At 41.0% G+C, this 288,358-nt stretch overlaps 1 protein-coding gene across 4 annotated transcripts; it reads right to left on the minus strand.

The window, feature by feature from the left end:
• Window positions 1–21,786: 21,786 nt before the first annotated feature.
• PCDH1 (protocadherin 1) lies at window positions 21,787–197,894 on the minus strand. 4 transcript variants are annotated; one of them, XM_063447920.1, is made up of 7 exons: window positions 197,426–197,894; window positions 178,108–178,152; window positions 162,325–163,145; window positions 155,569–157,761; window positions 62,472–62,691; window positions 30,280–30,412; window positions 25,799–25,871 (listed from the first exon to the last, which is right to left on the minus strand). In XM_063447920.1, exons 1-6 carry the CDS (start codon window positions 197,487–197,489, stop codon window positions 30,291–30,293), a joined length of 3,465 nt encoding a protein of 1,154 aa, XP_063303990.1. In that variant the 5' UTR covers window positions 197,490–197,894; the 3' UTR covers window positions 25,799–25,871; window positions 30,280–30,290. The 4 variants fall into 4 exon arrangements, with proteins under 4 accessions (XP_063303987.1, XP_063303988.1, XP_063303989.1 ...); XM_063447917.1 differs by lacking the exon at window positions 30,280–30,412 and having other exon boundaries at window positions 21,787–25,871; window positions 197,426–197,893; XM_063447918.1 differs by lacking the exons at window positions 30,280–30,412; window positions 178,108–178,152 and having other exon boundaries at window positions 21,787–25,871; window positions 197,426–197,892.
• Window positions 197,895–288,358: the final 90,464 nt, after the last annotated feature.

Raw genomic sequence — 288,358 nt, forward strand, 5'->3', positions numbered from 1 at the left:
TCGTTTAACCGTGCCTCGGTCCGTTTCTTCAGTAGTGCCCCCTGTTGTATGTAGTGTCCCCTTATCACGCTCTTGTGCGCTTCCCAACGGATTGTCGGGGAGGTCTTTTCGGCCGTGTTGAGTGTGAGGTATTCTTTTATTTTCTCGCCTATGAAGCCCGAGATCTCTTGATTGGCTAGGAGGTACTCATTGAGTCTCCATTTCGGGTTTGTGGGACGGTAAAGTGGTGATGTCAGGGTCAGTAATACTGGGGCGTGGTCCGACCAGGTGGCCCCACCGATTGTGACTGTAGTCACCAGGGGGAGGTCGTGGTGCGTGGTATAGACATGGTCTATCCGAGAGTAGGAGTTGTGTGGTTGGGAGTAGAAAGTGAAGTTCCTTTCATCTGGGTGGTGGGCTCTCCAGCAGTCAACTAGGCGCTGGCTACGGAGAAGGGATTTGATGTGTTGTAGGTGTTGTGTGGGGACATGGGAGACGCCCGATGAAGTGTCCCATGCCGGGTCTAGCGCAATATTAAAGTCCCCCCCTAGAATGAGAGTCCCTGCCGTGAAGTGTTGGAGCTTGTGTAGTGTCTGTTTGAGAAAGCGCGCTTGTTGTTTGTTTGGTGCATAGATGCTTGCGAACGTGTATTGGTGTCCCGCAATTGTCCCTTTGAGGAATAGGTATCGACCTTCGTCGTCGGTCATGCATCCCCCCTCCTGGAACGGCAGCCTTTTGTGAAGGAGTATCGCTGTCCCCCTGGCCTTACCACCATGGTAGTCGCTGTAATACCCTTGGCTATAGTGATGGTTTGTTAGTTTGGGTCTTGCCCCTTTTTTGAAGTGGGTTTCCTGTATCATGACTATTGAGGCCCTGTGTCTGTGGAAGTCTCGTAGGGCCCCCGTCCTCTTTTCCGGTTTGTTCAGTCCTTTAGCATTTATTGTGAGGACACGTAATTGGTCGGGAGTCAACGTCATGTCGTGTGGTCGGTTCGTGTATGGACGGGTTTAAGGGGGTGTCTCCGTCTGGGGTCTCTGCCTGTCGAGTAGGCACGTCGGGTCTCAGGTGTGTCGGGGAGGGTACGGTCAGAGGAGTAGGCGTTAGGGTGGGGATGGAGGTGGTATGGGGGTCTGGGTGGAAGGGTGAGTGGTGGAGGTGTGGAAATGCCTCCGGGAGTCTCGTCACTACCTAATGACGATGAGGTATAGGCGTCGGTGAGCCTCACTCCACCGCACCTCCAGAGGTGTCGGTGGGTGGCTTGTTACCTGGTTGGCGCCTCCCTGTAGGGCGTCGGTTGGGCGTCCGGTGTGGCGAGTCGGCGTCCCTGTGGCGCGTCGGGTCACGTGGCTTCCCTATGTGGCTCGTCTTTGTTCGTTTGATATGTGCGTTTCTGTCGTCCCCGCCTCGGGGTGTATTGGCCCTAAGGCCTGTATGGGTGCGTGTCGATGAGTGCCTTAAGTCAGCGTGTGGCTGGTCTGTCATTTGTAATAAGGTCGCATTAATATAGCAGCGGTATAACTGGTTACATATCACAACAGGTCTAAACATTTTGACAACTTCACTAGATCGTGTACATTTCGCCCCCCCCCCCCCCAAAACCCACACAATTCCCACACATGGTGATTGAACATAACTGGGACGTCTGGGTCAGGTAGTGCTCGAGTTTCTGGGCCTCTCTATCCCGTGTGGAAGGTTGGGTCCGAATTGTTGGGCCTATGCGTGTGGAAGGTTGGGTCCGAATTGTGGGTGCCTTAGACCCAGGGCGGGTTTAGTAGGAAAGCAGTACGGGTGGTTTGGCTATGCTAAGAGGATAATCACCAGGTTGTATGCCCTTTGTTGACCCCGTCCCCCTCCCACATTCATAAAGCAGATATTCGTGCAATCCCCCCTTCTGGGTCTTCCGTATCACCCGTCTACTCATCAACTGTTCTACAGTGTTTGGTCGTTTGTTCCTCCCTTCCCAGGTGTGCCCCACCAGCGGAGCCCCCCGCCTGCTCCCCGAGGTTCGTCACAGGTCGGGCGGGCTCCGGCGGTAGGGCCCAGCCGGGATACGGGTCTGCCCTATGTTATTCCAGCTAAGGTTGGATAAGTTTGCGAGCGTGTTCTCTTCCCTATAGTGACCCTTCCCCAGTTGGACCCTGTTGCCCCTGACTATTCAGCTAGGTGGTGGAATCTGGAGTCCGGAGCAATGTCTTGGTATCGCATTGTCCTTTATACTCTGCGGGCAGAACATGTCCGCCTGTGTCTCTAGTTCCCTGTGGCCATGTAAGTTCTGAGTGTCTATCGCCCATTGGGCTGTATACTTGCGTTTCAGACGTGCGGGGTATCTTTAGTCTCTCGAAGTGGGGGTGGGCGACTGTGAGCTTGGTTGCGGTCGGTCTCCCGTGGGTTCCGGAGGTGGAGGGTTGCGGTTGCCTTCTTATGCGTTGGCTCCCGAGGGACGAGTAGCCTGTTGCCTCGTCCTCCGGGTTCTGGGAGGTTGCTGTGCCTGGCGGTGTGTCTCAGGAGCAAAGTTATAGAAGGCCAGTGGGTCCGGCCAAGTCATGTGTAGTGGGGGTAGTTGTAATTCCTTCATGAGGTCCCCTAGATCTTCTTCTCTCCTCGCCGTGAGAGGGCCAGTCGGCGTGGCGATTTGAAGTCCTGTTGGGAAGTTCCAGCGGTATCTGATCCGGTTGGCCTGTAGCACGTGTGTGAGTGGGCGCATGGCCCGCCTGTACGCCAAAGTTGCCGGCGATAGATCAGGGTATAGCTGTATGTCATGGCCATTATGTGAGACTTGTTTCTTGTCCCTAGCGCTTCTCAGGATGTCTTCCTTTTCTTGAAAGTGTTGTAGGCAGCAGATAACATCCCTAGGGGGGGAATCTGGAGGTCCCCTAGGTCGGAGGGCTCTGTGGGCCCTGACAAAGATGATGGGCGTCTCGGTTGGCCTCTGCAGGAGGGAGTTAAATATCTCAGTTAGGGTGTCGCGTATTGGGGCAGTTTGGTCTAGATCTTCTGGTAGGCCCCTAATTCTTATGTTTTGCCGCCTCCCTCTGTTATCCAGGTCTTCAACATGGAGGGCCATTTGGCGGATTTGGGCCGCTTGCTTCTGTATGATGTCCGCGGCTGTGTTTTGCGCCGCCACCACTTGGTCACATTCTGCCTCCAGTTTGTTTAGCTTGTGATGGATTCCCTGTATGTCCTCTCTTAGGGCCTGAAGTTCTCCCTTTAAGGAGTTATGTAGTGCCGTGTTGGCCTCTTTTAAGTCGGCTTTAGTGGGTAAGCTGCTAATTAGTGCTACCCAGTCCGGCTGGAACTGGGCCTGGGGTGGATTAATTCCGGGCTGTACCTGTTGTGGGTGTTCGCCATGCGGTGAGGACGGGCGTGGTAGGCCCGAGGCTTCTGCGCCGTTGGAGGCCTGTGCGGTGTGGTCGGCCGGGGCAGTAAGGTATTGGCGCATACCTGCCGGTTGAGAGTTCCTCGGTGTGCCGGTGGTTGAGGCAGCCTGCTGTTGCTTGGTGTTTTTCCCCATTTTTTCGTTGATTAGTGCGTGTTTAGCGGGTTTTAGCTGTGAGCCTGAAGGGAGCCCTCGTTTCACGCCGCCATCTCGTCCGGCGTCCAGGCCACGCCCCCCCCCTGGCTATGATTGACAGAGCCTTTAGGCTGCAGGAGGGTGGACTCTGCTGGCTGGTTGCCTGGGGCTGATGTGGGTGTGGGTCTGACTGCCCTCCTCTCCTCTTCACACTCTCCGGTGCTTCCTCCCGCGCGGGTGTTAGCTGGGAGGAAGTTGTGTTTGTTTTTGTACAAAAATGTATACAGGAATAAATAAATATATATATAGAATTGACAGCACTCCAAGGACTTCTTCATAAAAAATAACCTTTATTGTTCCAAATAAAAATATCGACGTTTCAGTCTAGCGATTCTAGACTTTCATCAGGACATAATACACATACACACAACCCCTTCTTAAGTACCCACACTTAGCAATCAGTACACTCACCCCTCCTGGGTCTGGACCTCCCCTCCGAGCGTCCCGGATCATTTTCGCGCCGAAAATGTCGGTCGCGTTCTGATGACATCATCGTGCGCCATTGCGCATGCGTCATGACGCTCGCGTCACTGCGCATGCGTCATTGTTATAGCCAGTAGTTTACACTGGGTTACCATGGGGACCAGACGCCGAAACGGCCGAAGGCATAAGCTACAACCAAAATGTTACATTCTTTCTAACAATGAGTATCTATACTACTCACTACATTCATATTTAAAAACAATTCTACACTGTTGGCCAGAGGTTAAACAATCCAAGGCTAATACATTACTCCCGGATTTGCTTAAAGGGACAGTGACATCCTATGTTATACCACTATGGCTGCTAAACAGCAACTATTGAGCAGAGCAGTCCCAGTTAGCTGCTCAAAACAGACCATATCCTTTGGAGAGTCCAAATGACCATCCTATCTACGGCCCATGTCCTGTTCTCATTTATAGCCACTATATATTACATATTTACATATTTACAGTTCTACAGATTTCCAAGTTTCACATCCTGTATCTCCAAATAAATCACGGCTAGTGATGCCTATTATACTAGTCTCCAGAGATCACCATTCTGTGTACTGAACACGAATCCTCATGGGTATATCAGACGGAAACTATAGTCAAGCCCCAATCTAGTCACTCACGTATTTAAGATCCAATCCCCAGGGTTATACTTAATTAATGAAATTACCATAGAAACAAACTATAGAAAAAAACCATAGAAAAAAACGCCTATCTGTCTAGACGGTGCAACCAGGAACCACTCGCTCTGACCCCTTATCAGGACTTATATTACAAAAAAAAATTCTTTAAATGGACCTATCTCTTCCAAGAATTTTATCCCCTTGAGAAAAAAAACTCATATTCGAGAGTGTATACATATGTAGGTACCATGCATGTAATTCTCAGTTACCCAACCAGGACCATCTACATTTTCCATGTATGGTCAATGGGTCCTTCATCGATAACTTATGGGACTCTCCACATTGGCCTCTCCAGCAAATGTTTTACTCGTCCATCATTAGGGTATTTAATCCGTCGGCCTGTCCCCAAGGGTGGGCCCACGGGTATAGTAACCCCCCATCTGGAGTCAATGCAAAACTGTCTGGATCGCAAACGGCAACACAGAAACCTATGGAAACCACTAAGGCAATTAGAGAGACTGCTAACGAGTATTTCTCATTAAGACCTTTGGGTGTAATTGTTTCCAAAGTCCTAATCCAATAGATTTCTCTCTGCAGGAGCATTTTCTTCCTATCGCCTCCTCGTCTTGGTGGTGGTATTTGGTCAATCGCCATCAATTTAAGAGTTGTGAGGGCATGTCCAGCTTCCAAGAAATGTTTAGCCACGGGTAGTTCGGAGCCATTGTCCCGATATGCTACCCTGATACTTGACCGATGGTTTCTAATACGTTCCCTCAAAGGCAGGTCCGTTTTGCCAACGTAGGCCAATCCGCAAGGGCATGTCAATTTGTAAATGACAAAGTCACTGGTACATGTGAGGCGGTGTCTGATGGTATACTGTCTCCCCGTTAGAGGGTGTGAAAACGAGCGACCGGGGACCATGTGTCCACAAGTAACACATCCCAAGCAGCGATAACATCCCAAATTACTGGTTACTGTTTTGGTCTCGTAGCAGTGGCGGGGATCCGTTCTGACCAGGAGATCTCTAAGGCTCTTGTTTCTCTTGTAGCTCATCATCGGTGGGGCTGAGAAGATGTTCGGAAGTGTGGTGTCATTCCTAACTGCCCGCCAGTTGGCATTCACTGATCTCCTAAGTGCTGGAGATGCTGTGTTATAGATGGTCGGAAAAACCAAGCGTTGGCTTTTAGTGTCCGGTATGTTCTCAGTCTGGTTGCATCTCTGCAGGGCACTGTTTAAAGTTGTTATCTTATACCCCCGTTCCAGAAATTTATTCCACATCATCTGGATTTGCTCTTGAGCTCTATTCGTATCTGAGTTGTTTCTATACACCCTCAAAAATTGCGAATAAGGCAATGATGCCTTTAACGGATTACGATGAAAGCTCTTGGCATGGAGGAGTGTATTCCGATCGGTAGATTTAGTGAACAAGGTGTACGTTATTTTATTATTATCTTCAATGCTCACCCTCACATCCAGGAAGTCAACAGTCGTGGGACTAGCTGTCATGGTTAACTCGATGTTAGGACTTGCCCTGTTGATCGTTGCCACCATCTCTGTAGCTGTGTCCAGGTCACCCTTGATGATGAAGAACAGATCATCGATGTATCTCCCGTACATCAGTATCTTGGAATTAAATGGTGTCACAATATGTTCCATCTCGAACCTGTACATGTAGCAATTTGCGTACATGGGGGCCATCGCCGCCCCCATCGATGTCCCTGCAAGCTGGCGGTACCAATTTTGCTCGAAGCGAAAGTAGTTGCAAGTTAACACTGCTTCAAGAAGTTCTATTGTAAATTCAATGGGAGGGCCTTGATAGTACGTTGATTCGGCCAATACCTGTCTTGTTGCAGCTATACCTTCCAGATGGGGAATAACGGTATATAAACTTTTAACGTCACAGGTAAGTAACATAATAGGTTCAAAAGGAAGTTCGATGTTCGAAATTCGTTTTAAAAATGTAGGAGTGTCCTTCAGACATGTTGGTAAGTTGACCACTGTATCTTTCATTTGGAAGTCCAGCCATTGAGCAATCGGTTCAAGTATTCCTTGTTTAGCCGACACTATGGGTCGTCCCGGTGGTTTCTCAATGCTTTTATGTACCTTGGGTAAGGTGTACAAGACGGGGGTTCTTGGATTGCGTTGTATCATAAATTCATAGAGTTCGTTAGACAGAAAATTGGCTTCCAAGCCTCTTTTCAATATTTTTTCAAGGTGGCTCTGCAGTTGTACCGTCGGGTCTTTCGGAATCTGTAAATAGGTATGCTGATCCGAGAGTTGGTGCAGTATCTCCTCTCTATATTGTGCATAGTCCATCACCACTATGCCTCCACCCTTGTCAGCAGGCCTTATCACTATTTCATCATCATTAGATAGTGATTTAATTATATTCCTGTCTCTAGTCGTACAGTTAGAGTGTACCTTCCGTTGAGTTTTAAAGATCATCTTGGTTTCCTTCTCTACTGATATATATGCCCCATCGTCGCTAATCTGATAATGTTAAAAGTGGTGTCAGAAACTATTAAAATGGCAAAACTGTGATTGTGCAAGTTTCGTTAAAAGCTCATCAATGGCCATTAATATAAATAATAATGTGGATGTGAGATTGCAATATCCTTATTATTCGACAACTCAAATACAATTGCAGTAATGCTTCTGTAGAAAGGTTTTTCAGGTTGGGGAATCTTTTGTACATGCAGACTACAAAGCTATAAGCCAGATCAACTGCATTTAAATATAACCCTCACTGTTACTTGAGACCTGGATAGGATAATATCTCTGAGCATATGGGAATCATTTGGCCCAACGCTCACCTTTTGGTTAGGGCAATGATAGACTGAAATTTCTTTTCTTCACAGTTTTCAAGTACTGACCAAAAGAGGTGACCTTGCTCCCATCTATTGTATTCATACTAACCATAAGCATCTATCACTGTCACTCTCACATACCAACTGTCTACATATATTTGGGAGATTGGTTGTGGACTTATGTCTATGGAATTGTGTGGATGAATGCATTCTCAATTGATGGCATATACTTTATGTGAGTCTAGCATATGAATGTGTTTTAAATGGCATACACAACTAGACAGACACATTCCAGAGGCCCTGCTGCAAACATCGAGAGGGCAGGGTAACTGAAAACACTGTTCAAGTCGTCCATTCACACATATTCATGAATGCTCCTCATGTACTAATTTTAAATACTGCGCCACGGTTTAACATAATTCATTAATAAAATATTTATTGTGGGTCTTACATTCTTCCGGACATCCTATCTTCATAATGATTAATCATCAGACACTATTCTGTGTAGTCAATGACAAGTTTCACAATTTTAAGGCAAATATCTCATCTGGGTTTTTGTTTTCTTGCATTCTTTATTTTTGGTAGTGCATAGCATAACATACAAGCGTTAATTGACGTTTCTCATCTGAGTTTTTAATGTGATAAACACTGGCTCGGAATATACAGTGTACAAAAAGATACATAGTGAATTACCGGTATATATGACTGCTTTGTAAACGTTGCCTCTATAAATTTTGAAAGTTAAAGGGAAACTGATGTCATTTTTTAAAAAACAAATCTCTGCAGTTAAAAGCCACTATGTTGAGTGGGTATAATGTACTCATACCTCCACAGGTATCCCTATCTTGGGCAAAAATGCCTTTGTCCCTCTTTTCAATCCTAAATGTCTCTCCACATAATATTTGTGTATCTAACAGGGTTTATTTCTAAATTCAGACTTCAAAATCTGGACATTGTTGATGGGATTGTAATTTTGGCCCTGAATGGGGACTGCTGCTGAACTCAGGAACAAATTTTGCAAATCCAATCCGGATTAAAAAAAATATATAAAAATCCAGAATAACTGACGCCACTATTTAAAATATAACTACAGCTGCAAAGCTATCTTTAGCCATGTAGTGATCGCTGCAGAATGAATGTGAGAGCAATACTTTTTGGCCATACTGCAACACGAGAGAAATGTTCAATTTTTTGCGTTTTTTTGTTTGTTTTGTTTTTCAAATTGCAGTGTCAGTTCTTCTGAATTTTAATTTGGCCTTTTTTTTAGGGCTGAAGAACAGAAGACTTCTGAAGGCAAGTATAATTTTATATTTTTACAGGTTTTAGATGTATTGACACCCCCCACTATTATTGGGATTATTTTATTATATTTTATCATTTTTATCATATTTTAACTATTTTTTATTTTTTTTAAAGGGACACTCCAGGCACCCAGACCACTTCTGCCCATTGGAGTGGTCTGGGTGCCAACTCCCACTACTCTTAACCCTGCAAGTGTAATTATTGCAGTTTTTTATAAACTGCAATAATAACCTTGCAACCTTGCAGGGTTAACTCCACCTCTAGTGGCTGTCTACTAGACAGCCACTAGAGGGAACTTCCTGACTCATAGCACAGATTATCTGTGCTAGAGCGCCTCTGGACGTCCTCACGCTGTTTGAGGACCTCCAGCGTCGCTCAATTCCCCATAGAAAAGCATTGAATATCTTTTTCAATGCTTTCCTATGGGGAGACCTAATGCGCATGCGCAGCATTGCCGCGCATGCGCATTAGGTCTCCTCGGCCGGTGGGCGGGATCAGTCTCGCTCACCGTCAGAAGGAGGAGTGGCGCGGAGGAGGCGCCCTTCAGCAACTGGGGATTGGGGGGTGGGAGGGAGAGGTAAATTGCAGTGCCAGGAAAATGGATTGTTTTCCTGGCACTGGAGTTTTCCTTTAACTATTTGCCCAATGGTTGCTAACACTGCCAGCAGGCAAATAGTACTTCATATTATTAAACCACCTGCAAAAAGGGATTTTTCCAAAATCATTTGAAAGAATTTTACAGAATTAGTTGGACTGACTGAATCCTAACTGCATATGTCTTTAGTAAAAGTGCGAATTGCTAATGCCACCGGAATTAAGTCATTTTTGACAGATTTTGTCCATTCAGACAAAATCTGGTATTTAGTGAATAAGTGTATAACCAGTTCATCCATAAGGGCAATTGGGGAACTCCCTGTCAGTTTTATGTGGAGAAAAAAATAATATTTGAAGTAGTTTAGAAACATTAATTATTTTTCTAGAGAGGAGGTTGGAAAGGCTTAACACCCCTTACCCCCCTCAATGGTGTTTGGAGAAGCTTTCTTGAGAGCATCTAGGCATATCAAAGATTTAGCTGGTTTCAAACCTGCCCTATTTCAGAAGGGTTTGCACATGCCTATTGTCTTTTAAAAAATAATTTCCATTAAGATGCCATTCGGGAAGCAAAGTCAGCTGCCCACGATGGAGGCATGCTATTGGCCTCTCTGCTCAGGGGCCATCATTGGCTGATAGCTCCAGGAGGTGGGGTTTCAGTGCCCACAGGGGAGAGAAGCAAGAAGCCATCTTGGAAGAAGCATATGGAGAGCATTATAGCAGCTCCTGGTCCCTGCCAAAGGGAAGTGTATAATGTTATCTTTTTCTCTCCTCCAATAGCCCAAGTGACTACATGAGGGCTGATTAAGCAAGGGAATTTACTCAAATATACTATATAATGCAAGGGAAGCCCAGAGATGACAAGGTGAGAGGGACATTTCTGACACAGAGCACTGTGCTGCCTGTCACTAATAGGTTTAATAAATACTAATGCACATACCAACCATCTTCTTTAAAGTGCTCATTCACTTTACAGTGGAGACATGAGACAATCATGCTGTGGCTAGTTGAAACGTTGTTACATTTTAAATGGCAGGACTGGGGCTGTGACTCTAAGGACTGATCTGATTCTGTGTTCAATATGTTTTAATCTGAAATGATTGTTACTTCTGCAATCTCAGCTACTTATTGGCTCTATATCGCTATACCATATTAATTATATTGTCAGCTGCAAAGATAAGGAGTTCATTAGTATTCATCTGCTTTAACCCTGTGTGGAGAACCAATAGTAAGTAGCTGAAATGGTTGGAATTAATCAGTGTCTTGATGATTTAACCATGCGCACACTGTGTGCTGAGAGCTGATGGAATAGCTGACATGTTTCATAACAGCAGCAATATATAAAGCTATAGTTATCATTAGTGATGTCCCAAACGGTTCGCTGGCGAATAGTTCCCGGCGAACATAGCGTGTTCGCGTTCGCCACGGACGGCGAACATATGTGATGTTCGGTCCGCTCCCTATTCGTCATCATTGAGTAAACTTTGACCCTGTACCTCACAGTCAGCAGACACATTCCAGCCAATCAGCAGCAGACCCTCCCTCCCAGACTCTCCCACCTCCTAGACAGCATACAATTTAGATTAATTCTGAAGCTGCATTCATTTTATTTTATTTATTTTTTTGTTTTGTTTTGTTTATTATACATTATCCTCCATAGCCAGTAACCTGTGTTTATTATACATTATCCCCCCATAGCCAGTAACCTGTGTTTATTATACATTATCCCCCCATAGCCAGTAACCTGTGTTTATTATACATTATCCTCCCATAGCCAGTAACCTGTGTTTATTATACATTATCCCCCCCATAGCCAGTAACCTGTGCTTATTATACATTATCTCCCCCATAGCCAGTAACCTGTGTTTATTATACATTATCCCCCACAACCAGTAACCTGTGTTTATTATACATTATCCCCCACAACCAGTAACCTGTGTTTATTATACATTATCCCCCCCCCCCATAGCCAGTAACCTGTGTTTATTATACATTATCCCCCCCATAGCCAGTAACCTGTGTTTATTATACATTATCCCCCATAGTCATTTACCGTTGGATCTAGGCAGCATGATGTCTTAGGCGGCCCAGAGATTGAGTGAGTGAGTGAGTGAGTGAATAATATAATATACATGTTCAGAAACATATTAGTAATATATGTTAATCGGGTTCATGCAAAGAGGGTGAAAAGGTATTAAAGAAAAACACACTTATTGCATCAAATTTACAAAGCCAAACTTTTAAAAGCTTTCCTCATTTCTTTCTCGGGATGAGGAATATATTGGTTGTAGACTGAGGATTTCCATCTGCCCAATCTTTTAATAATATGCACTGGAGTGTCAGTGTTGAAGGAGACCGAAGCTGCCCCTATTCTAAATGAAAGACCCGAGACATGGATACAACCCAATCTTGATGAATTTAGCCGTAGTCAGAGGGATTCAGTGAGAGTAGTGGTGAAATGTGTGTGGCATGACTGAGTGTGGGTAAGTTCTAGGTGGGATAAAGTGGTATAGCGGATGGATGAGTAGTTTGGTTCGTTTTAGAGGTTTGTAGAGAAAGTATATAGTGATCATGATTTTTAGCGATATCCAATATTTTTAAGGTGGTCCCAGTGCCACCACTCATATCTGGTGTCACAATAGCTTGCATTTAAAAAAACAAAAAAAAAAAACGTTTTTGACTGTAATATAATAGCAGTCAGTTTCCTTCACACGTGTGCGTTTCAGGGCCTGCCAGGGCACAGTGTCACACCAGTGCAACTCATATCTAGTGTAACAGTAGTGTACATTTAAAAAAAAAAAAAATACAGGGGGCTTGTTGTCACCTTTCGGGGACCCTTGGTGTTGTACGTGGCTGGGTGGAGGAAGAGACCTTCAATGACATCAGTCAGGACAAGAAACGGGACATGGCTAGCTTGGTATCCAACCTTGTGCAAATGGGGAGTTTGCGGTTGTGCAAATGGACTGTTTGCGGTGCGTTAAACGGGGAGTTTGGTCTGTCACTGTGAAGCGGGCGTAACCCTTACACTACCTGATCGATACAACATCATACCTGATGTTTTAAAGCACGTTATTCCAAACAATTTAGGAATGTTAGGTGATTTATGCCCTTTATGGATTAAAACCAGACTCTGCATCAACTATGTAATTTTCCATGGGAGTTTTGCCATGGATCGCATGCCACAGTCCAGGTGTTAATCCCCTTGAAACAACTTTTCCATCACTATTGTGGCCTGAATTTCATGTTCGCGACATCACTAGTTATCATAGCAGGAGCACTACTGAAGCTGAGGTTGTGAGAGGGAGATATAGAGCTAGGGAGATATAGAGAGCTGGTGCATTTTACAGGCATGTACTTTGTGGGGATATCTCTATTGCAGCTGTGTAACCCATCATAATGATCCATAACTGTTCCCAGCTCTCTGTGTTATGTATTTGACTCAGGTCTACCTGTTGTACCCAGCTCTGTGTATGGTATAGGTATCTGTATGTTGTGGCCAGCGCTTTGTATTATAATCTCTATATTTTCCTCAGATCTGTTTGTGTTTTTTGTTATCTCTCTTATCTAAAATTCTGGAGAAAGAGTCTGCCACCCCACCCTCTTAAAACTTTTATAACATACCTCAACACCAATAATATCCACAGCAATATGCCTATTATATACAATAAATCTGTTTATAAATCAGTCTGTGTCAATAAGACACATTGTTCTTTTTCTAAATTAAATTTTAGTTGCATAAATTGTTATTAGTAAGTAACCTAAAATTTCTCATGGACACACCACCACTTCACACCCCTAAACCTAAAAAGTATTGCTCTTTTGCGTTTGAAATGTTGGGAGGTATTTTAGCAGCACCATAACCTTTGCAGTCATGTATATTATCGTCATGTTACGCCAACTCTTTAAAAATTCATTCTAGACAGGGTGGCAACCTTGCACAGGTTAGAATACATACAGTCTCTTAGTTTTACAGCACACAATCGATTGTAAATACAGTGATTTGTAAAATAAATAAATAAATATAACTGCTGCTATAAGACTGCTCTCTGAATCAGTAACATCAAAAGTAGGATTTTACTTCCATTCAGTTACACATATACAGGGCTATATATACACATGTTCAAACAGCAGCTCCTTTATCGTCTTCATATTCCTGTTCTTTGACAGTGCAAAACATCAAACGAGTCGGTCCAACTTGATTAATATACAGCAGTCCATGTGTGTTGGTGTGTGTATGTGTGGCAGTAGGAGTATAGGTGCATACGCCAACACTACACATACACTGAACAAAATTATAAACGCAACACTTTTGTTTTTGCCCCCATTTTTCTTGAGTTAAGCTCAAAGATTTAAGACTTTTTCTATGTACACAAAAGGCCTATTTCTCTCAAATATTGTTACAAAATCTGTCTAACTCTGTGTTAGTGAGCACTTCTCCTTTTGCAGAGATAATCCATCCACCTCACAGGTGTGGCATATCAAGATGTCGCAAGTTTTGAGGGAGCGTGCAATTAGCATGCTGACTGCAGGAATGTCCACCAGAGCTGATGCCTGTGAATTGAATGTTTATTTCTCTACCATAAGTCGTCTCCAAGGCGTAGCAGAGAATTTTGCAGTACATCCAGCCGGCCTCAAAACCGCAGACCACGTGTAACCACACCAGCCCAGGACCTCCACATCCAGCATCTTCATCTCCAAGATCGACTGAGACCAGCCACCCAGATAGCTGCTGCAACAATTGGTTTGCATAACCAAAGAATTTCTGCACAAACTGTCAGAAACCGTCTTAAGGAAGCTCATCTGCATGCTCGTCGTCCTCATCGGGGTCTCAACCTGACTGCAGTTCGTCATTGTAACAGACTTGAGTCGCAAATGCTCATATTCAATGGCGTCAGATGGCAGACAGCGTGTATGGTGGCGTGTGGGTGAGCGCTTTGCTGATGTCAACGTTGTGGATTGAGTGGCCCATGGTGGCGGTGGGGTTATGGTATAGGCAGGCGTATGTTATAGACATGAACACAAGTGCAATTTATTGATGGTATTTTGAATGCACAGAGATACTGCAACAAGATCCTGAGGCCCATTGTTGTGCCATTCATCCACAACCATCAGCTCATGTTGCAGCATAATAATGCATGGCCCCATGTTGTAAGGATCTGTACACAATTCCCGGAAGCTGAAAATATAGTTTTTGCATACTTACCGGACATGACACCCATTGAGCATTTTTGGGATGCTCTGGATCGGCGTATACGACAGCGTGTTCCAGGTCCTTCCAATATCCAGCAACTTCGCACAGCCATTGAAGAGGAGTGGACCAACATTCCACAGGCAACAATCAACAACCTGATCAACTCTATGCGAAGGAGATGTTTTGCACTGCATGAGGCAAATGGTGGTTACACCAGCTACGGACTGTTTTTTTGACCCCCCTCCCCCGGACTTCCCCAATACAGTAAAACTGCACATTTTAGAATGGCCTTTTATTGTGGCCAGCCTAAGGCACACCTGTGTAATAATCATGCTGTCTAATCAGCATCCTAAAATGCCACACATTTGACATGGATGGATCTCAGCAAGGGAGAAGTGCTCACTAACACAGATTAGACAGATTTGAGAATAATATTTAAATAGGTATTTTGTGTACATAGAAAAAGTCTTAGATCTTTGAGTTTATCTTGTGAAAAATTGGGGCAAAAACAAAAGTGGTGCATTTATAATTTTGTTTATGCTTGTGTAAATACACCCCTGATTGATAACGTCAACACTACATACATACACTCCTATATTCAAATGTCAACACTGCATACAACACACCTCTGTATTAAAATACCAACATTATATATAAACACACCCCTGCATTAAAAACCCAACAATCCGCACAATTTCATGACAGCATTCAAACGCCGACAATACATACAAACACAACCCTACATTCAAAGCAAAGACTACACACAAGCATACAACTACATTCACACACATACCCCATACAAAAACATGCTTACATTTCAATACTGTTCAATACAACTCTGCAAGGATTGGCAAATTGTAGTTCCCTAGCAAGCAAAAAATTCTGGATCTTGAACAAGAGATGGGGATCTACCTTATCGCCAACCTCGTGATGGATAGCCCCTAAAGCAATTTTTGCACCAGTGCCCTCTTTATGTTAGTTCCACCATTGCACGGGCATAGTGTTTTGAGTTTAATGAGCACGAGCATGGCTAATGTTACATTTACACGGTTTTTATTTTGGACAGACACCAGGGAGCAATCCCAGGAAAATTATACAAACCCACAAAGTTTGGAGATATGATGTACCACAAGGTACAATCCCAGGTTGTCAGCCAAAGAAGGCCATCTTACAGTTATTCATTTGAAGAGGTTGATACAAAATTTCTATCTCCCATGTAGACCAAAAATCTTATAGATGATTGTTGGTCTTTGGAAGCAGTCTGTTATTCAACAGGCAGTAATAATGCAGCACCAGCAGGTCACCAGTGCTGGAAAGACCCTTGCAGAATTACAGGGACCCAGTTAAGGGAGCAAACCATTGCTAAATGTATTTTCCCTATTACCAGTGAACCGGGCCAGGGTACTCTGCATCTGGCTGCAGTGGTTATGATCTGCGGAGGAACCATTTAACACAGGCAGTTACACCTGTTATTTTGTGGTTCTGTATACATACATACATATACATACATGAGATTAAAAACCTAAACAAATATATGGCAAAACTAGATATAAATGATAAACTACATGTTGACTCAGACAGGTAACTATTGTTTATAGTAAAAGTTATCCTATTCTATACTTATTTCTGAGTTTACATATATATATATATATAAAAAAAAAAAGTATGAAACATTTTGAAAAATATCCCAATGAAGAAATACTGCATGTGTGTTTACAAACTATCTAGAGCAGTTTCTTCCAAACCTGGTCAAAGGAACTAAAATGATGTCTCAACTTGAGTTCAGGCAAGTTAATCAGTGGCTCAGTCACGTTCATTATCATTTACATCATTGGTTGGAACTGCTTTTTCAGAGTAAACTGCTCATCACATAACACTCTGCTGAAGATAGAATAATAGACTAAAGAGCTGGATTCTTATTTATAAAGTATACTGTAAATTAAATGTTGCTGCAAAGCACCGTAACAATAGTGAAGCAGTGCATCTTTGAATTCATTGTACACAGGGTCAAACCTCGATGGTGTGCAAGCACAGCAGGTTGTCAGGGTAACACAACACAAAATTGCTTGCTAATATTTATTTTCACTTGTTTGAACATGTGTCAGAAGAAAGACCCATAACAGTCACGAGACCTTGTCCCCTTAAAACAGAGTTTGACAATCCAGTGTTAACGTAAAGAGCTGAATATTTCATTAATGATGTGTGAGGTTAAGCTTACAGAAATTTTCATCTTAGGTTATCCAGTTTTTGCTTATACCAATACTGTATACATCAAGCTCATTTTTGTTTGTACTTAACTAGAAAACCTATGCATTTCATGTACACATAGACAAAGTAAAAAACAAACAAACAAAAAACATACATTGAATAAACTTGCTTGCCAGTTTCATGGCCATTTTACATTGTCCTTACCATGGTTGAAATAGCATGACTCTCATAATTCACTTTAAAGGGACACTCCAGGCACCCAGACCACTTCTGCCCATTGGAGTGGTCTGGGTGCCAACTCCCACCACCCTTAACCCTGCAAGTGTAATTATTGCAGTTTTTATAAATTGCAAATATTACCTTGCAGGGTTAAGTCCTCCTCTAGTGGCTGTCTAGAGGAGGACCTCTAGCGGCTGTCTAGAGGAGGACCTCTAGTGGCTGTCTAGAGGAGGACCTCTAGTAGACAGCCACTAGAGGGACTTCCGTGTTCTTAGAAAGCTATGCATGAGGACCTCTAGCATCGCCGGAATCCCCATAGAAAAGCATTAAATAATGCTTTTGTATGGAGAGGCCTAATGCACGCAGCCCATTGAGACGCATGCGCATTAGGTCTCCCCCGCCAGCTGACGTCGCCAGGGGTGGAGCGTGGGTGGAGCCTGACCAAGCGCCGAGGGATATCGGCGCTGGATTTAGGCAAGTCACTGAAGGGGTCTTCACTCTCTCAGCTCCGCCCCTGCTATCCTCCCGTCTACTAGACCCCGAGCACAGGGCAAGGGGCGGGAGCGATTGAACGATGCACCCTTGCTCTGCCGTCGTATGAAAAGTGTAATTGCTCCTCAGTAGCTGATGCCACCACCACGCAATTCATAATTAGTCCCACATAGAGGGGTGGCCTAAACCAGGTGTAAAGCTGCTGCCGGCGCGCCCCCTCAAGAAGCGCCCTAGGCAGTCGACTAATCGGTCTTTAGGAAGAGACGGCCCTGAATGAACCAGTTACATTGCCTATATTGTGCCTTTAAGCAAGCTAAATGTGTCTACCCCTTTTGCCTCCAATATTTAAAAAGTGGTGAAGTGGAAACTATAAGAAACAAAGAGAACGTTTAGTGGGAGTATGTACAGCAATCTGCTCCCAAAAACTGATTGAAATTAAAATATCACACACACACACACAAAGATCCAGAACACAGGGAATTGAATTATGAGACTTTTTGAATTATAATTACAATGGAATTCTTTATTTGACAGCTCCGCAAACAGAACAGAAAGATTTTCATGTATCTGAAAAGTAAAAACTGTAATAGACAGACCACATTTGTTTTATTCTTGCCATGCTCAAACAATTAAAAACAAGAAACAAAAAAAATATAGAAAAGAAAAGAAAAATAAACTGATTGTGCTCACAGGGCTCGTAAAACAAAAGGGATTAAGGAGGAGTGAGTGACAAAAATAAAATTAAAGTAGGAAGAGAAGGTAGAAAAGCCTCCCAGAGAGAAAGATCAAGGTGAAGGTCACTCGGGAAAATACATGAAATATTTATAAATCGTGAAAACTTTGACGATAGCTTCTGATTATACATATTAATTAACCCATCTTAAAAATAGTTACATACTTTGCCATAATATTTTCAATCAAGATTTTTTTTGAGTGTGGGATTTTTTTTTTTTTTTTAATATATATATATATATTTATTTCTTTAAGGTTTATATTAAAAAGCAACACTTTCATGTACATAAAACTGTACAAAACAAGGCAGCATCACAAGCAGGTAAATAAAGTTTTTGTGTCAGCCCCTTTCCATTGTTGGATAAGTCTTCAATGCATTTCAAGCACCTCTGGAGACAAAAGGGCAAAAGAGAATCAACACTAAAAATCTAAACTCAGGCTTTCATTAAATCATTTTTGAAATGTTTTGAATTTTTTTTTTTTTTTTAAATCCTATATTGTACTGTTTATTTTTCGCAGAAACCAACATAATATTCCCCATTAGACTCTTCTGCCAAATGTAGCCATTTGTGGCACACTTTGTTATCAATGAAATAATTCTTACCGTTGCTATTAAACCTCACAAAAAACAAACAAACAAACAAACAAAACCCCTTAGTATGTCAACATCAGTGCAGGCCTCAATTGATAGTCCATCTCAATAAAGGCAATACGTCGCCTCCATGCATTCTATTGCACATATGATTCATGGGGACATGGTATGTGTACGCCTGTAGGTATTATATTCTCTAAATATTTAACATAATAGTTTGAAAATGCACCTTTTTAACTTCTCGTTCATCAGATATTACCAGGGAGCAAAGCAGATTACACAATTCTAAAACGTGTTATTTAGTATGCTTTCACATTTGCTTTTAAAAGGATTGCACATAAGAGCCCTGTGACCTGTTCCTCAGAATTTTCAAGGCTAATTCCCAAGCATTAATCCTGCAGTTCTTTGCACCTTAAATAACTCACCATCAATTGAACACCAGATGTTTGCAAGACTGTGTACAATCTCCATTTACTTATGGCCTACACTAGCCTTCGCTTTGCTTGCATTTCATGGTTTGATGAAGTTGAAATGTTTGTATGGCACAGCCCATAAGGCAACAAGTCTGATCCTGCAGCCCTACTAGCTAGACTAGTTTTTACTGGCTTCATCAAAAAGGGCACAGGTTGATATTTGCAAGAAGATGTGATATCTAATGCCCACATAGGTCCCAATTAGCAAATCCGTGACTATTTACAACATATTTTAAAGGGCCCAATATGCACAAGGTGGACATCTAGTCATATCACAGCTTACATTGTAGCAGAAACATACAAATAGATACTACTGCACTAAACATACACTATGGTCACCAGAGCCCCTACAGCTTAATGTATTGGTTTGGGTGTCTAGATGTCCCTTTTCAGAGAAAGGGCAGTGTTTGCATTGCTGCCTAGACCTCTAGTGGCAGTCACTCCGATGGCCATTAGAGGTACTTCCTATCTCAATGCTGCATAGTGTGAACACTCCCCAGTGTGAATGCTCCCCACAGAGATGCATTGATTCAATACATCTCAATGAGGAGATGCTGATTGGCGCAACACTGGGTTTTGCCGCACATGCACAATAGTCTCCCAATGCTTTCCTATAGAAAAGCATTGGATTGGTTGAGATCATCAAGATTGATGGTCTCAGCAATGGCCGTGGGGCCAGCCGTGATGTAGGAGAAAAAGTATGTCTATACACCTTTTTACTGCAATCCGAGGGGGGACCTAAATAGGTACTTTAACACTATAGTGTCAGGAATACATGTTTGTATGTTTGTATTCTTGACACTATAGTGTTCAAGATCCTGATTTAGACCTAGCCATCCAATTTTCTTTCTGATATTAACATTTATACTTGCCATGGCATCTTTTGTGTGTTCACCCTACTGGGTACAATGTACCTAAAACCTTTATCATATCCAAACATAACCTATTCCCACACCCTGTGCCTGAAGATAACTTTTTTGTTCGATTTCAGAAACAAGTGCAATGAATTAAAAAAAAAAATAATGTAAAAATAGCATTTTTATCCTATAAACAATATCCCACCCTGAAAAATGCAGAAATGTTCATGCTTGTTGAGAATGGTCAAGGACCTGCTGTCTATCCTTTGTGTAATAAGAATAGGGAATCATGGACCAAGAAATTTAGAGCAATCTCTGATATGCGTAAGAGGAGGAATTGAGTTGAAGGAGAGTGAAATAGAAGACGGAGGTGAGAGGGCACTGAGCATCTAAAATAGAAAATGTAATCTGTGATGAACAGTTAGAGAGGAAATATACACATGGCAAACACCCTTCTAAGTTAATACTTTAACATGTGGATAGCCAAATGCGGACTTGAACATGTCGGTGGATTACAAATACCAAAGATTGAACAAAAAAATGCAAGGGTAATGGTAAAAAATGCAAAAAAGCAGGGGAATGGTCAATAATTGTTACAGTTCTAGTTCATAACATCTGGACATCCATAATTGACCAGCCTTTGCAAATTGACACCAGTAATGAAACGGATACTCTAACCACCATAACCACTATAGCCAACTTGGTATGAATAGATGTGGAAATGCAGAACAGTTAAATGATGCCAGGAACTATTAGCACCATAACCACTGTAGTATGATGTAGTGGTTAGAACACTCAGTGTCCCTTTAATAAATATTTCTGTTCTTTTAAGCAAATTTAGAGCATTAAATTGCATGAAGAGGTGCGCTAATTACTTAAAAGTGTATATTATAGGATTTTTTTCTAAGATCCATGACAGTGGAGGGTTAAGAACATTTAATATTAGTATGCTAAAGGGGATTTGTGACAGTGTCTACTCCGTAATTACAAGCCTTAGACAAACAATTCTAAGAGAAAACATAAGAATTAATGGGCAAAGTGCTAAACATGGAGGAATAGAAGGTTTGAATTTATCTAGCACTTTTCCCCAGAATTCCTTTTGCTTTGCCTTCATAAATATGATCTCATGTACATTTCTACTGGCTTGCTCATCCATGTAGTAGCACCTACCCTTCTATATCAGAGCATTTGTTTCCAAGACTTTATTTATTCATTATTTTTTTTTTACCAGCTATTTACAGGGCTGCTAAAATTCATTGATTACATTGGGGAATGGCTAAGATGTAAAGACAAAATATCACAGTATACTTATTTTTTAGGATTATGAAGCACTGCATAAATAAACGAACTTAAACAACCAACCTAAAAATATTGTGTCAAATAACTGGAGTGTCGTAACTTTAATTTACAGAGTGGATCTTAAAGGGACACTCTAGGCACACAGACCACTTCTCCCCATTGTTGTGGTCTGGGTGCCAACTCACCACCAGCCTTAACCCTACAAGTGGAATTATTGCAGTTTTTATAAACTGCAATAATTACCTTGCAGGGTTAAGTCCTCTTCTAGTGGCTGTCTATCAGACAGCCACTAGAGGGACTTCCATGTTCTTAGAACATGAAAAGCGTTTTAAACGATTTTGGATGTCCTGACGCTATGCATGAGGACCTCCAGCGTCGCCGGAATCCTCATAGGAAAGCATTGAATAATGCTTTCCTATGTGGAGGTCTTACGCGCGTGCGGCAGGTTTCCGACGTCGGCAGGGGAGGAGCGTGGGCGGAGCCTGACCCAGCACCAAGAGCCTGACCCCTTCAGCAACATGGGATGGGGGGTGGGAGGGAGAGGGGCACTGCAGGGTCCAGCAGTGCCAGGAAAACGGATATTTTCTACAAGGTGATAGTTTATTTTAACGCCATATAAATATATGAATTACATCATAAATATTTAAATTCAACCATGTTGTCCTTGGTAAAAGCACTTCAAGGCTAAGTAGAAACCAATTGGCATTGCTGTGACAGCATTGTGCCCAATGAATTAATAGGTGGAATTATACTTCGATAAAAAGTCTCAAACTCAAAGCTGCAATAAAGAGCTATGTTGATTTAAGTCCATTCTTTGTATGGTGTTTGATAAACATGACATATTATTACCAGCTAAAACCCTGCTACAACAGTCTTCTGTGTTGCTGGTGTAGAACGCTGCTTGTATGTGAACAGAGCCACAACAGAGATTGATTTGGGAGAGTGTTCATATGTACTTTCAACCTATCAGCAAACACACTGCGGACTGGGGAAAGTTCTTTATGCTGCTACACTTCCTGACCCACTAGATTAAAGTAGCAGTTCTCTGCATCAACATAAATACATATGACAACTTTCTAGTAATGTCCAATAGTGAAACATTTTTATTTTATTTTTTTAATGGGTTACCGAACGCAGTTTTCTACTTATTTTTTAAATCAAGGTATGATATTGAATTAGTTTTATTTATCCCAAAATACAGATGACAATACCAGTAGTATTTTGTAATAGGTTAGAAATTGAATGTACAACTTTGAATTTAAACAAATGGTAAACCATCCCCTTACGGGCACAACTTCTGAAATAAAAGGGAATCATGACGGAATATTTCTGTCATGTATCCTTAAGGGGCTATTTCTTAGAATAACATTCTAATTTTTAAATTGGGAAAGCCTGTACAAACCGCAAGTGAAGAAAATACTGTGTAGAACAGGATAAGAAATGCATATTGGATAGTTGCAGCCAGTTTACATTAATAATTGTGAGGGCCTTTTTAAAAGGTGTGACGTTTTCTTCCAATATTTATGACGCAAACAACTATAGTGATGGAAGGTTTAACAGTGGGAGTGTACATGAAGTTTCCTCCACTAGTATTTGTGTATATGAAGTACCACCTCCAGGGCAGTTCTTTGAAATATCCCTGCAGTATTACATTAGTGACATCTACACAGACTGTTTTATCTGCTTGTTCATCTGACCAAACAAAATCATGTTAAAGAACACGGTTGATAGATTATGGAACCACATGACAAGTTTGGGTTAGTGAGTGACGTGTTTCAATAGATGAAAACCCATAGTGTGATCTGTGCTCTTAAACGTTTCAGCAGGCTGAACTGCAAAGTGTTTCTACCTCCTCTACTCATTCCACATAAAGTGTAAAAGGTATATTAGTACTCTGGCAAAGGTACATTTAGAAACAACGAGGTATATTACCAATCTATAAATTGTGATGGATTACAAAAAACAAATTTGCAGAATTTAAGGCCAAAGCTTACTTGGAAAAGATCTGTAACAGGTTTTTTTCACAAATGTGGGCAATTGTACTTACATTTTGCATAATCTGCATTTCTATTCAACACAATTTATTGTCAAGAGAATAAATATTGAATATGTTTCTACAATCAATTCTTTGTTGGACCTCCACTTTATCAGTGCATTGCTGGTCCTTGGAATGAACTGTGAACAGTACTACTCCAGACTCCTATCAGAAGACTCCCAGGTTATGTGCAAATATAAGTGTAATGTACTTGAAAGAACCATGTTGTACCATGTTGTACTTTCTCACTTCAACAAGGGCAGAAATCAAGGCTGCCATATAAAACATGTCTCCATGCTTTCATAACCAAAAGCTGTTCAAAGTGACCGACTGCTCTGGAACACTTTGCAGAGCTTCAACATTTTTTTTTTTTAAAAGGAGATTACAATAAATAAACAAAATATTTCACGCAACACTAAAAGCTGAAATCAGGCAGACTTGATCATCATTCAAAAGGGATTGTATTTACAGAAGTCTACATGAAAAGGCCAGTCAAACTTGAAGCTTACCCTGTTATGGATGAGTTGGATATGCAGATAGAATACATTTTGGTCCCCATCTGGCTGTCCCTTTCCATCATCCATACTTAGATGGCACCTTTGGTATATTTTCCCCACTTCTCCTCCTGACCCCTTCTTCAATCTAGCTCTAAAACTGGCGACACAAGCTGCCACCACTTTTCCTTACAGGTCTCACAGAATTAATAGGCCCTTTAAGAAGTAGTAAATGGTCCGTATCATGATCTCCAACCTGAGGGAGTGTCCTCTACAGTTTGTGCATCCTCTGTTGGGTTTGGCTCATGACTGAGCAGTCCTTCAGTTGGTTTACTGCATGCTAGTAATCAAAGTACTTTGAAATAAGAATCATTTCAACCAAAAAGGCATTCTAAAAATTAGCTGGCTCCAAGTGCAGAGATGGACAACCCTTCAAGACAAGGCTAGCTTTGAACTCCTTTGTCAATATAAAACATTGCTGATGATGCTGGCCATCTGACCCCAAAATATCTTAAAAAACATGTAAATTCTAAGGAAACCACACAAATTTACAGTCCCATTTTGACTATGCATGCCATTTCTTGTGGTTTATAAAAACCTAATGTTCGAATGTATAAGATCACAGTCAGTGCTGAGATCAATCGATATATTGTTTCTAGACACAATTTGTTAAACAAGACATAAACTAGGAGGGATTCAGTACCATTTTTCTTAAGGGAATCTGGGGTCAGATGTATTTTTATTTTCTCACAAGGCAGCTATTGTGCCAGACTATAAATTTTTAGATTTGATTTTGCTGAAAGATTGTTGATAACTGTATAAATTATGGCCTGTCATCCTTATCGTAGCAGAACCATTTTCCTCCAAATGGAGGAAGCTTTAACACGCTATGTGCAGATTGTAGACAATTGCACTAACAAATGGTTTAGGAGGAAACAAAAAAAAACATTCTAAACAATGGAGACAATGTATAAACTAGCAAATCAAAAGCTTTCAATTGCGCCTAAACCATTATGAATAGACAGGAATTCCCATCCATGAACACATTTACTTTCTGTACCAGAAAAGATGACACAAACAAAAAAGCAACACCTCCCTCTATCAGGATATCAAATACCAAACCATGATGGCTTATTAAGTCCTCCTTCACGCCACGTTTCTCTTCCGTAAGTAGAGAAACACAATGCACATATTCCCTTTTATAAAAACTACTCTTTTAAAAAATGTGCTTCCCCATTCAAAAATCCAGATCTGACCTTTATGACAATGGATAGTCTATGGTGAGGGTGAATTTGGAAATTTACATTAGGAATAATTAAAAATAAAACAATAACGTACTGTTGGCTTGAGCCCAAAAGGGTTGCATGGAGGATCATAAAGCATAATTTTGTCTTTTCTCTCTTTCCTATTTAAAGGTTGGCCTGGATTAGGTTCCTGATTAAAATCAGTGAATCCCAAAATCACTCTATATGCTTCTTTAAGTTCAATCCATGCCAAAAACAAAAATTTATTTTTTTAAATAAATCTCACAGGTATATCTCCCTCTTGGCAGATTGAGAGGAAGGAGTTGTGGCATGCTGGAAGTCAGCGGTTTGGGTTAGTGGAATTTCCTCCATGGGGGAGTCCGTACATGACTCATGGCTGTTACTTGAAAAGGCACTGTAAGTCGGTAACAGCTGGATGTTAGCCATTTTGGTGGTGCTATTGTTGTTTCCTCCGACGCGGTCCTCTGGAATTCTTGGGTTCCCATTACCAATTTGCTCTTGACTCCCCTTGTCTTGGTAAGGCACAAAAGTGGAGAGCTTGAGGGCATTCTTGGGCCTGCGGTTGGGGGATGGCTGGCCGGGCATCCAGCAAGTATCAGAGTGTCCATATTCTGTGCACTCCCGCGTGCAATTTCCTGTCATGGCTACATCAGGCAGTGGTCTGAGATCTGCACACAAAAAAAAAGCAAGTAAGAAAACATTAAAGCTTGTTAGTTGGTAAATCATTTTCCATTTTGTATGATGTATAGTATTTAAGAACAGACTTTACATCAAATTTGATTATTTAGATGAAATACACTAATTAAAAAAAAAACAACAACAATTGCCTGAGTGAAATATAATAAGTAGAGCAAATGCAAAAACTAAACAAAAGAAAACTAAACTAAAAGAAAAAAAGTGTCAACAGAAGAATTGCCCTTTTGCCTGATCTATTGCTTTAGGAAAATGATGTGAGTGTATATTTGAAAGATAGCAGGATATGAGCAAGGCCTTTCCATGTAGTTTAACTTAGACAAAACAGAAGATGAGATTAATCTGAAAATTGTCGTTCCCCTTTAAATAACAGTAGTTTGATTTTATCATTTATGGAGCTCCAATCTTTGTTACTGCATCTAACACATGCAATTTTGTGGAATGTTGGTTTAATAAATGCTATGTTTTCCCTTTTCATTTATTGGGACTTGATTTTGTTCCTTGTTTAAAGCAGTTCTGTCACTTCTGGGGTCTACGCATAGTTTGCCAACACTCTCAATGGAGACTTCGCTGCTTGGTGTCAGGTGGCCGCGGGCTGAAGGTTACTTATCTAAATCTGGACTGTCCCTCACAGCAGCAATCCGTATCATTGGATCCTCTTCAACTCCTTGAGCTTTACATGCCAGGAGCGTGTGAGAATACAATATTGAGATTTACAAAGGATACTGCAAGAGCCTCCAAAGATATTGCCTTGCGATGCGCTAGCGATAGCTGGTGGAAGTGGCAAAACTTGATAAAAAGGTAGCATCGCCAATTGTGTCGAGTGGAGTAAAAATACATAATGCTAAGTAGTCCATTTACTGGTGTATTTTAAGAGAAAAAGAAGAATAGAGTAGGAATGAGGAAGAGAAGTGGAGCAGAGCAAAGCAAAAAGGGGTGACAGAGCTGCTTTAAAATACTATCTCCTTTTGTGACAACGTACACATATGTAACTCTTACATATATTTTTGTGTTGATACTTCCGTGGAACCGAAAAAACTTTAAGAAAACAATTTTTTGTAACTGAAGTTTTATTGAAGTTTTACACTTCCTTATCCATATTCCTATCAATCCCAGAATATGCTGAAAGTCAATACCATAAAGTCGCACATGCTGCTATTTATAAGTAAATAAAGGATTGCTATATTATACATGGTGGACCCAGATGTTTAGAGTTCACAATATTCCATAATCACAGTTGTCTTATTTAAATATGTCTTCGGAGGTCTCTCTTTGAATAAGCTGGTCAGCTACAATTCTACAGAGGAAATCGAAATCTGTCAAGCGATCTTCGTGGCCAGGTCAAATGCAAACTAACCCAACTGAGAAGTATTAAGGACAAAATGATATATGTAAGAGTGCAGTTTTGCCTAGCCTTTAAAACACAACCCATTAATCGTAGCATGTAGATGGTTAATGAAAGGAAACACCATTGCAAGATCGCATATCAGCACATTGATAGTTACTAGCATTCAGTGCAAAAGAAGCTCAAGTCATTTCTTGCCTGTGTGTTTATAGTAAAGCAAGGTATATAGTCACCATGGATGATACTAGCACATTGTCATTGTCTTGTCCACATAACATCATGGTGCTATCAATCAGTATTACTGTCACCTGGCATGCTTTTACTTATGTTAATGTCTATAGTTAATAAATACATATTTTTGTAAGAAATAAATACGGAACGCCACACATCTATATTCGCCATCTGGGCTGACAGCACAGAGAAACCTTTCAGAGAAGAGAATAAATGAAAATGCTCCTATTTCTCTTCTTTATTTAAATGTGCCCTGGCTGTGCCTGGATTAAACTGTATTGTAGCGTTATTTGCAGAATATTTTCTTTTAAAATGTATATTAAACAGAGCATCACATGAAAAAAAAAAGTTAACACAAGTTGCAGATGGATTTTAGTGCTTTGTTCAATGGTGTGAATTTCAGAGAAGAGACAAATAAGGAGAAAAATACTATTGTTGTGATGCAACAGGATGAAATAACTGCAGTTTGATGTAACTGTATGCAAAAAGCTCGCAAGATTCAGACAGAGGACCCTGATGTACCATCAAAGTGTCAAAACAAAACATTTAATTACTATTCTTGCTGAACAATAATGCTGCCGATCTGGGGATCCTTTAGGTTCACTATGTATTTGCCTTTGTCTGTTTGACAGCTGGTGCTTGCCTTCCCCTGAGCTATTAAGATTCCCATCTCTCCACCCTACAGGCCCTCCTCTTTCCACAGCCTGCTCCACAGGCTCATCTGCATTTATGTAGCTTATAATGAAATACTATCTGTTGAGATGGTATGATATTAAAAAACAAAAACATTTGTTTGAATGCTAGATTGGGTATCAATTGTGTTTATTCTAGAGGGATATAAATCTCTCTCTCTTTCTATGTGTGTATGTATATATATATATATATATATATACATACATACATACATACATATACAAACATTTACATATACACATACACACACACACACACACACACACAAACATAATATGCACCCATACACACAAACCTAATCTGCACCCATACACACAAACATGCAGTGATAAACAAAATTGATTCTTTTGAGGCAATATTGCAAACAGAAAAATGAATCTTACTATAGTATTACATAAACACAGTTTTACTTGATTCACTTCCTGATGTGGGCAAATCTCAAGACAAGTTTTAGGTGTTTGCACCAAACGCAGAAATTTAAAGAGTACATTTGTTATTTTAGATATTGCAATTTCTTAGTTTGTATAAATTTTTACTGAATGTATGTCATGCATAAACATTTTTTCGGTAAGCTGTGGCCTGGTGTACTCTCCTAAAACCCGTGGTAGGGGGGCATTAAAAACAGTCCACTGGCTCTATGTTTTAATTTAAAACGTTGTAAACCCTGAACATGAGGGTATATAGTGTATATGTAGCAAATCTGGTTAGATCAGTTGGATAAGCAGTGTTCGTGCCCACTCAATGTTTTGGGTCATTCCTAAATTACCTTCACCAACACAAGCTGCCTTAGTCATGGTATAGAAATAGAGAGAGAAAATCCATTCTCTCATTTTTGATGGGAGGAGTTAAGAACTCTCTGCTGCACCCATCTGGGGACAAGAGAGAAATATTCGTAATCTATGACTCTTGCTTCTATATCTCCCATTGTTGGGAAGTGTGCTATTACACAGACAGGATGTAAAAAATCTCATCACCAGCTTCATGTCACACTGTTTGCTGTGATTAGTTAATGTTTGTACTGGTATTTAGGAAGGTTAGAGGGCAAAATAATAAGACATTATGGTCTACACTGCATGTTGGGAAGAAAGATTAAACTTATTCACGACAGGAATACTAAAAGGTACTATTTATAAGTAACTACAAAAAAAAAATAGTTCACAGATAATATTCACTCAGGATGAGCTGGTGACTGAGGTAATCCTAGTTGGAATACATGAAAACGTAGACGTCAGCCCTACAGAGCAGGAATAGGATACATTCAACTGTTGTTCTTCTGATGATTTTGGACTACATTTTTTTTCCAAATTCTTAGACTTTTGTGCCTATTTGTACAGCAGCAGGAAGGACAGAATTGGACAACCCAGCTTTAGCAAGCAATCTAATCATAAACTTTATGGTGTCTCTTTCAAACAATATGATTCTTCAAGCATGATTCACATCCCAAAAATAGTCCATGACGTTGAAAGGCGTGCCTAATTAAGTCCATGGAGAACCCAGTGTAAGTGGGAAAACACAGACAATAAAATAAATGAAATTGTAAAGGAATCAGTTTTAGTTTTTTTCACCTCAAATCAGCTATAGATGTAAGTTCAAATATGGTGAGTCTCACTCACAGGACTCCATACAGTCAACCAATACTTTATTACATCCAATCCAGTCAGCCTTCTAAGCACTGTATTTAAGTGTGTTGTAAAATAGTAAAAAAAATAAAATAAAAAAGAAGCAAAAAATAAATAAAAACAACAATGTAAGCTGCAGTCAAAAACATTATATATTTTGTATTTATACTTGGATAAATTGTTAGTCTAGAGCTGAGGTTCTAAACAATGCTCCTCCATGATCACCAGGCTCTAATAACATTTCCACCTGAATAGAAATAATGAGTAAGCAATAGGTGGTCTGAGGTTTTGGGTTTAGAACCTCTGCTCCAGATGAGTTGAGGAAAGACTAGGGCTATGACCATATTCAATCTCTAACTCACTATGTACTAGGAACCCAATGTACACGTGGTTTACAGACCTCCCTGAATTTAACACACTTTTTAACACAATAGATGCACCCCTGTCCTCACTAGAAATGGAAGGTGAGCAAAAGAGGAACAGGAGGTCATTTACCGGAATGCTTTCTACATCGCGGGTTGCAGAGTCGCCTGCCCTGCGGACTTTAGAACCTTATAATGAGGCAGACCGCAGCCTAATCTTGGCACATCCCGGGCTAGCGGACTATCGAAATGTTCACCGCTCTTCCCTGTGGCAGTGCACATGTATGAGAAAAAGAGAAAGATAAAGAGAGAGAGGACGGCCAGTGAGACAGGGAGAGAGGTAACATAGTATGCATGAGTACACAGAGCTTGCACTCGAACATTGCTTACAAGAGTAGCCCCATGGAGGAGAAAAGAGAACTAATGGCTGTAAAAATACTCTGCAGATTGGTAGCTTTCCAGAAGCGTCTCTACTTTTCTCACAACTTTTTTTTTTTTTTAGCTTGGCTCTATCAGATAAACACTGAAGAGATATTTACGGACCCATTATCCGAAATGGTGCCGTATTTATTTGCAAAAGTTCTGCTTGCAACAGAGCAAGTCGTTAAAAAATTGTAAACTTTTGTGATATTTTTTACGCAAGAACCTTTGTGCCATGAATCTGAAGTATACCTATTTATCTACCCTGTTCTAAATGTATCAAAAGATATATTGTCATTTTTATGCAATATAGAACACGTTCTGGAATCTTTGGAAATCTGGATATAAATATATAAGTTGATTTTATTTTATTTGTTTTTGCCATCAGACTGCTTGTCATCCACTGTAGTGGCAGTCTTGGTGGAGTCTGAAAAAGCTTAATGTAAGTATATGTTTTACTAGCACAATGTAGAGATTAAATAAGTATCCCTACCTAAAACCGACCTGGATAAAACATGGATAAAACGTGGATAAAACGTGTTCTGACGATATAAATGAGCCACTGAAATTTCTAGAAATAACCATTTAACAATGGTTTTGTTGGACATGAACAGCTTCACATCTGTTTTAAAAAAAGAACTCCAGATTCATGGCACAGTATTTGTGAGCCCCCCTATCCCCATAAAAAAATAATAATAAATAAATAGCCTATGCATGTCTGTTCATGCATTAAAACATAGCATTTTTGTTGCAAAAAGTGTTATAAAGGGTTACATTTTGAAAGCCATAATTGTATATTTCTATAACAAAATACTTACCAGAGAAAAGGTTATATATATATATATATATATATATATATATATATATATATATATATATATATAAATTTGAAACATAACAAAGTCAACAAATATTGCTGTACTCAAAATTCAGATCGTTATTTAAAAAAAAAAAATGTTTTTTAAATAAATCATGATAAATCTGAAAATATTTTTAAAAACTTTTAGGTTTAATATTTAAGTTCCCCCCCACTCAAAAATAAATAAATATTTGTTCAGTATAATAACCTGAACCTCTCTTTTATCACGGCCATTAGTTCCCTTTGATCCTATCTGCATAGTAAAATATGCACTACAATATTTATTGTGATTTCCATATTATTGATCAGTGAATTATTTATCTCTTTATGAAAGATATAGGTGGTGTTAGTTTGTAAAATTCATAGGTACTGAAGATATAATTATAATTTTAAGGAATTAAAGATTTTATAAAATGTTACATTTAAATCATAGTTTGCAGGCACATTTGCTCATGTCATAATTGTCATGAACGAGTTTACGTAAGGTCAAGGCATAGTACACACATAATCTCTTCCATGAAGACCAAATATGAATGTATTGAAATATTACAAACATTTTACGTAAGAATGAAGACATGCTAAGCAACCATGTTTTTGTAAAATTAGTGGTTTATTTTGGAATACAAGGCAAGATATTCTAATATCCAGTTTCCCTAGATTTCCATAGCATAGGTCCAGACATACTAAATTTAGCATGAAATAGATCTCATAAAGAGCCATTCATTAATGTGAGAATTCAGGGTGAATTCAGAGTGAATTTCAAGTTTAAGGCCAGAGTAGATGAAAAAAAAGCATAGCTGATTTATAGACTTTTTCAAGTTCAACTAACTTGACCTTTAATGTGAAATTCAATTTGAATTCTCACTTTTGTGAATAACCCTGTTAGTGTTGCCATACTACCATTCTAATCAAAGCTGCCTATAAATGTGCACAAGACTTAATCAATGCTTAGGCCACACAGTCACAACACTACCTTGGAAATTAAAAGTAGACCATATAGTGTTTGTAAAATCACCAGCAGTTCTACAGATTAACATTTGCTTTAAGGTTGCACTATCAGAATGCTGAATGAGAGATCCCATAATGCCTGAGCTCAGTAGCATGGAAGGTATTGAGGGAGAACTAGATTTGCCTCCCCCCCTCCCCCCTCCCATATCCCAATGCAATACCATATATTAACTATATACAAGTACAAGTTGGTATGTTTACACATTTAGCAGATTGATCACAATGCCAATATGAATCACTACGACCTTATAAGAAAGTATCTGGTTGGATGAACAGATGTTATTGATGTATTCCAATTCTTGTAATGGCAAAACTGTCCTAGACTACAAATTATTGACTTTCCCAGATGGATCCAGGCTCATAAAATATAATCATTAACGGAAGACTATAGGATCAGGAACACAAACATGTATTCCTGACCCTATAGTGTTAAACACCATTTTGACCTCCAGCCTCCTCTTGCCTCCCTAAATATAGTAAAATCTTACCTTTATTCCAGTCTGCTAGTTCTGGCTTTGCCCCTAATCTCCCTATGTGTCTGCCATTATCAGAAGTAGCCAATCACAATGCTTTCCCATAGAAAATGGTCAAGTCTGATAATCCCAGCCAAGAAGATGGGACAGGTCAGAGCCAAATGCCACCCTGGCCAATCAGCATCTTCTCATAGAGATGCATTGAATCAATGCAACTCTATGGGGAAAGTTCAGCGCCTCCATGCAGACGGTAAAGACACTGAATGTCAGTGCTGCACAGAGTGCAGTATTGACCCAGGAAAACACCTCTAGTAACCATCTGAGGAGTGGTCACAGGAGGTGTCCCAAAACTGTAATGTAAACACTGTACTTTCTCTAAAAAGGCAGTGTTTACATTGCAAAGCCTGCAGGGACTGACCATACTCACCAGAACAACTACATTAATCTGCAGTAATCATAGTGTCCCTTTAACTATTTTACAAAGATGGAAAGTTATGCACCATTAAAATAAATTATATTTAACACATTTTTGCACAACAATTTTGCCACGGTTTTCAGCACTAAAGTCTTTGCAATATGTTCTTGGCTACCCTAAAGCATGTGGAAATCCACTAGGAAGACCAGGTGTATTTTAAAGGGACACTATAATCAGCAGAACAACTACAGCTTATTGTAGTTGTTAAGGTGAGTATAGTCAGTCCCTGCATGCTTTTTACAGTAGACACAGTCTTTTCTGAGAAGAGGCAGTGTTTACATTACAGCCTAGGGACACCTCCATGGCCACTCCTTAGATGGCTGCTATATGTGCTTCCTGTGGCAGACATTCAGTGTCTCCACCCTCTGCATGGAGACACTGAACTTTCCTCACAGAGATGCATTGATTCAATAGTGTTCATTTAACCCCTTAAGGACACATGACATGTGTGACATGTCGTGATTCCCTTTTATTCCAGAAGTTTGGTCCTTAAGGGGTTAAATCTCCAGGCTACCTATATAAAAGATGTATGTACAAGGAAGTGGAATTAACAATATGTAGAACATTTAAAACAAGATTCATTTGCTATGGAAATGCAGGAATGAATATGACACCAAGTGCCCCTCCCTTTGAAATCAGTCTCAGCAAAATGATCATTCCTCATATGAGTGCATGTATGAAATAATTTATTTGTAACTATTCAAAGCACTTAAATAATGATTACAGATGCTTTTTTTGTGCACTGTAAAAATGCAGTTACTATATTCTAATTAAGGTCACATGGATGGAATCATGCATGCTATATGCATACTACACATATACATGCATATATAAATAATATTTAACATTTCTCAGGTTTGGGGAATGGATGAGGTACCTTCTGAAAGAAAGATCACAATTCATTCCCAACGGCTTCCTGCTTCAGTATAATTATATGCTTACTGATTCCAGCACAGGGATTTCGGAGACCCCACACAATTATACTGGCTGAAATAACAGGGTTGCAGAGGAAAAAGTAACAGGCATTATATTTTCCATGAAGTTGCACGTGCATTGCATAGTCACTGGGGAGCTGGTGCAGAAGATTCAAGTGTTCAGCTTTAGAGGCATTTGCAGAGCAGTGTGATGAGCTGCAGGTCCACATCAATGCACTCTCTTAAAAAGTAAGGCAACTGAGGCTGACCAATATATTTTGGAATCATCCTGATGGAATGCACAATAACTTTTGTTTTTTTATTAATTAACAAGAGCCATTTCATCATTTGAATGATGTCATTCTATGTTCTACAGTCTATATATATATATATATATATATATATTTATTCTTGGGATTATTGGACTCGCCAAATAATATTTTTATTGATACACTGTGATAGATAGATAGATAGCATTAGAGTGGTAGCATTTTGAAATAAACTACCACTATTATACTTATTTATTATGATTTATTAAAAGAAAATAAAAAAAACACAACAAACCTGGCCTGGCTTGTTGTGCAGTAGTTTGTTTTTCTTTACTGTGAGCTAATGGAGTGAGAAAAACTAGAATCCATTCTTCAAACATGGTCACTACAGCACCCCGTCACAGGTTTATAAAAATAAAGACTTTGATACCTATATCCAAGCAATAATCTTGAACGCAAATCTAGCTAGACTATAAAATGTGCTCAGTAAGCCAAATTGCATAACCCTGTAAAATAATAATCTCATTAAGTCTGACGACAGACGTAATGTTTGCACAGAACTAACCTTAAGCAGCTTTGGGCAGAGTTCAGGGCTGCCTAGCTTTTGTTTACTGGGGGTTTAACTAACCCTTGGCACAAAAGTGCAAACATATTAGACTAATTCAACTAACCCTTTAAACAGCTGGGGGGGGGGGGGGGGGAGGGGACACGACTGCTTGTGCTTGTTCTCCTCAAAGCCTGGAGCTTTGCAGCAGCACCTCTCCAGTGGTCTGTGATTAGCTGCATGGTGGAAAGCATTGCACAGGAAATCACAAGCCACTGTGGAAGTTGCTGCTTAGAAAACAGAGAGTAACTAAGATAAAAAAAATAATAAAAATGACTCTTTATAAATGAATATCTTAATGATGTTAGGATGTTCCATGCCTTCCTAAAAATAATAGGCTTTAACAGTGTTAGGGCAGCATGGAATGCACTGAAGACTTAGGGTTGCCACCTGGCCGGTATTTGATACACTGTGGCCGGTGCCAGTATTGCAAAAATTGCCGGTATTTTTCTTTGAAGAAAATGTGCTGCAATATCGGTACCGGCCACCAGGGTATGCAGTGCTCTCAGGCCTTGCTAGGAAAACTCGTTGGTGCTATGCTGTGTGGAGAGGGCTGAGATCGGGATGTCGCAGCTTGTCCGTGCACTCTCCACTGAGTCTGCATGGGAGAAGCAGGAGCTGCAGGTCAAGGAGATGGAAGCATTGCAGCAGGAGCTGTGTCTTCAGAGCAGTTACTTGTGTGTGTGTACTCAGCAATCTCTGTGTGTGTGTGTGTGTGTATAGCAGTCTGTGTGTGTGTGTGTGTGCAGCATTCTGTGTGTGTGTGTGTGTGTTCAGCAGTCTGTGTGTGTGTGTGTGTTCAGCAGTCTGTGTGTGTTCAGCAGTTCATAGATCGGGATGTCGCAGCTTGTCTGTGCACTCTCCACTGAGTCCGCATAGGAGAAGCAGGAGTTGCAGGTCAAGGAGATGTGAGCAGCAGGAGCTGTGTCTTCAGAGCAGTTACTTGTGTGTGTGTACTCAGCAATCTGTGTGTGTGTGTGTGTGTGTGTAGCAGTCTGTGTGCGTGTGTGTTGCAGCGGTGTGTGTGTGTGCAGCATTCTGTGTGTGTGTGTTCAGCAGTCTTTGTGTGTGTGTGTGTTGCAGCAGTCTGTGTGTGTGTGTGTTGCAGCAGTCTGTGTGTGTGTGTGTTGCAGCAGTCTGTGTGTGTGTTCAGCAGTCTGTGTGTGTGTGTGTTGCAGCGGTGTGTGTGTTCAGCAGTCTGTGTGTGTTGCAGCGGTGTGTGTGTTCTGCAGTCTGTGTGTATGTGTTCAGCAGTCTGTGTGTGTGTTCAGCAGTCTGTGTGTACTAAGTAGTCTTTGTGTATGTATTCAGCAGTCTATGTGTATGTGTATTCACCAGTCTGTGTGTGTGTGTGTGTATGTATTCAGCAGTCTGTGTGGGTGCACACAGCAGTCTCTGTGTGTATGTAGCAGTCTGTGTGTGTGTGTGTGTGTATGTAGCAGTCTCTGTGTGTATGTAGCAGTCTCTGTGTGTGTGTGTGTAGCAGTCTCTGTGTGTGTGTGTACTCAGCAATCTCTGTGTGTGTGTACTCAGCAGTCTGTGTGTGTATATATGTATATTCGGAAGCATGTATGTATACAGCAGTCTCTGTAGAATATCCATCTCTGTTATAAATGGTATGTACACACATTGCTATATACTATATACACACACAATAACATACACAGACATTGTAGACACACATTCAAAGTATCCAGACAATGACACACGCTCGGGCAACAGTATGATCACATTGTTATACACATTTAGACAACGACACACACACTCATATAGACAGTACATACACATACTGCCTCACATTTACAATGCTATACACACAGTCAGACAAAGTACAAACATTGTAAGTAGTTTATTTGTAAATTTAGGAATTTTCTACTTCCAAATTTCTCGATCTTTTATCTATGTCATCCCTATGATGTCACACATATATAATTATGCAAATTAGAATGTCCGGTATTTTTTTTCCAATAAAGGTGGCAAAGGTACCTGCAGTTCTGGTGTGAGCAGGGTTAAATAAATTATCCACTCTGTCAGCTGGGGCTATACATAGGCAAGTACATTCTTTTATTTAAGCTGGTTGAGTCAGAATTTTTTTTTATTATCTATATATATTTTGCCCTGAAGAAAGTTCCTATGAGGAACTGAAACGTTAACATTTTAGATTATATTCAAGCAATCTGTGTACCACCTGAGCAGAGTTGCCTCTGGAGTTCTGTGACAGACTGCCTATACTGTGCATAATTTGGGCAGCGTGTCACAATGGATGACATGCCCCTTTTACAAGAATGCACTTAATCTGTGAATCAAATTGCATTACAGACACACCCACCTGCTGGTCACTCTCTGAACACCTCCAACTGTCAGGCTTGCGATTGTTGGCAGGTGTGCAAATTGTGAAGAACTAATAGGGGAACTGCAAATGTTAGGTCAAGATATGCAGATCAGAAATAAATCTCCAAATCAGTTTGTTGTTTGTTTGTTTGTTTTTAATGCCAATTTGTCGAATTCCAGGTTTTGCTAACTAATCCTTGTGTCTTTTATGGAGCGCTGTATTCTTGATTCACTTACTTATACAGTATCTCAATATGCTGTATACAAAAATGGTTTCAAATGTGGCATTCTATATTAGTAGCTATTTACACAAGTTCATTGTCAAAACAACAAAAACAGGTTCACAAACATTACAATGTAACCTTCTAAACTCAAGTTTTGCCAGGTAGCATAGTGATTTGGAATTCTGCAGATTGGGGAAGATTTTAAAATAAAAAGCTTTGGCATACATATTGTCCACTGTAGCTATCCCAGCTGTCAATTTAACAATGTAGTGGCCATTTGTGTTCATAAACAGCCAAGAGAGGTGTAACAGATTGGACTTCTACAGAGTTATACACGTAACAGGAGTGTCAAAGAGATTGCTATCTTCTGTATTACAAATGAAGGCAACACAGGTTGAGGAGAAAGCTTATTGAGACTGGAGGGCAAAATGATAAAAGGGACAGGAACATTGAGACATGGGAGAGATAGCTAACATTACACTGCGGCATGATCCATGAATTGTATTATCGAACAAAACAAGCTTCTTAAGATTTAAAGAAAACAAGTTCCACACTAGCTCTGCTGACAAGGTATACAGTAATAAATTGCGGATTTATACACACACACACAATGTGTATATATAGACACATACATTAATTTACGTTATGTTTGGATTCCATGTTATATTATACTTACAACGATGACACACACACACTATATAGTGTGTATGTATACATTTATTATTTTATTATTGTTAAATGTATTATCCCATAAAACACAAAAACATGTTATATTAGAAGCATTAATATTTCCATGAGGCAGTGCTGTAAACATCATCAGATGCCACTCTCTGGGGGGTATTAGATAGCAGACAGGCCTGTAGGGTTCACATGTTTCTCTGGCAGCTACGGTGCCCTGGCATCAAAAAATGGAGAGCAAGTTATTGGCAGAGTTCAGCTGCTGGGCCGCTTGCTATCAATGCACATTAACAGTTCCTGAGCATGGGGTAACTTACAAGGCCATCAGAATCTGCCATAACAGCCGTCAACCTGGCTGCCAGGAGAAGCTATTGATTTTCTTGTCATTAATCTAAAGGCTAAGCATCTATTCTAGTGTAGCTCTCCGAACAAGCCAATCGGCTTGATCCTGAGCCAGATACTGGGGAGCGCTGACTCACATACTGGAGAAAATCCAACACTCAGACCCTTTACTTTCACTGTATGGAAAAATGGAGGCACAGAGAAAGGCAATAAAACAGTCTGACCAAGTAACAAATAATTGAGAAAAAGAGGAAAAAAGAGAAACTTGAAAAAAAAAATAAAGAATCCCAAATCCTTCACTAACATAAAAGCCAGTTGCAAGAAAAGGTTAATTATTTGTGGTTATAATGAGCCCTCAATAACGTTTTTTTTATTATTATTTTCGCTTTTAATTATATACTTATGTTTCTTCTGGATATATTACTTATTTGGGTTTTAATACACGTAGCTGCCAAATAAACCTACCAAGTCTTGCTTATTTAATGAAGAAAAAGTTCCTTTGGAATTTTGGGTCCAAAACCATGTTTTATGATCCCATATCATAGGATAATAATGAGAGCACTCCATACGCTCTTTAACATGTAATATTTTTTATATTTTCAAATATGCAGGATATCTTTTTTTGGGAGAGTTTGGAAATGCAAAGAGTATTAGAACTTTTTGAGTTGTGTTTGCTGAGAGAGAGAAAAGAGTTTCAAATGTATTCTTTCATTTGTAGGATGTCATCTGTATAAGACTGATTCAACTTTAATAACAATGGAGCAGAAGAGACCAAATACAACAATTTCATACAAAAAAAGCAAAAAATAAAAATAAAAAAAGACTTTCAGGAGAAAATTAAATAATAAAAAGAAAGAACAAAGTTATTGTTAAACTGAACGGGAGGTATAAAAACAAAAACTAAAAAGATGGATTAGATATGTCTTTAATCTAGTGTCAACATGTCTTTCATCGAGACGGGCATAAACAGGATGAAAGAAAAAAAAAACATAAACCAGCAATGGGAAGAATATTAAAAATTAAATTATGATACAAGACGAAGCTGGAGAACAGTACGGCTTACAGAGAAACGGACGCAGAGAATAAGAAGTGAAAAAAAAAAGCTTTCGGTACTACTCTGGAGACTTTGTGGAGAGATTGAAGGAAGCTCTGAATGTGTAATTACTAGGCCTCAATAAGATGAGATGCAGAGCATATGCGTGCTGTTAGCACAGTGGCCTGGGAAATTCACCATCATTAACCCATCCACCAAACAGCTCCAGCCGTGAGATGCCCAACACTGATGGGATCCCTAGAAGCTCAAAGCAATTACAGGCAAGACAGAAAGTCCAATGAAGACTCCTTTCTAATGCGTAAAGATTTTTTTTTTTTTAAATTTGTAGGGAAAAGATAAACACTAAAGTAGGGAAAAGATAAACATTAAAGTAAAACTAAAATGTGCTCTCAAAATAATAATTATATATATATATATATATATATATATATATACATACACATACACACACAACTAAACTAGATGGTCTTTGTAAATTACAAAGATGGCAGATCAGAAAGTTCTGTCCTTTAATTACTACACACAATTTTTTTTTTATTTTTTTTTGTGTGACGCGACCACTACCCCCTTGTATCAGTTTACAGAAACTGCAACCCAGCAGCAGGCAGATTTCTACTGAGATGGGTGCATGTGAGTATGACTGTATGTGTGACTGTAATGATGGATCTGTGAACAGATCTGTATGAGAGTGTGTGTGTAGGAAAATATTTACAGGCATGTAAATTATGGTTTTGTAGAGATCTAATTTGGGAAAGATTCTAAGGAAGGTGATTATGGCAGGGAACTAAGGGGTTATGAGTAAGCAATGAGATGGTAAGCATCAGGGCAATATGGATATCTAGTGTAAGAATGTAAGGAGTTAATAGCAATGTCATATAGATTTCTAGGGTAAGAAAAAAAGGGGTTAATAGCAATATAATGTATATATTTAGTGTAAGAAAGCAAGGGGTTAATTGCAGGGCAATACGTATGTCCAGTGTGGAAAGAGGTTAATTGCAGGGCAATGTGAAGATCTGTTTTGAAAAAGGGTTTAATTGGTAGTAGAGGGGGACTGTTATTGGGAAGGAGGTTCTGTGGGGATGTAAATTGGAGAAGGAAGGGTAATGGGCACATTAATGTTGGGATATAAATGTAGGGGGAAAGGGTATATTCCACAAAGAATGAGGGATTTTAAATCAAATGGAATATAGGGGTATAACTGATATAGGGGTATAACTGAAGATGATGACAAAGGAGATAATTGGTTTGGGTATGTTAGAGTTGTGTAATATGAAGTATAACATAGAGCTCCATAGTAATGTGCAGTACATAAAGAGGTCCACAGAAATCTGCAATGTGTTTTCAAACTCCACAATAAATTGTATGGTTTAAAATATTTAATTTTCTCCCATAAAATAATCTAGCTGTGTCCTTCCTGAAATTGAGCTCTGGATCCGCCCCTGGCAAGAGTTTAGTGACAAACCTAGTTTATACAGCCACATGTCAACCGCATGAATGCTGCAACAATGGATTCATATTTTACTTAAAGGAGACCAAGCCAGTCATGCCATTCGGAAAGAGAAGGTAATTTTACATATATATTGTGCTGGCAGTGTTGCTAGCAAATGTACAGATTATGAGATAATCATATTTAAAAAAAGGTTTTCTCCCACTTGTCAATCAGTTATTTGACTATGTCAAAGAATTGATTGACCGGGAGAGCATAAGAGACCTTTCCACATGCTCTCCCACCCACAGCAACCACAGCGCATGTGCTTGAGGTTGCTATGGTAACATCCTAGCCGTCACAGCTTGCGCTGGCTAGGCAGTATAGGAACAGAGTTCAGACGGCACCATGCTGGCAATAAAGCCAGCGTTTCGGCGTCATGGAGAAAGTTTGTCCTGCTTGGAGAAATAAAATATGCAGAGACTGCAGAAGGTGACAATGCTGGTTTAAAGTTAAAAGATTGAGCAAGGCATCAAACCCCTAAATAACATGAAGGGTTAAAGGCACCAGTTTATTATGTTGGTGTTGCTAAAATAAACTTGGCTTTCCTCCAACATGGTTTCAGGTGTAAAGTACTAACTAAGACAGGATATATTACATGGGATGTTTCATTATATTGCTCAAACCTAAATGTGAGATGCTATTAAATGCCTCTTAGGTTATGTATTAGCAGCATTAGATGGCTGAATGCCTCCATTCCTATTCAATATGCTGCTAATTGGGGTTGAACTTTACAACCTGAAGACTATATTACACATGGAATGTGCACCTTAAAAATGAACATGTTGTACCAGAGTGTGAATGATTATTAATGCAAACCACATGCCCCGGAAATGTTTATAACAGAGACATCCATTAGCCTACTTATTAGACTACTAGAATACATATATAATAACTATATGTATATAAATTATATATAATCCCTAGCCTGCACAGCATAGTGTGATACTGCAATATAACTGCATTATCTCAGAGTGAATGAATTGCTGATCTTCAATGTTATTGAGAGCACTGGCGAATGGTGTAAAAGTTACCTCAAAGACTGTGTCTCTCACACAACAGCAATGAGACTTTCAGGCTAACTCGCTACAGTGTAAAATAACATGTAGTCAAATACATTTTCACATTTTAGGTCAAAATAGTGTAATTAAAAGCATTATTCAAGTCAGTTGTGTTTACAGTGTAACGATTTTGGCCAAACATTTGCAATTCACTTGTTAGAGAACCAGGACATTAAATCAGGCCTCAAAATGCCTACTGTCCACCAGTGAGCCCCACCCTGGTGAATAAAAATCTACTCATGCTGAGTGTACCATGGACCCTCCAGGTGTGGCTAGGAGCATAGGTCAGAAAATGTTTCGTAGTAAACAATGGGTTAAATACATTTCAAAAGGGAGAAGGGGCAGTTATGTAGTATGACTCAGCTTAGCACTGGAGAGAGCCATATTAAGCTACAAATCAGGTTTAAAATGTTTATTGGGGAAGTGGTCATAAGTATGTGAATTAACGTAATTGACAGGTTTAATGCACACAAAACGGGTGTTGTTAAATTCACAAACAAGTTGTTTATACCTTGTTAATTTGAGAATGCAAATTACATTTTAATAATCACTTATTATAATGGGAACAAAAATATAATTTACCTGACACAGACAGGTTTTATAGGATAAGGTGCTGTTATTAGAGCCCTCTGTGCAATCTAATAGCTGTCATGCACACTTAGTATTTTCCCTCTATTGTCCTGTTAAAAATATTGTGGGAGATTAAAATGTAAATTACTATAGTATTCCAGCTAAATGGTAGCAATAATGGTGCCAAGTGACAAGCACTGTAATCCAGAATGGAGGCCCTGCTGCGGTCTAAAACATAATGTTTTACCTTCATTAGTTCATTAATACTGGGATGCTCTTCCCTGGCCAATCCATTTCCCTCCACTGTTACCTGGAGGTCTAGTATAGAGTTTGGAGTTTATTTAATATTACTCCAAAAGGTCTAAATAAACCTGAAAAAAAAATGTTATTGCCCACATTTTGATAGCTGCTATATCTGTATTGCCAAGATATTGGAACACAGATAACATTCCACCTATGAAAGAGATTATAGCTATATTAGACAACAAAAAATATAAATTATCTTTTAGAGTAGAGAAACCTCTCCCACATATGCTCAGCTAGGCCATACCTGGCATACATGGACCCAGGGAATAAAAAAAAGCATACTGGATAATGAATAATATGAACACCTTTAATCTACTATGTGAATTTAAATAAGATTATCTCCTTATTTTCTTTCTTTTTCGGTCACATATGAATGAATGTTTAAAAACACTATATGTAAATGTATTTGGTCATAATTGTACACTATTTCAGTTTGTATTATTTCCCTTCAGTTGTACCTTTCTACCCCTCCCGCGGTTTTATTTTACCCTTAATTATTTATTATACATGTTCTTAAAAATATGTTATGTATTATTTAAAATTGATAAACTTTAAATAAAAAAATCTGAAAAGAAAGAGCTATTTTGCTTGCTACCTTTCATGAATTGCTGCTCCAAAGGAGACAATCCACAGCTGTACTCCTCTTGCCCCGTATAATGTTACCAGTGTTTATAGTCATACTGACTATATTTCAATTCTGCTGTCAATGTTCTGCCACTGATCTGACAACTGCTTTTTTCATACTACAGTTTTGCTAAACATATTTTACCGTATATATACCGTTATATATGTATATGCACAATTTGCAATAAATGTAAGTTGTGTGTCGGTACAGCAGGAGTTCATGCAAAAATAATAAAAAAAAATTAAAAATATGGATATTGATATGTTGATCTGCCTGACCAGAGAATCTCCACTCCCTGTATAGCCAGCCCTTGTCCTCAATATCCTCATTCCCTGTCCGGATGTATCTGGGCCGCTGTATCTATCTGCTGTGAGTTTATTCAATTAGAAGCTTCTAGCCCTTGGGGGTATAATTCCATTTTCGGCTGCTCGAGCTCCAATATGTGAGGTTATCCCTTGTTAGTCCCCCAACGCGCACACCCTCCCTGGCTGTAAATGCATTACTCTGCCATTCCATCTAATCATTTCCCGTTAAATGTTGCTAATTGAATCACACCGGTATTAACAGAAATCTTCCCCCTTGTGTTTTCCTTTCCTTTATTCACTTACGTAAAGATGTACAGTGCTTATAAGTGGCTGAGTGGAACTGAGAGGCTTGCAAAGTTCTGCTTCTCCTTTCATTAAACTAGCTTCTCAATATATTAACGCCAACACAATATCCTGTATTAATCCAATACGCAATGAACCCTTCATGTTCGTGGCTGGAGAAGAGCATTACATAATTGGGTGTGAAACTGGCAGACTGCGAGAGATCACCAGGCTTAACTCTGGCACAGAATCAGCTCAAAGCTGGTTAACACCTTAATATCACCTCTTTATACACATCCCACCCCCCTACCCACCTCCTCTTCCGACTTGTCACTCACTAATCCATCTGTTCCTGGCTGTACATAGCAAGCTCGTTAGCCAGAACATCAAACCAATTAGAGAAGGATTTAATCTCTGTCCAGAGAGAGCGCAAGTGTGGGCGAGAGGGAAAAAAAATAAAAAATATGTGCCAAGGCTTCAAAAGAAAAAAAAAGTCTTCTTGTTTTAAGAACAGAAGAGTAGAGTTTTCAACAACAACAAAAATGAGACATCTTAAGTGATAAACATTTGTGGTAGGTGTGTTAATATTTGAGCCTTATTTGCCCCCTTTACAAAGAGCAATTTGTTTGTGAAACTTGTTACTGAAGTCACTATTGTACATGAAAGTTTTATGTGGAGCCTGGGTAATAATCCAGTTTAATTATTAGTAAAGGCAAAAGAGGAGTAAAAACATGTAATTAAAAAAATTAGAAATCAACAATCATCCTGCATCTGGATTCCCTTTCGGCTTAGATCCATGACAATCATGGTTATAAGTTCGATTCTGTACTACTGGCAGTGTATCGAAAGTACTCCTTGTTTGCTCTGACTTTGCCTTGCATGAACCGGACTGTGATTTAATTTGCTAAATCTAATAAATGTAAATGAAAACCAGAACATCCCATGAAAAAAAAAGGTTAACAGAACTTCTATGATTTTCAGTGTTTAACTCAAATATTCCAGAGACGTTGCCCTTTATTTAGTCTCAATTGAGAATATGCTGCAGACAATATGACAAGGTGATCATAAAGTATTTATTTAACAGGAAACATAAAACCAGCTTAAACATTCAGATATGAATATGTATCCTGTAAATATGACAGCCTGCACTGGACAATTTCATTTCTGACTTTTGCTTGCTAGGTGACAAAATCTCATATCTCAAAGGAAGAATAGTAAATAAAACACTATGAACAGTTGCTTAACTCCATATCCTTTCATGTTACACATTTTATTATCCATAAAGGGTTACTCCAAGCACCATCACTGGAGTCTGTAATAGGGGTTTGCCCCATTACTGGGAAACAGAGACAGGTACTCCTACTATCACTACAGTGTTTAAAATAATAATTGGTGAGCAAATCTGTCTCGGTGGCTGAAATTAAGGGGCCACAGAAAGATCCAACAGTAAAACTAGGGGCTTTGACACATACAGGATCCATTTGCTCAGCACTGGGCCAAAGAGCTGTGTATACCCAGCATCTGTGTTTGAGAAGTTTGGTCTAGGCTCTGCAGTCTTCAGGAGATACCGACACTCATGCTGCTTTGTTTGCAGGAGCTTCCTCACTGATTTGGGCCTATGCCCATCCCGGTCAACTTTTTCCCCCCTTTATTCTGAATGTAAATTATTCACTTGTGGGCTGTGAGCCAGGTTTGCTCTCAACTTCATGCCTCTCCTCATCTTAAGTTTTTCTACAGCTTTAGCATTAACTTCATGCAAGATGTATATACATCAGTGCCAATTCATTAAATACATGTCGGTGTTTCCCATTTTGCATTGAAAAAAGCAAAAAACATTAGAGAGAGAGAGAGAGATAATATATATATATATTTATATTATACATACACTCTCTCTCTCTCTCTCTCTCTCTCTCTCTCTCTCACTGCAGCACTAATGTTCAGCATCTCCTGAACATTACCTATAGAGGTGCATTGATTCCATGTATCTCTATGAGGAGATGCCGATTGGCTCAGCATTGCATTTTGCTTCGCATGCACAACAGCCTCCCAATGTGTTCCTATATGAAAGCATTGGATTGGATGAGATCATTAAGATTGATGATCACAGCTGGGGAGGACGGTTACTTAAACAGCCACTTCAGGGCTAAAGTGTTCCTTTAAAAATAGTTTCCAGCACTGGAATTGTTAAAGGACCACTATGGTGCCAGGAAAACATACTTGTTTTCCTGGCACTATAGGGTCTCTAGGTCCCCCCGACCGTTAGGGTCCCCCTCCCGCCAGGCTCTAGTGTGAGGAAGGGGTTAAACACATACCTTTTCTCCACCGCCGGGCTCCCTTGGCAGTGGGGACTCTCCGCCTCCTTTCCCCGTCATCAGCTGAATGCGCATGCGCGGCAAGAGCCGAGCGCGCATTTAGCCAGTCTCATAGGAAAGCATTCTTAATGCTTTCCTATGGATGCAGGCGTCTTCTCACTGTGAAAATCACAGTGAGAAGCGCGGAAGCGCTTCTAGCGGGCATCAATTAGACAGCCACTAGAGGCTGGATTAACCCATAGGTAAACATAGCAGTTTCTCTGAAACTGCTATGTTTAGAGCAGAAAGGGTTAATCCTAGATGGACCTGGCACCAAGACCACTTCATTAAGCTGAAGTGGTCTGGGTGCCTATAGTGGTCCTTTAAGAGAGTAATATTTAGAATAACTACACTCCCTAGTTTACATAAGAACACGACATGTAAACTCTTTCAGTGCTTTAGTTACACAGAAAGTTTTTTTTCCTCTCACTCTATGAGGTTTTTGTTTGTTTGTTTTGTAATTTCTTTATGCCATGCATCTCATTTTAATGCAGTATGTGTTTTGTTTTTGTAGAATTAGAGTCTTGTTTTCATAGAATTAGTACCATGGGATTTAAAGCCCTTGCAGAAGTGAATTGGTAGATTAGTCAGTCTCTCAAGATTGGGTGACTGCAGCAGGAGGGGCACGGGAAAGAGTGGAGGCCTTAAGATGGAATGAAGATCAGTGCAGCAAGTTCAGAAGAGGATCAAGTCATTCTGAACAGATGAGGATTAGGGGATTAGTCACATCCCAGCGGTATTGGGCACCAGTTGGCCACTCACAAATCCACTGTCTTTGCTGTACTTGATCGGTCAGTGTCAGGTCTACAGCAGGTTAGCAGGGAACTTCAGACAAACTCATAACCTATTTCACAGAAACTGCAAGACAATTACTGTCAAACACTATTGTAATACATATGGCATATCTGGATGTATAACAGATCATTTACAGATCAATGCCACACAGTCACATGTCTATCAGAAAATTGTATTTAGAGGACATCAGGTTTCATTATTTCTCTTTATTTTAGTGACAGATGTAAGATTCTATACATATTTAGAAAAAGAAAAAACAAATCACAGTTCTGCTTAGACCTTTAACTACTAGCAAAGCACATTTTGTATGTCTATGCTCTGAGGGCTTGAAATACGTAAGAGGTATTCATTATGTAAATACCCATATTTAAATTGCATAAGAACACAAATTCCCAATTAATGTATAAAACATTGTTAGATGTTTTACTTAAAGGGACACTATAGGCACCAAAACAATGTTGGCTTAAAGGGACACTGTAGGCACCCATTGGAGTAGTCTGCGTGCCTTGCCCCTCTGCCCTTAGCCCTGTTAGTCAAAACGTGCCGCAGTGTTTTGTTTACAGGGCTAACTCAACCTCTAGTTGCTGTTTCTCAGACAGCCGCTAGATGGTGCTTCCGTGTTCTTAGAGCACGAAAAGTGTGTTAAATGACGTTCAACATCCCCACGCTCTTCATGAGGACGTCAAGCGTCTCCGAAATACCCATAGGAAAGCATTGAATAATGTTTTCCTATGGGGAGGTCTAATGCGCACGCGCAGCCATTGCCATGCATGCGCATTAGGTCTTAGCCGCCAGCGGCGGGGGAGGAGTGTGGGCGGAGGTGAGCAAGCGCCGAGGGAGCGGGGGTGGAGCGTGGGCGGCACTGAAGGGGTTATTAACTTCTTCAGTGCCGTGGGAGGGGGCCTTGACAGAAGGGGAAGCGATAGTGCCAGGAAAACAAGTTTGTGAAGCTGTTTTGGTGTACAGATCCGTGGTTCCCAAACTTTTTATGTTCAAGGCGCCCTTAATATTTCAATATTTTTCCAAGGCACCCAAAGTCAAAACAATTTTCTAGGTTGTATATATGTCCAGCGCTGCGTCATATACTGGACCCCTAATCTTGGGAGTAGCACTGGTAGATTATTTAAAGAAACAATCCAGGCACAATAACCACTACATTAAATTGTAGTGGTTATGGTGCCAGTAGTGCCCTCCCAGGGTAAGTAGTCAAACTGTTTAAAGAACAGTTTGACAACTTACCTGGGGTCTGCCAGGATAGGGGCTGTAGTGTGTGTGTATGGGTGTGGGGTGCAATATGTGTGTGTGAGGGTGCAGTGTGTGTGTACAGGGGTGCAGTGTGTGTGCGTGAGGGATGCAGTGTGTGTACAGGGGTGCATTGTGTTTGTGAAGGATGTAGTTTGTGTGTGTGTGGGGGGGTGCAGTGTGGGTGTATTGGAGGGGCAGTGTGTGTATGGGGGGGAATGTGTGTGTATGGGGGAGCTATTGTGTGTGGGGTCTGTGGGGGTACGAGGGCAAATTTATAAATATATACTTTATTTTTTCCTGCTTACCTTTGCCTGGGAGGGGGGACATTTCCTGAAATTCCTGGTGGTGACAGTGAACTCTAGCAGCCTCCGGAGCTGCTAGAGTTCTCTCTCATGAGATTCGGAACGTTGCCACGGTAAGCACGGGAGAACCCGGAGGAGCTGCAAGTTAGAGCTCCCCTGGGTCCTCTCTCCCTCCCTCCCCTGCCGGCTGCCAGCAAAGTGCTAGCGGCCCGGAGCGGGAGATCTCTTATCTCCCCTCTGGTCCTGCAGAGCCGGCAGGGGAGGGGGAGGCACAGTTTGCACCGAGAAAATAATTCTCACATGTGTGTTATTAAAGTTCAATTTACAGAGCAGGAAATAAAAAAACTTAAAAAGCAAGTTAACATCTGGTTGAAAATTAAACTTTTTTTAAATTTTATGCTGACTGTGTGAGTCACAACCAGAGGAGGTGTGGTCAGGGCATAAACAAAAACAAAAGTTATGTAAGTCCTAAATGGCATTGAAATATGAGACTGCAGGGGCATGATCTATACACAAAAACTGCTTTGTTTTACGCAATGTGGTATTTTTTAATTACTTGAAAAAGTTGCTATTTAAATAATCACAGACTTAAATATACCCCTCTTAATAAAAAGGTTACATGATGTATAAAACTGTCTTAGGGCAAATGTGATGTGGCCACAGAATTCAAGAAATTAGATTCAGCCTGTGTAACAAAGATTTAATTCTGTTACCTAAAGGAATATTCACACAGATAAAAAAAAGCGAAACAAAAAAAAAACAGGAAAGATAAGTAAATTGTATTCATAAGTAATCGTATCCATTGACTATATAAATTTTTGATTATTACACTTGTGGGGTTTTTTATTGTTCCTTTATGATATGAAAATTGGCTTTGGTGTTGCCTGTGTAAACCTTGTGTATGTCTCTTGCACTCAGAATCATAGGCGTGCGCACGGGGTGTGCCTGGGCACACCCTAATCCCTGCGGCATGCGCTACGTACCTTCCTCCGTGGGCAGGTGAGGGAGATCAAAGATCTCCCTCACCGGCTCACAGCAGCATGGAGGGAGGCAGGAGAGGACCCGGGGAGCTCTAGCCAGCAGCTCCGCCGGGTTCCTCTCGCCACGGAAACGCTCATATCTCGCGATAGGGAACTCTAGCCCCGCAGGCTAGAGTTCACTCTCCACTGGGCCACCAGGGATGGCAGCAGCACGGTCCCCCCTCCCTACATAAGGTAAGAAGGGAGGGGGGATATTAACTAAACGCCCCCCCCACCTCCACCCACACAAACAGCACACACATACATCACCCTTACACATACACACACACACACACTAACAGCACCCTCACACACAGCACCCTTACACATACACACACAGCACACACACACTAACAGCACCCTTGCACCCTCACACATACACACGCAGCACACACACACACTAACAGCACCCTCACACACAGCACCCTTACACACACAGTGCCCTCACACACACAGCACCCTTACAAACACACACAGCACCCTTACACACACAGCGCCTACACACATACACAGCGCCTACACACACACACAGCGCCCACACACAGAGGTCTGTGTGTGTGTGTATGTGTGTGTATATATATATATATATATGCGGCGTGTGCGTTTGTGCTTTAGGGTGCAATGGGCTGCGCACGCCTATGCCCAGAATGAAGGTGCTCACAAGAAGTTATGTGGTGCAATAGCACATTTTAGTAAATTCCTCCTGTATCTTGATGAAGCAAGACAAGGTAGATAAAACCAGAAAAAGGAGTTATGAACTTAGGTAGTCCCACCACACCTGGGACAGCTGAAAGGTAGGAGATGAATGTGAAAAGAAAAAGAAAATTGAAGGGACTCTGTAGGAACCCAGACCACTTCAGTTAATTGAAGTGGTCTGGGTGCTGTGACCCTTTTGCACTTAGTGCTGCAATCTAAAACATTGCAGTTTCAGACCTCCACGGACCTTCAGCGTCAGATTTTACCAATAGGAAAGCATTGAATAATGCATTCCTATGAGGAGGTCTAATGCGCGCGCAGCCATTGCCATGCATGCGCATTAGGCCTCCCCCCCAGCGAAGGAAGGAGCCTCACCCAGCGCTGAGGAACACTGGCGCTGGATTTAAGTAAGTGGCTAAAGGGGTTTTAACTCCAACAGTCTATAATTCCAGGAGAATGGGTTTGTTTTCCTGGCACTATAGGATCCCTTTAATACTGCAAGAGATGGTATGGAGAGAGTTAGGACAGAGTTAGGTGCTGAAAGGGTCACAGCACCTAACTCTGTCCTAACTCTCATAGTTATATCAAAAGGGGATAATCAGTAAAAAGCCAGTGAGCAATCAAAAAAAAAAATCCAACACCGCATACTTGCCTATTGTCCCAAAATTGGCTAGAGCAGTCACAATTTAGGACCATTGTTTACATTCCTTGAGCAGGCTCACATAAGCAAGATATTACTGTCCTTACATTCTGAATGTGTGCTAGCTGGGTTCAGCTAAGGGATCAATGTTAACATCCTTCTTTTTATACCATGTCTGCTCATTTCCTGTATTCATACCGATGTTGGTGAGCATATTTCATCCTCATTTTTCCCCAGAAGTAAATTCACAGCTGTTTCATGCATACACCTTACATGATTGTAATTTTAGGATGAGCATGTGCAAAGCTTTTTTTTTCTATTATCCATTACCAAGTACCAAGTGTGTAACTGTGGTCACTTATGGCAAGAATGTGATATTGGGTTCTGGTCATTCTTGTATTGGTTTTCTCCGTACTAAGTTACCCCCCTCCCCTCCCTGTTTGACAGTAGTAGAATATTGCAATATTCTTTTTTTTCCCAATGCTTTTCCTCCCACTCTCTAATTGGCACAGAGATGAATGGATAAACATCAGTGTCCCTTTCTCTGCTTCTCCCTCCCTCCCCTCCCTGTCTTGCGGACGCTCTAATTGGCACAGAAATCAACCGAAACCTCTGGACTTTTTAATCTTTACCTTGTTATTTTCCTATGCCTTCATTTGTACCAGAATAAGCTTTTGATTTCATCTCTTCCCATCTTCTGACTCTCTGCTTCCGCCCCTGCATGAATTGTTAGATGTGGTATAGGATTAATCCTTTTAGGAGCTATGTCCACCTTGCTCTGCGTCTTCCTGCCATTTTCGGCTACTCTATTATAACTTGTTCAGCCACTGTATTTTATTTTTTTCTTTCTATAGCATGGATTCCTTAACCGTTTTTGCATTGGCGTTCTTTAGTTCTTCCTTTGTAATACATTCCTATTTTCTAATCCCTATTCCACCAACCTCTCAACCAACGCATTTCTCTTGCCTTAGAATGTAGATTTCTTTTCTCTATGTAATCACTTCATTCATTAGCTCTCTCCTTTCCACCTTACGCATCTGTATGTTCTGTCTTTTTCATTCAATTGTTTTGTCCTTTCCTTGTTAATTCCCTCCAATAGAGAATTGTCCCCCCCCCCAGCCTTCCCTATATTCTCTCTCCACCAACCCCCCACCCATATTTGTGTCCCCTTTGATTAGGTGGAGAAAGCCGTGGATAGTCAGAGGTTTTAATTAAATGATAACAGCCGGAGGCGCCCTCCCTTCTGGATGATAACGCAAGCCTTTATCACAAACACGCTTCCAATCCCTTTTCTGCTTCTCTCTCGCTCTCTCCTTTCATGTGTAATTTTTAATTATGTTTTATAATCTCAATAGCAAAATAGCCTTAAAACACAAATGCAGACTTTGTGCAGTATGTCACTTTTCTTAGTGCTTCTCTAGTTCATTGGACTGTAGTTTTAGTACTGTGTGTGTGGTCCAATTAACTCCTGTAGCTTTTAACACCCAAGATAATACATGAATTTAAAAACAACCAGTTATATTGACCATTTAGTGCTAGAGCTTTAATGCAGCAATGCAATGATTAAATTAGGGATCCTCAAATTTTTGCAGTTACTATGCAAACTGAGTGGAGTGTGTATATATATATATATATATTAAAAAAAATAATCTAAATAAAAACACTGATATAGAAAAGAAACACATGATTAATTTCAAAATAATGATTCATTTTTATTTAAAAAAAATAAAAAATCTTTTGAGTTCTTTTGAAATACCAACGTTCTTAATAATATTCTTACAAAAAAGATAATACAATGTCAACACCACATTTGGCAAGCAAGACTGCCATAAGCTGTGCAGAAAATATGGACATGCAGATGGAGACGGTTTCTTTATGGTTTTGGTTTTTTCATGCTATTTTAGAAAAGAGTTAAATATATTTAAAAAATGTTCCCAATGATATATACATTTAAATTCCAATGGATATTTTTAAGAGTAAAATTATTTTTAGATTTTTCTTTCAATTTTTCATTTTGTTTTTGCATTCAGTAAATTGTATTTAAATCTATAATAGGGTTTATACCATAAGGAAAATGGTCAAGCTAAATTATAACCAATATATTTACATTTACATTAAAATCTATAGAGAATAATCGTTTGTGTGAAAGGTTTTTCTGTGATAAAATTAGCATCTGTGGATTATGTACAAAATTAATACTGTCAGAAAGAAGCACTATTGTCCTAATGGGATAGCAAAAAAAATACAAAAATAAAAATAAACCTATGAAAACTGTGCTTTGAGAAACTTCTTTGCAGCTGAAACTCTGCCCCTAGTGGATACTCAGTTTAACTAGGCATATCTATTAATTTTATTATTTAACTCTGTATTTTAACAAGGAGATGTTTTTATCATGAACATGTTTATTCGGGCAATGCTAATCCAAAATTTTTATATTTTATTATTAGGCAAAGAGGGGAGAAACCTCTCCCCATTTGTGAAAATATATTTTCTGGTGAGGAGTCTGCTTTAAGATATAGTGCAAAAGGCCCCATCATTGTTGAGGAGCAAGTTAGTTATACACATATAATAATATATGTTGTTCCATCAGCAGCTGCAACCCAGCTCTGTTAAAATAAAAGTAAAATGTATCCAAATTTTTTTGGTTTGTTTAAATTCGTCATCCATTAAATGAAGGAGTCACAGTAACTTTGCATATGCTAATATGACAACAGCAGATGGCACCTTAGGGCAGCATAGCAGAAGTGGGAGATTTGACACAAGGGGAGAAAAAGTGTGAAAGTCCATTCACGACTGCAACATGTCTTCAAAATTAAAGATGATCCAATGTAACCTGAACAGTGTGTCCTCCTTCAAGTATAATTCATCTGCTTTAATATTAGGCTTCTGGGGGAAATTGCCGAGACGCAAAGAGGCGAAGAAAATGCAACTGCTGGCCAGTCTCTCATTGTGGTGTTTTTCACGCTTCCCAATAGAGATAATAGAATTGAGAGAGGCCTTTTATTGAGCTGTGACATGATGCTCTTTTTGATGATGCCTGTCACTCTTTACACATCTCACACAGATCGAGATTTCAGGACAGCTGTGGCATTTAACCCGTTTGTTACAGTAAAATCACACTGCTTTTCAAGTTTGTCCAATATAGATTAGATTAGTGCTTTTAAGATTAAGGAGATATACACAATTAATTTATTTGCATCTACGGATTAAGACCACAGGCAGGGTACCAAATTAGGACATTGACCCTTGCATACCTACACTCAAGTTCATGGCTCTTTTTAATAGGTCTGTTAAAGGACCACTCTAGGCACCCAGACCACTTCAGCTTAATGAAGTGGTCTGGGTGCCAGGTTCAGCTAGCTTTTACCCTTTTTTTTATAAACATAGCAGTTTCAGAGAAACTGCTATGTTTATACTGAGGGTTAAGCCAGCCTCCAGAGCCTCTAGTGGCTGTCTCATTGACAGCCCCTAGAGGCGCTTGTGTGATTCTCACTGTGAAAATCACAGTGAGAGCACGCAAGCGTCCATAGGAAAGCATTATGAATGCTTTCCTATGCGACCGGCTGAATGCAAGCGCGGCTCCGGCCGCGCATGCGCATTCAGCCGATGACGTCGCGAGGAAGAAGAGGAGGAGGAGGAAAGCTCCCCGCCCGGCGCTGGAGAAAGAGGTAAGTTTAACCCCTTCCTCCCCCCAGAGCCCGGCGGGAGTGGGTCCATGAGGGTGGGGGCACCCTCAGGGCACTCTAGTGCCAGGAAAACGAGTATAGTGGTCCTTTAAGGGGAACAGCTGGTACCTGGTTCTTAGAGGAGTGTTAATGTATTTCGGTTACACCTGAACTCATGTGGTGGGCTTACATGCCATTCTCGCTCAGGCTTGGAGCTATATGAATAACATTCCACAGAATGTTCTGTATGTACATCTACAACATTCAGATGAATAACCACAGGGTAGAGAGCACTGCTGAAAACCATAAACTTATGACACAATATCACAAGTGTCTTTGTAGCAGATATGTTCAAATTTATTCAGAAAATTTAAAGGAACTCTACAATCATCAAAACAACTACAGTGTTCTGTAGTTGTTAGGAGTGCCCTGGAATTCTGCACCAGTGTAAGTAGAAAAACTATTTTGCACAGTTTGAATTCTTAACATGGGCCTACCAGGCACTGTTTCTCACCACCCCACTACTTTCAGCTGATAGCTGGACGCTCTCTGTGTGAGCTAAACCGGCATTGCAGGGCACAGGTCATTGGCTGGGAGCAATCAGCTGACACTCTCAGCAAATGAGCGAGCTTATATCACAAGAGCCAATGGAATCTGCTAAGCAGGAACTTTTGTCTTTCTGTCGGAGGCAGTAGCGCTGTAATAGATATGATGCTTGGGGATTGTAATGATTCGGAATTTTAAACCCATCATTTTGATTTGGGTGTTTCCATAATTGATCATTAGGGAGATATACTACAGGAACCACAAAGATCCACTCATTGCTGCCAAATGAAGGAGAGAAGTCATGGGTAATGCACAATCCATCTCAACTCTCATGGAATTGAGATACACCTACTATCTGAGTGTGAGAACACATTTCAAATTCTGTTTATCACAGCCCTAAGTCTCTAGTCACAAAAGTGATGAAGCCATTAGTGTATGCCAATGCATAGTTTTATTTCCAGTTCCCATTTTTCATATTGTTCATACAAATAATTAAAACCGCAATGATGCAACACTAGAATGTGTGGATTTTACCATTTCCATCACCATAGGCCAGGGGTTCTCAACCCAGTCCTCAGGAACCCCTACCAGTCCAGGATTTGGGGATTACCTGGGTGTGTCTAAGGTGTTTAGAAAAAGGGGGAAAAAAACACCTTAGACTCTGAGGTGTTTTTATTTTCTTTTTCTAAACACCTTAGGCACACCCAGGTAATCCCTAAACCCTGGACTGGTAGGGGGTCCTTGAGGACAAGGTTGAGAACCCCTGCCATAGGCTATAACAGGAGCCAAGAGAACCTCTCCTCCCATCTCCCAAGAAATTCTCAATCACAAATTTTAGGGTTACTAAACAAACAAACATGTATAAGAGAGCCGCTAGCTCATTGTCATTGCTGGTGATCACAGTCATTGTCAAATTAGTGCAGGAAAGCAATTAGCACTGTTAATGGATTATCAAATACGCTTTTTGACAGCCATCTGCAGACATCAAATCTCAGAACCAACCAAGAAGGAGCCATGCCCTACTCAGGTGTGCAACATTGATAGAGTCAAAACAAAAATAACCCAACATTAAATACCTGATGATTTAAGGAGGTTTTCTCTTGTGAAGTTCCTAAAATGCTCAGTTCATGTCACAGTACATTGTGTTTGCGACACTTAAACTTAATCATCATAAAAAGGCCAAAGATTCCATTTGTTTTTAACCAAGAAAGATGTGTGCAAAGTAGGTTGTTTTGTTTGCTCCCCACTGCTGAAAATATATCTGCACTAAGACACGTCAATCCAATCTATTTTCACTTGCTCAAATTGTCACTGTATATAGAAATCAATATCATGACACTGACAGACAAGCAGGCCGATTTAGCCATCGTCCCAAAGATCACTCAACTAAAATGAATAATGCCCTGTTTATTACAGTTTAAAATCAAATCTCTTTATCTATACTGGAGAGACAAAAAGGCAGATCCAGAGAAGATGTCAGCTGCAAGTCCCGTGATACATCAATAGAATTGAAATACAATAGCTGGGGGAACTACCTTTTGGCTGACCTGATCAATTTCTTGCTCTGAATAGTGTACCAAAGCTGTGAATGGTTTTACAAGCACCCACACAATGGTTGGCAGCACAGTTTGTACCCAGTGACACGTTTGCCTTTACTAACACTGCTGAAAGTTCAAACTCGTTCAACTATAGACAAGAGATGAATCCAAGGAGTAGTAACTAAAAAAAAAACCAAAAAAAAAAACCCCTTCTATAATCACTCGTCTTTGGCTGCCACAACCACATGGTGCATCACGAACATTTGTGTCCCTAGCTTAAACCAGCCTAGGTTTAAAAAGCTACAGCATACATGTTACGCACTCTCATCCACTCTGACCCAGGCAGCATTGTTTTCATACCATGTTCTGGACACCAGACTGCCTTCTTCCACTACCAGAGAAACAAGTAAGAATTTCATGTCAACGCATATTAAAGGGTGGGGATGATTTATCAATCTTACACTTTAAGGGGTTACATGTGAAAATGCTCTAGTTCATAGCTCTGCTTTTTGACTTCTCACACTAAAAAAAATATTCATACACATTATATGGACATTTGCATTGTGAAATTTGCATTTAAGCTATAGCAAGGTCACATAATGTTACAGATATTAAAGCCTTTTATCCATGCCTGTAAGAGGGCAATGGAAAAAGCTGTTTCTGGAATTAAGACTCACGATGACAGGAGGAAGGGATATGATGTCACATACTCCCAGCACACTGACTGACAGAACACCACATGGTATAATAGGTGGCACCCTGAACCTGTCTCTGCCACCATAGTGCAGAGAAGGTGGTCCCTGCTAGACCAGGTGTAGTGCTGCACACCTCCCAATAAACCTTTCATGCTCACCCCCCAACAGAGGGCTTCATGAGAATCGTTTATCTGTGTTTATGTATCAGACACACACACACACACACGTGAGAAAGGTATGTGTGAGAAAGTACATTTAATTAGTGTGTGAGAGCATGGATAAAGAGTTTGCAGCTGCTAAATGTGACCGTGTATCCTAAAGTATAAGTAAATGTGTCAAGCCCTGCTTTGAGCTCAATCCAAATTATTTTTAAATACTGTAGAGAAAAAAACGTTCTAGGGTTTAATTTAAAAATCTAGGTTTAAACGTTCTATTTTACAATAGATACCTAAATATTTTATATAACACTAACTTCGTTAACAGTTTAATCAGGAGTTGCACAGGCTGACTAAAAGGCATGTACGGTTAACGGCTTCAGGACATGTCGGCTAAATCCAATGATGATATAATTGTTATGGCACACCATTTGGTATGAGGGTCATATTACAATGTTCATAGAAAGGTAGTCAATTAAGTTTTCAATTAAACTGGGGAATTTTCCACTTTCTATGCAAGGAAACAACATTAACATGTAATAACAGTATTATCCAAATGCATTGTTTATCAAATCACATTTTAAACAATGTATAGTGGTACTTAAAACAAGTAATATTTCATGTCAATGGTAGCATCCTCTTCAATAATTAATTGATTATATATTCAAACTATTTTTAATAGCTTAAAATGTACAAGATTTGCCTCTTTTTGGGTATGAGAAGGCTGGGTCTGTTGGGGATGACTGGAAGTATATGGAGACCTTGGAAAAAATAGTCTTAAAGAAAGCAATTGCACTGTCATTTTGTATGTCTTCCATTTTGTCTGTAGTTTGATATAACATTCTGAATAGCTCAGAAGTTGATATTGTGCAACTAACTTCTTCAGCATAGACCCAAAATTACACAAAACTCCACACCAATAAAGCACTTTAAATGTGTGAAGATGTGTGCTCTTTTTTTCATTTTACAAAAAGTGCATATTTCAATAGAAATTGCCACTTTTATAAATTAACCTAGTTACAACCCCATGACTGTCAGTTGATTGTTTTTTTTACTTGCTGGTTTATCTCAGTGGAGCTAAACTGAAGAGGGAGGCAACTGCCCAATGCACCTGCCTTGCAAAGCTTTATCACTGAGCTGCACTAGGAAGTCTGTGATTGAGCCAAAGAAAGTTTGGACTAGGTCAGAAGGGGATAACTTGCAAAGACAGCAGACAAGAGATCTGCAGCTTTGGCAAGCTGTTTTTAGATAAACCCCTGATGAAAAAGGTATAATTAATTGCCCCAATTTTATTTTTCTTTTGTTTTATTTTTGGCAATGGAAAGTCCCTTTAATATGTTAGCATTTTTTATGATTAATTTGACAAAAAATATCAATGAATTGTATGCTTAATGTTTGAATAATGTACTAATAAAAAGTTGGGATTGGGCAAACCAACTTGTATTATATATTTAGGTTAGAATAAGTTCAACTTTCCCTTTAACTTGTCAGTTCTTGTCAACATACAAAAAAATTAAAAATTAAATTTAAAAAAAAGGCATAAAATAAACCTCAATTAGTTGTGTATATTATATAATTATTTATGCAATCTGCAATCTATAATTATAAACATAAATTTTAAATTGCGATCAGAAAATGAATACATATTGGACAAGGACTTCCCTATTACAGAAATCTTGCATGTCTCTCTCCAACAAGGTACATTCTAGGGATTATTTGTATAAAGTCACTGCTTCATAACCAATGCTGTGGCTGAGGATTTAGTAACCAAACTGTCGCCCATCCCAGTTTGATCACTGTAATTCATAATTCATTGGCTTGCAAATGCATTGATCTTTAGACATTATTTACATTGCATTTTTATCATAACTGCTAATCAGCCTGCATTATAAACTCTCAAATGCAAGACGTTCATGATCACAGACTTATTTTATGTATGTCATTTTGTACTTGTAGCGGTTATGACTTGCTACAGATTGATTGAGTTGATAACTAGTTAGTAAAGGTCATGCTGCCTGTGAATCGGATTGTAAATATGTATGTTTTGCACCCTGCCCTTACTTATTCTAGGCAACGGTTATTTGGGACATGCTTGAGTCTCATTTTGTAAAAGATAACTTTAGTCTGGATAAATAAAAGTTGTTTGTATAGTCAAAGAGGGAGTTACGTCAAGTTTTTTTTAATTTTAATAAAAGCTCACTGGAGTATTAAATAAGACATTGCCAACCAGTGACTTTTACTGTTGAAACTGTCCGTCTTTCTGTGCATAGGTTACCGTGCAAGAAGCTGCCTTTGTCCCTGTCTCAACCTTGAGAAAGGTTTCAGTTGAGACATTGCCACCTTGGTGTTAAAGGGGAGCACTAAGCATAATAACCAATACCGCTGCTATAGTGGTTATGGTGCCAGAGGCATTGTCCCACAGTAATGTGTCAAACCATTTCTTAAATATTTTGATACTTACTTGGGTTACCTGGGCACAAGCAGACCTTCTGTTATATAACTCAACTGTTATATAACTGCAGTGGTTATGGTGCTAAGAGTGCAATTTAAGATACAAGAAGGATAACTCTTAATATATGAAGATTATGCACTTGGAAATACAAAATTACAAATGAATTGCACTCTCCTACCTTTTTTTCTCTACATTAATTTGTGAAAGTACCTCCCGCAATATTTATTATTATTTGTTTTTGTACTTGGAAAGCAAGCGATGGCTGATGAAAAACGGGGCAGATAAGTAGATTCCACTTTGCCTTAGCTATTTCTGTGAAACACAAATTATTTGAATCTGACATTTAATAAGTAACTTTATTAACTTGAAAATCATATTAAAAGTAGTGGTACTTGTAGTTGTAATGTTTTTGTGATAAAAAGTGCTTTATTCAAGGTACGTTCTACAGACATGAAGCAATCAGTTGTGAGAATACATACTGTATTCTAGGTGAGCAATATCACACAACCAACTATGAAAGCTTAATGTTCGGTGATGACGCGCAATGGGAAAATGATATACAAAATCCACATCAATGCTATGTAACTGCATCTGATAGTGTAGTTACACAGCTGAAAAGTGCTGGTTTGTTTTCCATCATTCACTCTGTTTCAGTGTTCCTGCAGGCAGCTCCTCAAGGCTTCTGCCCTTTCTTGCAGCAATAAAGTTTTACCCTTGGAAGATACCACCCTATCTGTGGAATTTATATTCATATTCAGCCGGAGCAACCACAAGGTCACCTGGAAACAGGAAAGGGACATCCTGAGTAAAAGTCCCACAGCGCCATCCATGAGAGCCATATGCTGCGATTTGGCTCTAGGCTTGTGAGTACCTGATCTCCATTTCAAATTATACAATTGTACAGAATATATTACACTATATTGTTTTATATATTTTACAGACATTCAGAAGTGTGATCCACCTATTACCTTGTATGTATTTTATGTTTGAATTATTTGAGTGGTGTAAGGGGTTTCCACTCAGGTGGTTTGTAGCTTTTAGTGCTACCACACTCAGTCCCACTTTCTTTCTGTATATACTTGTGTTTTGTATACATAGCTGAAAAGAGACTTGCGTCCATCAAGTTCCTCACATTTGTTTTTTGCTATTGATCCAAAAGAAGGCAAAAAAACCCAGTTTGAAGCACTTCCAATTTTGCAACAAGGTAGGAAAAAAATCCTTCTTGACCCCAGAATGGCAGTCAGATTTATCCTTGGATCAAGCAGCTATTACCCTACATTGAAAGATTATATCCTTGAATATTCTGTTTTTGCAAGTATGCATCTAGTAGCGGTTTGAACAGCTGTATGGACTCTGATAAAACCACTTCTTCAGGCAGAGAATTCCACTTTTACTGTTTAAAGAAATACTGAACAAGAACGCAAAGGGTGTGGTGGTAATAGAATAGGTAAATGAGAACTATTATGTCTGAAAAAGTTTCTCCACTTTCTGCTTGTGATATTATAGAAAATCCCTGGGTTACGCACTAGCAGAGTTGAAATCTTGCACCGGGTGCCGAAACTTTAAATAAGTAATAATAATAGATTTATTGTACATTTACAAACAGCTCCATTAAAAATCTAAACATCTTACAAGTTGACACATGGTTTGTTACTCTTGATGGAGCATTGTTTAAAAATAATTACTTATGTAGATAAAAGAGTCTTTAGGTTGTGTATGTGTATAAAGAGTCTGTATCAGTTATTCATGTTCTCAGTAAAACCTAGAGACCTAGAGAAGCTGATGTGAGAAAGGTTTTCACGATGTATCTATATATATACATATATTTATTTATTTTTTACTATTCCACTTGCTCGTATTGTTTATAGTGTACTCATCACCAAACACCAAACATAAGATATAGGTGTACACGAACTCTACCAACCTAACCAGTCTCTTACCAGTTTCAGGATGCTCCATCTCACCGATGCTACCATCAGGGGTAGTGCGCTCATAGTGGTCCTCTGGTAGAGCCAAAGGCCCTATTCTTGGTCCAGATGAAGACTTGCTACTAGGGGTCTCGGACTCCTCCAGGCCACTATCGTAATAGCTGTGCTGCGAGGGGTCTTGGTTGTCAGGTGCCTGATTGGACGTGGAGAACGTTACTCGACGATGAGGTAACTGTGAAGGAAACAAAAAAGAATGTGTTATGTAGTTAAATATTCAATGTTCCATGTATCAGCTCTATTAAAATATAGTTAAAGGAACACTCTAGTTTTAGGAATACAAAACTGTATTCCTAACACTAAAGTGTTTCTCTGCCTCTGCATCACCCACCCGTTCTCCCCCAGCCATGAAATAGTTAAATAACTCTTTTCACTTACCTGATTGCAGCGCCGAGGTCCCTCGGTGCTAGGTTGAGCGCCGCCTCCTCTGATATCAGCCGATGGGGGAACTTAATGTGCAAGTGCAGCGAGCGCTGCAAGCGCATTAGGCCTTCCTCGTGGAGGATTTATAAGACGCTGGACATCCTCATGCAAAGTGTGTTAAACTCCGTAAAACAGCAGGAAGTGCCTTCAGGTGGCTGTCTAGTAGACATTCATTGGAGGCAGTCTTAGCCCTGTAATATAAACATTGCAGGACGATGGGGACAGGGACACTGCACCAAGACTACTTCAATGAGATTATGTGGTCTGGGTGCCTATAGTGTCCCTTTAACTCCTTTAGGACCAAACTTCTGGGAAAAAAGGGAATCATGACACACATGTCATGTGTCCTTAAGGGGTTAAAGCAGCACTGTCACTCCTCTCTGCAAAGTTAGTATTTCACAGAGATAAAATATTTAAGAAATACTCATATTGACTGTGTTGAAATTTCACTGAAATTCCAATCCAGTCAAAAGATACACTGATACTAAGTAGGGACTAGTGACGGCTGCAGAGAATTGCCCCCTATGTGGAGAATCCACCCTAGACCTCAATGCTGTACTCTCGCACGTGTGTGAAAGTACAGTAGTGATATCTGTATTTGTCTGTGTATATTGTACATTCTCCACTAAATTGTACAGCGCTGCGGAATCTGTTGGCGGTTTATAAATACCAGTAATAAATAAAGTAATAAAAAACATAAGCTCCTGGTGCTTAACCTCCACAAGAAGATCAAAAGACAATGGCAGCTCCTGCGAGGGACAGGATTAGGCAAATTAAAGCATAGTTCTTTGTATTTTTCCGTCACAGCTTTATGCCAGTGAAGTAAATACTGGCTCAGTTATTTTCATACTGGCAGAGTCCATAATTTGTATAAAATATGAGGCTTGATGGTGGACCTCATGCATTGCTGGTACTAAAAATGAGTAATCTCCACTAAAGAAGGATGGCAACATAAACTAACTCACAAGTTTAATTTTCCAACTCTTGGGTCAAACACTGTAATGAGTACTGACTGGTGAAAATGGTTTTCATCTTATTGGTTAAAGTTGATAACTGCTATATTAAAATATGTTATTCCGATTCTAATACAGCATACAACCATCCCATTTATAGTGGATCAGTGGCACCAAGATTTTTTCTTTGTGTTAGGAAGTAGACAATCCAAGCTATAATGTGGATAGGACCACTCTAAGTCTAAACAGACTACCATAAAATCAGAAAAAACTAATGGCTACTCCCCATTGCTACTATAAAGAGAAATGTACAGACCAGAAAATGCAAGAATAAGATGTCTCTCCTAAAATTTGCTCAATACTACTGTTATTATTAAATTCCATTGGTTTCCATTCTACTACCTAAGACCAAGTGCACTTGGAGACAATTGGGACACTCCATAGAATAAAAGGTTTGTGCATGGGGAAAATGCTTGTACAGGTGCGCAAAATAACCACTTTTGTATGTTGCAGTATTAAGTTAAAATTGTTCATATTGGATTTTTTTCTACAAAAATCTATCTCAAAGCCCTATAATGACAAAAACAGAGATACATGAAATATCACAAAGACCTAATTATTCTGACCCTTTGCTATGATACTTGAACGTTAGCTCAGATACATCCCATTTCTCTGGATCATTATCATCTAGAGAGGTTTCTACACATCTAAGGTCTCACAGCTGTAAATGCAAATCAGAGCAAAAACAAAAAGTGAAGGCTACAAAAATTGCAGCTTCCTTGAAGTTTCCAAGAACCACAGTGTTGTCCACAATTCTTAAATGGAAGTGCTTTGGAACAACCAGAAGTCTAAATGGAGCTGGGCAAAGCCTGCCCAAGCTGAGCATGCAGGAGAGCCTTGTTAAGAATGGTGAGCAAAAACCCAAAAGGTCAATCTGGGTGAGTTGAGTGGCCAGGCCAGAGATTGGACTTGAACCCAGTCAAACATCTCTGGAGAAACCTGAAAATAACTGTCCACCAACAGTCCCCATAAAAAGTGACAGAGCTTCAGTAGGATATGCAGAGATGAATGGCAGAAACTACTCCAATCCAGGAGAGCAAAGCTTGTAGCATCATGCTCAAAAAGACGTGAGGCTGCAATTGCTGCCAAATGTGCTTTAACTTAAAGGACCACTATAGTGCCAGGAAAACAAACTCATTTTCCTAGCACTATATGGTCTTTAGGTCCCCCCCACCTTTAGGATCCCTCTCCCCCTGGGCTGAAGGGGGCTGAAGGGGTTAAAACACTTACCTTTTTCCAGCGCCGGGTTCCCTACTCCTGCCGATGTCAGTGCGGAATGAGCATGCGCGGCAAGAGCCGCACGCTCATTTTAACCGCCCATAGAAAAGCATTTCTCAATGCTTTCCAATGGACGTCCGGTGTCTTCTCACTGTGATTGTCACAGTGAGAAGCGTGGAAGCGCCTCTAGCTGCTGTCAGTGAGACAGCCACTAGAGGTTGGATTAACCCTAGTGTAAACATAGCAATTTTTCTGAAACTGCAATGTTTTCTGCTGCAGGGTTAACACTAGAGTGACCTGGCACCCAGACCACTTCATTGAGCTGAAGTGGTCTGGGTGCCTATGGTGGTCCTTTAAGTACTGACAGGTCTGAATACTTAAGTCAATGCGACATTTCAGGTTTTTTGTTTAATATAGCTGCAATGTTCTCAAAATTAGTTTGATTGTTTTTTGCTTTGTCATTACGGAGTATTGAGTGTAGATTGAGATGGGGGAAAAAACAAAAACAAAATGAATAATGAATACTTTCTGAATGCACTAGAAATTAAGCTGTTTAGATGTTGATATCATAGAATCATATGCTAGTGTGAATATCCCATTAAAAACAAAAATAATTAGGTCCAATTTGTTGCTTCACATTTCCAAAGAAATCTACATCCTGGTTAATCTGCCACTAATTACCCAGCAGGCCAGAGATTAGCAGTGATTTACACCTGGGCGCATGAGCAGCAATGTAGAACAACTCCACCAACATGCAATGCAAGCCTAGAAACAGAGTGCTATATAATACATTTGTACATTGTCGAATAGGATGATTAGGGTCAGGCAGAATGAGTGCACACTGCCTTATACCCTACTTGGTAACTGTATGTAGGAGACTTCCATGAGCCCTGAGAATAAGATAATCTTAAAGTAAATACAACATTTTCTTAACTTCTCCATTGATTTAAAATTATGCCATTCATTAAATCAGTGTATAATTTGATTATGTTCGGATGTTTTTTTGGCTTTGAGATGTCCATTTTACTACCCAGGACCACCTGGGCTGTAGACATAGACTGGAGTAAAAATGAAGCATGTCTACAGATAATCCAGTTAGATGTACCTAAGCAAAGACTAAGGATGCCTGACCATATTTTAAAAACAAATATACATACACACACACAAAATATTGGTTGATAGATGGCTATAGATCAAGCATGTCAAACTCGTGGCCTGCAATGAATATCTTTGCGGCCCGGCAAGCCGCGAGTTTGACATGTTAAGGCAGAGTAATCACCTGCTCTCCCCACATTGTGTGTGTGTCTGTCAGCGTGTGTGTGTCTGTCACAGAGTGTGTGTGTGTGTGTCAATCAGTGAGTGAGTGTGTGTGTTGGTCAGTGAGTGTGTCTGTCAGTCAGTGTGTGTGTCTGTCTGTCAGCGAGTGTGTGTTGATCAGTGAGTGAGTGTGTGTTGGTCAGTGTTGTGATGGCCGCGGCTGGACAGTGGAGTACCTGGAGGTGGCAAGGAGGCACACAATGCCACGTCACATTCAGAGGTGACATCAACATGCTCCACCTTCACAGAGTTTCAAGTAGTTGCGAGAGGATCCGCATTGGCATAGGGTGCGGACTGTGCCATTGGGGGTATACCAGAGGCTTGACTCCGGAGTCGCATACTGGCAGCGGCAATGTGAGTGGAGTCTGCTTGTTGGCTAATATTGTTTTTTTGTTTCATTTTTTTAAACAAGGGCTGGGGTTTAGTAGAGGGGGCGGGGGGACTGGGATTTAGTAGAGGGGGGGACTGGGATTTAGTATAGAAGGGGGGACTGGGATTTAGTAGAGAGGGATTTTTTTTTCATACTTTACTTTTCAAAATAAACCTACGTTTCTATGAAAATGTAAGTGTGTTTTTTTTTTTTTTTTGTGGCCCACATAAACGTAAACTTCGTTTATTTAGCCCATGCTAGCCTTTTTAGTTTGACATGCTTGCTATAGATAGATTACACATACACACACTGCTCTGTAGAGAATAGGGGGCAATTAGCTTCACTGTTCTCAGAAAGAATAGTAAATAATGCAATGTGTTTGTGTTTTGTTTTTTTTACTTTAGGAATAAGCTACACCAACACAGATCCACACGTACAACATTTTGAATATGAAACGACTACAACAGAAAAACACTAGAATCCATTTTCAATTGGATAACAAATACTTGGGGACCAGTTCTAGATAGTCTTTACCAATCAATGGTCACATGTAAATCAGCAAATACACACTATACACTTATGTAGGCTGGAATAATTCTAAAATCTCTGCTCATTGCTCTGCAGAGGTAAAGGGAAAAAAGCATGCTACCATTGTTATTTATAAGGGCCTTTAAAACACAGTTATGCTGTATATTTCACTGGAGCATTAAGATGCCTCTGTTTCTCTGTTTGATTGAGGTCACAAGTATTTCACAGCAAGATAAGCCATTGTTGATGCATAAACAGGTGTATTTCAAGAGCCAACACAATTGCTCTCACAGGGTGTTATAAATGGTTTTGCTACATGAAAAAATAGAACAGCTAGCCATACTTGGCTGGTAATATAAATACTGTATGGTTAGAACACAGATAGGCAGCTGCATTTAGGGACATTCAAGGGAAGTCTTGCCAACTGTGGGATTTTTATTAACTAAAACAATTAAAGACTATATATGGCTTGTGTTTTTCTTTTCATGGTTTACCATTTGAGAAGCACTTAAAGGGTCACGCTAAGCATCGTAACAAGTTTGTATCACTGTAAGGATAATGGTGTAGATTTATAGTTGGTGTCTTGGCAGACCAATATTCTGAGCTGGCTCACAAAACAAAAAAGTCTGCCTGCTGCCGACACATCTGGGTAAATGCAGCAGCTTTAAAAAACAACAACAGAAAAACAAAACCAAGACTTTTTTTTTTTTTTTTTTTTTACATAATCTCATGTATTAACCATATAACGCAATTAAAGAGTATGTGCTTTGAGGGGAGGGGGTCAATTACGGACAATTGTGCCCTGAAAGACAATTAAAAAGAGTTGCCTAGTGTGGTTTTCATTTTTACTGCTGAAAACATTTCTGAATAGCAAGTCCTTCCAATTATGACAGGTATCAATCGTTGATGGCGGATGTCTTTTAACATGATGTCTAACAGCCCGCAATGCAAAAATAAACGCAGATGCGTGGGAAGATGGTATGTGTTATAGATGCCTGTTTTGTATTCCCAAGAATGTGCAAGAATTCAGAGGTGACAAGGTGTTGAGTAGAAACAAGGCTTTCGGGAAGTGCTGAGACAAGTTGAAGGCACTAATAACTGCATTTCCAATAGAAACTTAATGAAAGACAAAGTTATTTAAAATTTTAGGGCAAAACCGGAGGCTTCATAGTTGCTTTAACCTGCTTTACTGAACCTACAAACAATATATAAACAAAAATCAACCAATCAAATCCATATCAGTAGTATTATAGGACTTTGAGAATCCTCCCAAGTGCCAGTGGCCATTTTAGGTGCTGAATCTCAATATATGTGAAATTCGCCAGCTTTTCCGTGCCACCTAGCGCATGTTACTCTGCCACAGAGACTGCTTCAATTAGCTTCCTTCTGGGATTGGTGCTTTATTGGGAATGTTGCCTATAGTTTGGCTGATTTTAAGTACACACATGTAAGTCAACTCTTAATTCTCTCAATTAGTTACAGCTGGACCCTGTTTTTTCAATTTAAAGGTTGTGCATCATACAACACTGCTATTCTAAAACAAATACACAGCTTCATAAATTGAAGGTTACCCCCTCTTGCCTTGACAAGTTATAAGTTCGCAGGTAAGCCCCAATCATTGTGACAGTCCCACTTGCCCCTGATATTGTGTGTGACCCCCTCTGATCTCTATTTTGTGGGTGATCCACACTTCTGTTCTATGTATAGTGTGGGTGACCCCCACTAGTTTTCTTTATCATTTGGGTGGCTCAAACACATCTCTATGTCACAAGCCACTACCTCTGTTATTAATTTTCTGTATATATAGTTTGTCTGCCTGTGCTTTTTTCCTATTATTTAAAGGTTGCTGCCTTTAAGTATACATATTGAGTGACCCCACTTCCATTTAATTCTGTTTCCTAAGGCATTATGTCTGACCTACCTGACCTTGTCGGCTGAGCTTAAGGCTTGGCTTTATGCCGCCATTGCCGACTCCATCTCCAAAGCATTAGCACCTTTCTGGGAGCAGCCAATGCCTGCCCCCACCACTCATTTTTCAGATTCTAATGGCTCTGACCAAATGGGTGCTCTTCGCAAGTGTCCACTGAAGGGTGACAGCGCTTCTGCAAGTAAATACACAGCTCCTAAGTTGTCTCAGTCCTCTACTTGACATCAGGACTTCTATCCGAGGGGAGTTTGAAAAATAAAATTCCACTAGCGTTTCTGCTCAGTAGGAAGAAGTTATTTCTATGTGATGTCTTCTGTGAACTGACACAAAAGAGTGGATACTTTGTGTGTGCTGTGTGCCAAGTAACAAATTAATAAAAGGAAACAGACATGAAACACACGGATCAATATCAGTGATAGATCTAGGAAGAAAGGATGGAGATAGACTGTGAGAGAAAAGAGACCAAAAATAAGAGGGAAGAAAGTCGATTAGCTTATTCAAAGAAAATAGAAAATGCTGAAGAAAAAAGGGATGGTTAATTGAATGGAATTTCTGTAACATAACAGTCAATGTATTTTTGATCTCCCTAAACCACATCAAATCAGTTAAAAAAATGTGTTTGTTTAAAAAAAATAAAAATAAAGTAGGGATTGTTGAAAAACCAAATAGTGAGGCTCTGATCATTTGAACCAACAGTAGATAAAATGTAACTTGGATGAAACCAATACACTACACATGGTCACATGAGCTGACATTTCACATTCAAGTGAGCTATGTACATTTGCACTCTGCATACCCCTCAAAAAGGGAGGGTCCACTCGGAAAGGGACCATGCAGAGAGCACTCCTGAGCTGGTTGAGGTCATTTTCCAAGTGTCGCCAGATGTGGGCAGGAGCCTAAAATACAAACTGTCTCACCAAAACCAGGTTGGGAGGCCTGCTCTGCATTAGTATAGTGCATACGCTTTAGCTCAAAGCATTTACAACTGTGTGTCGAGATGCATGCAAAAAAGGGATATAAGATATGCAGCTTTAAAAGCAGGTACTTTGGGACATTGAAGGCATATAAAAGAATATGCACACACATTATAATTAAGGTGCTGCAATAGTGACACTTTGTAGTGGATATCATTTAATATGTATACACTATTATACATAATGCAAGTAAATCTATAAAAACCATTAGAAATAATCGCAGCTAAAACTGCTGTGTCACAGCCATACAGGTATAACCTGCAAATGTTTTTCACTAAAAAAGTGTGAATTTTCCCAAATTCAAAGAATACTCAAAGGTGAATTTCAAATTTAAGGCTGAAATTGCAAAACTGAAACACAGCTCACCTGGAAATTTGTGGGGGTTAAAATCTGAATATGTATTTGGGTTTCTTGCAGTTTAACTTCAGTAAGTAACCCTGTACATGTACGGTAGCTGGAGCAGACAGAAATCTATGTGGCATCCATTAATGCCTTGTCGTGGCAGCGCGTTTGGCACTGCATGATGAGCTGTGCATTGAGAGTACACACTGATGGATTTGCAGCCTGGAGCAAAAAGCTAACTTCAGGTGAGTATTTTGTCTAATCTAGACATTTGCTGGTGAATTTCAAGCACAATCTTTGAGTTGCATTCTAATACTTGCCTGAAGCAGACATTATCATCTACATGTTTGTAGAAGATTGGCTCCATTTAAGTCAGAAAACTAGGATTCTAGTATCTGTTCAATATACAGCAAGCACAGCGACTGAGGTCACTTTTTAGTAATCATTCTGTTAACAGCTTTTCACCTTTCTTTCTATTGCTGACCTACGTAGATCAATGGTTTATGTCCCAATTTCCATCATTGTGAATAGAAGATAATACACTATTAACTATTAGCTCTGGGTTTTAAGGATAGCTAAGAGAAATCCTCATGTTCACATTGTTACATGTACCATGCTGGGCACAAAGTAAGTCCACATAAAGGAAAACAGAAACAAAAGGCATGCTTCTTTAAATTAGGGATCAAACATACCTTCGTTAAGATTATGTTGGAGATGTATTTTGATTTTTGCAGAGTAGGGAACCGGAAATTACTTTGTACAGGTCAATGATTCTATGTAATGGGTCACTCACTCACTAAATGTTAGTCCCTAGTGAATTGTTGTTCCTTTACAAAAGACAGATTCTCACACATTCAATGTAATCGTTTCTAACACTAGTAACAGGTTTTCCTAATCAAGTTCCTCTAATACCATCTTTGTGTTTCCTAACGCGTATCGCTAATAGCATGTTATCCAAAAAAAACGAAATAAACATTAAAATCCCACCTAGACAAAGGCTAAACAGAACGATCAAGCACATTTTAAAACTGCATGATATAGGCCTCAAAATGAAAAATATTAAGAAAATGCTAAACTACAATTTTTTTCTTGTGTCTTTGGACCAAGTAAAGAGTGATGTTGAGGTTAGTACTGCAGAAACACAGATGACTGTTAAGAGGGCTAGTATCCTTTTCCACTAACGGACTGCAGTCAGCCTAAAAACAATGCATCGAGAGCATGGCACGGCATTATCATGCCTAAAGCTGTAGCTCAAACATGAGAATTCTATATAAAATGGCTAAGAACATGCCAAAAATGCCTGTGTCACCTATTTGATGCCCCTACAAACACAGAATGTTGCCCTCTTGTGTTGAAGTGCATCTAAATCTCTGTTGCTACCATTTCTTGCAGGTTAACTCTGGCGCTTTTGTGCAGGCTTGATGGAAATCAGTCAAGTCAGCAGTTAAACTTTTGAAAACATTTTTCACTATCTTCACCCCCACAGTACTGTAAAAATAAGTGTTCACATAGATTGTACTTGCATATCATAGAATAGATATGTTGCCCAAAAACAGTATACACTCTGCGGTGCTTCCATAAATCAACTTGGCAAACGGGCAATAAATATTAACAAGCATATGTAGCCATTAATCTTGCAGACGTGGCAAAATTTATTACATCAAGATTTTGGCACTGGAGAGAAAACGACAAGATAAATATGTATAAACACATGCAGCAAACTACTCCAAAGCCGCGGAAAAAAAAAATCAACACTTTCCACGTACTGCCAACTAATTCATTCATTTTGGGCGTTATACGGAACCATAAAAGCCTAGTCATTTCGTTCAAGGCAACAAAACAAATAATGGGTTATGTGCCTGAATAGCGACACACAATAAAGCAAATATCTTGCTTGGAGTGGGAAAAATAAATAAAAGTTGCTTTAAAAAAAAAAAAAAAAAAAAAAGCAAAATGAAATGAGAAAGCGTGTGCAAGCTCATCAGGAAATCTTTCATGTGGGAAATGAACTAAAGCAATAGAAAGCAAAGGTCTGGCTGGAAGAAAGGGCAGTGTCATACCGTTGCACCTTACATGGGCAAATTTAAAATGAACACCTTCTGGAACTGGGGAAAATAGCAACACAGAATTCTGTTATTACTGTGATCAGTAAAATGTTCACTATTACCAATTGTTGTGACAGTTCCAGCATTAAAATAGTTATAGCAAACTAGCATTAAAAACTACTCTTCGTAAATTTATAATCGTAATTAATTTGCCTGGGATTCCTTACTAAGACCAGAAGGTTAGATTGTCCATGATATTTGGACGTTGAAAGACATGGACTCTGTTCTCTCTCCTGATTAAATAACATGCCTCACAACTGTCCTGATTTTGTCAGGACTTTTCAGGCCCTGATCCACCGCTTTGACTTGCTTCCTTGGTGCCTGCTTTTGGGGACAACATGGAACTCTCCTCAACAAGCATAGTGCAATTGCATCATTAGATACGCTTGCACTAAGACCCTGCAGGGAGCGTTGAAACAGTGGGCTACACTTAGATGATTGGCAAGCTGCGTGGCAATGGCCCTCCCCTCTCCCACCCACTTCCCGATTCCTATACAGCTGGAGATGTGAGGTATGAAATAAGTGGCATGATGTGTAATAAGAGTAAGATGGTTCCCCCTAAATGATGGACACAGAATCATACCTCCCAAGTGACCCTATTTAGGAGGGACATTATTTGGTTCCATAGCCCTCTGTTCTTCCTTTCTATCCTAATGTCCCTTTTTTCGCCATATCTAGTGTCAGGGCCGGTGCCAGGATTTTTGGGTACATAGGCGAAGATGCATTTTTCCGCCCCCCCCCCTCTAAAATTAACATCTTCACCTATGTGCCTCCTAACCAGCCCCTCCCTCTTCCCCGTCCCTTAGTGTTCCTCTCCCCTCCCCCCTCCTTTCCCTGTCCCTTGGTTTTTCTCTCCCCTCCCCTCTCTGTCCCTTGGTGCACCCCCCACCCTCTTAGCGGTCACACTCCCCTTCCTGGTATGCCTCCTACCTGTCTTGTAGCGTTGCGGAGCAGACCCTCTACAGGAGCTTCAGTTTTCTGTAGCTGGCTGGACTGACAGGAAGTGCTCTCTCAGTGACCAGGTACAGGAAACAGAAGCTCCTGTACTGCGCTCCGCTCCGCCACGCTACACTCACTAACAGCCACACACACTCAATGACAAACACACAGACGTCACTGACAGACACAGACTCACTGATCTGACACACACTCATTCATTGACAGACACACACTCAATCACAAACATAATCTCACTGATTTGACAGACACTCACAAACACACACTCATACACTGACAGACACACACATTCATACAATTATTCACAGACACAGACAGACACATACACACATACACACACTCACAGACAAACACATACACACAGACACATACACACACTCACACATACACAGACAAACACATACAGACACACATATACAGACACACACTCACAGACAAACACATACACACACAGTCACATACACACACTCACAGACAAACACATACAGACACACATATACAGACACACACTCACAGACAAACACACACACAGACACATACACACACTCACATACAGACACACATATACAGACACACACTCACAGACAAACACATACACACACAAAGACTAACACATACACACACACACACTGACAAACACATACACACACACAGACACATACACACACACTCACAGACAAACACATACACAGACACACACACTCACAGACAAACACATACACAGACACACACACTCAGACAAACACACACTCACACATACACTTTCAGACACACACACTCAGACACATACACACACACTCACAGACAAACACATACACAGCCACACACACACACACACTCACACATACACTTTCAGACACACACTCACAGACACACACTCACAAATACACTTTCAGACACACACAAATTAATAATAAATATCCACCCAGCCTCCCTACCTGGAGAGAGCTGGTGTGGATGTGTCCCTGGGGTCCAGTGGGGCTTCATTGCAGCGGGCGGCAGCAGTTCTAATGAGAGGCGGCGAGGGAGCTCTAACCTGTCTGCTCTGCTCCCTCGCGGGCTGTCTGCTGATGCCGGGAGCCGGAATATGACGTCATATTCCGGCTCCCACAGAATCAGCACACAGCGCGCGAGGGAGCAGAGCAGACAGGTTAGAGCTCCCTCGCCGCCTCTCATTAGAACTGCTGCCGCCCGCCGGGGGTCCAGAAGGTGACCTGGCAGGAGGTAGCGCTTCCCTCCTGCCGGTCACCGAAATCTTGCGCCCCCAGAGCCGGTGCGCCCTAAGGCGGCCGCCTGTGCCGCCTTATGGACGCGCCGGCCCTGTCTAGTGTATGACAAAGCTCCACAGCAATAATACTCACAGTAATGTGTCTATTCACTACAATAAATGTTTTCTTAAATCAGTCTGTATATAAAAGATACATTGTTCTTGTTCTAAATTAAATTTTCTTTTTCATACAATCTTAATGGAAAGTCACCAAAAATGTCTACTATCAACCTGCCCCTGGTCACACCCCTAAAATGAAAATGTCCCCGTTGGGCTTTATAAGATCAGAAATTCCCAAAAAAGGTAAGGCATAAAAAGAAAAAAAAAGTTTTTGAAATTGCCTTTTTTTTTTAAATGTAATAATTTTCTCCGTTTAATGCCTCAACTGCAACCTGGAGCGTCCCTTTAATGATAATTTTCTGAGACGACATGACCACTTTCATTTGTAGACACAAAAGAGGATGGAAAATGAGAGGAGGATATGCAGCAGAGGCACACACAACCATACAGAATAAATCATAATTGTTTGGCTACAGCGAGCAGCAATTTTGAACTAATGACTTTGGCAAAAGCAGAGAAAAAGACAACAAATACTATGCTTTAAGTATTACATGTTACATTGTTAATCACCTGCAAGGTTACCACAATGAGTGCAGCTATATACTGCAGAAGTTATAAGATTCACATTCAAAGCGACTATATGTAAATCAATTTTTATTTGAAGACCCCTGGGAGTTTTGAAGATGAAGTATGTGATCAGGATGAAAATGGCAAAGTCAAGGCAATTTGTACAGATAGATTTATTGGACCAAGTAAGTGGAACCACTGTTTTAATCCATTCACTGCCACAGGGGTCTGGAAAGCACTGCTCGACTGAGGGAAATGGGGAACAAGGGAGGGTTCTAAACATTAGGGCACTGTTCTTCAGCACAACAGATGGTTTTGCTACTTGAATCATTGTATAAAAATAAATAAATAATAAAGTAAATTGCAGATGTGTTCTATTGATTGCACCAATAGTTGGTACCCAAGTAATCTACCTCAGTGCAGGTTAAGTGAAAACTACAGAAGCCATTGTTGTTTTCCAGTTATTGGAACCATACTTCAATGCATAAATATAGTCATTGTCTGTTAAGCCTATGATATGTATTTCATAGTCCCCAGTCAAGACGTGGTCAAGTGATTTTGTGCAACCAAAACATTACAATATTAAAGTATAACATATTAATATACACTATAGTCACCAGAACAACTACAGCTTAGTGTAGTTGTTCTGGTGAGTATAATTATTGCCTTCAGGGACACCTCCAAGTGGCCACTCCTAAGATGGCCACTGGAGGTGCTTCTCGGGGCAGTGCTGCACAGTAGGCAGCACTGCCATTCAGCGTCTCCGCACTCTGCATGGAGATGCTGAATCTTTCTCATAGAGATGTTTGACTCCGTGAAACGACCCTGAACGTTCTCACATTTTGCTTGAGGACATCCAGTGTCACACAAAACTCCATAGGAAAGCAACGATTCAATGCTTACCTATGGGGAAGGCCTAATGTGAGCGCGGCACTCACCTTCATGCACATTAGATTCTCCACCCCTCCACCCCCCCCCCCCAATTGGCTGACGTCAACGGAGGAGAACCACGACCCAGCGCCAAAGTAAGTGAATTAAAGTTTTTTTTTTGTTTTTTTAACACTTTCATGGATGTGGTGGGGAGAGGGAGGGTGGCATGCAGAGGGACACTTTAGTGTTAGGAATACATGTTTGTATTTCTAACACTGAAGTGTTCCTTTAATCAGTAAAGGTTACAGCAAACAAACACAGTGGCAATGGTCCCATATGATTTATTTCCTTCTAAAGAACCCCAGACTCCTCTAAAAGCAGTATGTGCTGTAGTCACAGACAGATTTAATGGGACCACCCAACCCGGAGTGGAATCACTGTCCTCTGTTAACAGATGTACTTTGATTTTAAGAACATAGCCCCTTGGAGATTGAGGGTGGAATGGTAATGAGAAAGAAACAAGGAGAATTAGGTGTGCCAAGATGCCACATACAGTTCTACACTGCAATTACAATGACAAACAACTCACCCGTGAACATGAAGTTAATTCATCATGCATATTTAGTTTTCTTACTAAGAGCTGCAGTGTGAATAACATTTATTGTTCAGGAGTTCCTGACCTGTACAGCTTTCAGCTTCTTTTCAGAGCATGCATGAAGGAAGGAGATAAAATACCTAGGTAAACCAATAATTTTTACATTCCATGCAAACTTGGGGAGGCCAGGCCTCATTCAAACCACTTATATAAGAAGATCTATGAAACCGAACACAAATTACATATATCATGGGATGTCAACTTAGCAACAGAATGTTGAAGCAAGCTATTTAATCAGCAACAGTGCAAATTCAAACTATAATCTCATTTAACAGTATGATGATGTGAAAACAAACCTTTAACACAGAATGTTCCAATTTTGTAATACGCTTAACCTGCACCAATGTACAATAGGTAAATAAGAAACTATTTAGGTATAACCAAGTTATACAAGAACAAAAGGTGAAAATGTCTTTGATCATATAAGCCAACAATCTAGTAGTATTCAGGATGATTTCAATACGGAGGTCCAGTTCTAAAAGCAGTTGAAGACCCCACTGTTTCTATTTAGTAGTTAATGAACAACTTCAGTAATCCCTAGTCTACAGGGGATGGTCCTGCTAATCCACAGAGGTAGTAATGCTTGGGAAAAGTAGCACCTCTGGGAGGAGGAAATGTACACGGCATGTATGCAGTGTGTATGACTGCAAGCGTGACTTATTTCTATATATTGCCACTGACTGGAATCACTGGAGTGTAACCTGTATATTTCATATAATCATTCCTCCACCAACATCCCCCGAGGTCAATATCACAAGTTCACGGCAATATTTTCTACTTCCATTGCCAAGGTATCAGAAGCCGTGTCACAAGGGTTAATTAAATTATAAATTTAATTCTGATATATCCCTGAAGAAGAGGGGTGTGTGCGGGAGCCAATACCTAGAAAGGAAAAAAATATATAATGCTAGCAACGATAAAACAGTGGAGGAAAGTTCTAAGGTCAAAAGCAGGAAATGGAATTATTCACGATGTAGCTTCACATATCAGTTATGGCATCACTTCTAGATGAGGCTTAAACATAAGGCAAACCTAGGCAGCCACAGCCACCTAGGGCTCAAGAACTGTATAGGGGCCCCGGAACCATGAATTTTATTGGCCTCCGTAACAATTAATTCGTTACCAAAGTGGTAACCTGCCTAAGGCCACTGGATCCTTCTCTGGTTCTAGAAGACCATTAATCAGTGATTTAACATAGAAAAAAAACTGTCTGACTTATACTCTATTTATACTCTGAAAACAAAATCTGAAAACAATGCTGCCAGCCTACGCACAAGAAATAATAGCTTTAGTTCTTGAACAAACTTTCCTACAAAGTATAAGCATACAAAGTATAAAGTTTTCTATGGGCCATGTTTATAATGCATATTCAATAGGAATGTCCTTACAAAACAAACAAGCCAAGCACTGTAGCAGCTTTGGTGCCATGAGTGGCTTGACATGCCCCCTTCTACCCCCATAATTTGCCAACGGTTTGACCTCTTACCTGGGATCTACTGTGCAGCAGTCACATCCACAATAGAGGGTCGGGAGCTTCAGGTAACTATCCTGAGCTAAATCCTGCCATAATCAGCTCTGAGCGGAGCCCTGTACTGCCGACTTGAGGCAATGACCGGTGTCCAATAACCAATGGCTTGAATACTTCCAGCAGGGTGGTGCCAGGGCATTCCAGTGGTTATGGTGCGTGTAGAGCTCCTTCAACCCTACTCATGCATTATGTTATTGGCACAGCAAGAAACTTGCCTTTCAGACATCTCCCTGCCTCAACATCAGGGAGAAAAAGGAAGAGGTACACTGGATGGGCATTCTGAGTCTTGTAAGCCAATATTGTTTCCATAAAATGCAGAATTAAGCATAACAAACACAGAATCTCAGTAACGCAAAGTGCAATGAAACCCATTAAATATATATTAATTATACTGATTCATGAAATATGATACATAGAGTTAAAAAAAAATTCTAATTTAATAAAATCAATTAAAGTGCAGTCAAAATGGTTAATTGAGGTGTTTTGGTCCCAGCTGGCATATCTTGAGGAATGCCCAGGGGAAAACTAATTATGATATTAATTCAAAGTATTGTTTCTGAAGCAGTGTGCTCTATATTAAAATTACCAGCGAAATATATCACGTTACAATTACACTGCCATTCTGATAATACTAATGCGGAATATAATTGAGAATGTTACATTTCTGTAATACTTAAATATTTCATTTCACCGACTTAATGAACTTAACTGGTAACAAGCTAAAAATGGGATAATGGTAAACAGTGGTTCCTTTTTTCCCCTTCTGAATATGGCCGTGGTGAAAATAGTAATATCAAAACAAACTTCATATATATATTCCAGTTGAATAATAACTGTAGTGTGGAATAGGTAATGCTTTCTCAGTACCAAAAATCAGTGAGGGTATGCTAAAATTGGAGAGTAGCTGACTGCTACATGTTAGGCCAGTAAGTGCTGAACAATTAAATGAACGCATTAAAAGGGACACTAAGCACCAAACCACTTCATCAAAATGATATGGTTCTGGTGCACAGACATGTCTCATTTCTCAGACAATGTAAAACACTGTAGTTTCAGGGAAATGGTAGTATTTACATTTTGCAGTAAACACACATTTTAAGTGGCTTCGTGAGAGATAGCCAGTTGAGTCAAATCTTCTTTATGACCTTTTTTGAATAAATTTTTGATTGTCTTCGTCCTGCCCAGATGACAATGAATTTGGCTCAAGCTTCCCAAAGAGTAACATTGTATTCATTGCTTTACTGGATTGTTGGAGAGTGGTGATTCCTTGCCAATGAGAAGCATTGGACTTGATCAGAGATAAGCATGCTTAATGTGGAGAGATCAACTGCAGCATGGAGACTCTTCAGACGCTGAATTACAGGTGAGGTTTTTCTGTTTTTTTTTTTTAAACAAAGAGGGACCCATTGATCTGCAAATATTCTAGATATTAAATAGGAATTAGTAGGTAACTAAACTTGATTAACTAAGTGCAGTCTTCTGAAAGTTCAACTACTGACCATGACAATGCTGCTGAAATCCATGGCTGCATTTTAGACATAATTCAACATCAATAGGATTACTCGTTTGGGGTCATCAATGGACTCCTGGAAAGCTTATTGTAAATACATAAAATCCTTGTAAAAATACAAATTCAACAAGCTTGGCTTCTTGTGAAAAGAGTTTGAAATGCAGGAACAAAAGGCGACAAGGTCATGAAACATTAGTGAGCAACTTCATAGTCTATGTAATGTGTAGACTCGGGGACAAAGAGACAATAGCAGAATGTGTTCCTGGTATGTCACTGATAACCAAAGAGAGGAGGTTTAAATCTCCATGGAAACAGACAAACGAGGATTGATCCAAACTCCTGATTCTCAGTGCTAGTTAACTCACTGTCTTCTATAGAGGCCTGCACATAATAAGGATTTATACTAAAGGGAAATTAACATTTCCAATAACATTACACCTTCAGACAGAAGGAGGAGCAAATTCACCTAACTGTGAGAAATAAATCATCCACATTTATTATCCTCTAATTTCTCTTTGCTGGATTACTTTAGTTTTCATACAGACGTGGGGAGCACAATATATATTATCCAATAAACAATAGTGTTACTTAAGAAAAAGAAAATGACTGTATTGTAGGTCGGAAGCAACATCATACATTTTTTCTTTTCTTTTATTTTTCTTTCTACACTAGGTAAAAAGCTGCCCTGGGTGATAAAAGGTTAAAAATGTTAGTTTAGAAGGGCAAAGCTCCTGTGTTGTGTAGATTTGCATTTACAGCCATGCCTAGCAGATTTGCTGCAAGTTGCACAAGGATGCTTACAAACAAATCAAAGGTGGGGAAGCACTAAAACATAATGGTTAATAGTCTCCAAGCAGATATCGAGCCACACTTCTGAATGCAGTCATTCCAGTTTCCAGGCCGCTCACACACCAAAAGGAAACAGATCAATGTCTAAATCTACTGTGACGTAGCTCATCAAGACTGCTTAGGGACAAACTGCTGATACAGGTCTTGCAGGAGGAGAAGGTCCCACTGCTATAAATGCCAACAGGAGCTGTTTGTATATAAAAGTGATGAGTGTGCAGATAAGAGGGGTAGCACAATGGATTTGAGTATATTTCAGCCATTTTAAGGTACATATCCATTTCATCCCTCTTCTACAATTACTGCAGTGTCTTTATTGTTGAAATCTGCTGATGGAAGTAAAGATGCGTGGGCCGGAAGGCCATTTATCAACAAGCACTTTGCTAAGCACAGTATAACAATGTATGGAACTCACTCACACCATAATCAAGGGTCAGAAATTAAAGGGAAACTTCAACCAGCTAATTGTAGGTATGGTGAAAAGACCAGGGCCAGATTTCCCATAAGGACACCGAGGTCATGTGCATGGTCTATACTTTTAAATTGTGGTAGATTTTCATGCACGTGTACATATGTAGGCATGTATATTAGTATATGTATATTATATTACTATTTATGTGTACTGTTTGTATGTAATTTTTTTTGTTTACTATTTTTTTAAATATATTCTATATAATATGATCTATATAATAAGCAGAATATTACATTAATATAACACATACATATATGCATAACTGAGGGGACTGCAAGGGGCATATTGAGAAAACTGGCCTTGGGGAAGCAAGGAGGATAAGTCCGGCCCTGGTAAAGACACTATACCAGCGGTTCCCAAACTGTGTGCCACGGCATGGGCACAGAGGTCTTCCTCACTGGCCCGCTAGCACTCTAATGCTGGCAGCCGGCAAGGGAGGAAGGGAGAGAGGACCCAGAGGAGCTCTAACCTGCAGCTCCGCCAGGTTCTCCTCTCGCGAGCTTGGAGCGTTGCTGCGGTTACCATGGCAACGCTCCGAATCTCGCGAGAGTGAACTCTAGCCTGAGCTGCTAGAGTTCACTTTCACCACTGGGACCACCAGGGCTTCTGCACCGGACCACCAGGGATTGCCTTGTACTGTCCGCCCTCCCAGCCAAAGGTCAACAGGGAGTTGGGTATATGAAAATTATAGTTTTTTTGTTTTAACAAAAAAAATATATACAAATTTATATTTATTAATCTGCCCTCCCACCCCCACATAACTCCCCCCATACACACACTGCACCCCCCCCCCATACACACATACTGACCCTCCATACATACACACGCACACACTGACCTTTCATACATACACACTGCACACCCCATACACACACACACTGCACTCCCCGCACACACATAGACCCCTCACACACACACACACTGTCCTACACATTATGCACAACTTTCACACACACTGCATCAGTCGCAAACACACTTCACCCGTCACAAACACACTGCACCCCCCCACACACACACTGCACCCTTCACACACACACTACTGCCCCTTTCCCATACTACCGCCCCTATCCTGGCAAATCCTAGGTAAGTTGTCAAACTGTTTTTAAACAGTTTTACTAATTATGCTGGGAGGGCACTACGGCACTCCTGGCACCATAACCACTACAGAGTGCAGTATTCGTTATTGTGCCTGGATTGTTTCCTTAAATAATCTATCAGTGCCCCTCAAAAGATTAGGTTCAGGATCCGTCCCTGATTGGGAAACATTTCTGCAAGGGCACAGTATTTGCCGCAGCGCTGTACATATATACTACCTAGAAATTTGTTTTGACTTGGGGCGCCTTGGAAAAATATTAAAATATTAAGGGCGCCTTGAACCTAAAAAGTTTACGAACCATTGCACTATACTATATGCTTTCAGTTTTTCACAGGTATACATGATTTGACTTTGCAGGATTACTGGTATCCCCCCTGCCCAAACCGAATTGAGGCAAGATAGGTTTGTATATTGTGCACAAACTCCTTATTTCAGTGATAAACATAATAGTTAACGGGTGCTGTAAAGGAAAGCAAATAAAACTATTCAGTGCTTTGGCTTCTCCTCATCCAGGCACAAACACTACATGGGTTCCATGAACAGACCCACAGTGCAGAAAAAAAAACTAGACAAAAAGTGCTGCCATAATGATATCTATGTCTCATATCATATGTGGAAATGGGTGGCTTTCAAACATCACAATATAATAATGGCGTGTTCCTGGTGAGTGGATAAATGACATCTAAAATAGCACCATCAAAGCAAACAAAGCAAAACCAACACTTCAATACACCATATAATCCTCAATATTTCTCTTTTAATAATTAGCTGTGCCAGGTAAATTGTAAGTGTGAAGGGACTCGACATTAACTGAAGGATCTTACATAAAAGCACCTTGTCCAGCGTTACATCAAATATGAATAGCAATCTGAATGTAATGAAAAAAATGGAAAGAAAGTCCCTCTCTTTACAGCTTCATACGTCCGTACTGTTCTGTAAATCTGTTGAATAATGCAGCCATGGCACTACCTCTAATTATTTTTTTTTCCCTTTCAGTTCAGCAAAATACCACTAAGTGGAGACAGAACGGGGAGACTGGAATCGTAAAATCAGTAACATAGCAAAAGGTACAGTTAGACCGTAGGAGTCGGAAACATAGACTTGCATGTTCGTAAACATGAAAGAATTATAGACTACAAAGGGTTGTCTTTAAATAAATACAATTATTTTATCATTTGTTGCAGAGTTGTTTATTAAACCTACTCTCATAACAGCAGACTACGCACACACTAATTTCCAATTTGAGATTTAGGTTACACATGGTCAGACCACTGAGCTAGGGCTGTTAATGCCTCAAGCTGCTTCTGCTTAGCTCCTGAGAAAGTTGTCAATCAATGAGCTGTGTGCTGTTACACTTGGCTTCACACGGCAAAATGCTTACTGGACACTGTTGTAAAAGACGTTCTGCAGCAGCGGTGAATTTTAAATGCCCAAAATGTGTTATATAGCCTTGATCCTTTGTTGAACTGAATCTTAACTCTGCCAATGTATAATGTGGAATTGCAGAGATATCATGACCAGGGAGAATCATTTTGCCCCAGGCATAAAGCTGTCCACAAGCTATTTATGTCTTGCATTACAAGAGAAATACAACTGCGCTGTATATTTGCCTTGTCAGTATGAACCTCAAATTACACCTAATCAACACTAAGAAATTGAAATGGTAAAACGAATCAGAGTGCACTCATTTTGTCAACATGGCAACTGGTTCCACCATGCTTGACAGTAGGAAATGTACATACATGCACAAAGCATGTGACAATTGATCTGTACTCTTGCTCCTCTACTGCCATTCATCCAATTGGACAATATTCACTCAATTGACAAGAACAGCTGAATATCCCCAAATCTTGGACCATTTAGGACAGTCAGGACATCAGGGAGAGTAAATGGCTGGTTTTACAGTGAACACATTAACTTGTTCTGACTCTGGAGTCACCATTGCCCAGATTGACCGTATCCAGTTGTCACGAGGAAGTCTTTAAAAGCTTTTATTCTAACACTATAGTACTACTTTAACTCCAGGGTTAACTCCTCCTCTAGTGGATGTCATACTGCCACTAGAAGTGCTTCTGCAGCATGGACGAGTCACATGACTGAAGTCCCATTGGAAAGCATTGATTCAATGCTTTCGTCTGGAAAAGTGTGCAATGCGCATATAGCTCTATGATGAGCATTGGATATGGCATCGCAAAGGAAGCCCTCCTCCATGACATCACAGCGGGAGAAGAGCTGAGCAGCACCAAGGGAGGCCAGGCGCTAGAAGACTGTGAGAAAAAAACTTTTGTTTAGCATTTTTTGCAATGGGGTGAGGGGTAACAAGTAGGGACATGAACACTATAGATTTATATCTAACAGATTTGTATTCCTGACACTATAGTGTTCCTTTAAAGATTTACTACAAACACTTTGACCATGTAATGAAAGTGCCTAATTTCGCTACAAAACGATATACAGAGTTGAATCCCTCTGCTGCTGGAAATGTAACTAAACCTCCAGCAGCGTCACTGTTAAAATGTAACCTAGCAAAAATTCCTGTACGCTCTTTCACAGGTGTGCTGCAGCACATTTGGTCATCACGGTAATCTGTATGGATGGTTAGTAAGAAGGCTTAGAACTCTACAATATTATTTTAGCAGAAAAGATGTCCCATGGACCCAGTTCATAATACAGATCATTGTGTTATAAACTAGAAGACCTCTAAACACCATAACTACTACAGAGCACTTGTAGTTATGGTGTTTAGAGCATTACCTACATAAAAGCTTCAGCAATACCTCAGTTGCAGCTTAGGGTCTGGTATCTCAGCTTTTTCTCTGGTGAACTGCGGTGTCAATCCATTTTGTCAAAAACTGGAGGTACGGCATTTAAAAATCCTTTGTACCATAACCACTAACACAGGCAATAATCATTACATAAATTAGAATATCTAATATATGATACTAAAAGGAATACTCTAAGCATTAACACAATATAACCTCTACCTCACATACTTGTCCCTTGCTCTCTCCTAAAGGGCAGCACTCTATTCTCTCCTCCAGCTCTGCTTCACTCCACCTTGTTTGATTGCTACCTCCTGCTACCTCCACTCCAGCTCCTATAGACTGTAAGCTTGTTTGAGCAGGGCCCTCTTCAACATATTGTTGAAGAGGGCCCTGCTCAATTATCTGAATTTTAGATTGCTGAACCCTGCTGTTAATAAGCAAAGCATCTTGAGGACCCCTAGCCACCCTTTCCTCCCAGTGGGGGCCGGGGACAATAGGTCCCTCCCCTATTTTCATGTAGGGACCCCACCCGTTGCTTATGGGTGGGGGTCGGGACAATAGGCCTCCCCCCCCCTGTAATCTTTTAATCCCACCCGCCGCTCATGGGTGGGGGGTCAGGGGGAGGACAATAGGTCCCTTTGCCATTTAGGGCCGCCACCCCTGGGTGGGGGCCCGGGGTGAGGGACAATAGGTTCCTCGTTATGTTCATTTAAGGTCCCCACTCCCGGGCCACGGGTAGGTGCTCAGGGGGGGGGGGACACTATGTCCCCTCCGCTAGTTAATAGATAGATGGGAGGGGGTCTAGTTAATAGATGGGGGGGGGCTTAACAGTGAGCAGCCACAGGCTGCTCACTGTTTAGGTGACATGCCCCTCACGGCATAGTAAGTAGGGACATTCGGGAGATTTTAATCTCCCTTATGCTTTTATGGGGGTCACAGGGGTCTCATGAGGGAGGACATGTGGGGGGGTTAGGAAGTGGCGGGAAGCTTCTATTTTTACAAGGACAGAGCAGCGAGCCGGCAGCTCCCTCCTTGTAATAAACTAACAAACAAACGAACACCGACATTCGGTTCATTTGGGGGCCACCGGGGGGGCTATTAGATGTACTAGAGTCGAGAGAGGGGTTTAAAAAAAAAAAAAAAAAAAAACAGCTGGCACACTGCACTCCCCCCCCCCCTCCCTTAATAGTAAAATGTAAAATTCTCGTCTTTGATGTTTTTTTTGAATATCCAATAATGAATTTTGGTCATTGCTATAAAATCAGATTAAGGCAACCACACAAAATATCTATAATTGAACATGCAAAAAAGTAATAAGCATCAATATATATGAAGGATAGTAGGTATATTCCTTTTCCTCATCATTGACTTAATATCACATTAGGAGTACTTAAATGATTAAACGTTTAGATACCCTAATGTACAATGTGAATAGCATGCAATTTACAGTTGATGTAAGCAAACTCCTGAAACAGCATCAATAATTACTTAATGTAAAATGGAAGACTATAATCTTGGCACATGTCTTTATTTTTTTTTAAGAGCTCTCAAGCAATGGTTCTAACGAAAACTGTAAAGCTAAAGAAACAAAATATAAAATATAATTTCGCTTTCAATAAAATGTTTCTAAGCAAAACGCTACCAAACAGATGCAGTGGGAAATCAAATAAAAGATTAAAGCTGACCCTACTGCCCAGCCGCTCATTATATCTCCCTCAGCCAAGGACTGGAAGGTTAGTAAATATTACGGTAGGCTTGGTAATTACCGGCACTTAACAATGACTGTGCTTGAAAAACTGACAGCCCCATAGTGCCCATCTTTACAGTTGCATTTCAGTGAAGTAGTGTTTTTTTTCCACTGAGCTGTAACCAGGGAGTGGAGAAGGTGATAAAAGAGATACAATTCCATCAGCGTTAATTATTAATGGTACCAGCTGTTAGAAATGCTGGTCCAGAATCATTAATCTTAACGTCCTGTAACCACGATAGGCTTACAGTGTGTCCAGAAGCATCTCTGACAGTCTACTCTATTTCTCAGATACTGACATCAGGGCTCTCTGCTGCTCTATTACTTAGTGGCTAATCCTGGCTACTGCAACCTGCATCTGATTCTAAACAAACCCTTGTAATTCCACATAAATCCTAAACTCAAATCATGTTTATTCACCGAACTACACCAAGAACAAAAATTTTAAGCACCAGCTGATTAGGAAACATTCTGTAAGCCAACTATTCAAGTGTAATTTTTTAATTCACTTCAATTTAGATTTCGTAAATAGACCCCCAAAATTTTACCACCATAAAAAAGTTTAAGTACACAAATACCACTCACTTATCACTATTTTTTACCATTCTAAAAACCAAGGTTGGACGACCATATACAAGGAAGTAATGGCTTATTAACTCTAATTGCACCATTAAACATTTCTAAAAACCAAAAACTAAATGTACACCACTTAAATGATCACTAAAGTCATCCAGACCACTTAATTTCAATGAAGTGGTCTGGGCGCAGTGACCCTTTAGTTTTAATCCAGCAATGTGAAAACACTGCAGTTTTTTTTTTGTTTTGTTTTTAGAAAATAATGTTGCAGAGTTAACACACTTCTAGTGGCTGTCTTCTGCTGTCTCTTCTCAGTTGACAACATTAGGCAAACTTGGTTTTCAATCAAATGCTGCCAACAACGCAGCATTTAATTGGTGCAGTGTGGCAATTTGCCATGCATGCGCACTAGTCTCAGAATGCTATGGGGAAGTATTGGATTGGTGGAGATAATCATTCTTAAAGGACCACTATAGTGCCAGGAAAACAAACTTGTTTTCCTGGCACTATAGTGCCCTGAGGGTGCCCCCACCCTCAGGGTCCAACTCCCGCCGGGATAAAGGGGGAGGAAGGGTTAAACACTCACCTTTCTCCAGCGCCGGGCTCCTTCGGCGCTGGGGACTCTCCTCCTCCTTTGGCCGTCATCGGCTGAATGCGCATGCACGGCAAGAGCCGCGAGCGCATTCAGCCAGTCCATAGGAAAGCATTCTCAATGCTTTCCTATGGACGCTGGCGTCTTCTCACTGTGAAAAGGAGACAGCCACTAGAGGCTGGATTAACCCATTTGTAAACATAGCAGTTTCTCTGAAACTGCTATGTTTACAACTGCAGGGTTAACCTTAGATGGACCTGGCACCCAGACCACTTCATTAAGCTGAAGTGGTCTGGCTTCCTATAGTGGTCCTTTAATTATCTCAACCGGGGAGGCAGGACCAGCATCGAAGAGAGCATTGCAGCAACGTAGCAAAGGGTAAGTAAAATACAGTTTGCCATACACTTGGAGGGGGCGAGGGACATCTAAACTGCGTATGGACACTATAGCGTTAGGAATACATGTTTGTATTCCTAACACTATAGTGTTCCTTTAAAACACCTCTAATTATCTTAATTGCCGTCTTCATTGAAAGCCAATATACAGCAATGTATTCCTGTTGTCAGGAGCCAAAACAATATTTACACATCAGCACATAACCCTTATTATCACTGCATCAATGTGTATTTTTTTTACATTTTTTTTTAGAAGCCCTAGCAATGTATGTCCTCTTTATAAGTCCTCCACATCACATGTCAATCAGTGCCTACATTTGTATGTCATGTTGATGTTGTGACTTGAATGAGTCTGAGGGACATTTTCAAATTCCTGGTACACTTCCCTCTAGCTTTGCCTGACATGAAACCAGGTCAAACTGAAAAAAAAAAAAACTGTCTGTGAGAATGGAGCATTGGGAAACACACGTAGCTGCAGGCTCTTGCACACACGCCGTTTTTAGACACATAGTGATTTGAGATCACAGCAAGCATACAACAGCAGATAGATGCCCTGTATTACCCACTGTGCCCTGCTAATGTCTGGGAATGCAGTCTACATGATTTCAACAGACACATGATCACCCAGGCTCCTGGGATCTGGACAAGTAGGGGTTATATAAGATTTAATATAGCTTCAAACAATGCTACATGCCAATAACCTACTGCCCTTTAACCTCTTAAACCACTAGATAGAAAGCCTTGCTGTGACAATCACATGATAATTGCAGGGAAAGAACAAGACCCAGAATAGCCCTTAGTTGAAAGGTTTTTTTTTTCCCTTCTTTATTCTGATGGGGAACAGGAAAGTCCACTGGAGTGAGGTACAAGCTTAGTGGGCATCTTAAAAGGAGAGAACAGACTAGGAAACATCAACAGTTTAGATTCTGCCAATAGTTTATTCTTCATGGCATTGATGATAGTTAAAGGTCCTTGACTACAGGGCATGCCTCCCAACCATCAACCACAAGATATGGATGAGTCCACCATCTTAAATTATTTAAAGTATAAATGTTAATATGTTTGCTAACCATTTATTTTCCAAGCAGAAAATATATATTCATTGTGTACCCACTCAAAAGGTCTTCTATTCACATTTTGTAACCAAATCCATTATAAACATTAAAGGAACAGGTCAGTACTCCTGTCACTACAGTCTGCTCCTAGAAAGAAGGTAGTAGTTTTCATTAGTGGTGACATCAGTCCTGCTTTCAGCAGAACTGCAGAGATTTTGGGGGCCCATCTTACTTTAGTTCCCTGGCACAAGTGTACCATTGGGCACAAGTGTACAAGTGTTTAGTTCCCTGGCACAAGTGTACCATTGGGCATGCTTATGTCCAGCAGCACACTCTACACGGTTCTGAAGGCTGATTGCTGGCCAAGGAGCCAGTCAGTAAATGGGTTTGCCCCCTTTCCAGGTTGGCCTGCCCATTATGGGCATCACTAGTGACACAGGTTGCATCACTGGTGACACCCACTCAGGGCTCCACCTACACTGTAAAATGTACCCCTCCTGACTGTTGTAATATTGGTCCACCTTTTCATATATCTGGATTACTGTTTATCCAAAAGAAGATGGGGGGGGGGGGGGGGAGGGGGGCGGCAGCATCAACATGCTGTTAAGTGCTATAGTGATTTACTGCCAATGATCTGTGTATTTGAGTATGCAAGAGGCATCTTCACTATCTTAGTAAAAAAAAAAATTAAAGCACAGTTGTGTTAGAGAGAAATGTGCTCTTTAGCTATTGTTCCCCTCGGAAGTCTTAGGGACAATAGAAAACAAATAAAGAGAAATAAGTGAGCATAGGAAAAAATGATAGAGTAGCACTGAGAATAAGGGACGACAGCTCAAAAACTACAATGAGAGAGGGCCAGATGAAGGAGAGGCAGTGAATGCCAGAGGAGCTGCAAGAAGCAATTTATTGTGAAACATGTTCATGGTAACAACACAATCCATAGCACTGAGTCAGCTGGCAAGTCCCTATGATGTGTGGATATAGGACATGGCGAAGCAGATGGGGAAATTGCTTACTAAGAGCGATTGATTACTCACTCTGTAATCATATAGCCATTGTGTCTTCTATTCACTAAACCTTGGTATAATATAGTCACACACATTATGGTTAATATCGCTCCTGGCAGATGTAGCAGAAGATGCAGTTTAATGGATTTCAGCTAGTTTTAAAGAACAGAGCCCTTATTTTTATTTTTTTTGTGTGTGTGCTATGCCTAGAGAGACATAGAATTTGACAGCAGAATAGAACTGCTTGGCAGAGCTAGCTTGTCCATTCTGTTAACAATAACGCCAAGAAATCAATGAATTTTAACATCAGGTGTGTGTTTGTTATTACAAACTGCAATCCAGAAAAAATATACTGCATCTCTTTTTGTAAAATAATGGAACTTTGTGCAATATCAAACCTATTCATTTGTAAAGAAAAAATACCCCCTCCCAAAAAAACAGTTTGAAAAAAAACAAAAAACTTAGATTTTATTTTTGAAATCCAGTGTATTAAAGTTTATTCTTCGTCTTTGCTGCTAATTTTGTTTTTGTTTAGGTGCCTTAATTCCTGCTGTGGCACAGTACCCAAACTGGGTAACATAAAAAATTAACACCATCACTCAAACTCCCACTATTCCTGGGCAGCAGCAATGACAACAATACACATCAGCCCAAACACATAAAAAAAGTCCATGTAAATGTGCATAGGGATTTGGGATAGTGCGCAAGTAACTTTTTTCTTTGATTTTTATTGTATGTATTGGGGCTGATGTGTGTCATTGCTGTTGCCTACCAGTAGTTTAAACACAGGGCTTAATTTTGTGTGTTTGTATTTGCATTTGTATTACACAGCTATATGACAGTGCCGCTGCCCACCAGATGTGTTCCATGTTAAAGGACCACTCTAGTGCCAGGAAAACATACTCGTTTTCCTGGCACTAGAGTGCCCTGAGGGTGCCCCCACCCTCAGGGACCCCCTCCCGCCCGGCTCTGGAAAGGGGAAAGGGGTTAAATCTTACCTTTTTCCAGCGCTGGGCGGGGAGCTCTCCTCCTCCTCTCCGCCTCTTCTCCTCCCCGTCGGCTGAATGCGCACGCGCGGCAAGAGCTGCGCGCGCATTCAGCCGGTCACATAGGAAAGCATTCATAATGCTTTCCTATGGACGCTGGCGTGCTCTCACTGTGAAAATCACAGTGAGAAGCACGCAAGCGCCTCTAGCGGCTGTCAATGAGACAGCCACTAGAGGACATAGGGGGAAGGCTTAACCCATTCATAAACATAGCAGTTTCTCTGAAACTGCTATGTTTATGAAAAAATGGGTTAACCCTAGAAGGACCTGGCACCCAGACCACCTCATTAAGCTGAAGTGGTCTGGGTGCCTAGAGTGGTCCTTTAAGGGTTTGTAAGTGTGTAGGGGGTTTAGAAAAATACCCTTCTCTTCTACCTTTTAGCTAAAAGCAGCAAGGTGAATTGTTAGTTTAGAGGTTTTGCCTTGACTTGGCTTACTCTTGAATGGCCATTGGGGTGATACTAAAAAAACAAGTAACTTTTATCTTTGTTTTTTTCATCCTACTGCTAGAAAAGGTTACACAATTGATTATATAGCTTATGTGATCACCTTTTATGAATGTTTCAGGAAGAATTTAGGAAGGTTTAAAAGGAAGCCCTGTATTTATATACAGTGATGAATTAAACTCAAAAGACATATTGTGAGCAGCCAAAAGAAAACAAAACACATTGTTAAAGGGACACTATAGTCAGCATAACAACTACAGCTTAAAGCGGCACTGTCATGCCGAATTCCGTTTTTTTTTTAACCCCCCTCCCGCCTCAACTACATCCAATCGACCCCCTAGTCATCCCCAAATGCCCCTATGCCCCCCACATTACCTATTTTTTATTCTTTATTTTCTGCCCCGATCTATATTCAGGGCGCCGCCATCTTTGTGTGGGTAGGTGAAGTCCCTGTGGGACACGTCACCTACCCACACTAAACAGACTGTGAGATTCCCGCACATGCCCAGTGAAACATCTGGACATGCGAACGGGAATTTCACCTATTCATTCATTCATCAGACAGACGAATGAATGAATAGAAAAAATCAGACGAACAAACTAACACTGTGTATCAGTGTTCGTTTGTTCGTTCGGTTTATTACAAGGAGGGAGCTACCGGCGTGCAGCTCCCTCCTTGTAATATGTAAAGACAGAAGCGGCAGGGAGCTGAGCTCCCCACCACTTCATAAGCCCCCCAGGTCCCCCCTCACTCTATGGGGGTCAATATGACCCCCATAATAGCACAAGGGAGATTCAAATCTCCCCAATGCCCCTACTCGCTATATCGCGAGTAGGGGCATGTCCACTAAACAGTGAGCAGCCTGTGGCTGCTCACTGTAAAAAAAAAAAAAAAAAAAAGGGTAATAAGGGGGGGACGGGGGACCTACTGTCCTCCCCCGCCGGCCCCCACCCCTGGACGGCGGGTGGGGGCCATAATGGGAATGAGGGGGGACCTACTGTCCTCCCCTCAGGCCCCCACCCCTGGGCGGCGGGTGGGGGCCATAATAGTAATAAGGGGGGGGGGACCTACTGTCCTCCACCCCCCGGCCCCCACCCATGGGCGGCGGGTGGGGGCCATAATGGGAATGAGGGGGGACCTACTGTCCTCCCCTCAGGCCCACACCCCTGGGCGGCGGGTGGGGGCCATAATAGTAATAAGGGGGGGGGGGGACCTACTGTCCTCCACCCCCCGGCCCCCACTCCTGGGCGGCGGGTGGGGGCCATAATAGAAATAAGGGGGGGGGGACCTACTGTCCTCCACCCCCCGGCCCCCACCCCTGGGCGGCGGCCATAATAGTAATAGGGGGGGGGGGACCTACTGTCCCCCCCCCCGGCCCCCACCCCTGGGCGGCGGGTGGGGGCCATAATAGTAATAAGGGGGGGGGACGGGACCTACTGTCCTCCCCCCCACCGGCCCCCACCCCTGGGCGGCGGGTGGGGGCCATAACAGTAACAAGGGGGGGGACCTACTGTCCTCCCCCCCGGCCCCCACCCCTGGGCGGCGGGTGGGGGCCATAACGATAATGGGGGGGGACCTACTGTCCTCCCCCGCCCCCACCCCTGGGCGGCGGGTGGGGGCACTAAGTAAATCCCCCCCCCCCCATCAAGGTGACTAGGGGTGCCCAAGCCCCTAGTCACCCACCCCCCACCCAAATAAAAAATGCCCCTACCTACCCCCCTCACCCTAAAAAATAGTGAGGGGGGAATAAAATTGCTAACCTGTAAAGTAAAATTAAACTTACCATTCGACGTCTTCTTTTTTCTAAAATCTTCATTTTTCAGCCCCAAAAAAGGCCAAATAAAAAACCATCATAGCCGTCGAACTAAAAATAAAATAAAAAACCCGAGCGCAAAAAAAAAACCCGACGAAAAAGAAAAAACCCGAGCGCACAAAAAAAAATAATCCATCTTCACCCATGGAGGGCTCCGCGCAGACTGAGCTCCGCAGGGCTGGGCAAGGCTTATAAAGCCTTGCCCCGCCCTGCAATTAGCCTAAGAACACTCTGATTGGTGGGTTTAAGCCAATCAGAGTGCTCTTTGTCATTTTACAAGCGTGGGAAAGTTCTTTGGAATTTTCCCACGCTTGTAAAATAACACAGAGCACTGTGATTGGATGGCTTGAAATCCATCCAATCACAGTGCTCTGTGTCATTTTACAAGCGTGGGAAAGTTCTTTGGAACTTTCCCACGCTTGTAAAATGACACAGAGCACTGTGATTGGATGGCTTGAAATCCATCCAATCACAGTGCTCTGTGTCATTTTACAAGCGTGGGAAAATTCTTTGGAACTTTCCCACGCTTGTAAAATGACACAGAGCACTGTGATTGGATGGATTTCAAGCCATCCAATCACAGTGCTCTGTGTCATTTTACAAGCGTGGGTAAATTCTTTGGAACTTTCCCACGCTTGTAAAATGACACAGAGCACTGTGATTGGATGGCTTGAAATCCATCCAATCACAGTGCTCTGTGTCATTTTACAAGCGTGGGAAAATTCCAAAGAACTTTCCCACGCTTGTAAAATGACACAGAGCACTGTGATTGGATGGATTTCAAGCCATCCAATCACAGTGCTCTGTGTCATTTTACAAGCGTGGGAAAATTCCAAAGAACTTTCCCACGCTTGTAAAATGACAAAGAGCACTCTGATTGGCTTAAACCCACCAATCAGAGTGTTCTTAGGCTAATTGCAGGGCGGGGCAAGGCTTTATAAGCCTTGCCCCGCCCTGCGGAGCTCAGTCTGCGCGGAGCCCTCCATGGGTGAAGATGGATTATTTTTTTGTGCGCTCGGGTTTTTTCTTTTTCGTCGGGTTTTTTTTTTTGCGCTCGGGTTTTTTATTTTATTTTTAGTTCGACGGCTATGATGGTTTTTTATTTGGCCTTTTTTGGGGCTGAAAAATGAAGATTTTAGAAAAAAGAAGACGTCGAATGGTAAGTTTAATTTTACTTTACAGGTTAGCAATTTTATTCCCCCCTCACTATTTTTTAGGGTGAGGGGGGTAGGTAGGGGCATTTTTTATTTGGGTGGGGGGTGGGTGACTAGGGGCTTGGGCACCCCTAGTCACCTTGATGGGGGGGGGGGATTTACTTAGTGCCCCCACCCGCCGCCCAGGGGTGGGGGCCGGGGGGGGCAGTAGGTCCCCCCCCCCTTATTACTATGATGGCCCCCACCCGCCGCCCAGTTGTGGGGGCCGGGGGGGGGAGGACAGTAGGTCCCCCCCCCCTATTACTATTATGGCCCCCACCCGCCGGCCAGGGGTGGGGGCCGGGGGGGAGGACAGTAGGTCCCCCCCCCCCCCTACTACTATTATGGCCCCCACCCGCCGCCCAGGGGTGGGGGCCGGGGGGGAGGACAATAGGTCCCCCCCCTATTACTATTATGGCCCCCACCCGCCGGCCAGGGGTGGGGGCCGGGGGGGAGGACAGTAGGTCCCCCCCCCTACTACTATTATGGCCCCCACCCGCCGCCCAGGGGTGGGGGCCGGGGGGGGGAGGACAGTAGGTCCCCCCCCTCTTATTACCATTATGGCCCCCACCCGCCGGCCAGGGGTGGGGGCCGGGGGGGAGGACAGTAGGTCCCCCCCTACTACTATTATGGCCCCCACCCGCCGCCCAGGGGTGGGGGCCGGGGGGGAGGACAGTAGGTCCCCCCCCCCTTATTAACATTATGGCCCCCACCCGCCGCCCAGGGGTGGGGGCCGGGGGGGGGGGAGGACAGTAGGTCCCCCCCCCCATTATCTTTATGGCCCCCACCCACCGCTCAGGGGTGGGGGCCGGGGGGGGGGGGGGGGGGACAATAGGTCTCCCTCCCTTATTTTACTTAACGGCCCCCACCCGTCATTTAGGGGTGGGGGGCAATATTTTTTTTTTTTTTTCTACAGTGAGCAGCCACAGGCTGCTCACTGCTTACTAGACATGCCCCTACTCGCGGTATAGCGAGTAGGGGCATATTATTTACTAATACCAAGTCATTTTTACTTGGTGTTAGTAAATTTGGCTGAAAGACCAGTTTAGGTCTTTCAGCCTTTTAGTAGATAGCTCCCTGATACCGTGGGAATTAGGGAGTTATCTACTAAGCGGCTGCAAGATGCAGCCACAGCAATGAATAGGATCTGAGTTTCATTCATTTGAATGAAATTCCGATCCGAACAAAGTACCGAATTGCATCCTAACACCAATGGAGAAACAGTGCTCATTCTGTTAGGATGCAATTCGGCAGTTTTGCTGGCGTTCTGTCTAAGTGACAGGACTTTCGGCAATACTGACAGGAAGCATTGTGGGAACAGGGAGGAAAGCTAGGGATCATGGGAAAATTGCTCTGACCAGCGGAAATGAAGCACACTTTGCTCCTCCGCTGGTCAGAGCTGGTCAAGCGGAGGAATCCTCCATAAGGCAAAGAGTCCCTACTTTGTCTTATGATTTTAAAGAAAACTAAAGAAGACAGGAAGAAAAGAATAACAGATCCCGAGAGAGGGTGAGAAGAGGAAGAGATTGAGGAAAGGTAAGTTCGGCATGACAGTGCCGCTTTAATGTAGCTGATCTGGTGCCTATAGCATGTCCCTGCAGGATTTTTAATGTTAACACTGCCACTAGAGGTATTCCTAGGCAGTTATGTAGACAGCCACTAGATGTGCTTCCTGTGTCAGTGCTGCACGGTCTGCATTGCATGCATTAATTTTATACATCTCTATGAGGAAATGCTGATTGGTGCAGCACATCGTTTGGCTGTGCATTCGCAATCGTCTACCAATGCTTTCCTACGGAAAAGTAATGTATTGGCTGAGATCATCATGTTTCATGACCTCGGCCATGGAGGCAGTGCAAGGCGGGGACACAGAGAGACTGGCACAGTGTGGGAGAAAAACATTTAAACACCTTATTTCTACATAAAGAGGTCAAGACACCTAAATAGCTATGTTAAAGGACCACTATAGGCACCCAGACCACTTCAGCTTAATGAAGTGGTCTGGGTGTCAGGACCATCTAGGATTAACCCTGTCTGTTGTAAACATAGCAGTTTCAGAGAAACTGCTATGTTTACAGATGGGTTAATCCAGCCTCTAGTGGCTGTCTCATTGACAGCCGCTAGAGGCGCTTCCGTGCTTCTCACTGTGATTTTCACAGTGAGAAGACGCCAGCGTCCATAGGAAAGCATTGAGAATGCTTTCCTATGGACTGACTGAATGCGCGCGCGGCTCTTGCCGCACATGCAGCCGATGATGTCCAAAGGAGGAGGAGAGTCGTCAGCGCCAAGGGAGCCCAGCGCTGGAGAAAGGTAAGTGTTTAACCCCTTAAGGACCAAACTTCTGGAATAAAAGGGAATCATGACGTGTCACACACGTCATGTGTCCTTAAGGGGTTAACCCCCTTCCTCCAACTTCAGCCCGGCGGGAGGGGGCACCCTCAGGGCACTATAGTGTCAGGAAAACTAGTTTGTTTTCCTGGCACTATAGTGGTCCTTTAACACTAGAGTATCAAGAATACCGGTTCTTAACACTATATGATCATATTTAAAAACAAACAGATATAATGCAGAAGCGAGTTAGTAGTAAAGTGTATTTAAATTCCATCAACTTAAACTGTTTTAGTGGTTAACTGTTTAAGCATACTGACATCTTACTGTGGGAATGCACAATGGCACTCCTGGCACCGTAACAACTTAAACAACAAAAGTGGAGTGGTCCTTTAACATACAGAGCTATTTCACCAGCTTCAATTAACCTTTTAAAAACACCATTGTTCTCCACATATCGCAATTAACTAATTTTCTTTGTATCCCTTTTAAAATGCAGAGTATTGTTCCAACTTCACATTACAATGCTTTACCAAAAAGAGTACATTGAGATTTCTCTGACTACTTTTCATGAAAAGACTGAAATGCAAACAGTGCGTTGCTCCCTACACACCGTAATGTGCAGGTAAACATAGTTTTATGTACATCTGGCTCTAAGCAGAGGAGTCTTGCTGAGCAACAAATATACAAGTAAAAAGCAGTTGTAGGAAATTTGTGAATTGCCATATCACCACCACTTACATTTTTTCAGAACAATTAAAAATACAAGAGATGGTAACAATGCAGTAATGTTTAACAGAGCGGATGAGAACAGCATGTATCCACTAAGCCTCTATTTAGAGCAATTTTCCTGTTTCCCGATTTGGAATATCCACTTGCTCAACGAACAAGCACACATAAAGTTAAGGTTTGATATGCTCTATAATTACTATGAACTCTTAAACCTAAACAAATCTTTTAATACGTCAGATTAAAACATTTATAGAAAATAAATTTAAAAATATATATATATATATATCAATATTTCAAAATTCAGTTTTTCAAGGTCTAACTCACCACGGGTTTATAAGGACCCCCCCAGTACATGAGCAGGGTGAAGAATCAGTATCTCTGCGATCCTGGCTGTGCTAATGAAAGTGCTATGTAACCTTATAAAACAGGAGGCCAACAAACTGAATTGTGTGATAGCGGGTATGATAGAGGTCTGATATAGAGGAGACGGACACTGTTTTTTTTCTGTCTAAAAAAAGAAAACCTTCAAGCCGCACGGAAGAAAGCATGTGTTAGTCTTATATACATTTTTATAATGTTTATCGATTTGATGGGATGTTGTAAGAAATCAATTTGTTTTTGCAGTGTCCGGAGTGGACTGATTAATATATCTCTTGCTGAATGGAGTCTGCGATTTGTTTAATTATACTTGTAGATGAGTCAAGCAATTTACTTACACGTGTGTCTGTTGCACCGGAACTAGAGAGTTTTACAGCCATAGATTATGACACATCACATTACAAGATATAAGATTGCTGCATGTGTTAAATATAATAGGGGAAATTAGGGATATTAGAGCGGCGGTTTTACAGCACAGTAAAATAAGCCTGTAGGACCACTTATTGATTGAGACCAAAAATGGCCTTCCTGGTCAAACTTAGAAGTTTTAATTTTGAGTGTGTTTTTTTTTTTATAAGAAAAAATTATTATAATTGGGAACACAATGTCACCCCTATAAATAAATATTTTATAAAGATACATCACAAAATGAAGCAATGATTTAAACCAACAGTGAGTATCTTTCCTGAGCAACTGCTGGTCTTGGTGTGAAGTTGTAAAAATAAAATCTACATTAATGTGCTCACACACACTGTGCTTTTTTGTACAGAACAAGATACTTAAAGGACCACTATAGTGTTAGGAAAACAAACTAGTTTTCCTGACACTATATAATCCTTAGGCCCCCCCCCCCTCCCCACCCTCAGGGCCCCCTCCCGCTGGGCTGAAGGGGTTAAGACCCCTTCAGCAACTTACCTTTATCCCTCAGCGCTGGTGACCTCTCCTCCCCCTCCGAAGTCAGCTCCTGAGTAGAGCCGAATGCGCAAGCTCGGCAAGAGCCGCGCGCGGATTAAAAACGCCATAGGAAAGCATTTCTCAATGCTTTCCTATGGACGTTCCTCGTGCGCAATGCGATTTTCGCATTGAGCATCGGGGAAGCGTCTCTAGCGGCTGTCAGGAAGACAGCCACTAGAGGCTGGATTAACCCTGCAATGTAAACATAGCAGTTTCTCTGAAACTGCTATGTTTACACCTGAAGGGTTAAAACCTGGGGGACCTGGCACCCAGACCACTTCATTGAGCTGAAGTGGTCTGGGTGACTATAGTGGTCCTTTAAGTCTAGACTGTCCTACCAAATAAAGGATGGTTAGGGGTATGCATCACTGATATTTCATGACCCAACAGTGGATCAGAACTTGGAAGAAACAAAAAGTAAGTATCCCCGATTATAAAAGATTTCCTGCTGGCAGTTTATGGATTTAGGCTACTGCCTTTTGAGTACTTCTGAGCCATGCAAATGCATGTACAACTTGTAAGTTTACCATAAAAAAAATAAACAAACAAACAACCACATATCTGGAATTCATATAAGCCAGTATGTTTTTATTTCATTGACTTTTTTGATACCCTAACTAACCCATCCGTGTCTCACCATTTCATGGTGGTGACTTTTCATCACTTATTTTACAAGAGTTACTCCCTGTTTGTTCTTAGTCATGAAGGTAAAGACATTATCCACTTGTTTACTATGAGCAATTTCCTGTATATTGACGTCTTGGTTCACTAAAGGGTCAGAAGTTAATTATTAAACTCGGCAATCACTCCACTAATGAGGAGTTTGTGAGATGCTGCATACCTACTGCAAATTGCAGACAAATAGTGTTGCCTGGATGTTGTGTTTTTAGTGCTGTTGCCCATGAATATTCCGTGTGTAAATGGACACTTTGGCAGACAGGACGAACTGCAGTGCTGCTCTTGTCTGCGCTTCTCAGCATAAAGTGATTATTTGGCAAGGCAGGATTCTGAGCGTAAGGGCAGAGACTGCGTTCCTAGGCTGCTGTCACCTGTCAAAGCCGTTGAGCGCAACACAGCTTCCTGTAGGAGGTACTGGCGCAGTATTCGTGCACGAATGTTCAGATCTCTTACATTACAGAAAACAGTGGTTTTACTCTGCGCTACTGCTCAGCTGCCTGGCAGATATGTACGTGTTTATGTAGATTTGCCAGTGGGAGGTTGCAATAACCATACTGGGTTTTCACCTCATCTATCTTTGATAACAAGCAGGAGTTTTCTGCAGAGGGTTATGGGGGTGTCAAAGTACTGTAGATTTAATCTGGGAGATTAAGTAACCAAAAAAAAAAAACTGCCTTTGAAGGAAGTGGGCAGTATGTTTGCTTTAAATTGTTGCTTTCTTCCCACACCTCATGTTAACAGATTGCTTGACAAGGAATAATTAGCATTATCACGGCCCATGACTAATATCTATTTCAGTGTACAGATCACTATGAGGACTTGCAAGGGGAAAATGTGTAAATTGCCCACTCTTTACTTACTGCTTTGCTCACCCCCCGGTTACCTTTAAACACCAATCCCCAAAACAACCTGCTTTTGTTTCAGAGGATTATGGGGTGTTTTAGCCTCCAAAAGCTAGCGATGCCATCAGTGCACCTAAAATAGCAGCACTTGTTCTCAGCATTTAAGGCTGATCTTTCAGCTCAATAAATCCCAGCAATTAATGGATTTGGAAGAAAGAGCAGCAAGCCTAGCTTGCTACCCCCCACCTACCAACTCTGCAGTGTGTTTCCCTTTCCAGAAAAATAGTGACTTTGTTAACTTCTTCCTGTATGTCTAGAAAACCATCCATTGTTACAAGGCATTAAGCAGGGTTAATGAACAGTTTCTTGTGATTTTCAAGGGAAACAATATCTAGTTAGGCAATGAAAACATAGATATAAACATTCTGTCTTTATCCAGACAAGTTAAACATCAGATTTGTTTCCTTTACTTAGGGAAAAATTTTTTTTTTTTTTTTTGCAAGTTCATAAACTTTGAGACAATAGCGATTTTAATAGGAAAACAAGTAAGATGGAGTGACCCTAATTTACTATAGATCCGATGAAATTAAAAATGTCCAAATTCATTCATTGAATACGTGACTACAGAGAATGTATAAAACCACAGGATTATTCATTAAAGTGTAAACTGTTGAGAATTTAAAGTAAATGTAATTTGTGTTTTTCATCCAAAAATAGACAAACTTTTAAAAAAAGTTCTCCAAATAGTTTTTTTCCCCTCCCCAATGATTATTTTGGACAAAAAATTTTTAAATTAACTTGTAATTCCATAAATTATTCACTCTTTAGTGAATAACAGTAAGCAGTGTTCCTTAGAGGAAAAAAAATGCATTTTAACTATTTCCTTCCTTTTCCATGCTCACAAATGATGTATCATTTTAATAACAGCTGGCTTCCCTCCTTTTTTGACAGGTGCCCAATGGTCAAAGCCCCTCTTATCACTTGACAAGATATAAAACGTTGGGTAAATGTGATCATTTTGAAACTTGGAGTGCCAATTCAAAATGGCTGCCTTCAAGCCAATAAAGATTGTTTTGTTAATGTGCCTGCAGTTGCACACATATGCCATTTTAAACAAAATTTTACATTTGAAAAGGTTACAGCCTGCCTTTAAGGCAACAGACAGATGTTCGTTAGTTCAAGGCTCTGATTTGCACACTGAATAATTAAAACAGATAATCAACAGTCTTTTGATTAGCAGCATGACGCCTGCCACGTTCATATCAGCCAGGAAACTGAACGACATATAACAGTAAAATGTGTATCTACGTTACTGCATAGGGTAAGAAGTTGTAATAGTAAATGTAAAATTACTGTCTGCAGGCTCGAAACATTGTTATTGATGCCTGTATGAAGAATATATTCTGCAGCGCTGAACAAAAAGTATGTATGTATGACAAAAACAAAATTGTGCATGCTTGAATTACATTATAAGCACCTGTTGTTTGAAAAAGACCATTGTCCAATGAAAGAAGGATTTATTTGTATTAATGTATTAAAAGGTTACTACTCCAAGCACCCATGACCACTTCAGAGATTTCAAGTGCTCATGGTGCTTGGAATCTATAAGTGCTGCGGTAGAACTATGAAATGCAGCACATACAAAGCTATAACGATTTTTGTCACTAATCAGCCCAGAGTTCAGGGCTGGATAAATTAAAATCTGTGCACATTGGATGTCTGTCATCTGACAGGTATTTTATTGGTTTGTTTTGTTTATTTATATTCCTTACTTTTTGGGGAGAGGTTTGCACCAAATCAATAAGAGAGTTACCTCTGACAAAAAAAAAAAAAAAACAGTTTTGTTGGGAGAAAAATTTACAAAATACAGAGCTATCCTTCCTTAAAGGGACACTATAGTAAAGAGAACAACTACAGGTTGTTGTAGTTGTTCTGGTGAGTATAGTCCGTCGCTGCAGGCTTTTTCATGTAGGCACTGCCCTTTCAGGGAAAAGGCATGGTTTACATTACAACCTAGGGCCATCTCCAGTGGCCACTCCTCAAAGGTCACTTGAGGTGTTTCCTAGGCAGCACTGACGTTCAGTGTCTCCACGCTCTGCATGGAGATGCTGAATTTTCCCCATAGAGATGCATTGATTCAATACATCTCTATGAGGAGATGCTGAATGGCTAGGACGACCTTGGGCTTCGCCCCTCGGCTCGTCTCCTTAGCTAAGATCATCAGAATTGTATCAGCCAATCCAATGCTTTCCTATGAAAATCATAGAATACAGCAAGGCCGTAACTTACATTTAAGTTCGTGACCATCCTTTTAATAAAAAATTGTTACAGACCTCAGACTGGGCCAAAGGTTCACCTTCCAACAGAATAATGACCCTAAGTACCCAACCATAACAACACAAGAGCAGCTTGGGGACAATTATGTAAATGTCCTTGAGTGTCCAAGCCAGAGGCTGGTCTAGAACCCTAATGAACATCTATGGAGATACCTGAAAATGTCTGTCCGCCAATAGTCCCCATTCATTTAACCTTACAGAGTTTGAGAAGATCTGACGAGATAAATAGCAGAAGCCATCCGAATCATGTAGTGAAAAGCTTGGCGCATCATACTCGAAAATATCTGAGGCTGTAATTACTGCCAATGGTGCTTAAACTAAGTACAGTGAGTTAAGGGTCTGAATACTTATGTCAATGTAATGCTTTCGTTTTTTCTGTTTAATATATTTTCAATAGTTTTAAAAATCTGGTTTTCATTGTGACATATTGAGTGTAGCATAAGGCTGCAATGGTAACTAGTTCATACAATTCTAGCAATCTTTTTTTCCATTAACCCACAGCACTTTTCCCCTTTCTATTCTTGTGTTCTTTGGAATGCTTGCCCTGTGTGTAACAAACTCACTTCTCTGCTGCAAATGTTACATTTCCCATAATACTAAGATACATTTGGCAAAGAACCATGGGAACTTGAGGTCACAAATATCTAGAGACTGATTTTTATTTTTTAAGCCTTGTCACACATGATAAAATGATGCAAACCAGACAATAATAATAATGATCATAGTATATTTGCCACCAATATGGCTATACAATGTTTTAACATAAATGAACAGATTCGAGATTGTAAAAATAAGAATATTACTCCATATCTGATTCTAGCATTGGATATAGTAGTAGCATTCTGGCAACATCTATAAACTGCCCAAGACAGCAATACTTTCAGGACAGATTAGAGGAGAACATTTGTCACAATGGTAGAAATAACACTGAGCAAGTCTGAGCATGTAATGGAAATGAATTTGAGGCCATAACTTTATTTTCCCAATCTATGAAAACCTACACATTTGCTATGTTTGAAGTAGATGGTGTGATGTTATGTGGGCTGCACGTGACCAAGTTTGCCCTGAGTCCTATGTTGCGGTCTTTTTTTGACAGAGCGGTTAAAGTTGTAATCTGCATCAGCCTGAAAGGGGGGGGGGGGGGGAGAGGGGAGAGGGGGGGTTCCATATCTACACATTGTCCACTGACTGAAAGCTGCCTTAGTTAAAAACAGGTCATGATCCCCATGCAAATCAGCAATGCAGCCAGCACAAGATGCAGAACAAACAGCCTTTGATATTTTTCTTAGCTGAGACTGCTCAGAATCCTAATTACATGGGAGTGATGCTCTGGTTTTAATTAATTTTGTTTTGTTGATTAAAAATTATTTGTTTGAAGCTTTCTCGGTGAAGGGCAATTACCTACTTCCTCCCTAATTAGGAAGGTTCTTTCTTGCATATCTTCTTCTCAGTTTCAAAAGTACTTACACATATATACATAATAAACATATTGACATGGCAAGGGGGAGTAGACCTCAAAAATAACATAAAAGATGGTGCTTAGCTATATATCAGCATTTTCATGACTTTCCAATAAGTAAAAAGCTTTTTAAAAAATCCCAGCAAAAATATCCTAATTTCAAAATCCATCTTACATTAAAACAAAACAAAACAGGAGTGATCTGTATCTGTAGAAATACAAAAACTGAGGGGACTTGTGCCTGTTTAGGAGAGGGCATTATGTCACATAATGCATACAAAAAATAAATAAATACATTTGGTACAGCATCTACACACCCTTACCACCACCATGATCACTACACTGAGTTGTGGTACCTAAATTGCCGACCATCTGTGTGTATGGCACACTCCAGATTGCCAAAATGTCTGGGGGTCTTAAAACTAAAAACATGACATGACCCTGTGCCTGTACCCTACATATTCTGTTCACGCTTAGAAAATCCTGAACTACCCAGTTTTATTCCGGTCTCTTTTTATGTACATTATAAAACACAGATACACGCATGTATATATAAATATATACATATAAACAGATCTGGTTTTCATGACCTGTCTGTATTTATTTTACACATGCTCATGGTGCACGTTGTATGGCATAACATTCTGCTGGCTATCGTTATTATGCGCATTAATTATATTACAAATTCTAGGAAATAACATTTTTAACCACTGGATCCATACAATCTTAACGCAACAGAACGTGTGTTTTCGGAGCAGGCTCTGTGTGTCAGGATTGAGTCTGCCAGCTGTGGCAGAATGATGAAATTTCAGCACGCTTCGGTGGTAACCAAATACTATTAAGCTTTTGACTTGCTGGAGGAGGATACCTTTGATTGGCTACGCAAGACTGGATGCCATCCCAGGCTGAATCACAAATCAGCTCGCAGCCACCACTGGGTCACAGCTGTAATCAAAGGGTCAGAGAGCAAGTGCTTACAAAGTACTACTATTTATAAAGTCTGCTTCCTCAAAACAGAATACAGAAGCGGATTCATTTATATATACACACGTCTTAATGCAATTCTTAGCTTCATGTATATAATACATTGGACTCACATCCTCATGCACCCCTTAATTTTTCAGAACTTAGTAATAAACCAAATGTGTGCCAATGGGGATGTGTATTTTAAATCACAACTCCAATTAAAATAACAAAGATCACAGAACATACATTACTCACTAAACTGGCAATGATGGAGAAATGACAAATGAATTGTAGATTTTAGGGCAAAACAGGGAAGTTGGAGAACTTGTCAGTTTCCCCGAATGTTTTTAGCCTTAGTGAATAGATCTCACTTTGCCAGGCATCTCTTACATTTTACATACTTATTACAGGGATACCTGCAGCTAACATCCTTAACTCTGGTAGCAGAATGTAACTCTGATCATTGAAAAAAGGCACATCATTTTGAGGTATTGTACTTGTGTTGCTGGTACTGTACATTGTTAAACGATCAGGAGAGTTTAGAAAGGACAGTTCACTGAAAGTATATGACCGTTTAAAAATAATTTATGATAATGGTAAAATTATCCTGCAAAGTCAAAAGTGAACAGAGATACATTATACACACACACACACACACATATATATATATATATATATACACACACACACCTATATACATACATAGGCAAATGGCACTTGACATTTAGATATATATTTATTAATGCAATATGAAATACACAGAAATACTAAATAAAATAAAAAGATTTAACGGGTGGCTTAATTAAAAAGCAATTAATACAAAAACATTTTCAATTAAAGTTTAGCATTTGCCACTGTCAATTCAGTTTTGCCTCACCAGGTATGTAACACACACGATAGTGGAGGAAAGAAGAAAAACACTCAGAAGAGCTGGTGAAAGGATGAAAAGAGGCCCCGAAAACAGCAGGAGTACCACTTCTTTCCTTCCATCAGTTTTCTTTGAGGTCCTGATTTCATGCTATAAATGTGAGACAGGGAATCTAGCTGTGCCATGCAGAAGAGTCTCAGAGCTCACAGCAAGGGGTTTTAGACCGGGTACTGATTAACAGGCAAGATATTTGTACTCTGCACCCTTAACCCCTTCCTGACAAGATGTTACATAAATCCAATTATACCATGACATACTTGGTATATCATTGGACAAAAAAGGGGTTAATCGTGCCTCTCCTCTATCAAGAGAAAAAAAAAAGTTGGACATTTGGTAATTTTTTTTTCTTTGCAAAACACTGCTCTAAGTAGGATGGAAAAAAGTTGTCATATGCTCTTGTTAATTTGAAAAACAACCTTGCATCGACTACTGAGCATCTCTAACCCTATTATTGTTTTATAAGGCTCAGCTGATTTTTCAAAGTAGAAAAACTCATATTTTCTCTATAGCCTACCATGCAGGAGCCCAGCTATAACCCTCTCTCACTTCTATTATAGGCTGGACCTTCAGCCCTATTCAATAGATCTGCACACCGCTTGGATATATAATGAGAGCCAATAGGACATAAATGAAAGGAAAATATGCATAGTGATAAGTGAAGGAGACAGGGAGGAAAAATACATGAGAACGAATCAGTGTGACACAGCAGAAAGGAAACGTGTGCGCGTGGGGAGATAAAAAGGGGTATGCATTAATAGGAACGATGATGAAAAGAAAGGACTGTTGCACATGCTCTTGCAAAGTCAATTATTTTAGTAATTGTAAGACTCTATAAGGTACTCAAAGGGCATTCTGTTAAAGATCTATGTGATGATGTGATGATCATATGGCTTTGTGTTAAAAATTATTTCTTGAAATTATGCAGCATTAGAAGCTTTATATACATTTGATTTGCCAAGCAATGTAAAAATCTCCTTAAGTACGTATGTTACACATCCCAAACACATTTCCGCCTTTATCACACTCGGCTGATGGCCATAATAGATTTGCTTCATAAAAAGGGGTTAAAAGCAGGCAAATGTAGAGGCATTCACAGCGTTATAAATGTATGTCAGATTAATTTTAAAGCAATTCTTGGCCCTGGGTTTATTGATCTCAAAGCCCTACAAAGGTATGGACATCTTTATGACTAAGTCACATTTCACCATTGAGATGGTTTTAAAAAGACAAAATAGTCCTTACATATGACATCCGGTTACTTTATTTTGATTCCCATTTATGTGTAGTGCCCCATTTGGGTTCTCTCTTAAGACATACAATGCTTAAAAACGGAGTGGTAAAGTTGTATCTGGAATGATCACAATTTGAGTCACTGCCTAATAATTTGGTACTCTAAGCAATGAAAGAAGCAGCCATGCCTGGTGGCACAGGTTCACTAAATGAATTAGCAGCAGTGGGTATTAATTTATTGTCACCTGCACAAATTCTGACATGTTAGACACTTCTGGAAGTTTGTTATGGCACAGACATGCATGTATCTACATATGTATTTTATACATATGCAAAGGCGAAGGGATGCCTGCTGTGGTGAACCGAACATTAAATTAAGTAGCATTCTTTGATCTGTACCATTCCTTTAAGAACTTTCCTAAATTGCTGCTCCCTCCAATAAGATTGCCAACAAATGGATAATCATAAAAATGCTCTGCTAACTTATTCAATCTTCTTGGAAATAATTAAAATTGTGCATTAATCCGCACAAGGGAAATGTGAAGTTATAAATTAGAGAAACAGGAAGAAAAACATACCTCCCATTAATTACAGGCTAATTTACAGGAGTGTCCAATTACAAAGATTATGCAGCAGAGGGGAATATTATTTGAATTGATTTATAAAGCACCAACATATTCTGCAGTGCTGCAAATTGTGACAGAGAAAAATATGTGAAACAACACTTATCTGTCAAACACCAGAATCATCACAGCTAACATTCCATAGCAGGAATTGCTAATGTGGCATTGCTGATACTTGCTAACTACATCACCCACAATGCTCAAACTAGCGGAAAAACACGGCATATATAGCTCACATACATCTGCAGTGCTGTGCTTAGTCAATGTCTATAGGCCTCACCTGAAAAAAGTTGATTTAAAGTGCTGCTCTAAGCACCATAACCACTGTGAGCGTTTGACACAAAAAAAATGTTGAAAAAAAATAATTTTGACACTAGTCGGTGTATCAAACATCTTCAATATCTTCTCTGCTATCCTGAACACAATAGTTGACATGTAATGTCATTTGACGGGTACACAAGACATGCAGAAAGAAATACAGTGGTGGGGGATTTATTAGACTAGTATCAGAATTTCTTTACTTGAGATAGCTATGGTTAGATAAAAGGATGGATACTTTTGTCACGTTTAGAACAATAAGTGTATGTGTACAGTTGTAGAATGGAAGAGTGGTACATACCCTTTTTATGAATGGGGAGCTACTAATTGGCTCAGAGCGTCAGCTGACCACTCTAGCCAATCAGCAGAACCCCTGTCGGGCTGCATGCCGCACTTCCTGAAGTCATTTGAAAAAGCCAGTTGAAGCGAGGTCTGGCACCGGAGGCAAACTTTGGGGTAAACTGTTCGAGAACTGTTTAACCACTTTAGGTAAAAAAGTGCCAGCAATCCACCGTAACAACAACGACTTCATCCTCCGAGATCCCCCTTCCTCCTAGGCACACCCACTTCAAAATAATAGCAGTTACAGTTAACCAGGATCAGTCTTGTAGGGCATAAATTCCACTGACTTGTGACAAAGGTGGCATCCTATGACAGTTGCACAGTTAAAGTCACTGAACTCTTCAGATTAATCCACTGAACTGCCAATGTTTGTCTATGAATAGATCATGTGCTGTATGTTATGCACCTGCAATAAGCGAGGCAGAAACTGAATGTTCACAAACATATGTTAATATCCCTATAATATAGGGATGTTCACAAACATATGTTAATATTTTATATATATATATATATATATACACACACATACATACATACACACACACACACACACACTTTAATAAAGGGCAATTAAGGAACTAAATAAATCTTGGTGAGTTCACTATTAAGATTCAACTACAGCACAAAGCTGCGTGACATGTATACCGATCACAGGCTAGTTTCAGGAGAGTTAAGTTAAGTTAAAACCAGAACGTGTGATAATATATTTCAGAACGTCTCAGTTTTGCTACCCCTAGATTCTGCCAATCCAGCAGCAGCAGCTCGAACTGACCTCTGGGCGTTTCATTCACCGCTTTCCTACCATGCAATTTCCAATGTAATTAAAATGTAACGTCAGATAAGGATCATTAGATTCCACAGAAAGAGTCATTGGCAGGGCAATTTCTATCAAAGCGAGATTTTGACAGTCGCTGCCGTACTTCTCAGTACTTTCCACAGAGAAAGATGGGAGGAAAGGAAGAGGTGGTGCCGACAGCCTGTGAATAGTAAATGCTGAAAAGAAAGAAAAAATTAAAAAGAAAGCAAAATGGTGAAAGCAGAAATGCTAAAATTAATAGAATAGACATGGAAAGCTGGAGCTCATGATTAAAAGATGCAAGTAAGGAGAGTTCCTTCTGAGGACTAGGCCGCAGCAACGATTTTAAGCATATTTCAGCGCCTACTCATGTTCCATACAGCAAGTGTGATGTAATTCCAGTAAAATACAAGTTTAGCAGGCTAAGATTGCCACAAGGCATATGTATGTATATGTGTTTGTAGTACACGTAGCTAAGATACTGTTATCACTGTACTGACCAGGTGCAGGAATGTAAGAACTGGAATTACGCGTCCCTCTCCTTTGTATCAGATGAGCCACGTGGTTAGACCGGATGGATGAGTTTAGACTCTATTCATTAAATAGGTTAAGGGTATGTGTGGGTGTAGTTAATTGTGGGAGGAGCTACAGTGCTATATAAGGAATGTACTCTATGTATTCAGTACTCAGACTTTGCTGTATTTTGGTGACGCTAGTCCCTCTGAGTCCCGATCGGTGATCCAATAAAGAATCTCTTCCTTCCTGAAGAAACCTGTGTCCATCTCTCTGTGCTTGGCTTCCGTCAGTTTCTCCGGTATCATTTGGTGCATTGGCCGGGAAGCTCATCGTTCAACGGTAGCTGAGAGGCAGAGGCGTGAGACGGTCTATCTTTGCCCACGTTCTCTACGGCTGCACCCCTGAACTTCTGCGTGGACCTCCCTTCGTCTCGGCGCCACTGGTCTGTTGTCCAGGAGATCATCGGCCTCTACGTGAGAAGTGCTGGGGTGTCCCCGTCGATGAGTGTGAACTCAGGTTCAGGAACGAGGAGGTAAGATAACTGCTGTTTTAGACGGCAGGACCCGCTAGGGGTATACCGATTGTGCGGTAGGCCCAAAGGGGTTTTTGAATCTGTATCTGCCCCCTCTGTCGGAGGGAAGGAGCGAAGGCGCACCGCTCGATCGAACGCTCTTTAGTCAGACCGTTTGATTTGGTTAGTCAGGCGGGGTCCTGGTGTAAATAGCCCTAGCCGGACACCGGTGTCTTGTCTAGACTAGCGTTCTAGGGTGTATATTACGTTCGCTAGGTCGGAGGGACCGGGAGACTAAGCGGCGCCTGTGTAAATTCGGTTCGCTAGTTCTCATCCTATCTGGGCTAAGTGGGAAGGCGTGTAAATTTGGAACCCACTAGACTTTTGATAGTACGACTAAGAGGCGCCTGTGTAAATTCGGATCTCTAGCTCGTTGTATAGTGCGACTAAGAGGCGCCTGTGTAAATTCGGATCTCTAGCTCGCTATGTATATGTGGTGATTGGGCAGTGTGGCTAACCAAAACGGGTGTATATAGTTTTAGGTAGTCCATTCAAGGTACTGGCCAATAGTTTAGTTGGGAATTGTAAATGTGTTAACGATTGTTTTAGTAAAGTGTATATCTTGTTAGATAGCGCGAGCTCAGCCGTCTAGCGAGAGTGTTAATAGTGTGTTGCTGTATTATAGTGCACGGTACCATAACCCTGTATATTTACTGACATTATATAATAAGTACTAATCATTGTCGTCCATTGCATGTTTAACACCATAACCACTAATAATTGTATTGTGACCTTAACTTGTGCTTTGACCTATGCTAACCGTACTGTAACCGCTATTTGTAAAAGACGATGTTACTGGGGTGTGTTATAGACGGGTAATTCGTATATAGAGAATTATAGCGTGGGTGACTGTATAGTTACGCCAAAGGGCATAATATTGATTATATAGTGACTGGTGTAACAGCTGTGTGTGTACGGGAATTCCCTGAGTGTTTATTGTTATTGTGTACGTTTCACTTGGTAACCGTACCACGTGGTGCTGTTGCCAGAGGAAACGGGTGTGACTGTTGAATAGTACGCGTGTATAGTATTCGTTGTCGACGACGTTCCATTGTTAAGTATGGGTGCGTCGCAGTCAACGATTCCGGATCCCTTAGGATGTATGGTTAAGAATTTTAAAAAGGGATTCAAAGTTTGTGATTTTGGGGTAAAGATGTCTCCTGTACGTTTGGTCACTTTGTGTACTAGGGAGTGGCCTACTTTGGTTGCGGCATGGCCGCCACGTGGCAGTTTGGATCCAACTCTGGTACAGCGCTTACACGTGGCTGTATCGGGTAGGCCTGAACTTTACGGCCAGTTTCCTTATATTGACTGTTGGAGACAGGCCGTAAATGACTCGCCAAAATGGCTCCAGACATGCCACGAGGAACAGTGTCGCCTCATGGTAGCTAGGACTTGTTCGTCCACTAGGGCTGGTGTTAGGCCCATTTTGGACACGCCCCCTGAGTCCGAGATCCCTTTGCCGCCCCCTTACTTTCCGTTAAGAAGAAGTGACGCAAACGCAGGAAGTCCTGCACCCCTCCCCTCATTACCCTCATCCACTTCCGCTTCCTCCTCCAGTACAGGATCCACCCCCCCTCGTACTAAATCTCCCCTTCCGGAACCAGAATCCACCCCCATTAGAAACGAATATCCTGATTTGGCGCCACTTCAGACTTCCGGTCAAGCTTCATCTAGCTCGGCTCGAAGTGTTTTATTTACGACCTTTTCCCAAAACCGACCTCCCACATCCCCATACCCTATCTCTCCCCGACCGGAACCCATGACTGACGCCTCTCTACGTAGCCCCATCCAAACCCGACAGTTGACTGATGCCCAACAATTAAAGCACTATCAGATGCCTCTTCGTCTGAATCCCGGGTCAGCTTATATCGATGCCGCAGGTCAAATGGCACACGCTGACCCAGTCTTCGTATATGTCCCATTTACCACAACCGATCTTTTAAACTGGAAGAAGTGCTGAAAAACCGGTTCTTAAAAGTCGACTCTGTACATTGGGAGGCCACGTAGTAAAACACCAATTCCTTTATATGCCTGAATGTCCAGTCCAATTGCTGGGACGTGATATGCTATCAAAATTACAAGCGCAGATTACGTTCCTACCAAATGGAACAACATCCTTAAAGTTTAATGGACCTTCAGGTATTATGACTTTATCCGTACCAAAGGAAGAAGAGTGGCGACTTTATACAGTGTTGACTAGCCAAAACCCTAGGAGTGATGAGACATTGTTTAACATACCAGGAGTTTGGGCAGAGAACAACCCACCAGGACTGGCCCGCAATATTCCACCAATAAAAATTGAACTGAAACATGGGGTTTATCCAGTGAGCCTAAGACAATATCACATTCCGCAGAAGGCTAAGAAGAACATCCAATCCTATCTGGATAAGTTCATACGGTATGGTATCCTAAAATTCTGTACTTCCCCCTGGAACACCCCATTGCTGCCTGTTCAAAAGCCCGGCACAGATGAGTATCGACCTGTGCAGGACTTAAGAGCAGTCAATGATGCGGTTGTTAGCATACATCCAGTTGTACCCAATCCATATAACCTGCTTGCTTTAATTCCGGGCGGGGCTACTTACTTCACAGTCTTAGATCTCAAAGATGCCTTCTTTTGCCTCCGAATTGCCGCAGAAAGCCAATGTATTTTCGCTTTCCAATGGGAGAACGCTGTAACGGGCTCAAAACGCCAAATGACTTGGACAAGACTGCCCCAAGGGTTTAAAAATTCACCTACCCTATTTGGTTCAGCCCTAAGTCAAGATCTATTGGATTTCGAGTCCATCCCAGGAGAGTGTGTATTGTTACAATATGTAGATGACTTGTTGATAGCAGCAGTTACAAAAGAAATCTGTCAGCAAGCAACGCACGATCTACTACACATTCTCTGGAAGGCAGGATACAAGGTGTCTAGAAAGAAGGCTCAGTTGTGTTTGCCAACTGTCAAGTATCTAGGATTCCATATCTCTGAAGGTCAAAGAATTATGGGGCCAGAGAGAAAAGAAGCTGTCTGCCAAATACCAATACCCAAGAATAGAAGACAAGTGCGAGAATTCTTGGGGGCAGCAGGCTTCTGTAGGATATGGATTCCCAGCTATGCGATACTAGCAAAACCTCTGTACGCAGCTATCAAAGGTACAGAGCACGACCCCTTCTTATGGACCCAAGAACAGCAAACGGCATTTGAAGATGTGAAGAAGGCTTTGATGAGTGCCCCAGCATTAGGTCTACCTGATCACACACGACCATTCTACTTATATGTACACGAGCAAAGAAGAATGGCTGTGGGAGTATTGACACAGTACTTGGGATCATGGCAAAGACCTGTTGCCTACATGTCTAAGCAACTGGATGCAGTGGCCAGCGGACTTCCACCTTGTCTAAGAGCCGTAGCTGCAGCCGCCCTGCTAGTAGCTGAAGCCGATAAACTCACTCTGGGTCAAGAACTTTATGTACGAGTCCCACATGCAGTACAGACGTTGTTGGATTACAAAGGAAATCATTGGTTTAGTAACAGCCGTATGACCAAGTATCAAGCAATGTTGTGTGAAAACCCAAGAGTGCATTTAGAGACTGTAAACACCTTAAATCCAGCTACCCTTTTGCCACAACCTACTGAAAGTCAACATGATTGTTTGGAAGTAATGGATGAAGTATTCTCAAGTAGACCAGATCTTCGTGATTTTCCCATCCAGAACCCCGATGTTCAATATTACACCGACGGCAGTAGTTATGTGAAAGAAGGGATCCGCTATGCAGGATATGCAGTGACAACAATAGACAAGGTGATAGAAGCTCGGCCACTGGCGAAAGGAACATCAGCACAAAAGGCAGAATTAATAGCACTAACACGAGCGTTACAATTGGCTGAAGGTTTAAGAGTAAATATCTATACGGACTCTAAGTATGCGTTTTTAACCACTCATGCCCACGGAGCTTTGTATAAAGAAAGAGGACTACTGAATTCAGAAGGCAAAGAAATCAAGTACGCAGCTGAAATCCTACAACTATTGGAAGCAGTGTGGGAGCCGAAAGAAGTCGGTATCATACATTGTCGAGCGCATCTGAGAGGAGATGGTGATGTAACCAAGGGAAATCGGATGGCAGATAGTGCAGCTAAGCGTGCTGCTGAATCAGGAAGACAGGAGTATGTGGGGCATATAGCTGCTCTTATACCAACTCCACTGTCCCAATGGACTCCAGTTTATACAGCTCAAGAAGAGGAGTGGTTAAAGACTGAACCGGGAAAGTATCTGGAGAACAAGTGGTATCAGCTAGAAGATGGAAGAATAGTTATACCAGCATCGCTAGCGGTAGAAATTGTCCAAAATTATCACAACGGGACACATTCTGGGAGAGACAGTACTGAAGAATCTCTCAGGAAACATTTCTACATACCAAGATTGTCCAACTTGACTCAGGCCATTGTACGCAGATGTGTAACGTGTGCTAAGAATAATGCAAGACAAGGACCAGTAAAGCCACCAGGAGTCCAGTTTATGGGGGGACTCCCCATGTCCGATCTACAAATAGACTTTACAGTAATGCCTAAATCGGGTGGACATTGTTACCTGTTGGTAATTGTGTGCACCTATTCAGGCTGGGTAGAAGCATGTCCTACTCGTACAGAGAAAGCAGGAGAAGTTGTAAGATTCCTGCTACGAGAAATAATACCCCGATATGGACTACCCTGTTCTATAGGATCGGACAATGGTCCAGCTTTTGTTCATCAGTGCCTACAACAACTGACTCATATGCTTGGTATAAAGTGGAGGCTTCATACTGCATATAGACCCCAGAGTTCTGGTAAGGTAGAGAGAATGAATAGAACTATAAAGAACCAGTTGGCTAAAATGTGTCAGGAAACCCAACTTAAGTGGAACGTTCTCTTACCCATAGCTTTATTGCGAATCCGCAGTACCCCTACCAGAAGGATGGGCCTCTCTCCTTTTGAAATCATGTATGGGCGACCACCTCCCGTACTTGGTAACTTAAGGGGGGACTTGAGTCAGTTGGGAGAAGGAATTACCCGGCAGCAGGTTGTAGAGTTGGGTAAGACTATGGAGGAGGTACAGAAATGGGTACAAGATAGATTACCTGTGAATATTTATCCCCCTGTTCATAGTTATCATCCAGGAGACCAAGTGTGGATTAAAGAGTGGAATAATGTACCGTTAGGGCCCAAGTGGAGAGGTCCTTATGTTGTTCTTTTGTCTACCCCTACAGCGATAAAAGTAGCCGAAGTAACTCCGTGGATACATCACTCCAGGGTTAAACCAGCAGCAGTCGATTCTTGGCAAATTACAGCAGATCCAGAGAATCCCTGCAAGATCCGGTTGAAACGCACTACTCAGTCGGAGTAACGAGGAATTATTGTGGATTACAAATTTTATTGTTACAGGTGTGAGTGAGAAGGCCATAATAAAGCCTGTCCGCTTACCATCACATAGTGTATAAGCCAGGAAAGTCTCGAAGGGACACCTGTGAAGACGAGCAGAACTCCATTCCCTGCAGCCCTCACATCCTGGAAGCTGAGGTTCCATCGCACGGACGAAGACTGAGGATGACGGCGAAAGATGTGCTTTTGATTGTGTTTATTTACATGTGTTTTTATATTCAGGAAGGTAGAGGTACCGACACTCCTAGCTGTGAGGTATGCATTAAGACTACGAGAACAGGTAACCATATTTCCCAAACCCTAATTTGGCATTCACAATACGAGTGTAAAGGAGATGTATCGAGATGTAGATACTTAAATATAGATTATAGTGTGTGCCATTTAGGAGTAGGAGAACCTAAGTGCTTCAGTCCGGAGTATCAACCTCGTACAATCTGGTTGACTCTCAGGAATGGAGATCCTCAGGGGACCCTAATTAATAAAACGGTGTTAGAATCCGTACATTCTTCGGGTGTTCTGCTATTTGATGCGTGTAAAGCGATATCGAGTGGTAGAAAACCGTGGAATGTATGTGGGGATCTTAGATGGGAGAGGACGTATGGGTCTAATGATAAATATATTTGTCCCAGTAGCAAAAATAAATATGTAAGTCCTAGATGCCCAAATAGAGATTATAACTTTTGCCCATATTGGTCTTGTGTGGGGTGGGCAACTTGGGGACAGACAGTAGACAAAGACATGATAGTGACTAAGTTGCCGACTAGCCCTTATTGTAAGTCTATGGAATGCAACCCAGTCCATATACTCATTAATAACCCCGACAAGTTCTTAGATAAGTATGGAAATTTATTTGGGTTTCAGATATACGGGACGGGTTTAGATCCTGGGACATTATTGTTTATAGGAATAGAGACTGATACGGTATCCTCCCAGACTCATCAAGTATACCATTCCTTTTATGAAGAGATGAGTATAGATAATAAGATCCCCCATAACGCTAAAAACCTGTTCATTGACCTAGCTGAAAGTATTGCCGGTAGTCTTAATGTTACCAACTGCTATGTGTGTGGAGGTACTAACATGGGAGACCAATGGCCTTGGGAAGCAAAGGAGGTAATGTCCGGTTCTGAGGCAGTTGACCAACTAATATCTACACAAGCCGATTATCATTTGAGTGTTAGAGGTAAATCTGAGTGGAGATTAAAGACCTCCATCATAGGTTATGTTTGCATAGCAAGGAAAGGAATGATGTATAATACTTCTGTAGGAGAATTAACTTGTCTAGGGCAAAAAGCTTATGATGATGATACAAAGAATACAACTTGGTGGTCGGCTTCAAATGTCTCAGAACCATCTAACCCGTTTGCTAGATATGCCAATTTAAAGGATGTGTGGTTTGATCTATCCATCACATCTACCTGGAGAGCCCCAGCAAATTTGTACTGGATCTGTGGTAAGAAAGCCTATTCGGAGTTGCCACAGGACTGGGAAGGGGCATGTGTGTTGGGTATGCTCAAACCATCCTTCTTCTTGTTACCGATTGAAACAGGTGAGACTTTAGGTGTTAAAGTGTATGATGTGAATCATAGGAAGAAAAGGGGACCCATAGAGATAGGCGCCTGGGAAGATAATGAATGGCCTCCCCAGCGTATTATAGATTATTATGGGCCAGCCACGTGGGCTGAGGATGGTACCTTTGGTTATAGAACCCCTATTTATATGCTCAACCGTATTATAAGATTACAGGCGGTGGTTGAGATTATCACAAATGAGACATCACAAGCGCTCAATCTTCTAGCGAAGCATAATACCAGGATGAGGACAGCAGTCTACCAAAATAGATTAGCTTTGGATTACCTTTTGGCAGTAGAGGGAGGTGTATGTGGGAAGTTTAACCTAAGTAATTGCTGTCTTCAAATAGATGACGAAGGGCAAGCAATAGCTGAGCTTACTAGCCATATGGTTAAACTAGCGCATGTGCCTACTCAGGTATGGAAAGGGTACAATCCAAGTAGTTGGTTTGGTAGCTGGTATGAGTGGTTTGGAGGGCTTAAGGCAGTGGTAGGTGGAGTCCTACTGATTTTACTGTTGTGTCTACTCCTACCGTGTCTTATACCCTTAGTAGTTAGGTCTGTGCAAAGCCTGATAGGAAGTATAGCAGAGAGGAAGGCTGCTGCACAGATAATGGCGATATATAAGTATAAGGCTCTAGATCAGGGAGAACCAATGCAAGAAGATGAATGTTGAAGATTCACATCATAAGATAAGTCTGGTCTGGTTCATGGTAACCTGAGGTATATGCAAACCAAGGTTAAGTGATGCCTCAAGTAATTGTGAAATATCAGAGGCATCAAAGGGGGGAATGTGATGTAATTCCAGTAAAATACAAGTTTAGCAGGCTAAGATTGCCACAAGGCATATGTATGTATATGTGTTTGTAGTACACGTAGCTAAGATACTGTTATCACTGTACTGACCAGGTGCAGGAATGTAAGAACTGGAATTACGCGTCCCTCTCCTTTGTATCAGATGAGCCACGTGGTTAGACCGGATGGATGAGTTTAGACTCTATTCATTAAATAGGTTAAGGGTATGTGTGGGTGTAGTTAATTGTGGGAGGAGCTACAGTGCTATATAAGGAATGTACTCTATGTATTCAGTACTCAGACTTTGCTGTATTTTGGTGACGCTAGTCCCTCTGAGTCCCGATCGGTGATCCAATAAAGAATCTCTTCCTTCCTGAAGAAACCTGTGTCCATCTCTCTGTGCTTGGCTTCCGTCAGTTTCTCCGGTATCACAAGGATAGCACCCATGATTATTGTAAGGTCTCCCCACAAAAGCTTTAGGGGCTCAGAGGTCTCCTGCTCAATTGGCATGATGAAGCAAGATAGGATTCACAGCGTGCAAGATGGCGCCTACAAAGCACTGGCCTCCCAGACATCCAAAACTGCCTTGGAGTGTGACTTGTTGTTACTCTCTGAGCCGCACCCTGCTACTGAACGCATAATACATAAGATGCTGCAAGACCTCCGGGGCACATTGCAATTAGATTTTCACAACATAACAGCAGATCTATACAAAAATATATACAGACCCTATGTGAGTGAATCGATTGCCTAGAAGGGAAATTGGATGAATTGCGCGAAAAACACAATGAGGTTGTTGACAAGCTGAGATCCTTAGAAGCCGATCACAAGTGTATTTAGGAGAATCTGGCAGATGCGGTGTACAAGTCCCTTAAGAACAACTGAAAACCTGCCAGAATACCATGCAATAATGCCTGTAGCTCCTGAGTTGGACTCACAAGGACACAAATAAATATCACTTTGGGGTTACCCATCAAAACCTCTGTTGTGGTGGATGGTCTGCGCTTGCTGAAATCATAGTATAGTATCGATGAGATTTTCATAACCAATTTTAGGATCTCATAGTACTGTATAGTTAATGAAAACACAAAAAAATACAAAATTTCAATAAAAAAAACGATGAGACTCAAGCACGGACGATTAGAAAGACCAGAGATTTAGTCTATGCAAGTGAGCAGAAAGAAAAGGGCTAGATATAAGGGGGGGAGGGGGAGGGGAGGGGGGAAAGAAAAGAAATCAGCATAAAATCAACAATAAACACTTTACATGGAAAAGAATACTCATGGACAGAGAGAAAGCAAAAATGATAGAAATAATGATGTGAGTGTACAGTAGTCAATACAGACAGCATGAAGAATGAGGAATATAACCTGTTATTCTAGCGGTGCGTCCATGTCTCCTGACATGGCGGAACTTGGAGGAGGTCCTCATTCTCTTTACAACCACCAGAAGTGTATTTCCTCTCCTTGTAATCACATAAAGGTTACTAATCCACTTCGGGGGATCTTATGTTTGGAGCTCAGAACATTTTTGTTAAGCTCAATGTAGACAATACTGACCATTTAGATATTTTAACAGACTATTATATTGCGCTTTAAAGTAGGCCTTGTATAGCCATTATAAAAAGAAGCCATTGTATTTTGATAGCCCGTTTTGGAAAACTACCCAAAGAATCTGTAGTATGCATTTATTCAGAATGAGACTGGGCAGCTCAATAACGGCAAGCAGAGTTAAATCCATTACATGCATTTTTGAAGTTAGATTTTTACTGAATTCAGAAATTAAAATACATTCAATATTTTTCCCCCAACTCCAATTCATACAAATTATTTCTTACTAGTCTATTTAAGTCACATGTTCCACAGCTACAAAACATAATATGCAAAAAAAAAAGGTTTACTTTAAAGCACTTTATGTGGCCCTGTCTTATTTGTACCCCCAATTTTGGTTTTAATTTCTTTATGTCCCCTGTATCATGATTATGTCCCCTGCTAACTGCCTTTATTCATATAATTTCTCCTTGTGCTGAATCTCACTATCGGAATGGCCATTTTGTTCCCTTCTGCATATGCCTGCAGATGGATTGTGGGTTAATCTGATCAGGTACTGAAACAGAACACAGCTTAAAGGGACACTATAGGCACTCAGACCACTTTAGCTCAGGTCCCGTGACCCTGCAATGGTAATTATTGCAGTTTTTAAGAAGCTGCAATAAATACCCTTGTGGGTTAACTCCACCTCTACCAGACAGCCACTACAGGGACTATCGGTTTGCCTAATAACATAATTGACACTATGGATGAGGACATCCAGCGTCACCTGAATCCAATAGGAAAGCATTGTATCTCCCAAAGGGGGCGTGGGCCCTGACGGAGGGGGTCACTATAGGGAGCTATAAGTGCCACTATAGTAGTTTTTTTTTTTTAAAGCTCTGCCTGTTTTGTCAACTTTTCTGCTATACATAGTTTTTCCCTACGTTTTCCTCAGATATATTATGAAGAATTAGGAAAATATTATATATTCAGAAAGCTATATAGAAGCAGACTAGATCAAATTAATTTCTATCAACACAGCCTCTTTAAATATGTCATCAAAGTGACACACTTTACACTCAAAAGCATAGAATCTGAATGTAAATTCAACAGTTAGCTAACACTTTGACTATTTACCGTATTTTTCGCTCCATAGGACGCACCTCACCATAAGACGCACCTAGTTTTTAGAGGAAGAAACCCAGAAAAAAAATATTCTGAACAAACTGTCCCATAGTGTTTCTTACTATGGGACAGTTTGTACAGAATATTTTTTTTCTCCCCTGTCCCATAGTGTCCCCCCTCCCATAGTCTTCACCCACCCCCTCCCCATAGTCTTCATCCACCCCCTCCCCATAGTCTTCATCCACCCCCTCCCCATAGACTTCATCCACCCCCTCCCCATAGACTTCATCCACCCCCTCCCCATAGACTTCATCCACCCCCTCCCCATAGACTTCATCCACCCCCTCCCCATAGTCTTCATCCACCCCCTCCCCATAGTCTTCATCCACCCCCTCCCCATAGACTTCATCCACCCCCTCCCCATAGACTTCATCCACCCCCTCCCCATAGACTTCCTCCACCCCCTCCCCATAGACTTCATCTCCCCCCCTCCCCATAGACTTCATCCACCCCCTCCCCATAGACTTCATCTCCCCCCCTCCCCATAGACTTCATCTCCCCCCCTCCCCATAGACTTCATCTCCCCCCCTCCCCATAGACTTCATCTCCCCCCCTCCCCATAGACTTCATCTCCCCCCCTCCCCATAGACTTCATCTCCCCCCCTCCCCATAGACTTCATCTCCCCCCCTCCCCATAGACTTCATCTCCCCCCCTCCCCATAGACTTCATCTCCCCCCCTCCCCATAGACTTCATCTCCCCCCTCCCCATAGACTTCATCCCCCTCCCCATATTCTTCTCTCCCATACTGTCCCCCTCCCCTTGTCCCATAATTACTTACCTGTCTTGCAGCGTTGGCCGGCAGCACAGGGCGCACCGCGGTAGTGGAACTTGAATTTCATGTTCCGGTTTCCGGCGGGACTGAAAGGAAGTGCGCACTCAGCTTGTGCACACTTCCTTTCAGTCCCGCCGGAAACCGGAACATGAAATTCAAGTTCCACTACCGCGGTGCGCCCTGTGCTGCCGGCCAACGCTGCAAGACAGGTAAGTAAAGCTTCATATTCGCTCCATAAGACGCACAGACATTTCCCCTCACTTTTGAGGGGAAAAAAAGTGCGTCTTATGGAGCAAAAAATACGGTACATTATGGGAACATCAGGGCATGTCGGCATCACAATTACTACAGCACACATGGAGTATTCCTTTAATGACTATGTCATTGTTTGGTTATCAGGAGTTATTATGGCAAAAAGTGCAAATAACACATTTTCTACTCAATTTTCACCATAGAAAGATAAGATACATTAAAAAAAAACGTACACAAATTTTTTTGTTGACGGACAGGGTAACTGGAAATCATGCTGTGGTGTAGCTATGCTGGATTTTGCAGAAAAGCCAAATAACTGTGGAATGCTTCATGTGATTCTAAAAATAAAATTTACAAACAATGCTTTCTGAGAAAACGTGTCTGAACAGATCTGATCATGCTCAAGATCACATCCACCTATCTTTCTCTCTCTATATATTTATACATATATCAGATGTAATTAGTATCTTGTAATATCTTTTCCATATGCGCAGGCAACACAACCACCCATAACAACCAAACCTATACCATTAACCCCTTAAGGACCAAACTTCTGGAATAAAAGGGAATCATGACATGTCACACGTCATGTGTCCTTAAGGGGTTAAAGGATTATACTCCCGCACATCTAGCAATGAGGTAGACATGATACAATGCACTAAATGCAACCGAGGGTGCTGCATTGGGGAAACCACCCAGCAATTAAAGGGCAGAATATGCACAGACACTCCATAAAAAAAAACCCAAAGAAAAATCTTACTGCATTCCTCTGGAACACCATTTTACTTTGCTTGACCATTATATCAAGGACCTAAAAATCTAAGTGCTCAAAGGAGATTTTAGAAATACCCCAAAACATTGGAAGCCAGAACAATACAGTTTTTAACAGCAAGAATAGAGGACTTAATGTTCATATGGGTTTCCTGTCCCACTGACAAAGTTTTACATCATTCTCACCCCCATCATATCATACTCTTCTGTCATATGTATCAATAAACATGTTGAGATGCATTCTAATGACATATTTTTTGTATATTGTACATATAGCATTATGTATAGACGCCCCCATAAGTCTATATGTATAGACGCCATAAGCGCCCCCATACTCAAATGCATGTAGGTGTGTGTGCATGCATTTCTACATGTTAAGTTATAGGAATATGTGGATTTCTACAGATTCCCATTGTTCAGTGGTGCTATATAAAATAGTAAAATAATAATTTTAAAAATGTATGTGCGTAGATAGATATAAATAAATGTATGCATATGCACAATTGTACAGGTGTTTGTGTATGGATGTATATATGTACATGTGCATATGTATAATGTATGCATATATATTTTATTTATTTATCAAAAATATTTGACCAGGAAGGATACATTGAGATTTCTCTTATTTATATATGTATGCGTAGGTTTTACATATGCCTTCATGCATAGTCTGGATTCCTAGATGTCTCCTTTCACAAAATATTTACGACCCTCTGTGAGAATGGCGTCTATTCACTCTCAGACCTGTGTCTTATCTGCACTCATGTCACTTTAAGCCAAGTATCACAACTCAAATTTGAATTGTTTTTGCGTAGAAATCCTATAGACTTGAGAAAGGGAGGTTCTCCCGAAATCTTATCATTCCAAATTACCGTTACTCTAATAAAAAAAGGTATTAAAAGATACAAATTTTATCTGTTATTCTAAATCAGTTGTACTTATACGGCTACAATCTCTCGTCAAACACTATTTATCTACTTACACAAACAGACAATTACATATTTCGGAGCAGGCATACTGCAGATTGGTCATGATTTGCACTATAATATTTTTTTTATATAACAAAATTTCATATAAGTAGCAGACTCCCAGTATAACAAGACCGCAATATTCTTAAGGAAGGCACATTCTTGCAGCTAAAGAATCATTATTAAAAGCACTACACAGACTTCTAAACTAAACTCAAAATACAATTTTACGGACGATTGCTGATTCTTAATCGGCACTGCCTTTCTCTGGTCTTCCCTGTGTTAAGATAAATCATCACAGTGAGCGCACAATTGTCCTCTATGAGGAATCCCTGACATATGGAGGAAGATGCACATGCATACAAGGAGAGAGAGAAAAATGTAAGTAGAGAGGAAATGTAAAAAGTGCACTTGATGCAGGCAGCACAGTACCAAGTCTCAGGCAGCCACCTTGGGAAAGGAATATACAAACTTAAGGTATGTTGTAAGAACCACTAATATGGCAATTTTGTTGCATGAAATCACACTGTATAAGCAGACACCCCAAGTCTCCCGGTAGGTTAAGAGCCTGACCGGCCCCTGCAGTACCTGCCAGCTAGGAGGAAGTGATACACAGCCTGTCACTTCCTCCCAGCGAAGAAGACAGCTGCACTGAAGGGAGGAGGAGGCTGGAGCACACAGGCAGCATGGAGGCAAGGAGAAGCTGAAGTGAGCAGCTACATGCTCACTCCCATTAGCCTCAGCAAGGACACAAGGTAAGCTAAGGGTGGCTGCTGATTAAATCATTATGCCGTGTGTGTGTATGTACCAGTGAGTGTATCCAAGTGTGTGTATATACCAGTGTGTGCATCTGAGTGTGTGTGTGTGTATCTATTTGTATCTGTATGTATCTAGGTGTGTGTATCTAAGTGTGTGTATATCCAGACTGTGTATCTGTGTGAATTTGAATATGTGTGTGTATCTGTATGTCAATGTGTATCTGAGTGTGTGTGTGTGTGTGTGTGTGTGTGTGTGTATCTGTATCTGTGCAAGTGACAGTGTGTGTGTGTATTAACAGTGTCAGCATCTGTGTGTCAAGGTGTGTGCATGAGTCCGTGTGTTAATAGTAAAAAAATAATAATAATAAAAATTGTTTAATAGTAATAAAATATAATAATAATTAATAGTAATAAAATATAATTGTTCATACATGTTTGGTGGTTGTGTGCGTTTGGGGGTGCACGTGCATGTGTAAGGGTATGTTTTGTGTGCGTGTGTGGGGGTGCGTGCATGGGGTGTTCAGATGCTGGTGAAGCCACCTCCCTGAAATATGCTTTTGCATGTTGGGATGTCTGTATAGGGGAGATATTGTATAGAAAATGTAAAAGTAGTTATTCAAACATTACTAATCTTTAAAATATACATACATAAGGTGGAGCTGGTATAATATGAACCTGTAAGGAAAAAAATATAACAAAACAATAGTGCAATATTGCCAGTACAAATGCTTTAAAATAGTAAAATTAGGAGTGTCACTCACAAATGTAGAGCCATTAACCTCATATGGCTCTGATGGAAAGCGCTGTAGGACACTTGGAGGAGGTCCAACTCCTACTGCTTCCGGTCTGCTTTGTATGCTTCTGGTAACCTGGACACAGGATGCTGAAGGTTTACTTGTACAAGATGCTTTATTAATTAAATAAAATCAAATATATATAAAAAAAAGTGTCTGTATATTCTGGGGAATATATCGCTTCCGGATGTCGGAATTACATACACATGACGTCTGGAACGCATGATGCAATCCATTGAAGAAATACACCGGAAATGATGCATCACAAACTTCGAAACGGAAGTGAAGCAAAAGCGGCATATTTAAAATGAAGAAAATACAGCAGAGGATTTTAACCAACTGAGAAAGCCCCACTATATGGGTGAAATGCGTTTTGGACTACTTTGAACTTTCTAGGACCATATTGTCCATACACTATACAAGGTTTTTTAGATATTGGATTTTATTTAAGTAATAAAGCATCTTTTACAAGTAAACCCTTAGCATCCTGTGTCCAGGTTACCAGAGGCATACAAAGCAGACCGGGAGCAATAGGAGTTGGACCTCCTCCAAGTGTCCTACCATGCTTTCCATCAGAGCCATATGAGGTTAATGGCTCTACATTTGTGAGTGACACTCCTAATTTTATTATTTGAAAGCATTTGTACTGGCAATATTTCACTATTGTTTTGTTATATTTTATCCTTACAGATTCATATTATACCAGCTCCACCTTATGTATGTATATTTTGTATATTTGTAGAGGTCGTTTAGGGGATACCACTCAAGGTGTTTAGAGATCGTCTCACTTTTTAAATTACTTTGAATTGTGCACTCTTTTTCAATTACTAATCTTTAGTTTAATATGTTATGTTTCCACAAAGATAGGTCTGATCATTCATGAGTAAACATATGTAGTTTGATCAGTTCCTTCGGAACCAACATATATAAGGATCAAAAGGTTAGTCAAAAACAAAGCAACTAAACAAAAATATAAAAAGTCACATTAAAACTAAATTCTCAGAGCTGTAATTTAACCCTACAACAGAATATTATAAAGTAAATAAATGAAAGCTGAGGTATACTAAATTTTTTACATCAATGGCAGAAGGGAAAAGAAAAAATATTTTTTTAAAAACAACAAAAAGAGACAACCAAACCGGTATTGCAAACTAATCCGGAAACAATGAGGCCAGAGGGGGGAAAATATGATACTGCTATTAACGGTCACCTTTTCACAGACAAACACACCTACTAAAAGTAATAAAGGAGCGACTGTTTGTTCAACAGTCATTCACACACTGCTATGATTTTGCAATGTAACCCTTTACCTACCAGGAAAGACTGCAGAAAGCTGGGGAGCAAAAAATAAACATCTGCAATGAACTCAGTTTGGTAAATGCTTTAATTTCCGTGCTAACCTGCAATAATCTAGTATGCCAAGCCTGACGAGTGGCTGAGAATCATGGGAAAAGTAGTTTCCTAGTATCTGTGGTAAAGTTTATCCATCACCAGTCACCACCCGGGCTTTCATTTATATCTAGCTTGGCTCTGACTGAAAAAAAGCTAAACTACATCTCCTGGATAGAAACAGGATTATTATTTTCACAACGGCTGTGTTCTGTATTTTTAATGCAGAATCCTCAAGTTGACACAAAGGATATGTATCAGGCTAGAGCTCTTTACACCCTGGCTTGTCTCCTGCATACCAATGGTGGCCTTTTCCTCCGTACACAACCCAAGCTAGCTATGCCAGCTGCTGGTGTCCTTGTTATCTTTCCCTCCCGTTTCTTACACCCCTTGGCCTGGCACACACCATGGAAGGAATAGAAATCAGCCTCCACAGTACTTGCTTTGGCATAAGGACTTGTACAGAATAATTTTGTATTAATATTTAACTGGTCAAACATGGAGGCCAACAAGTACATAACCACTTTAAAATGTGAAGACAAGAGAAAACCTGCTCTCATTTGAGAACCCCTAGCAGTCATGTCACATTCGGTTCTCTAAGCAGTATGCGCTTTAACTATTGAGTTAGGAAAGAAAAACTCATCAAAACACTATTTCAAACCACTATCTCCAAGCACAAACTTTAACATACATTCTATTTGCTAATAAATCTAACCTAGTTGAAAGACAGTAAATTGTGGATCTACCACATACACTGCTGATGTACCGATACAATAATACAGTTACAGCTTGTGATACTTACAGATATTTTGGATTTGGGATAGTGACAGGACTTTAACGTTCTACAGCACAGCTGATAGAAAAGTTGGACATAATTGGAGCACAGATTTTGTAATGTTACTACTCCAAATCAGCTACATGCATGCAATTCCAACATTATACACAGATTTGTACACAAAAGTTGCCAAATCTGCTGCGTTTTTTTTTTTTTTTTTTTTTTTAAAACATTATGTCGCAACATATCGTGCATCAGATAATAAAAAAACATGGCCACACCTTGACTGCAAATTTATACTCTTTGTTCAATCACACATACATTTCCAAAAACCTGTACAGTTGGTCCACATCTCAAAAAGTTTAGGTGCCAGCCTTTATGTGAAACGAAATTGGTACTTTATCAGTTTTCTGTTCAAGCCAGCTGCTTACCTCCTACCACATTAGGTCAATTCAAAATATAAAATGAGATTTACTTTTATCACAGCTATTTCATGTATATGGGCATCCTTTGGCAAAAATAATTATAAATGCACACATACATATACACACACATCTGGGTGTAATTAAATTACATATATTGATTCCCTACATACTGTGTCCTTATACTTCACTCCTCTAGACTGTAAGCTCATCTGAGCAGGGTCCTCATCTAACTATTGCTCCTGTATTACTTTGTAATTGTCTCATTTATTGTCAAATTTCCACCTTCCATAATATTGTAAAGTGGAATAATATACTAGATGAATAAATTATTTCAAATATTATATATATATATATATATATATATATATATACACACACTTGAGGATTAAATTATTTTATATTCCATATACTCTAAATGTATCGGTTGGGCATCAACTATGATATTTCTGACTGGTATAAAATATCAGCACTTCAGTACGTATTGGAGATTTGTTAAGAGATCTACATTTTCTTCATACTGCTGAGGTTATCTAAGATTTCAATGTTTCTACTGACAACGCAGTATAAAATTAAAGTCAGCAGGTGGTTTTACCAGAATTATTATCTAAAAGGTTGGAGAGGTGCAAACAGAGTTAAGGAACAATATTAAAGTTCAGTTCAATATTGCAGAACAACTAGGTAAATAGTAACCAGAAGGTTTATAAGGTAATATTGGCCTTTCCAGACTTCTTATCACAAGGCCATTAGCAGGTGTGGCTAATGAAACAGACAAAAAGCAAATATATTAGCGTGCAGCTGTGGATTAGACTGGCTGGTTTATGGTATCTCTACTGTATATTGTCACAGGGGGATAAGGAATGAAAAAGGCAGAATGATAAAGGGCTTTTGTTTCACAGTTTCCATGAAGACAGAAACCAATGAATTCTCAGCCAGAAGGACCTATGAACCTTGCCAGATGCGGTTACACAGACCTGGGCAAATCCATGAAAATTAGATAAAGCCTCAGTTAACTATTTAACAGTCAATGGTGTGAAAGTGACATTCAGTAGCATTCCATGGGAGGCCAAACATAGTAACATTACAGAGAGAATGTTTGGCAAATTCACAGCACTTTCTGCTCCTAAAAATATGGATTTTTTTGTTTTCTTTCTAAAAAAAACTTTTTTGAACTCACGATAACATGCTACATATTTAATAAACCTACAATTGTCTTTGTAGCTGTCCATTACACACCCGCAATCCCACAAGCAGCCTCCAAAAACATGCACAACATGCTTCCATGTCCCTTTTTTGCTCTGGTATTCCACTTATGAAAACACCAGTGAAATCACAAACCAACACAGCGCAAGTGTGTTATTAAAATTTCCTTGCACTATGCAGAACAAATCTAGGTTATTTTTCTCATGCGAGAGCTCTTCAGCGGGGCTCTGCATATTGTTTGCCCTGGGAGAGCATTCAAACAGTATGTTCATTTTGAAAGGGGGCATGCTTTGTCATTGGTGATGAAGAAAAATATATATATATTGCTGGCCCCGCCCCCTTCTCACTGAGCCTCTGATTAAAAAATTGCAAATTGCAAAATTGCAAAAAAAATAAAAATCCAGTCCGGCCCTGGTCATGTCGAATACACGCACACATTTCAAAACGTCCAAGATTTAATACCAACTAAATGAGGAATGTTTCAGCTCTGCCATTTTGTACTAAAGTTTGAAATTCATCAAAATTAACTATTTAGTGAACATTTCCCTGTATGTAAAATATATATACTCCTCAATGTAGCCTCAGCAAGTGGTTATAGTGGCATCTGATTTTAAGTTTCCCATTGAATAGCTAAAAAGGTAGAGGACCACTAACGTCACCCAGGTCACTTCAACTTGTGATGGGATTCCAGCATGGTCAAAATTTAGTAGGCCGAAATCTCCACATGGCATATGCTAATTAGTATCTGGTTACAAACAGTTGGATGAGCCATCAGTATACTGAGCATGTGTGGAAGTGGATAGAAAATTCCTTTGTCTTCAACAAGCCATGTGGTCTGCCATATAAGGAGATCCTGAATATCCTGTGTGCTGATTGGTCTGAGGAATATAGGAGGGGTTATACTGTATGGGAGGGGATATGCTGTTAACAAAAGTCCTGTACACAATGCTTTCTGCCTCTCAGATATTTTTGGAACAGGAGTTCATCTGAGACCCGATCGGTATGTAAATAAAGGCCTTTTACTTCCTGAAGACCTGTGTCCATATCTCTATGTGTGGCTTTTGCGGTTCGTTCCTGTTATTTCCCCTGTAACAATCTCAATAAATTATCTTGAGTGCAGTGGTCCTATCTGTTTAACCCTTTAATAAAAAAGATTGCTGTTTTGCAGAAAGGCAATATTTACCTTGAAGGGTTAAACACACTGAGGCGGACCCTCCCATGGGAAAACAATTAACTGCATTCCTATGGGGAAGCTTCGATGTGCACGCTATGATTGGATTGGACCACAAAGAAGGAGAAGCCATGCCTCCTTCACTATGTCGTGGGAGGTGGAGGTGAGCAGCACTGAAGGTGCCTCGGTGCTGGAAAATGGGGAGTAAAAAGCTAAATTGCATTATTTTTGTAGATAGGGGAACCTATCTAACAAGGGGAAATGACACTAAAGGGTTAGAAATACAGGTTTCTATTCCTAATGTTTTAGCGTTCCTTTAAGTGCATTAACACAATTACTGTTCAGTCTAGTAATTAAGGATAACAACTTTAGAACAGTTGGATACTGTTCCATTTTTAACAACTTAGGTTGCAATTCCTGGTGTATTACTTTGACAGTGGGCACAATGTCCACACTAAATAAATAGTATAGTAGTGGCAAATCTTGGTAATTCAGACATCTGTGGACTATATTTCCTTGATGCTCACCGAGCCTTTAAACAATATGTCTCAAAATATCTATTACACGAAGGTGCTCAAGAACAATGTGAAGGTGAATATATCATATGCCAAAAACTTTTACTAAATTCCATCATGCCCAGAATTACATTTTAGGTGCTCTTGGGCATAACTATATCAGACACCCTGCTGTTTTGTAGGTAGAGTAAATGGCCATGGTAAAAACTGGGTGGGCCAAAGGCAAAACAACAAATTTTTAACAATGAAAAAATAATGACAACTTTTGCCTTGAGAATTAAGTCTGTAACCTCAGTACCTCAGGCAAGTAAAAATGAGCATACCATTTCTGTTATGCAAGGTTCCCCCGTGAGAACCATTTGCACATCTGTAAAAAAGCAATGCCTAGGGTTAGGCCTTATGTTTGAAAAATTTGAGGCACTTTATTGTAATTTTATGTTTCTTCCAAAAAATTAATTATGGTGCCATTTAAAGGGACACTATAGTCACCAGAACAACTACAGGTTATAGCATTTGTTCTGGTGAGTAGAACCATTACCTTCAGGCCTTTTGCTTTAAACACTGTCTTTTCAGAGAAAATGCAGTGTTTACATTATAGCCTAGTGATAACTTCACTGGCCACTCCTTAGATGGCTGTTAGAGATCCTTCCTGGGTCGTGGCTGCCTAAAATGCATCCAAACATTCAGTGTCTCCACCCTCTGCATGCAGACACTGAACTTTCCTCATAGAGATTCACTGTTACAATACATGTCTATGAGAAGATGCTGATTGGCCAGGGCTGTGTTTGAATTGTGCTGGCTCTGCCCCAGATCTGCCTCTTTGTCAGTCTCAGCCAATTCTATCGGGAAGCATTGTGATTGGATCAGGCTACCACTTCTGCTGATGTCAGCAGGCAATGGGCAGGTCTAAAGGAAACAGGGACAAAACATGCAGCTGCAGACTTGAATACATGTAAGATTTTACTATTTTTAGGGAGGCATGAGGGGACCAGGGTGGCTAGATGGTGCTTTTAACCCTATTGGGTCAGGAATACATGTTTGTGTACCTGACCCTGTAGTGCTCCTTTAATTATCTCCTGGGGGGCAAAAGAAACAAAGTACTACATGCATAAAATAGTTTTCTACCAGTTATACAACTAATCCTGGGAGAGAAAAACAAATACAAATACATGTTAGTATTCCTCACACTATAGTGTTCCTTTAAGATAATTTAGCTTGTAATAAAGCAAAGAAATTTAGCAAGAGTTATTGAGTTGGTAGGTATTTCTTTAAAAAACATAGATAAAGGAGCACTTTACGGAATATTTGCCAACATTATATAGTAAAACAGACCGAATAATTGACAGATAGTGATAAGTATCCAAGAAAGAGTAAGATTTGGAAAAAAAAACGCCCTGTTTTAACATTTAGCTAAGAACGGTTAAATAAATGCAATGGCTAACACTGCATTGTACCAAAAAAAACACATGCTAAAATTTACCTGAGTACACCAAATCTGAATAGCATATGCTGTTGAAGCCAAATGGCCTCATGCCATTATCCACTCACACATGTGCCCTTTAAGTACAGGTCAGGCTTTACCATGGTAACTTCCTAGGAATTTTAATATTTTAATTGCCTATAATTCACAAAAATTAGTTTGTTAGGTCTGCAAATTAGAATGAAATCTAGAAATCTACATTGATGTATTTAACTATATCCTTGAAATGGATCCCTTGCTCCTTGTCCGTCACTGTTATCTCTGCCCTGCCTTTTTGCACCTGTTATTTAACAATGTTTATTCTGCACCTCCAACACAAACCAACTGGATTGTGATGCATTGGCCAATTCTTTAACATACATGCAAAAGAAAACTGGGTATCAGATGAAAAAGGAATATCACAAAGATTATGTTGCCAGGAGTGCCCTGGTGCAATTCCAGTGTAATTAGTAAAACCATTTAGGAATGGTTTGATAATTACCTGAGGATTGTCGGGCGCCCAACACCACCATTCTTGGTGCTAAGCTGCACAGAGCTGGGCTAGCTCATTGGTTGATAGCGGTAACTGAACACTCTCAGCCAATGAGCACGTCTCTGTACCACTATAGTGTTCTGTATTGTTAATGGTGCTTGGAGTGTTTCTTTAAATACTAATTCATATTGTTCTTAAATACAGGTCATAGGAGGAGCTATCACTAGGTTAATTGGATACTTTGGTTTGTATAAAACACTTCAATCACACAGAGTTAAAAGGTTATCCCAAGCACCATGACCACTTCAAGTGATTTTAAGTGATTATGGAGTCTGCATGTGCAGCTTTGAATTGCTGCACATAGAGATTACAACTACTCCTTTGGCAGAATCACTATCCAGCCCAGAACAAACTTATGGGCTAACTAATATCACTTCTGTGCAAAATCGCATTCTGGCGCCAATTTCCAACATGTAGTTTTTCCGGGTCAGGGGAGGGGATGTCAGGCAATCAGGATCAGGTTGAGGAGAGATTGACCTAGGCCAGGGAAAAGAGGTACGTTTAAGTCATTTTTTTGGATGCTTGTGAAGGAGAGGGGCAGCATAAAAGAGGTTTCTACAACCAAAACCAAACTATGTCCTCAGTGATGACCTATATAGACAACAGATGGTGCCTATTACTCTATCACCAGACGATCATTGCATAATATCTGCACACTCTACTAATAATATAAATAAATAAGTAGATATTTGACATATGATTTTTCCTTTTTAACTCTTACGTTGCAGTTAAACCACTCACCTGTCTAGATGTTTAATTTTAATACTATATAAAATGTATTTTATGAAGGTTGAGGTAAGGGGGGAAAGAAAAAATCTAGTGTCAAGAAAATTTATTCTAAAAATGCTGAAAATTAATTAAAGATATTTAAAATTAATCTAGCATTGCCTTTTATTCCTCCCTACCCCCTTCCAGAGAAACTTAATTTTGATTTTATTCATTTTTTTTTCCAATTCATTGTCTGGAAATCCATTAAAACCTGTAACTTAAAATATTTTTTCCCTTTAATGGATATTCGCTAAATAAGAAAACGGTATGCGTTATTGATGAACTCTTAAAACGCCATGATTTATACCAACCTGAAATTTGCAACATAGTTTGAACATGAACAGAAGACACATGAGGGGTATTAGGTATATAAGAAATATTGGTCTATTACATGCATCCAAAATATCCACTCGCTTCTAGCCATTGGCAAGTGAAAATTTAACCCCAGCAAGTAGATATTAATTCCTGATGACAGTACCAAGGACACTACAGGCTTCCAGTGGCAAGTAACTTAAGGCCTGGCTTGTAGAACAGAACTTGACATTTTAAGCCCTGTATACATAATTCATATGCCAACCTCTAGTGGAGAAACCATAATACCTGTCTAGTCACAAAATAGCCAACACCTTAGCTGAAAAACCATCAGACATTTGAATAATTTACTAATGGTAAGAAAGAGCCCCCTTTCCATTCTTTGCTTCAAAGCTCCTAGAAACACATATATCTTTTTACACCTCCGGTGTGAGTATTAAGATCACAGTCACAGTAAAAATAAAATGGGCCTTAACAGAAGCAAACCCACTGTGTGTATGCTTCCTTAAAGAATTAATGAGTTTGGTTTGTTTGCTTTTTAAAATATTTATTTCCATTTTATGCACATATAGATTAGATTTTTTTTTTTATCTAGACATTTATACACCCATGCAACAATAAAATTTTCTAACAAAATATATGAAATGATGAAAGATTTATATCTGAGCCTTGCAAAGCTGGATCGCACTGGACATTTTATTAAGTTTATTGAAATTGCTATTAAAACTCTTGTTTTTAATGGTCTATATGCAGAGGGCTGCATTAACAGGCTCTCTCTAATCATTCATTTCTGGTGTATTGTTCAGTGGCAACTTGGTGTTAGTTCCTTCTTCGCTAAAGAATGCTCATTAAATATATATTTCACAGAAATTCAGGCCTGCAAAATGTTTAATTGAAAAGTGGTGCTAGAAATTAAAATTAACAGTGGTATGCTATTAAAAGCCATTCTGGAGATTATGGATTTAACGTAAAGAAAACTGTGCCTGTGTGTTGTGTATACAGGCAGTCCTCACTTACTGACCGGGTACCGTTCTTACAACTGTTGTAGAACGAATTGGTTGGTAAGTGAGGCTGCGCTAGCGACCATGCCCACAAACATAGAACAGCTCTCTAACGCGGGGAATCCCTTGAATCCCCACGCTAGAGAGCTGATCGCAAGTGCGTAAAACAGGTAGGTCATAAAGTGAGGACCAACTGTACAAACAACCAGCTATCATTGATAAACTACAACCATCCCAGTCAATTAGCTAGAAATGGAGGCTGGAAGTTACGCTCGAGTGAGAAACCAAAGGATGCATTACCATTTCCAGCTTATCTCGTTGGGTAGTCAGTGGCTGAAGGTACTCAACATTACTCTGTGGGTAACAACCCACAACAATGTAAGCTGACCCAGAATCTGGAATACAAGCACACACCATGCTGCCTGCACTATCACTTTATGTATACTATCAGAATGTTCATTGCTGTGTGTGGGTAAAACATATAGAGGTCATTAATTTCAAACTCTTTTACGTCTGTCATTCTGACAGGTTCTCTAGTTCCTGACAAGGAATCAAATACTTAGCAACAGTATCACTAAGTGATTGACACATCTTACCCCTTTCCATGAATGCTGTCCCAACAATTCTAGGCAATGCATTATTTTCTTAAACTAGAAACAAATTAAAGATTTCAACCTGACTTGTCAGACACATAACATAAAAGTTTTAAAAAAATAAATAAGAATTCCTGCACAGTGGAAAGCACACACAAGTCAGTGATCCTGATTGGCTGCTAATATTACATACGTTCTACAGCCCTTTTTAATTTTCTTTTGGCAACAGTACCACATTGCTAGTAGAATCATTATGCAGTTCCAAGATGGCCACATTCACAGTGATCACTGTCAAACCTTAAACTGGTAATCACATACTGTAGTTTGAGTAAATAACATTAATTAAGGACTCCATTAAAACAGCTGGTTAGCATCAATTTAGAAACAATTTCTTATAAAAAAAATAGAAAAATAGTTTTCGACATGTTTACATATAAGTGCCATGTTTATTGAGGAAGAAGCAAAGAATGCTGCATCAATTTAAAGCCAAAATATGAGAGGGCTAACAGAACAAAGATTAGATTAATTTACGTGAATTTAGTGGACATTTGGACATCCTCTAAAGGAAATGTTTAGCTATACTTTTAGATTACTGTAATTGTAAAAAAAAAAAATGGAGTTGGTGGCTTAAACATGCCATTGGTAGAAGCCATTATAGAAGCATCCAGAGTCATTGAGAGGTACAGATTGAATGCTTAAGCCATTTCAAGTCTCCTGCTTATTGCTTCAGAACAGGACAGGATGCTTTGAACGTCTGTAGTTTATAGCAATATGTTGGATTCTGCCAATACGTTTTGGTTGATTAGCAGTAAAAGCAACTTCATTGGAGAAGTGAGGAAAATTAAATACATTAAAAAAAAGGCAATTTAGACAATGTTGATTAAAATACCCCGCTAAAAGAAATCCAAGCTTTTACCACGTTTCCCTTTTTGTAATTCAATGTTCTCTGAATTACTAGAGCTCAGTTCTTTAAAGTTAATATTCAAATAGCCCCCCTCCGTTATGGACTACAAGGCTGCATGATGATAATGCCATGTTGGGCTAGGCTAGGGTCTAGAGACAAGATTGTGACAATGGTCCTTTTGGTGTTTAAACACTATACAGACTGAGAGCTTTTACGAGGACTGTTGCACTTGTATTTAAAACACCAGACTGAATCAGTGCTGCATAATAAAGTGGATTTAGTTGTAAAATTCAAGTAACTCAGGACTTTCTAGAACAAAAGTGGGGGGTAAAAGGTCATGAAGTTCTCTGGCTTTTTTTTTTTTTTACATTGCTACTATGCTACATTTGGTCCACTGCCTAATGGATTTACAGTCACTATGCAGAAAGCCAAGTTCCCTATGTAATCTTTGCTTGTGGCCTTTGCTCTGCTTTTGGGTATAAAATTTGTCTATTAGTCTCATTCTGTACATGTTGATTAAATATATGTGATAACAGGTTTACTCTACTGATGCTAAAATGCTTTGGAGGGAATGTAAAACCACTAGTCCCCCCATCTCCCATTAAAAAAAAAAAGTAAGATAAAATGTGCAATGAACTCAATGCCATGTGTAATATAGTTGCACATACACATGTCTCATCTTTGAGATCTGTACTTGAGCAATAATGCAACATGTTAGCGGTTCATTACTCGACCTACATAAACTGTAAATCGGTATAATTTTATTCATTGATTTTTAAAATAAATCATTGCAGCTCTAATTCATGCCATCTATTTCCCCCACAGGGTATAGTCACACTGGTGGAAGATTTACAGGCTGCAGGTGGGATGATGGGAATTGCAAGCTTGGAAAGATAATATGTAAAAATCTGTAAAAAGAAAAAAAAACAAAAAAAACTGCATACTTTGGTATTTGTAAATGTAAACATGATCATGTAATACGGACAGATTTTCTTTGCACGCATCCCCACTGGGAGCCTAGCACTCCATCCAAAGCCTTCATCTTACTTGTACATCTAACACTGCAAGAATGATAACTCAATTAAGGGTGCATAAACCTATAAATACATCGTACAAGGCCCCATTAAGCATCACAGGGGTTAATCGGGGTCGGCTGTTAATAGTGTGGGCCTTCTACTCCTCGTCTGTGGCTTCCATGCATTGAGCAACCTTGAATTCTTCCTTTCTCAGAGGATAGGACAGCTCTAGTCTATTAAACAAAGATCTGTCACATTAGAAGCCATTACAGTGGCGAATGGTCGAACATTTTTGCTTCTTGTTCTGGTATTATTTATCACTCCCAGGGGGAAGGTGAGTAAAGGGAGGGAGACCAGAGAAGGCATACTGTGCCTTGGGATGGAATGCAAAGCTGGAAAAAAAAACATAACACAGCTTTGGATCAATTCAGTCAGTAGGTCAGGGTGGGAAGGTGAAACCTTAAAAAATGGAAAGGAGGGGGGGGGGGGGGGGGAATCTATTGTGGATTACTTTCAAAATAATATATGCAGGTCAATGTACAAGCAGGATATTTTCCCAAACAAACTTATACAAGAGAATTCTCAGACAAAAAGTAAAACTGTACAGTACCTTCATACAGCCCCCAAACCCCTTTGAATGTCAGATTACTTATTAGCCTTCAGTTTAGAATTACAAAAGGAATGTACAAAATTAAAGTTGAATAAAAAAAAACAACAAACATACTCGTCTTTTCAGAATTATTTACTAAATTTGGAAAAACAGCAAATTGTAAGTTTGCCATAAAAAAAACACTGTAGGCACAATAGCCATTTCATCTAATTACATGGGTTGTAGTGCCTGGAGTCCCCCAGCACTGCCCCTCCGTTCAGTGCTAATCTATTTTCGTGCTTCCCTTATCTCTACCCCATATGGGTATGGCTAAAGAAGACTGCGGTGCTGGTTCAGCTGACTGCTTTCAACCTATCAGTTGTCCACTGAAGCTTTGGCTCATGACTTAACACTGAATGAAGGATGGCGCCATGGGACTCCAGACACTGTAGCCACTTCAATGACAAAAGTTAAAGTGCCCATAGTCTCCCTTTAAGTTTGCTATTTAGGTCTTAAATTCGCCCCATTTCAGAGTTTAGTCAATAACCCAGTTTGTCTTTAACTTCCAAGAGGAATGTGGCAAGATCTCAAATGGGTTTTATGGGAAACACACCTTTTCTCACGTGTCTATTGGAAGCTGCACAACACTTCTGGCTTCCACTCACATTCTATAGATTTACAGAGTTTTCAGTGCACTGCTATATGACATCCGTAAATTTCTGCTGACGGGAATGTTATGGCTCTGCCATAGAAGGGTATGGGGGGTGGGAGGGAACTAAAGTCTTGGCCATTTCCTGGTTGAAGAAAATAACATAGCAGTGGTTCAGAGCCTGTAGCAAGGTTGCAAAAAAATAAAATAAAAATAAAAAAAGGAATGTGTATTACTAGTTATTTTATTATATTGTAAAAGGATGGAATATGCCCCCAGGAGTGTCCCTTTAAGCAATGACTAGTTGATTGATGACATTTAAACAATTGTGACAAGTAATCATATTTAAAATAAAGTATACGCTAGCAAAATTATTGTGAGGAAGTCTGATCTTGTGACGCTACCCATATTCAGTATGTATGTTCTGTAGCTAAAGGCACTTTTAAGGGGGGGGGGGGGGGGGGGGGGGGGGAATACTGACAAAGTGGTGAAAAATCTTAAAAACAGAATTTATTGTGTAGAAACTGCAAGAAAAATTAAATCGGCTTTTAGTTAAATTAAAGGAAGTGGGTTTGGTTAATATATTTTATGCCTCACAGACAACACCAAAGATTACAGGTGAAATATTTGCAATTTGTACAGATTTCAGAATACCCAAATATCATTTTCTCAGTTGCAATCATTTTATATTTGTGGACATCAGATTATTGGCATATTTAAGAAGCTTTTTTTTTTTCCTTTTTTTTTTTTTAGGGGGGAGGGTGAGGGATACAAACATATGGCTTCTGATATCAATGGCAGTCAGGGGGTAGGGCATGGGATGTTGGGGTATACATACACACACACACACACACACACACTAGAAGGGACAGTAGTCAACCCCTAAACCCAGTAAACCATTTACATAGTTATCTAGGTTGGCTAAAGACTCATGTAAATCAATTCTTGGCGTGTTTATCAAGCTTGATGGATAGAGAACGAGCAGGAGAACCCTTTTCCAGGCAGCTCTCCTGCTAACCATTTTAGTAAATGCTGCACATGAACAGAACGGAAGTTGTGATTATACCTGGTGTTTTGCCATAAAACTATAGAAATGGATGGCAGAGGTCACTCCGTTCACACACTGATGGCCGACAGGCACAAAAAGGTTGAGGTGCGTCCAAAGAAAGGACAGTTAAGACTGTTTGAAAACTGGGAAAAATCAACTACAATAGTATTAAAGAGGATGGAATTGCATTCATAAGACACAAATTAATGAAATACAATTAATGATGAACTATGTTGCATAATGAAACATTAACTAGAAAAGTAAACCTATCATGAGAGGTTGATCAGGGTCAGTTAAAACCATACGTTACAGAGGTATGAACGTGGCACTAGAGGTGGGCCCACTCAGTGATGCCATGCACATCTCTGGAGTAACCGGTGTGGGCCAGATTGCAAAAGTAGGCGTCCGGCTCTTCTCAGAGCAGTGTTGAAGCACACAAGTGTGCTAAATGCCCTAGATGGGATAGTTCAGCAAAATATAGGATAGTTGGGAGATATACAAAAAAAGTCCTTAAGGTGCACTCAAGGAACTGATAATACATGCTGTATTTGGGTCTGGGAAGGGCTGCACATACATACATCATTCTTGTGAATTTACAGAAACTGTATTGAAGAAGAAAGCAATTGGTATCTTATCACACATTTGTTGACGACTGACAGTACAATGTATAGATTAATGCCTATTTCTGTGTCACTTTAATCAGTCTACAGGGAAATATACTTTGTGATAATGTTGTTTGGAAAAAAAACAGATTGCAAAACGATGCCACAACTAATTCTGGGACCCTCACATTAAAACACTACAGGCTTTTGGGTGCATGCTGCTTGTAAGACAAACTAATACACAGTGCTCCTAGACAGAGTCGCGAAACATTCCTGTAGTGATTATATCACTCATGGAGATAAACTGCATTTTTAAAACTACTTATTAGAATAGTATTTAATAAGACAGGTTTGAATTCCACTAATCTCTGTGTAAGTGGAAAATAAAAATACCTACTGATATAGCAACACGTTAGGGAACAAAATATTCAGGAAGACTGCTTAGCACATTTCAAGGGGTATAAATAACCTTCAAATGCAGCGGTGGCTAGTGACGTTTTAAGATAATGGGGCTATAGATTCCTCCCCCAGAACCCCAGAATTGTACTCCTCCTTTTATAGTACAGCCAAGCATAACACAGAGATGCTCATACAATAAAACAAGCTGGGCATAAAAATTACAAAAATATCTATAAAATACATAAAGCTGAGTACAATACCACAAACAGAGCTGAGAAAATAGAAATAAAGATATAGTACAGAGAGCTGGACACAATACAAGATACGTATACAATACACAGAGCTGAGGAGACTACAGAGCTATCCATAAAACAGGCAGAGCGGAGTAAATTACAGAGAAATAACAGTAAGAAGATACTCAATTATCACACACAGCCAGGATCACTGTGAATGAGGTGCAATACAGAGATCCCCACTTAGTACATGTCTCTGAAAAATGTTTTAGCTCTCCATCTTCCTAGTCCTCTCTTACATGAGCTCAACCTTAGTAGTGCTCCGGGTATAACTTTAGCTTTCTATTAAATACTGTGGCTGTTATGAAACGGGTCAGCTACACATTGGTTAAAGCATAGACTCCAAACATTTCAACCATTCCCGACTCACTATTAGCTCTCAACACACAGTGTACACAGGGTTAAAGCAGCAGGATACGGATAGACTCCTTATTACCTTTGCAGCTGGACATATAATTCATCTGTAGTGCTAACATGGAGCCGAAAAGTAGCTGACATTGTAAACAGAAGCAACACTCAATACAGATTAAAAATCGGATCAGTCCTCAGAGTTACAGCCCCAGTCCTGTAGTTTGAAGCTTCCCAACTTTTCAGCTAGCCACAGCATGAGTGTCTCAGCTTTAAAGAAGATGGTGGGTATGTGCAGTAGGAGTTATTAAAACCATCCGTGACAGGCTCTGTGTCGGAAATGTCCCCATTCCCTTGTCACCACTGGGCTTCCCTGGCATTATATATTTAAGTAAATTCCCTTGCTTAGCGGGCCCTCAGGTACGAAGGCTATTGGGGGAGAGAGAGATAATATTACACACTTCTATCTGAAAGGGGCCATCAGCAACTGCTGTGCTCTCTCTGTGTTACTCCCAAGATGGCTTCTAGCTTCCCTCCTGTGGGCACTGTAAACCCACCCCCTGAAGCTATCACCTAGTGATGGCCTCTGTATAGAGGCCAATAACATGCCTGCACTCATGAGCAGCTGGATCTGCTGTCCGAATGGCAACAATGTAAATTCCTGAATTTCTTTCTAAAAAGACACTAGGCATGAAATTAGAGAGGCACTCATTTTCCCCATATTTTTTGCATTACCACCCTCCCCTTGAGAAAAAGATTCTTATTGTTTAGGACTAACTGCAAATAATTTTCCCCTACATAAAAACTGGGGGCGGGGCACTGCCCCAAGTGCCCCACATGACAAGCCTCCACTGAGCTGATAAAAAAATAAATCCGTTTGTTGATCTCCTTTTGCTTGCAAAATAATCAGTGTTTGAGATATATACATTTTTCATCACCACTCAATTTTGCTTATGAAACACATGCATACACCATTAGAATATTTAAGGAGCAACATGGGCAGACTGAATTCCATCCAAAAATGAAGTAACAGTGAATATTAGTTATTAATTATTATTATTATTAATAATAAACTATAAATTCAGGCCAGATTGTTGTGGCCTTACAGATGTCTTCTGCCAACTTTTTATGTCTGACGGATTATGGTGATTATGAGTACGTAATTAGCATTTCTAGGGCAACATTCTAGAAGTGTGTAACCGATCATCAACATTCCATGGTGAGTGAACCACTTTCAGAACTTTAGCCTAGAAGAATACTGACAAAGTGGTGAAAAATCTTAAAAACAGAATTTATTGTGTAGAAACTGCAAGAAAAATTAAATCGGCTTTTAGTTAAATTAAAGGAAGTGGGTTTGGTTAATATATTTTATGCCTCACAGACAACACCAAAGATTACAGGTGAAATATTTGCAATTTGTACAGATTTCAGAATACCCAAATATCATTTTCTCAGTTGCAATCATTTTATATTTGTGGACATCAGATTATTGGCATATTTAAGAAGCTTTTTTTTTTTCCTTTTTTTTTTTTTAGGGGGGAGGGTGAGGGATACAAACATATGGCTTCTGATATCAATGGCAGTCAGGGGGTAGGGCATGGGATGTTGGGGTATACATACACACACACACACACACACACACTAGAAGGGACAGTAGTCAACCCCTAAACCCAGTAAACCATTTACATAGTTATCTAGGTTGGCTAAAGACTCATGTAAATCAATTCTTGGCGTGTTTATCAAGCTTGATGGATAGAGAACGAGCAGGAGAACCCTTTTCCAGGCAGCTCTCCTGCTAACCATTTTAGTAAATGCTGCACATGAACAGAACGGAAGTTGTGATTATACCTGGTGTTTTGCCATAAAACTATAGAAATGGATGGCAGAGGTCACTCCGTTCACACACTGATGGCCGACAGGCACAAAAAGGTTGAGGTGCGTCCAAAGAAAGGACAGTTAAGACTGTTTGAAAACTGGGAAAAATCAACTACAATAGTATTAAAGAGGATGGAATTGCATTCATAAGACACAAATTAATGAAATACAATTAATGATGAACTATGTTGCATAATGAAACATTAACTAGAAAAGTAAACCTATCATGAGAGGTTGATCAGGGTCAGTTAAAACCATACGTTACAGAGGTATGAACGTGGCACTAGAGGTGGGCCCACTCAGTGATGCCATGCACATCTCTGGAGTAACCGGTGTGGGCCAGATTGCAAAAGTAGGCGTCCGGCTCTTCTCAGAGCAGTGTTGAAGCACACAAGTGTGCTAAATGCCCTAGATGGGATAGTTCAGCAAAATATAGGATAGTTGGGAGATATACAAAAAAAGTCCTTAAGGTGCACTCAAGGAACTGATAATACATGCTGTATTTGGGTCTGGGAAGGGCTGCACATACATACATCATTCTTGTGAATTTACAGAAACTGTATTGAAGAAGAAAGCAATTGGTATCTTATCACACATTTGTTGACGACTGACAGTACAATGTATAGATTAATGCCTATTTCTGTGTCACTTTAATCAGTCTACAGGGAAATATACTTTGTGATAATGTTGTTTGGAAAAAAAACAGATTGCAAAACGATGCCACAACTAATTCTGGGACCCTCACATTAAAACACTACAGGCTTTTGGGTGCATGCTGCTTGTAAGACAAACTAATACACAGTGCTCCTAGACAGAGTCGCGAAACATTCCTGTAGTGATTATATCACTCATGGAGATAAACTGCATTTTTAAAACTACTTATTAGAATAGTATTTAATAAGACAGGTTTGAATTCCACTAATCTCTGTGTAAGTGGAAAATAAAAATACCTACTGATATAGCAACACGTTAGGGAACAAAATATTCAGGAAGACTGCTTAGCACATTTCAAGGGGTATAAATAACCTTCAAATGCAGCGGTGGCTAGTGACGTTTTAAGATAATGGGGCTATAGATTCCTCCCCCAGAACCCCAGAATTGTACTCCTCCTTTTATAGTACAGCCAAGCATAACACAGAGATGCTCATACAATAAAACAAGCTGGGCATAAAAATTACAAAAATATCTATAAAATACATAAAGCTGAGTACAATACCACAAACAGAGCTGAGAAAATAGAAATAAAGATATAGTACAGAGAGCTGGACACAATACAAGATACGTATACAATACACAGAGCTGAGGAGACTACAGAGCTATCCATAAAACAGGCAGAGCGGAGTAAATTACAGAGAAATAACAGTAAGAAGATACTCAATTATCACACACAGCCAGGATCACTGTGAATGAGGTGCAATACAGAGATCCCCACTTAGTACATGTCTCTGAAAAATGTTTTAGCTCTCCATCTTCCTAGTCCTCTCTTACATGAGCTCAACCTTAGTAGTGCTCCGGGTATAACTTTAGCTTTCTATTAAATACTGTGGCTGTTATGAAACGGGTCAGCTACACATTGGTTAAAGCATAGACTCCAAACATTTCAACCATTCCCGACTCACTATTAGCTCTCAACACACAGTGTACACAGGGTTAAAGCAGCAGGATACGGATAGACTCCTTATTACCTTTGCAGCTGGACATATAATTCATCTGTAGTGCTAACATGGAGCCGAAAAGTAGCTGACATTGTAAACAGAAGCAACACTCAATACAGATTAAAAATCGGATCAGTCCTCAGAGTTACAGCCCCAGTCCTGTAGTTTGAAGCTTCCCAACTTTTCAGCTAGCCACAGCATGAGTGTCTCAGCTTTAAAGAAGATGGTGGGTATGTGCAGTAGGAGTTATTAAAACCATCCGTGACAGGCTCTGTGTCGGAAATGTCCCCATTCCCTTGTCACCACTGGGCTTCCCTGGCATTATATATTTAAGTAAATTCCCTTGCTTAGCGGGCCCTCAGGTACGAAGGCTATTGGGGGAGAGAGAGATAATATTACACACTTCTATCTGAAAGGGGCCATCAGCAACTGCTGTGCTCTCTCTGTGTTACTCCCAAGATGGCTTCTAGCTTCCCTCCTGTGGGCACTGTAAACCCACCCCCTGAAGCTATCACCTAGTGATGGCCTCTGTATAGAGGCCAATAACATGCCTGCACTCATGAGCAGCTGGATCTGCTGTCCGAATGGCAACAATGTAAATTCCTGAATTTCTTTCTAAAAAGACACTAGGCATGAAATTAGAGAGGCACTCATTTTCCCCATATTTTTTGCATTACCACCCTCCCCTTGAGAAAAAGATTCTTATTGTTTAGGACTAACTGCAAATAATTTTCCCCTACATAAAAACTGGGGGCGGGGCACTGCCCCAAGTGCCCCACATGACAAGCCTCCACTGAGCTGATAAAAAAATAAATCCGTTTGTTGATCTCCTTTTGCTTGCAAAATAATCAGTGTTTGAGATATATACATTTTTCATCACCACTCAATTTTGCTTATGAAACACATGCATACACCATTAGAATATTTAAGGAGCAACATGGGCAGACTGAATTCCATCCAAAAATGAAGTAACAGTGAATATTAGTTATTAATTATTATTATTATTAATAATAAACTATAAATTCAGGCCAGATTGTTGTGGCCTTACAGATGTCTTCTGCCAACTTTTTATGTCTGACGGATTATGGTGATTATGAGTACGTAATTAGCATTTCTAGGGCAACATTCTAGAAGTGTGTAACCGATCATCAACATTCCATGGTGAGTGAACCACTTTCAGAACTTTAGCCTAGAATTGCTTTTCTTATAACTCCCAGTGGTGCGAGGGTTCATTACAGAGCAGGAACATGTGCTCTGTGCTTAATTATTTGCAAACAGAGGCTTATTTGCTTGCTCGCTCATCTTTTCTCTCGCTTTCAGAATGTATAATTGGGGTCTTAAGAAAAGGAGGATCTTTATTCTATCACCAAAACAATTTGGTAGCCAACGCCACTTTACGTGTTTTGTGCTCAGTCTTTGGTGACAGAAGAAATATTTTTACTTTATTTTAAAAATGCTCAGTTACTTCTCTGAGTACTCCAGTTGTACATGTTGCGGTTTATATGTCGAGTTTTGCCAGTCAGAACCGTTTATGGCAACTGTTTTGTAGCCTTGTAGCCCACACACTTTGATGTCTTTTATTGCAGTGGTAAGGAGTGTTTGTGATGGGTTTGGTATTCACTGCACAGGAATTTTTAATATCAGAACATGTTTTGTGGAATATGCCAATATGTTAATAAAATCTAATAAGATGTTTTTACAACATTTTTATAGCCAAGATGAGTACAGTAATTAATTGTTGTAGCATGTGTGGATTAATTGCTGCCTTTCTAAGTATTTGATCTGTCATCAGATACGGCATGTATAGTATCTGCATACTCCTTTTGTATAATTAGTACGTGAAGGAGGGAACAGTGACAAAGCATCACTTACTCTATGTGCACAGGTCTTATAGAGCAGGAGCAAGAGAGATCTCAACACAAAGTATGAACCTAGAACTATAGAAACGTAAAGCAGCTCTGTCACATAACGCAGATCTCTTGGCAAGCATGCTTCTAGTTGGACAGGACCAATTTTGGAGTCCTGCATTATTAGATTATTTATATAGCGCCATCACATTCCGTAGCGCTGTACAATGGGATCTGGGAAGATCAGGGAACGGTCACCTGGCAGTAAAACGCAAGCACATCATTAGACATATTCACGGTGTGCAGCGGGCACTAGGACCATACATGGAGTGCTTCAGTAGTGGTCCCTACATGGTCCTGGAGGCTGTGACTCATTCGTGCCAGACCATTATGGGCATCACAGGTCACATAACTGGCGACAAATCCTCAGGGCCCAGTCTCAACTTGAGGATTTACCAAAAGACAAAAAGTAGTCGGGGGTCTTTTGACTGCATTTGTTATTGTAATAAAAATGCCATGTTCATATGAACATGTCATACAAATTTTAGCTTTATGAAATGCTCTCTTCTTTTGGAGGAGGGGCGAGGGGCTGAGCTGCTTTAAAGGGACACTAGTCACCTGAACAACTTTAGCTTAATGAAGCAGTATTGGTGTATAGAACATGCCCCTGCAGCCTCACTGCTCAATTTAGGAGTTAAATCCCTTTGTTTATGAACCCTAGTCACACCTCCCTGCATGTGACTTGCACAGCCTTCCGTAAACACTTCCTGTAAAGAGAGCCCTATTTAGGCTTTCTTTATTGCAAGTTCTGTTTAATTAAGATTTTCTTATCCCCTGCTATGTGAATGGCTTGCTAGACCCTGTAAGAACCTCCGGTGACTGATTAAAGTTCAATTTAGAGATTGAGATACAATTATTTAAAGTAAATTACATCTGTTTGAAAGTGAAACCAGTTTTTTTTTTCATGCAGGCTCTGTCAATCATAGCCAGGGGAGGTGTGGCTAGGGCTGCATAAACAGAAACAAAGCGATTTAACTCTAAATGACAATGAATTGAGCAGTGAAATTGCAGGGGAATGATCTATACACTAAAACTGCTTTATTTAGCTAAAGTAATTTAGGTGACTATAGTGTTCCTTTAAGTAAAAATCCAGGGACTAATGGGAGTCATGAACCATTTGCTTTTTTTTTTTTTTTTTTTTAAACAAAATTAACTTAGTACCTAGTAAGAGACAAAAAGTTCCCAGTTCTTTAACAGGATAGGCTGACATGCAGAGAACCAATCACTGAACAAACAATCAATTTAACCCCTTAAGGACACATGACGTGTGTGACACGTCATGATTCCTTTTTATTCCAGAAGTTTGGTCCTTAAGGGGTTAAAGGGACACTTCACTGTTCTAATACAAAAGTAAATAAAAATCATGGTTCAGTAGGCATATCCCGTCAAAGAAAATATGAATGATACTTTTTCTTCAGGTTTTCTTTGAGAGTATATGAAAATTAGTTTGCAAAAGCTGCAGATCTGTGGTCAGCAGTCTTTGTGCCCAACCTCCTTTGCTCAATATGCCTAAGTCTGTGCCAAGAAACTGATCAGAGGTTTGTCATTAAGAAGCCTCTATACTGGAGCTTTGAGTGTGCACACATTCACAGCTTCCAATGAGCTGTAGTAGTGTTGGGCCAAAAGCATGACAGCTGTAGTTTAAGAATCCTGCACTAAAAAGGATTTTACATTTTTATTTTATGTAGAGTTGACTGAATATATCCAGAAATGAGCATCAAGATGTCAGGGAGGGAGCAGGTAGGATTCAAACAACATAATCCCCCCTCCCCTTGTATGCAGGGCTGGATTAAGATCCCATTGGGCCTGGTGCTGACAATTAAGATGGGCCTAATTACAAAAGCTTATTGACAGAAAACACTAAAACAGTTATACCAACCAAGCACCATTTATCTGGTGGTGCTGGAGGGAAACTCACAGGATATAGCTATGGATATAACACATACCCCATGCTAATCTCTCGCTTTCATCTTTCAAGTAAATCCATACCTCCTAACAGCAGTGTTCAGTGAAGCAGGATTTCGGTGGGTGGGTCACTGATGTGTATCACGTACCCAGAGCCACCCAAAGAGACAAACCTGCTCAAAAAACAGGCGTGCCTGCACAAAATTAGATGGTCAGCCTGGCGTGAATACACAGCAGGCTGCCTACCAATCATGCAGGCAAAGGCATACTGTGCAGACAGCACCCTGAGCTTGGTGTAAATGCCACTGATGCGCTAGCTCTATGCTCTCTAAGGACTGTTCCCTAACCTTCTTACTAGCAGGCAGAAGCTCCTGTTATATAGTCTGGGACAGAGAAAAATTATATGTAGTGAGTGTAGTAGAAAGGGAACATGTCACAGTATTAGAGAGACTGAAGCAGCAAGAGCATTTGCATAGCGCGCAAAGTCAGCTTTAAAGGATCACTATAGTATATAATCCTTAGGTTCCCCCACCCGCTGGGCTGAAGGGGTTAAAACCCCTTCAGCCCCTTACCTTTATCCAGCGCCGGGCTCCCCCTCCAACGTAAGCTCCCGAGTGGAGCAGAATGCGCATGCGCGGCCAGAGCCACACGCGCATTAAAAACACCCATAGGGAAGCATTTCTCAATGCTTTCCTATGGATGTTCTGCGTGCTCAATGCGATTTTCGCATTGAGCGTCGGGGAATCGTCTCTAGCGGCCGTCAGGAAGACAGCCACTAGTGGCTGGATTAACCCTGCAATGTTTACATCTGAAGGGTAAAAACCCGGGGAGCGGGGCACCCAGACCACTTCATTGAGCTGAAGTGGTCTGGGTGACTATAGTGGTCCTTTAACTAATTTCATTGTTAAGGTAAAGCTTTCATTGTCAGCTCCTGTGTTAATCCAACCCTGGTTGTAGGACTATGTTGTATTATTCTAGAAACTTGCAAGACAATATAATACATATAATTATTGGGGGGGGGGGGGGGGGGGGGAGAAAATAAACCCACACCTTAATTTAGTATTTAAGCAATAGGCCAATTTAATTTATTGCCAGTGTGAGTAAGCACGTCTGTTTCATTAGGCATTGTGTAACTGCAACTCAAACCTATAGTCCCTCATTTCATTGTATTACTTATTTTTTCATCACCAGCCAAACAAAACAGGCTAGAAAAACAGCAATATTCCCAAATTATGTCATTTATTTGGATGCCACAAAAAGACAAACACTAATATGTAAGAATTTAGGTGGGTGTGGAATTTAATGTTTTAAAAGGATTAGGGCACTTTTATGATCAGAAAACCATCTAGTTATTTAAGTATTTATCAGCTACACATTTTAAGCACTAGGTTTTGTTCTTTATTGTCCTCACTAAACCGGTATTTACAGTTGGTTCCAGAAATATTTGGACACGGACACAGTTTAATAATTTTGTTTCTGTACGCCACCACAGTGGATATGAAATGATACAACAGAGATGCAATTGTATGGCAGACTTTCAGCTTTAATTCAAGGAGGTTGAACAAAACGATCGTATGAGATGTTTAAGAATTGCAACTGGCTTGCTCGTTAACTGGTGCAGGACTCAAATTATAGTCTCTACAAAAGATCTAATCACTTCTGGCTTCTACCTGCACTCTCCACGTTCTTACAGTACTGAGAGAGCATTTTTCCAACCCTGTGACTGCTGTAGGAGAAAGGGGCAGCTTCAACCTCTTCAGAGAGACAAGGCACCAAATACATGGAACTCTACTTAGACCTGGTCCAGAGAGGCAGCCAGGAGAAACAGGCACACCTACATCCTTATTTTAACATCTAGTAGGGCGCTTTTTGCAGAGGAGATAGGGAAGCTGACAGCTTACAAACCTTTTCTTAAGCAAGGAACAGACATTTTTGATGAGACAGCCACAGATACCTGGAATTTTGCACTGGTTAATGATTTAGCCTTAGCCTGGTCAAACTTCACTCAATGATTTGTCAGGCTAGGAACATTTTATCAGGTGCATTTGGGGCACATTGCTTGGGGAAAGAGACCTGTCCGTAGATGTATAATTTGTGTGTATAGGTTACGTAAAAACTGATTTTCAATGTTTTATTAGAAGACGTCCTGATGACTGGGGGAATTTTCTTTTTTTTTATTTAAATATAAAGAACTCCAAGCACCATAACCATTACATCCCACTGTAGTGTTTATGAGGTGAGGACTACCCTGTCCAGCTCCCTGCCGTTCAGCGTCCCCACACTCTGCATGGGGATGCTGAATTTTCCTCATAGAGATACATTGATTCAATGCATCGCTATGAGGTGCTGATTGCCAAAAAAAAAAAAAAAGCATTGGATGTCACCAAGGAGGCGGGGCCAGCGCCGGCAGACCCGTGGAGAGCTGGAAATAAGGTGAGTTTTAAGCCATTCTGAGGTTTTTATATGCCAATTAGTATGCTTTGAAGTCACTGAATTTTTAAGGCGGACGCAAACTGCAGCATGTGTTTTTGTTTTATTTAATTTTTTTAAATACTCACAGTATGGGTTTTATATACAAATTTTTTATCAAAAATAGTTTAACTTTAAGTAGGCACACTGCATCTTGAAAAATTACTTAAGGGTTGTTTTCAACCTTGTCGGTAAATCGCAGTTGTAACCGTTTGTTATTAATAGCCTACTAATTGCCATCACGTTGCTAACCTTGTTGCTATATATCTCATTTTAGCTGGCTGGTCACCAATAATCTCTGCTCACAAATATTATGACTGATCACAGATTAGCCACTTGCTGGTAAAGTACATAAATGGTCACCATAGCAATGATACCAGAGCTTGCATCGTGATTGGCATGGATATTGTACTAAATCACCAATGTTTATTTCTGCTAGGTTAGTTTATTTAGATGCACTTATTGACAAAATAATTTGATTTTACCGCATGTATCTGAACTTTTTTTCCTATTGCTTTCGTAGTTATTAACATCCCTGTCTCTACTAGAGACATTTGATATAGTCTGTAAATAATCACCACTAGCTAAAAGTAGTGACAGACACTATAGAGCGCAGCAATTAGTCTGTAGGGCCAACTCTAGGGCCAACTCTAAAAATGAATTCTGAGTTTGCAGGGTTTCATAAACACTACTCTGCCCAGAGATTTCAGTGTACAGTATTCCTAATCATTTTTAACTGCTCCTTCGATGCTGCCTGCATTGGAGGTCAAAATAAGTTTACGGGGAAGATGTACTGATGTATAACAAGAAAATAAAATGAAATGGATCATACATAATGGAAAAACAAAATCAAACTTTATTAACAAACTGTTCAACATTAAATAGTAATTTCTTCATATAACACAAGTAAATAGTTCAAGAAAATGTGAGTCAGCACTAAAATGTGAGTCAGAAATAAATAAAAAGAAAATACAAAAATGTTGGGAGAAATCTTTACAACTTCTGTAAGCATATTTATAGTATTGTGCAAAAGTTAATTTTAATTTACCAGCAATGTTCTTTTATATACATTCCAGTGGAATACCAGAGGAGTTGTGTTTTCTACAGCTGATGTAGGACACGACCAGTCTATCTTTAAGCCAACAAAAACTGTATAGCATTTAACTCTAGCAGTTAAAGGCACAATGAAGTTCTTAGCGTTACGTCCTCTTGTTCTGAATATATCTTCCAACAAAAACAAATATTTATATATAAGTATTTATAAAAAAAAAAAAAAAAAATAGTCTTTATTTGTTGCAGAGTTCACAAGATTTCAAGTAGCCCACGAGGAATCAAAACAGACTAGGGCTACAACTTCACTTGACACCTCAAAATTCAGATTTCTTTGTAGACAGCCAAATCACATTGGAAAAAAAAACTAAAGCTTCTTAAAAATAGAAGCTCCCATCATTCCAAAATAATCCAGAGTTCAAGGTTTTTCTAAAATTTAACTCAATATAAAATTTAAATGGTGGTGTCCATTCCTAAAGTTTTTTGTTTCATAAAAATATTTACTAAAATCCTTCATTTTATTCCCAAATACAACAGGTAATCAACAGCGTAGAGTATTTTATTTTCGGATTTAAAAAATATATATACTATATTTTAAAGTAAGGCAAAGTCCATGCATCAATCAGTTTAGCAAAATACACCTTAAATCCTGGAGTGCCAAACACACAGCAATTTTGAAATGTGTAGGCCCACGAGCTCATTTCCCTGGCATGGAAAAGGGATGTTTTTTCTTGGCACAGTGAGTTCATTGGTCTAGAAGTTATTCATAGTGAAATGTCCTGGTTGCAATGCCCTAACGATGCTTCATAGGTCCACAGATTGAATCACAGCCCCTTTTCTCCAACTGTATGAAAATTCTGTTTCAGTTATTGCAAAGTATGAACTACCTGTCTAGTTTTGAAAGTGGTTTTCCTGAGAGCAATACTGAGACATTTCAGAACCTACAGAATAGGTACCGTAACGTCAAATAACAGAAAACAAATTATTCATGAAAGTTTGTTTGTTTTTTTTTGTTTTTTTTACACAAAGCTAGACTAGGGTGAATCTACTTGAGGCTTCTCTGTTCCTGCTAGGCTTCATGGTCACAAAACAACCACAAATGTATGTAGAGTAAAACATTTCAAGGCCAACTGGAGAAAACTAAACATCTAGAATTCCAGTGTTCTCTAAAGATTTCCTTTCATGCAGAAGTACTAAACATTTTCCTTTTGTTTTCTTTCCTACCATTTTTACATCTTAACTGGGGAGAAGTGGGAGATTAGTAGAGGCCATGCCATGCCATCAGTAGTAACAGATTAAAAGGATATTGTACAAAGCTTCATTCACACGGTTGCCATGCATTAGATTCACAGTTCTTATTCTACTCCCGCTCCTCTCTAGATTTCGCTGTCCTTCCTTTCCTTGCTGACAAATGTAACAATAAGTCTATGCTATTAGGCTGCCATCATTCTGACGGGCTTCTTTGGCTGCTTAAAAGGATTGTTTGGCTTTTAGCTTAAAGGGATTGCCCTGTGTTTAGTTCAGGGGCATCTCAGAGTGTGATCACCGGCATTAAACACATGTTCACAGTATGACAAGCATTAAAAGCCTGTGTCTCAATTTAGATAACTATCATATTCTGGGGTAGGCAATGTTTGGCATCAGGGCAGATCTAGAACACCACCTCTGGCATGCCAAAGGTTGCCTATCCTTGTTCTATACGGTTGTGTTTGGCAGGAGTATTTGTTAGAGGAGAAAAAAAAAAAGAAAGTGAAGAGACACAGGGGAAAGACAAGTAAGCAAGAGGCCTCCGCAGTGCAAATAATGCAAAATGTGCTTTGATCACCATGGAAAAAAAAACAAAAAAACACTCCCCATAAACATTTACCATTCATACAGCAAGTCAGGCAATGATAGCATTGTTTTAATTCAGACAAAGAATAAATAATGCTGCATAAAAAGTATTAGTTAATAGCAGGACATTCTTACACATATTCCCCTTGAAGCTGGCAACATTTTAGGACCTAAATGTTTACTACAGTGATGGAGATTTTTCCCTAATTTTGGCCTAACATTTTGTAGATTGACTGCTCACTGCAACTTTTTTGAAACAGGGTTAGCAAACCTCAGCCAGTTATTGCTGGACTACACATCCAACAAAGCATGGATAGCCAAGGTTAGATAAACCTTATTGTATAGATCATAAACATCACGGGGGGAAATCTAATAAAAATGTAAAAAAAGACCAGACCCTTAGAGGTCACAGTGGAAAGCCAGCTCGCCACTGGGGTTTGAACCTCAGGTCTTCTTGCATAGTGTTCGTAAGACTTTTTTTATTTATTTATTTTTTATCTGTCAAAGGAAGAGCATTAACTATGCCAGTCTACTCACTGAATAACTGAATACATGCCTGTCATGCCATAAAAATATTGAAGCAAACTATTTATGGCATTTTAAATTTAGCAGTGATGGACTAAACTAAAAATGTTCATGTTTTTGCATAAACTAATTCTTTGGTTCACTACAGCTATATTAAAAAATAAAAAAAAGAACAAAAATATTTAAAATAAAATTAAAATGAAACGCTGACTTTATATGAACCAATATCCCACTGTCTCTTATGTAGTTCCCCTCATTGCTTAAAGTAGAAGTTTATCAGTACACATCAGTCCATGCTATTGTACCATCCGTGGCAGCATCACGTAGAAAGTAGTCGCCTACCTGCTTGTGGTTGTATTTCTGGGGATTGGTCCGATAGCTGTAATCCGAGTACTGATCAGAGCCAGTGGAATTGTTGTCCCCAGTGCCAACAAAGGTATTGGCAGGTGGTAGGTCTTGCACCACCTGGTGCTTCTTGGAGGCAGAGGGAGATTGAGGTTGGAGTTGAATAGATGGCAGAGGAGAGTTTGAACGATAATGACGTCCAAGGTCTGGGCTTCCTGGTGGATAGTTCAAAGGAAGATGGATCCTTGGGCTGTCTCCAACAGTGTCACTCATCAGGTTAAACTTTAGGGACTTCTGAAGGCCAGTTTCTTCATCTTCCTCTACTGGCTTTGGTGGTTTGGGCGACTTACTCTTCTTTGCTTTGCTTTTACTTTTGTTGTTTTTATTACCCTGCTTTGGGGCATAGAGATCTTTTGACTCTTTCTTTCCTGCCTGATAGCCACTTTTGGCTTCTTTTTGTCTGCAATATCTCACCAAGACTACAACCACAATTACCAGGATGACTGCCACAATGCCTGCAATCACACCAAATAAAATGTTGCTTCGTTGTTTACTACGTTCATATTCTGGGTCCCCAGCAATGTCAATGTCAAGAGGTGTGTCCTGGCTGTGACCAAGTAAAGTCTCAACAAATGTTTGGTTTGCCAAAGTCTCGTTGATATAGAAGTGAACTAAAGCAGTGCCATATCTCTGAGGCTTTCCTTGATCTTTCACCCGTACGACAAGACGATGCAAACCATAATGCTTCCTTAATATTTCTTTCTCTAGTGTTACTTCACCCCCACTGGGAGATATCTGGAAAAGATCAAAGGGATTGCCACTTGCTATGGCATAAACAAGTTCTGCATTTGTGCCAGTATCCATGTCCTCGGCGCGGACTCTGTTAACCTGAGTACCCGGGCGAGTGAGAGGAGTAAGATGTACATAGGAAATGTTTGAGGGTACAACAATTACAGGGGCATTATCATTTTCATCAAGGACATTTATGGTCACCCCAACATAGGAGGAACGGGGCGGATCCCCTCCATCCACCGCCTTCAACCGGAAGGTATAGGTAGCCTGATGCTCCCGGTCAAAGGAGATGCTGGAAAGGATAGTACACGTCCCATTCTGGATGACAAACTCTCCACTGTCTGGTTCCACAGAAAGCTGGAAACGAGCGTTCTCCCCTTTGTCTCCATCAAGAACAGTCACCATGCCCACTGGGCTTAAAGGAGGCATATTTTCCATGACTGAGAAGTTGTACCCATTTAGCATGAACTTGGGATCATTATCATTACGGTCCAAAACTGTGATTACAACTGAAGCAGTTCCCTTAAGGCTCGGAGTACCTTTGTCTGCAGCAACTACATGGAAGTTATAATATTCCTGATGTTCCCTGTCCAACACAGTGTTGACTGTAATCTGACCAGAATCAGGGTTAATTGAGAAGATGCCCCGAGAGGAGCTATCAGCCAAAATGGAGTAAGTTAACTGAGAATTAGAGCCACTGTCAGCATCGCTCGCACTAACTTCCATCACAATACCATCAGCGGGGCTATTTTCCGGGAAAGATACTTCCATCAGGCTTTGAGAGAAGACTGGTGCATTGTCATTTACATCTGTCACCTGCACTTTAAGGGAGTTTGTACTGGAAAGCGGAGGGTTTCCAGAATCAACTGCAACAATTTCAATTGTATATTCTTTCACAGATTCATAGTCCAGTGGAGTAGTGGTCTGTAGAAAGTACTTTTTCTTGCTATCAGTACCGGTGTCACTGACTTGCTTCAACTGGAAAGGGACATCTCTGGCCACAACACAAGTTACAGCAGCATTTTCTCCCTCATCAGTGTCAGAAACCTGTACCAAGGCCACTGGAGTTTCTACTGGAACATCTTCAGAGATATTAGCCACTCCACCCTGGTGAGTTACCAGACCAAACCCTCTTATGTCAATTACTGGCCTGTTGTCGTTGGTGTCCCGAATGGTAATTGTTACCTGGGTACGGGCAGATTTAGGTGTAGATCCCTTGTCTTTGGCGACCACAGAGAACCTCAGAGTACCCACCTCTTCACGGTCAACAAGACCTTGAACGGTTATTAATCCTGTTGACTTGTCCAAATGCAGTAATCTTCGTACAATGTCAGAAGCTTGGTGGAAAGAATAGTCAATTTCTGCATTGGCTCCTTGATCGGAATCATTTGCTTTCACCTGCAAAGAAAAAGAAAACAGGATAGAGACAACTGAGTTAGTAGGCATGTATAGTTAGGTTTATCCTACATAGATAAATAGCAAACCTAGTAATTCTTCATATGTCATATGCAGCATAATATAAATCCCTTTGAAAGTCATAACGTAGAAAAAGAACCAAAATCTCTGGTCCTTACAGGCCAACCTAAACATTGCAAATATAACTTTGGTACTGAAATAATTTTTACTTCATTTTTTATTTTTCATACACAACCAAAAGTAAAAGAGCTTACATAAGTTCTGCCTGCTACATGATCCAACTGCTGTGGTCTAATGTGCTTTCCAAATCATCTTGCAAAATTAGAAAAATCTCTACACGTTTACATCAGGATTCCAGAAGAGAAAAGTATCACACCAGTGAAAAATGACTAATCATCTTAGCACAGAGATGGACAAGCCACATAAAACATAACCATGTAACATTTTAATTGTTAGTGCCTCATTAGAGATACCCAACAACTATGTAAAGGTTAATAACCCTGTCTTTCACATACCCGTTTCCAACGCAGAGGTCCCTCAATGCTGGATCTGTGTCCTTAAACATCCGCGATGGGGGAGAGGGAGGGGTGAAGGCTGGCAATGCGTATTAAGTCTTTTCCATACAAAAGTATTCGACTCAATGCTTTTCTGTGGGGATTTTCAAGATGCTGGACATCCATATGCAAAGCGTTAAACTCCGTTAAAGGCCATGGAAGCACCTCTAGTGGCTGGGAGGTAGCCACTAGAAGTTGTCTTAACCCTTTTCTGAAAATGCAATGTTTCACACTGCAAGATAAAGGGGACATGGAAAAGACACTAAGATCACTTTATTGAGATGAAGTGGTTTGGGTGCCGGTAGTGTCCCTTTAAGATTTGATTATCGGGACAAGTGGGACAGAGTATGTTACTTTCAAAATGGTCTTCGCTGAAGCAACATGGCAGCTTGAATAAAGGGACAATCTAAGCCAGTGTGCCAGTCTATACCACTTACCATCTTAAGGATGGAGGCAATTGTAAAACTTATATGGAGGGAGAGAGAGAGGGAGGGGATAGGGAGAGAAAAATAAAACACGCATTTCATAAGCCAGAAGCAATCCTAGAAAAGGAATATATGCCAAAAAGATCAATACAGCCATGAAGAGTGGGGATTGCTTTGATCACATATTGATAGTGTCAAAGTTACTCTTGTGTGACGGGCGTGAATTTGAACTTCTCATATTAGGCTTCCACAATTACAATATGCCATGATCAATGTGCTGCTGTGTTCGATATAAACATGTGGCATCCTGTACTACTCGTGGAGTCAGAGTTGTTTGGATGAAGACATGGTTGCCCAGAGTCACGTCAGAAAGAATGGCAAGGTAGCCAGAAGATATATTTTTTTTTTTAACCCCTTAAGGACACATGACATGTGTGACATGTCATGATTCCTTTTTATTCCAGAAGTTTGGTCCTTAAGGGGTTAAACACACATGGTTCATTTTAAATGCATGGCCCTGGAATGTTTAAAAATAGTACTATCCCTAACCCTTTAACACCGGTATGGCATGGTATGCCATCCTTCAAACAGAGAACTTTAAAACACACTTGGGATGGCATAGCTCTCCCTAACAATCGGGCCCTGCAGGGAGCATGGATACTTCCTTTACTCACCGGAATCCTATTGGGTAGACAGCCGACAAGTAAGGCAGCCCCACTGCAGCAAATCCCACCCTTCGGCTTCATGTGATCACGATGACACCACAAACCACATGACTCGGATCAGCCGGATTCCATTATTGCCTGCAGTGGGACTGCCTGGGTTGTCAGTAGTTCTCAATGTATATTTATGTAGTATTTTTACATAATTTGATGATTATATTAAATAGACACTATAGTCAAATAACTGTAGCTTAAATGTGATGATCACACTCCAGGCACCCAGACCACTTCTGCCCATTGGAGTGGTCTGTTTGCCAACTCCCACTACCCTTAACCCTGCAAGTGTAATTATTGCAGTTTTCAGAAACTACAATAATTACATTGCAGGTTTAACTCCTCCTCTAGTAGCTATCTACTAGACAGCCACTAGAGGGCACTTCCGGGATTCTAGCACAGGTTTTCAATGCTTTCCTATGGAGAGGTCTAATGTGAGCGGAGGAGCATGAGCGGAGGAAGAAGCAGCGACATGGGTCACTGCCTCTGGTAAGTCACTGAAGGGGTTTTGACCCCTTCAGCAACCGGGGATGAGAGGTGGGAGGGAGAGGGTACCTGCAGTGCCAGGAAAACAGATTGTTTTCCTGGCACTGGAGAGTCCCTTTAATGGACCAGTTGTAGTGTTTAGATCATAACCCTGCAGTCTCATTGCCCAATTCCCTGCCATTTGGGAGTTACATCACTTTGTTTATGCAGCTGTTTATGTGACACACAGACTTCCTAAACACTTCCTGTAAAGAGTCATCTAATGTTTGCACTTCCATTATTGAAAATTCTGTTTAATTTAGAATGTATTATCTCCTGCTCTGTTAATAGCTTGCTAGACCCCCTACAGAAGCCTCCTGTATGTAATTAAAGCTCAATTTACAGAGCAGAAAAAAAATGAAAAAAAAGTAACAAACATCTAATTGACAATGAAACCATTGTGTTTTCATGCAAGCTGGGTCAGTCATAGCCAGGGGAGGTGAGGCATAAACAGAATCAAAAGGGATTTAACTACTAAATGGCAGTGAATTGAGCAGTGAGACTTCAGAGGCATGATCTATACACCAAAACTGCTTAGTTAAGCATAAAGTTATTAGGACTACGTATAAGGCCCAATGCATTATAGTAAAGGAACAAATACTTTCAAACCTGCTGTAACAAGGCTTGTTATAGTTTGCCTTATACGCCTGCCACCAGTGACTTCAATCTGATTTAAATGTGCTTTACATGTACAGTTTGACTTTGAATATTTATTTTAAACTGGCCACCTGCTGGCTAGGAATAATGTGATTTGAATGGGAACATCTGGAAAGTTACCTGTTGGTGATTAGGTATACAATTAACAGTGTAAGAATGTACAAGAATGTGTAAGAATGTACCTGAGTGCAAGTTATTTATAATAACTGGGAACAATTAAAAAGGCATGCGCTGTTAGACGCCCACACCATATGGTTCACAAGTTCAGTGGATTCAAGGTTACTGCACCATTCTCAATGTGTAAATTTGCAAATTATTATGAGAAATAGGCAGAACAATTAAACCCAGTGTTTGTTTTTTTTTTTTTTTATAAATAAACTATATATATTAAAAAAAAAAAAAATTAACCAATCAAACCTGGAAACAAAACAGACGAAATTGAGAACCTGCTGCAGAAAAGAAGTTGTCAAACCAGTTACTACTGGGCCGATTGCCCTTGACACATTATATAGGTGAAATGCAAAAGAAAAAGAAACCTGCACAGCACTGGCTGAGAACTGGTTCCCAGGTTTTTTTTCCCCCACCTTTTTATGCTTGAGGTCTTGGAAAACCAGTTAGGTTGTTTTTGTTTATATCTTTAACAAGGCCATGCTCTCTTATTAATTACAAGCCAAAAGGAACCAGAGACTTCCTGCCAGATCAGTACTAGTGTAGAAGTAACTTGTGTTTTAATTATTTCACACTGTATTATGGCAGAAGCAGGACTTTTAAGACCAAGTACCTCAAACATTATGCACATACATACGCAAGTACTGATGACGATGCAGACAAGTCATGAGAAACTTCATTCACCACAGCTGGTGGACGAACGGTTAACCAGCCACTACATATCTAAAGTCTTGCCTGTTATTAACTAGTGCTAGATGATGGATGAAGGTTAAAAAACAAACAAAAAACAAGACAAGACTTTAAAAAGTTACTTTACAGATTGCTTTAAACTTTCACAGTTTCACATCTCACATTAAAAACCGTTTTCATCCAACTGCTGTTTAATCCCTCCAGGCTGTAATCCTGAATAGAATACCCACTCCATTAGGCACACAGTACATACTTTGATTACTTATCTGATAGAAAACCAGTACGCATGCCAACATGTTCTCTGCACTTGAACTCCTTTGGAATATAATTTTATAGGGGATGTTTTGCAAAAAGTGAAGCAAAACAGATTGTGCACATGGATGATTGTGGGTCACTGCTTATTTAGCACACAATAACAAAAATGTACCTTCTTTATTGGTAGGCCCATCACTAAGATATGGTCTTCCCTCTGGCAAGTACCTATATTAGCTGCTTGTCTCTATTGTTCATAAGATTTTTAATATGTGACCCAAGCAATGTTGACCAGTAGATGAGGCAGGATCTGCCCTTTTGTTCAACATGGAATGCAGATGGTAATTAAGGCATATGAAACTACAGTTAAGAGATACAATAAAAATTACGAAAACTTAATAGAAAGTAATGAGGGTATTTGATTGCTCCTGTATAACAGGCGAATAATTATTCATAATAGCTAGCTGGGGAGTAAAGAATTACAAATCCAGGCTAATGTGTTATGCTTCCAACAGGGATCTATATTAATGGAGGACAGTTGTATTAAAAAAATCTTACCTGAAGAACAGAGTGTCCCACAGGACTGTTTTCTGGCAATTCGGCCTCATAAGCCATTTTCTCAAACTGGGGTGCATTGTCATTGGTGTCAAGAATTGAGATGCGCAAGAGGGCACTGCTTGCTCTTGGTGGGCTGCCACCATCTTGAACTTTAATGGTTAAGTCATAAGAGTCCCTTTGTTCTCGATCAAGTTTTTCCATCACAATGAGCTGAGGTTGCTTTTCATCTTGATCTTCAGCCACCTGGAGTCCAAAAAGTTCATGTGCTTCAGATCCGACGATCAGCTCATAAGATGCCACCCCATTTATTCCAGAGTCACGATCAGTGGCAGCTGGTATGGGGAATAGAGCTCCAACATTGGTGTTCTCTGGAATTGAAAGCGTGATGACTGGAGAGGCAAAGTTGGGGGTATTGTCGTTAATGTCCAGTACCTCGATTTGTCCATCCAGAAGTCTGGGAACAGGAGACATAAGATCTGTCATAGACACCTCAAACTCCAAGAAGCACTGCTGTCCTGGGAACAAGCTCTGGCACTGACGAAGATTCTCTCTGTCAATAGAAGTCTCTGTAGTATATATATCCCCTGTTTTACCATCAACACGCAAGTAAGGATGCCCCAGTTCCAGCTTGTAAAGATGCTTAGAGTCTGGGTATCCATAGTCTGAAGCCAAGCTTCCAATTAAAATATTAGGTGGCTGCTCTTCAAAAACCTTGTATTTCACCTGGGTGGAAGATCCGAGTTGGGGAAGTTGAAGAAAAAGCCATATGTAGAAAAAGGAAGCCGCAAACTTCATCCTCAGTCTTAATGGATCTGGCCACTCTGTAAGGGAACACAGAAAGGAAAGGAGTTGTTACAACAATCCAGACACTATAAGCCAATCAGCAAACACTACTTTAATAGACCTTGTGTTAATCACAGAAACATTCTGAGAGAGAGGAAGAGAGAGGACACCCTGCTGTGGAATGCAGGTGCTTACTCAATCCAAATAGTTAATCTATCACATCACAAATCAAGCAACAGCTCTCCTTGAAACAATCTTATCTCTGCTGTGTGTCACATACACCTGTCAGCTGAGTCTCCAATGTGACACTATTAAATCGCCACACCTGTGAGATGAGAAGTTACGACTGTTTCAAAAATACCAAGAGGAGAGGCATAGTATAAATAAAATTAAACACAAAAAAAAAAAAAATACAAAATCAATTGTACACTTTTAATATAAAAGATTTTCTGCTCTTTGTTTTAAGGATTGCAGTAGGTATATACATATGTTTGAACATTTTAGCTGTATCAATCTCCCTGGAAGGGTCCTTAATCTTATCCCTAAATAATCTTCCCTTAAACTTCAGCTTGTGTCCCATCTACTAATACTAAGATACAAAGGAAAAAAAAATTAGTTACACTCCGAAACCACTTCCAATTGTTTACGTACACGTATTAGACAGGAGGGTTCAATTTTTTTTTTTTTTTTCACAACTGCAAATAATCCCAGAGTACTTTTCCATTATTGCATAATGAATTTGCAGCAGAACAAACCCAAAGTAAAAAATTAACTATAGAGATCAGGACATGATAAAGAAGGACAATAATACCGCAAAGCAAGATAGAATTCTAATGTAACTTCTGCCTTATTTACTTAATGAACCTGTCCACACAACGGGACCTCCAAAAATTGCAAAGCTACTGTAGACAAAACCTTAGTCCACCCTAATGTTTAATCGAAAACAGTGAAGCCTATCCTTGCGACGGCAGTTGTTTGTCGAATATGGCTTTCTCCTACGCTACACATCATGGTAATTGTAAAGAATAACCACTTTAGCTGCGTAAATTCCAAGGTCTAGGACAAGCAAGAATTGATCAGAAAATGACATTTCTACATTGGAGTTTTCTGGTCTATGGTATATTTTTTTATTTTAATATTCAATAGTTTTAGTAATAAGAAATTATATACTTTTTAAAAGTACCAAATTTTAGATGCACAATTAAATGTTTTTTTTTTTGTTTTTTTTTAATTGCCCATACATTTTTTTCCACCCTTGCCAACAGTGAATATTTCAGCTATTAGCAACATATCCCAGTCAGTACATTTTCTGTACAAAGAGGCAATGACCAAATCGTGCAAATTAATCAAGAAACTGGACTAGCAGAAGGGAGAGCAGCCAAATTCTCCTCCCAGTTTTACTCCTATTGTAAACAAGATTTATAAAAAGCGGCAGCTACAACGAAACTCCTGCTGAAATAGAGTCAAGAAAAATATTAATGTTGGTTTTATCCAAGTGACATTGATTTATTTTTATGCATTTATCTGGAATGCCAAATTACAGGGAGTTCTCAACATTCCGGTATCAAAAATAGCTTACTAAAAAGGGATTTACAATTATAGTTTGCTTAAAAGTCTTGTTAGTGTGTCGCTCTTATTCGGCCTAGGTTTTTTTCTATATTAATCATTCAATAAGGTTTACACAGTGCTGTTGAAAGAATTAAAAACTATAAAATATAATCATGTGATATACCATAGACACATATATATATATACACACACATATATATATATACACACACATATATATATATATATATATACACACACACACACACACACACACATATATATATATATACACACACATATATATATATATACACACACACACACACACACATATATATATATATACACACACATATATATATATATACACACACACACACACACACATATATATATATACACACACACACACACATATATATACACACACACACACACACATATATATATACACACACACACACACACATATATATATATATACACACACACACACACATATATATATACACACACATATATATATATATATATATATATATATATAAATAACTTTACCTTGCTCTCTAAGCAGATATTTGACAACTAACTCTAAATTCTTATTGGTAGTTTACTCTTTATGAACGACTCAGTAAAATTACTAAATGACAATTTGGAGTCCCAAAATTACTCAGTGACTTTTTTTGTTAATTCTGAATACAATGTATTACAAGTGCAAACTCTGAGGGATGGGGGTCTAGAGATTAGTGTGCAGATACTTAAATTCTGAATAAAAAAAATAAAAAATTTCATCATTGCAAAAAACAAAAATGCCATGGCATATCCTTTGACACTACTATTCCTGTCTTCACCCATTTGCTATGAGATAGGTGATCCATTAACGATCTACGCAGTCTCAGCATCTGAAACCCACAAGGTTATTTAATAAAAAGTGAGAATTTTTAGGAATTTAAAGTCAATTACAAATTTAAGGCCTCTATTGCTTAACTGGAAAAATCACCCAGTCATCTGGGCTTCTGGTTCAAACCTTTCATTCTAAAAATTGGAATTCACTTTAAATTCTCCCTTTAGTTAATAATCTGATGGTGTTAAACCTGCAGTTCAACGCAAGCCATGAGTGTCACCTGCAGACTTGTATTAAGACAACAGAATAGCCGGATTATTGCCACTTGTTCTAAGCAGTGAAGCCATCTTAGATCTGTCTCTTAACACAAAACAAACCAAGCACAGCAGCCAGTAAGCAAGGGAGATTATAAGAGCAGTTATAGGATCCTCAAACTTCTTACGTCTGTGAAACATTCTGCATCAACGTACACAACCCATGCAGCCTCTCTAAACCCAGTGGCTGACACTAAAACATGCCTCCTGTTAAGAACTAGCTAGTGTCCTTTCCTTTTACACATAGACAGAGCATGGGGGGGAGTGGGTTTGCGTTGGAATGATCAAGGGACTAGAGAAATGTCAGCCTTACAACAGCAGAAAATGCATGTGCCCATTAGTTCAAAAAATGAATAAATAAAAGCCTTTGTGCTCCACAAGCCATTATAAACAATGCAGGTTTAACAGCTTCGCTTCCGAAAGCCTGTATAGCTGCAACGGACTGCTTACAATTCACTATGTCAGGAGAGGATTAATTATAGGCGGTTGTCCGAGTGCAACAGCTACAATAAAACAAAAGATTAACTCAAAGTAGATTTCCTGCAAAGCAGGTCTAACTACTTCAGCTTCTAGAAAGACGGTATCTGTTGTCTTGGCAGAGATCCTAGAACAGGTGCATTTAAACAAATTCCAGCTCAGAAAACCATAGCTCCCACCTTCCGCAGAAATGCCCCAGGGTGAAGCAAAGTCGACTGTGTCCTATCTCCTGGCCGTGGTGCAGAGGGACATCTTGGTGATTCACATGAAAAGGAGTGACAACCTGTAATAACTTGGTGATAAGGAACTAGCGAGTTGTTCCTGACCTGTTAGTTGCAAGTCCCCTCCCATGTGCCTGCCCCAGACTGTGTAGCTAGACTAAATTCCAGCATGTCACTAGCAGTCTTCCACGCCTGTTAACCCCTGGAGGGCATCAAGTGTTAAACAATGGACCAACTGCTAGGAGAACAAAAGGATTTGCACATCTTAGTAAGTGGATAAAATGACAATTTAAAATGTTTGTGCATTCCCATTTATATTATATAGTTAAAGAGCATTCTTCGATTCACATGCAGCACTGAAGTAATCATTTTGTTTCATGGTGACTGCCAACCAGCTGCCCTTTGCACATATTTGTAGAAAATGAAAGATTAAAGTACACAAGGCTAAAGATTCCATACTTTTGGGTAGCTTAGATTTTAACCCTTAATCAAACGGTGTATGGGTCTCTTAAAGATAAAGTTGATACAATGATATATGGACATGGATACATACAAGAAGAGTGAAATGATAATATATATATTAAAAAAACAGGGGGGCGGAGTCTGACCGCCAAGCGGAGTGGACGCGGACCGCATGAGCTCCCGCTCGACGGGCAAATAAATCAACGAAAACCGGACTTAGAAAGCCCGCAGACACATCAGGGTGCACTCCCTAAGTTAGGGGTGCACCAAGCAAGCGACGAACACACTCCCGACGCCCGTCGGGGCCGGGAGCACTGGACGCCTACCGCGACATACAGGAGCTAACACCGGGGCGAGACGGCCGCTCATCCCGAGCGCGGAATAACCCGGCAAACAACCTCTCCCCCCCCCCCCCCCCCTCTGGACCGGTGGGGGTCATCCCGGTCCTCCCCAGCCACATCAAGCACATATGAGGACGGGCTGAGCAGACTGTAGAGGTGCAACACAGCCAAGGCAAGGCCAAGATGGCGGCCCACTACAGGCCCCAGCCGAAAGGTACAGACACCCAGCCATCACCCCAGCCCATGGCAACGCTAGATCGGCTCTGCAAAAGCTTTTGGGCAATACTCCGCAACAACGGAGCCACACAAGTTCAAGCAATGAGAGCAGTGAACGCGTGGTTGCGCCCGGCCACCAGACGCCGCCATTACGACGCCATGCCGAGGGCCCTCAGAACAACTGCCCGGCGGGGCAGCCGCAAACATCCAATAAAGCAGGGAACACTCCCCGGGCACACGGGCGCAAACACTCAACCTCACCCATGCAAGTACCTAAGTGCCGCGCAGGCCCCACAAGCGAGACCCACGCTGAGCCAGAGAATCAGAGCCCAGTGCGGCACTCGGGGCCCCTCAGCAGTTGCAGCCGCCTACCGGATCAAGGTGAGCGTGACCACACTGACACCCGTTGGAGGATCTGAATCGCTGCATAGAGGCAACGCTGAATCCACCTGTCATCACGGACTGGACCCACGGGAACTCCTGAACCACCTTCCAGGGACCGCATTCAAAGCATCCAGAACGGGCATTGGCTGATGCAACCCGGACTGCAGCCCGCGACCCTGCCTACGGAGCAGAGACTCTCTCTCCATAAAGGACTGAGGTAATTTTGGCACAGATGCCTACTATGCCTACCCACACCGCCTCTAGGGCCTAGCATGTTTTATACCAAAATGCTAATGTCACACATATTGTTTAACGTTTGATTTCCTTTATTAGTATTATAGTATGCCTGTCTCACAAGCCTGTAATTCATAAATTTACAAGTCCTTCTATAACTGCCATTCCTTACTTAAGCAGGGCAAACTACTATTAAGCATAGTTGCAGCGTATTATAACGAAATGCCAATGTCCTATATTTTGTTAGCATTTCTATGAGCCTATCCTATGAGCCGGTTTTCTCCGCATAAAACGTATGCCCCCCTACTTAAGCATAGCCAAGCGGAACCCTATCAATGTATAGATACTGAAGCGACGATACTCGACATCAATGTTAACTCTAAGCTGATGTTTATTAATGTATAGATATTGCAGCGACGACACTCGATGGCAACGATAGCCCTAAGCCGATGTTTATCAATGTATAGATATTGAAGCGACGACACTCGACATCAAGGTTTAGAATATGACCAAGCCTTGTAACCGTATTAATCTATTGTGAAAACTGACCTTAAGCTGACTATAAATTTAAAAAAAAATAGTGCCTGTTAAACACTGGTCCCGCATGTTTAGTGTGGAAAATGCCTGGGGATTGCTTTCGGGGCACCTCATGCCTGTTTGTAATACTTTTATGCACTACCAAAATAAACAAAACAAAAAAGAATTAAAAAAAAAACAAAAAACACCTACTTATGGTGTTCTATAGGTGATGGCTAGCAGTGCCGTCAAATTGCATCTAGCCGGGTTACTTACTAAAGTGAAAATGTCAACTTTAAGGAGAAATTAGCTGAACTTCAAAAATTCTTAGCCAGCTATGCTTCCAGTTCAGCTACTTTGGCCTTCGAGTCGTCTGGAATGCAAGGCGAATTACAAATTTAACGAGTTAATAACCCTGCATGAGTCTTGACAACATTTCAACTAGCTATCTTTTAGTAATCTTCATACGTTTTGTCCCAAAAATCACCCTGAAATTCATACATACGGTAATTATTACATGCGTACATATATTGAGCGCTATCAGATTGGGGGTGGAGGGGGGGGGGGGGATGGGAGGTTAAACTATTTGTTCGAGTGCCACATCTCACACCTACAGGTATAGTGAAACTATAAATTCTTAATTTTAATAGCTACCCCTGCTTTAACACTCTGCACAAGCATTATTCGGCTGTTACCATAGCCCGTACCTGGTTGTGCCCAAGCTTCATAAATACACATGCTAATTAATTGGCATAGCAGAAATATTGACACTTTCCAATAAGTAACGGATATCCAATAAACAGATATTCGCAAGATAAATTTAATCAGACATGCGTAAAATAAGGAAATGCATATATTATGTAGACTGGTTAAGACTTTCACTTTACTTTTAATAATTGATAAAGATACGTTTCCACCATCTACTTAAGGGGAGAACAGAAATGCTCACTTTAGAGTACTGAAATATTTATAGCTTATAAAGTGTTTTTTTTCTTTTGGTTGTTTTCATTTGCAAACCTTCATTTAAGCTTTACAATAACGCACACGAAATGCGTAAACAGGCAAGGAAAATTTTATTTTTATATTTGTATAAAATATTACAATGTAAGCAGAGTCAAATTATTACATTTTTGGTCATCTATTAGATACAATAATACAATTGTTGCCAGTGGTCGGGGATTTAAAGAGACAAGAATATCAGATCTCAATCTACATACACAGAGCCACCGCTCCAAAAAGATTTGTTTAGGAGAAATATAATAGACACACACATACAATAAACCTGAAAACTAAATGCTACACACACAAATTATGAATAAAGTAACACATGATGAAATACCTATAGAAGTGTTAATATGAGTAAATCCAAATTAGGTAGAAAGTAGGGAAAAGGCCAGTGTGCAAGAATTCCAGGATTTTGGGGAATCTGCCAGTACATATTTGTGAAATATGTCTGTGGCAAAGTATGATCACAGTTATGTAAACATAATATTACAGATTAGTAAAATGAAAGTTATGCATAGCAAAACCTTGCAATAACGGTCCACTTATTAAACAAAATCAAAGCAACAATGCTAAAAATCGAAATGTGTGAGCTACTCAACTTTGAAACCCATGGGTAAGAAAGGATCTTGCTTAAGCCCTAGCAGATCACTTAAAGGGTCACTCCACTACATGAATACAAAAATATTACTGTTTAGTAGATATACCCCAATGAAATCATGCATGTATTTAAATATGCATTTCTTTATTGGGTGTATCTAAAAAAAAATAAAAAAATAAACCGATGGTAAAAAATGCAGTTCTCTTGTCTGCTGCCTGTGCAAGCTCTCCCCCTTCGAACCCCACCCAGACTGTGACTGTCCAATCTGGGGAATTGCAGCCTCTTGAGTTTACCTCCACTGAGCTAACCAAACTAGGAAGTAACAGGACCTGTTGTCTCCTTAAAAGTCAGGGGCGATATAATCAAGTTACTTTTCGCTAAAAAATAAATAAAATATATATTAAAAAAGATAGGACGCTTTTCAGCAAGCTAAAGTGTTTTAGGGGTCTGGAGTGTTCATTTAAGGCATCTAAAAATCCTCTGGTCTGTGGTTGCCTAACTGAGCTAGCTTTTGGCTCATCACTTTATTTGCATCTAGACATCCAAAGAAGGCTTTTCATAATGTCTGCCACTAAAGTAAACACTGCGGGGGCGGGGCCAGGCGGCCATGCCGACAGGCTGCAGGTCACTGGAGCTCCTGAGGAATCAGGCTAATTCTGGGGAAAACTCCCACCTTGTGCTACATGAGAACTCTGGAGGTTCGGGGTACAGAGTCCTGGATTGTCCTGTGTAGCTGGAGCACACGTTACCGGGTGAATCTAGGTCCTGGAGAGACATTCTGGGGCCTGAGGCCTACACAGGAGGAGAGCGGGGCGGACAGCCACTGCCTCGCATTCTAATCTAGCTATTACGATAACTTAGCTGGCGTCCTCCCGGTCTCGTTTATCCCCCTCCCCCCTCCCCCCCCGGGGCGGCGGGGGTTATCCCGGTCCCCACCAGGCAGGATGTTGCTAGCACACAGCTACAGGGCGACTAAACGCCGAAGGTAACAGCTCCCACGCGGCCCCATTAAAATAGCCGACGGCGGGGTCATAACTCCACTAGCCTAAACATGGAGAACCCACTAAGGCACATGGAAGCAGAGTTGGGAAGACAATCCTGATAAATGACCGCAGACAGGACAGAAAAACGGTACCTGCATTTCGCCTCTCCACTCACAAAGCAGAGGCAACCCTCAGACGAGGGCTCAATGACTGCTCCACCACAGCACGCCTAACCAGCGCTCCCTATCACCAGGGCCAGAGACGGCATAGCCAAGCATTAACCCTAATACAACGCAGCCCGCACTCGAACACTGCGGCTTGAATGGCGCCGCGCTCACACACACACACACACACACCAGACGCCTGCGAGACCCGGCAATCCGCAACCACGGTACCCTCTGGCAGGACTTTGGGACTCAGAGGACCTTCTCATTGGGACTATCCCCACGCACAGGAATAAAAGGCCTTCCACCCTCACCTGTATAACCAGATCCCGACACCCCACGATGACTGGCACTTAAGGCACACATCACGGAACCTTCAAACAGCCTCAAAAGCGTTTACTGCGGCTGCATTTTATAATAAAACAGACTGTAAAGCCATCCATGTCATAACCACCGTTAAAGGAAATGCTAGTTGGTATTTAAGCCTGATGCTGTCGATAACATAGCAGGCTCTGCTTTGCCTGGTGGTAAATTATATTACTTTACTTAACCATTTAATTCAGTTAAGCTTGTTACCTTATTATTTTATCATATGTCAGTAAACCAATCTGTATTTAAATCTACATTTGTAGCCTTCACTGACACATAAGACTTAAGCTCAGAAAAGCATAACTCAGCATACATACTAATTATAAGCAATGGTTTTGCTTGTGTTTAACATAAAAAATTTAAAAAGAAGCATCAATATTCTGAAAAGGTACTGTACTAACAATACCGATGTATCAACCCCATGATGTAACTCACTCGTACATTTCCCATACTTCTTCTGTACCCCATCTTATATGCCTTAAATAAAAGAAAGATTGACAACAACAACAAAAAAGTAAACACTGCATTTAGAATGCTGCAATGTTGTATGCTTTGAAGTAGATATAGCAAGCTCACTTTTCTAACAAAGAATTAAGAGATTAGATTCTCCTGTAGCTTAAAACTGAAGAAGGAAGCATGAATGTAAACTGCTCATTTTAGGTCTATGAACCTAATGATGTACATTCATCTACAATACTAGGAGTTATTTTGGGGCATCTGTCAAACATTATTTTAGTAACATTGACCCTGATTTCCAGATCTACCACACATCTTTCAGCTGTATACAGTTACACTGTACACTGGGTGAAATGGTAATGTCTAAAAAAAATATATATATATATATATCTTTCAATAGGTTTTCATCATTGTAAACTATTCAACTAGAATAAATAAAGTTAGCTCCAAGTCCTGTTTTTTTTTTTTTGGTTTTTTTTTAATTAAAAATTATGATACACACGAAAGCAAAAGAGCTCCACTCAAATTAACATATGTACATTATAAAAGGTGCTGCTGGAGTCAAGTAATACAACATACAAAATATAGTGTACTCACTAATCATCAACTTCAAAGCTCACAAAATGTAAACGATACTAAGGGCACCAAAACAACTTTTGCTTAATGAAGCAGTTTTAGTGTATTAGTGTATCGATCATGCCCCTGCAGTCTGACTGCTCAATTCGTCACCATTTAGGAGTTAAATCATTTTTTGTATGCAGCCCTACACACACACCTCCCTGCATGTGACTTGCACAGCCTTCCGAAACACTTACTGTAAAGAGATCTTGTGTTTAAAAATTTCCTTTATTACACAGTGTGTTTCATTTAGAATTTCTAACTAGTTTTTTTTGTTTTTGTTTTTTGTGTCAATCGTATTTATTGAAAAGAGGTTTTCATGAATTCCGTAAGCATACGGCATGTAAGACAGTAAAAGGTACAATACATATATGAACAACAAAACAGTGTCAGGTGTTCTCTGCCCTCGAAATCTGAAGTCTGCCTATAAACTGACTTGTGCTTTTAGTAATGGTCGTATGAGAAGTCTGCCATACTCCGGCAATCATGGTCTGTGGTTGTTGTACGTTGACTTACCCTGCGTCTACGTGTGCGCCCTGGGGTGCACCCGTTGCGCTTAATTGCCACCACTTATGGGCAGCCATTTTACTTATGGGAAAGTAGAACAGACCGACCTCTGGGTGGTTGAGGTCAGCCTTGTAGTTGTTGGCCGCCCCTTATCTTATGTGCCGGGGAGGGTGAAGACCTCCTCAGCTGAGCTAGTTTGGCTTGTCCGTGTCAAACGTGTCGTACGAGTGCTTCTGGGTAGTGCCTCAGTATATGTGTGGTCCGGTCGATGCCGGTCTAAAAAAAAAAATAAATAAATTCTCCCGGGAGGGGGGGGGGGGGGGGAGGAAACACGGCCACCCCGCCGGAGCCCCAACCCCCCGTGGGCAGCCTGGGATCCGTATGTTGAGTCTCGACTATAGCGGTCTTGCTGCCCTGGGTAGGTCTAACTAGTTTCTAGACCAGGGGTAGGCAACCTTTTAGTAGTACTGTGCCAGAACAAGATCTTTAAGTCCCTTAGCGTGCCAGTGTTCCATCAAAAGACTACCCAGTAAAAATTACTTACCCTCGTCACTTCTGGTGTCAGCCACCAGGAGGGAGAGTAAGGGATACTTATGGGGCACTGTGCATGCACATAGCATGCCCTAAGGTGCTGTGATGTTGGGTGTGCGCATGCACCAGCAAATGACAACTATTACGCACACAAACACTGTTGGGGTAGGGTTTTCTCATTCTAGTAGTGCGCACATGCCGACTTAGCTCTGTAGGATGCATGCGCGGTACAGGGTAGGGTATTTTTACAGTGCTACTGCGAGTGCGCTGGTCCAGCGCATGCACAGTAGCACCATCAGAATATTGCATTTGTGTGTATGTGGGCTGTTCTACTGTATAGGTGTTTATGACTAGCTTGTGGTATTACATATGGTACCTATGAATGCGGGCTGTTGAATTGGAATGCGGGCTGTTGAATTGGAATTGAAGTGGAATTGTGTTTCTGGATTACATTGTGTGTTTGGTGGTGTGTGGGGCTGCCTTTGGTATTGCATGTGAGAGTTTGCTTGTGGCATTGTGTGCATGTATGTAAATTGTCAGTGGTGTTATATTTGTGTGTGTTCTGTTTGTATTATTTGTGTGAGTGGGAAGCTTGTTCTGTAACTGTGTATATCTAGTAGTGTGGGTGGCCATTTACAGGTGTAGGGCAGGAACTGTGATAGCTGCTGTGGTCTGCTCTACTCCAGTGCTGATTCCCATTCACAAGTGCGGGGAGGAAGTGATCTGAGATGCGTAAATGGAGGATTGCCCCTCATCACCGCTCGGTTTACACTAGCAAATATCTGAAGTCCACTGGGACTCCTGATAGGCTAGAGCCTGTTTGGCTATGGCAGCCTTGAGTGCCTTGCAAAGTTAACATCTGGTTGAAAATGAAACAATTTTTAATGCAGGATGGGTCAGTCACAGTATGGTGTGACTAGGGCTGCATGGACAGAAACAAAAGTGATTTAAAAGGGACACTAATGTTTATACTTTTTCTAAATTAAACAGAATTTAGAATTCTCTTATATCCTGCTCTGTTAAAGGGACACTGTAGGCACCCAGACCACTTCAGCTTATTGAAGTGGTCTGGGTGCTGTGTCCCTTTTGCACCTAGTGCTGCAAAGTAAAACATTGCATGAGGACCTCCAGCATCAGATTCAATCCTTTCCTATGGGAAGGTCTAATGAGAGTGTGGCATTTGCCACTCATGCGCATTAGGCCGTGCTCGTCGCACGATGGAGGCGGGGCTTCGACCCAGCGCCGAGAGACATCGGCGTTTGGATAAGCGAAGTAAATAAAAGGTTTTAACTCTTTATTTACTGGAGAGGGGAGGAGAGGTGAAAGGGAGGGGGGAGGCAGAGGGATTGGTAGTGCCAGGAATACAGTTTTGTATTCCTGGCACTACAGTATCCCTTAAATAGCTTGCTGGACCCTGCAGGAACATCCTGTGTGTGATTATAGTTCAATTTACAGAACAGGAGAAAAACTTTTAAAGTAAATTACATCTGATTGAAAATGAAATCATTTTGTTTTCAAGCAGGCTGTGTGAGTCACAGCCAGGATAGGCGTGGCTAAGGCTGCATAAACAGAACCAAAAGAGATTTAACTCCTAAATTGAGCAGTAAGACTGTAGGTGCATGATCGACACACTATAACTGCTTCATTAAGCTAAAGTTATTTTGGCGATTATAGTGTCCCTTTAAGTTGAGCAGTGAGACTGCAAGGGCACGATCTATACACTAAAACTGCTTCATCAGGAAGCTTTTTGATGCCTATAGTATCTCTTTAAAAGAGAAAAAAATAGCCCACACACTGACTGGATATTTAATTACAGCATATAATTATATAATGCACACGTCTGCCATAAAAATGTGGCATGCTTATGCAAGGATCATATACGGTAACTAAATACACATTATTTTTGCTTAAAACAAGTATTTAAAATGAAGACATTTAATAAAAATTCACCAACCTAAGCAAAGCACACAAAATTTAATGAGTAAGCATGTTGGATTCTGTATGAGATACATACACACACGAGCAGGACCAACTAATTTTACTCTATTGTATTTTACTCTAATTGTTTTATTAGCAACTCCCAGTATTCTCTTTTGTATTAAAAAGGCTTTCACATCAGAAGAACAAAAGTACATCGTAACAGACTTCACACTTAATTTAAAAGCAGAAAAGGAACAAAGAGGAGAATCTATGCAACTTTTAGATCTAGATCAACGTGGAATCATACGATCCCAAGTTTTAAATGAAGCTGCACTGAGTATATTTGTTTGCAAGAATTAGGGAGGTGAACAAAATCGTATTCCATGGGAACAACGCCAGGAAGTTCATACAATCACAAAATCAAATATGTTCAGGTTTCTTAATGGGCTTATTGTTTGCACACAAGCAAGTTCTATTTGGCTAAGGCTGCACTATGCTCTCACCTTCCCCCACCCGCAGGCCAGCTCTCCCATCCCCTAATCGCCTCTGCCTTCTAAAATATCAACAGACCTTTCCTCTCCACTTTTAAAAATGAGTCTGTCATCCCCAACCTTGCAGCAGTAAATCAAAATAGCTTTTTATCCTGTAACTACCTGCATGTGACAAGCATATTCTGTGGTCCATTGAGAAAATTATAGAAGAGCAGCGCAAGGGTACTACAATAAAATAAAAAAGTTATAAGATATATTTATTTTCTAAAGCATTAGGCAACAGTGGTGTCTACTTTGTATCCCTTGTCAAATTTAAAGTAGGAGTGAACAAATGCAAAACCAATTTTATTAGAAGTTTATAATTTTACACTAAATACTATAATAAACTAAAATTAAGCAAACAGAATTCCAGTTGTAATGGCTGCAGCCAGACAAAACTCCTGCTATGCGAACAGAAAATAGTAACCCCATCAAGGATAGGCTCAGGTAGAGAGTGGTGGGGGGGGGGGGGGGGGGGGGAATTACCCAACTTCTCTCTTATGCTACATCAGCAGTATGGCTGCTATAAGATCAGTTTACTCAACCCATGATAAATGGAACTGCTCCATAAATCCTTGATAGTCTTGGGGGTAGTAAGGGGGCACTTTATTGCTCCTGCCTGTGGATAAGCAGAAAAAGAAAAAAAAGAAAACCTCAGTATCTTTTCCCCCTAGTTTAAATACTACCCTCACCCTTTCATTTTTAATGCATTATATATTTTTTTGCATAAAAGTCACTTCTTTTCTAATTGGAAGGCCCCTTTAACACAATAAACCTTTGCTAATCAAAAGGCATCATAGACAGAGTGCCAACCTAAAACAAATTTCCTCCATTTAATCCAGATTACTACGGTCCATTTTGCTTTTCTTGTGGCAGCATTTCTATCGATTTTTGCAGTTATTCCACCAAAAGCTCTCTAAAATCTGAATTTCTGCTACAAAGGTACCTCAGGGGACCGCACTCTTATGGAAAGGACAAGCCTTTAATCACATGTCATTTACAGCAACATATGTCAGAAAAATTTAGCAAATTTTTCAAAGGTGCAAATCTTTAAGTTTGTTATGGCTAGCCAGGTCACAGCAGAGGGCTGAAAAAATACATTTCCCATGATGTACAGCAAGCTCAGTCTGGCATGAGTTTCCTGGTAAATTTATTTTAAAGCTTGGGCTAGCAGGGTATTATGGGAAAGCCAACAGTTCAATGGTCAGCCATTACTATTTTAGTTCAACACTCAAACCAAAATCAAAAGGGAGCTTATAAGGAATTCGTCTGTATGAACAGTCTAGAGCACAAGACAGAGCATGTTCATAGTTGGTCAATTCATTCACTTGCAAATACATTTTGGAATATTTAGTATGGTTGAGAGGATTTCTGAAGTCAGAAGTTAAGTATAAAGTTTGGTGATGGGATCTCTGTACTGTGAATGGCCTAATCCTTGCAAGTCTATTCTCAAGACAACCTGCGATACACATATTCCTCCAGGAGGGATGACTCCACAGGGAGAATGTGCACATGACAGAAACCTGCAGGGCCATTTAGATTTATAAAAATCGCATGAGAATAAAGAATGAATATGTAAATTAATCCAATTGTTTAACTTTAGGAAGCTCAATTTTGGGTATAATTACAGCTTAATTTTCATATTAAATGCCTTAGAGCCAGGCTGCAGTTTCTGAATCTAAATTTCATTGGTGCTTCAAACTACAAAAGATCACCTTCACAAATAAAGCTACTATTCAGACAGAAGTTGTACACTCACCCGTACCAGCAGTTTCAGTAATCTGTTGGGTGAGATATCTGTGTTCTACAAAAGTAAAGAAAAACACTGATTCAAGATCATGCAACAAATGTCAAATATATGGGTCAGTACGGACATAGAAACTGGAGTGTAGAATTGCAGGGCAGTCCAGAATGCTTCAGAAGTTGCAGATGTTCATACAAAATCTATGCCTTTAACAAACGGTCTAACCCAGGGGTCCTCAAACTCCGGTCCCCCAGATGTTGCTGAACTACAACTCCCATGATTCTTTGAATTACATAGATAGCCAGAGAATCATGGGAGTTGTAGTTCAGCAACATCTGGGGGGCCAGAGTTTGAGGACCCCTGGTCTAGCCAATAAGATGATCATTTAGTTTAGTACATGTGTCCGGCCAAAGGAACAAGTATTCAGCTCCATTCAGTTTGCACTTCGGTCATAGATTTGCTCATTTCCATTACCCAAGGTAAAGAATGCTACTCTAACTTGAGAGAAGAAAAAGAAAAAAAGAAAAAAAGGAAAGGGAAAGGCTATAGCTGGTCTGGCCGAGGTGAGAAATGTACTTGGGAATTCCAGCTGTTCAACAAATATCACAGTGCCCTAAACTCCAGTGCTACAAATTACAGTGTAAATTCTCAGACGCTTGAATTTATTCATGTTCTACTGTCTAGCGCTGACCAGAATTGGTTCATAAAATGTTTTTTTTTTCTATAGTGCAATTTTTAAAAAAATAGAGCAGAAATTATACATATCCCTGCCAGATCACAACTGCCATTTTACATTTCCACAGGAGACATAGGATAGAAAAAAAATATATATACACACACATATACATATACACACACACACACACACACACACACCGTATTTATCGGCGTATAACGCACTTTTTCTCCCTGAAAATAGGGGGCAAATGAGGTGTGCGTGTTATATGCCGATATACCATATTTTTCGCTCCATAAGACACACTTTTTTTCCTCTCAAAAATTAGGGGAAAGGTCTGTGCGTCTTATGGAGCGAATGTGAAGGTTTACTTACCTGTCTTGAAGCGTGGGCCAGTGTTCAGCGCGCACCGCGGTACAGGAACTTCAATTTCAGGTTCCGGCGGGACTGAAAGGAAGTGTGCACACTTCCTTTCAGTCCCGCCAGAAACGGAACCTGAAATTGAAGTTCCTGTACCGCGGTGCGCGCTGTGAAGCCGGCCCACGCTTCAAGACAGGCAAGTAATTATGTGACAAGGGGAGGGAAAGTGCACTATGGGACAAGGGGAGGGGGGACACTATGGGAGGGGGGAGAACACTATGGGATGAGGGGGTGGAAAACACTTATGGATGGGGGGGGGGGAGAAAACACATGTGATGATGGGGGGGGGGGAGAAACACTTATGGGAGGGGGGGGTAACATTTCCTGAAATTTCCTTCTTAAAATGAGGTGTGTGTTATACGCCAATAAATACGATAGAGAGATAGATATATCTATCTCATTAAATCTCAAAACATAAGAGCTGCGAGCAATTCTAGATCACGATGCAGTGACACTAGACAGTATAGAGAAGCACACAGACTATTTCAGCATCACTGTATATGAACTTCTATTCCCGAGGATGGAAAGGAAACGCTCCATAGGTATTTTGAGCAGTGAAGAGCCAGACCGATGGGGCATTTGATCAAGTGTTTTTGCAGTCAGCCAGTCACTTCTACACGCCTGACTTCCTGATGCATTGCTCCCTCTCGGAGACCAATGCCCATTCATTTTAACTGTGCTCACATCTCAGATGTACTGCTTCAAGAAAGATAAAAAGATAGGCAATGTTCTTTTTAGCCTATATATTACATATACACATGCAGGAACACACAAATCAAAGGGGCTAAGGTAGGTAAATATATTTGTTAGTTTACACACATAACCATGGTAATGTTAAGTACTTGTTGACATAGAATGGGCTGTAAGGATAAGACAAGGCTAGGAATGGATTTATTAGCGAATTAAAAAAAAAAAAAAAAAAAAACACAACTGAGATAGAATAACTGTATAGTGAAGAAGTTCCTAGATATTCAAATTTTCTATATTTAATCGGTACCCACCAACCTAACATCTATAGTAAGCCGAAGATACCTATACATGTCTGCTCAAGATAATTCAATGCCAGATAAACCGGCTAGCACACAACTTTTCCTCTTTGTTTTTTTTTTAAGTGTTAAGAAACTTATTTTTACATATTATTTATATAGCGCCATCAGATTCCGTAGCGCTGTACAATGGGATATTGACCCACTGTTACATTAATTTCTGTACAAATTGGTTACCTTCCAATTTTGTTACACCAATAGCGTATAAGTTTTCACATTCAGCCAGAAAGAAAAAAAAATATATTAACTGATAATCTGAAAGGTGGAAAGAAGGGGCAGATATGGAAAGGAAGATTTGTTTGGATTTGACATTGTAATGATTGAGAGTAAAAATGTTCATAACTGAACATTGATAAATTGATACCAGCAAAAAGTAACAAAAAATACAACATTTCCTTGGCTAAAAAGGGTTCTAAAATTATATTTTACTTTATTTTTAGCGTAAAATGCTAACTTATGTTTCTTCCAACACCACACAAAGCTCAAGAAAAAAAAAAGTAAACAAAAAAAACCTAAAATAATTTTCTTCTAAACTATCAGAGGTCATATTGTTTGGCCATCCGGATGGGTTAGTCATTAACTTAATTGATTGAAAGATTAAAGCAATTGAGAGCACAAAATACATAAAAAATAATTACCGTACATACATTTGAATAAATAAAACCTTCCCTGGAATGCTAAAGGAATGTGAAACTTGTATAACTGCATAGTATCTCTTATTCTACAGCAACTGCCAGCATGATAAACCACTTGGAAGGATACCTGCACGGAAATAGTTTTAAGTGAACTGGGTGGGAACTTCTGAAGTGCGTAACAGGATGGCACAATATACCGATACTCTGAATGAGTAACTGCAGATTGCTGCACAACACATAATTACACTGTAATTCATATATTACAAAGTCATGTTAGGCATGGGAGGGAGGAAGGAATAATTACAAAAAGGGAAGCAGGAGGAAAGGATCAGGATCTATAGCGATAGAACACATACACCCCAAAATAGTATTTTAAAGGTTACTTCCAGCAGCATCCTCGCAGTAGAATAAGGCATGCCCAATTAAAATAATAAACGCTTTGCAGCATTCATCTAGGACACTGTGGACCATTGGCAGGTTAAAAGGCAATACATAAACATACACTTCCTTCCATAACATGCAAAGCAAGTTAATTACATAAGCAGAAGAAAAAAAAAATAAAAAAAAACACAAACACTATAAATAGGCCGTAAGGTGTGATTTACACAAATCTAATCTAACATAAGATCACAGCTACACTGCCAGTTCACCTCACAAGAACTTCCAGATCCAAGGGAGATGCAAGACACTTAACTCCTACTGGTATAGTGAAGTCCTGCTTATTTACAGGTCAAAGAATTGCTAGAGAATAACCTATAACCTCTGGTCTCCTGCTGGACTGCAAATCTGCTCAGTCCCAGCATCTTGGAGATTCTGTTGCATTTTTGTAGGGGACAGAACAAAACTACCCTTTTATTCTAAATACTAAAAATGTAGGCACATCATGTCACAAAAAGGTACAAACAAGAGATTACAGATGTTTGGCATATATTGGCATATATTTCTGAAAATTAATTTGCTTGCAGCTTACCTTCTTTTCAAATCTTAAGAGGTTAACTTTCAGGGGTATGCATATCTTGCAGAGAGCCCAAAATGGCATCTCCAATTAGTCTGGTGGCCATGGTTTGCAGTGGCAGGTAAGTGTAATTACTGGAGCTAATCTCATGCATGCGGTCATATTCTTCTGTGATATCCTCGAGCTTTACCTGCATTAGAGTACAACACTGACATCTATGGATCAAGTCTCTCGAGACCATGTCTCAATCCCACAGCTTTTATGCAACTGCTGCTGGGATTGGACAAAAGTTGACTGGGGAGTTCCACCATCAGACTTTATAGTAAAGCCTCAGGCTTTAACACAAGACAAAAGCAGACCCTACTTTGTCTTATGGAATTTCAATGAAATTCCAACAGTCAGCATGAGTATTTCATAAACATAGGTTTATGAAATAGTCAGCAGTTACAGGGTCAGCCTTAAAAAGGGATTTTCCAGCTTCAGCTGAGGGAGATGAAGTGTTTTCAGAGGTAACTTCCTGGCCCTTAAAAATCTGCAATTTTCTACAGACTTAATATGACCACATGGGACACCAGGTACAGCACCCCATATTTATAAGAGTGCAACGTTAACTCATCATGATGTCCCAGGTAATGCTTACCCTGCCCTGGTTGTGGCTCTCTACCTATACTTCTGTGTTACAAGTTAAAGGACCACTATAGTCACACAGACCACTTCAGCTCAATGAAGTGGTCTGGGTGCCAGGTCCCCCAGGTTTTAATCCTTCAGATGTAAACATGGCAGTTTTAGAGAAACTACTATTTTTACATTGCAGGGTTAATCCAGTCTCTAGTGGCTGTCTTCCAGACATCCGCTAGAATTGCTTCTGCGATGCTGAATGTGAAATTTGCATCCAGCGTGCAGAATGTCTATAGGAAACCATTGAGAAATGCTTTCCTATGGACTGTTTGAATGCGCGCGCGGCTCTTGGAGCGGGCGGGGGAGAAGAGATCACCAAGGGAGGGAGAGGGTCCTAAGGATGCTATAGCGCCAGGAAAACGAGTTTGTTATCCTGACACTATAGGGATCCTTTAATGACTGAACTATAGTTTGAAGCAGTTCCACTGAAAGCATTGGTTTAAAAGAGTTTGCATAAGACGCACAGATGGCGAATTTCAGACAATGCAGAGTATGTGCATTGTGTTTCCCAATGCATCTGAATGGACAAAAGTCACCAGTAACGAGGAGAGACTTCAGAGTTGGAAGATCAAATTATATAGGAGAGTAACGTAAACTAAAAACCTGCAGTGGTTTAGCTCTCTATAGAGAGCTGGAATAATGATAAACTAATAGCAACAAGATAAAAGTTACACACCCATTGAAAGCAATGAGAGGACCATCATTGGCTTAAATAAAAAAAAAAAAAAAAAAAAAAAACCACACACAAAAGATAAGGTTCTCAAATATGTTTCAGCCAGGAGAACACATAACACAAACAACTGAAAACAACTTAAAAGCATTTCTTGTTGCCCATACCCTGGAGCAAATAGCAATCTTGCTCAAAAACATACCTGGTTCTCTGGGAAACCAGCAGTTTGTGTTTACCATTCAATACAAGAATATGCTGTTACAGTCTAATTCACACCGTCAGACTACTTTCAACATAAACTACTAAAACAAGTTAAAAACAACGTGCAACACAGCACTATGGGAATGAAGAGAATTGGTAGATTTCTGGCAACTCTTACTAAACAATGCACAGCTCTTGGAATACAACGGGTTATACAGTACTTTGTAAGGATTTGGTACCGTGCTATGACATTGCTCAGGCATTTACTAGATCAGGGGTTCCAAATTATATTTCCCTTGGAACATTTTGATACAGTGTTTCAATATCGTGGAAAAACACGCACGCACACACACACACACACACACACACACACCTTGACATGCAGTGTGTATCTGTGTCAATGTGTATATATGTATCTGACACACAGGCACACAGATACACACAGTGACATGTACATACACGGTCATATACACACACACTCAAGATACACACCTACAAACACACTCTCAGTGACAAACACACACAAACTCCTTAACAGACACACAATTTATTTACTTTTTTACATTTCACTCTACCTAGCCTCCTTACCTCTGGGAGTGCTGGCAAGGAGTCTGTTTCCCTCGGGTCCAGTGGGGCTGCTGGGCTGAACGGCTGGCGGCGAGGGATCAGTGATCTTCCTGCTCAGCTCCCGTGCGCGTTTCTTAGTGATGCCAGAGTGACGTTATATTCTGGCTCTGGCATCACTGCTGTGCGCGCCACGATAATTGAGGCAGGCAGTGAGGGAGAACTCTGGCGGTCATTCGGTTTCCCAAAATTTTGGCAGAACCCCATTTGTGTTCTCACAGAACCCCAATTGGGAAACACTGTACTATATATTGATGACTAAGTTAATTGAAATTCTTCACATAATTACACAAGAACACCAAGAAGCACTGGGATATAACATATATACTCTATAAAGGCATCCAATCACTCCAGACCCCTAAACACCTTTAGCTTGCTGAAAAGCTGTGTGTGAAGAGTTTGTCCTTTTTTTTCATATTGCAAAAAAAGTGCAGATCTCAATAGAAATTGACACTTTTATAGATTATCCTGTTACTTCCTGGTTTCATCAGCTCAATGCAGCTGACCTCAAGAGACCGCAATTGGCCAGAGCACCTGACTTACAAAGACTTCTCATTGAGCTGCATTATTGGACTGCCACAAGCAGTCTGGGCAGGTATCGAAGGGGAGAGACCAGAGAACTGCAAGTTTTGCAAGAAGATTTTAGATATACCCCCAGTGGAAAAATACAGAATTAAATGCATGCAAGGTTTCATTTTGGGGTCTATCTACTAAACAGGGATTTTTTATTTTGTATTTGGGCAGTGGAGTGTTCCTTTAATGCAATGCAGCAATTGTCACGTATGCGCAATAGGACAGCAATACTATTGGTCCATTTACATTATTTATACTCACAGCAGGCAGAGTAACAAGGATGCTGCTGGATTAAAGATAAATTTAGACAATTTTTTTCCTGATTCCCAAAGAATGCCCTTACTCTACTAATTAAAAGGAACACCACCGTTACATACATACATACATACATACATGGGGGTTAATATATATTTATATTATGAAAATGTTCATTTTGGAAAAGCTATGATTATTAACAAAGACCCAGGTTTATACGTTTATATAGGATAAGGCGAACGATATAGCTATCTCTGTATATCTAGATCGTAATTTTTTAATCTTAATCACATTGATTGCAAGCGTGTTTGGGCCCCCTATACTACTGTTTCTGTATGTCAAACATTTTGTTTGAATTAAATGCCTGCTTTGACTATTGTACATCACTGCAGAATGTGATGGTGCTATATAAAATAGTTGTAATTGATATCAATCCACATCTTTAAAAAAAAACAACAAAAAAAAAAAACGGAACATCTACAGCTGTTGAAAAAAAAAAAAAAAATAAAAACCCTCTTCCAATACCAAGTAACTGCATACCTCACACTCGAAATGTTAAACCTAGTTTTTTGATTGATTAAGGAAGAGAAAATAATTAGATCTAGATGCTAATAATTTTCAATGACAGCCTCAGAAATACTGCATCTAGCAGACAGCAGTGACCTTTGGCTATGCAATCACTGTCTGTGAACTTTATCAAGAGCTGATAAGGGATCTTACTGTTTTTCTGCTTTCCTTTTGCATTCACACCACAGTGAAATTTCACCTTGTGTCTGCCTTTTGGCATTTAAACATTATGGCAATTGCCATATGTCCACATGTGGCATAGTGTTCTAGCTTGACGTGCATCCTTTAGGATGACCTACTGTGCTTGTGTAACATTCAAAAAGGGGGGCGGGAGGGGGGCGCTTAGTGCTTTGCTTATTCCATTCAGTAACCCAAAATATATCAGTTTTCTGCTGAGAAACCGCTTATTCCCATTTGCAAATGAGAAAAAAAAAAATGGGGGTGGGGGTGCACACTTTTTTTACAGCCCCAAGACTCCCTTTGTACTGCTTTGTCTTCTGCAACAACGTTGAGGTGTCGCTTCTACAATGAAGGACCATAAAATGCTTCTTAAAAAAATAAATAAAAAAAAGGAGCATTTTGGGACGAGGTGTGCAACCAATAAAAATCTTCTCACACAAAAGCATTGCATTCATTGCTTACTTATTAGTTGCATGTGGACACAAAAATGGAGTTTCACTTCCTTTACAATATGTTTAGAATGGCAGAGCATATTGCTGTAGTTTTAACATCTGAGGATCTACCTTTTGGGCACCAGTTTTAGAGAAAGCGCCTCTAGTGACTCCAGAAAGTCAGCCACTAGCTGTGTGTTTCACCCTGCAATGCAAATCTTTTTTTACATTGCAGGGTTAGGAGGACAGAGTCACAGCGCCCAGACCACTTCATAGAGAAGACGTGGTCTCTGGGTGCATTTAGTAGTTCTTTAGGACAAACAGACTAACTCAATTCAGTGCCAGAGTTAAAGTCCTCACATACAGAGGGGGTTAAAAAGACCTCTAAATGAAGTCATGTGTAAGTGCTTATCAGTTTTTCATGCCATGGATTACACATGTTATTTTAAGTCACCAAGTCTTGACCTTAAAACCCCATAATAAGCCAAATGGAAGGGGTGAAGGGTCTTATCTCTGGTACAGGAAGACAAAAGCAGCAGCAAATGGTCTGTGTCTGGGAGTTTAAAAAAAAAAAAAAACAGATCTGTCACCAATCACCTTCAACTGGACTGTGTCAACCTGGCTATTCTTAATTTAATAAGACCACCTCTAAATAGCTCCCGGAAGGATGATGGTTTTTTGTGTCTGTCTATACGATAGGTTCTGGGCTGCAGGCCCAATTGCTGATGAAAGTAAGTGCAAGTAAAACAAACACACACACACACAGGGTCCTTAAGGTAATAGGAGACAGATAATCCACGGTAACTGCAGGTCCCTAGCAAATATGGCTAGTTAGCAGTTAATGTACAGATATCATTTTAGCCATCATACAGCCTAGTACAGGTCTATATAGGACACAAAACATTTATTTTGGATTCGGGGGGGGGAAAAAAATAGTTACTTTCTGCCCAGACAGACTTCTTTTATGTAAAATTTCATATGAATCTAATTAGCTATAGTTTGAAAGCCAATAAAAAAAAAAAAAAAAAAAATAGATAGTTTTAGGACCTGCACAAATTCTGTTCCGTGATACAGCATCACCAGAGCAAGCTAGCATAACAAGTGAATGAGAGATGCTTTTTAACAGATACCACATGATAACAGAGTTGGCTGTGTGAGGTGGCTTAAAAATAAATAAAATGAAATATATGAAAACCTAGAAATAGCCAAAGCTGACAAGATTTAGCACCCACTTCTCACATCCAGGAGAATAGGAATTAAAGGCTCTAAACCTCAGCACTTCTTAATAACAGAGTCATGGACACAAGATAAAATTAAAAGATTTTGTTGACCTTACCTCTGCGAGTAAACATCTTTCCTGCATTTGGCTGATGTTGTCAGGCCTTCAAGTCTTGTGTGAATCAAAGGCGATTTTTGGATTATGAGCAATAAAAAGTAAAAACAGCACAACAAAAATCAAACGGGATCTAATATTTGACACTACAGGTGGTCTAGCATGTCCCTGGTACGTAGCTAAGCATCATGGGAAATGCAGTCCATCATCACCATCTTCTCTGGCAAATGGCTAGCTATAATACCCTAGCTAGGTTCTCAACTTCCACATTCTCAAGTACCTAGTAGTAGAGATTATACTTACTACGTAAGCTTTATAGCAGGGCTGCCTAATAGGTAGATCACCAGATGTTTTAAAACTACAGCTTCCATGATGCTTTGTCATTCTAAAAGCATGACAAGCTACATGTGAGTTCTACAACATTTGGGAATGTATCTTTTGGGCACTCGTGCTCAATAGCAAGTAACATTAAACAGTTTGCTGTATATTAACATATTCTGTATCAGATTAATGAACAGTATTAAAATGATGCAATACATCCACATTGGTCTTCCAGGACCACAACCCCACAAACAATTTTGGATTTATTAAAATATGTAATTGCTGGGATTTGTAATGCAGGCTCTCTTGAGTCACAGCTTCAATATAGGAATTTATGTTGTAAACCTTCTGGCATCTATCAGACTGTTATACAAACAAGTGAACCCCTTTCATGCTGAAATTGGTAATACCACCTTACCTGGTAGCCAACTCATGTATGCAATACACAAAATCACATTAAATAGCAATATTCTATAGTGCAACAATGATAAGCAACTGCCAATCCTAAACTCCAACATATCTACTTTAGATACCCTTCCTAAAACGTTGGGGGCTTACATCACAATAGGAAAGCATTGGGAAGCTATTGCGCAACAAGACGCCACTAATCAGAATATCCTCATTGAGATGCATTGAAGTTATACATCTATTGGAAGCGTTCAGCGCCTCCATGCATCACATGGAGTTGCTTAATGTAGGTGCGGCACACCGTGCAGCACTGAAACAGGAAGCACCTCTAGTGGCCATCTAAGCGACTGCCACAAGAGGTGTTTCTAGGAAGCAATGTAAATACTGACTTTTCTCTGAAAAGGCAGCGTTTATATTGAAAAGCCTGCAGAGACATATTGAAGCTACCAGAACCACTACATTAAGCTGAAGTTGTTCTTGTGATAGTGTCTCTTCATGTCCTATGTTTTTAAATCCAATACAGCTAGAAAATCCATACCTTAATGGACTGGTTGGAGAATTAGAACTCTAAAGTAGGATACAAACTGGTTAACAGGTCACTCCCAAGGGCCCAGTAAATGCCAGCACCGTTTTTTTTTTTTTTGCGCAGTTCTAGATCCATGTAGAGTTTAAAAGACCAGAGCAGCGGTCTTTCTGTATTACACAGCAGTAATGATTCACTTGGCAAAGAAGTGTTTAACTGCTTTGTTGCCAAGTAATCTGTTGATAGGCCTAGAATTCAACGCCAGGCTCTGTTTCCATGGTGATGTTTCAAACGTCAATCTGTTCACCCCAGAGAATAAGGTACCGCATTGCCCGATTTCTCTACAGTACTAATAATATATGCTGCGATCATAGAGTGGTTTAGCCAACACAGGCAGGGTAGACCATGAAAATTAAAGACTCTAGCATCGACTATATATAAGTAGTTATACAACTTCAATATATTCAGCAGCTGTGTGTATAAGTAGCTGTATCTACTCAATTTATTTCATCAATGTTAGCTGCCACTGTTCTGCAAACTATTTTTCTACATGTTCGAGAAATTCATTGCATTTTATCTCCTGCCAACTAAGAAAAAAAGACAAAGATTCCCCAGCAAAAAAAACAGAAGCAGATAGATCCATATTCTGAATATAAAGAAAACAGGGATTGTTTCTCTTTCCTACTGAATACAAATAACAGAACGGCTACAGTCTTTAAAGATGCTTTCGTCAAGCTTATTATAGGTCCCTAGATAGAGTGGCAGCAACACGGAAGGATGCTATAGATCTGTGTGTGCAGTACAGTCACTATGTCTTTCATTCAGGTAAATGGAAGCATGGGTGGCAGGACGGTATACAACCGATTCCGTGTACAGCCCATGTGAATATGTAATGCCAGTTGCACCACAAATGTATGCACTATACTTCTCCCATAGTTTGGAAGAGCATAGATCAAGCTGCAATAATTCAATAGACAAGAGGGAGCATTGAAGATCCCTCAAATGACACAGACAAGCAGATTATTTATAATATCATATAAAGAATGCATATGCATTGGGGGAGAAGGGCTAGTAGGGGATTATTTCTCGGAGTACGCAGCAATAACAAAAGTTGAACAAGAACCTCTTGAAAAGCTTGAAACACAATTAAGTGGCAAGTAACATAGCATAAAAGCCCATTTAACAACTTTGGGAACACAAATGAACAGCATTAAAAGATGAAGTGCATATATACAGGGATGAAAAAAAATTATTGAACATTAGCAATACACACATTACATCATAATTGTAAAATGTCTGATCAATATAATGCATGTAGTGCTGATACACTGCAGAAGGTATTAAAGTCAATGCTTTAACAATATCGGATTTAGAACTAGAAGAAGCAACATATACAACGGTACAATGACTGATGAGATAGATAGAGATATAGATAGGGATTTAAAAGGGGGGGGGGGGGAGAAATGAATCCTGTATTTGGACTTTCAAATCTGGTCATGTAAAAACAGCTTAGAATTCCTCATTTAGTTTCACACACACTCTGAAAAGCGATTGCCTGTTTGTGCAGGCGACTGACGGGAAAAAAAAAAAAACAACAAGTTTTAGTTTATTTTATGTAGCTTAAACATCCACAAGTCGCATAAACAATGGTCACATACAGGGGCTAAGTCAGAAGATGTGACAACCTTACAGGCCCTCTGAGACCCGGCTGTCCGTTAATATAGTCACTGGACTTAATCCGATAAAAGGTAATCTCACACCCACATGCCAGTTATCAGTACCTGCCAGACAGGTGGCATTTTGGGAAGGATCAAAAAGAGAATAGAACTGGACATCCAGAAACCAGCCATATGTTCTTTGAAAGGCCTTTTGGTCCTGTGAGTGGGGGTTCAAGGCCGTTTTATACAACAGTTGGGATGGAGCTGCACAGCAGTCTCATGGTGGTAAATTCAACACAAGCTTGTTAAGAACCAACCTGGGAGATTACAGTGCCACATAAAAAAAAAAAAAAAAAAAAAAATAGAAGATAGGTGTACCATTTGACGCCGTCTGTCTATGCAGAGGAAGTGAGTGTTTTTACACGAAGAGGAGAATGGAGAAGAAATTGCAAGCACACTCTAGAAATAGGTCTCCAAGACAAAAGCATTTTATATAACTAAGGAAATAAAAATGTGTTTCACCCCCCCACCCCTCACTCTGGACATGCAGGTTTAAATATAAATATGTTGCCAAAAGAAGAAGCTACACAATACACATACTGGAGATTAAATGTACTAAATGTGTAGTCCATAAGACATATTAAAATGCATATTTTATTGGTTTTCACTATACTCATTTATGCGGAGCACTCTGCAAACATCAGCTTTTAAAGCGGTCAAACATTTACAGTTTTACAACGCCTGATGTTTATTCCCATAAAAGTAACAAGGTTGATGCCTGCATGATTACTTGCAGTTATAATAACGATTGTAAGGAGAACGAGAAACGTATACGTTTATGCTTTGTTTCAGCTCACTCAAATCACGAAAATACAACAATCACAGAATTCTGGCATTTATGTTTAATACGGTTTGCCTGAACGATGTGCTGCATTTCCCTTATACAATGGTAAATTTTACTATAGCAACCAATATACCATCTATTGCTAGTCGTAACAGTCTACCATTCAACAATGTTCTGTTTAACTCCACAGTGCCCCAAGTGGCAGCAAGGTCAAAAATGGGAAGAAAAAAAAAAATAAAAAAAGAGAAAAAGGCATATCGTGTGTGTGTGTGTGTACAAAACTCTATGTTGGAATATGCAGATAATCAATATGAAAATAAGGAACATTGTGCCCATTACATACTCTAATATTCTACAAAGTTTGTTTTTTGTTTTTGCTTTAAAATCTAAATTTAGAAGAGGCAAGGACAGAATAAATACAGGTTATGAATTTGACTGCTCAATACTACTTGTGGAGAGATGTGTTACCAATGACAGGAGCAAGTAAAATAAAACAGTAGCAAGTGGTTATCACTGCAAAATTATAAGAATTCTTAAGATTCTTGAATGCAGTTTGCTTGGTGAAAATACCCAATTTAAAATAAATAAAATCTGCATGACCATTGCACATTTTACACAGTTAGGGTGCAACGTGATAAAAGTAAATATACAAATCACACTATTTTTAACGGCACAATCATAAAAATGTTGGATGCAGACATCATACGAAAGAGTTGATATTATCCAGTCCTCCAACAGCTAGGTATCTACATCAACCATGATCCTTTATATCAATACGGGCAATGTATCGGAGCAATGGTAGTTCTACAATAACTAGGGACCTAGCCTTTATTTACCTCAATCCAAGTTAACCTTCTTATAGAACAGCTGGATCAGGAAAATAAATCAGCCACAGTCGGATTAATCTAACAGTTTTGGTCATTACCAATATCTCGAATAGATCACACAATACGGATATAGTGCTGCTGTAGGGCCTGACATTTATCCACAATGGGAATTTCGGGGTGTTAAGTTAAAACATGGAAAGGTCTTGCAGCTTAGCAAATTTCTCTGGAAATGTACCTACATTGAATTGGACTATATAAATGTATACTAAGCATTGAGTTAATGAGTTGAGAACTGCAGGTTAGAAAATATGGGTTTAATTTGAGCAAAAGCCTACCATTTTATGGACAGCAGATAAGAGTGCAACACTGCTGAGGGAAAGAATCCTTAAACTAAACATATGTTTGAAATTCTAAAGATCTCTAATAGAACACTAAAACAGAATCCGTTCCTTAGCGTACACATGTATACCAATATCTACACAACATTGAAAACAGGATATGATGGGTGTAAAGAGTGGGTTATGTGACATTTAAGAATAAAAGCTGACCAATAAAAATAAATGGGGGGAAAAAAAAAACCATTCCTCTAAGGGTGAAAAATGCCTTATCTATATACAATGCCATATATTCTGTCAGCCCCCAAAATGATTATCCCATGGTCTATCATTGTTTTCTTAGCATTACTGTATTTCAAATGTAAAAGACTGTTTTCCTAGCATATCAAAGAACCCTTCCATACATCTGGGTAACTCTAAAGCAATACTCAGAGTAAAAGGGGAATTTTTTTCCCCTTTTAAACGCAATCCATGGTTTGGAAACAGCATTACAAGGAAGCCTGCTCCTGCCATCTATTGTAAGAATACATTAGGACTATGCATACAATTCGATTACATAAATAATCATGCTTCATTTTTACAGGATTCTCCATACTGTGCCGCCTGTCTTCTGGCATTATTCAGAATTTAGCGGTTTACTTTTAGCACTTAACTCCTTCAGCACCACTACCGTGGAAGGTCTGATTAAACATGGTGGTGTTAACAGAAAATGTTCCTTCTGCCTTGACAGACTGCCTACTTTAGCAAAAGTGCACATACGTACACGAGCAGTGTATGCTTTAATTAGTGCTCTGTAAAGGTTATTACAGAAAGAAAAAAAAATAAAGTGGGGGTTAAAACCATCACAGCTGGGAAAAAAATGCTATATTATACATACACTAACTAATGGTTTAATGCAGCTACAAGTGTGGAGAGAATCACTGTTGCTATATGACTGATGCTGCCTTCGAGTGGCTCCCACACATCAGCGCTGCTATCTGTGATCTTCCTCCTAGTTTAGAAATGAGCACTTTGATTCTATAGAGCGTCTGTCGGTCTCGTTTCTTTCTTTGCCGTACTGGTGATGTTTGGTAAATCCCGCAGGTCCTTCAAGGATTAAAATTCTAATACACTGATTTAGCATTCATAGATGCATGTTAGATAAGGATTCAGTTTAAATTTAACTTAACACATGGTTTTCCTTACATTCTCATTAGGATGCTGCCAGACATTGTAAATCATAACAGTTATAAGCTAGAATTTCCAACGATAAACAGTTCATCTGAAAAAAGATGGAGCAACCACCAGATAATGAACTGTTTGATCAAATTATACAGGGTTGGGTTCCTAAACATCCCAACCCCCCAAAAAATTTTAGAAATCCAAAATGACATAAAGGAACCAAGTTCTGATAACATAAAAAGGATGCAAAGGCAGAGTGGCAAGTCTGTGCGGTAAATAAAATGTTTAGTTAAAAAAAAAAAAAAAAAAAACCCATTCAGAAAGCCATACCCGTTTCGCTTTGCATTCCTATCCCTACATTGTGCCCTGCAAAATATCTAAACACTGCTATAACTGACGAATAAAAAGGAAGCCATCATAAATTAAAGACACGAACAAGCTTTCTACATCTCTGCTTTCCTAGTATGGAAGAGCTAAAACTCAGGGTAATGGCAAACAAGCATCTAATTTCAGAAATGAAGACGAAATCTACAGGAAATTCACGGTCAGCTTTTAAAAAAGTCTGCACTTCATTCTTAAAAACATTAAATGAAGTAGATATATATCTATCTATCTATCTATATATATATATATATATATATATATATATATATATTTTTTTTTTTTTTTTTTTATCTCAATCATAGGTGTAAAGCATGTCACCGATGACCACTACAATAGCAAAGCACCGCACAAGCTTTTTAATTCACTGCATTGAAGCCCTTTCATAAAATGATTAAAGTATGAAACACTGTATGTCATGAACTGTGGCAAGATTTGTACTTTTAAAAACAAAAATAAATGAAAACTTCAATATATGCAGTTACACACACACACACACACTTCATTAATAAAGTCTATAGGTATATCAATACATACACACAAATAGATGAAGATGTTACGGTTATAAATTACCAAAATATTAGTACTGTGGGATAAAGGAATAGGTTTCAGTTATTGAACCTATATGAATATGGGGGTAGCAACAAAAACCTACTAAAAGCCAACTAGTATGGCATGAAATAACAGTAAACCAATGCGTAATACACAAAACTGCAAAAAAAATGGTGCATCTAAAATAAAATTTAAAAATAATTACCCCAAAAATGCTTGGTCAACAGCATGTGTGTGAAAGGTGGAACTTGGAGCCATGTTGTCTCTCTCCCCCTCCACCCCCCAAACCTATATAACTACATACATATGAAATTGTATGGAGTCTCTTGTGTGAGAATATATATATATATATATATATATATATATATATATATATATATATATATGAGATTAAGGTTTAAAATGCCCAGACAAGTTAAAAAGTAGTGTCTACTACAGCTTAATGTTACACACTGTTTTATAATCTCAATAACGGAGATCATCAAGAGATGTTTGAGGTTTACAAGGACCTGATGTATGCATCTCTTAGAAGGCAATGAGCATTTCCATAAGCTATGAAAATAGATAGAATGGGACCAGAATTGAGCATTCCATCAGAAATCCTAGTAAGCCTGCTTTGGATTGGATAAACTGTTTTCACGTTCCTCATCAGCTACAATAGGAAACACTGAACACTGGCTTCAGAACATGATTAAAAAATAAATAAAAATAAGTAATTACATATTTTTGTATTATTAAAAAAAATTAAAAAAAATTTGTTTGTTTTTTACATTTCAGTCACTAAATCAAGGGGCCATCATAGGAGACCACTGTGGCTGTGGTACTTCCACAGATATATTACCTTAATAAAGTCAGCATAAAGGATGAAGCCTCTTATGTGCCAAACTCACAGGAACAGTTTATTAGTCAGACTGGATTATTTAATGGCGTTCGTTGATTGAATACGTCTGTTGGCCAACTTGCAAGTTGGATAATGTGAACGGTTCTAAAAAGATTGAAAATAAAACCTACTTCAGACTTCTCTTTCTACTCCCTTTCTCTAAAAGGTGAAAGCTTTACTTATTACTGGGGGGTACTGTATGTGGCAATATTAAAGACACTGATAGAGAGGGTTAATGGCTTTCTTATATGGCACATAGCTGTATTATACCAGGTAAGAGATACATTGTAGCAGATGCCACACTAGTGAAGACCTTGCTCCACGGGTCCCGGCCGCTACACGGGGTTAATGGGACACCTGCAGGCACCTCGCCGGCTACAGGGAAAGTGCAGCTACGATCCCTACCACAAGGCGCGCTAAAACCGGGCGGCACAGCTCACCCCCACACCCCCGCCTCAGCAGCCATGAACCCGGGCGCAGCTTGGATAGTGGACACCCAGATCCCACCCACTGCCAAAGCCCTACTGTCACGAAGAGTCCAATGTACTTCTCTCCCTCTATATCGATCGGTATGTTTTATACTCAGCACTGAGTGCATAGTGAGCAAATATCAGACAGCGTATCCCCATACAGACCGTTTACGCAGTATTTATAGTCTGGAATGCGGTTTTATCCCACTGAAAACTGTATAGAATAGATTTTAATTTGCACAATTCTATAGGTGCCTTTATCAGGGTGTGTAGCCCAGTACTGCCCAGGAAGAGCCCTGCACTGCCCAGCGATCAGTGTGTTTAATGCCATACCGTCGCTATTAAAATAGAAAAGTTGTTTAACGCACATTATTGTACATCTCTCAACAGCTACATAGTGAGCACTTATCAATATGGATGGTCTATCGCCAGTACAGGGGAGCGATACACACGCCACATTATACCAACCCCCTATACTCTACGCTCTGATCCATCAACCGTGAATGATATGCATCTCTCTGAATACACATGTAAGTATATTTAAGTATGTACATAAAGCACACTTGGGGTTTCCGCACAAAACGGACATCTCCCTCCTAACATCCCCCTAGCTCCAATCTGGACCTACAGGACATGCAAAGACCCCACACCAAGCAATGTTTATGCCCTCTGTATAAGGATCCCCACGAATCTACTCTAACACCCCTCAATCCAAACCTCTACACATACATTTCCTCCCAGTCAAGACATGGAAAGCCTCTATTAGAGGGGTCCACACAGCAGAACCCTGATTGCGAGTTTTAGGGATTCCCTTCCTGTGATGCAGTGATGAGCTGTATATCTCCCCAGGATCTCTGCCACAGACAGATTAAACGCGATAATGTTTATTTAATGAGTGTCCCTATAGAGCGCAATCCACATTCATCATATCCTGAAATGAGCTCATCGCTGTACCCTGCAATGCTATCAGTGCTGGGGTACTAAGGGGGCTTCAACATCACCCCTACGTTGTATGATGAATTAGAGAAAAACCAAGCCTGTTCCAACAAATTCTGTTCTCCCCGGATTACAGCCACTGATAAATGGCTAATCCCAAATTCAAAATCACGGTCTTAAAAGAGTTAATATACCCATGTCTTTTAGTCCATTGCATTAGTCTGTGCCTACTCACGATCTTCCCAATATGGGGTTCGGTTTCTTAGAAAAGCCCACTTTTCTAGTGCACATAGGTTTATTTCTGTTGAAATCCCAATTTCCATCGGTATTCTCCACTAGAAGCTGCTCTTCTATGGGGTACATCACCCCCACCCCCGATTACTACTCCATTGCCTGCAGAATGCTGGAAGACCCACTTATTGCCATAGCCTTAAAACCCTGCACCCCTCTCTTGGGGTTGACGCCCAAGCAGGGTAATGAGGTGCTACAGAATATCAACCAAAACACCCCAAAAAACTAAACCTCAAAATACCAGTTATGAGAGCTCGACTATCGTTCCATACATATTACCCTATGCAAGCCATGGTCAAAACCTCATCCCAACTGCAATCTAGATGGGGGTTCTAGAATCCGTAAAGTGAGGTTCCATGAACGTTCTAAAGCTGGTTATGTTGTTTGTGAAGCTTCCACTTACTGATGTGGAGTTAGATCACGAATCCAGCTGCAGTTTATAATGAGGGGTGTCAAGGATCACCCCAACTCTACATCTCAGGGGGGCTCCCCAATGTCTTACCTTGCTGTTCAGCTCTTGCTACGGTCTTCCAGCCGCCCCTAGCAGCGCTTTTCCGGATCTTCATCTCTCTTCACTCCGGTGTCACATCCACACGAACAAGTCCAGCAATCAGCGAGACAAGAAATAAATCAAACCAACCCACCCAAAGGCTAATGAGGAAACCAGCAGAACTTCTTCCCTCTTCCTGCCCTGGACCCCGGGCTGTCCTGTCCCCCAGGTCCGCAGTAAGGTCCCTGTGATGAGCAGAGGCTGCAGCAAGTCAGAGCCCTAGCAGCTAGCGTCCCAGCGAGGAGCTGTATGTGTGTGTATGGGCAGCCAGCACCTCTCTCGCTGTATACTGGGGGCGGAGCTCCTGATTCTTATCACATCCAACACTCAGGCAGTCTCTGCAAGCATCTCATTCCTCGCTACTGCTTCCATGCAAAGCTGCTGGGTGCTTGTTGCATGCCTTAACTCTTGCAAATGGGGGCTCCCTCCCCCCACCTTTCTCAGTGGTTTAACAAACAGGAGACGCTATCAGCCCCTCCCCCCTTGGTACTTGTCTGATTTCTGCTGTGAAAAGAGGGGTGTTGGTAGTATTTTTTTGCAGACCGACCAGGGTTGCAGCATACAAGCTCAGAATGTCACTCTAGACTAGAGTAATAGTTAAAGCTTGTTACAATCACTGGGTAATTCTGCAGTACTTTGATGCTAAGAGTTACAAACACTGAATGAATGAGATGGGCACATTTACTGGCCATGGACACAGTGTAGAGTGCTATCAGTAATCTCTAGTTAGGGGACTTAATCATGCATTTGATTAAATTAACTTTATTTTATACTGTTAGATCTGGGTGTATATAGAGCTATTAACCCCACTTTTCAATGGCCTGTATCATTCCCTATTGCTGGGTACACATTGTCACTTAGTAAAATAGAAGCCATTAAAAATCCTCCCATTCTCTGATAGTTGTTGTTTTGTGGTGAAGTCACAAGCCAATATATAACAGTAAACATAGTTTTCTTCCAAAGTGTGGTGTGTTTGGATAAACAGGGTGTGGTAACACCTACTCAATTTTCATTTGTGCTGGGAGCATAGATTTTTCACACCTGTAATACAGCAAGCAAAGGGTGGCTTTCATTAACACAATTAAGGCCAGATCCCAATGCAGGGGGTGTTAAGCAAGGCTCTTGCTTTAGTTTGTTTGCTAATATCTTGAGGCTGTGTAAATGCAAATATCTTTACTAGTGCAAACGACTGCCATTGATTCCCACTAACTGGAAATTCTAGCCATAACAATGAGTATAGTGAAGAAGGCATGGAAAACGATATTGTTGAAGTGGTAAAACCAGTTTTGCATCTGATCCCCTTGTCTTGCAGATTTTACCTTGCATAAGAGAATAGTTAAGATTGTCTTGTAGTGATCTGCATGTTTATCTGACAAGGAATTGGTTAAGGACCTATTTTACATGCACATGCACAGTTTTAAAATTTCAATCAACAGTGTATTAGCCATGTAATGGTTGCCAACCTTTGCATATAACGTGCAAGGGGACATTTGCAGCCGGACATATCACCTTAAGCTCAGCTTCCATGACATCTGTTGTTAACAAAACATGTTTCACATAGGTCCTCAAGGGAATAGTCCCTCTTTGAAACCAACATTCTTGTCTTCATGTTTTACCCTGGCTTTTTTTTCTCTTGTATAATCTTAGAACATTTGGCACATGGATGTATTTTCTACCAAGGGCCTCATGGAAAAAAAAACTCGCAAATACTGCTAGATTGTAAACTCAAAGGAATAGGTCTTCCTATCCTTCCTTACCAGTATATAGCTACGCATATATATATATATATATATGTATATATATTTAAACATTTTGTATTTTCTTTAAAAATTTAATTTCCACTTAACTCCATTTATATTTTGTAGCAATGCTAATTTTTCTTTTCCTATATCACATTTTAATACTAGGAAGAATGCTTGCACAGTAAAATATTGAGACAGTGCAGACATGGGGACTGTTCTTGGAAATTCATGGCAGTTGGCAGATATAAGAAGCACAAAATACACAAGGAAATGGTAGGATAGTGATAAAACTACAGAATAAATCTAATAAACAAACGTGTATTAACTCTCCTGTATATTTAAGATCCAAAATGATCAACACATGCAATTTTAGCAAAAGGTATCTTGTGCCCATAATTAATTTCTTATAAATCACTAAATGAGTGTACATAATTTCTATAGTTTATATTTACAGATGATCAAATTATTGCGTAGTTCTTTACATTGCTATGTTAGACAGTGCCATATTTAAATTCCAAATTATGCTATTGGAGCAGATTTTGCTTATTTGTAAAATATATTATTTTGGCATCTGGAGAAATTATTGCAATAATGGTTCACTGTGCACATTATCCACTCAAACCAACACCATTTGTATTATAATCTAGTTCCTTGTGTTCCCTTGCTGTGGAGATTGACAGCTGAGTTTTTTTCCCTTTTCCTTCTACAGCTTTCAATTAAAAAAAAAAAAACCAAAAACAGGAATAAAAATAAAACAATATAGTATTTCCAAATTTAGAGATTTTGCTTTTCACTCACCATCACAATCCGCCATGAGCTGGAATCACAATCGTGCTTATTTTTGAGAGATCTGTTTATTTTAGAAAAAAAATCCATCTATTTATAGAGTATAAATGATTTTGCTTTTGGAGCGTGCAGAGAAATAACACATGAATGAGGAAAAGAAACCCATATTTTCAGTATTTAAGGTTATCTCTGTTATTACAATATGTGGCTGCCAATCGCCAGTGAGCTACAGCTCCCATAATGCAAAGTCAGACAACAAGCTGCTGTTTGGTAGTCCACCAATTGATAAGGGTGTCAGAGACTCTCTGCGCTTTGTTGGACGGAAGCTTACGCAATTCATGTTTTCTATCAGTCATTCATCAAGTGCTTATGAGTTAAGATTGCCACTTGGCTGGTTGAACATCATAGACATGAGTCTACAATAATTGTTTTGCTGAAAGTTAACTATTGCTAGGCTCCTGACCTTTGCAGCAATGATATAGAGTTAGGGTGCTCTCTAATACAACCCATCTGCTGTTTCCTGTTTGCATTCATTACGTAGCAAATGGAAGTGCGAGTATTAAATCATGCATTTTTGGTGAGAATGCAGATTTCAAGAGACAGGATGGTTGTATACTGTCTTTATAATAACTAATTAAGGAGCAACTCCAGCCTCTGCCTATATCACATGTCTAACTTATTTATTGTTCATTTTTTAAAGCTAATAACAGTCCATCTCAGATTAGGATAGGAAGCATCATTGAGAAATGTAATTCACAGGCTCTCTATGGAGAAAATCATTATGACACAATGGACTAAAAATGGGCCTAAATGGATTAAGAGACATAATAATAATAATAATATTAATACCCCTCCCCCCAGAAAAAATAGTTTGTAAGATACCGGTACATTTTAGAGTATTATACAGATGATAATCCTAATTTTTGAAAGTATAATTTTCACAGCACAGAACTGCCATAAAATTCTCTTCGTAAGATCCAATGCAATATATGTAAAAAAAAACAACAAAAAAAACCCAAAGTAAACACACAATCTGAGCATTTCAATGGCTTGAATTAATATCCCATCCCCGTTCAATATTCTGTAACAACATTTCCACATTCATGCAGAATGGAGATGATTCTTAATGGCTGTGGGCTGTGTTCTCCTAATGGCTCTGTAGTGAGCTGATATTGTACATTACCCTTACATTGCCAGATGAGACTAATGTGTGCCGTGATGCAATAAAATGTGGTGCTGATGGTGTTAATGAGCACTTGAGTCACTCTTGAGTTCAGGAAGGAGGGTTCTGCAGCTAAAATAATTTTCTCGTATCCAGCTGTAGCTGTCCGTCAGACCAATAAATGGGTTAAATCCAAAACTGATTAGGAATGGCCAGATGGATAAAAGGCAAGGGAGCAGTGAGTGGCATAAAAAATAAAAAGAAATTAGTGATGGTGATGTAGCTTTAAAATCTGTAAATATTTTAGAAAAGCAGTGGTTCTTTGCCAATTAATTTTTATATGACAAAAAACACATTGCAGATACATATTGATAGATTAATCAAATCTCTGACATTCTTTGCAAAATACGTTCACTTATTGTCTAACATCCAAACCATAAAGAAGTGTTTATTTGTTTTAAATGATAAATTATATATATGTTGAAATGTCTTTGTATTCACTATATTAACAATGGCATGTCCAAACTGTCATAGTGAGTGCCATCCCAAGTTTGTTATCTTGTATTCTTCTAAAGACACAGAGACTTGTCCCCAATACATAGTGCAAGAGCATCATTAGACTGACTGAACTGGACATTTTGCGCATGTAAGGGAACTTCAACAGCTCTCTGCTACCCTGTATGGCTAAAAGCCTGGTGTGTTTTCATACCAATGTGACATGCATCCTTTTTGGGACCCACCTTTTTAAAATTTGGACACATTCCTGTTGCACCACCAGTTTGGAATATAAAAAAAAGATGACTCTTGATACAATGAATGCATTTAAAAAGAAGACTGATGTTTTTTTTTGTATGCATAGGAATCTGTGCAAAAGACCCCAAATATATCTATATCTTAAAGCTGAAAATATCATGACCTGATTTGTCAAGCCCTGACGTAACCCATATAATACAGACAGAAAATCAGCTTCATGTTAACAAAGCATCCTTTTCAGTGGCTAAGAAGGTCTTTTTCTTGGTAATCCTATAAAATATGTAGCATAAGGAAAAGCATCTAAGCCTTCAGTATAAGTTCAGCTAACCTCATTTAAAGACATATTCTCCCAGAGAGCGTGATTCTGTATCCTGCATGTGACTGTATGGCTTATTCACCTGCCTAATAATTCACATGACTCTTGTCATTAATTCCCTACATTGTCAAATGAATATGCTAATAAAGGAATACACAACACTATAAAAATTCTAACAATCTGTCAAAACAAACTTTTCCTTTTCAATAAACTGCATTAATAATGACACGGTAACACATAATTAAGATGCATCACCCTAATAATTCTGCCGCTATAAAACTACAGTTGGGGGGAAAAAAAGCTTATAGAAAAGTACGGGGAGGGAAAACATTTAAATTGTTAAAATGCCATTATCATTTATACAACACGTTCATTTTTCACAAGAGTTTTTTTGTATATAATTACATATCCTTTAGCTACTGAGTACAAACCGATGGGTTAGTTAAATGTAGACTAGTATTTACGATAAAGATATTCTGTGAATAGGATACAATTATATGTAGGTATCTACTCACTTAAAGACCACAGGGAAGACAATCAAGTATATATGTTTTTGTTTAAGTGGAGGGTTGTGTTAAGATCTGATAATGCTGTTTAGGTCACTATAGCATGGAAAACTAAAGTAATCAATAGTTTCTTTGAAGGCATTATCAGCTTCTAATTGAAGAGTGTTCAGGAAGATAGAGGGCAGTTTGTATTATCAGTGATATACCCATATCACCGATAGTATCTCTAAATTCATGCATTGACTGCAATAGAAAATGAAGCGATAAAAAACAAGGTTAATCTTTCCACAGTCCATGTTTGAGCAGGAGTTTGATAGCAGGAAAAAGATTGCAATGAATCACAGCACACGTTTTCTGCAGAATTGTCCAGGGGGCACATCTGACAAACCCCACTCTGCTGCACAACACTGGTGGGGGGCTGACAAACATTGCTTCACAGGAAAAACTTGTTTGGGGGAAACACGTCCAGATTTATTATCGGAAAATGTATGATACAAAGCTGGATGACTAGTTCAACTTATTTTGAAAAGAAGGGGCATGCTTATTAAAGTATTAGATTTTATTTTTATACTTCCCAGGAGAATGGAATATAAGAATTCTTACTTTCCATTCTATAAGCATCTGGCATTGTACTAGAGAAGGGGCATTAATACTATGCTAGGGTAGAAATACTAATGTGGGGGTAAGCATCAAGTCAGGTAGATCACATGTGTAGTAGCTTTACATTCATGGGCCTTGTAGTTCCACCGCAGCTGTAAAACTACTTGCATATTAGCAGTAGCATTACATACAGTACTATGTCTGCAATAGCAATCTCTGGCATTGCCTTTTGATTGCTGCCCCCTTTAGTACTATACCATATACAAGAACTGCCACACTATGAGGACAATGGTTGTCAGCAATTGAAAATCTTTCATACATTATTAACATTTATTTTACAGCCCATTATATATATGATTGCCAGCCGATCAGCGCATCAAACCTATGCACAAACCATGCAATATGTCACATTTTTCTTATGTTTGGGTTCATTCCAAATGGAGATAAAATGTGCAATGTCAGCCAGACTCAGTGGGGTTCACACTATGCTAATGATTTCCTGTCATTGCCAAGATTTGCTGATACACAATGTACATTGTACTTGTAAATAATCATATATTTCGGATGTGCTTAAGGAAATTTTAGACATATACTCCACTCCATGTTTAGCCCATGGAGGTGACCTTTGAATTTCAAGGCACAGCCCCTGTAATCCTCTGATCTTAAATTGCAGAAGCCACCTATAAAATTAACTAATCTAATATATTTTGGCTATTTGTCCTAGAATGTAAACCTAAGATATTCATATTTTAAATGGTTTTATTTAATGATCTTTCTTAATATACATATGTATGCTTTTTAGATCCTTAAAGGCCTACATGTTATATTTGTAGGGCTGAAATGTTCAAGTCCTACGCTACATGCCAGGCCCTAAAAGTTACTGGCCACTGCGTGGAGGATCCATGGAATGCTCAAAAGGGGAGAATTTTCCCTGGTACAATGTCTATTAGTGAGTGGAATGTTTGAACCCTGATAGTTGTAAATTAAAAAATTGGCAATCAGCATGAAAAATCCACGGAATCTACCATATCCCATCATACACGAAGTGTCTGGCATATCTACCAACTTTTTCCAGATCCTGTAGACTGTTCTGATATGGGACACGAGTACTGCTATGCAAGTTTCTTGATTCCCTGGAGAAATGGAGAAAATCAATATAAAGTAAGATTATAGAAATGGCATGCGTAAGGCATTCACACATGCAATCAGTGGATCTACACGTCAGGATGGTAGACTAGCAACTCACATGCCAGCAATGGCACTTTCATGCTGATTTAACATGTTCCTTTTACAATTACAACCCTTGGCACCCAGATTTCCAGCTCCCATTGATGAAAGGTCTGTTCTCCCAGCCTATACAATCGGACAACACAATTGTATATCATGCTCTGTCAAGAAGCATCTCTGAGTCTACCTCTCTATGAAGTACCTCTGCAAGGGCAACTGAACACCAATTCTTGCATTAGGACATGATAATCTAATATGCGTCACTTACTCTTCTAGCAATGGAGGAAGGCAACTTTGGATACCTGATTACACCTCATTTACCGACAGGTCTAAATCAGGGTGTGGATTTCAATCAGTTCTGCTTGCCACCTGCGGAGTAAATTGTGACAAGGGCTGGCTTGACTTCTTCGTTTGGCAGCAAGAAGTAGTTTGATCAATGCATCTTTCAAATATATAAATAGCTTATGATGTGAAATATGCAAACTGCATTTAAAACATCAACCTCCGGCTGTGCACATTCTCAGCAATCCTTCTGCATGGGTCTACAGCAATTTTTCTTCGCAGTGTTATTTTGTAATCCCACCATACTGGGTTGATTGCAAATTCCGAGCGATTACAGCTAAATGTTTAGGTTTTGCCTTTTTGTGCTCCGTAAGGAAACACACGGAGAGAGCAAAGACTGCAGCACTTGAAGCAGAATAGAGTACTTTAAAGGCTGCTTCGTAAGCGTGTGCACTTCCACTGACAGATAAAAGGTGGAGCTGCTGACTGTGTTTCTCAGAGTTAAAGCATTCACTAGAGGTGCTGTGCTTATCCGTCAGCCTCAGGCTCTTGACGAGGGAAAGCAGAGCTGTCACAATGACCAGTGTGAGAACGGGTCAGCCTCCCTACCAGTGTGTGCAAACAATAAACAATGGGTGGCAAAGCCTAGGGTATCTGCGAGGTGACGGATGAATGGTGTTCTATGACAATGAGAAAAAAAGAATTACACACGAATGCAGACGTGTGCTTTAACTCTTGACTTAGAGGAGGGTTTTATTTGCATGTGATGGCAAATGTCCAATTGTAGCCAATATGCAAAGATGCAAAGGCTGCCCAAAACCCTTTCATTGCCAGAGCAATGCAGTGAACGTTCTATTGGTACTCTGTGCATTCTGGATAGATGTATCTTCATGAAAGATTTATCTTTACAAACGCTGCAGCTGTGGGTAGCTAAGGGGCTATTAGCGAAAAGATTTAAGGAGTACAAACACACATGCCAGTGATGAATTTAATGATACAGACATATAGGAATGCAACACAATCATTGAAATGGTTTCTTGTTTTCTTAAATACATTGTCAGTGCTGGACTGAGAGTAATAAGCAGCCCTGTAAATGGTTTTATACCAGCCTGATAATGCTTTTCTTGTTGGTATATGTACATATATATCAGTCTTATGTACTAATAGGGTATGAAAAAATATCAGTATATGCACTCATAGGACATGAAAAAAATCCTTTATTTTATCCAGACTCATGCAACAGCATACAATCAGCTTTTTGGCCCAATTACATTGACACCTTGAGAAAAGCCCAGCATTAGAAGTGAAATGTTGACTGTATGCTGTTGCTTGCTTGTTTAAACTAAACTAAAGTTATCATTTTGTGTATTCTAAAGGGAACACTTTAGTCACCAAAAACCTTTATCTTAAAGAAGCAGTTTTTGTGTATAGATCATGCCTCTGAAGTTTCGCTGTTCAATTCGGCCATTTAGGAGTTAAGTCACTTTTGTTTCTGCTTATGCAGTTGTAACCACTCTTTTTCCTGGCTGTGACTGACACAGCCTGCGTGAGAACAAAATAGTTTCATTTTTAATCAGATGTAACTTACTTTAAAAGTTTATCTCCTGCTCTGTAAATTGAGCTTTAATTACATACACAAGACTCCTGCAGGATCTAGCAAGCTAACATGAAATAGATTCAAATTTAAACAGAATTTGCACTAAATGAAGTGTAACCATTAGATGATTCTTTACAGGAAATGTTTAAGAAGGCTGTGTAAGTCACATGCATGGAGGTGTGTCTAGGGCTTCATAAACAAAGTGATTTAACTCCGTGATGGCAGAGAATTGAGCATTGGCATGATCTATATACCAATACTGCTTCATTAAGCTCAAGTTGTTTTGTTTTTTTTCGTACTAGAGCACAAGGACTGGGAGACACAGACACGGTCATTCACTAAATTCAGATTTTTTTATTTCAAAAAAGTAGCCTAGCTGTAATTATAGAAGTAAATATGATTTGCGTTTGGAGATTTTTTTACAAATTAGCTATTTTTACCTAAATTTGGATTGTCATTCACTTTAGTTTGGAACACTCTGTGAGGAGTGTCTTTATATTATATACATTATTGTGCATTTTTATGCATATTAATATGTCTATTCGATACAGCTAATTTATATATAAATGATGTGGAATAGACAGTGGCCTATATAGCTCAGCTCTCTTTATTAACATGAAACTGGAAAAGTGTTGCTCAGCCATTGGTATTTACTGGTTTATGTAAAAAAAAAAATGCAGTATATGCCCCTGTCATTGTGGCTCAAAGTTGCTACCAGAAAATGATCCTAGGTAAGAAAATTGTAACCTACTTAATGCCTCATTTATATATGTGAGGCAATGTCTGGGTGCCATGTCGTCCCTCCCCTCCCTGTTTTACCTGCAGGAACAGCAATGTTTGCATTACTTGCCTCTAGTGGCTATAATGCTGACAGCCACTAGAGGTGCCCCCACAGACATAGTGGAGTAAACATTTTGAATCAGAACTATTTGAATGAGATGGTCTCAGACAAAGAGGTAAAGCTGCACGACAGAGAGAAGGTACTTGAACACACCTTTTTTAACACTAGCAAACGGTGACCATAGCAATATTTCGTTAGGAATACACATTTGTTATTCATAACATAACGTTATAGTGTTTCTTTAATTTATATCTTACCTTACCTCTTCCCATTCAATGCTTTCATTATTGCTATTCAATATACATTCCATCAATCTGTGCTCAAAGTGTCTCTGAATACTTTGTTGTCCGGTGAACATGTTATTTTAAATGTTTAGGAATTTTAATGCCTTGAGCATGCATTGAGAAGCTGCAGAGAGGTACACAGAACAGCTGTTGACTGTTTGAAGCACCTTTTTAAAGAGACTGATTTTTTTTTTGTGCTTTCATTTAGTTGAGGGCTGTCCCATATATAGTCAATGAGAGGACCTATGGAAAAATATATTCAGGAAAAATCCATGAAAGTATATTCAACTGAGTTTCTCAATTTGAAAACTGACAACAATTCCATTTCCGAAAAAATATTACAGACACATTTTACAAAAAAAAAAAGTTAATCAATGTAACCCAGCTGAAACAGAGGCAACTTCTATAGAATTTATGTAATTGAACAAGACACTGAAATCCCCAATAACTTGCGTTAACCTTTTTTCATTGAAATTTAAATTACAGATTTGGCAAATTACTTAACAGTCCAGTTCAGACAAAGCAAAGTCAAGGCAAGAATTGGAAATGAGGAGGAGAAACTCATATTGTTTCATTCTTCTCATTATGCTTTCTTTACATTGACTGCCAGGTGCCTTGCAAAAGTATTCACCCCCCTTGACTTTTGACCTTTTTATTAGGTTACAGCCTTAAGTTCAATGTTCTATTACGGTAATCTGAATTTTATGTGATGGATCAGAACACAATAGTCTAAGTTGGTGAAGTGAAATAAAACAAAATATATACCAAAAACTATTTTTTAGAAATAGAAAACAGAAAATTGGCATGTGCGTATGTATTCACCCCCTTTGTTATGAAGCCCATAAAAAGCTCTGGTGCAACCAATTACCTTCAGAAGTCACATAATTAGTGAAATTATGTCCACCTGTGTGCAATCTAAGTGTCACATGATCTGTCATTACATTTACACACCTTTTTTGAAAGGCCCCAGAGGCTGCAACATCTAAGCAAGAGGCACCACTCACTGCCATGAAGACCAAGGAACTCTCCAAACAAGTAAGGGACAATGTTGTTGAGAAGTACCAGTCAGGGTTAGGTTATAAAAAAAATATCCAAATATTTGATGATCCCCAGGAGCACCATCAAATCTATCATAACCAAATGGAAAGAACATGGCACAACAGCAAGCCTGCCAAGAGACTGCCGCCCACCAAAACTCACGGACCGGGCAAGGAGGGCATTAATCAGAGAGGCAGCACAGAGACCTACGGTAACCCTGGAGGAGCTGCAGAGTTCCACAGCAGAGACTAGAGTATCTGTACATAGGACGACAATAAGCCGTACGCTCCATAGAGTTTGGCTTTATGGCAGAGTGGCCAGAAGAAAATGGCACGATTTGAGTTTGCGAAAAGGCATGTGGGAAACTCCCAAAATGTATGGAGGAAGGTGCTCTGGTCAGATGAGACAAAAATTTTACTTTTTGAGCCATCAAAGAAAACGCTATGTCTGGCGGAAATCCAACACATCACATCACCCAAAGAACACCATCCCCATGGTGGTGACAGCATCATGCTGTGGGGATGTTTTTCAGCAGCCGGGACTGGGAAACTGGTCAGAGTTGAGCGAAAGATGGATGGTGCTAAATACGGGGATATTCTTGAGCAAAACCTGTACCACTCTGTGCGTGATTTGAGGCTAGGATGGAAGCTCACCTTCCAGCAGGACAATTGCCCCAAACACACTGCTAAAGCAACACTTGAGTGGTTTAAGGCGAAACATGTAAATGTGTTAGAATGGCCTAGTCAAAGCCCAGACCTCAATCCAATAGAAAATCTGTGATCAGAATTAAAGATTACTGTTCACAAGCGCAAACCATCCAACTTAAAGGAGCTAGAGCAATTTTACAAGGAGGAATGGGCAAAAATCCCAGTGGTAAGATGTGGCAAGCTCATAGAGACTTATCCAAAGCGACTTGGAGCTATGATTGCCGCAAAAGGTGGCTCTACAAAGTATTGACTGTAGGGGGGTGAATAGTTATGCACCGTTTCTATTATTTTGTCCTATTTGTTGTTTGCTTCAAAATAAAAAATAAAAATCTTGAAAGTTGTGGGCATGTTCTGTAAATGAAATGATGCAAATCCTCAAACAATCCATGTTAATTCCAGGTTGTGAGGCAACAAAACACGAAAAATGCGAAGGGGGTGAATACTTTTGCAAGGCACTGTAGGTCACAAATTGCTGAGGCCATTCTCTATAGATGAATTAAAGTCATGTTAAAATTACTTTGGTGTTGCTGTCTCTCATATTGTTGTCCTCCAAAGTTTGTTTCATGTCGAGTACAAAAGGACAGAGCTTATAACAGGGATGGGCAGGTTGCAAGATATAGCCACGCAACTGCAGAATAAAGTTTATGAATTTTCACATTTAGATATGTTACTCCATACAAATACATATTTGTTAACTATAGGGATAATTAAAGATGATAAACTCAATTTAGAGGGACAGCAGAAGCACCAAAACTAATTATACTTCTTGCATAGGTTATGATGCAAGGACGTCCCCTATTCATTTCTCCCTGCTTATAGTAGCTTGTCATTTAAGTTATTTGCAAACAATTGGTGCAGAAGTCTGTTTCTTCAGTGCTGGCAATGATGGTAAAACGATGTCAAAAATGCCTCTTCTTGTGAGGTGTCACTCAGGATTTTCCTATAGGGTAGCAACCATTCCTGGAGACTGCATTAAACATTGCATTTTAAGATGCATAATTCCATATGGCATCAACATCCAGAAACATAAAAAGCTAATATCTGGGAACATAACGCATTTGGTAGTGCAAAGGCAAGCAGCAGACAGTAAGTGATAATGTTATATGGAGAGAGAAGATGTATTGGTAAGGGGCAGGAAAAGTCATAAGATGATGGGATGCGGGTGGGAGGTATCATGACATAAAATAATGGAATAAGATTTCTCATTACTGGAGGAATTAGGGAAGTGGGCCCTGATGTACAAACATAATTTTGTATTCTGTCTAAGAGGACTGGGGGTGACTGATGAAGTGGGAGAGGCAAGGACTGGTATGGTGGATCGAACATTGTTACAGATAGTGTGGGAAAAGTACACATATATAGAAGAGATAAAGAATGAATAATAAAGGAAAACTATAAGGCCCCAGGACAAGACGGTCTCCTCTTAAATTCATTAAAACTGTCAGAAACATACTGTTACCAAAACCGCTAGTTAGACTGAACTCTTTCTTGATGTGAGGTCAGTTCCCAACCAACTTTCTAGCTGCAACTCTCAACGTGATCCCCAAAGATCCAGATTGCATTACCAGTTATAGAACAATATCCTTGCTGAATGCAGACTTAAAGCTCTTTTCTGAAGCCCTAGCACATTGTCTAAGTAGGGTGTTGCCCGATCTGGTGCACCCAGATCAGGAGGCATTCATGCCCAGTATAGAGGCGAGGGACAATATCATTCAAGCCATTAATGTTATGCATATGGCACGATCTTCAGGCCACAAGATCCATTTCCCCTCTACCGGTGCAGAAAGGGCTTTTTACTAGGTTGATTGGCAGTTTATGTCTTTGACTCTTCAATCTATGGTATTTAGTCTGCATATATTATTATTGGTGATACCACTCTACACAATTCCAAGCGTACGCATACAGATTAATGGAACTCTTTCACCCCCACTCCAGATTAGAAACGGAACAAGACAGAATTTGCTCCTATTCTTCCTTCTGTTTGGTCTCACTCTAGAACCTTTTCTGGAGCCAGTCAAACAGGCCAGGGAAACACTGGGTTCACTCTGGAACACATGGAACATAGGGTAGCCACTTATGCAGATTACATGCTGTTCTTGATAGGTAGACCTTTAGTTTCCCTCTGAAATCTCCTGGCCGCTTTCTCCAAATATGGGCATGGATATATCGGAAGCACTCAATGTTACTTTTAAAGATACATCTGCTGGGCACCTGCAATTCCAATTTGCATTTGCTTGGTGCTCCAAGCGACTAAAATATCTGGTGATTTTGTTGTCTAGACATCTGAGGCAGCTTTACAAGGACAATTTCATTTCAATACTATCTGCACCCATTGACCCAATATTCGGGTCAATGGGTGTTATTGTTTGGCAGGATAAATGCAATCAAAATTAATTTGTTGCCTAGGTTACTGTTCCTCTTTCAAACAATAGTCTGGAAGTCCAGGGCCCATAATATTAAGCAAACATATCAAGTACTTCTGAAATACTTGTTGTACGGCTTCCCTCCATATTAGCATACTACCAAGCTACTTACCTAGTTCATTTAACTGACGGGCACGTGCCCAATTCCTAACCATGGGTAGGATTGGAACTTGCCCAGCTCAAGGGTAAATTGCCCTCTTTAGTGTGGCTTGCAAGTCCAACTGTGAAGAAATCGATAGCTTGCCACCAGTTCATAGGTTCCTCTCTTAGGATTTGGTATCCAAAAGGCTCAAACTCCAACTCATGACAACCCCAAGCCTGCTGACCCCTATGAACCACAACCCTGACATGGCAGGAGGAATCTGTTCATTTGATATCTGAAATTTAGGAGCATGTGATTGCAGCAGTGGTGTACCTCGACCACACTAAAAAAACGCCACAGAATTAATCCCTGAACATCCACCATCAGGTGGAAGGTGAAGTGGGGAGGGAAAAGCATGAAGGGTGGGAGAAGTAAGGTGGATAAAAAAGGAACATTATTGTTGTTTTTGCTCAGATATGATGTATGCTGTATAGACTTCTGTATCCTTTACAAATCCTTGATCTTTTTCACTTAAAGGGATCCTATAGTGCCAGGAAAACAAAACCGTTTTCCTTGCATTATGGGGTTCATAGGTTGTGACAGATCCATCTGTATAGACTGAGATTGCTGGTTCGTCTATTTGCCCCTTTTTTGTTTATTTGCCTGTCCGTATGCCCCTGTTCGTTTGTTCCAGGAAATACCGATTGAAACTACCGAACGGACGGCCACTGAGAAGAGAAGTGTGCTGCTGGTTAATCTCTTGGCCCCAATTAGAACGTTGTGGTTAACCGCAGACACCTTTCCATTCTATCCGTATGCAGGATGGTCGTCGTTCGTATGCTGACCACGAGGCGGCGGCCATTTTAAACACACGAAAGACCAGTGGTGTTCGGCGAGGATTCTATGGAACTATAAACGGACACTTTATCTGCCGAACACCACTGAAACTACCGATCGTCCTTAGTTTTCGTCAAGGCATACGAACACCGGTCCGTTCGGGAGTTTGGAACGTACGCATGGACTTAGCCCAGATAGCCATCCCATGGAGTCAATCGTATACCGAAAGACATATGAAAGACTTTGACTCCATGGCGATTGAACTATGCGCATTGGATCTGAGCGCTATTCAGTAGAAAAATGCACTCAGATCCAGGCTATCTGGGGATACGTTACATAAAGCACATGCATTCGGTATTTGTATACTTTTGTATTTTTATGTGTTTTTACAGTCGTATTTAAAATGCCGATTTGCCTCCCAATTCCCAATTTGCCATCTCCAGGATAGAGAGGAGGGATTTATGCATGTAAAGGGGAGTGCTTAAACCACTGCGATTGGCTACTGTCCAATATATGTCTGTCTTCCATCTGGTCCCCTAGGGGAGTGTCCACCAGGTGGGACACCTGCATAAATACAGGGCAGATTCCTGTTTTACCCTCAAGACGGAGCTTGGTCTCGTGTTTGGGGGGATTGCTACTTGGAAGGACTTATTTAGTCTGTTTTAGCCGTGAAAGGAGTTCGGCTGATTTTATGTTCATGACTTACCGCATTCCCTTACACTCGGTTTGGGAGTTTGGCGGTCGGCCGTGCAGAGCCTGCATTTCTGTAAAGGGGGTTATCGGCTAAATGGCGGTTTCATCTATTTAAGCGGTGAGTGTCTTCACATAGGTCCTCCCCCCCTCCTTTGTGCCCCCCCGTGGTGTTGAAGGGGTTAAAACCCCTTTAGCCACTTACCTGAATCCAGTGCCGATGACCATTGGGCCTGGGTCAGGCACTGCCCATGCTCCTTCGTCAGCTGATGTCGATGGGGGATACCTAATGCGCATACGCGGCAATGGCCATCCGCGCACATTAAACCTCCCCATAGGAAAGCATTATTTCATGCTCTCCAGTGGGGAAAATCTAACGCTGGAGGTACTCATGCAGAGCGTGAGGACCTCCATTGTCAGAAAACAGACCAAAAGTCTGTTTGTCTCGTAGACAGCCACTGAGGGCAGACTAAGAGCTGCAATATAAACATTGCAGTTTCTCTGGAACTGCAATGTTTTACATTGCAGCACTAAGTGCAATAGGAACACAGCACCCAGACAACTTCAATGAGCTGAAGTTATATATATAAATAAATATTTTATTAAGTAGTTTTTTCACATTGAAATATTGACAAGCAGATAGCCAATTATCCATTGTCCCTACAGTCATGTATTTGAACATATTAATACATATATCATTAACATATACAACATATATACATAAAAACAAATCGTTAACACTTGATTTCAATCAACAAGTTTGTGTCTTTCTTTTCACATTGTTGGAATATTCACCTGTGACGGAGACTGACCAGACAACTGAGGTCTTCAGATTCAATCCATAATGGGAGGATCAAGAATCTTAATCCAGTTATCCCAAATTTTGTAAGTATAAGAATTAATACAAAATTGAGAGGCAATGCCTCTTTCTATTTTACATTGGGATCTAATAGCCTCCTTAACCTGAGGCCAGGTGTCTACTGTTGACTTTCTCCAGTTTCTGGCTATAGATATCAATCAATCCCTATTCTGGGTTTCTTACTGAGCCATATGTACTGTATTTCTCGCTCCATAAGACGCACCACAACATAAGACGCACCTAGTTTTTAGAGGAGGAAACCCAGAAAAAAAAATATTCTGAATGTAGCGGAGAGCCGATCTTGCACAGCTATTCTCCACTAGAGATTCCAGTGAGGCTCAGGAACAAGGTGATGTTAAGTCCATAGGCAAGGTTTCCAGCAGGTAAAGTAATACAACAGTATCCCCATCGCAATCCCAATAACTGGACGACACACAGTTTCAGGAGTAGACTGACAAGCTTTATTCCACAGTTCCTTATAAAGCCCTCTCCCATGCAAGGGAGGAGGTTCTATCACTTAAGACATTATCCAATCTCTAAGTAGTAACCTCCCACAGATCTCCTCCCCTCCTCTAGCATCATAATCCCCTTCTTGTGTACACAGTTTTCCCCGAGTTTTGGATGTACCCTAAATACTTGGGGTACATCCACAAATCCAACATCCCCAGATAGCTCTATTCTGGGGGACCAACATACTTAAAAATTAGCCCATTCGGATGAATGGTTCGTGAGATATGGGGTTCCAAAGATTTGACCGACCGCATGGGTAAAGTATCCGAAAACAGTTCCATGCATTTTGGCCCTGCGGTCGGTCACAAACAAGGGAATGAAAACAGGCGAATTGCCTGTGTTATAGAGCCTGGAGAGGGTTTGAATGAATTCCCTTGTTTATGGGGCTCTTTCTACCGAACGGCGGGTCATTCGGTAGTTTCCATACGAATTTCTGGAAGTATGGAGGTCTCAGCGGTGTTTGCCTAGTCAAGTGTCCGATTTTAGTTCCAGACACTCGACGGCAAAACACCGCTGTTCGGTAGTTTAAGATGGCCGCCGCCACGTGTTTGTTTCCCGAATGGCGGCCACCCAGAGGACAAAGACCACACTGCACTGATTGCCAATTACCTGTTTGCAACATTGTTGCAAACGGTAATTGGAGGCACACTCATTCCTGGGTGGTCTGGTTGTTCGGTAGTTTCATTCCCTTGTTTTATTTGAATGATTCTACCGAACAACTAGAGGAATACAATTCTTTACATACATTTAACTGTCATTATACCCGGATACCATGCTTTCTATACATGTACATACACATTAAACCAGCCATATGACCAAATACACTTATTCTCATACATGTCGTGGGACAGCCCGGTACCAATCCGCTACACTGCTCCCCCTTGCCCACAAGCCGGCATACACAGTCTGATCCAACACGGATCGGCTTGGGGATGTCCGGGGGCTCACGGATCATTTCTCTAAGTCAGTTTGTCTTGACAACCCGTCAGCATTTCCATTCTGCTTACCCGGCCGGTACTGGATATTAAAGTCAAAAGGCTGTAGCGCCAAACTCCAGCGCAGCAGCCTGGCGTTGTCTCCAGCCACCCGGTTCAGCCAGACTAACGGGTTGTAATCCGTGAGCAAGGAAAAGGGCTGTCCATATAAATAGGGTTGTAGCTTCTTTAGGGCCCACACCACAGCCAGGCATTCCTTTTCGATGGCGGCGTAGCTTACTTCTCGAGGTAACAGTTTGCGACTGATGTAAGCCACTGGATGTTCCCCGCCATCGGCCCCGACTTGACTCAGTACTGCCCCCAATCCAAACATAGAAGCGTCTGTGTGAACAAGAAAACGTTTAGTTGGATTGGGAGCTGCCAAGACAGGGGCATTTATCAGTGCATTTTTCAATTGTTGGAATGCCTGCTCACACTCCGGGGTCCAGTTTACTTGGCGGGGAAGGTTCTTACGGGTCAGGTCAGTGAGGGGTTTGGCCAGGGCGCTATAATTGGGAACAAACTTCCGGTAATACCCTGCTGTCCCTAGAAACGCTAAAACCTGGGTCTTAGTCCTAGGGGTGGGCCACTGGGCTACAGCCTCTACTTTGGCGGGTTCCGGTTTTTGTTTACCGCACCCTACTCTATGTCCCAGGTATTGTACCTCAGCCATGCCGATACTACACTTGGCCGGCTTCAAGGTCAGACCTGCTTCCCTTATCCTATCTAGTACAGCTCCGATGTGAGCTAAGTGTTCCTGCCACGTATTGCTAAAAATAGCAATATCGTCCAGGTAGGCACATGTATAGTCCTGGAATCCATCTAGGAGTCGATCCACCATCCTTTGGAAGGTGGCTGGGGCGTTTTTCATCCCAAATGGCATGACCTTAAACTGGTACAAGCCAAATGGGGTGACAAAGGCCGACTTCGGGATGGCGTCTGGGGCCAGGGGGATTTGCCAATACCCTTTACACAAGTCAATAGTGGTGAGGTATTGGCCCCTGGCCATTCTGTCCAGTAACTCGTCTATCCGGGGCATCGGATAGGCGTCAGATACAGTCTTCTCGTTCAATCTCCTATAGTCCACGCAGAAGCGGGTCGTACCGTCTCGCTTTGGTACGAGGACTACAGGAGATGCCCAAGGACTGTCTGAGGGTTCAATCACCCCCAGTTGGAGCATTTCGTCGATCTCCTTACGCATGTTTGCCCGTACCGCTTCTGGAATGCGGTATGGCGTCTGGCGCATGGGTAGTTGCCCTGGGGTCTCGACCCGGTGAGTTGCCAGAGGCGTGTATCCAGGTACATTAGAGAACGTGTCGCGTTTCTCTTCCAATAGTTGCTGTACCTCGATCCGCTCCTGTGGGCTCAGCCGATCTCCCAGCGTAACCTCCCCTAAATCTCCGGACAGCTGCCCATCCCCCAGCAAATCGGGGAGGGGTAAGCTGTCAAACTCTTCCGTGTTAGGGGCACAGATGGCGGTTACCTCCTCAGTACGCTCGTGGTAGGGCTTCAGCATGTTCACATGGAGCATGCGTCGCCCCCCAGTCCCTGTGCAGGGGCCGATAATATAGGTGGTATCGCATCTTTGCTCCACCACCTTATATGGGCCCTGCCAGGCGGCCTGTAACTTATCATGTCGGACAGGTTTTAAAATTAGTACCTTCTGCCCGACCTGAAAGCTACGGTCCCTGGCTCCCCGATCATACCATGTACGCTGGCGGGTCTGGGCCTCCTGAAGGTTTTCCCGTACCGTCTTGGTCAACGCTTCTAGGCGGTCCCGAAAGGCCAACACATATGGTAGGATGGGAGTGCCATCTGTGCTCCGGTCTCCCTCCCAATGCTCTCTAATAAGATCCAATGGGCCTCGGACCCTCCTTCCAAACAATAATTCAAACGGGGAGAACCCTGTGGATTCCTGCGGCACCTCCCGGTATGCAAATAGGAGGTGCGGCAGGAATCGTTCCCAGTCCTTGTGGGTCTCTGCGAAGGTTCGGAGCATCTGCTTCAAGGTACCATTGAATCGTTCGCAGAGCCCGTTCGTCTGGGGGTGGTAAGGGGCGCTGATAATAGGCTTAATGCCACAGATCCTCCAGAGGTGTTGGGTGAATTCTGCGGTAAACTGGGTACCCTGATCCGAGATAATCTCCCTGGGTAATCCCATCCGGGAGAATATCCGCATGAGGGCATCCGCGACCGTCTCAGCGTGGATGTTGGTCAGAGCCACTGCTTCTGGATACCTGGTGGCATAATCTACGACCGTTAAAATATACCGTTTTCCTGACGGGCTAACTTTATTGAGGGGGCCTATCAGATCCACCGCTATTCGGCTAAAAGGTTCCTCTATTATGGGTAAGGGGTGAAGTTTAGCCTTCCTGCGATCCCCCCTTTTTCCCACTCTCTGGCAGGTATCGCAAGTCGTGCAATATCTGCGTACTTCCTGGCTAATCCCTGGCCAGAAGAAACTCTGGGTTAGTCTGTACCTGGTGCGACTAACCCCTAGATGTCCGGATAGCGGAATATCATGCGCTATCCGGAGTAATTCAGCCCGGTACCGCTGTGGTACCACTAATTGTCTCCTCGCTATCGGGTCTAACCCCGTAATCTGTTTGGTTGTTTCCCTGTATAAAAGTTGTTTATCCCAGATAAACTTCTCTCCCTCCGCCCCGGGGGAACCCGTGCCAACCTTGTCCCTATACACCTGAAGCGTGGGGTCTGTTGCGACTTCAGCTACAAATTCATTAGGTGGAGCCCAGGGGACACATTCTAGAGGGGGGGTAGGGTTGCTTACCTGGACCTCCGGCAGTGTGTTGTGGTCCTGGGTGCGGGCCTGTTGTCGGGTGACTACAGGGTTGACCTCTCCTGTGGTGGGTGACTGGGGCTCAAAAGCAGAAGTGAGCCTCCCCAGATCGTTCCCCAATAAAACCTCCGCCGGTAAATGTGGCATCAACCCCACCTCCACTTCCCCTGCCCCCGCTCCCCAATGTAAATGTACCCTTGCTGTAGGTAGCCGGTACACTGCTCCCCCAGCTACCCGGACGGCAACAGTTTTGTTCAGTTTTGCCTGATCTGAAATCAGGTGGCTCTGTACCAAAGTGATGGTGGCTCCCGAATCTCGTAATCCCCGGACTGCTGTACCATTCAGATATACCGTCTGTCGATGGTGCCGTAGATTATCCACATTGGCCTGGACCGCATCTGCCTCGTGCAGTACCTCCCATTGTTCCACAGTAGTAATGGGGACTGCGGAACCATATGGGGTGGTGACTAGGTCCTGGTAGTGGTGGGCTGCGGCCGCCCTGGGTGGAGGTGGGCCTGGACGAATCCAGGTGGAACGGTCCCGTAGCTGTGGGCATTCCCTTTTATAATGTCCCCACTTCTGGCAGTGATGACAGGGGCCAGCGGTGGGTTGTCGGAACCGGGGCTGTGCAGCGGGTGGTGGAGGTGGTGGTAGCGGTCTCGGTGGAGCTGGGGTGTAGTTGTTTCCCCCGAATGTTTTAAAGGTTGCTTTTGGAGCTGCAGGTTTTTGTGACCTGCGTGCATCCAGGTAGTCATCCGCTTTCCTAGCCGCCTCGGTAAGGGAAGTAGGGTTTCTGTCCCTTACCCATTCCTGGACCTCATTGGTTACTCCCTCATAGAACTGCTCCATCAGCAACATTTGTATTACATCCTCCATAGAACGTGCCTTGCTAGCTTGCACCCACCCGAGCGCTGCCCCCTGTAATCGGCATGCCCACTCTGCGTGCGAGTCCTTCTCTGTTTTCTTTAGATCCCGGAACCTCCGCCGGTATGCCTCGGGTGTTATAGCATACCTGGCGAGTATAATTTCTTTCACTTTACTGTAATTCCTTATTTCGTCATTAGGTACAGTCCGATATGCCTCTGCTGCCCTCCCGGTTAACCTTCCAGCCAAAATAGGTACCCAGTCCTCTGCGTTAATTTTATGCAGTGCACACAGTCTTTCAAAGTCTTGCAGGAAAGCGTCTATATCTTCCTCTGCCTCCACATATGTTTTAAAAGCCTGGTATGGTATTTTAGGCTTACCTTCCTGTGGCACATTAATTGCAGAGCTTTGTTCTGGTGCCTGTGTCCTTAGGATGAATTCTTGTACCTCGGCCATTGTCCTGGTAACAATTTCTGTTGGGGGGTTTTCCCCATAAAAGGATAGCCTGAACTGAACCTGCCTCTGGAATTCCGATCCTTGTGGTGTTCCTCCCGGCTCCCTCTGTGCCGGAACTGAATCGCCCTCCATTCTGTACTCTGCCATGAGTTCTGTAACAAGTACTGCTTTCTTCTTATTGCTGGCTTGTATACCCCTTGCCTCTAGGAGGTCCTTTAGCGTGGAGCGTTTTAGCGCAGAAAAATCAATCTCCATCCGTACTCCATTTACGCTTGTTCCTCTGTGAGTTTGGATCCCAGCGCTGCCAACCAATGTAGCGGAGAGCCGATCTTGCACAGCTATTCTCCACTAGAGATTCCAGTGAGGCTCAGGAACAAGGTGATGTTAAGTCCATAGGCAAGGTTTCCAGCAGGTAAAGTAATACAACAGTATCCCCATCGCAATCCCAATAACTGGACGACACACAGTTTCAGGAGTAGACTGACAAGCTTTATTCCACAGTTCCTTATAAAGCCCTCTCCCATGCAAGGGAGGAGGTTCTATCACTTAAGACATTATCCAATCTCTAAGTAGTAACCTCCCACAGATCTCCTCCCCTCCTCTAGCATCATAATCCCCTTCTTGTGTACACAGTTTTCCCCGAGTTTTGGATGTACCCTAAATACTTGGGGTACATCCACAAATCCAACATCCCCAGATAGCTCTATTCTGGGGGACCAACATACTTAAAAATTAGCCCATTCGGATGAATGGTTCGTGAGATATGGGGTTCCAAAGATTTGACCGACCGCATGGGTAAAGTATCCGAAAACAGTTCCATGCATTTTGGCCCTGCGGTCGGTCACAAACAAGGGAATGAAAACAGGCGAATTGCCTGTGTTATAGAGCCTGGAGAGGGTTTGAATGAATTCCCTTGTTTATGGGGCTCTTTCTACCGAACGGCGGGTCATTCGGTAGTTTCCATACGAATTTCTGGAAGTAGGGAGGTCTCAGCGGTGTTTGCCTAGTCAAGTGTCCGATTTTAGTTCCAGACACTCGACGGCAAAACACCGCTGTTCGGTAGTTTAAGATGGCCGCCGCCACGTGTTTGTTTCCCGAATGGCGGCCACCCAGAGGACAAAGACCACACTGCACTGATTGCCAATTACCTGTTTGCAACATTGTTGCAAACGGTAATTGGAGGCACACTCATTCCTGGGTGGTCTGGTTGTTCGGTAGTTTCATTCCCTTGTTTTATTTGAATGATTCTACCGAACAACTAGAGGAATACAATTCTTTACATACATTTAACTGTCATTATACCCGGATACCATGCTTTCTATACATGTACATACACATTAAACCAGCCATATGACCAAATACACTTATTCTCATACATGTCGTGGGACAGCCCGGTACCAATCCGCTACACTGAACAAACTGTCCCATAGTGTTTCTTACTATGGGACAGTTTGTTCAGAATATTTTTTTTTCTCCCCTGTCCCATAGTGTTCGTTACCACCCACTCCCCTCTCCTGTCCTATAATGATCTTTAACCTCCCCTCCCCTGTCCCATAGTGATTTTTAACCCCCCCTTCCTTTGTCCCATAGTGATTTTTAACCCCTCCTCCCCTGTCCCATAGTGTTCTTTAACCCCCATCCCCTTGTCCAATAGTGTTCTCCCCCCCTCCCCTTATCCAATAGTGCTCTGATCCCATAGTGTTCTCCCCCCCTCCCCTCGTCCCATAGTGTCCCCACCCCCCCTCGTCCCATAGTGTCCCCTGCCGCTCCCCTTGTCCCTTTGTGCACTTTCCCTACCAAAGTGTCCCCACCCCCCTCCCCTCGTCCCATAGTGTCCCCACCCCCTCCCCTTGTCCCATAGTGCACTTTCCCTCCAAAAGCGCCCCCCCTTGTCCCATAGTGTCCCATAATTACTTACCTGTCTTGTAGCGTGGGCCGGCTTAACAGCGCGCACCACGGTACTGGAACTTTAATTTAGGTTCCGGTTTCCGGCGGGACTGAAAGGAAGTGTGCACACTGAGTGCGCACTTCCTTTCAGTCCCGCCGGAAACCGGAACCTGAAATTGAAGTTCCAGTACCGCGGTGCACGCTGTTAAGCCGGCCCACGCTACAAGACAGGTAAGTAAACCTTCACATTCGCTCCATAAGACGCACAGACATTTCCCCTCACTTTTGAGGGGAAAAAAGTGCGTCTTATGGAGCGAAAAATACGGATTTTATTTATAAGAATCAGCCATGAAGGCTGTATAGGCATCGGGATCATTCTTAATAAATAGATTATCTTAGGGAAAATATATGCTTTTATAGAGTTGACTCTGCCCCACCATGATATTTCCAGTGAACTCCATTGCTTTAAAAGGTGAGTGATTTCTCTTATTAACGGAATTAAGTATGCTTTTATTATATTAGAGGGGTCTTATACAATGTTTATGCCAAGGTATTTAAAGCCCTTTTTTTTTACCATTTAAAGGCATAATGGTTATTTAAAAAAAGATAATCCTTTTCTTTTATATACATAGGTAAAACCACAGTTTTTTGAACATTGAGTTTGTAATTTGTAAGAAGGCTATATTGTTCTATTATATTCATTACTTCTGGGACTGAAGAAATGGGATTCGCAAGAGTTAATAAAGTGTCGTCCGCATATTGGTTGATCTTAAATTCTTTATCATTTATTTGAAAGCCCTTTATTTTTGAATTTGAACAAATTTAATTTGCAAATGGTTTGTCTACTAAGATATAAATGAGTGGAGAAAGTGGTCAGCCCTGGCGGGTGCCGTTTGAGATATCGAACCATTCAGACCTAATTCCCTCTTCCACTATTCTACTTGATGGAGGGGAATAAAGGTCCATAATTGCAGAGAGGATCTGTCCCAAAAAACCAAAAACTTCTAAGGTTGTTTTCATAAAATCCCAGCTAACTCTATCAAAGGCTTTCTTTCCATCAAGAGCCATAGTGAGAAAAGGGGTTTTCGTAGCATGGACTTTTGCATATATATTTAAAATTTTCCTGATATGATTGGACGACATTCTCCCTGGAATGAAGCCCACTTGATCTTCTGAAATTAAAATCAAATTATATTTTTTATTCTTTTTTTAAAACTGAGGCATAGATTTTATAGTCGGTGTTTAGCAATGCAATTGGTCTATAACTGGCAATTTCTTCTGGGTTTTTATTTTGTTTGAGTATAGGAACAATATTAGCTACAAGCATCTTTTTTGGCATCTCCCCTCTAAGCATAGCTGAATTAAAACATCGGGAAGTTTCTGGAGGAGCAAGTCTTTATATATTTTATAAAAAGAATCGACAAATCCTTCCGGCCCAGGCGCCTTATTTATTTTCAATAGCTTTTGCAATTTCCTGAGAGGCTATTCTTTCATTCAATTGCTGTAACTGATAGTTATTTAAACAGGGAAGATCTTTATCAGAAAATTATCTATCTATAGAATTTTGAGAAGGTATTACGGGCAAATTATATAGATTACAGTAATATTCTTTAAAAGCAGTGTCAATTTTTCTTGGATATATTATTACTTCTTGGCCTTGTCTTATTTTATTTATTAATTTGTTGTCAAGAAATTAAATAAAATTAGTATCAGCGCTTAGCAGATATTCCCTTATTGTCTGAATATAGGAAAAAACATATAATGCAATAATATTATAATAAACGTAAAACGTAAGAGTTCCAATGTCAGTATATGGAAGGATATATCCACATGGTTTAGGGAGTTTATAACTGTTGCAAGATAGTCTCTATGTTCTGTGGTCAAAGTCAGTTTCGTCCAGTGCAACTTAGTATCCCTAAACCATGTGGATATATCCTTCCATATACTGACATTGGAACTCTTACATTTTAAGTTAATTATAATATTATTGCATTAAATGTTTTTGCCTATATTCAGACAATAAGGAAATATCTGCTAAGCGCTGATACTAATTTTATTTAATTTCTTGTCTACATTATCTTTAAAACTTGGAAAGGTTTTTATTGTATCTGGCAGCTTTAGTTTATTTGTTGTATAGTGCCTTAGTGCATGTTCTTATCTAATTTTAAATCTATTTTGTGCTCTCTTATCTTTTTAAATCATCATATTATTTTGTTGTGATTTAATTTTATTAGTGAGTAATTTGTTCACTTTATTCCCCCTGTAGTAATAATTACTAATTCTAAATTGCATGTTTCTATTTACTTTGCATACTAAGATGTCATTAATTTTTTTTCAAGAATATTTATTTGATTTGATACAGCTCTAGAAGGAGAAGATCTATTTAATCTATTACATTCATCAAGTTCGATATATAAATCTGACAAAGACTTTTCCCTAGTTAACTTTGCATGTTCTCCTAGCCAGGGGTAGGCAACCTTCGGCTCTACAGATGTTTTGGACTACATCTCCCATAATGCTTTTACAGCCATATTGCTGGCAAAGCATCAAGGGAGATGTAGTCCACAACATCTGTAGAGCCGAAGGTTGCCTACCGATGTCCTAGACTGATTATATGACCTCTAATAACACTTTTAAAGGCACACCATTTCTTCATAGGCAAAACTTCATCGTCACTATTATCCAGCCAATAAAGATCAATTGCCTTTGCAATGTGGTCTCTATTAACTTTAGATATAAGTAATTTATCATCTAATCTCTAATCTAATCGATGTCTAAAAAACTGGATTTTAAATTGTAATTTGACTACCGTATATACTCGAGTATAAGATGAGTTTTTCGGCAAATTTTTTGCGGTCCTGTTGAGGGCTGGCAGCGAGCTGTTACTTACCTTTACAGCAGCTCCTGTCAGCTCCCTTCTCCTCCGTGCCGTTCAGCTCCAGTGTAAGCCTCGCGAGAGCCGCGGCCGTCAGAGCGTTGCCACGGGTTACTGTGCACGCAGACCGCAAGACTTACACTGTGAGCGGAAGGGAACAGAGGATAAGGGAGCTGACATGAGCTGCTGTAAAGGTAAGTAACAGCTCGCTGCCAGCCCTCAACAGGACTGCAAAAAATTGCCGAAAAACTCATCTTATACTCTAGTATATACGGTAGTTAAATTACAATTTAAAATCCAGTTTTTTAGACATCGTTCAGATTAGAGATTAGATGATAAATATTAGATCTTTTAAGGAGAAAAAGAAAAGAGAGGAGTAGAAATTTTATTTTCAGCAAAGCTGAATGTTTGTATAAAACATTAATGGCCAGACAAAATGGGCAGATGGATTATAACGATCTGTAATATAGATGAGAAATTGTACACAATAGCTAATATTTATGTTCCAAATTCCGCTCAAATACAGTATATACAAAAATTTGTTTCAAAACTAGATACATTTAAACAAGGATCAGTGATAGTAATGGGAGACTTTCGATGTATACTTGACTCTAAACTAGATAAAAGGTCAGAGAAAGGTAAAAATATTTCCAAAATTGTCTTTAATCAAGTTAGGAAATTCATTCTTCTAAATATGGCTCTTTATGACTGTTGGAGGATTTACCACCAGTCTGAAAAAGATTTTACTTTTTTTAGCAAAACACACTGTGCGTATTTAGAATTGACCTAATTCTGATACATCGTAACCTACTGGTAAATTTCTAAATAAAAGAGTTGTACGTACAGTTACACGGAAGAGTGTTATGTACATTTACACAGAAGAATGTTATGTACATTTACACAGAAGAATGTTATGTACGGTTACACAGAAGAACGTATTGTATGTTTACACAGAAGGATGTTATGTATGACGCCAAGACAGCGCGCTTGCAAGGATGGACTGATGTTGGTACCTCTTAGTCTCAGTCCAGGTATTTTAAAAATATAATATGAATTTTCCCGGCATAATCAAAGATACTGTATTCAAATTTGCTGATACATTTATGCCCTTAATATATTTGATGTATAATACTTGTTGTATTGTTAATATTATCAATATTCCGTTATGAAGTATGTAATATCTAATTTTATATATATCAATTAGTCACTCTGGTGCAGGACTCAGGAGGGTAATTTAACATCACTGGATGAATACAGGACAAAGGGGAAATAAAAGGTTATAAATCATAAAAGTAGGTTTAAGATCCCTTCACTTTACTTGGCTTATAGTGAAGTAGTATTGTGCTGGGTTTAAGTTTCTTCCACAAACATTCATCTCAGACTCCATACCATGTTATTGCGTACTTGATTTTAGTATTTCTTTCCACGGCATATACCACGTGGATTTCACGGTTCTCGCCGCGACATCCAGTCTGCGAGACGAGGTCACCCCAGGAGTGCCCAGCAGGGGATTTGAACCCTGGTCTTTGGCTTCATGAATCTTGCTCTTTTGTTCCTGGAATGGGTAGTATTGCCGTAATAGGTGTCCTTGCCTTTTTCTAGCACTGGGAGCTGAACTTACCCATGGCTACTCTAGCACACCTGTATGCCATATTAATTGGCTGGATATAAAAGCCTGTCACACCCTGGGAGGGGTGTCAGTTCATTGACTCTGGTTCCCTTGTTTGGTTCCTGTTTCTCCGTACCTGCGTTCCAGTGTTTCCTGTCTAATTCCGGCTTCTGACCTTTGCTTTCCTCCTGGACTACTCTGATCTCTGGCTTCCCTGATTTTGGCTTCCCTTGACTACGCTTCTGCTAATCCCTTCTGTACAGCGTCTTGGAGCACTTTTCCAGGAAAGCCCCCGTGCACAGACTCACAGGCCAGGTGGCGTCTTACCTGGTCACCCTGGTCTGTGTCTACTTTGCAAGGGTGAGCGTATAACTCTGCGAGCTGGACTCCCGATCAGGTAAGACTCATTACAGATGAACTGACCAATGGAGTCCGCAGAGTTATACAAATTACTCACCTCCCTGGCCGAGCAAGTCTCCAACCTGTCCCAGAATGTTATGGATTTGCAGAGACGTTCATTGGCATTTAAAGGAGCAACACTTCCATTCCCGGAACATGTATACCCAGACCCGTATGTCATTATGGATAGGTATTGGATCAGCGCTGAGTGATCTAATAGGACTGAGAACAAATGAAAAGCTGCAACCTATGGGTATGAGGTTCCCTCTAATAACCTCAAAGAGAAATGGCAAAAAACACAATAATAGGTCGCGCTAACTACAAATAAATGAGTAATAACAATGTATAATAAAAAAATAAAAAGATAAAATAGAACAAAATCTAAAGGACACAAAGGAGAGGAATAAAAATATTAATATAAATCCACTTGCAAACACTCTGACGGTGAGGAATGGAACAGTTATAACGAATAGTTCCAATACTTTATAGTCTGCTGGTATATTCCAATAAATTAGTGGAAGGCTTGATATGTAGGGATTTCCAATAAAGAAGAATGGATCCTCTAATTCATGGGGTGTCTTGACTCCGTGATATACATGGAAAGACAAAGCAGAGAAACTCCAATAGTGCAAACTGAGGATCAATAGGAGCAGGATAAATATAGGGGAGGTAAATTACTCACCTATTATTGAGCATAAACTAGCTCAAGTATAGTAAGCATTCAGTGGCGTCTGCCCCCCACTGGCGGGATAAGGTGAAGATAATTCCTCGGTATAAAAGAAGGGGGAGAAAAAAAAACCAAATATAGTGCTCACTGTAGATATGATAAAAATAAGGTGAAACAGTACAAATGCGGGTACTCACATATGGATGAGCAGGATATACTGCTCAATCTATTCGTTTGGGTGGTATAGTCCCCACCTAGGATTCTTTAGCAGGTATCAGCTTCACAGTAGTATAGGACCAGGTAAAATAAATAAATAAATAAAAAGAAAGGATATATGGCAAAATAATTCTAGGTTAAGCCAATATGCCTTTAATAAGATAATAAATATATAAAAACAGCCAAAACGCGTTTCGCCACACAGGGCTTTATCAACTGGCAATAGTAAAAATCAGCCTGGTACATAGATGCTTAAATAAGCTAAGAGAAACACATGCTTATTCAAATTTTAGCGCCAAAATGACGTCATCAATACACAGTATAAAATACAATTACATATTAAAACAGAAGAAATACAAGTCCATAATGGTAATAATAAAAAAAACGTATAAAACCCTTAATTCTAACTTTAAAACGAGTGTTTTCAAGTAGGAAGAATAAAAAATGAAAGGGGAGTATTCTATCACGTGATCGCGGATAGCCGCGATCACATGGGGTGCCCCAATGCCTATTGGGAAATGTAGTGTACTGCACAAGGCATTGGAGGACCGGATGTGTGAACAGAACAGATAGACACGTGATCGCGATCATCCGCGATCACGTGGCATACCGCAATGTACTATGGGCAATGTAGTCTAGACGGAGGTCGGCACTACAAAGCACACCTCCGTCTAGTAAACGAGCAAGCTGCATGAAGTAAAAATTATTTAGGCGAAGAACATAATATACAGGGAATAATAAAAACGAGCATAATGAGAATAAAAAAGAAAAAGGGGGGAAAAGACAAGTACTGGAATAGTGAGAGAAGTGAAGAGGGGGAAATGTGTATATGTAGATAGGGTATGAATATGTACATATGTAAGGTGAAAATGTATGTGAGTGTAATGGATATACAGGAATGTCAGGGATATCTGTAAACTAGATAGGGGCTTTATAAACAGACAGAGACCACTACTGAGTAAGTAGTGGGAAATAAGTATAAAGTAAAAATAAGAAAAATAATAACTTCTAATGTAGCATCTGAATATTAGATAATAATATAATTAAAAATAATAAAAAAAATAAAAATAAAAATAAAATAATAATAAAAAAAAAAAATAATAATAATAAAAAAAGAAAATATATGTAGGTGAAAATAATAAATATAAATAAATATAAAAAATGGATAAAAATAGAAGAAGAATATAGAGATAATAATAATAAAAAAATAATAAATAGGTGAATAAATAAAAAAATGAATTGATGTAATAAGATATGGAAGCATATATATGGATGTGAATGAAGAGATATGGATATAGAGAGCAGAGAAAAGAGTAATAATGATATAGTTTATTATAAAAAGTTAAAAAGTATAAAGGAATATATATGAATGTGAATGAGGGGATATGAATATAGAGAGCAGAGAAAAAGAGAAATAATAATATAGTTTATAAAAAGTTAAAAAGATCAAATTCTGCATTAAGTCCTTGTGGGGCAAGGGTTCTGAGTTGAAAGACCCAATACATTTCTCTTTTACCCAGAATATTGGTAATGTTACCTCCTCTCCATGGGAGGGTAACATGTTCTATCCCAATAACTTTCAGAAGAGTCGGGTCTTTATTGTGTATCGTGAAGTGCTTGGAAACTGAATGGTTGTCATAGCCCCTTTTGATGTTACGGCAGTGTTCTGCCAGTCTTACTTTGAGGCATCTCTTAGTCATGCCCACGTACTGTAGTCCACATGGGCATTCCAACAGGTATATAACACCTTTAGTGTTACAACCAATGAAGTCTTTGATAGGATAAGAGGTTTTTGTAATATTAGAAGAAAAGTGAGTAATTTTAGAATTTGTGGTACCTTTTGTAGTTCTGCATACAATACAGTTGTTACATTTAAAACAACCTTTAGGTTTAGATAAAAAATTCCTTTTTTGTTGTACACTTTTTTTTGTATAATTTTTAGTAAGCATTGTTTTGAAATTCGGCGCTCCTCTAAATACAACGTTAGGTCTATCTGGGATGTAGTCTTTTAAAAGGTCGTCTTGTTTCAGAATGTGCCAGTGTTTGTTTATGATTTTCTTTAAGGTTTTATTCTTATTGTTAAAATCTAAGATAATAGGCAATTGTGGGGGATCTGCTTTTTTCACTTTATATGTTAGGAGCTCTTTTCTTTCTTTCTCTTTTACCGACTCCAGAGCTACATCTAATTTATTTACTTCATAGTTTTTTTCTAAAAACATATTTTTCAATGAGGTAGATTGAGCAATAAAATCAGCTGTGGATGAACAATTACGGTGGAGGCGAAGAAATTGGCTTTTTGGGATGCCATCCAACCAGGGTTTATGATGGCAACTCGTCTGATCTATTATTGTGTTTGTACAAACTTCTTTAAAAAAAGTTTTTGTTTGGATGCATCCGTCTTGGATAAAAATATTTAAATCTAAAAAATTTACTGACGTATTACTGAATTCTGAAGTTAAAACAATACCTCTATCATTCACATTTAAATGGTCTAAAAACAGTTTAAGAGACATTTCTGAGCCTTGCCAAATAAAAAATAAGTCATCAATATAACGGAAATAGGAGACCAGGTTTGCCCGCCAGCAATGATCACCCCAAATAGCTTCGGATTCCCAATCCGCCATGAAGAGGTTAGCATAGCTGGGGGCAAACCTGGTTCCCATAGCAGTACCCTTCTTTTGAATATAAAATGTATCTAAAAACCAAAAGTAATTGTTGGTAAGAATTATGTTGATACCTTGTATAATAAAATTGATTTGAGAATCTGGGATGGAGCTGTGTTGTTTTAAAATCCTTTCTACTGCCTGGCATCCAATATCGTGTGGGATTATAGTGTATAATGATTGTACATCGCAGGTTACCAGTATGTAATTATGACACCATTTAAAATCACTTAAAAAAGATAAAAGAGTCAGAGAGTCTTTCAGATAAGATCTCGTTTGTTTAACCAGGGGTTGTAATAAAATATCTATATATTCTGAAAGATTGGATAGGACTGATCCAATACCCGACACTATAGGTCTTCCAGGGGGTTCTTCAGCATTTTTGTGTATTTTTGGAAGAAAATAAATAACTGGAATTTTAGGGTAAAGGATATTAAGATAATCTAATTCATGTTTATTTAAAATTCCCATCTTTACTCCATCTTTTAAAAATTCACTTAAAATTCCTTTGATATTGGGGGTAGGGTCATAAGATAATTTGTTATATACCTCAACATCATTAAGCTGACGGTTGGCTTCTTTTATGTACATGGACTTAGATAAAATAACTAAACCCCCACCTTTATCAGCGGGTTTTATGACGATTTCGTCATCTTTTTGAAGATCTTTTAACGCTTTCCATTCTTTCTGAGTAAGGTTTTGATGGTCATACTTATTATGTTTAATTTTATCGAAATCTTTAAGAACCAATTTTTCGAAAACTTCAATAGGGCCTGATTTAAAATTAGCAGGATAAAATTTAGAAGGATTTTTTAAAACAGTATGTGTAGTAGAGCTTTCATTAGATGTGTCTGAATTGGAATGTTGTGGGGCTGAATTAGATTCTGTAGAGATGTGACTGTTATGGTTAAAAAATCTTTTTATTGTAGCTTTTCTTACAAATTTGTTAATATCGAGAAAGGCTTGGAAAGGTTTAAAAGCGTTAGTAGGGGCGTATTTAAGACCTTTACTTAAAACCAAAATTTGAGTGGCTGTTAAAACTTTTTGGGAGAGATTGAAAATTCCAAGTTTTTTCTCATCTATATTATTTATTATTGTCTCTCTTTCCTTTCTCTTTTGTAGTCTTCTGCCACCTCTCCCTCCTCTATACTTAAGCTTCTTTTCCTTGTTCTGGGAAGGTATGGGGTCTGTATGTGAGGTAAATTGTGTGTGCGGATGTCTAAAAAATTATCCTCAATCTCTGAGTCAATCGACAGTAATTGGTACCTGTTATTGTGGGAGTAATTAGGTGGTGACTTGGGAACATCTGGATATTTATGGCCAAATCTAGGTCTCTGGGGTCTTGGTGTGGGTGTTGTGGATTGAGTGTGACTGGACTTATTTGTGGTAGTGCGGTGAGGATAATTCTGATAGTCTGGTGATTTGTGATATTTGTTGGTGTTTTGATAGTCTGGTGATTTGTGATATTTGTTGGTGTGATGGTTGGATGTCTTGTAGTTGTGTGATACTCTGTATCTATTCGGTGAGGAGTGATGTCTATCATAGTCTTTTTGGAAATGGGTGGGGGGTCTTTGTCTGTTTTGAGGGTAGTAATTGTTTTGACGGTGACGGTATGGTGGCCAAAAGAGTCTTTGTTAGATGCAAAGCTCTCATATGCAAATACACTGCATTGTTTAACCCTCAGCCAAGGGCTTAACCAGAAACATCAGGGCCCCGGTGCAAGAGTCTGTTAAGGGCCTCCTGGATCTGCCATTTATCTATTCTTGCAGGGTTCTATTTTTATGCAGTATCTGTGAGTGTAGACATGTTTTTGTATGGAGTATACTTGTGTGAAAAAGTGTGTATTTGTGTATAATGCTGATGTTTGAATGCAGGGGGTCTGTTTCTGTTTAGTGTTGGCATTTAAATTAGGGGAGTGTGTAGTGTTGGAGTTTGCATGCAAGATTTCTAATGCAGTGTTAGTGTATGAATGCAGCGGTGTGTTTATCTGTAATGTTGGCATGTGAATGCAGGGGTGTGTGTGTGTGTAGTGTTGCCATATGAATTCAGAACTGCTTTTTTGCACAGTGTTGGCCTTTGAATGCAGGGGTGTGTTTGTGTGCAATATTGGTTCACAAATACATAAGCACTGCCACACACACAGGGGCACATTACCACACGCAAAGATGCCCACAGACACATATACAGTCAGATTCACTGTGAGAAATACATACACAGATTGACACACATACACAGTTACATTGCGTAACATACATGCACAGATTTACACACACAGATCCACACTGACACACACAAACACTGACACACATAGACACACTTACCTTCTCTCTCAATCCTGTGGTCTTGTAGTGGGCATATTAACTGCTTGCCCTGTCCTCCCCCCCCCCCCTCCAACCAGGGCCGGCCTTAGGCATTTAGACGCCCTGTGCGAAAAATCTTCACAGCGCCCCCCCCCCCGTCATCCATGTATGCTGTTATGTTTGTGTTGTCTGTGTATCTAATAGTACGTGTGATGACTGTGTGTGATATGTATGCTATGTGTGATATTTGTAATGGGTATATTAACAGTGTGTGATATGCGTGTATTGGTTGTATGTGACACACACACACACACACACACAGAGTCAGACGCCCATACACACACAGGAAGACATCCACACACACACACAGGAAGACATCCACACACACACAAGCAGATAGTCATACACACACACACACACACACACAGGCAGACACACACAGGCAGACATACACACAGACACACACAGGCAGACAGTCAGTCATACACACAGACACACACAGACAGTAATACACACAGACACACACACAGTCATACACACAGAGGCAGACAGTCATACACACACACACACACACACGCAGACAGTCATACACACAGAGGCAGACAGTCATACACACAGAGGCAGACAGTCATACACACAGAGGCAGACAGTCATACACACAGACAAACACACAGAGGCAGACAGTAATACACACAGACACACAGTGGCAGCCAGTCATATACACACACACGCAGACAGTCATACACACACACACACACACACACACGCAGACAGTCACACACACACACACACAGACAAACACACAGGCAGATAGTCACACACACAGAGGCAGACAGTAATACACACAGACAAACACACAGAGGCAGACAGTAATACACACAGACACACAGTGGCAGACAGTCCTATACACACACACACACACACACACAGGCAGATAGTCATACACACAGAGGCAGACAGTCATACACACAGACACACACACACACAGAGGCAGACAGTCATACACACAGTCATACACACACACACACACACACACACACACAGACAGTAACACACACACACAGACAGTAACACACACACACACACACACAGAGGCAGACAGTCATACACATAGGCAGAGAGTCACACTCACCTGACAATCACACAGTTACCTGTGGAGTTAATTGTGGAGGCAGTGCAGCTCCTGGTGACTGTTTGGTGGGGAAGCAGGGACTCCTTCCTGCTTCCCCTGCAGCAGTTTTCCGGCGCTTTTAGCTCCGCCCCTGCCGCACGGTAAGCTCCGCCCCCGCTGCAAATTTAAAAAAAAAAATATATATATATATTTTTTTTTTTAAATCGGCTGTGCGGCCGCACGGCGCCCCCTGCTCCATGGCGCCCCCTGCTCCACACACACACACACACAGAGTCAGACGCCCATACACACACAGGAAGACATCCACACACACACACAGGAAGACATCCACACACACACACAAGCAGATAGTCATACACACACACACACACACACACACACACACACACAGGCAGACACACACAGGCAGACATACACACAGACACACACAGGCAGACAGTCAGTCATACACACAGACACACACAGACAGTAATACACACAGACACACACACAGTCATACACACAGAGGCAGACAGTCATACACACACACACACACACACGCAGACAGTCATACACACAGAGGCAGACAGTCATACACACAGAGGCAGACAGTCATACACACAGAGGCAGACAGTCATACACACAGACAAACACACAGAGGCAGACAGTAATACACACAGACACACAGTGGCAGCCAGTCATATACACACACACGCAGACAGTCATACACACACACACACACACACACACACACGCAGACAGTCACACACACACACACACACACACACACACACACAGACAAACACACAGGCAGATAGTCACACACACAGAGGCAGACAGTAATACACACAGACAAACACACAGAGGCAGACAGTAATACACACAGACACACAGTGGCAGACAGTCATATACACACACACACACACACACACAGGCAGATAGTCATACACACAGAGGCAGACAGTCATACACACAGACACACACACACACAGAGGCAGACAGTCATACACACAGTCATACACACACACACACACACACACACAGACAGTAACACACACACACAGACAGTAACACACACACACACACACACAGAGGCAGACAGTCATACACATAGGCAGAGAGTAACACTCACCTGACAATCACACAGTTACCTGTGGAGTTAATTGTGGAGGCAGTGCAGCTCCTGGTGACTGTTTGGTGGGGAAGCAGGGACTCCTTCCTGCTTCCCCTGCAGCAGTTTTCCGGCGCTTTTAGCTCCGCCCCTGCCGCACGGTAAGCTCCGCCCCCGCTGCAAATGTAAAAAAAAAAAAAATATATATATATTTTTTTTTAAATCGGCTGTGCGGCCGCACGGCGCCCCCTGCTCCATGGCGCCCTGTGCGGCCGCACAGCTCGCACACCCCTAAGGCCGGCCCTGCCTCCAACCTATCTGCTCCTTGAAGATACAGGGCATGGACGTTCAATCACAGCCATTCCTTGAACAACTCAGGGAGCTTTATGTCAGCATTTTACTCATCGGCCATGCCCCGAACAGACCCAGGGTGACCTCATATCCTGCGTGGTCCCTGGGTACCCTCACCCCATGCTTTCTCTGAGCACGCCGCCTCCAAGCCTGGGTCCCAGCCCTCCCCTCCCCCCCAGTAATGAGTCTCATTCAGCAGATTTCAACAGGGCTGCTGGGCCTCCTGGAGTGACGGGCCCGATCACAGCTGCAACCCCTGCGACCATGTTAGTTCCGTCACTGCCCTGAGCTCTTACTCAAGAGGTAGATCTCAAGAGGTAGATCTCCACTCACCTTATTCGATATTACTTGAAGAGCATTTGTCACTTTTCAGTAGTTAATAAAAATCTAATCTTTATGAGATATGCATTAAAACTGCATTGGAAATTCACTGATATCCAATGTTATCATAAAACAAAATACCCACTACTATGTCTTATGGTAAAGCCTGAGGTTGACAAAAGACAGAGCTCCTCTGTCAACTTTTGTCCAATCCACCAGCCGTCACAAATGATGAATGTGGGATCCACACCAGATCTGTCCATTTCCGGGGTCTTTGTGAAATATGCAAAGACTTCTGAAATTGACAGATTCGGTTTAATGCGGCAATGAATCAGGGCTGTGTTTTTTAAAGAAGCAAACTTTTACTCTTTGGGAGCAGTTGCTTAGTTAGATTTGTATCAAAACAATGCCTGTTATATAGAATCGAGATTAAACAGACAGTCTAAGCTCCATTACCAATAAAGTAATGGAAATGGTTAGTAGTGGTTATGGTACTAGCAGGCTACTTGATCTGTCCCACCGTTCACGGTTATTTGAGCTGTTTGACACAAAATGGGGGCACTTATTGCCCAGTCCCTTTCTGTCCATATCCCGAATGCAGAAGTTACACTTCCACATTAGCAAGATCAGTTCCATCCATATTTAAATGACAGTGATAACTAGGCTATTAGCCTACATTTTGCTATTTGTATTTCTGCTTTGGAATTTATATGACATTGCCTACTTTCTAATTCCATGTTACCGTCATGAAAGAAAAAAGTAAAAGTTAGTCAATGTTCCGTCATAATGACCCATTTTTCCAATCCCTCATTCTGTGCATGTAAATGTATATCTAAGCTATATGTCTGACTCAAAGAATACCTGGCTTCTCTGAATACTTACGGATTTCCTTTTAATACAAACACCTAGGCTATTCTTTATAGCCTATTTTTCATCTTGAAATAAGTCACAGAATGTATTACTCTGAAATACAACATACAATAACAGTGGGAACGGACAAATAAAAGCCTTACTGTCACCACGTCATAACAAAACACTGGAAAGACGATAGGTCTATTATCATGTTACTGTACCTTGGGAAAATGCACATCTAAAACCAAAATTCAATTTTTTCCTATATTTCAGCATTTTTTCCATTCCGTTCCAAAAGCCAGCTGCAGTAAAGAGCTTATTGGGGCATTTGGCTTGTCAGGGAGACTATTGCATGTATCTACTACCTAGCATTCTACAACCCCTTTATTGTGTTGAACTGTACTTCTTCCACAGAAAGACTATTCCAGGAATCACTACCCAAGCACTCCAGAATCCCTTTACTGTGTTAAGATTATTTCTTCTCCATGAAATCTATTGCAAGGTAAATTAGATACCCAACGAGCAGTGCTTGAACCAGTATTATCTAGAGACACCAGTCAATAGGTTGGCCAGATTACGCATTGAGAAGTCAAAAGGCAAAGAGAATAGTCAAATAAAAAGCTGATGGCAAAGTAGTATAAAAGTATACCGAGTCAATAAGCCAGGTTATGGATCCTAGAAGGCTGGACATTCAAGAACAAATCAAGTTCAGGGCATTTGGGTTATATGTTACTACTAGCGTCTGTAGATTGGTTAGTGTAATTCTTGCGTTCCCAAAACCTATTTGTGTACAGTGGCCGGAATGGCACAGGGTGGTTAGTGCAAGAATTGTGCACAGATAGCTTGAATTAAGGAATGTGGTATGGCAGTGTCCTCCATCATAAATGATATCATAGTAATGCATGTACTGAGATGTGCTGTACACTGTCACGGGTACTGATGATAAAATGACGTGTGTACTGAGATATGTTGTATGCTGCCACAAGTAACCCTGCATTTACTATCCAATCATTTTAGTATCCCTTTTCCATGTTAGCTGGACTGCTGGAAGGCTATTCCGGCTAACTAGTAAGATTTTTGTTACACATTAACCCTCAGCTATCCAATCTCCAAATTCAAACTCTCGCTTTAGTAATACAGAAAGTTTAGGAGAATGATTAATCAATTCCTTCATGCCACTATCTCTGCCGCTTCACTCGTCATCCTCCATCTGGTCTCCTCTGCTCTCATATCCTCCCATGTTCCTGATCCAAGTTTTATTTTCCCACACTGTGACTACGTCATTAAAAATTGATGCAATGATTCATGTAAGAGCAATGGCAGCCGAAAAACAGTGCTCACAGTAATGTGTGTGCCAAAATGTGTGTGCCAGCAGATGGAATCCCGGCCTCCCCTGGTGCATACATCTTGTTTTAAATGTAATCTTTTAAAGTTGTTTAGATTTTTTGGCATCTGAGGACTTATAATTAAAGATGAGCATTTTTTTTCATGTGGTTTGCTTTTCACAGCTAATCCGGCCAATTTGCAAACTTGCAAAAAAACGTTTGCTGTACACTGGAGAGTTGCAATAATTTGCTGCACAGCTTATGTCAATGGCTTTTACAAAATAACCAGCATTACGGATAGGTTCAGTTTTTAGCTACACATTCTGACTTGTCTTCAGCTTAGCATATTTTTCAATATGATAGGGTAAGATGTTTTATTTCTAAAGTTGGTCTTCAAAGTTCAATTTTGACTTGTAAGTGTTTTAGGTCCACAGGACCTTTGAAATATCTTCAAGTTATCTTTATCTGTCCCCATATGGTCACCTTTGATTAGGTGTGAACTATTGAACAACACATTTGGTTTCTCTTCATAATTATCAAAGCTGTTTTGATGTTTCCTTAAAGGAACACCATAGGGTCAGGAACACAAACATGTATTCCTGACCCTCTAGTTTTAAAACAACCATCTTGCCCCCCTGTCCCCCACCACCCGAGTCTCCTTGGCTCCCTAAATATAGTAAAATCTTACTTGTATTCAAGTCTGCAGCTGCTGGCTCTGCCTCTGACCTACCTGCATGCCAGACATCATCACAAGTGATTCTGTGAGCTAATCACAATGCTTTCCCATAGGATTGGCTGAGACTGTCAAGGAGGCAGATCAGGGACAGATCCAGCAAAAGTCAAACACAGCCCTGGACAATCAGTATCTCTACTGAATCAATGCATCTCTATGAGGAAATCTCAGTGCCTACATGCAGAGTGTGTAGACACTGAATGGTAGTGTTGTCCCAGGAAGCACCACAAGTAGCCATCTAAAGAGTGGCCAGTGAAGGTATCCCTGGGCTGTAATGAAAACACTGCATTTTCTCTGAAAAGACAATGTTTACTGCAAAAATCCTGAAGGGAATGGTTCTACTCACCAGAACAAATACAAGCTGTAGTTGTTCTGGTGACTATAGTGTCCCTGTAAACAGAAACTATAGTACCAGGAAAACAAAGTTGTTCTGACTGTTAGATGTCAGCACAGGTATTATGTCTACGCTCCTGCTGAGCGTTTGCCCAGATTGCACGAAGGTAAAATTTGTGACTGCCACCTTGGACTGCCATCTTGGAAAAAGATACTAGCCTTGCTAACTTGCATAATTATATATGTGTGATATCACAGGACATGATGTCACTAGATGTTATGTTCCTTCACAGGAAGTGACATATTAAAAATATAATTTGGTAGGGGAAATTTCCCTAAATCACTACTTACAATGTGTGCTATGTCTGACTGTGCGTGTAGCACTGTGTGTGTACACTGAGAGTGTGTGTCAGTGTGTATATTGTATGCTTGTGGCATTGTGGTTTGTATGTATACTGTGTCTTAATACAGTTATGCTCAAAAGTTTGCATACCCTGGCAGAAATTGTGAAATTTTGACATTAATTTTGAAAATATGACTGATCGTGCAAAAAAAAACATATATTTTATTGAAGAATAGTGATCATATGAAGCCATTTATTATCACATAGTTGTTTAGCTCTTTTTTTAAATCATCACCCAAATGGTCCTGATCAACAGTTTACATACCCTTGCATGTTTGGCCTTGTTACAGACACACAAGGTGGTACACACAGGTTAAATGGCAATTAAAAGTTAGTTTCCCACACCTGTAGCTTTTTAAATTGCAATTAGTATCTGTGTATAAATAGTCAATGCGTTTGTTTGCTCTCACGTGGATTGACTGAGCAGGGTAGATACTGAGCCATGGGGAGCAGAAAAGAACTGCAGAAAAGACCTGCGTAACAAGGTAATGGAACTTTATAAAGATGGAAAAGGATATAAAAAGCCTTGAAATGCAGGTCAGTACTGTTCAATCACTTATTAAGAAGTGGAAAATGTGTGAATCTCTTGATACCAAGCCCAGGTCAGGTAGACCAAGAAATATTTCAGCCACAACTGCCAGAAGAATTGTTCGGGATACCTCAAGGTAACCTCAAGAGAAAAACAGGCTGCACTGGAAAAAGACAGTGTGGTTGTTTCAAGGAGCACAATACGATGATACTTGAACAAAAATGAGCTGCATGGTCGAGTTGCCAGAAAGAAGCCTTTACTGCGCCAATGCCACAAAAAAAACCTGGTTATAATATGCCCGACAACACCTTGACATGCCTCACAGCTTCTGAGACACTGTAATTTGGAGTGACAAGACCAAAATAGAGCTTTATGGTCACAACCTTAAGCTCTATGTTTGGAGAGGGGTCTACAAGGCCTATAGTGAAAATAATACCATCACCACTGTGAAGCATAGTGGTGGCCCACTGATGTTTTGCGGGTGTGTGAGCTCTAAAGGTACTGGGAACCTTGGGAAAATTCATGGCAAAATGAATGCAGCATGTTTTCAGAAAATACTGGCAGACAATTTACATTCTTCTGCACGAAGGCTGCACATTAAACGCTCTTGGACTTTCCAGTATGACAATGACCCTAAGCACAAGGCCAAGTTGACCCTTCAGTGGTTACAGCAGAAAAAGGTTCTGGAGTGGCCATCACAGTCTCCTGACCTATCATTGAGCCACTATGGAGAGATCTCAAACATGCGGTTCATGCAAGACTACCAAAATCTTTGCATGACCTTTAGGAATTTGCCAAGACGAATGGGCAGCTATACCACCTGCAAGAATTAAGGGCCTCGTAGACAACTATTACAAAAGACTGCACTCTGTCATTGATACTAAAGGGGGAAATACACAGTATTAAGGACTAAGGGTATGCAGACTTTTGAGCAGGGGTAATTTCATTTTTTTTTCATTGTTGCCATGTTATGTTTTGTTTTGTTTTATGTGCCATTTTGTTATAACCCACAGTTGAATATGAATCCTAAAAACTCAAATTTCTTTAAAGATCGTACATATATTACCAATTCTCAAAGGGTATGAAAACCTTTGAGCACAACTGTATGTGTGTAATATTGTGTGCTGTGTGTATATTAGTGTATGTTTACTTTGTCTGCACGCCTGCGATATCAGGGTGTGTTTACTGTGTCTGCATGTATAGCAGTGTGCATACTGTGAGTGTATTGCAATATATGTCATGAGTGGGGGCTTGTGTATGTTATTGTGTGTATATAGCAATGTGTGTACTTGCCAATAAGTACTAGATGTCAGTATTCTGGTTCCATTTCTCTCACTATACTCAAAGTCCAGTCTGAGAAAAATACTAGTCTCCGCATTGCCTGGCATTTTTAATAAACTGGCAGTGGCCCGATAGCCTCAAATACCTACTGTGCCAGTAAAATACATGCCAGGGGGCCTCCCTAGGTAAAAGTAACATTGATAAAATAATTTGGGACCTTGGAATTCATTAAGTTAGACTGATCTTGCAGTGCAAACAACATTTTAATACCACAATCTCCATAAGTAAAATTCCTTAAAGGGACACTCCAGGCACCCAGACCACTTCTGCTCATTGGAGTGGTCTGGGTGCCAACTCCCACTACCCTTAACCCTGCAAGTGTAATTATTGCAGTTTTTTATAAACTGCAATAATTACCTTGCAGGGTTAAGTCCTCCCCTAGTGGCTGTCTATTAGACAGCCACTAGAGGGAACTTCCTGCTCTTTAGCACAGGTTTTCTGTGCTAGAGCGTTGCTGGACGTCCTCACGCTGTGTGAGGACCTCCAGCGTTGCTCTATTCCCCATAGGGAAGCATTGAAATTCATTTTCAATGCTTTCCTATGGAGTGTGCTAATGCGCATGCAGTCTCGCCCACCGGCTGACGTAAGCAGAAGGCGGAGCGGCGGGGGAGGAGGAAGCAGCGACGTGGGACATGTCGCTGCCTCTGGTAAGTCACTGAAGGGGTTTTCACCCCTTCAGCAACTGGGGATTGGGGGGTGGGAGGGAGAGGGACCCTCCAGTGCCAGGAAAACGGATCGTTTTCCTGGCACTGGAGTTTCCCTTTAAATAAAAACAATAGTATTAGGATTCCAAAACTGTATTGCTAACACTATATTGTCCCCCTGCCTCTGTGCCCATCTCCCCCCGACCCAATCCAAGTGACCATGAAAGGGTTAAAACTCTTTCTTTCACTTACCTGATTACAACGCCTTCATTCAAGGCCTTAACACCCGATGGGGGGAACATAATGCGCATAGGAAGGCACTGAATCTGTGCTTTTTTTATTGGGATTTTCAAGATGGATGTCCTCATGAAAAGCATGAGGATGTCCAGCATTGATTCACTGAGTTAAGCTCCATGCAAATCGGAAAAAAGCACCTTTAGTGGCTGTCTGAAAGACCCGAGGCAATCTTAACCCTGCAATGTAAACATACCATATATACTCGAGTATAAGCCGACCCAAATATAAGCCGAGGCCCCTAATTTTACCCCCAAAAACTGGGAAAACGTATTGACTCGAGTATAAGACTAGGGGGCGAAATGCAGCAGCTACTGGTAAATTTCTAAATAAAATTAGATCCTAAAAAAAATATATTAATTTAATATTTATTTTACAGTGTGTGTATGAATGCAGTGTGTGTGTATGAATGCAGCGTGTGTGTATGAGTGCAGTGTGTGTATGAGTGCAGTGTGTGTATGAGTGCAGTGTGTGTATGAATGCAGTGTGTGTATGAATGCAGTGTGTGTATGAGTGCAGTGTGTATGAGTGCAGTGTGTATGAGTGCAGTGTGTGTATGAGTGCAGTGTGTGTATGAGTGCAGTGTGTATGAGTGCAGTGTGTGTGTGTGAGTGCAGTGTGTGTGTGTGAGTGCAGTGTGTGTGTGTGAGTGCAGTGTGTGCGTATGAGTGCAGTGTGTGTGTGTGAGTGCAGTGTGTGCGTATGAATGCAGTGTGTGTATGAGTGCAGTGTGTGTATGAGTGCAGCATGTGTGTATATGAATGCAGTGTGTGTGTATGAGTGCTGTGTGTGTATGAATGCAGTGTGTGTGTATGAATGCAGTGTGTATGAATGCAGTGTGTGTGTATGAGTGCAGTGTGTGTGTGTATGAATGCAGTGTGTGTATGAGTGCAGTGTGTGTATGAATGCAGTGTGTGTGTATGAATGCAGTGTGTGTATGAGTGCAGTGTGTGTGTGTATGAATGCAGTGTGTGTGTATGAATGCAGTGTGTGTATGAGTGCAGTGTGTGTGTGTGTGTGTTGCAGAGCCTTGGTGGGGGATGGGCAATTTTATTTTTAATTATTTTAATATATTTTTTTCATTATTATTTCTTATTATTAAATTTAATTATTATTATTTTTTTTATTATTATTATTATTATTATATATTTTTTTCGTCCCCCCTTCCTGCTTGATATATGGCAGGGAGGGGGGCTCTCCTTCCCTGGTGGTCCAGTGGCATTGGCAGTTGAGTGGGGGGAGGAGGGGGGCTGGCAGAGATGTAATTTACCTCTCCTGCAGCTCCTGTCAGCTCTCTCCTCCTCCCGCGGCTCTCGCGGCTCTCGCGAGATTTACACTGGGAGCTGACCGAGGTGCTGAACGGACGGCGCGGAGGAGGAGAGAGCTGACAGGAGCTGCAGGAGAGGTAAGTTACATCTCTGCAGCCCCAGTCTGTATTATGGCAATGTAAATTGCCACAATACAGACCATTGACTCGAGTATAAGCCGAGTTGGGGTTTTTCAGCACAAAAAATGTGCTGAAAAACTCGGCTTATACTCGAGTATATACGGTACATTACATTAGACTCGAAATTGAGCAGAATTAACAAGAAATTGCAAATCTTAGGTAAAAATATCCAATAATATTTCCAGTAATGCAATTTTGGCTTAAAATGTTTAATTTTCTTGTTAAATCTCCACAGTTTGCAGTTTAATAAATATATCCCACAGTCACTATCATCTCTTTTGTTTCTGCTCCATAAATCTTATCGGTTACCACTTCCCTTAACATTCTTTTCTAACTATTGTACTATCAATATGTCTTTCACAACCACTTTGTTAAGTTAAAGAAAATTCTCCTGGCAAAGAGAGGAAATGTTTATACACCAAGTCAGACTTTCTCTATTATTGATTCATATTATGTTCATATAGCACAACCCTTGCCCTCGCTAAACAGTCCTACTTTTCCTCACTCATTAGTTCATGCTCCCGCAATCCCAGGCATTTCTTTGACACCTTTTAAGTCTCTTCTTCGCCCTGCTGTGGCCACCCCTCAAACTAACTACTTTACCGACAAGATTGAACAGCTAAGAAAATAATTCACCCCACCCTGCCTTTCTCTTTCTCAACCACACATAGATCATGTCTTTCCTACCCTTCATACTTTCTCCCCGGCTACTGAACAAGAGGTGGCTGCGCTTCTCCTTTCCTCTCACCCCACCACTTGCACGCTCGATCCTGTACCATCTCAACTTATCAGATCTCTCTCCCCTTGTCTTGTGCCTTCCTTAACACACATCTTCAACTGCTTTCTTCTGGTGTTTCATTTCTGCTGACCTTAAACATGCCACTGTAGTACCTATCCTGAAGAAAACCGTCACTTGACCCGTCCCCCCCCCCTCTAACTATCATCCCATATCCCTGCTCCCTTTTTCCTCAAGGCTTCTGGAAAGACTTGTCTTTAGCCATATGTCTCACTTCCTCAATTCCAACTCTCTCCTTGACCCTCTTCAATCTGGCTTCCGCTCCCTCCACTCTACTGAGACTGCTCTTATCAAAGTTACTAACAACCTAATCGCAGCTAAATCCAAAGGCCACTACTCCATACTAATTCTTCTTGACCTCTCTGCTGCATTTGACACCGTTGATCATGCTCTCCATCTTCAAACTCTTTAATCACTCAATCTTGTCCTTGTCCTTGTACTTACCTGTCCCTCGCAGCTGACGCCATCTTCTTCAGACCAGTCCTCTTTTGCAAGTGGTTCAGGAGCCGACATTGATGCTGTACTCTCGTGCATGCGCAAGAGTACAGCATTGAGGTGTATCCTTGGATCCTCCATAGACACAGCTAATATCTCTGCAGCCGTCAATGTTGACAGCTGAGAGATTGACATTTCTAGATGGCAGTGGCACTGAGATACTGGCATCCTACTCTGTGAGGAGTTGAAGAGAAGAGGATGAAAGGGAAATTTAATGTCAAAAAGGGAAAATTATACATATGTATATCTCCTACTAGGAGATATACCATCCAGAACATAAGTCACTGGTGCATATAGCAAAAAACAAAACCCCTCGAATGATAGGATTGAACCATGTATACAGTAGGCACTAGGACCACTGCAGCTTTTTGTCCCTGCAGGCAAAGTAGTGTAAACATGGTGTACTCCGTATTTACATTGCTGCCTAATGCCACCTCTAGTTACTGTCACTCCAATAGTCACTGGAGGAACTTCCTAGGTTCAAACCTGCAAAGATATCCGGACCAACGTTTAGCGACCCCACCTTCTGCATGGAGACTGTGACTGCTCTCCATAGAACTGTCCTGAGTCAATGCATCTTTGTGAGTAGATGCCGATTGGTGCAGTTTGATGATTTGCGCACTAGCTCTAATGCTTTGCTATGTGGAAGCATTGGATTGGCAGAGATTGTCAGGATTGATGACATCAGCAGGGGAGGTGGGGTGGCTGCTTTGAGACAGGCATAGTGGGGGGAAATAAGGTAAGTAAAAACTATTTATTTCATTTGAGTGAATAATCTAATCAGTTACTTCAGCAAATAGTGTTAGGAATAAATGTTTGAACTCTTAACACTATAGTTAGTGTCCATTTAATGACACTCTAACAGGAAATATAAATATATGTCTTTTAAATCATATGTGTAAATTTTTTGATCTATGCTCCCCCCGAAAATAAATACCGGTAATTGCAAAATTCAGTTATACAAATCTGTAATCCAGTGCTGAGACCAAGCCTGCTTTGCATCATGAGCCTCCTACTGTAAGATAATCAATCATGATGCTCTTTAGCCTAACAGGTTGCTTCTTCTAAAGAAGCATTAAAGACACATGATCTGCCTATCTAATGCTTCTCATAAAAAAGCACTGAACCCAATGCTTCCTTAAGAGAAGCATTAGCCATTTTTTGCATCATCATACTGTGTGTAATAACTATGAATGTGAAGTCTTAAAAAATATATATTTTTTAAAATCTAATGACCTGAAGAAGGTCTGTTAATCTGACAGTCATGAGATGCATATTTGCAGGCAAATGTACACATTACCGTTTTTTTAGAACCAGAAATGGTTTATATATATATAGAGAAAAATGGCAGCATCGCACTGAAACCTCTGCATTAAAATGTACAGCAGCGTCCCTTTAATTCTTGGAGATATCATACTTGTGAAGTAAGGGGTTGAAAGCATAGTCTGTCCATTAAAATAACAGGGAGATCTAATCTTGTATACCGTATTAATTTTATAATATTTAAGCATTACTGCACAACATTTAAATTAATTCCCCAAGCTTTGTAAGCATATAAAAACAAAAGGCAAGCACTACAGTAAACTAAATTGTTTATATACAAAAAAGTTGCATAACTACATCTGTTCACAGAATGCATCAGCATTCTTGCCAATGTTTAAAATAAAAACAGGAAGACATTTTTGTGATTGTCTAATCACACCTCAGCATTATAGTTTGTGCTCACGTAGTGTGGAGTTAAGAGCAAATCTTACAGAACTGATTTAGTTTCGCCCTTTATGCAAAAGGAAAAAAAAATATTATCACTCCCCAAATCCTACTGCACTAAATCAAACAAGGAAACTATAAACGTAGTATTAAGAATATGAATGTCAGAAGGTATAGAGGCATTGATCACTTCTTTTACTCAAATGGTTGAGCACAATCAGCTGTCTTACAACAGTTAATGGCTAACAACCACAGGATAGAATTGTGTCTGGTATTGCAAAGACACAATCAGAGTTATGTACTAATGTGAGCAGGGACAGACTGACCGCCTTCTGGGCCCCAAGACAAAATTAGCTAAAACAAATATTAAGTAAATGTTAAATATAACTTATAATAAAAACATGTTCAGGGTTATTCTCTGAAGTGAGAATTGCTGGGAAAAGATTTATAATACAGACTTAAATAGCTGTATTAGAATCAATTTTTTTGTTTATTTCTTGTTTATTTTGATTACTTAGGCATTTGACATTTACTTCGAATTTCTTTCAATTCTTACTTTAATGACTAACCCTGTGTACATTCCTTTGATAATTTAATATTAATTTAATCATTCAAGGGCTTAACTAGGATGAGCTAGGCCTCAGTGTAAGATTTGTTGACCCTCCGTCTCTTTGCTCTTCCTTAAGCAACAAACTTAAGTGGGTTATCTGTGGTCACTGTGTGTGATTGCGTAAGGGTTGAGTATGATTGTGCGTTGGACTTGGCTGAGTGTGATTGAGGTGCTTAACAGAGAGTGATATTTATGTGTGGAGTTAGCTGAGAGCGATTGTGTATGTATATGTGGGTCTGGCTGAAAGTGAGTGTGTGTTGCGGTTGGCTGAGTGTAATTGTGTGGGGGTTGTGTGTGTAATAATAAATTATAATTACAAAATAGACACAGGTGCACAAACACCCAGGTAGGCACATACAGTGACTGACATTTACACAAGCAGGCACACACGGGCATATACAGGCAAACACAGGCACACTGACTGGATACAGCCATTGACAGGTACACACAGATGCAGGTCTAGACACAGACACAGCCATTAACAGATAGGCATACACAAACAGGCACAGACAAGCATACAACGAATTAGACTGGGCAGGGTGGACCAAGCAGGTGAAGGACTGGACAGGGACTGAGTAGGACAAACTATCAGTAACCTAATAATTTTTAAGTACACTTCTGAATCGGCAATATACAAAAATAACAGTAACGGGGGCCCCCAGGCTGGCAAGGCCCAGGCTCTGTGGCCCAGTTGCAATAGCAACAGTTGTGACCCCGGTAGTTCTGTCACTGCAAAAGATGCATCAGCAGGGGTCTACAGGGCAGCCGGACCCCCTGGAGTGATGGGCCCAGATTCACCTCCAACACCTGCGACCATGGTAGTTCCGCCATTGTTATAATTCTGTTGATGTGTGTAAATACTACTGTACAATTTGTGTAGTGCCAAAAAGTATAACATGCAGACGTTTACTTACATGTAGAGTAAATGTGTAACTGCATTGTTCTATGAGTGAGTAGAGTAGATGTTTGTAAAAGCAGGGGTGAACATGTATGGAATGTTGATGTGTGAATGTAAGGGTGTATTCATGTTGAATGTTAATGCAGGAGTGTACCATATTTTTACATGTATAAGATGCCCCCGTGTATAAAATGACCCCTATTTTTTTGAGCCCAAAATTAAGAAATACATATTTTAAACATCAAACAGAATGACTTTGATATTTTATTAAATATTCAAAGCACTGGCATATCTAATGTAACTGCAGTGTAGCTGCAGCTTTAGCTCTCCCACCTGTGCACTTTACTTTTGATATTTACGGCATGTACCGTATTTACCCTGTACTGAGCATTGATTGAGGAGCTGCGCCCTACCTAGTGAGTGTTCAACGTGTTGCAACCCATGCAAGATATTCCCCTTAGCCCACTCTTGCTCAGTAGCTGATAACACAATTTCTTGGCTTAGAGGGTCCCCATTGCCACAGACTCACCTGTCAGTGCCCCATGTGCTGATTTTGAGGCCCGTCCAGCTGGATGTCACTTCCCGCGTGGAGACCAGTGCCCAGGTGCAGATCCCTGTTCGGACTGGGGTATAGGAAGGCTGCGACCCGCATCCAGTCCGTGCTTTCGGCTTGTGTAAGCCCTTCCAAGCCGCTTCCTCCGTTTGTCACCGTAGGTGCCTCAACAGGGCCTCTCGGAGCAGCTTCTCAAAGTACCTATTTAATTTTAACATTCCACAGGCTCCCTGAGTGCCAAAAGAGTGTGCATGGGGAATGGGGTACCTGGACTGAGCAGCTGCGCCTGACCGGCTGAGTGTTTTAGGTGAATGGGGGACCTGGGCAGCCAGGGAGCACCTATTTAAAAAAAAAATAAAAAAAAAATGATTATGAATTTTTGGTGCACAATCATATGCAATAACATAACAACATGTCGACATTGGTATCCAAGTGTCAGGATACTAGTTGATCCAGCACCCAGAATTGTATCACACATAGGACTAAAGGTAACATCTTATCGGGTCTTAGAATGGCCGGTCTTAATGTACCAGAGAATAGTCAGAATAATTGCCGAGGTCAGGGACACAGAAGGAGACACAACGATGATGGAAAGCCGAAAGTCAAGGATACCAGAATACAGGGAAGTCAAAACGAAGCCAAAGTCTCTCTCAGATAACCTACTAAGGGACACCATGACAGGGCAATGAGTGAAGGGAGAAATTAGTTTAAATAACCCTCTTGCAGATCCGATTGGCCGTAATCGGATTTTGAGCCCAAAACCTGCGTGCGCGTCTATTACTTGACGTCACATGCACGCCGATATTACTGTGGGCGGACGTGGGGCTATAATATGCCGTGGATCCGCAGTGGCCGGCGTCCACAGATATGCCGCAGAAGTCAGGCATACCGGCCCGCTGAACACCACCTCCATCACTGCTAGGAACGCAATTTCCATTGCTAAGACCATAAGGTGAGGCTGAATACGTGACACCAAGTAATTAAGGCATTTACATACATTGAGCAATCTCAATGTCTATATCATATAAAGTGTTAATATAGTTCAAGGTTTCAGTACACTGTTGTGGACACCTACATTTTATGATTGTGGGTTTAGAAGGTGAAGACAATGATGAGGAGGATGGTAGTTAGGAGGGTAGAGCGTTTAGAATTTGGAGTAGTGCCAAGAATGAGTAGTGTGATCTTGCCATGATCAGCTAGTTGCCCTTGCTATGTAGTTCGATCTCAGGGCATGTCGCACGTGTGTGATGTTAGTCTCCATCAGGGTTTGGTGGGAAATCCTTATTGCGGGAGGAGAAATACGGTGTGAGCGTTATTACACAGGCTCCATTCAATCATCATACATGGTTCTTGCGCTATAGGCACAGCTGTCGAGGCTTTTGAGAAGTAGTTAGTTATGGGTTTATTGTCTTAAGGACCTCATCCCATTGATCCCATGCCACTTTCCCGATTTTGTTTTTTGGTTGGCTGCTAGTCTTGCTGTACTTTCAGAGATTTTGTTTTGGTCCACTAGGTGGATGCATTCTGTTAAGGTCAGGGGTTAAGGTCCCCGCTCCTCCACTTTCTGCTTACTATCTTAAGTGCTGCTATGTTAATTTGATAGTTAAGGTAAGTCATGGCTTTAGGGAGTCCTGGAGGATAGTTTTGCAGCAGAAAGCACTCTGGTTTATGGGGGATGCTCAGTCCTGTTATGGAGCGCATGAGCTGTGCTACATTTTTCCAGTATGATGATAACCTTGGGCATGTCCACCAAATGTGGAGCATGTCTCCTATTCCCTCCTGGCATCTCCAGCATCTGTCAGAGACTCCAGGATTCATGCGGTGTAGACGTGCCGGCACTAGGTACCATCTGTACAAAATTTGTCTGGACAATTCTATTTGGTTTGAGCACAGGGTAAGCTTTTTTTTGGGTGGTAAACAGTTTCTTCCAAGTTGATTCCGGGAGTGTGAGATTTAGCTCTCGTTCCCATGCCCGGATGAACAGTAGTTTCTGAATTGGTTGGCCTCTGTTCAAGCCTGCATAGAGCATGGAAATAGTTTTATTTGCTGGCATTTTGTTTGTTAAGTGTTTCTCGAAGCTCGTCAGCTGTTGCCCATGTACAAGTTTCGTTGCTGGTATATAAAGTTTAAGTAACCATGCCCGTAATTGGAGGTATGAAAACTTTGCGATGCTCGGCAGGTTATAGTCTTTTTGCAACTGTACAAAGTCTATGACTTTACCTCCTTGGGTTATTTGTGTAATGTATATGATGTGGTGCCTTTCCTAAAGTCTGAAATTGAAATTAGGGATCACGGAATCTAGGGTAGTAACTGTCATTGCCTGGGGGTGTTTTCTGGTCAGACAGAATTTTGCTCTATGTATGTCCCAGATCTGCATTGTTAATGCTGTTGTGGGCAGCATTTTTAATCCTTTGGGTCTCATAATGTGGCTACATTATGGAAGAGAAGTGATGCCCCACTGCAGGGGTGTAGTTTGGGTTTGTGCCGTGACTATGGGAATAATATTTGCTGCCAGGTAATCGTTGCGCACGTTGGGTACGCTTATTCCGCCTTCTGTGTGGTGACTGTACATAGTGGAGACAGAAACTCTATTTTTTTTGTCTGCCCTAATAAAGTGGTTCATTATTTTTTGGTTTTCTGTGAAGTAGTATGTTGGCATCTGTATTGGGAAAGTTCTGAACAGGTATTGGTATTTAGGGATCACTATCATCTTTATGGCAGCCACCCTGCCCAACCATGATATGCATTTTTTTCTGCCAACTATGCAGGAGAGTTTTAACTTGGTTTTGCAGATTTACGTAGTCGGCTGTATGTAATTTGTCCATGGAAGAGGTAAGTTTTATTCCTAAGAAAGTCAAGTGGTCTGTTTTCTAGTCGTACTGAAATTGTTGTTGGAGTGAATGTAGTTATGTGTGAGGGAGATTAAAGCCCATGGCCTGTGTTTTTGCAACATTTAATTTGTAGCAAGAGCATTTACTGTAGACCTTTAGGATCTCAGCAAATGCTGTTAGGGATTCCCATGGTTTGGTTAATGTGAGGAGGATGTCATCTGCAAAGAGTGTGATTTTGTATTCCTGTTGGTGGGCCTGGACACCATGTATATGTGGGCATTTGCGCATGAGGACAGTAAGGGGTCCCCTATCTGCCCTTGACGAACCCCACCTGGTCGTTGTGCACAATTGTTGGTATTATGTCCGCTAGACTATTGGTAAAAAAGTTTGCGAAAATGTTTATGTCTGTGTTCAATAGGGAGATGGGTCTCAGGTTTTGAGCCCTGCCCGGTGTTTTGCCTGGCGTTGGGAGTGTTGTGATATGTGCCATAAACATTTCTGATGGTGCGTTCCCGTATGTAACATTGTCTGGAAAGCATGTCAGAGATGTGGTACTACTGTGCCCGAATAGAGTTTGTAGTACTGATTAGGTAGTCCATCTGTTCCTGGCGATTTCCCAGTTGGTAGAGTTTTAATTGTGGAAAGTATTTCTTCTTCTGTGATGGGGGATTGCAGTTATGTTTGTTGGCCTGGGGAGAGGGCTGGGAGCTGTATTTTGTCCAATAAGTCTGTAATTTCTGTATCTGTAGGTTGGTGGGTTGTAGTGTCATTTTTGAGATTATATAGATTATTGTAATACTTTATTAATTCTTCTGTTATGTATTGTGGGTTTCGTGCCGTCCAATTGTGCCAAGTATGGTATTTTTTTTTCTTTTTCACATATCATTTTTATTAGAGAATGTTATCAATGCATATAATATCAAAACTGTAACATTTTCATATAACAGAGTAAACAATTGCTATACGACAATTTACAACTATTTTTCCTAGATTGAGATCAAAGCTTTGCTTAAACGTATTATGCTGTTGTCCTCCGGTAATTATTAGCTTCATTAAACCATAAGAATAACAAAGAAAGATAACTTAGAGGGAGGGGAATACAGAAAGGAAAAAAGGGGGCTAGGTTCACATTGACATTGCTTATGCAACAGTTCTTGAGACACATACCCTGGCCTTAGAACCCTAGAGCATGGTATGGTATTTTTTAAGCCAATTGTTGTTGTTGTTGTAGCCTGGAAGCTAGGAGTTTCCCGGCCTTGTTGCTATGGGCATATTCTTGTGTTTTGAGTTTTTGCAGAAGATAGGCCGTGTTACTCATGTGTCATTCATTAAGTGCTTTTTGTTTGTTATTGATAGTGTTTTGGAGGCTAGGTGAGGGGGATATTTTGTTTTGTGGTCACATCTTGCAGCTCTTGCAGTATTTGCAAGTATTTAGCATGGGATGTCCGTTTTTTGTGAGAGGCTTGGGTTATGAAAATACCTTGTATCACTGATTTGTGGGCCAGCCATTGTGTTAGTCCAGAGGTCTCCCTAGTAGTGTTAGCTTGGAAATATGCCTGTAGTCCGGTGTCTACTATCTATTTAAAGGTGTCATCAGTAGTAGCGATTCGTTTCCAAGTTTCCACGGGGTGCATCCCCTAGTGGGAAATTGTTCAGTCATAGTTAGCGTTATGGGCGTGTGGTCCGCCCACACAATGTCTCCTATAGAGCTATCTGTGGTGCTATGTAGGGTCGGCCAGAGACCAGTATATAGTCAATTCTGGAGTGTGTTTTGTGGGCTGGAGAGTAGTGGGAGTATGTGCGTTCTGATGGGTGAAAAGTTCTACAAGTGTCATGGAGGCTGAATTCAGCCAGCAGTTTAAGCAGGGACATGCATTGGGATTTTAGTGTCTTGTATCTGGATGTATGGGGGCAAGAGGAGGTATCCAGCTCGTGGTCTAAGATGTTATTAAGATCACCACAAATGAAGTTCCTTTGATTAGTGTTAGTGCTGTATAGGTTTGTTATGGTATACAATATGTTGTTGATTTTACACATAAAGATAACATGTCTACCTTGACTATCTGAGATTAGTTTGAGTAGTTCAAATGATTGTGATTTATGGATGAGGATGGACACTCCCCTAGCTTTTGATGTATGGGCTGCATGATACTGTATAGGATAATCTTTGGTACCAAAGGTTGGGATTTTGGTTTTGACAAAATATGTTTCTTGAATGCATACAATGTCTGCCTGGGTCTTCTTGGCATCCTGTAGTAGCATTCTACGTTTGTGAGGGGTGTTTAAGCCCTAGCATTGTGTGAGTAAACTTTCATCATGGGGATTTGGATGGGTGGTATTTATGTTGTTTTGGGTGTTCTTGACATCATGCCTGTTATACTTTATCGTTATCTTTAGCTGTTTCCAGTAATAATTTTAGTATCTGACTCCACACTCGACCCACTGCCTCATTCCACCATAGTATCCGCTTAGACGGTTCCGTGAGGGGTGCAAACTCTCGGGGGAAGAGGAGAAGGGGTTTGGATAGGGATTCAGGTGTTTTTTGGGCTTCAGTGCCCCAGGGTAAGGGAGATAAAAAAATAAAATAAAAATAGAAGTATATACAAACAGTCCCCACGAGGTGGGTCAGCTGTGTCGTTGCACTGCGGGGGGGAGTAGGACTGTCTTTGTCCTAACGTGGTGGCTACCTGGGCTTACAGGCATAAACATCGTGGAGAGCTAAACCTTGTATAACAGAACCTTTTTTTATGGTTATTTTTTATAGTATTTTTTAATTATTATTTTTTTCATTATTATTTTTTATTTATTTGTGTATTAACTTGTATAGACACTGTAATTTTGGGCATTCCTCTGGATCACGGTCTTAAGTTGGGGAGTCAACTTCAAAGGCCTTAATGTTGTGTGGGGATTTCCACCCTAGCCTTCCTCTACTGCTGCATACTCTGGTCAGAGGACTGGCCGTGGGCTGCCTATTCCGTTGCCAACGGAGGGTGCCAGTTAGTTCTAGTGTGCATAGGATATTTATTTCCCTGGTCCCTTTGGGTCTCCTAACTATTGTTGTACCCATGTCAAGGGGTTGTCCGTATGTCTCACATGTTATGTTAACGTGCCAGTTATCTAGGGTACAGCTATATGAGATTGGTAGCGCAGTATTGAGCTATTTAACTCCTTAAGGACCAAACTTCTGGAATAAAAGGGAATCATGACATGTCCCATATGTCATGTGTCCTTAAGGGGTTAAACCATACAATAAAACATAAAATAAAACATTTGAATAACTTTGCGAAACCCGTAAGGTCTATACTTGCGGCTCTATTATGAAGCAAGAGTCCTGATATTCTGTAACAGCGTCCCATTAGTTAGCGGGCAGTCCCTGACCACTCCAGTGGGATTCTACTGCCTATGTTCAGTGTCGCTGTGGGTAGTTGCAGGCCTCAGGATTTCAGAGTTGTCATACCGTCCTCAGGAGTCTGTAGGGCTGAAATTCCCAGCTCCGCAGAGGCTGTCCTAGCACCCCGGTCATACAAATAGTCGTTAACGGCTTTTTCTTGTTGGAGCAGGCGGTCGAACATTAGGAGTGTTGAATTCCAACGTGTCGGGCTGTCGCAAATCAAGCGCCTCACTGGCATGTTGTTTCGCCGCTGGATATCTGAAAAATGCGCCATGGCCGTGTAGGAACGCCTGAAATGGCCACACACCTTCCTGGCCTGCTTCAGGACGTCCTGTAAGCCTGAGTACTTATGCACAAAGTGTTTTACGATCAGATTACACACATGTGCCATGCACGGCACATGTGTCAACTTGCCCAAATTCAATGCCGCCAACAAATTTCTTCCGTTGTGACAAACCACTTTGACGATCTCCAGTTGGTGCGGAGTCAGCCACTGATCCACCTGTGCATTCAGGGCGGACAGGAGTGCTGGTCCGGTGTGACTCTCTGCTTTCAGGCAAGTCAACCCCAAGATGGCGTGACACTGCCGTATCCGGGATGTGGAATAGTACCTGGGGAGCTGGGGGGGGGGGGGGGGTGCCGTTGATGTGGAGGAAGACGCAGCAGCAGAAGAGGACTCAGCCGAGGAGGTTATGGAAGAGGATGCAGTAGAGGAGGTGACAGCAGGCCTGCCTGCAAGTCGTGGCGGTGTCACCAACTCCTCTGCAGAACCACGCATTCCTTGCTTGGCAGCCGTCAGCAGGTTTACCCAATGCGCAGTGTAGGTGATATACCTGCCCTGACCATGCTTTGCAGACCAGGTATCAGTGGTCAGATGGACCCTTGCCCCAACATTGTGTGCCAGACATGCCATTACTTCCTTTTGGGCAATCGAGTACAGGTTGGGGATTGCCTTTTGTGCAAAGAAATTTCAGCCGGGTACCTTCCACTGCGGTGTCCCAATAGCTACAAATTTTTGGAACGCCTCAGACTCCACCAGCTTGTATGGTAAAAGCTGGCAGGCTAAGAGTTCAGACAAGCCAGCTGTCAGATGCCGGGCAAGGGGGTGACTTTGTGACATTGGCTTCTTACGCTCAAACATGTCCTTGACAGACACCTGACTGTGGGCAGATGAGCAGGAACTGCTCAAGGCGAGAGACGGAGTGGCGGATGGTTGAGAGGGGGCAAGGAGGACAGCAGTGGTTGACATGGCTGAAGATGCTGGACCAGGAGGAGGATGGCGGCTTTGAGTTTGTATGCTGCTTGTACTCATGTGTTGATCCCATAGGCGTTTGTGATGTGCGATCATGTGCCTTCGCAAAGCAGTTGTACCTAGGTGGGTGTTGGACTTCCCACGACTCAGTTTCTTTTGGCACAGGTTGCAAAAGGCATTGCTGTGGTCAGAGGCAGACACCCAAAAAAATGCCACACTGCTGAGCTCTGCAATGACGGCATTCTGGTGGTGGCAACAGCATGCGTTGATTGGCGTGCTGTCTGGCTGACCCCGGTGTCCGATGCATGCTGTCTGACTGTGCCACTAGCTCCTTGCGACGACCTCCCCCTGCTTCCAACTCGTCTCCTCCTCTTCTCTGTCTCCCCATCTGAACTTTCCCCCTGTTCTTCTTCTCTTGTTGCGGGCACCTACGTGACATCCACGGACGCATCGTCATCATCAACCGCTTGTATCTGACAACTCAGCAAAGGAAGCAGCAGCGGGTACAACATCATCATCACACCGTACGTCCATGTGTGTAATGCTGCCTGACTGAGACATACCCCTGTTATCTACATCCTCTGGCAATAATGGTTGCGCATCACTCATTTCTTCCAACTGATGTGTAAATAACTCCTCTGACAGATCAAGTGAAGCGGCTGTGGTGCTAGTGTTGGTGGTGGCGGCAGGCGGGCGAGTGGTAACTTGAGAGGTGCCCGAAGCTAAGCTGGAGGAGGATGGTGCGTCAAGGTTCCGAGCGGAAGCTGTAGAAGATTGGGTGTCCTGTGTTAGCCAGTCAACTATGTCCTCAGAACCTTTCGAGTTCAGGGTACGTGGCCTCTGAACACTGGGCATTATTCTAGGGCCAAAGGGAATCACAGCACCACGACCACGACTGCCCCTGCGGGGTGGCCTGCCTCTGCCTGTCATTTTTTTTTTGATTAGTGGTACTATGCGTGCAAGCTACTGTGACAACAGATATGAGTGGCACTGTGCACTGGCAGAAGTTGGCAGAGTAGACGCTGTAGGCCTGACACACATGCTTGCAGACAACTAACTGCTATTCAATCTATTACAGTCAATTTTTTTTTTTAAATGTACACTACTGTTACACCAGATATGAGTTGCACTGGTGTGACACTGTGCCCTGGCAGGCCCTGAAATGCACACGTGTGAAGGAAACTGACTGCTATTATATTACAGTCAAAAAAGTTTTGTTTTTTTAAATGCAAGCTGGGCAAGTGGGCACAGTATACGCTGTGAGCCTGACACACACGCTGGCAGGCAAGCAACTGCAATTAGATTACACAGGAAAAAAAAAAGCAGACTGATGTTCTGGCCCTAAAAAGGGCTTTTTGGGATGCTGTACTTACAGCAGAGATCAGATGAGTCCTTCAGGACTGTAGTGGACACTGAATACACTAGCCTAGCTATCGATTTCCCTATTAAATCAGCAGCAGCACACTGTCCCTCCTCTCACTAAGAATGCAGCTTCAGAATGAATCTAAAATGTATGCTGTCCAGGAGGTGGGAGGGTCTGGGAGGGAGGGTCTGCTGCTGATTGGCTGGAATGTGTCTGCTGACTGTGAGGTACAGGGTCAAAGTTTACTCAATGATGACGAATAGGGGGCGGACCGAACATCGCATATGTTCGCCGTCCGCGGCTAACGCGAACAAGCTATGTTCGCCGGGAACTATTCGCCAGCAAACTACTCGGGACATCTCTACCTTGGAATATATGTAGAAGGAGAGAACTAATCGTGTATTATGTAAAATATATTGGATAAAAAGTAATTAAAAGTAGTTCACTCACACTTTTACTGTCTTTATTTTCTTCCACATATCAACAAGAAAATATCCCACTACAAGGACCACACGCAGATCCTGCTCTCATGGAACTTCATCCTTACTTTAGACAGCTTAGCAGTTCTACCAATTTGTATAAATTTTTTCAACGTGTCAGTGTACTCTTCCCTCTGATTCCGTGAAAAAAAAACATCTTTCCACAGTCTCATTTTGTTTTGGTGTAAAGATGTCTCTGGAGAGCCAGGGGAAGTGTTAACTGGCAAGGAATTAATTTGCTGTGGAAAGAATATATGGACCAATGTGGCATATGCCAATCATTTGATACAAAAAAATTGGTCCAGGCACTCAGGATCAGATGCGTACCTAGGGTCTCTAACGCCCTTGGCGAGGAGCTGTATTGGCTTGCCCTCCCCCCACCCCACATAGTATAAATCTTATATAAGTTCTCCACCATGTAAACCCTTCGTCAACCCTTAGGTATGTCCCTGCGCCTCAGGACTAAAACTCAGAATAATGTGCAGTGTGTATGAGTATCACAGAGCTCCACTGCACTAAAACTCACAGTACTGTGCAGTGTAGAAGTATCACAGATCTCCAGAGTACTAAAACTCACAGTAATGTGTAGTGTGTATGAATTTTTTAACAGAGCTCCACAGCAATAAGACTTACAGTAATGTGTATAGTAGATGAAAATATCAGTGATCCACAGTAATACAACTCACAGTAATGTCTGGTGGGTGTGAGTATAGTACTGGCCTCATTGCATTAAAACTCACACCATATAACACATACCTCAGTTACTGCAGCAATACAACTTATAGTATGTGCACAATGATTGTATCACAATTCACAGGTCCAATAAGTAACGTAATTAAAGGAAAATGTGCGTTTACAGCAGGTGGAATACCTAACAAAACAAAACTTCACAAAATGTCAATACGGTAAATGTTTTTATGGATTGATTTTTCCCATTATGACTGTAAGGCTATGTGTGTATTGTGTGGGAGCTGTGTGATTCCTGAGTAATATGTGTAGCGGATTGGTACCGGGCTGTCCCACGACATGTATGAGAATAAGTGTATTTGGTCATATGGCTGGTTTAATGTGTATGTACATGTATAGAAAGCATGGTATCCGGGTATAATGACAGTTAAATGTATGTAAAGAATTGTATTCCTCTAGTTGTTCGGTAGAATCATTCAAATAAAACAAGGGAATGAAACTACCGAACAACCAGACCACCCAGGAATGAGTGTGCCTCCAATTACCGTTTGCAACAATGTTGCAAACAGGTAATTGGCAATCAGTGCAGTGTGATCTTTGTCCTCTGGGTGGCCGCCATTCGGGAAACAAACACGTGGCGGCGGCCATCTTAAACTACCGAACAGCGGTGTTTTGCCGTTGAGTGTCTGGAACTAAAATCGGACACTTGACTAGGCAAACACCGCTGAGACCTCCATACTTCCAGAAATTCGTATGGAAACTACCGAATGACCCGCCGTTCGGTAGAAAGAGCCCCATAAACAAGGGAATTCATTCAAACCCTCTCCAGGCTCTATAACACAGGCAATTCGCCTGTTTTCATTCCCTTGTTTGTGACCGACCGCAGGGCCAAAATGCATGGAACTGTTTTCGGATACTTTACCCATGCGGTCGGTCAAATCTTTGGAACCCCATATCTCACGAACCATTCATCCGAATGGGCTAATTTTTAAGTATGTTGGTCCCCCAGAATAGAGCTATCTGGGGATGTTGGATTTGTGGATGTACCCCAAGTATTTAGGGTACATCCAAAACTCGGGGAAAACTGTGTACACAATAAGGGGATTATGATGCTAGAGGAGGGGAGGAGATCTGTGGGAGGTTACTACTTAGAGATTGGATAATGTCTTAAGTGATAGAACCTCCTCCCTTGCATGGGAGAGGGCTTTATAAGGAACTGTGGAATAAAGCTTGTCAGTCTACTCCTGAAACTGTGTGTCGTCCAGTTATTGGGATTGCGATGGGGATACTGCTGTATTACTTTACCTGCTGGAAACCTTGCCTATGGACTTAACATCACCTTGTTCCTGAGCCTCACTGGAATCTCTAGTGGAGAATAGCTGTGCAAGATCGGCTCTCCGCTACATTGGTTGGCAGCGCTGGGATCCAAACTCACAGAGGAACAAGCGTAAATGGAGTACGGATGGAGATTGATTTTTCTGCGCTAAAACGCTCCACGCTAAAGGACCTCCTAGAGGCAAGGGGTATACAAGCCAGCAATAAGAAGAAAGCAGTACTTGTTACAGAACTCATGGCAGAGTACAGAATGGAGGGCGATTCAGTTCCGGCACAGAGGGAGCCGGGAGGAACACCACAAGGATCGGAATTCCAGAGGTAGGTTCAGTTCAGGCTATCCTTTTATGGGGAAAACCCCCCAACAGAAATTGTTACCAGGACAATGGCCGAGGTACAAGAATTCATCCTAAGGACACAGGCACCAGAACAAAGCTCTGCAATTAATGTGCCACAGGAAGGTAAGCCTAAAATACCATACCAGGCTTTTAAAACATATGTGGAGGCAGAGGAAGATATAGACGCTTTCCTGCAAGACTTTGAAAGACTGTGTGCACTGCATAAAATTAACGCAGAGGACTGGGTACCTATTTTGGCCGGAAGGTTAACCGGGAGGGCAGCAGAGGCATATCGGACTGTACCTAATGACGAAATAAGGAATTACAGTAAAGTTAAAGAAATTATACTCGCCAGGTATGCTATAACACCCGAGGCATACCGGCGGAGGTTCCGGGATCTAAAGAAAACAGAGAAGGACTCGCACGCAGAGTGGGCATGCCGATTACAGGGGGCAGCGCTCGGGTGGGTGCAAGCTAGCAAGGCACGTTCTATGGAGGATGTAATACAAATGTTGCTGATGGAGCAGTTCTATGAGGGAGTAACCAATGAGGTCCAGGAATGGGTAAGGGACAGAAACCCTACTTCCCTTACCGAGGCGGCTAGGAAAGCGGATGACTACCTGGATGCACGCAGGTCACAAAAACCTGCAGCTCCAAAAGCAACCTTTAAAACATTCGGGGGAAACAACTACACCCCTGCTCCACCGAGACCGCTATCACCACCTCCACCACCCGCTGCACAGCCCCGGTTCCGACAACCCACCGCTGGCCCCTGTCATCACTGCCAGAAGTGGGGACATTATAAAAGGGAATGCCCACAGCTACGGGACCGTTCCACCTGGATTCGTCCAGGCCCACCTCCACCCAGGGCGGCCGCAGCCCACCACTACCAGGACCTAGTCACCACCCCATATGGTTCCGCAGTCCCCATTACTACTGTGGAACAATGGGAGGTACTGCACGAGGCAGATCCGGTCCAGGCCAATGTGGATAATCTACGGCACCATCGACAGACGGTATATCTGAATGGTACAGCAGTCCGGGGATTACGAGATTCGGGAGCCACCATCACTTTGGTACAGAGCCACCTGATTTCAGATCAGGCAAAACTGAACAAAACTGTTGCCGTCCGGGTAGCTGGGGGAGCAGTGTACCGGCTACCTACAGCAAGGGTACATTTACATTGGGGAGCGGGGGCAGGGGAAGTGGAGGTGGGGTTGATGCCACATTTACCGGCGGAGGTTTTATTGGGGAACGATCTGGGGAGGCTCACTTCTGCTTTTGAGCCCCAGTCACCCACCACAGGAGAGGTCAACCCTGTAGTCACCCGACAACAGGCCCGCACCCAGGACCACAACACACTGCCGGAGGTCCAGGTAAGCAACCCTACCCCCCCTCTAGAATGTGTCCCCTGGGCTCCACCTAATGAATTTGTAGCTGAAGTCGCAACAGACCCCACGCTTCAGGTGTATAGGGACAAGGTTGGCACGGGTTCCCCCGGGGCGGAGGGAGAGAAGTTTATCTGGGATAAACAACTTTTATACAGGGAAACAACCAACCAGATTACGGGGTTAGACCCGATAGCGAGGAGACAATTAGTGGTACCACAGCGGTACCGGGCTGAATTACTCCGGATAGCGCATGATATTCCGCTATCCGGACATCTAGGGGTTAGTCGCACCAGGTACAGACTAACCCAGAGTTTCTTCTGGCCAGGGATTAGCCAGGAAGTACGCAGATATTGCACGACTTGCGATACCTGCCAGAGAGTGGGAAAAAGGGGGGATCGCAGGAAGGCTAAACTTCACCCCTTACCCATAATAGAGGAACCTTTTAGCCGAATAGCGGTGGATCTGATAGGCCCCCTCAATAAAGTTAGCCCGTCAGGAAAACGGTATATTTTAACGGTCGTAGATTATGCCACCAGGTATCCAGAAGCAGTGGCTCTGACCAACATCCACGCTGAGACGGTCGCGGATGCCCTCATGCGGATATTCTCCCGGATGGGATTACCCAGGGAGATTATCTCGGATCAGGGTACCCAGTTTACCGCAGAATTCACCCAACACCTCTGGAGGATCTGTGGCATTAAGCCTATTATCAGCGCCCCTTACCACCCCCAGACGAACGGGCTCTGCGAACGATTCAATGGTACCTTGAAGCAGATGCTCCGAACCTTCGCATAGACCCACAAGGACTGGGAACGATTCCTGCCGCACCTCCTATTTGCATACCGGGAGGTGCCGCAGGAATCCACAGGGTTCTCCCCGTTTGAATTATTGTTTGGAAGGAGGGTCCGAGGCCCATTGGATCTTATTAGAGAGCATTGGGAGGGAGACCGGAGCACAGATGGCACTCCCATCCTACCATATGTGTTGGCCTTTCGGGACCGCCTAGAAGCGTTGACCAAGACGGTACGGGAAAACCTTCAGGAAGCCCAGACCCGCCAGCGTACATGGTATGATCGGGGAGCCAGGGACCGTAGCTTTCAGGTCGGGCAGAAGGTACTAATTTTAAAACCTGTCCGACATGATAAGTTACAGGCCGCCTGGCAGGGCCCATATAAGGTGGTGGAGCAAAGATGCGATACCACCTATATTATCGGCCCCTGCACAGGGACTGGGGGGCGACGCATGCTCCATGTGAACATGCTGAAGCCCTACCACGAGCGTACTGAGGAGGTAACCGCCATCTGTGCCCCTAACACGGAAGAGTTTGACAGCTTACCCCTCCCCGATTTGCTGGGGGATGGGCAGCTGTCCGGAGATTTAGGGGAGGTTACGCTGGGAGATCGGCTGAGCCCACAGGAGCGGATCGAGGTACAGCAACTATTGGAAGAGAAACGCGACACGTTCTCTAATGTACCTGGATACACGCCTCTGGTAACTCACCGGGTCGAGACCCCAGGGCAACTACCCATGCGCCAGACGCCATACCGCATTCCAGAAGCGGTACGGGCAAACATGCGTAAGGAGATCGACGAAATGCTCCAACTGGGGGTGATTGAACCCTCAGACAGTCCTTGGGCATCTCCTGTAGTCCTCGTACCAAAGCGAGACGGTACGACCCGCTTCTGCGTGGACTATAGGAGATTGAACGAGAAGACTGTATCTGACGCCTATCCGATGCCCCGGATAGACGAGTTACTGGACAGAATGGCCAGGGGCCAATACCTCACCACTATTGACTTGTGTAAAGGGTATTGGCAAATCCCCCTGGCCCCAGACGCCATCCCGAAGTCGGCCTTTGTCACCCCATTTGGCTTGTACCAGTTTAAGGTCATGCCATTTGGGATGAAAAACGCCCCAGCCACCTTCCAAAGGATGGTGGATCGACTCCTAGATGGATTCCAGGACTATACATGTGCCTACCTGGACGATATTGCTATTTTTAGCAATACGTGGCAGGAACACTTAGCTCACATCGGAGCTGTACTAGATAGGATAAGGGAAGCAGGTCTGACCTTGAAGCCGGCCAAGTGTAGTATCGGCATGGCTGAGGTACAATACCTGGGACATAGAGTAGGGTGCGGTAAACAAAAACCCGAACCCGCCAAAGTAGAGGCTGTAGCCCAGTGGCCCACCCCTAGGACTAAGAACTAAGACCCAGGTTTTAGCGTTTATAGGGACAGCAGGGTATTACCGGAAGTTTGTTCCCAATTATAGCGCCCTGGCCAAACCCCTCACTGACCTGACCCGTAAGAACCTTCCCCGCCAAGTAAACTGGACCCCGGAGTGTGAGCAGGCATTCCAACAATTGAAAAATGCACTGATAAATGCCCCTGTCTTGGCAGCTCCCAATCCAACTAAACGTTTTCTTGTTCACACAGACGCTTCTATGTTTGGATTGGGGGCAGTACTGAGTCAAGTCGGGGCCGATGGCGGGGAACATCCAGTGGCTTACATCAGTCGCAAACTGTTACCTCGAGAAGTAAGCTACGCCGCCATCGAAAAGGAATGCCTGGCTGTGGTGTGGGCCCTAAAGAAGCTACAACCCTATTTATATGGACAGCCCTTTTCCTTGCTCACGGATCACAACCCGTTAGTCTGGCTGAACCGGGTGGCTGGAGACAACGCCAGGCTGCTGCGCTGGAGTTTGGCGCTACAGCCTTTTGACTTTAATATCCAGTACCGGCCGGGTAAGCAGAATGGAAATGCTGACGGGTTGTCAAGACAAACTGACTTAGAGAAATGATCCGTGAGCCCCCGGACATCCCCAAGCCGATCCGTGTTGGATCAGACTGTGTATGCCGGCTTGTGGGCAAGGGGGAGCAGTGTAGCGGATTGGTACCGGGCTGTCCCACGACATGTATGAGAATAAGTGTATTTGGTCATATGGCTGGTTTAATGTGTATGTACATGTATAGAAAGCATGGTATCCGGGTATAATGACAGTTAAATGTATGTAAAGAATTGTATTCCTCTAGTTGTTCGGTAGAATCATTCAAATAAAACAAGGGAATGAAACTACCGAACAACCAGACCACCCAGGAATGAGTGTGCCTCCAATTACCGTTTGCAACAATGTTGCAAACAGGTAATTGGCAATCAGTGCAGTGTGATCTTTGTCCTCTGGGTGGCCGCCATTCGGGAAACAAACACGTGGCGGCGGCCATCTTAAACTACCGAACAGCGGTGTTTTGCCGTCGAGTGTCTGGAACTAAAATCGGACACTTGACTAGGCAAACACCGCTGAGACCTCCATACTTCCAGAAATTCGTATGGAAACTACCGAATGACCCGCCGTTCGGTAGAAAGAGCCCCATAAACAAGGGAATTCATTCAAACCCTCTCCAGGCTCTATAACACAGGCAATTCGCCTGTTTTCATTCCCTTGTTTGTGACCGACCGCAGGGCCAAAATGCATGGAACTGTTTTCGGATACTTTACCCATGCGGTCGGTCAAATCTTTGGAACCCCATATCTCACGAACCATTCATCCGAATGGGCTAATTTTTAAGTATGTTGGTCCCCCAGAATAGAGCTATCTGGGGATGTTGGATTTGTGGATGTACCCCAAGTATTTAGGGTACATCCAAAACTCGGGGAAAACTGTGTACACAATAAGGGGATTATGATGCTAGAGGAGGGGAGGAGATCTGTGGGAGGTTACTACTTAGAGATTGGATAATGTCTTAAGTGATAGAACCTCCTCCCTTGCATGGGAGAGGGCTTTATAAGGAACTGTGGAATAAAGCTTGTCAGTCTACTCCTGAAACTGTGTGTCGTCCAGTTATTGGGATTGCGATGGGGATACTGCTGTATTACTTTACCTGCTGGAAACCTTGCCTATGGACTTAACATCACCTTGTTCCTGAGCCTCACTGGAATCTCTAGTGGAGAATAGCTGTGCAAGATCGGCTCTCCGCTACAATATGTATGTGGGTGTGTGATGGTTGGGTGTGCTGTTTGTGATTGATGTGTGTGATTCCGTAGTGTAATATGTACGTGGGTGTGTGATGGCTGAGTGTGCTATGTGTGATTACTGAGTGTAATATGTATGTGGGTGTGTGAAGGCTGAGTATGGTGTGTGATTACTGAGTGTAAAATGTATGTGGATGTGTGATGGCTGAATGTTTTGTGTGTGTGATTCCAGAGTGTAAAATGTATGTGGGTGTGTGGTGGCTGAGTGTGCTGAGTGTGACATGTATGTTTGTGATGGATGTGTGGTCTGTGTGAGCTATTAGTGAGGTGGCTTTGTTTGTATGTTGCAATTCCAGCGTCTCCATTTCATTTTGCATTTCTGAAATTTATTAAAAAAAATGTTTTTGTGCTCCACTCCCGCTTACCTTTTTTTTTTTTTTTTTGCTGGTCCAGTAGAAATTCAAAATTTTCATGGGTTTATCAATCCCTAATGGTCCAGTGAGGTATACAATTTATTCACCTACCCCTTCCATTCTTAGCTCCCCCAACCCTTCCATAAATAGCTCCCTCCCCTAACTTTTCCGTTTATAATCCCCCTTCTACCCCTACCTTTCATGAACCCCCCCTCTACCCCTATCATTCATAGCTCCACCTCCTCTACCCCTTCCATTCATAATTCCCCCTCTACCCATTCCATTCATAATCCCCCCTCTACCCTTCCATTCATAATCCCCCCTCTATCCTTCCATTCATAATCCTCCCCACCCTACCCCTTCCATTCATAATCCTCCCCACCCTACCCCTTCCATTCATAATCCTCCCCACCCTACCCCTTCCATTCATAATCCCCCCTCTACCTCTTCCATTCATAATCCCCCCTCTACCCTTCCATTCATAATCCCTCCTTCTACCCCTTTCATGCATAATCCTCCTCCTACCCCTTTCATTCATAATCCTCCCCTGTACCTCTTTCATTCACAATTCTCCCCCCTCTACCCCTTCCATTCATAATTCTCCCCCACCCTACCCCTTCCATTCATAATCCTCCCCCCTCTACCCCTTCCATTCATAATCCCCCCTCTACCGCTTCCATTCATAATTCCCCCTCTACCCCTTCCATTCATAATCCTCCCCACCCTACCCCTTCCATTCATAATCCTCCCCCTGATATCCCTTCCATTCATAATCCCCCCTCTACTCTTCCATTCATAATCCCCTCCCGCCCCTTTCATTCATAATCATCCCCCCTCTGCCCCTTCTATTCATAACCCCCCTCTACCCCTTTCATTCATAATCCTCCCCCTACCCCTTTTATTCATAATCCTCCCCCCTGACCCTTTCATTCATAATTCTCCCCCCTCTACCCTTTCCATTCATAATTCTCCCCCCACCCCTACCTCTTCCATTCATAATTCTGCCCCCTTTACCCCCTTCATAATTCTCTGGATAATTCTACTGGATTGTGACTTGTCAACTCATTATATTAATTTTATCGGTAAATTGCAGATCACGAAATTGAGTCTAGAGCCTTGATTATATTTGGTTGGGGAGCAGAGCCTAAGAAGTCAGACCGTTCTAAAACGGGTTCACTACTTACATCGAGGAATGCTAGGGCACTCTGCATTCATAACAACCATGGTGAAAACTGTTTTTTTGTAATTGGACTTTCTTACGATTATCATTAATTGTAAGCACTTCCTCACTGCAGGCTAGTAAAAATAGCTATTTTTGTGACATGAATTGATTTATAAGACAAATTCGACTGGAATGTAAATAGGATATGTTACTTTGCTCAGCTGCCATTTTACTTGGTGGGGTCAGAAATGTGTGAATGATTTAACGTAACTGTGCACATATCTTTCTTTTTGCCAAAGTGTCGATTTTCACCCCTCATACTTTTTGTTTGTAAGGAAATCTACCACTAATTTTGAAGAAGAAAAAAAAAATCGGTTGTGTTCGTTAATTTTACAGTAAGCAGAAAAAAAAAAAAAATCGGTGCTTACAATTTAATCACCGTTAAAGATATGTTGCAAATTGGATCTGATTGCATAGGCATGACTTCACACTATTAGGTATTTTAGAATTAGCTAATGTTTACAGACTCATAGTTGAAGTTTATTGTGTGGGCACAAATGGCAGGTTTACGACTCCTACAAATAAGCAATTAATTTAGAGTTGTCACAAAATAGATGGAAAAGGCAATTTATGCAGGAAGTTGTAAGCAATGAGATACATAGTGTAGGTGTAACTATATCTGCTTTAATAAATTAACCTGAATAGACAGGATATTTTTATTTTGTTTAGTTCCTATGTAACACTTATTCTACTGTATAGTTATAATTTTGAGTTCTAGGATTGGAGATAACACAGAAGAACCTGTCACCTTAAAGCGTATCTCTTGCTTCCAGAGAAGCGACAGTTTTGTGTTCCTACCCCTCAGTAAACACTATTAATGCATTTACGGGGAGGAATAAAGCAGAAGGGGTAAGTTACAATTACCTCGGCTAAAATTCTGTGCTGAGGTTAGTTTCTTATCCATCATTCGCAAGCACATTATTATTATTATTATTATTATTATTATTATTTATAAAGCGCCAACAAATTCCATAGTGCTGTTACAACAGGTGGTCTAACAGACATGTGATTGCAACAAGACGAATTTGGATCAAAGGATCAGAGGGTGTTGAGGACCCTGCTCAAGCGAGCTTACCATTCTAGAGGGAGTGGGGTAAAGTGGTACAAGAGGTAAGTTTAGGATATATTTTATGTACGTAAAAAACTTTTAAAACTAGAATAGTTTACCATGAAGGGTTGGTTTATTGGTATGGCTGGTTATGATACGGTTGCAAGAAAGGAAGCAGGGTGGATTACCAAGGTGTGGGAAGGGGAAGCTATATGCATTTGTTCTTAGAGTTCTAATGGAGACATGCAGGGCCGGATTAACATAGGGGCTGATGGAGCTGCAGCTCCAGGCCCAGGCCCATGGAATAGGCCCATTCATTTAAAAAAAAAAAAAAAAAAAAAATTTTGAAATTTTTTTTTTTTCACTCACTACTCTTAGAGATTCCACCTGGCTTTTATTTTATTGGCACAGCCAGTATTTGAGGCTGCCTGGCTGGTGCCAATATTGCAGTGATAGTGGCAATACAAATGCTGGTATTTTTCTCAGTATAAACAAGAGATTACTATGCAATACCAGCACTGGCCAGTAGGGGTCGCTGTGTGTGGAGACAGGCAGGGATAGGAAGTTCCAGCATATCCCTCCCTGCCTAGCTCTACTCACTGATCCACAAGGGAGCAGCTACAGAGAGTCCAGACAGCAACTCCCAACCTGCAGAGACAGCCTACAGCTCAGGGAAGTGAGGGATGGGGGGAAAGGCTTCAAGGAGACATACTATATTGCACTAATGTTTTTTTTTTTTCTATTTTCTATTTATATATGAACCAAACCCCAAAAAGAAGAATTATGGGGTAAGTGTCCTTTTAAAATTAATTATTAGAGCTGCACTTCGCACTTTAGAGAGTTTGGTGTGCGGGGACATATTACCTGAACACTGAAGTATTTTTTTACATTTTTGTTGTGCCTTATTGCTCTCTACGAAGCTTCACCAGACAACCACCAATCAGGAGGGACACTGTGAGACATTATGGCAGACACTGAGACACTAAGGGACATTGGGATACATTATAACACAGACACATGGGGACACAGTGTCCCTGGTGTCTCAATGCCCCCTAGTCTCCCAGTGACCCCTAGTCTCCCAGTGCCCCCAGTCTGCCAGTGTCTCACTGTACCCATGTCTCCTAGTGCTTCCATGTCTCCCAGTGCCTCAAGTGTCTCAATGTCTCCAAGCTAGTGTCCCTAGTGTCTGTGTCCCCATGTCTCCCAGTGCCCCCATGTCTCAATGTACCCAGCCAGTGTCTCTAGTGTTTGTGCCCCTGGTGTCTGTGTCCCCATGTTTTCAAGTGTCCCCTATTTGCCCAGTGTCCCCATGTGTCCCAGCCAGTGTCCCCTAGTCTCCCAGTGTCTCCGTGTCCCTAGGTCTCCCCGTCTTCCTAGTGACATGGGGACCCTGGGATACATGGGGACATAGACACATGGGAATACTGGAGGACACAGGGAGACATGGGGCATTGAGACACTGTGATACATAGGGTCACTGGGAGACCTGGGGACATGACACTAGGGGACACTGGGAGACATGGGGCACTGAGACACTGATACATAGGAAAACTGAGACCTGGAGTAATTGACACATGGGGGCACTGAGTCATGAGGGCACTGGGAGACATGGGGGCACTGGGAGACATGGGGGCACTGGGAGGAATCCATCTATACAGCAGAATCAAACTAAGTAGTTTTTTGGTGATTTTACAGCATTTTCTCTTATGTCACTGCTTGTGATTTACATTATGTGATATCACTCATACATATTTAATTATGCAAATTAGTAAGGCCGGTATGTTTTCCAAGAAAGGTGGCAACCCTAACTACTTTTCACATACTCTTACTTAAGTATGGAAACTTAAGAGGGATGTATGGGAACAAAACTTGTGTGGACTGGCTGACAATGAATATAGTTAAAGGGACAGTATAGTCACCAGAACAACAACAGCTTATTGAATTTGTTCTGGTGAGAAGAATCATTACCTTCAGGCTTTTTGCTGTAAACACTGTCTTTTCAGAGACAATGCAGTCTTTACATTACAGCCTAGTGATAAGTTCACTGGCCACTCCTTAGATGGCTGTTAGAGATCCTTCCTGGGTCATGGCTGCTTAAAATGCATCCAAACATTCAGTGTCTCCTCCCTCTGCATGCAGACACTGAACTTTCCTCATAGATATTCATTGATTCAATTCATCTCTATGAGGAAATGCTGATTGACCAGGGCTGTGTTTGAAGCATGCTGGCTCTGCCCCTGATCTGCCTCTTTGTCAGTCTCAGCCAATCCTATGGGGAAGCAATGTGATTGGATCAGGCTACCACTTCTAATGATGTCAGCAGGCTGCTTGTTGTTAACACGTTTAACAGCATGCAGAGTTACAGCTTCAGGCTTGAATACAGTAAGATTTTTACTATATTTATGGAGGCATGAGGGACCCAGGGGGGCTAGATGTTGGTGTTAAGACTATAGGGTCAGGAATTCATGTTTGTGTTCCTGACCCTATAGTGATCCTTTAAGGTAATGCTGACTTTGGTCTCTCTAACACTGTGGCATGTTCCCTTTCTTCTACACTCACTACATACAGCTATTCTCTGTCCCAGACTATATACCAGGAGTCTGCTAGTAAGAAGGTAAGGAGACAAGTTGACCAGCGAGTGCTTGGGGACAGTCCTTAGAAAGCATTGAGCGAGCGCATCATTAGATGCATTTATACCAAGCTCAGGGTGCTGTCTGCATATATGCATTCATGCCAGGCTGGCCTTCCAAATTTTTTGGCAGACATGTCCTCTTTTGGGGCATTTTCGCCCCTTTTGGCAGGTTACGTGATTTGTGTCAGTGGCACACTCTTTTACCTTGCCCATTGACTTCCTGCTTGACTGTTAGGGGTTATGGATTTACTTGAAAGAGGAAAACATAAATTAGAGAGAGATTAGCACAGGGTATGTGTTTTCTTATAGCTGCTGTTTTCTTTCTCTCCAGCACCATCTCCATCAGATACATGACGCTTGGGAGTGTTTTACTGTTTTTGGTTGATATGATTCTGTAATTAGGCCCATCATAATTGTCAGCACCAGGCCCACTGGGCTCTTAATCTGGCCCTGGAGACATGACATTAAATACTTGCAATTTATCAAATAGTGATGTATGTATATGCATGTGTACTCCACTGATGAGGTTAACTCCTTTCTATACTTTGCCAGGCAATATTAATGAAAATAAAACAAACTATAAAGAATGTTAAGATAATTTTAACACATCTTGTAGCCAAGTTTTCATTACCTATTAGTTTTTGCTAAAATCTGCTTCTTCCACATTAAAAAATATTTATTGGGCATTGAAAACAAACAAATTAGAAAACTTTGTATTTTTATTCCCTCGCCTCTTGTTTGTATTCCTGAGAAAAAGCATTAATAAAATGTAAACTGGAAAATATACATTATTGATCTGAAGACCCGTTCTATTAAAGCAATAGGTACCATATTTGTATTTCAATATTCATTTTTGCTTCAATGCACCTACCAAACTCCCTCATTAATTTCTGTTCTATTCGGCATTGCATGCTATGATGATGATGAAGTCATAATCCCAGCTTGGGGGCTTCAATGTCAATTTGTTCATCCCTATAATTGGTTTTGGTATGGTAAAAATGAACAATCGTAATTTATCTAATTTCTTTTCATAATCCCTCAATATCTATACAAAAAGAAATAAACTAAACAAAAAAACAACAAACATAGAATGTGGGCGTTCCTGCAACATTTCAGTAAGAAATAGAAATACATTGCATAAAGCAGCCATCATGGTTTACTATTTTAAGTAAGTATGAGAATTCCAGCCTGCAGCAAGGAATATGTATAGAGTTTCTCATAAAACATTATGCTTGGTGCTTGATATGACAATAGCACTTCAGAGAAATCATTATAATTGTAAATGCATCCATTCTTGCACATTAAAAAACAGTCAATTTAGTTTTTCACAAAATGAAGTGGCTTTGTGTAAAATTTCTGTTAGATTGTGTGGTTCTATTTTTGTTACTGAAAGGGTACCATTTGGGTGTAACTAACATGGTGGTACTTTAAAGAGTGTAGCGTTTCAATTATTGTGCTTATTATTTTGTTAGCACAAATATAGTTATATGCTATTCTGTCTTAAAGGGACATGGTAGGCACCAAAACAACTTTAGCTAAGTGAAGCAGTTTTGGTGCATGAATCAATCAACAATCAATGCTATCTATGCTTTGGTAAATATCAATCTAAGGAAATGATTAGTGTAAATGGCTACGGCAAAGTTCATGACCATGCAGTGAGCACAGTGCTGAATTTCCCAATGCATGGTTCTAATGCCCATTCACAGTGCTTGCATGACTGATAATGCTATGATTCCAGAGCACAGTAACCTGGTGTCCCCTGATGCGACACCAGAGAACAAAATCAGGACAATGGGGCATTACTATGACTGGCCCCCAAAATTAGAACTGTTGGGAGGCTTGTCTACGTTTACACTGGAGAAGACCAAAGTGATATTGTTTGCACATTAGCAGCACTCGAGAAATATCTTTAGCTTTTTTTGTTAATACAGTAACCACACTCGTAGCCTTACTGTGTGCAAACTATTTCTTGGTTACTTTTTAGACCGTCCAATTTGAATATTACATTCCTTTGTTAATCCATTACACATAAAAAGAATGCAGCAGTGTTTTCAATTTATACACGTCTTCAATTTAGATGGTCATTTTAGAAGATTTAATTTATGAAATAAGGAGAACAAAGTATGAGAAACAAACTTTTTGAATGCAAATTTCCATATGTATTACATCTATTTACGATTGTAATTTTGACAAATGCATGTCTTAATCTCCATCTTCCTCACTTGTAACATTTGTTTTCAGATGTCTAATTTCTACAGGTAGCTTCATCGCATATAATTGTGGCCTCTCAGATTAAAGCCAACCTCAAAACATCAACCAGGTGACTGGAAAGTTGAAGAAGGATTGCATCACAGCTTTATGGACAAATTGCATGATCTTCTGCTTCAACTGACCTGTTCGTTGGTAGATCTATCAGATCTGGCCATGTGTTTAGACAGTGAAAATACATGTTTTCTGTTTTTTATTAGCCATTTGCTAAAAAGACTAACAGGCTTATTTAATTTAATTTGTTAATTTTACATTTTAAACAGAGCTAGCCATTTTGAAAAGATAGCTGACTTAGAGAATTTTTAATTTCAATTTAAACTCACAAAAAGCACAAAAACAAAACACTAAATGATGGAAATTGGGTTTAACAGCTTGTTCTGTAGTTGTCTTTTCCAGAAACGAAACATCCCATTGAATACTTAAAATATTCCCACAAACAGTCTGGGCCATGGGTGTCAAACTAATTTGTTCTGGAGCTATTTGAATGCAGTGATATATTTGTGTGTAGTGTTGGTTTTTGATTACGGGGGTGTTTGTAGTGTTGACATTGGAATGCAAGGTTGTATGTGTGCATAGTATTGGCACATGCAGTTGTGTGTTTGTGTGTGGAGTGTGTTCAACTATGGGGGTGTATTATAATAATGGCGTTGGAATTCAGGGATGTGTTTGCATTTAGTGTTTGAATACAGCGGTATGTAGTGTTAGTGTTTCAATGCAGTGGTGTATATGTGTGCAATGTTGGTGTTTGAATGCAGGGTATAGTTGTGTGCACGGTTGGTTTTTGAATGCAGGAGTGTGTTTGTCCTTTGAAAGCTTGGGTGTATGCACTGTCACACACTCAGATACACACACACACACACACACACACACATACTGACACAGAAATGCACACACTCAGATACACACAGATGCACAGGTACACATACACACCTACACATATACAGGTACACACACGCACACTGACAAAGATATGTGCACACCCTCTGATACACACAGGTACATATACACACTGACATATACACAGATACACACACTCAGATACCCACAAACACAGGTTAACATACATACAGGCACACATACACACACAAATAAGTAACAGTTAACAGTTAACCTCACTCTGCAGTAATTATGATTTTTTTTTTCTTCATATTTACCTGCTTATTTTTTTTGGTGCAGCAATTTACAAGAGACTAAGGCACAAATAGCCATAAGCACCACATTTTTTTTTTTTAAATAAGTGGCTGCATAACATATCTTAAAGAAAAGACAGCAGAAGGAGCCGTGGAAAACGAAGGCATGAAGATGCCAAACTGTGTGCTAGAGTGTTAGATATAAAGGTTGTAAATGTAACTATTGTGCTGTACCTAAAAGCAGAGTAGGCGTAGCACAATGTACCTATGAGGGTACATGTCTGGTGTCAATGTAGGAGAGAACGGTAGCGGGGGAGAGTTTGCTGTGCTAAAGCAGGTGAAAGCGTACAGAGCCAGTTGAACAATATGCTTCTTCTTTCTTATGCTTTCCACACCTACTCCACGCGGCACTGATCTAACCAATGAGTGTCTTATCCCTAAGAATGCTGGAAAAGTGCACTGTACATGCCTGGAAGATTTACACATCTGCAGTTGACAGGGCCAGATATACAGGTAAGGTGCATGTAAGCACCAAATTATAAGGCACCCCAGCCCTCCAACCCCAATATAAAGCAGACAAAGTAAGTATATTGAATAAACTAGACATTGCAGGCCTAAAAACATCTATAAAGCATTTATATTTTACACCTTCATATATATATATATATATAGAAAAAATATATATATATATAGAAGGCGTATGCCTGAAGTTGTGGGAGGGATTTTTATGCCTATTTAAACCCAGCAAATCCCCTTACTCACCTGTCTGCGACGATCTCGGAAATTCCCTTGCGCTTCCGGGGCACGCAGACCTCTGACATCAGATTTTCCGCGACGCGCCTAAACCGACGGACAGCAACTCCACGCGGGAATTCGTGAGTTTAAACAAACGACCGGGCTAGTCGGCAGTTTCCGCGCACATTGTATGTCAAACGATTTAGTTTATTCAGTCAAATTCATTCGATTGCGCTTACGTTGAATTTCATTTATTTTCAGTCATTTCTCTCACACTTCGTCCCGACCGTTTCGCCTAGACTGCCCATTCCGCTGCTCTTATTTGTCACGGTCCGTGAGGGTACAAGGTACAATGTATATATTCCCCCCGCAGCTGGGGGACAGAGTCTAATTCTCAGCCCTGGCTGAGGCTACTTGCCGTTGCACTCTCCGTTTACAAGTTTCTGGTAAAAGCCCGCTGCATACTCCAATTCCCATGATGCTCAGCCAGCCAGCATTGTGGAATGGTTGGTATGAAGAGCTACAGTGCCAATTCCTATTTCTCTCTGCTCTCATCGGTGTGTCTGAAAGCCCGTGTAGTTTCAATCCTATCGGGCTCATTGGATACACTTGTTATCACTGCAGTATTATGGGTATAGTGATTTTAGGCAAGGTCTCATTCATTACCGCTGTTCACGTACCTGGTTTTATGCGTTCCATGACGGGTACGACAAGCACTCGTACAAGGTTTTCGTCTAGTACACTTTTTCATTGTTTCTTAAAGCTTCATTTACCGGTTCACGTTCTGTCTATTTCATTGTGTGCTCCTTTACGATGTTGCCGTCCGAAAGAATTAAACTGCTAGTATATAGGTATACCGCATGAAATTATCAATGGCTGCATGGCCAGGGATTTCACTCGTTATAGTGTATCCATTTATCTCTCTCTAGTTATAACCTATTATACAATGTTTCACTTCCTCCGAAAAGCATGGCTTTTTATATATTTGTTATGCGTTTCCTCTCCCTAAGCCGTATCACAGTAACGTCAGGCCATTACTATTCTAATAAAAACAAAAAAACAAAAAAAAAACAATTCAGCTAGGTCCCCAGCATTTGTATATTTCAGGTTTCTCAATCCTGGGTGCCTGGTAATCATGTCATCACGGCAGTTTGACAAATCATCGTTTATCCTGTTCGTTTGAGACTCTTACTATGGTCAGTTTGCAAGTTAAACTACCCATATACTCTCTTGCCGATGTCTTTCGGCCGGAGTAGTACGCGAATAGCTTGCGTTTCATGATTACTTTAATGCTGCTCACGCCAGGTTCTTACAGAAGCGAGGGAATGTTCCGTTGGTATAATTCAATTTCTCTCCTTTCATTTTAGGAATCAAGTTCGTTTATCTCGCTATACTGAATGTCAACATATATAGATAGCCTTATTATGTCTATTTAAACACACTTGCTTTCAAGATGCTTTTACAAAGGTGTTTTATTCGTGGTTATTTTGTTTTGAGGTCCTTTTGTTTGTTTCACGTGTAGATGTACGTTTTAGATAGGGAATCAGTCACCGTGCTCTCTAGGTCCAAATACGTTGAAGTTTAGTGAGTATGAAAGTTAGACGTCTTATAATGAATGGGTAGGGCACACAAGGTCGTCGTCATTATTGGTCATCTTCAGTATAAACGCAGATGCTCTGACTGTTATGCGCATCTTACATTCATCAACTCACGCTTGCAGATACGCAGCCATGCATACTTGACGATTATGCCGCACATTGCATTGCTAAACCTGTTTGAAGATCCTAACATATTCAGCGTTACATTGAGTCCTATCATTGCCTGTTTACCTTCCCTTGTACACCTGCGCAGACAAACACATATGTTACTAGACGCGTGCATTTGAGTTCACACTGCAGTTCTGGAGAACTAGCCTAGGCTAAGGCAAGTACGCGTGTTTGACAGGACTATGAACGAGATCCGCATATAAAAAAAAATAAAAAAAAAATCGTATTACATTACAGAACAAGGCCACGATATGGCACCACGAGCCCCGAGGGCCATACCTACAATCATACACGCATTCTTGTTTAAACGTCCCGACCGTCTGGACTCTGACACGCTCGCAGGGCGCTCCAGTTTCGGTCAAGCTGTACGATCCTAACTCATTTCCACCCACGTTTCGTTCAATGGTATGTCCTCTCTCACTATCTAGCCGTCCATCTTAGTTAGCAACTGCTGGCTGTTAGGTTCCTAGGTGTCCACTAGTTGTTATTATCCTCATACTTGGAGGTACTTTGCCCCTCGGGCCAAATCATAGTTAGTCGCCTCGCATTGTGGCATAGAGAGGGCCTCACCTGTCACTCCCATTCTATCTTATGTTTAACTTTCACCGAGAGGCCGACACCCCGCCACACCGTTCAGTGGCCACACTGCCCCCTCGCGCCAACGCATAGATAGAGCCTCTCAAGCCGCTTGGCAAATAGCAGGGCCTCACCTGTCACCAACCTAGAGTAATCGTTTCGCCGCATCGCGGCACTAGCTAGTCAGCCAGCACACACTCACTCACACTCACGCTCACAGCCCTAGCGCGCTGGGGGGACGGCACACTACAGACCCGTCACGCATAATCGTTATGTTTTGGATCCTATAACCGACGCGGGTATTCCTGGCACTTTATTTCCCGCTCTGCTTTGGTTGTGAGTTACATACTCTTAGGGTACTGCGAACGGTATGTCAGGACTGCCATACTAGGCTAATCCCGTGTTTTTTGATGCGTAATCTCTTCCGGGCTACGGGTTTGCTGGTTACTGTGACATAACAGTTCAAGGATACCAATTTGTATATTACCCCGACCTGTCCCTCGCTGGTGTTCCTCACATGCCGCGTACACTACGGGCCCAGGCCAAGCTAGTAGAGACCAGGACCGGCGGTCCCTCCAGGCGTTTCTTACATATGTTCAGCTAAGTACGTATGTGGGGTCTCACGTTGCCTTTCGCATTGCACGTTGTTCAGGTTAGGCCTTGTATTTGACCATCGTCTGGTCCTCCAGTCACTGTCGTACATACAGTGACTGCTTCCGGACTCATGTATTGCGGATAGGCTATTTATTACTTCACAGCTTTTTGGGGGCATTTTTCGTACATTGAGTTCTAAATTACCGTTTATCGACTCATACTATCACTTCATTTTCACGTCAGCGTCACTTATACAAGCATTGCAGGTTATGCTTTAGCAGTCTGATTTGGCCGGGTATACAGAACTCCCACTTGTTTTCATATCAAACTTAAAGGCATCACTCTGCCTCCATTTCGGCCATAAGAATGCCTTTGAAATCCTTCATCCACTGTTTTTGGGACTTGTCTGCACGCTTGACTTTCACATGGTCCTCCATGCGCATTCAATTCATTCGTCACGCATTTTGTCGTTGTTCACGTTTCACTTCATGTAAGTTTAAGAAGTCCGTCAGGAGTTACTTTCGGTCATGCTGGTTGTTTCGATTTAAGTTGTAACACCTTTTGCATCCCATAGTACATTCTTTACGATCTCATGCCTGCCAAGTGACTGCTATAGGGTACTTGCTATACAAACGCATATCGCCTTCAAATTTAGTCAAAGCTTCCCTTCAGGTTCCCCTCTCGTGCAAACATTTTCCTACGGTGAGTCACGGCTTTGCATTCTATTCTTCGGTTCCCATCTCCACAGTTGGTTTTCATCAGGTGCCTGTTACAGTCCTTTTTCGCTGTGTTGTAATGCAGGTAATCACTCGTGTACGGTCAGGTTAACGCTTGTTCACAAGGGGTTAACACCCTGCTGCGCGTAGTTAGTTCTAGTCCACATGGCCCAAATCATGGGTAGGGCTCTCACACACACAGGGCTTACGGCACGGCCTCAACTCTTACGGGTTAGTCCTTATCTTCGCCTATTCGTACCCATTCGCTAAAGCAGCTCTACTACACAGGAATTTTCAATGGGCATCTGAGTTTTGCATAATTTAAACATATTACGCTTCTTTCCTCCTCACAGCATGCTACAAGAACTAGGTCCAGGTAACGTACTCTCTTTGACACACGCTAACCCTGTCATCTCAAGTCACCTGCAGTATCCTCCGCCCTAGCCACTTCCGAAATCGGTCCTTGCTTAATCGTTACAGTTGACATAAAAGAACACGCAGTCCGGATTTCCTCTGCAGGTCAAAAAAGGTATCGATCATGCTTGGAGTTAGAGTCTACACAGGTAAGATTCGTCTACTAATGCTGAGCAAAAGTACTCTACGAAGCTTACGATATGTGTGAGTATCGTATGTGGTTCAAGATTATAAGTGCGTTCCGATTATAATGGTTGCTCGTACTATTTTTGCCACATCCCTCAAACAATTCATGCCATGCATTCGCTCCTTGTTTTGTTAGTCTTGGCCTCAATCCGAATTCCTTCTCGGGACATTCATTCCGTGTTAGGGCCGCCACAGCAGCCTCAAGTCGTCCAGTTCCAACTCATCTTGTAGAGAAGATGGGTCGCTGGAAGTCCTCGGCATACAACCGGTACATTCCAAGTCCAGAAAGAAATCAGGCTCGCTTCCTATAATATGTCTAAATGATTCGTTGTGTTTAATAAATGCCACACACTTTTTGGCCCTCTTTTGCAGGCCTAACCTCACGTCGGTTTCGGCACACCTCAACCGACTCTCTTATATTAAAATTACACACAGTTTAATGTGCGCCCCTTCCATAATCCCGTACACAAATAGAAGGCGTATGCCTGAAGTTGTGGGAGGGATTTTTATGCCTATTTAAACCCAGCAAATCCCCTTACTCACCTGTCTGCGACAATCTCGGAAATTCCCTCCCACCACACCCTCTTCTTATATCATTATACCTGGGTGGGCCCTCTTTTGCAGGCCTAACCTCACGTCGGTTTCGGCACACCTCAACCGACTCTCTTATATTAAAATTACACACAGTTTAATGTGCGCCCCTTCCATAATCCCGTACACAAATATATATATATATATATATATATATATATATATATATATATATATATAAATGTATGTATGTGCATATTGTGTTTAAATTTATGTGTATAGTGAATATATGCAGCTGTGTAAATGCATGTAGGGTTAAAGTTAATGTAAGAAGTGGTTATAGTAAGTTTATAAATGTTTATAACATATTTTTTTTCCAAAGTGTTTCTTGCTTTATTTTGATCAAATGAGCTCTTAATGTGCTGGCTGAGTCTCGTCATTTGACAGCAGACATCAAGTCTAAAACATCTCCCTTTGAAGTGGAGAACCCGAGCACGCAGCCCCCCAGCCTTCCCAAGGAGTCTCTTCATTAAGCCTGTTGGCTGTCAAGCTGCTTGCCTTTGTATACCTACATTTGGAATTGGTGAGATTACTCCAATTTGACCTCTGCATTGAATTTTTTTTTTTTTTTTTACCATTTTGGCACACATATGGACTTGACCCATTTTTGTATTTATGGAAGTAGATTAATTACTTTAGCATGCTTGTTTAGTTTTTAGTGAGCTGTCTTAATGAAGTGATCTGGGTGCAGTGCTCCTGAATTTCGAAGCCTGCAATGTAAAACATAGCTATTCTGTAGAAACTGTCATGTTTATATTACATTGTTAACAAGCCTCTGGTTGTTGTCAGCAATCGCTGAGTAAAACTGTGTTACAGATCAAATGAAGCTCCTAAAGCAGCGTTTGATTGGTGCAGTGCAGCGTATTGCCGCACATGCGCACTAGCCTCCCAATGCTTCCTCATGTTGATGATCTCAGCCAGCACGCACAGGTCTGAAAGTAATACTCACTTTTCAAACCCTTGCATGCAGTGGTCAGGACACATCTAGATAGGAATACATGTTTGTATTATTAACGCTATAGTGTTCCTTTAAACTAATCTGAATCACAGAACAATAGAACAGTTATTAAAGTTGAATAACAAATGTTGAGCAGATTAAAATACCCTGTTAATGTTACCGTAAAGATATTTTTTGAAAAGCTTGTGCTAGAAGTGACTCTAGCAATTCATATACAAACCTTCTCATAGTAATCTAATTGCCTGTACATTTGTGACTTTGTGAGTCATGGAAGATAATATCTTATCTGTATGTATCTTCATGTGCCTGGAGGTTGCCTAGTTATCGGAATTGTAACACTTATTTTGGGATGAATGTGTTGTCGCAACTCAAATATCTGATTTTAAGAGTACTATCTCTCTGATTGACCTTAATTGTATTCCTTCAAAGTACTGGCTGAGATTATGCTACACAGTAAATTTGCACTGAATAAGTGTTAAAGGGACGTGTATGCTTTTAGGACAACTGTCTCATTCAAAGGCTTTGCCTTTGAATCAAACAGTTGTCTCATTCTGCAATCAGAAAAAAAAAGGTAAATATGATTTTTTTTAAATCATATATCGGCTTCTTCCCTGCTTTCCCACCCCTACCTTAGGGAGGACACTGACCCAGTCAATCAGTGTGCTATTCCTAGACATAATGTAAAATTGCATGTTGCACTTACTCCACACACAGTTACTCTGTCACACTCACTCACTCAAAATCATCCTGTAACACTCACCCCTCACACACAGTCACCTTGTCACACTTACCCCACCTACAGCTACCCAATTAATAACAAATTAATTGCAACCTAATATAAGAATAATAGTTATTTGTAAAATTGTAGTTCATTTTCAATTTTACAATTTTATGTGCCATTTTTTTTAATATGTCAAGTCATTACTTCAACCTTTATACAGTAGTGTCTTTGTATCCTCTTTTCTGTAGGGTGCCAAATAAAAATTTCTGCCACTTTTTATTCTCTTTTAACTTTTTTGTACATTTTATCATTGATTAAAATTGTACATTGAGAAGACATATTATTGATATTACTGGGAAAAAAAGGCACATTTGCAACTTAACCCTTTAAGTCCGGAGGACGTACTATTACGCCACGCAGAAACCGGCTCTAAACGCCGGCGGGCGTAATAGTACGTCCTCGCTTTTATTGCCGCCCACGTGGCCGGCGGTATTCTCCCGCTGCAGATCGCGGTCGGGGGGGATGCCTGGCCCCCCGGGCAACCCCCCCTGTGGCCGGTGACCGCGATCTGCAGTCTCTGATCGTAGTGACAGGCTGTCACTGCGACCAGTATTCAGCATGTGTCAGCCGATTTCAAATCGGCTGACACATGCGGCCGGCGGCTTTCCCCTTGTGCAGATCGCGGTCGGGGGACTTACCTGGCCCCCCAGGCAGTGCCCCTGGGGTCAGTGACCGCGATCTGCTAAGTCTGATCGCAGTGACAGGCTGTCACTGCGATCTCAAAGCACTCTGATCGCAGTGACAGCCTGTCACTGCGATCAGTGTTACATGTGTCAGCCTATTGGCTGACACATGTAACTGGCACAATGATCCCCCTGCAGATTGGAAGGGGGGAGTGCTTGTACCACCCAGGCACTCCCCCCTGTGGTCAATTACCCAATCTGCAGGAGGTGATCACAGTGACAGGCAGTCACTGTGATCACTGATCCTGTGTGTCAGCCAGTGATGTGAAATCACTGGGTGACACTGTCTCTGCCCCCTGTCCTGTAAAAAAAATAAAATATTAGTTCAAAAAATAAATTAAAAAAATTACAGTTACAAATAAAATATACTTAGATCATATATATTATATATATATATATGATCTAAGTATATATATATATATACACATACACACACACACACACACACACATTTACACATACACGACGTGTATTTAAATATTAAATATATATATATATATATATATATATTAATATCAAATTACACGTAGACTGATACTGATTAAATATATATATAATTATTGTTATATATATATTTATATATAATATAAAAAAATATATATGTAAATACGTAAAAAAATAAAATTTAAAAAATATTTAAAAATAAATAATTAAAAAATATATAGATGTGTTATTTCGTTCTAACTGTATTGTGATAATAATATATATATATATATTTATATCAAAATACACATAGAATAAAATAATATATATCATAATATATATATCTATATACATAAATATATACGTATATATCACTATATATACCTATTTATAAATAAAAATATTTTTTAAAAATTATATATATATATATATATATATATACGTATATATACACATATGTATATATATATATACATATATTAATTCTACACATATATTTATGTAATAATTTTACATAATTAGGTATCCTAATTAATTACAATTAGCGGGACCTGCCTGACCACCCATGCCGAAAGTATAGGGAATTTAATTTGCTAGCACTATATTTAACCCTATAACTTTCCAAGACACCATAAAACCTGTACATGGGGGGTACTGTTTTACTCGGGAGACTTTGCTGAACACAAATATTAGTGTTTCAAAACAGTAAAATGTATTACAATGATGATATCGCCAGTAAAAGTGACGTTTTCTGCATTTTTCACGCACAAACAGCACTTACACGGACGATATTATTGCTGCAATACTTTTTACTGTTTTGAAATACAAATATTTGTGTTGAGCGAAGTCTCCCGAGTACAACAGTACCCCACATGTACAGGTTTTATGGTGTTTTCAAAAGTTACAGCGTCAAATATAAGGCTTGTGTTTAATTTTTTTCACATTAAAATTCGCCAGATTGCTTACGTTGCCTTTGTGACCCTATGTTAGCCCAAGAATGAAAATTACCCCTATGATGGCATACCATTTGCAATAGTAGACAACCCAAGGTATTGCAAATGGGGTTTGTCCAGACTTTTTTAGTAGCCACTTAGTCACAAACACTGGCCAAAATTGGCGTTTTTTGCATTTTTCACACACAAACAAATACTAACGCTAACTTTGGCCAGTGTTTGTGACCAAATGGCTACTAAAAAAGACTGGACATACCCCATTTGCAATACCTTGGGTTGTCTACTATTGCAAATGGTATGCCATTATGGGTGTAAATTTAATTCCTGGGCTACTATACAGTCTCAAAGGCAACGTAACCAATCTGGCGAATTTCAATTTCAAATGTAACACGCTATATTTGACCCTGTAACTTCCCAAAACACCATAAAACCTTTACATAGGGGGTACTGTTTTACACGTGAGACATCGCTGAATACAAATATGTGTATTGTATTGCAGTAAAAGCAAACAGTATTTTGACATCCACAGTTAAAATGTCACATAGAACTAAAAAAAATTAAAAAAATATTTTTTTCTCCCATTTTTTTATATATTTTTTATATTAAATTATGTTTAATACCTAAATATTTGATGTTAAATGAAAGCCCTGTTTCCCCTGAAAAAAATGATATATAATAAGGGGGGATGCATTTCATATGAAAGAGGTGAATTACGGTTGGACAGACATATAGCGCAAATGCCAGGTTTTGTTTACGTTTTGTTTCGTTCACAACTTGTACATTTGGCTGCGGTGTTAAGGGGTTAAAAGATTATCTTTCATATCAATCAAAAAGGAAGAACATGAATGCTGCTTACCTTATACATCAAATCTACCACTGTGGCTGCACATTTACACATCTTTTCTACAGTGACAAATTTGTGAACCAAAAATTAAGAAAATAGAATGCTAAAAAAAAATATGACGGATAAAATGCTGTGTGGAAAAAATTGGTGCAGATAAGAACATAAAAAGTTTGAATAAGAAAAACACCAGAAAAGCACTAGTAAAAAGTAGAGTTACATCATCTACTTGCCAGATACAAGATTTTGCAAAGTGATATAGCAACAAAAATGCATCTGAACCCAAATCTATCTGTTAGAATACTATTTTGTTCTTTGAATTTTCTGTTGTACAGTTTTCTTAGTGAAATAGTTAATGACAATAGCTGCTCCATAAATGTTGGTGTAGTAGAACCATACTTGTGAGATTCATTTAGTGGATATATAAATAAGGTGTTTATAATGATTTCTTCAAAGTTCACAAATAGGTACTAAGAAATAAAGACTAAATTGATTAACACATTAACCTGAAATATGCCTTCAGGATGACACTACATATGTCAGTGCACATCATGAAGAAAAAGGCAACAGGCTGTCTAGGATGAAAAAGTCAATACATCACACATTTTTAACTCACTGTACATACGCCTAGAGAGTGTAATTGACAGGAGTCCTTTACTGGATCTTCAGAGAACATGTACCTTATTGTTGATGTTAGAAGGTGATTGAAAAATCACATGAACAAGTTCTCTTTTAAGATGCTTACTTATTAAGAGGTATACAGAGCTGGATTCACACTATAATAAGTATATATAGAGGGTCAAGCTGGTCGCAGTAAGAAAATTAATTTTAAAAAAGGTTTGACACTTTATATTGCATTTGAAGAATGGAACCCTTACATCTTTGGCACTAAAGTATTTTTAGGGCATATTTCAAAAAACATATTGCTGAAAATAATCTACTTGGGCTTTAAACAGGCATTCCAAGAACAATATTTATTGCGTAACATTGTAGTGGTAATGGTGTAAGGGCAGTTTGGGTCAAATCATAGGGTGAGAGAGCTAGGCTAACAACTCCAAAATGATTTGACTTTAAAAAAGGGGGATGGTGCCTTGACACAATTTCCTAATGAAGCCCATGGAACAACGCAGTAGGAGGAGTGGGCCTTGACAGAGCCAGGAAGTGGGCAGGTGCTAGTGTTTGGGGGTTGGATTAGTTTAATGGAGCTTGGGGGCGGAGACAGGGAGTATAAAGAGCAGCCATTTTAGAATAGGGGCCATTTTAACCAGAGCCTTTCTTACCTGTAAATTGTGTCAGGTCGGCGAGGTTCTTTTCTTTGTCGTTTCTGCAGGATTATGGCGTCGCTAGATGAGATCCTGGATGGTGTTCGGGCAGCTGTGAAGGACAGAGGACTGGATTGGCTTCATCAGCAGTTGGGGACTGCCGGGCCTGCTCCTGCGGTACCGGCCCGTCGACCGGCGAGGAGGACGAGACCACCTCAGCGTTTGAGCCCGGGCGCTGGGCCTGCAGCGCGGCGGAGGAGGAGCCCTTCGGCGGGATGTGGTGTGACCGACGGTCCGGGTGAGGCCCGGTCAACAGAGCCAGGCAGGCGCACGGCTCGCTCCGGTGGGCGCGGCAGCGGCCTGGCGAGGACGGCCGCACAGCGCATGGTGGCGGATGGATCTAAGCCACGCGGTTCCGCGGCTGGCAGGAGGAACGGTCCTGGCGGATCTCGGAAGTCGGCCGGGACGGAGGCCAGGCCGGCTGGGAGTCATGTGAGCGGCGGCACGAAGCGGACACGTCCCGGTGAGTCAGCCACTAGTGCGAATGCTGGAGGGCAGGGGTGTGATGGTGATGGCGGATGTATGACGGCCCCTCAAGCTGTGGGGGGAGGCCAGGACAGCAGTGTGAGGGCAGGGACGTCTCAGGCTGAGGCAGGTCAGGGAGACAGATGCAGGGACAAGGGGACCTCACAAGAAGCGAGTAGGTCTGGGCACACGGCAGGCTGCCAGGATAGCGGAGATGAATCGGACATGGGGCAGACGGCCGAGGAGAGGCCAGGCTCGGCACTGACAGTTGGGGGACAGGGTGCTCAAACTGTTAAGCTGGTTAGGGATGTCAGCGGTAGGCGGGAGGGCCCATCTGGCCGCTCCCAGGGTCAGCTTCATGACAGGGAGGCCTCGGGGAGTGAGTGGAGAGCAGAACGACGCTTCTCTGGCGTCAGGCGCAGCATTTCGAAGAGCAGAGCAAGGAGTTCAGGGAGCAGGGAAGGATCACCTGCGCGGAGCGGGTGCAGCTTAGCAGGCTCATGTTGCAGGAGGCGTGATTCCAGGGATAGCATGAGGAGGAGTCAGCGGAGAAGATCGGGTTCGCCGGGAGAGAGGCTCAGTGATCGGTGGAGGGGATCATCTCGTGAGGGCAGTCGCCCTGCGAGACGCAGCGTTGCGGAGGAGGATTGGGAGGAACGTAGGGAGGAAAGGCGGGTGAGGAAGGTTCAGGACAGACTACCCAGATTTTCTTCTCCCTACAGGTCTCGGAGCAATACCCCTACGGTCTCGAGGCGAGTCCAGGCGGATGGGAGTCGGCGACAACGGGATTCTCCGGTGCCTGAAAAGGTGGACGGAAGGACAGCGCCTCTGCAGCCAGTTACGGCCAGAGGTTCGAGTGGTGAGTTCTCACACACACGACACCCAGGACAGTTGTTGAATGATTTAAGAACATTTTTAGATTCTTGGTCTGGGAAAGAGGGGTCGCCTGCGCAGTTCGGGAAGGTGTGGGCACGGGAGAGTAGCCGGGACATAGCTACAGGGCTCGGGGTTACACAACTGTCCGTGCATGGCGGAGGTGAGTCCGGAGCCGGGGCTGATTTGTCTGGGTTGGAAGGAGGGGGCGAAGAGCGGGAGGTAGGTGATGTCCCGGATGCGGCGCGGCAGAATGTGCACGTGTCCTTCGCGGGCCCCCTCGGATGTCATTTAAAAATAGAAGTGAAGGAGAAGATATGGAAAGGTGAGTTTGTGGAGATATTTTCCCTCCTTCCCCTAGAGGAGTTTTTAGACTTGAAGGAGGAGGATAAGAAGGATGCTAAAAAGGAGGAAGAGGAGAAAAGGCGGAGGTATCGCAAGATACCTAAGACCTTTGGGAATTGGTTGAGGGCCTTCTGCATTCTAGCTAGCGTAATCGGGGAGAAGGCGCCGGGGCGTTGCTCAGAACTATTTTGTTATTTGGACGGGATAGGTGACGCGTACCGGACCTACGGAGGTTTGGCTTGGTGGAGGTACGACGAGCAATTTCGTCAGCGGCTGGCAGCGAATGCGAGCATGCGGTGGGACCAAATGGACCTGCCGTTATGGATGCGCCTTATGATGGCCCAGAAGGCGGCGCCCTTTCCTGGGGCAGCCGGCACGGCCTCAGGGGCCGGGTCGGCTGGGCAAAAGAAAGGTTTCTGTTGGATGTTCAACGAAGGACATTGCAAATGGGGAAATAATTGCAGGTTCCGGCACGAATGCTCAGGCTGCGGGGGGTCCCACGGTGTCAACCGTTGTTTCAAAAAGGGTAAGTCTGGCGGGGGAAGCGGGCCCTCAGGGGCGGCAGCCACCGCAGCTCCCGTTGGGAGCGTCTCCGGTGAAAATAGACGCGATGTTGCCTTGGCTAAGGCGATACGTTAACAGGGAAGATGCTATTTTCTTGTGGCGGGGTTTTCGGGAAGGGTTCTTTATTCCCTACGTAGTTAGGGGACCTGGTACGTTGTGTGGGAATCTTAAGTCAGTGCGGGAACACCCAGAGGTGGTGAGGGACAAGCTAAGTAAGGAAGTGCAACTGGGGAGGATGGCAGGGCCGTTCTCGGCACCGCCATTGCCCGATTTGCGAATATCCCCGTTGGGCGTGGTCCCCAAGAAGGAGGCAGGCAAATTCAGGTTGATTCACCATTTATCGTACCCAAAAGGGGCTTCGGTGAATGATGACATTGACACGGCTCTTAGCTCCGTCTCTTATACGTCATTTGACAAGGCAGTCGAGTTGGTTCGGAGGCTGGGGCATGGTGCACTGATGGCAAAGGTGGATGTGGAAGCGGCATTTCGACTGCTCCCGATACACCCGGACTGCCATCATCTGCTCGGGTGTTGTTTTGAAGGGGAA

The sequence above is a fragment of the Pelobates fuscus genome, chromosome 3 (assembly GCF_036172605.1).
Source record: "Pelobates fuscus isolate aPelFus1 chromosome 3, aPelFus1.pri, whole genome shotgun sequence".
NCBI lineage: Eukaryota > Metazoa > Chordata > Amphibia > Anura > Pelobatidae > Pelobates > Pelobates fuscus.

What these genes read in the sequence shown, in the direction of transcription:
- PCDH1 (XM_063447917.1), bottom strand. Translation starts at nt 197,489, where the DNA reads ATGAAGATCCGGAAAAGCGCTGCTAGGGGCGGCTGGAAGACCGTAGCA. An exon ending in AGAAATACAACCACAAGCAG is followed by an intron (nt 62,692 to 155,568) that starts GTAGGCGACTAC and finishes TTTCCTTCACAG; the next exon opens with TTACCTCATCGTCGAGTAAC. An exon ending in GATGGAGCATCCTGAAACTG is followed by an intron (nt 25,872 to 62,471) that starts GTAAGAGACTGG and finishes TTTTGTGTGCAG; the next exon opens with ATCTCAGACCACTGCCTGAT.